The 262,500-nt window shown below is 35.5% G+C and overlaps 9 protein-coding genes and 1 long non-coding RNA gene across 13 annotated transcripts in view; 5 read left to right on the top strand and 5 right to left on the bottom strand.

The window, feature by feature from the left end:
• The first annotated feature begins 3,627 nt into the window (after positions 1-3,627).
• On the top strand, positions 3,628-8,621 carry LOC128211216 (uncharacterized). Its single transcript, XR_008257237.1, has 3 exons — positions 3,628-3,681; positions 8,187-8,243; positions 8,448-8,621. It is a non-coding gene; the product is annotated as an uncharacterized LOC128211216 (long non-coding RNA).
• A 5,719-nt stretch (positions 8,622-14,340) lies between these two features.
• Positions 14,341-129,266, bottom strand: LOC128211541 (uncharacterized). The gene is made up of 36 exons (XM_052916448.1): positions 129,232-129,266; positions 115,679-115,849; positions 111,221-111,397; positions 110,771-110,817; positions 110,479-110,579; positions 110,095-110,166; positions 109,736-109,851; positions 106,282-106,410; positions 103,709-105,019; positions 101,805-101,954; positions 101,364-101,516; positions 85,571-85,690; positions 79,205-79,288; positions 70,829-71,443; positions 68,203-69,237; positions 65,827-66,174; positions 61,767-61,834; positions 60,735-60,956; positions 59,067-59,288; positions 58,518-58,545; positions 56,513-56,662; positions 52,901-52,969; positions 50,407-50,589; positions 48,679-48,807; positions 47,485-47,567; positions 45,333-45,408; positions 43,106-43,130; positions 36,825-36,994; positions 36,074-36,138; positions 31,107-32,241; positions 26,232-26,945; positions 24,329-24,552; positions 23,645-23,801; positions 18,716-18,828; positions 17,082-17,296; positions 14,341-16,899 (listed from the first exon to the last, which is right to left on the bottom strand). Coding segments are annotated over exons 1-36 (8,796 nt in total). The 5' UTR covers positions 129,233-129,266; the 3' UTR covers positions 14,341-16,781.
• A 255-nt stretch (positions 129,267-129,521) lies between these two features.
• Positions 129,522-159,461, top strand: LOC128211542 (uncharacterized). 4 transcript variants are annotated; one of them, XM_052916450.1, is made up of 17 exons: positions 129,522-129,585; positions 131,167-131,258; positions 133,958-134,099; positions 135,351-135,704; positions 136,201-136,277; positions 136,894-137,157; positions 138,408-138,617; positions 141,089-141,116; positions 141,761-142,353; positions 143,595-143,703; positions 143,875-144,102; positions 144,287-144,850; positions 149,497-150,146; positions 150,295-150,454; positions 150,860-150,975; positions 152,530-152,744; positions 155,307-159,461. In XM_052916450.1, exons 3-17 carry the CDS (start codon positions 133,967-133,969, stop codon positions 155,437-155,439), a joined length of 3,834 nt encoding a protein of 1,277 aa, XP_052772410.1. In that variant the 5' UTR covers positions 129,522-129,585; positions 131,167-131,258; positions 133,958-133,966; the 3' UTR covers positions 155,440-159,461. The 4 variants fall into 4 exon arrangements, with proteins under 4 accessions (XP_052772410.1, XP_052772413.1, XP_052772412.1 ...); XM_052916453.1 differs by lacking the exon at positions 129,522-129,585 and adding an exon at positions 129,681-129,699; XM_052916452.1 differs by lacking the exon at positions 129,522-129,585 and adding an exon at positions 129,781-129,852.
• Positions 159,462-161,853: 2,392 nt separating this feature from the next.
• LOC128211830 (uncharacterized) lies at positions 161,854-166,372 on the top strand. Its single transcript, XM_052916912.1, has 2 exons — positions 161,854-162,117; positions 165,267-166,372. The coding sequence occupies exons 1-2, from the start codon at positions 161,889-161,891 to the stop codon at positions 165,476-165,478; spliced, it is 441 nt and encodes a 146-aa protein (XP_052772872.1). The 5' UTR covers positions 161,854-161,888; the 3' UTR covers positions 165,479-166,372.
• A 3,475-nt stretch (positions 166,373-169,847) lies between these two features.
• Positions 169,848-174,710, bottom strand: LOC128210986 (C-factor-like). The gene is made up of 5 exons (XM_052915352.1): positions 174,673-174,710; positions 173,372-173,592; positions 172,746-172,862; positions 171,976-172,153; positions 169,848-170,941 (listed from the first exon to the last, which is right to left on the bottom strand). Exons 2-5 carry the CDS (start codon positions 173,588-173,590, stop codon positions 170,661-170,663), a joined length of 795 nt encoding a protein of 264 aa, XP_052771312.1. The 5' UTR covers positions 173,591-173,592; positions 174,673-174,710; the 3' UTR covers positions 169,848-170,660.
• A 48-nt stretch (positions 174,711-174,758) lies between these two features.
• Positions 174,759-190,875, top strand: LOC128210985 (uncharacterized). The gene is made up of 13 exons (XM_052915350.1): positions 174,759-174,917; positions 176,777-177,014; positions 178,254-178,350; positions 178,545-180,134; positions 180,630-180,716; positions 181,974-182,092; positions 182,830-182,920; positions 183,609-183,694; positions 184,539-184,693; positions 185,803-185,876; positions 186,878-187,109; positions 187,514-187,616; positions 188,596-190,875. The coding sequence occupies exons 2-13, from the start codon at positions 176,782-176,784 to the stop codon at positions 188,801-188,803; spliced, it is 3,075 nt and encodes a 1,024-aa protein (XP_052771310.1). The 5' UTR covers positions 174,759-174,917; positions 176,777-176,781; the 3' UTR covers positions 188,804-190,875.
• A 580-nt stretch (positions 190,876-191,455) lies between these two features.
• On the bottom strand, positions 191,456-212,107 carry LOC128210527 (uncharacterized). Its single transcript, XM_052914875.1, has 14 exons — positions 211,763-212,107; positions 210,361-210,507; positions 209,937-210,136; positions 209,194-209,345; positions 208,243-208,381; positions 206,619-206,680; positions 205,333-205,474; positions 204,115-204,324; positions 203,221-203,304; positions 199,008-199,121; positions 198,743-198,859; positions 196,894-197,748; positions 195,877-195,975; positions 191,456-194,318 (listed from the first exon to the last, which is right to left on the bottom strand). Exons 1-14 carry the CDS (start codon positions 211,839-211,841, stop codon positions 194,097-194,099), a joined length of 2,622 nt encoding a protein of 873 aa, XP_052770835.1. The 5' UTR covers positions 211,842-212,107; the 3' UTR covers positions 191,456-194,096.
• Positions 212,016-229,087, top strand: LOC128212038 (schlafen family member 13-like). Its single transcript, XM_052917270.1, has 13 exons — positions 212,016-212,146; positions 212,415-212,475; positions 213,028-213,187; positions 213,706-213,901; positions 214,542-214,725; positions 215,714-215,877; positions 218,133-218,248; positions 219,143-219,293; positions 220,298-220,411; positions 221,426-222,149; positions 222,731-223,176; positions 223,933-224,158; positions 225,140-229,087. Exons 1-13 carry the CDS (start codon positions 212,137-212,139, stop codon positions 225,738-225,740), a joined length of 3,153 nt encoding a protein of 1,050 aa, XP_052773230.1. The 5' UTR covers positions 212,016-212,136; the 3' UTR covers positions 225,741-229,087.
• A 24,351-nt stretch (positions 229,088-253,438) lies between these two features.
• LOC128210528 (uncharacterized) lies at positions 253,439-260,924 on the bottom strand. Its single transcript, XM_052914876.1, has 3 exons — positions 260,849-260,924; positions 254,824-255,021; positions 253,439-253,953 (listed from the first exon to the last, which is right to left on the bottom strand). The coding sequence occupies exons 1-3, from the start codon at positions 260,922-260,924 to the stop codon at positions 253,439-253,441; spliced, it is 789 nt and encodes a 262-aa protein (XP_052770836.1).
• Positions 260,170-262,500, bottom strand: part of LOC128210357 (uncharacterized) — a 4,872-nt gene continuing 2,541 nt past the window's right edge. The window contains exon 2 of the mRNA XM_052914663.1: positions 260,170-262,500. This exon is cut by the window's right edge and continues 440 nt beyond it. Within this exon, the coding sequence (XP_052770623.1) occupies positions 262,029-262,500 (472 nt within the window). The 3' untranslated portion in view covers positions 260,170-262,028.

Genomic DNA, 262,500 nt, shown 5'->3' on the forward strand with positions numbered 1-262,500 from the left:
AAACTTTAATTTTTTTTAAATAATCTTTATATATTATACATAACTATGTTGCTAATATTATGTATAATGGCATGTCCATTGTCTAACATCAGTCTTGACCAAACACCTATCGCCCGCCGTAGATGGCACCAACATTTTTCAGGAACTCCTCGCAGGTGACCTTATGCGAATGGTATGAGTCCCACTCATCCATGATCCTGGCGTTGATGTCCCTGTAACGCTCTCGATATAAGTTATACATTTTATAAAATTCAGTTATTTATATTCAAATCAGGTATATATAAGGATGAAAAAAAAACTATTATTAATCTTATATTGAATACGTATGCAAAACCATACTGGCTTAAACGGTGATTTTAGACAGACGGTCTTATGGCGAATTGTCACATTCCACAGAGGTATCAGGCGTTGAAATTGTGACACTTTGTGTTTACAAGCTTATAAATACGTCTACAAGGTTTGTTCCGACTTTCCCAACCGCTAATTCTCACACTTAAAGATTAATACCAATTATCTCTTCGCACCTCAAACAGAATATTATTTCACTTTTTTATTACGTATATATTGTTTTATTCTTTTTAAAATGCATTTGAACTATCAAGTTGTATCTTGTTTGCAATTCATATCTATAAAACAAACATTATTTCTAAATTATGTTTAGATAAAACACTAATTGTCAAAAATAATAATTAATAATTATTCTGGAGCAATAGTATACCACATAGATAACAAATTAATGGTTAAAATGTAAAAGGCATTTTTAAAAAACGCAACACGTTTAAAACAAATGGTACCCACTTTTAGAAACGATTTAATAGATATACTTACGTTGTTTATATTACTCAAATCTTCTTCAATCAACTCTAAATAACATTAACAAATTAAAGACAATTATTCATTCACACGTCCTTGAAAGTCTTTTTCACACCCACAACAATAACAGTTTGCCCTGCAAAAAAGAACGCATGGTTCAAAGACAAATTTCCTTTGAAGTCTTTAATGATCAATTAATAATTAACAGTTAAAACAAATAAAATTTCTTAGATTTTCTAACATTTTATATTAAAAATCAGGGTTAATAGTTATTTAGATTTTAATTATATTTTTATATCAGTCATATCAATGTTTTTCATGCATATCTGTCTATTTTTAAATTTAAAAATTAAGGGGCCGAAATGTCTCTATTGAAAATCACCAAGGGGCCGAAACGTCTCGAGTCATTTTAATTAAGGGGACGAAATGGCAGGGCCGAAACGTCTTAGGGGCCGATTTGGTAGTAGGCCGATTTGGTAAGGGGCCGATTTGTCTTGCTCCCGTTCCATCGGTCCGTCGACAATACCTGGACCTATGGCCATCAAACTTGACATGAAGGTTGGGCCTGACCAGTAGATGACCCCTATTGATTTTAGGGTTCATCGGGTCAAAGTGACCTTTAACGGTTAAAGGTTGCCAAAGCTTGTGCGAGTGATAATTAAACAATAGTGATGAAACGATTATCGATTGAATTCGATTAATCGTCGCTGACAATGCTATGTCGGCGACAATCGATAGTGGTTGTCTAAAATCGATGTCGCTCATGTTACTTTCGGTAACTACGTATTTTTTTGTTTTGTTGTTAATGTCGAGTAAATATCAATTTTTCTTTAAGGTAAATTCTCCTTGAGTTCATTTTAAAAAGGAAGGTCACTCTCCTACACAAATGGGGTGAATGTAAACACCTTTGCTTAAACACTTATACACTTTCCCAAAATTACAAATTGTTTTTAATTGTTGATATATTTCATAAAACCTTCTTCAATAACCTGTCTCTATGGTGAAGTGGGTCCGGTCTTACCTGCAAATACCGGGGATCCCTGCTCGATGCATTGCGTTTTTGGTATCGTTTGTAATTAACTAATATCCTTTTTTTGTGAATATTTTATGAAATTAAGATATTCTAATGAAATGTTCAATATGACAGGTTATCGAATGTTAAGCTGGTTACAAATATTTAATATGCTTTTACATTGATAAAATGCTAAGATGACTTACTTGATACGGTGTGTCTCTTTTTGCAGTTGATGTGCAATTATTAAGTATGTGTTGTGTTGTTATGTTTTTTCGTTAGGTTATTAAACAGAGAATATGGTTATGGAAATTTACTTACTGTTGTAAAAAGCATGACTATATCATCACACGTACTGATTCCAGGTTTAACCATTTCAATGCTCATTATGATACTATGTATAAAGAATGTATTCCTTGCTGATATCATGAACTTTCGATTATTGTCCGATAGTAAATCGATATGCCTGGTCCGATTCGATTCGATAGCAAATGGAGTCCGATTTTCAAACACTAGTAAACAATGCTTGGACCTATGGTTATCAAACATGACATTGAGGCTTGTCCTGACCAGTATATGGACCCTATTCATTTAAGGGGTCATCGGGTCAAAGGTCACAGTGACCTTGAATGCTAAAAGGTTGTCCGAGTGATAACTCGACAATGCCTGCACCCATGGCCCTTGAACTTAACTTGTAGGTTGGGTCTGACTAGTAGATGATACCTATTGATTTTAGGGGTCATCAGGTCAAGGTCACAGTGACCTTCAACGCAAACTCGACAATTTTTGGACCTACGGTCATCAAACTTGACGTGAAGGTTAATTCTGACCAGTAGATGGCCCCTATTGAAGTCAGGGGCCATCAGACCAAAGGTCAAGGTCACAGTGAACTTGAACGCGAAAAGGTTGTCCTAGTGATTACTCGTCAATGCTTGCACCTATGACCCTCAAACTTGACATGGAGGTTGGGCCTGACCAGTAGATGACCCCTATTAATCTTAGGTGTCATCGCGTCAAAGGTCAAGGTCACAATGACCTTGAAGGCAAAACTCTTGTCTGTGTGATAACCCATCAATGCCTGCATCCATGGTTGGAGTTTGTTATTTAAGTATACAAAAACATTTTTTTTATATTCCGTGGTGCAAGGTTCAGCTAAAAGACTCCATTTTGCTACCGCAAAACACAGTTCGACCAAGATTTTAGGCAATCGTTATCGAACCTACTCTAAATGACGACGGGCGACTGGACAATCAATGTTTCTTATCACTCAGAGTAGTCAATCATGCCTTAGTAGTCAGTAAAGCACCCGGTGACCCTTTCTTATTCTATATAGATGATGCAATCGCGTTCGAAGTCAATTTTCAAGCTCAGTCAAGTGTGACGTAATTCCTCCGTTTTCGACACAGGTTTTTGGTAGACGGGAATCAATGTTAATTAATAACTTTTATAAACATAAAAGGGATATACATGTGGCATTTTGGGGGTGTCTTCAATACAATGTAAAATGGGCCGTGTTCGGAATTTAGCGTTAAAAGAAACATTTTTAGTAGTGTTTTCATCATGTACACTACTAGATTAATTATATAATATACCTATTGTATTAAATATTAACATAAAGTGAACAACAGTATACATATCCTTTTGAATTCAGACAGCATATGTCCTAATAGCGATAATAATCCGAACGTGTTTGAACACGAAGTGTGGGATCCCGTGTCAACCTATTGTCGCTATTAATATTTGCGATGACGTAAGGCTTGCGCAATTCATTGATATATACTTTGCGCCAAATCATTCATTTCCAACACAGACAATCTGCAGGCCGTATGACAAATGTGTCAGGGAATAGATAAAAGGTATGTCGTCTTAATTTTAATTAAACTTCTTTAATATAATTACCATAGATAGGCGCACGGATGTATTTGTTAAAAGAATAAGACTAGAGTGACTGAAATAATGTTTAAATTTCCCTCTCGTTGGTAGATAATAAAACGCCATTGGTTGTACATAATAAACATAGCGCTTGGTTGACTCTGTAGTATGTGTATACTATTAGACAGCTGATAGCTCACTCAATGTATTGAATGCTTTTTTGCAAACCAGATATTTGACTATACTTGTTTAAATTTATGTTTCGTTCGGCGCAGTTTTTTTAATGGAAAATATTATTAGAACACAATAGTCCAATTCTGGTTAACAGTTACGTGATAAGATACACTTAGTAATATCTAATGATTTATAGACATCTTGTTAACGCATAGGGACCGTGGCAATTTTTGTATTAAATCAATAATTTTGTACATATACTCAACATATATACATGGATCATATAAGTAAAAGAATGTTAATCCTACCACCATCTTTCCCAGTTCATCAGATTGTGTTTTCCTCAGCAATTAATGAATCAAAGTCCGCATTAATTACTGGCTTCTTCATATCCAACCACATTTAAATTCCCATTTTTTTATTATTCCGTTCCTTTATTAAAATGATCACTTGAATTCTTCCAGTAAATGAACCAGTAAATTGTTTATTATCAGCTCTGAACAATACACCAACTAGTCCAAGATTTAATATTTATTTATCATTTATAACTTAACATTTTACCTTAAACAGGTATCCTCGTATTTAAAAGTGAATCGACATGTATGTATATGTGACTGAGTTATAATAGGTTACTAGGTCAGTGAACTAAACCGTGGAAATGGCGCACTGTTCAAATTTTCACAATGTCGTATTTTATTCAAAATGTAAACATTTGTTTGTAAATAAGTAACATCCCTTAGCGAAGCCATTTATTAAATTCCAGATTGTTTAATTCTTAATTCTTTTTATTATAGTAATAAGTATATCAGTCGGTATTCGTTCAAACTTTAGTGATTTTTGAACAAATTTAGATCCAGTTGTTCAATAAAACTGAATGTTCGACATTGTGTTCTTGATCAAGGTTTCAGTAGCAATTAATAATAAACACCTCGTTTACAGAATTTATTTGCATATATCTACAAGGCATATAAAGGTAAAACGTATGTCTAATCTCACAATATATAATGTTAAAGAAATCATACACTTGCCTAATGAAAAATACATCATTCATTCATGTCACACAAAGTTAAAACACTTTTTTGACAAACATGCACCATGGTTCTTAACGCATTTGATTGCAACACTTGAAGTGTATTATTCCATGTCACTCGCAGATATCCAGCTGTTGAACTTTTTGGGGTAATAATTCCACTTTACAAAGTATTGCATATTGCGTCCTTTGCCCCGTCGTTTTAACACTTTTTCCAGTTTCCACGTTTGATCAGCATTTACACGAACTTTCTGCAGTTCGCTTTCATAAAATGTTCCTTTGATAGGTTCATCCTGCAAGTCATTGAGCCTGTAGATGGGTAGAAGTCCTCTGTGGTAGCGTGTATGCACGCGAAATAACTCTCCCGAATATGTCTCATCGTATGCTCGTGTAAATGCTGATTTCAAATGGCTAATGCGTACATAATCACCAACTCGAAATTTAAAAGGTTTCTGTTTCGGCAAAAGTTCCTTTCCTTTAGGATTTTGTGCAAAGTATGTAGCTAATCTCACTTCTTCCTGGTTATTGCCTTTGACATCGGCGGGTCGCATATCAATGGTTCTATGATAGGTATGATTGTAGCTATCTGCAATATGTTGCAAAATTGACAGATAATGATAACTATCTTTGTAATTAAAGTAGCGGTAGAGTTTTCGTTTGATTGTTAAAATGGCCCGTTCCGAAGTGGAAGCCTTGGTTTCGTTCTGTGTTGCGAAATAATGCACGTCGAACTTGCGCATGAGGTCCTGAACACGCTTGGCTTTAAACTCTTGTCCTGAAACATAACATTGTATTAAATTACACATTCAAAGCTTGTTTACGAAAGACATCCATGTACGCACTATTTTAAAAATGCCAAATCTTTCAGACATATATATTTGACATTAACATACCTTTATCCGTAATCATTTTTGCTGGATCTCGACCAGACGTTTGATATATGTCTGCAAATGCCTCTGCCACTGCCTCACCAGTTTTCCGTCGTAAAGGGCGAAGCCATACGTACTTGGAAAACGTATCTATAACTAGCAGAATGTACTTGTAATCGTCGTTCCAGTGTGCAAACTTGACCATATCGATTAAGTCAGCCATCCATACATCATCTTTTCCCGCGCTAATAATATGATTTCGTTGAAAGCGCCTTCGCACGGGCTTGTGAAGACTGTACGATTCTTGATCATACAAAAATTGCCGTATCCTGTGCATACCAAGTTTAAATTTGCCTTCTTTGTGTACCGCTTTGTACAATTTTTGAGGACCGGCAAAACTGGCAGGGTGTGATGGATCGTTATAAATGGTCTTTAAATACTCCTTCCAAGAAGCCATGTCTGTACTTGTTGAGTCCGCAAGTACAAATGAAGTAAAATGTTTTTACAGTTTATATTTATTGGTCCTCGCTGCTACTACTTTCATCGTCACTCTCTTCTCCTCGGTCTTCCGAAAGTTCGAATAAGTCTTGAAACTGATGCTGATGTTTTTTAATGACTCTTTTTATTGCAGAAGGTAAACTAACGCCTTTTTGCCGTAGTTTATCAATCTGCTCAACTATTACCCTATGGGATGCATTTGTCACCAACGGCAGCCAGTACATTTCCAAAAGGCGCTGATAATTGGCAAAGAATATCTTTTCTTTATACGGCTGTGTACGCTCTGTGGCCATTTCGTACGAATCTTCTTCATTATATCCATCATCGATGTACTGGTCGTATAACTTGTTGAATTTATCTTTGTTTTCTTTGTGGGCGATTTCCCAGATATGACGAAAACCATCATTTTCTTCTATATCTACGTCCATTGCATCATCACTATGTTCGTCAGTCCTGGGTCGTTTCGCCGGCGGCTCGCCCATGGTTTCCCTTGTTTCCGGGCACCAGCCACGTTTAACGTGCCTTTGCACATCGTGGGCAGAATCGAATAACAGTCCGCAATCGTCACAGGGTTGTCCCTTTTCAGCCATTGCTTCTCCTTGATCGTCGATGTGAACAGTTTGAACTCCGACCGAAGAATGATTTGTTTCTAACAACTTATCCTCTTTTATAACAGTACATGGACATTCCAGTAGGTGATTGGTCGAATTTGGCAACTCGCTTTCCTGGTAGAATCGTTTAGGTTTCGAGACATATTTTAATCTGTCATTTTCCACAGTAAATGGTTTTAAATCCACCAGCAAATACCCGTAGGGGTACTTTGTGGCTTTTGCAAACGTGTGCATAAACTTATCCGTGTGTCCCGGGTACATTTGGCGCGCCAAAACCATTACCGATTGGCGATCTACAGGATTGTTGAACAGTACCAGATAATGACAGTTGCGCCTTTGTGTCGGATCTTTCGTGCCAAACAAGTTCTGATTGATAGAAACCACAGATAAAGATCTATGATGCGAGCCTTCCGTAAATAGATCATTGATACGTGTGTCTTTGCCAGCGTCAGAAAATAAGTCATCCAAAATAAGTAAATTGTTGAATCTGGGATCGAAAAAGTCGTCATCCGCCAAATCGGTAGGAATGCCTTGCACAAATTCCACTCTCGGTAACACAGACTCTCTGATTATTAAGTACAGCGGTTGCCATCTTTTGTAAAGCCATATTATTCTTTGCACAGTAGGTTGGATCCTAGACTTATGATTCTGTAGTACATCCTTTACAAAGGTCGTCTTTCCGCATGCTGAAATGTGTAAAGAATGGTATGTTATTGACCTTAGTTCATCTAAAAAATGATAGAATATTGTGTATATAATTTAAGTAGAAATACATGTATTTGAACAAACCATTACCTGTCGGCCCAGATATCATCATTGTAAACGGGTGTTGAAATGTCATATGTTGTGAATTTATTTCGTCTGATGTTCGTGCCCCCTGTGATGGTGGTTGGGCTTCTCTGTGGTGGTGGTGGTGGTGGTGGTGGTGGTGGTTGTGACTCTCTAGGTGGTGGTGGTGGTGGTGGTGGTGGTGGTACTCCCTGTGGTGGTGGTGGTGGTGGTGGATACGATTCATTGATCACCGTCTCCATTTCATGATTGACGGCCTTATGCTTGTGCTTTTGATGTCTCAGCATAGCATCCCTTCTTGAAAACTGCTGGTCACACTTTGGACACTTGGGATATTCCATGTTATTCCTCCGATGCCTTTATTCATAATGATTGCTTGTTACCTTTTCTTAAGTATTAAAGTGAACGGTGTTTTTATTCAGCCAATCATATTCCTTTAAAGAACCAGCACTTGCGCATGCCCAAATTATTTAAGCTTATAAGTACAACTCTTCTCACGCTGTATTATTATTTTGCAGATAGCAGTTAAACGTCTCGGATTAAAAGGCAGTGGACAACATAGCAGCGAGCAGAAGGTAAGCACACATTTAGTCTTAACTGGATTTTGTTGTCTCGCCTGGCTTTTCTGCTGTCTCGCCTGGCTTTTAAGCTGCATCCTAAACGTTATATGTAATTTATAATACAATTTTATTCACATCTAGAATGAGAAAATCTTGAAATCATATTTTCCTTATTCATCTTATTAAGACCACTGAATGACTAATTCTATACATTTTCAGAGCGACAGTCATGACGTACCAATGCAATGTCTGCACTGTTACTTTCTCCAAACTGAGTCAGCTATTACAGCATAGAAAAACCGAGAATCATTGGCCAAAATACACATGCCCGACCTGCAAGAAAGACTTCACTAGGAAGAATAATTTAAAGCAACATATGAAAAAACATGAGGACGAAAATAATCACCACTGTCCCGAGTGCCTTCGGGTATTTACGAGAAGGGATGCTCTTGATGAGCATTTCTTGCAACATCAAAACCAAAGTGGTGGAGGAAGAAAGAGGACTAGTGATGATGACACACATTCTAACGGAACTCGGAAGAGACAAAAATTAACAGCACAAGACGATGCGATGAATTATTATCAAGTAGAACAAATTAGTGAAAGAAGGATAGAAAAATTCAACACAACTGCATCCTATTACAAAATAACAGTACAAGATATGGAAATCAGGGAACTTCCAAACATAATTAAAACTTTAAAACAAATTTTTCAATCAATCATTGAAACCATTGCAGGAAACATACCATCGTCCGACAAAGTAAGAGTTACGATGGATAATCCGCAATTGGACTTTCCCATTGTCCTTCCGTTTATGCGAAGGTCTGAAATTACAGTCGACAGACTATTGTCAGAAATAGAGAGAGTGCTTCAGTCATATGAACAGTTTGTGCTTGACGAAACGTTCGGGTTGGAATTCGTTCACGTGCATTTGCCTACTGGAAGTGGATTTCGGGGGAAACCGTTTGTGGACATATCAAAGTTATTAAATACTAAAGGAAGTGTCATTCAAATAAGAAATACGGATGAGGTGTGTTGTGCACGCGCCATAGTTACAGCAATTGCCCGCATAGAAAAACACCCGCAATGGAATAACATACGCAGGGGTTTTCATGCCCAAAAGCAACTGGCACTGAACCTACACGACAGAGCTGGTGTACCCCTAAAGCGGTGCGGTATTGAAGAAGTAAAACTATTCCAAGCAGTACTCCCGAGTTATAGAATTGTCGTTTTATCGAAGGAACACTTCAATGCTATCATCTACGATGGACAGGATGACGGTGTGCCTATATATCTGTACTCACACAATGAACACTTTGATGTCATTACCTCAGTCGCAGGATTTTTGAATAGAAGTTACTTCTGTCTACAATGTAAGAAAGGTTACAGTAACAAAGAGCAACATGCCTGTAACAATCCTTGCGTTCATTGTCATCGTCTACACGAGGACGACTCTCTTAACTGGGAACATTGTACCGGCTGCAATCGCAATTTTATAAACGAAACGTGTTTTGCAATGCACAAGCTTAACCACGATATTGGCTCATCAACCTGCAGTATGTATTACAAATGTAAGGATTGCGGACAAGCAATTAATGTGCGGAAACATAAGAAGCCTCACGTATGTAATGAAAAATACTGCAAAACATGTAAGGAATTCGTGGCGGAGGATCATCAGTGCTTTATGCAGCCAATCGAGGTAACTGAATCCGAGGGAGGAAGTATTAAAAAGAAAACAAACGGCACAAAATATATATTTTTTGACTTTGAGTGCACACAAGATCAGCAGCTTCATTGCGAAAAAGGATATCTATCTGGAGTAAACGGAAAGTGTGTCAATTGTAATAAAGCAACTTGCGGTTCTTATAAACATGAACCGAACTTGTGTGTCGCGCAAAGAGTATGCCATCATTGCCTAAAGTACGACTTGTTAAGCGATTCGGCGTGTGAATATTGCGGCAAAAATGAACTTATTTTCACAGGCGATCAGACCACTCGGCGGTTTTGTTATTGGTTATTTTCTGAAGAAAATGTTGGTGCCACCGTAATTTGTCATAATTTCAAGGGTTATGACAGTTATCCAGTTCTGCAATACCTGCATGAAAATGCCATATTACCAGAGGTCATAACAAACGGAACGAAGTTTATGTTAATTAAAGTTCCTGTTTGCAAAATACGCTTCATCGACTCCTTAAATTTTATTCCAATGGCATTAGCGGATATGCCCAAATCATTTGGAATTGCGGAACTCGCAAAGGGCTACTTTCCGCATCTATTTAATCGACAAGAATACCAAACCGCGATACTCACGAAGTTACCAGACATAAAGTACTACTACCCAGATGGTATGAAAATAGACAAACGATTGGAGTTCATGGCATGGTATGACATTCACAAAAACGACGCGTTCGATTTTCAATATGAACTGTTAAAATACTGCCGATCCGATGTGGACATTTTGAGGAAATGCTGCCTGAAGTTTCGCGAGCTGTTTCAGGAAATAACACAAAAGAATGGAGCTCCTGGCATAGATCCGTTTGAAAAATGTTTGACCATTGCCTCGGCATGTAATCTCGTGTTTCGGCGAAACTTTCTGGAATACGAAAGTATTGGCATTATTCCATCTCACGGGTACAGACCAGAAGAAAAATAGTCAATTATGGCATATCAGTGGATGTCATATCTAGCGCACGAAAATCAAATCAACATCCAACATGGCAGGAACTACGGTGAAAAGCAAATTGGGCCGTACAAAGTGGATGGGTATTACGAACGTGACGGCGAAAAGGTGGTACTGGAATTCCACGGCTGTTTTTGGCACGGATGCCAGAAATGTTTTTCAACGACAACAATTAATCCTGTCAATGACACAAGTATGGGCGATTTATATGAGAGAACCATGGCGAAAAAAGATTTTATAGAATCTGAAGGTTATTCCTATGAATCTAAATGGGAATGCGACTTCAAAAATGACATGGAGATCAACCTAGACATGAAACAATACATACACAACCTTGAATATGTCGGCCCGCTTGAACCTTCGGGGGCCGCACAGAAGGGTTCAAATTGTATGAAGAAGTGTCAAGTGAACAAGAAATAAACTACTATGACGTAACATCATTGTATCCATATGTGAACAAAACTGGAAAAATACCTTTGGGACACCCCGAAATAGTCACAGAAAATTTCGAAGACATAACCCAATACGAAGGACTGATCAAGTGTAAAATCGTACCTCCTCGCGGACTCTACATACCCGTTTTACCCGTGAAATCGAATGGGAAGCTACTTTTCAGCCTGTGTAGATCATGCGCAGACCAGTACCAGCAATCGCCATGTCAGCATACTGATAATGAAAGAGCTTTTCTGGGTACTTGGGTTACAGACGAGGTAAAACTGGCTATATCGCAGGGTTACAAAATTGTAAAAATCTACGAAGTTTGGCATTTTGAGAATATTTCGCAGTACGATCCAGACTCCAAAAGTGGCGGTATATTCACTGAATACGTGAATACCTTCCTGAAACTCAAACAGGAAGCAAGCGGTTGGCCAGCATGGTGCCAAACAGAAGAAGACAAGCAATATCATATTAAAATATTCTATGACAAAGAAGGTATACTGTTAGACTATAACATGATACGCAAAAATCCAGGTCTTCGATCCTTGGCGAAGTTGATGCTGAATTCATTCTGGGGCAAGTTTGGCCAACGAACAAACCTAGCACAAACGTCTTACGTAACGGACACCAAGGAGTTTTTTGAATTTATGACAAATGACCAACAAACGATCAAGAACATCCATTTTGTAAACGAGGAAACAGTACAACTTGACTGGGCATACAGTGAAGATTTCATTTCGGATTCCTCAAGGACAAACGTTGTGATCGCTGCATACGCAACGGCACAGGCCCGCCTTAAACTCTACAGCTATCTACAGGGTCTGGGTCAACGCTGCCTATATACAGACACAGATTCAATATTTTTTATTTCAAAGCCTGGAGAGTGGAAGCCGCCACTCAGAGATTTCCTTGGAGATCTCACAGATGAGGTTCCGGGAAATAAAATAACAAACTTTGTCAACGGTGGCCCCAAAAATTATGCGTACAAAACAGAACGATGTGACAAAAACGGTTACTTTTCCCTTTGCAAAGTTAAAGGGATCACGTTAAATGTTAAAAACTCCATCCAAATTAATTACAATACTGTGGTCGATATGGTTAGGGGATCACCCCAAAGCCCATCTGCTGTTCAAATTCAGGACATGAAAATATGTAGGGACATAACTCAAACTAGTGTAATCACAAGACAAGAAACAAAAGACTATAGACTTGTGTTTGACAAAAGAGTAATCAATGAAAAATACCTTACCTATCCTTACGGATACTAATACATTTGTGTATACTTTGTGCATGTTGTTTATAGCTGTTATAATATTCTATTTATTTTGTTTCAAGTGTACATGCATCGAATATTGACATGCTGATACATCAACAATGTTGCAATTCCGTTTTGTTTTCATTTGTTTTGATTTACTAAATATGTTGTTAATAGTTAATGCATATAGGGAATGTAATATGTTAACATAATCTGTATGTCCCTATGGATATTGTAATCTTTTTGTATTCCTTTGTTCGTTGTATTCACCTTGCTAAAAATTATTTTTATTTCATATGGCGTATACATGTATTGGAATGCTGTAAATAAACTATAAATGTTACCGAGTCTTCATACGTTTATTTTATTAAATGTGAGGTTGAACGACAATAGTACACTTAACACTGAGACTATTATACCATCGTTATCAAACGTCTGAGTTTGGGATCCCGCATATTACAACGAATTATACACTGTTAACCGCCCGTTTGACGTGCGTGATCTAAACTCTGAAAGCACTGTTTAATTTATATTAATACTTATACATGTGCATTATAGTCTACTTTTTTCTGAACAAGTCCCTTTTAATTCATACTGATGATATTGCCTTTCTTGACACTGAATTCCAAACACGGCTCTTGTATAGAAGAAACCCCAAAACTGCCACATGTTTACATGCATATCCCTTCTATACAAGTTATTAATTAACATTGATTCCCGTCTACCAAAAGCCTGTCTCGAAAGCGGAGGAATTACGTCACACTTGACTGAGCTTGAAAATTGACTTCGAACGCGATTGCATCATCTATATAGAATAAGAAGGGGTCACCGGGTGCTTTACTGACTACTTAGGCATGATTGACTACTACTCAGGTAAGCATTAACCGCTACACAAGACATTAATTGTCATAATAAAGATATAAATTAATCAAGTCTTATACAATAGGGCATGTTTAAATGAATACTAGACGCCAAATTGCGACATGTAGAGCCAGTTTGTTGAAAGAGCCTTTGACACAAGACATAATTCTCTTTCGTGTAATTGCAACTTAAAAAAAACATGGAGTTAAACACTAAGCAGATTAGTATTGCCTGGTAAAGATACATCCCGGACAAAGTTCAGTCCAGACAAACGGACACATTGAGGCACATGCGTGGAACCTGCCATACTGAGGAACATAACCAAGTCTTGTGCATGACACGCCACCTCATCATGGTGAACCTTGATGGCAAGTTGTTCGAAAACTATTATGTGCATGGTCAGGATCGAGTCCGTACAAGGATCATTTCAACCTTTGACCTAAAAGCGTGACCTTGACCTTTGAAGTTAGAACCTTGGTTTTTGAGCGCAACATTTTCTCATCAAGGTGAACCTAACTGGCAAGTTATTTTAAAAATCCCAAAATGCATTGTCAAATACAGCCCGGACAAGTATCATTACAACCTTCAACCTCTAAAGTTGACCTTAACCTTTGAAGTAAAGACATAGGTATTGTTTCTGACACCACAACTCCTCACGGTGAACCTTTATGGCAAGTTTTTTTTTTAAATCATAAAATGCATGGTCAAGATACAGCCTGGACAAGGTTCAGTCCGGTGTAAATTGCAATTTACATTGTAAAAATTAAGTATTGCTTATCGCGCAAGGGCTAGACAATAATGCAAACAATTATATTAAATCTTTGCCAAGCCAGTTCATTTGTCACTCATATAGAGTAAATAAAAAAGAAATATTTAAAACTATGTCCATTTTTATTTAACGGCAATCACATACTATATACATAATTTATATATATATATATATAAGGTGTTCCAGTTTAAAAATTAATTATATATCATGGATCAACCCATATGATGTATATATACTTTAAGGATCAGCTGGGTGTTTTCCACAAATACGTTTAATATAATTAATTAACAAGTAAAGATTGCCTTAACAGAAAAACAGAGCCATAATTAAATGAATAAAATAGTTGTGGTACACAAGCAGAATTTTTCTAAAACAACAGCACACCTGTAACAATTTAATGTCAGTAATCAATCTTTAAGATCCATAACCAACATGTACGTTCAGTCGTTCTCAAAGTCATTACATGTATAACATGTTAATAAATAATAACTGTTAATTACGGTCATTTGTGCACAAATACATTAAGGAAATAATAATTCATTGCAAACAATGGTCACTCAACATAAAAATAATGTCAGTTATAACATAGTTATTGTGGATTTAAGAGTGTGCGCAAAATGATGTATAAGGCGTGACCATTAATACATAAATTATGTGAACAACTACAGAAACAAGCTTAGTAGCCAAAATTTTAAACATTAACCCTGTTTAATGGCACAGGGTAAACGCGATGACATAGAATACAAAACATTATTATGCCAACTAGGTCTTTTAATAATTACCTATAGAACTCTTCATAGAAGTATTTCTTTTAAAAGAAGATGGGCCCCTTTGTTCAATATCTATATATCAATAAAAAAACAATTTAAGAATTAACGTTCATTATAATTGGAAATCACATTACATCTCTTTTCCTGATATAGTTATTACCTCTTATGTGTGCATAGTAAGATTGATGTCAAATTTATATTAATATGTTGTGAACTTTGAATTGTAATAATGGTTAATAAAGTAAAGTTAGTTTTCATAAGTGCTCATGAAAACAAACGTGTACACTAGTTAAACAAAAACTTTCCATAATCAAACGATCGAGTTGGCTTCATCCGTACAAACAGACGATGAACTATATTAGTGCATACAAATTTGAAAGTAATTAAAAAAACACATTTTAACAAGAACAATACATTTATCTGACATACATGCCAAAAACAAAATATTTAATGCACACTCTAAATTCCTCTTTTTGAAGCAAAACCGTCTATCTCATTAAAGTGTCATATTGTTACTCATCGGCAAAATGTAATTACTATTATGATTGGTTTTAAGATTGGTTTAAAAAGATGATGAACAATATACATAAAAATTTCAAAATACAAACAATGATACTACTATGAACAACAACTAAAATGTTGTCCTATACCGTAACCACTTAATACCAATAACTAATCCACATAATTTTAATCAGCAGTGACACATGTCATAAGACTATCTTTCACACACAAGTTTCAACAGAAAAAATGGCAAAAAACTCGTAACCTCGTGACAAAGTTACTATCTTCAGATTATGACAATATTAATATAATTACACTTGAAACAAAGTATGTCTCCATATACTATATCAAGTAATCAACAAAACTGATTTCTCCGAAATCAAAATATAACAATGCTCTCCCCAACATTACGTAGTACAATGTCTCTAGTTGCTACATACATTGTAACTTGTTCATAAAGGTATTAAACATAATATAGATTAAACAAACTGAAAGAACAAGGCAACTTAGATTTATCAAAAACATCTCAAAAATCTGATTATTATGATACATATAAATAATTGTTCAATTAAGCATATGTCGTTTAATTTTGATTTTATGTTGACCTGCAGGAAGAGCACATCCATGTTATTTCACTGGAATACACTCGGTCAAACACGACTGAATACTTAGTTCACTAAATAATTCAATGCATGTTTGAAGTCAACTCGGTAAATCTTGACACAAGTCGGATTTTTACTGCATACTTTAAACATTGAAAGCAATTGAGAAGTTTAGAAGGTACGAAACTTTCTTAATTACCCACAAAGGACATGTAGGAAAAAAGGAACGGTGTTGTCATTATTTTTTTCATGTTAACTCCATTCAGGAAACGTGTACACTTTACCCATTTTTTATTAGAAGATACCAATACTAAACTTCAGCTCTAAAACATAGTGATCTTGCACTGTAACATTCTTAATTCTTAAAGACATCTGCCAACATTCAAATTGCATGCATAATTAAATAAAACGACTAATGCTTATTCATCATGTTACATTACAAACTACTAGTAATAGCATATGCAGGAATGATAACTATTAACCAACTATTTAATTTTCAAATTTCTTAAACATTGATTTGAAACAAAAATAAATTAAAAATACAAGAATGATTTGTAAAATTACATAAAGCTAATTTTGACAAAAACTACGTACATGTATGTACTATTTGAAATATCACACATTAAAAGCTTACTGTAGGAAATGTTTCTCTATGACAGAGAACAACAATATGTACTTTAGAGTTCTATGTAATCGTCTATTTGTTCCTTTGTATTGATCTGCTCCTCAGTCACACCTTTGGCAGCAAGTTCTTCCGTGACTCGGGCAAGGTATGTAGAATCCGGATAACCAAACCTGCACAAGAAAAACAACACCAAGGTAACTATATTATTGTTATTCTTGAAACAAGAACCCTTTCTTGTAAACGAAACTTTATTATATGGCAGTTCGCTCAATTGTACATATGGTGTTATAACTTACCAAGAGATCTTACTTATTATAACAGGAAGAATATATATAAACGTTTTGTCTCCTACTGTGTGTTTGGTCTATGGTCTGTTTTATGGTGAATATCATTCCATGTAATAACCCCTTCCTGTCCTGTTGTTCTAGATCGACCAATTGTAAATATCAACCTCCGACGAAATGCCTCTTTCAACAATCGGCAGACAGTTTTGCCTTCCCTATTATCAGGCAAATAAGCAGTCCGTGTTATTCCTTTGTACCATGCTCCTGGATTCGAATGCTGCTCCTTAAGTTCCAAAGTAAACACCACTATAAATCTTTTAAGTCTGCACATATAACCACATACTATATTAACATGTAGTTTAGTATATTTAAATGTTATGTCGTGATCAGATGTCATGCATGTTGAATTATTTTTTAAGTGCACTTGTTATATTTTTACAAAGTAAATTAAGAGCGGTTAACAAAATATATAGCTATCAAAAGACTGATGACAACCATACCCCACCCCCAGCCTACATGCCGCCTTGACACAGGAAATTATGTGTAGTGTAACCGGTTTATTTTATGTAAGTATGTGTACAATGTAACTAACAATCTGTCTTTAGCTGTGGAAAAAGTGCATATAGCCCAAAGGGTACAATGCAAGGTAAAGAACATTAAGCGCAAAAGGTTCATGCCAAAAATTTCAAACAGCACTTCTAAAATGTGTTCCAAATTGAAAAACAAAATTTCCTCTGTGGCTCAAACTTCTCTATATAACAAACTATTTCTTCTGTGAATCAATTTGATAATAATAATAATTGACGTTAAAAAATCACTTAAAAAATACTTCAAATGACATTTAACTTCAAGACACTTATGAGTCCTGTTTTTCTCAGATCATAACATTACTTGCCAGGCACAAAGTTTCAGATTTCAAACCCTCTAAAAGTTTGCATGTAGCTAACAAACTCTCATACACATTTAAGTTTAAAGGAATGTAGCTCTAACAAGAATACATCTTTGATAACGATATGTTAGTACATGATATGGTTTTATAATATCAAGTTTCAAAACAATCCTATTTGTAGAACATTACTAGTTCGCTTCACTACTCCCGTCTTCATATAAAGTTACATTTAAATGGAAAAGCAAGGAGGCGATAAATCCATTCGGAACACCTCGGCCATTTTCCATCAAAACAAAATTGGATGTATATGGACGGTTTACAATGTTCTTATCATTTAACAACGCTGCAAGTAGATCGCGTAGTGATGTCAATATAGCGGTTAAAGGTACAGACTTTACTCTTGGGAATCTTAATTATTTATGCAATAACACACCCCACTGGAAATCAATTAGAACACAGGAATATAAAGTACACATAAAACACTACAGTAAATTAATAGTACGATTTATTTTTTTACGAACTACTTCTACTGATGGACCGGCATACATCCGACTTTGGTTTCAGTGGAAAATGGCCGAGGTGTTCTGAATGACAAGTATGTGATCTAAGTATGTTTTGCAACTTACAATGACTTACGTGTTAGTATGTAATGTTGAATATTTGCATGGGCCAGTGGTATTAGTCAAATAAATGTTTTGTTTGTTTGTTATGCAATGATTACAATTGACTAGAACATAACTAATTAAACTGTGGTAGAAAACCTTAAATCGTATTTGCACTTTGAAGGTAAGATCAAATGCAGTCCAGATTTACCTGTTGCATTCCATCCTTGAAGTTATAGGCTATTGCAATAGATCCATTACCATAATATCCGCTGCAATTCCTTTTTACCTTATAAATATGCATACTGCCATAAGGTTGATCCCCTGAAAAATATATAGAGGAAACTTGTTTGTTTCAGTGTAATAAATTTCATAGAGTGAGCATGTTATCTTACACTGAAAGAAACAACTTTTAATATACCTAAAATTGGAGTTTAGTCATTTAATTACACCTTTTTTAGAAAAACGAGCCAATTTGTATGCGCACGTTATGTAATTTCGGATATACATGTAACGTCGTTAAAATTGGGTCCCAGCCCTGTGCGTGCTGACGTTGAATTTGGAACTGAGAGCAGACTAAAATTTCAGAACAGTGTACAATATTAATTTGATATTTTTACTGTTTCAAACACTGATAAATCTCTTGACCAGAGAGCATACTAATAAATTTGAATACATATAATGACATAATCTAAAACTTATAGAAAGTAAACAGATAATTAAAATATCGTAAACTTTAACAGCTTAAAAGAGACCAGGGGCGGTACCCAATAAGTAACTTAGGTCAGTGTGGCGATCCAGCGTCATACAGTAGACGTTTGCATATCCTTCTGTTCTGCCATGCCTATACGTTACAGATACTACCTATATGGCAAGACAAACGAACGACACAGACTCAATCTATCTATCTTACAATGTAAAATTTGCTACCACTAACCAACCTTATTCCTAGGTTTGTCTTGTTGTTTTTGATTTGGTGTCTGGAACAATTTTGATTACTGAATAATTGTTTTACTCACGATAACGTGAGTAATCTAATGTATCTTCGCTTCAAGATTTGTTATTCCAATCCAAGGTATTTTATCAGACTTTATGATAAAGTCAAGAGAATGCTGTATCTTAAAATCAACAAATTAATAAAGCAAATTGCAGCATCGATCTGCAACTTAATCGGAGAAATACAGCAAAATCGTAAAAAAACAACTTTACCTTTAGTTAAGAATTCTAAACTTTACTTTATCATTTTCACAAACATGTTCATAAAAATCTGAAAGACCTACTCCTATTCTATGAGCATTAGTATATTTGAAAATTGTTTGACAATGAAAATTTCAACTGTGCGCATTGCATTCTTTCTAAGTTAAAGTTCTATTTCAAAGTAATTCATTTTTTTTTTTTGTATAATAAAGAAACACAAAATGTAGATTTAATAACACAAATTCATTTAGTTGTTTGCTCGAGGGTTGAAGCAAAGGTTTAGTTACAAATATATATAAATATTTGGAATATATCTTTCATAACATGAAGAGGGTTCCCATTTATTTATAACAGCGTGCCATTTTGAAGGGGCTCGTCTAAATAGTATAGGTTCAACTTAATGTAAAATGTAAACAAATAATTATTTAAATTATAAAACATAATTCAAATTAGAGTCTGTTGTTATTGTGTGTAAGTAACGCTATTGAACAATGTCCTATTTAAGGCTTTTATTTGCCAAATTCAACTAAATAACTTATAATCATCTGCAGTTTGGGTGTTCTTCGTTAATTAAGGAATATAACTCAATTTAACAAACTTTTAAGCATTCATTGCCAAAATAAAATCTGCTTGTATCTTTAAGGCACAACTAGTGAAAATATCAGAAATGTTTTTTATAGTTTATCTCCATCGATGAGGAAACGGTTTGTTATCTCCATTACTTGTTGCATCCAGTGATTGGTTTATGGTGCATGTAACCTTGAAAAGATATGTATTGAAGATGAATATTTTGAAACTATATCATTAACATGCATTCAATGCTTCAAAAATAAAACAAACAAGTGCTGTCACTTGAACGTAACAAATGCCCCTAAAGGCCTACTTGGGCAGATGACCAATAACATTTTCGTCTATATGGCTAGATAGCCTTTAGTATCTTATATATGTTCATTGCGATCATCGCATACATGTTTAAGGAGCTAAGTATGAAAACGAAGATGATAGGTCACTGCAAGAAAGAGTGGATGTCAATTCATATACTTCTGAAATATTTAAGTCTTTAGCAAAACTGAACAAATGTCTCGTGCAGAAATCAGCATCGTCCTGCTAGTTTCATAAGCCAAGCAATTATTCAAGCAGCTAAATTCAATACAACAAATAAATTCATGTTTTAATTCAACAATAACATTATAAAAATTCTTTAAAATGACCAAGAACACAATATGCCATTAGTTGTTGTCCTCGACGATTCACATGAGGCCTAATAATCCCGATATAAGTAACACAATATAGAAGAGTTTAACCAATTATGATGTATACTTGAAAGACAAGAAAACCCTGGACAAACAAATGATTGTCAACGTTGATTTGATAAAAGCATGGTTTTGTTAAACAAAATATGGAATTACGTAGATCCGTTGACTTTTCTGAATTTTATACAAACATTAATTGAACAATGGAAGAGGAAAATGTATGCCAATAACTATTTTCACATAAGAAACATTTCCATATATTGAAGTTTAAATTCCATTAATTAGTTAAGCCTCTTGAAAGAAAAGAGTCAAAATCATTAATAATAAATCTTATATTTCCTTGCTTCAAATAACAAGCAAGCCAAGAAGTGAACACCACAACCCGTATTTCAGTTCAATGCCGAAAAACGCTTTTGCCATTTGTATCATGTTTGAGAGCGTTTTCGTTGTTTTCTCAAAAACGGAACGGTAACAATTAGGTAGGCGTTACCTTTCTAACCTAACTACTATGTCGATAAATAACAACTGTATTAAATTATACTGCACGCTATGTATTGAAAGTTGTCAAGTACGAAACAGTTAAATCACCAACAAACCTCGTGATTGAAATTATAAATATGCACAAAGTAGCTCATGTATACTCTCAAATACTCGGGTGGTGGGTGCAATAAACTAGTACTCAGCAAACATTACATTGCTAAATCAAATGGGCTCGTTTTAGATCTGAATAAGCCAGTTTAGTTCGGGTATTACAAATTTAACACACATTATTCCTGCTGTTGCTTTCTCTCCCTTGGAATAAATTTGTTTAATTTGTAATATATGAACTATGACCTATGACCAAGATATTAAATGTATTCCCTGCATGGAATTTATTTACCTTAAATAATATTTATTGGTCCAAGAATAGATCTAAGAATTTTTTTTGATTAAATAGGCCAGCACCAAGAACCAATTTGTCTTCTCTGAAATTCATGTTTTACTATATAACACTTGAAAAGAGAACAACAGGGCCAACTGTCGCAAAATACGTTCGTCATATTTTAAGGACACCAAGTTACGGTTTTTGACCAAATTTGGTGATGATATTGGACAAAGGATTCTAGAATTTTGGATAAGGGCGATAACTTTCGAGTGACTTAAGCGATAGGGCAGATTATCGAAATTGCGCGAGATATTATGCCCAAACACTGATTTTGACCAAGAAGGCAGTCCAAAGAATGGCTATGTCCCCCGCCATTGTTTTTTTTAGTATATTTTATTTTTCTCGCAACCTGACTGGTACGTTGAATCTGACCAAAATTATACACAACCACTGGTCAAGATTGGGAATATAGGAAAAACAAGTTGTTTGATCGGTTACCTTTAAAATTTTTGAACATATTATAAAAGGATATTTGTTAAAGTTATTCATATTGTGTGTAGTGTAGGTAAGATCAATGTCAAGGTTATTTTGGCTAAAAAAGAAGGAAAATGAGACCTTTACATGTCTCGTGTGACCTTGACCTTTAAAGTATGGACTCGGGTCAAGGTCACTGCACATCATCTCAATGAGGACAACATTTGTACCAAGTTATATGGAAATCCATCAATGCATAGGCAAGTTATAGCGCGGACACCAGCATTTCTACTCTGACCTTCAAATGTCTCGTGTGACCTTGACCTTTGAGGTATGATCCCGGGTCAAGGTCACAGAACATCGTCTCAATGAGGACAACATTTAATCAAGTTATATGGTATTCCATCAATGCATAAGTAAGTTATAGCCCGGACACGAAATGTTGCGGAAAGACAGACAGACTGACGGACGGACAAAGTGCATTCCTATAATCCCCTCCCCACTCCGTGGCGGGGGATTAAAAACAAACCTGACACAGTCAGTGACTGCCAATCATCAACTATTTCATGTAAATAAATTATATTTAGCGATGACAAAAACTACCGTAAGCAGTTTCTGATGAAATTTTGTTTGCTCAATGTGATTTGTGAAACAAAAAATCATGGAACATCAATAGCACTCAGCCGAGCTTTGCTCGTTTTCAAGCCCGTATTATAATTGCCCTTACAAGACGCGGTAGACTGAGTGAAAACAATCCAAATATTGTACGTTTTCATAATAGTTAAGGACTTTAAAAAGTCTGGTCACCTACTAACCCCTCACGTATATATCACGTCGATAACCTGTTTACATGTTTAAATGTTTCATTTATTCATCGGAATCGGAATATAGACGCCAATTTGGTACGATATAAATTTGGTGACATAATATGGAAAAATATGGGGTCACAGCGTGACCAGTCCTGGACCAATAGCGTTTCATCATTTATGTTTCTTTATTGCTAGCTTATACTCAAGCAACAATTATCCTCTATTAGAACATAGACTTCATTGCGCATAAACATTATAATTACAGCTTATGAAGTTTTTGAGTTAAAGCTAGAGGAATGGGAGGGCGGCGATATTGTGTGAACACATACGCCAGACACAGTATGCTGGAGATATACTGTGGATATTTTAGGCGCTATATGAGACACTACAGCTTAGAGTATTGATGGTCTATGCCATGTTTTATAACGGACAAACAGCCTAAATCAAACAAAAACAGTCCATTAGGTCTGGAAAAAAATCTCCTTATCAATTAAATAAATCGTATGGCATGTATCAACTGTGTTTCACAGGAAAAGTATTACCTGTTACAATTCCAACAACCCTGAAACAAGTAGGGCAGACTTGTTTCCCCGTTTTGAAGTAACCATCGATACATTCAGTGCAGAATATATGACCACAGGGTAAAGTCTTCGGTTCCGTTACGTCATCCATACATATCACACAATGGTCAGCGTTAGTCTGAAACCAGATACATGTTTGTGCATAAACCAAGGGTTAAAAAATATGGTTTACAAGTCTGACTATATGGTGCTAACTTAATATAACATCTATGAATAAACAAGTAGCCATACTGTATTATACTGCTCCTTTAGAGTGATCTCAAGCTTAACTAATGTTTACCGTAAATTCACCATTTTTATAAAGCATCTTAGTGAATATGTTTAACTTAGTAAAACATCATAATTTTTTAATTAACACTACTCTTCATCAAATTTATTCAATTGCATATACTGTTTAGACTATTTCCTTGCTTATTTTCTTTTTTTGGGGGGTATACAAACAACGTTTGTTGTCGAAGAAAAAAAGGCAATTTTCGACTAATTTGAAATTTTTCACTTAAAGATGCTTTAAGAAACGTTTAAGGGTATGTTATTTTTTTTTTTTTATCTCTGTGTTATTGGATCATTCATATTGGCAAGGTTATTATTGTTCAACAGCAAATACAATGCATAGTTATAGTGAAAATATAACAAACATGTACGTACAGATGATGTTGCACCAGCAGCTGCTGTGCCTTCTTTGTCGTTTTGAGTCTGTACTTCAGGAGTGTCTTCCAGTGAGGCCTTTATCTTGAAATAGGTCTCTTTGTTTGAACAACTTAAGCGAACTTCAATTGGAAAATCGTTTCTCTCTTTCCAGACACAATTCATTGCCTTTACAATTGTATTAACGTATTCATCTGGTAGGTGACAAGAGCTCTTTGTTTCATCTAAAATTCATTCAAACGTTTCAATAGTGCATTATATAGAAGAATAGCCAGATGCTGGTGATATATATGCACATCATATAATATATATTGAAATACAAAACAGCGTTTTAAAGCAATTATTGAGAAACACAGTCCTAATACCAATACCAAAATCTGACATAGTGAATTATCTACGTATAACTGCATCTATATTCGTCAAAAACGAATCAAGTTTAAAGCATAAAATATATCCTAATTACAGCTCCCTAAATCGCTATGTCAAAATGGTGATGTAAAATGAGTATGTTTAAAACAATATTGAAAAACAAATCCAGAAAAGAACATGCGAGTCTTTACATTCCATCTGTAAACTGCTCTATTTTTGCTTATGGTGAAATCGATATGTTTGACTAGATCTGCTTAAGCAATGATAAAATAATAATCAACATATTTTTAAAAGTTACATGCTCTTCAACAAATGAAATGCAGCAACTAGGTAAAACCAAGTTTATACTTCACATTCAACTAGAACTCCGCGAGTCGGATGTGTCGCCTGACGAATTATTTACTGTCGACATTATAGCTGTTAGATTGGCATTTTATTCATTTATAGACAATGATGTTGCCATTTAACTTTCAAGTGTAGGTGGCATTTGATAGTTTACGAGATATGCCACGGACAAAACCTAAGCAAGAAAATTATCAAAGGGCAATAACTCTAAAATATGGCAGCAAGAGTAACGGTTCTTGTGCACTGCACTTGCCCTCAATGAGATCTATCTAGCTATGAAGTTTCAAGTTGATACCTCTTATATTCTTCAAGATATGCCCCGGACAAAACTAACAAAGGGCAATAACTCTAAAAATATGGCAGCAAGAGTTACGGTTCTTGTGCACTGCACTTGCCCTCAATGAGATCTATCTAGCTATGAAGTTTCAAGTTGATACCTCTTATATTCTTTAAGATATGCCCCGGACAAAACTTTAAGCATGAAAATTAACAAAGGGCAATAACTTTAAAACTAAGAAAGCAAGAGTTACTGTTATTGTGCACTGCACTTGCCTCCATGAGATATATCTACATATGAAGTTTCAAGTTGATAACTCTTATATTCTACAAGATATGCCCCGAACAAAACTTTAAGCATGAAAAATAACAAAGGGCAATAACTCTAAAAATATGGAAGCAAGAGTAACAACTCATGTGCACTGCACTTGCCCTCAATTAGATCTATCTACATATGAAATTTCAAGTTGATACCACTAATAGTTTAGGAGATATACCCCGGACAAGCGAAAATGGGACGCGGACGCCGCCGCCGACGCCGCCACCTCCGACGCCGACAAAAGTAACCCCTATATGTCGTCTTTTCAGGCGACACAAAAACGGTCATTATTTAAAATGTCTGAATAAAATCTGCATATGTAAAACATTGTATAATCCATTTTATTTTGACGAAACATATTTTTGACATAAAACTTAAACATTTTAAGAACAAAACTGAAATTAAAAAATAAAATAAAATTGTAAATTCTTGTGTTTGTTTCCTTCTGCTGTTGAACAATTTTATAATAGAAAGTGCATATTATCATGTAGGAAGAATATAACAAATAAATCACTCTTTATAAACATTTGACAAACAATATCCAACTTGATTGTTATTATTTATATTATATATAGATTGAAAACAGCAACTTACCATGTCCAAGTGGTAGAGTTGACACACTGTGTATGTTTTGTTTCATGCATTCCTCGAATACATGTTTGTAAGCATTGAATATGTTTTGTTCTTGGCTTTGCGTATCGTCCAACTTAAGGAAAAGTATGTATTTGAATCCACAACCATTTCCAGCAACTGAAACTACAGGACTTTTGTTGTTTCGCAATGCTTGTTCTTTTTCTCCTAAAAAGTGTTCTCTGTTTGACATCTTCCTGACTAAAATTGACAACAGACCATCACATTCATCATAGTTTTCAGTGTTTACACATGCATCCGCTTGTTCGTCTAATAAAATATCACCACCGTAAATCTTCAGTTTGTGTTTATCTGTGACGGATATAACTGCAACGCTGCAAGATTGTGTGTCATCATGTTCAAATGAAAAAGAAAATGCTTTCATTTCACCAACTACACGTGGTTTTGGGTTGTATTCAGGTTCAAAATCCGGAACATTTTGCTTATTGAATGTTCTTTGTTGGAATCGTCTGTTATCCCTTACAAAGTCTTCAAGTCGGCATGGGTATGTTCCATTCTGAAGAACACTTTCAAAGGTGTCTTGAATATTCTTTACAGTGTTACCATCGATGTCAACAAAATGAATTTCGTGCAGCGGATTTTGGTATTTCTTGCTGTGGTCAAGAACAGCTTGAACATACTGCAAACAGCACAAATCTTTCGGTACTCCAAATATTGCTGAAAACGAATTTAATACTGTAGTGATAAGACTTTCATAAGGAAAATGTTACAGAATGATTATTTTCAATACATTTTTCATATATACATCTTAATGACTATCTTTAGCTTTGTTTTGACATTTATTTAAATGCCGACAAAATAACATGGCAAGCACATGTGAACTCTCCTCTGTTTTCTTAATGGACAAAGTAACAGAACTCAACAAAAATTAGTGCTATCCTTTTGTTATTTACATAAAATTTCAAACTGAACCATAGGTAGACATAAAAGACATTGCATAATAACAACATCTTGACTTCTTTCCTTGAACATGCAATAAAGCCATGTATATACCTCTGTACTGGTTAAAGACCACTTTTTCGCCCGTACCAATTGTTCGCCAACCCGGTTAAATTGTTGTTCAACAATCCAGTATGATTGTTGTTCATACAAATGATTCTTTGTGTTCAAGTTAAGCTTCGAAATTATAAAACTAATATGAAGAAAATAAAAAAATATCTATTTATCAGCAATATTGAAATTGCAAATTGAAAACTAGTGAAATTTCACCATATTTGTTTCAACGGGTGTTTATCGACTTTTACCACTCAACAAAATAGAGAATATTTCACCTCAAAATACTAGTTTAAACAGAGCAACATGAAAGATTGTATAGAAAATATAAATAAATATCAAATTGTGTTGCCAATCAGGAATAATGCTTTGATATTTTTTGAATGATTACATTTTTCTTAAGTTCACCAGTACACTGTAATTTTAGGGGATGTAACTGATAATGTTTAGCACATGAGTTAATTGTGAAAATAACCATACATTATAAGTGTTATTATACTGATTTTTAGATCATGAGCCTAACTTCCTTTCTGTAAATTTTCAATCAATTATATTCAGTATTTCTCGAGTTATTCAAGAAAAACCTTCACTTCCGGACAAAAAGGGGTCTAAAACCAGTAAATAAGTAAGACAAGAGAGCCATGAATCACTCGCATGAGATAAAAATTGGCCCAATTGACATGAAGTATGTCATAAATCAGTTCCGCTCCCCAGAAGTTAGCTGACTATATCTGATATTGTCAAAAACAGTAGTAAATATAGATTTACCTAATAATATGGCCCAGTCAATAAAATGCAGAAAATGGTGTTGATATTTCCCATGTTTTTCGATAAAATGAGATTATTTTTTTAATTGATAACGAAGTCTAAAATTATAACTAAATCCCTAAAAGGCTGGCGGTTACATGGTGCTTATTACAATTTATAATTCTCTACATTTTCACCAATAACTGGAGAAATACTGAATATTTTCTAATGAAATTTCACATGAAGAAAATAAGGCTCCCATTTTAAGAATAGATTTCATAAAAGCGTTTTAAGGAATAAAAAAAATGCCATTTTGTTCAATATAATCTGTCAATAAAATAGTCTTATTTCCTCTCTTTTTCATGATTCAATTTTATTAAAATTAGTTTCAGTATAAATATTTCACGAAAACAGAAAACAGTAAAATTATTATTATTTTATTTACATAATTCAATACTTGATCTATGTATGAAAAAAAATCATAGTAAAAAAACAGAATAAAATAAAATTATTATTTATAATCATCTTGAAGAATTTCAGAAGGATTTCAGCTATTCAAAACAAATAAAATCTGAGAAACTCCAGATAAGTTTTATAGATTCTAATGAAAGTACATTTTATAATGAATATTGTTTCCTATTTCCAAATGCTTTAGATAATTTTTGAATTGAGCAACTTAACAGTACAATGTATTATCGCAAGGTATAGTTTTAGCAGGTTGTCATGGTATTCCCTATCAAGTTTTAGATGTTATTTTGTTTCGATTTCAGTTTAAACTAAAATCACTAATGAAAACAATGTAGTTCTATGAACTTAAGAAATATAATAATTACCTAAACTGACTCTCTATAAGTTTATAAAAAGCATATACGGTACCTTAGAAGTGACTAACTGACTTATTTGAAGAACTCATTAATTATCAAAACTATTCCCTTGTTACCTAAAATAGTCAATTAATTTCAATGTGAACTAATAGTGAAAGGGATTTGCAGCCCTTGTATCAAGAGTAAATTTTACATAACTATCAGATTTTAACAATATGAAATTTTCACTGTGCATAAAACTGTTTTATATGACAATAAAACCATTTAAACATCTTTAGGGAAAGTTGCTCAGAATTTTATGATAAAGATGGTAATAAAGTGTTTGCTGTATCATATAAACAGCTAGGAAAAAGGTCTTTCTGATATATTTTTAAATATTAAACAGCAGTGTTTGAAAATCAGACTCCATTTGTTATCGATAATCGAATCGAATCGGACCAAGTGTTTCGATTTACTATCGGACAATAATCGAAAGCTCATAATCTAAGTAAGGAATACATTCTTAAAGTTTATACATAATATAATCATATTCCCACTATATTGAAGAGTTCATTGAAATATCTTACTTTAATATAACTTTCACAAAAAAGTAAATTTGTTAATTACAAACGATACCAAAAAAACTTTCAAAAATAGAATGCATCCAGCCGGGATCCCCAGTATTTGCAGGTAATACCAGACCCACTACACTATAGAGACAAATTATTGAAGTTGTATGAAATATATAGACAATTAAAAACAATTTGTTATTTTAGGAGAGTTCATAATTTTTAAAGCAAAAGAGTTTACATTCAGCAAATTTGTGGAAGAGAGTGACCTCCCTTGTTAAAATGTACTCAAGGAGAATTTATCGGAAAGAAAGAAATGACATTTACGCAATGTTTACCGCATAACAAAACATAACAGTAACATTAGCAACATCAATTTTGGCCAACCACTATCGATTGTCGCCGACATAGCATTGTCAGCGACCATTAATCGAGACAGTGTACTCGATAATCATTTCATCAGTATTAAACAGAAAGTCAACTATTTTTTGTTGTTGTTGTCAGTCAATAAAGATGCCTTGTTGTTTTGTTGAAAGATTGGCACCCAACAAAGCTTCCTGAGAAGTTTCAATAGATTGACTCAGTTTCAGAGGAGATGTTTTTAAAGATCTGGAGACCATTCGATGCAGTTTTGATATAATCAAATAAACAAAGACTTATCAAGGTTCACAATAAGACCAAACATGAAATTACTTGTAAAGTGAAATGATAAAAATGCAGAATGCCACATATAATAGCCAAATTTTTCATTTTGACAATGGTGTTTTTTCAAGGGGATGTATGATTAGTCAATAGTGTGACCCATATTCATAATTGATCAAGACAAAATGCAGACAAGTATTCTGATCAAGTTGTATAACAATAAGATGAAAACTTGAGAATTTATTATGGGGATTTTTTATCATTAAGATTTGACCAAGTGACCTAGTTTTTGACATGCGATGACCAATATTAATATAATGTTCAAGACAACATGCTTAAAAGTATTCTGACCAGGTTTCAAACAATTAATACAAACTATTGAATTTATGACATAAAATGAACACCTTAAAACAGAAGTGTAAACGACATCAACAGCTTGTCCAGTTTTTCGCCATTTAACAACATTTTTTTTTTATGAAAAATCTTGCTAAAAACAACAATTGCACTGACACCGGTATTCAACCGTTGTTGTTTTTTTATTTTAAAATACTTGCATATCAGAAATTTAAATGAATTTTGTGTTGTATATATTATATAAGAGACCTCAGCATTATTTTTGCGGTCAGGCTGTAACCCAAACATTAATCAAATATGGTTGGATTTTTTTTAATGTATGTGTGGTATGTAATCAATTGTATAGTGGCATTTCTCTTTCTCTTGTTTATTGTTTATGTACCTTATGTATGTCTTTAACCAATTCATTTAAAATAATTGACTACTGGGCTTCTCCCTGAAGTGAAGTGTCCATTGCATTATTCAGACGTGTTTTATGTTAACCCATTTTCCAAATATTTTGTTGTTCAACATGTATATAGTCCTTAGGGAAAGCGGATTTGTTGGTGTTATCACAGCAAACATTATAATCTTCCAAATGAACCAAGTATTTGTTTTAACTCCTCTAAAATACTTCTTAAGATTGTTTTAATGAGCGTCATTGTTTCAACACTTTAACTAAATCTTTAATCCACAAAACACTAAGAATACTACAGCCTCAAATGCCTTACCTGAGCTTATAGCAGGCAACGCAATTGTTTTGTTTCCCTTATTTAATGCAGCTGAAAAACTTTCATTTAAAGCTGATCTTAGGTCTTCTGCACATTGATGAACTCCTGATAAAGTTTCAACTTCATAGTTCGACCATCTAGGTCCAACTGCATGAATGACACAGTTGTATGGAAGTCTTCCTGCTTTTGTACAGACAACCTTTCCAACAGGTATCTTTCCATCTTTCTTTACTTTCGCATTTCCATCTTCTTCAAGTTCCCTCCCTGCTTTTTTAGCAATTGCAAATGCAACTCCCGCACCATGTGATAAGTGTTCATTGGCTGCATTTACAATGCAGTCAACTTTTGCATCAAGCAGGCTTGCCTTGTATATCATGATTTGGATGCCTTCCCGTGTAGAAAATATCTTCAAATTTTCAAGATTGCTTCGCGTTCTATGACTTCTGTTAAGTGGAATTTCTTTTTGCTCATCAAGTACATTGGCATCACTGGCTTCATCCTTTTGTCTGGTTCTATTTCGTCCAGTTTGTTTGATTTGTCGCTTGTTTTGTTTCAATTCTAACAGTTTCTTTACTTTTACTATATCATTGTAATCTTTACAGAATGTTATCACTTTATTGCCTTCGCAAATGTATGCACAGCACTCGTATTTCATTGCCTCATCTATTTCTGAACACCACCTACGGACTTTTGAAGAGTCTTCATCTGCCACCAATTCGCCAATTTCCATTTGCTTAACATCATCAAGGAATATCTTAAAAGAGTCAAATCGTGAGCTCATATCAGATGAGTTTTCAAACTCAATTGTGAGTAGACTTTCCTTCAGATTGTAGGTCAATAATCCTTTTTGTGACTCAAAATCCTGAATTTCTGTTTCTTTCTTGTTCTTAAAGAGTTCATATAGTTGCTCTGATACATCAGAAACTGTTTCAATATTTGAAAACTCACTAGCTTTCTGCTCGTGTGTTTGAGATGTTTTTGTCTTAATTTTTTCCAGAATAACCTGATATTGGTATTCTGTTCTGGTTTGTATCCACCGCTTTCCTTCTTCATCATCAACAGTTTCAACATCCAGTAAATCTAGAAATTCAACATCGATATCTGCTTGACATAGAATCCGTTTTTGTAGTAGAGTCTGTAAAAAGAGTAACAAATTAAATATACTTTTATGTCATAAACCTATTCTGAAAAGGGAATAAATGTGTTAGTCCCTTCAATGTGAAGTAAATAAAATTGAACTGATATATTCAATCAAACAGGATTTTTTTTATATGACATTGCTTAATAAATTTATTAAACTTTTGCCAAGCATTTCTTAGGCATACATGAGATAATTCTAAGATCTGAGGGATATTTCTCACCCAAAAAACCTATATAAAATATTGACCTTAGTTTAATAACATTTTGAGACTATCTCTTCTGATAAAACTATAAAATAATACCTCTTGTTTATCTACCAAACTTATGACACATACTTAAACTTGATTGAGAATATCCAAAGACCATCATAATGAGCAAGTTCTATGTGGCCTATATTGCATAAAACATGGTTGTTATAAGATTTGACATAATGACCTAGTTTAGATCGGAAATTATCAGTGCTCAAACTTGATTATTCAAAAGGATCAGAGTGGTGATTTGACAGAGTGATTTTTTTTTTCGGACATGACACTTATCTGTTATTACATTAAGACAATCATTCTGATCATTATTTTAAACTATTGATAAAACATTGCTGCCTAAACAATGATTTTGGCAGATTTGATCTACTGATGATTGTTTTATCCGACATAACTCATAATCGAACTTGGTCCAGATTTCACCAGGACAATTATTCTGATCAAAATTGACTGAGATTCATGTTGGTTGATAATAATAGATTATATTGACAGTAAATGTAAAACAATGTGTTTTCTAAGGTTTGACAAAATGATCTATTTTTTGACCTGATATGACACATACTTAAACTTCATCAAAAATTAATTTACATAATCAATCTGATTAAATGTAAAAAAAGCATTGGTCTAAAATTACTACCTTTATATTGTGTCAACAATGTTTTCATCAAGAGATGACCCATATTCAACCTTTGTCAAGATTTTACCAAGACAGACATTTTCATAAACAAGAGATGTTTGTCAAACATTATGCCTCCCTGAGCGCCATGTTGACAGGTTTATTTGGACAATTGAATAAAATATGCACGGACCGAAATGAAAGCTGATTTGTCATAAACAATGCATGCCTTTGAGGCAGATTTAAGATTATGACCATTCAAAGTGTGAGGACAGTAGGTACAGTTTTTAATCATGTTCAGTTGATGACTGATATTTGCAGACAAAAGTGTATCCTCTTAGCAGCAGGGAATAAGTAAATATGACGAAATTCTAATGATGAATATGAGTTATGACGATGACCTTTGATTCTATGACCTTAAAATCCATAGGTGTCATCAACTGGTCACCCTCAACCTAAATGTCAAGTTTGAGGGTCATGGGTGCAGGCATTGTCATTACACAGACAAACTCTTTATGTTCAATGACACTGGGACCTTGACCTTTGACCCAATGACCCCTCAGTCAATAGGGGTCATCTACTGGTCAGGCCCAAATTCCAAGTAAAGTTTGAGGGCAATGGGTGCAGGCATTGCTGAGTTATCACTTGGACAACCTTTTATCATTCAAGGTCACTGTAACCTTTGACCAAGTGACCCCTAAACTCAAAAGGGCTTATCTACTGGTCAGGCCCAGCCTCCATGTCAAGTTTGATGATCATAGGTCCAGGCATTATTGAGATGTCACTGGGAGAAGCTTTGTTAATTTTTACACATTAAATGTCACTGTGACCTTGACCTTTGGCCAATGACCCCAAAATCAATAGGGGTCATTTACTGGTCAGGCCAAACCTGCATGTCAAGTTTGAGGACCATAAATCCATAAATTGTCGAGTTTACCTTCAAAGTCACTGTGACCTTGACCTTTGATCCCTAAAATCAATAGGGATCATCTACTAGTCAGGCCCAACCTCCAAGTCAAGTTTGAGGGCCATGGGTGCAGGCATTGTCAAGTTATTACTCAGACAACCTTTTATCATTCAAGGTCACAGTGACCTTGACCTTTGGCCCGACAACCCCCAAAATCAATAGAGGTCATCTACCAGTCAGGCCCAACCAAAGTCTAGTTTGAGGGCCATGGGTGCAAGCATTATCGAGTTATCACTCAGACAACCTTTTATCATTCAAGGTTACTGTGACCTTGACCTTTGGCCTGACAACCCAAAAAATGAATAGGGGTCATCTACCGGTCAGGCCCAACCTCCAAGTCTAGTTCGAGGGCCATGGGTGCGGGCATTGTCATTATCACTTGGACAACCTTTTATCAGTCAAGGTCATTGTGACCTTGACCTTAAACCCAATGACCCCTAAATTAAATAGGGGTCATCTACTCGTCAGGCCCAGCCTCCATGTCAAGTTTGATGACCAAAGGTCTAGGCATTGTTCAGTTATCACTTGGACAAGCTTTAAAATCCTTTTACCATTAAAGGTCACTGTGACCTTGACCTTTGACCCTTAAATCAATAGGGGTCATCTACTGGTCAGGCTCAACCTACATGTCAAGTTTGATGACAATAGGTCCAGGGATTGTTGAGTTATCACTCGGACAAGCTTTGGAAACAATAACTCTGACCAATTTTTTAAATTTTGATCTCAGACTGTGGCCTGTAAGCAAACCAATTGTGGAGGGACGGCAGACAAAAGGTGATGACAAAAGCTCACTTTCGACTGCTTCATGGTCAGGTGAGTTAAAGAAGTAATTCTTGTAAAACATAATTAATAAAGCTTGCATGCTTATGGCATTGGACAAATGCTTGTAACGTTACTGATCAGACAAGAAAATGTTGAGGTAAAAACTCAGGGTGACTATAGCACTTTGGCTAGTTATCAAGCTTGTCTGAGGTATTATTCCCATACACATTCAGACCATACTTGGTAATTATTGAAGAAATGCCATTTATACCAATTTAAGGTAACTTTTATAGTTTAAGGGCAATAGCCATCAGGTGACTACAGGTCTGAGGTATTATGCCCTACACATTTGGACCAAAATTATTGATGAGTGGACAAAAGGTTCCAGAGTTATTGATAGGGCAACATACTAGACTTCGCCAGAATGCCTGCCTGATTGTACGCCACAGATGAAACTATAATACGTCCTGTGTTTTAAATAGGCATATGAAATCATGAAAGATATGTTAATTGCTTTAAAGTTACAAGGGGCCATAACTCTTACAATATTTAAGGTGGGGTTATTAACTTGTCACAAAAAAGCACATTGTTACTGTAAATAAGTTCATGAAGTTTGAATCTGATAACTTCAGAGATTGTAAATCATTAGAATAATTGTAGAAACTTTATATATAATCACCAGAAAAAATAATAATTCTGATAAAAATAAAAGTACTCTTTGAAGTGAAGATTTTGAAAGTGTTCCATGATAAGACGTAAAGTGAAAAGTGGCCCGCCCCCTGGCGGCAATGGTTTTTTGTTTATTGTAAACATTAAGTAAAGATATTTGATAGAGGGTTAGCAATCTAATGGATACTGAAATCTAAAAGTATTTCATTAACTGTGATTTTCATTAGCTACAAACACAAATGCAATGTACATGTCTAAAAATGCTTTGTACGAATAATTTCCTTGGCTATTGAATTATGTCATTCCATGAAGTTATTAAACATTACCAAAAAGTTTATAATAACATGGCCAGATAAACAACAACATTTTAATATTATATTGTTGTTTTTTTCTGAAAAAGAACACCTTTAACAGCTTGAACACTCTGAAATTCAACATTCACAACTCTTCAAGTTTGTTTCACATGATGATATAACCTGTAAGAAATGAGACTTCAAGGACACTTCCTAGTTAAATAGGAGGTTTGGAAACTTTGACTCTACACATGTAATACCTCATTTGGGATCTTGCTGAAGTGTAGCCCATTGAGAGTTTTCCTCTTTACAACATCGTTTGCTTCTGCAAGAAGTTAACAGATTTATTGTTATTCTCACATAATATATGCCCTTTGTTAACAAAAGCATTTCCGTAAACCTACTAGTCATTGTCTAATTTAAAATATTTTAGTAGTCTGCCCTGTGTTTGCTTCAAAGGACATTTCTAGTATTCATATGACAGGGTAATATCCTTCAAAACCAATTTTGTTTATAGAGTAGTACATAACTCCCTCTGAAATCCTAACTCTGTTAGCAATATCTTAAAGTATCATTTTTCCCATCTTGTACCGATTCCAAGATGTACTTTAAAGTCCATTGAAATTTTGCTGTCCACTATGATGGCCATCTTTAAACCTTGAAAGACTTATAAGCATTTAATATCTCAAGCTATATACAATTGTTTATGAAAGTAAATGTATGAAGCTCCATTAATATCAGTCCACATTTCATAAACATGTTTACACCAAATATTATAATTAATATTTTTTCAAGTGCTTACATTTTTACACAATCTTAATATTGGGTTTTTGAAAAAAATCATAGCAATTCGTAGTAGCAACTAAACAGATGTGAACAGTTCAAAACACTGACAGGCCCTCCCATTCATATGATTCCTTATGAAGTAAAACCCTTAAGACTCAAGCTGCACAATTATCTAAATTTTATAGACAAAAAAAGCCATACAAAAGATTTTATAGTCAAACTTACCTTTTTCTGAATTGCACTTTAAAACAGCATCTGGTCGTCCGGGTGAATAGATAACTTTCGATGTTAATATTGACAGTCCTGATAATTGCCTGAGCAGGTCTTCTAATGACACTCCTTTCTTAATTTCAGTGACAAGCACATAGCATGCTAGTGTTGGATCGGCCCTCAAACTGAAGCAATATTATTCACTTTTCATAAACGGGTTAAATTGATACAAATGGTTGCATACAAATTAGACAATTTTTAAAAAAAATATCATAAACATTGGGGTCTCATTATGTTTTAGTGATTAATAAAACTTAATTGTCTGTATGTATATCCAAATATCTTCTCTTAATAACCTTTTTGAAACTTTTCAACCAAAAGAATGAAAATTAATTGCAAATTATATTTAAATTCAACAAAACTAAAAGTATTATCAAAATTTAGCGCGCACAAGGTCATTACAAAGTTTGCAGTGTGACTTTCTAAATACACAAAATTCTATGTTGCTTTATATTCTAATAATTTGCATTTTTTCATTGAGAAGTCTTTGGTTAAAATATCAATAAACAAGAGATGTTTGTCAAACATTATACCCCTTTCCCCCAAGTGCCATGTTGTCAGGAATATTTGGACAATTGAATGAAATATGCATGGACTAAAATGACAGATGATTATATTCAAAACAAAACTAGAGCTGTCACAGGAGTGACGAAAACCCCCAAATGCCGCCTGGACACTGGAATGGCAAACCATTCCTTTGAAAAGAGGCCATAACTCCAAGGTTACTGCACACTGCATCTTCTTTTATCATGCATGTATTGTTTTATTTAAATATGTTGAGTAATTTAGAAGTTACACTGCTGACAAGAAAAACTAGCCTTTCATGAGTTATCGTCCGGAAACCGTTTTTCTATTATTAGTAACAGTGACCTTGACCTAGGCCCCACCAGCCCCAATATCGAACTTGACCTGTATCTTCTGATGTTACACCTGTGTACCAAAAATTGTTCAAATCTGTCTAGCCTTTCATGAGTTATCGTCTGGAAACCGTTTTTCTATTTTTAGTAACAGTGACCTTGACTTTGGCCCCACCAGCCCCAATATCGAACTTGACCTGTATCTTCTGATGTTACACCTGTGTACCAAATATTGTTCAAATCTGTCAAGTCTTTCATGATTTATCGTCCGGAAACCGTTTTTCTATTTTTAGTAACAGTGTCCTTGACTTTGGCCCCACCAGCCCCAATATCGAACTTGACCTGTATCTTCTGATGTTACACCTGTGTACCAAAAATTGTTCAAATCTGTCTAGCCTTTCATGAGTTGTCGTCCGGAAACAGCTTTTCTATTTTTAGTAACAGTGACCTTGACCTTGGCCCCACCAGCCCCAATATCGAACTTGACCTATATCTTCTGATGTTACACCTGTGTACCAAACTGTATCTTCTGATTTTACACCTGTGTACCAAAAATTGTTCAAATCTGTCTAGCCTTTCAGGAGTTATCGTCCGGAAACCGCTTTTCTATTTTTAGTAACAGTGACCTTGACCTTGGCCCCGCCAGCCCCAATATCAAACTTGACCTGTATCTTCTGATGTTACACCTGTGTACTAAAAATTGTTCAAATCTGTCTAGCCTTTCATGAGTTATTGTCCGGAAACCGTTTTTCTATTTTTAGTAACAGTGACCTTGACCTTGGCCCCACCAGCCCCAATATCGAACTTGACCTGTATCTTCTGATGTTACACCTGTGTACCAAAAATTGTTCAAATCTGTCTAGCCTTTCATGAGTTATCGTCCGGAAACCGTTTTTCTATTTTTAGTAACAGTGACCTTGACCTCGGCCCCGCCAGCCCCAATATCGAACTTGACCTGTATCTTCTGATGTTACACCTGTGTACCAAAAAATGTTCAAATCTGTCAAGCCTTTCTTGAGTTATCGTCCGGAAACCGTTTTTCTATTTTTAGTAACAATGACCTTGACCTTGGCCCCACCAGCCCCAATATCGAACTTGACCTGTATCTTCTGATGTTACACCTGTGTACCAAAAATTGTTCAAATCTGTCTAGCCTTTCATGAGTTATCGTCCGGAAACCGTTTTACTATTTTTAGTAACAGTGACCTTGACCTTGGCCCCACCAGCCCCAATATCGAACTTGGCCTGGTTCTTCTGATGTTACACCTGTGTACCAAAAATTGTTCAAATCTGTCTAGCCTTTCATGAGTTATCGTCCGGAAACTGTTTTTCTATTTTTAGTAACAATGACCTTGACTTTGGCCCCACCAGCCCCAATATCGAACTTGACCTGTATCTTCTGATGTTACACCTTTGTACCAAAAATTGTTCAAATCTGTCTAGCCTTTCATGAGTTATTGTCCGGAAACCGTTTTTCTATTTTTAGTAACAGTGACCTTGACCCCACCAGCCCCAATATCGAACTTGACCTGTATCTTCTGATGTTACACCTGTGTACCAAAAATTGTTCAAATCTATCTAGCCTTTCATTAGTTATCGTCCGGAAACCGTTTTTCTATTTTTAGTAACAGTGACCTTGACCTTGGCCCCACCAGCCCCAATATCGAACTTGACCTGTATCTTCTGATGTTACACCTGTGTACCAAAAAATTTTCAAATCTGTCTAGCCTTTCATGAGTTATCGTCCGGAAACCATGAAAACAGACAGACCGACCGACAGACAGACAGACCGACCGACCGATCGACAAGCTCACTCCTATATACCCCCTCAAACTTCATTTGTGGGGGTATAATAATCACACTAATACTGCTATTATTATACAGTATTTCACTTCAGAGCTAAATTATTTTCTACTCATGGAGGTAATAATACCATTATTATTGACACAGTACTTGCTCATTGTTATGGACAAAAAAAATCCCCAATTTTCCCAATAATGCATCTGAAAAACACTCATTTTATCAAAACTTATAAAAAAACAAAAAAAACATTTATAATATCAAAAGTTTGGTAAGTAGGATGCAAAACCATGCCAGTAAAGTTAAGAAACAAGAGGCCCAAAAGAGCCTATGCTCTACTGGCATGGCTATTGTGGTTATTTTTAATCCAGAGCATGTATGTAAGGGTAAAAGGCAACAGACATATATTTCACGTTTTGTGTTTGAGTTACCTGAAAATGTTGCACGTTCAACATCTGAGCCCAGAAAGTATTGTAAACAGATTAGTTGCATGAACTATTTTAATATGTGCCAAGTAAAGGTCATCTGACAAAAAAAAATGCTTTCAAAACTGTACTCATGGTAGAAATTTCTGTAGTTTTAAAAATTAAAAAAGTTGGTCAAAAGATCAAAGTCAAGGGCATCTGAGGACAACATTGATGCTCTTTTGCAAAACTGTAGACATGGTCTAAATATTATTGCTGTAGCTCCAAGAATAAAAAAGAAGGTCAAAAGGGGTGGGGCCAGCTTTGGCCCCAGGGGCATATTTTGAGCCTTGTGGTGCCTTTTTCAAAATAGCAAGTGTTTGCAAAGCTGGTAACAACAAAAAGATTTTCAAACATTCCCAATTTAAGTATACCAAACCTGTGAATCCCGGGGGAAGGCCAGTAATGACCCCGGGGGCATAATTTGAACAAACATTCACAAGCAATTGTGCTGAGATGGATACACAAACACACAAAAAGATTTTCAAACCATTCCCAATTTAAGTTGACCAAACCTGTAAACCCTGGGCGTGACTAGTAATGACCCCAGGTGCATAACTTGAACAAACATTCACAACCAATTTTGTTAAGATGAATGCGCGAACTACAGACACTTAGAGCTAAAAAATTGCCTTTGGGCTTTCAACAAGAACAAGGCAGGGTAATTCACAAAATGAACTGCAGAACCAAAAAGCAAAATGTCTCCCTTAATCCTAGACTTAACTTGACATGACTGTACATGTAAACTTGGCTAAAAATAGAATTTGCTCATGCAGACCTGGCTAAAAATAGGTAAACTAAAAATAGCATTTCTTTAAAACTTTCAAGGCCTATAATCTAGGCATGCATGGGCGGATATGGCTGGTTTTTCAAAAGCAACCAAGCTCTAATTGATATGTAAGTACTGTACAAGTTTCATCGAGATACAATCAAAACTGAAGACTGTATAGCGTTAACAAGAAATTGTTTACAGACGCACGGATGCACATACTACGTACACATTACCATCGCATAAGCTCTTCTGGCCTTTGGCCAGTAGACCTATAAATTAGAAATTCATCCTCTAAACCAGGATTTTTACATAAGAATGCGATGTTATGACCAGTTAACAATAAGTTGATTACATCAACGATAATGTCAATCGACAAAACACGCAACAACAAAGATGTAATAAAGTGCTTATAAGTATTGTTAATGTTAATATGAAAGTTGTGTTCTTCAAAGACGATATATATCAATATTTGCTGAAGGTTCAAGCTATTGTTGTCTTAGTTGCCAAACTATATTTCGTCATAAACAAAAAAACATTTTACAAAAACATGAGCAAGTACTGGTACCTTATTCACAAAACAACATTTATATTTTTTCATTTGCATCATACCTCAGACTTGTATCACATTCATTTTACAAACAGGAGCTTATTTCTTGTAAAATTTACTTTAAAATTGTTCCATATTTCTCTAGTTGCTTCGCCAGTCTAATCTGGCAACTGTTCAGATGCTGTTCGCAAAAGAGCTTTCCTCTGCCAACTTTTCTATCTCATAAGCATAAAGTGAGTCAGTGGTCTAGGTAGCGATATCATTGGTATTTACAATATATTTCTTTTTAATAAAGCATCGTGTGGACCCCAGCATTTAATCAGACATTATATGAGACTCTATCATATTGATATACTAACTTTAATTTTTTCTTTGATTATTAAATCTAAAGTGGCACTCGGAGCCTATAATGACATGCGTAAACTTATACCCATCAGTGAATTTGAATTATATCATTATACCCTAGTTTGATATAGCCATAAGGCCTCATTCGAAGGACCAATTTCAAAGTAAATGTTCAAATGCAATCAGTCAAGATGATACTAAACTGGGAGGCAAAAAGGAAATTTGATAAAATCTTCTTTAAATTTCTTTTATGTTCAGTGGTTGATTTAACCACTTAAATTTTAGGAAGACCAACTACCATTTGAGCTCTATGTGTGACCTTGACATTCAGGGTAAAATAGTAATCTTTGTCTTACATGCAATAGAAAAATGTGCAATAAAAAAAAATGTTTAGCAATATTTAGTATACAGCCTTTAAAGCTGCACTCTCACAGATATTCCATTTTTACAACTTTTTTATTTTTTGTCTTGGAAAGAGCAAATTTTTGCGTAAACATCTTCAAGCCAATGATATAAGATTGCTGACAAAAAATCAGATCGTAGTTTTACATATTTCAATTCAAAAATTAATGTTTTATAGCTTAAACTGTTTAAGATAACGGTTTAAAAAAATGCATGATACATACATTCTTGAACTTCAATAGAAAAATCTGCGATCTGATTTTTTGTCAGCAGCCCTATATGACTGGTTTCCATGGATTTTCGCAAAAATTGGCTCGTTCCAAGACAAAATATAAATAAGTAGTCAAAACGTTCAATCTGTGAGAGTGCAGCTTTAAAATTGATTTTTTCTTTTAATTAAGAGCTAGGTGGCCACGAATTCTCCAGTTAAAACCCACCAATATATCACTAATATCTACACACAAATCATGTTTGTTTTTTCGGTTTTGATCATTAAAGTCAAATGAGCTAAACATGATAATGCATTAAAAAGATTGTTTTGCATCAACCATCAACCTTTATTATTAAACTTTTACAGTAAGGACTAAATTCATAAATGACAAACAGAAGATGTAAAATTATTTGTGCCAAATTCATGTTGAACCCACAAATTTATAACAGTCACGTTCAAGCTACATCATAAGATATTATACAAATGAGAAATATTCTTGGACATTTAACTGTTACTTCGACCTTCAATTTAAGTACATACTCATTAGTTTGTTATAATTCAAAGCGTGTCAATGGACCCGGGTATTGCATGTTGCACCTTTTAAAGTAAACATGATTTGAATGATAATGAAAAACAAACAAAAAGCTGAATTTAGTCACAACATAATGATACAAAGTATTTAACTTTTACTCATGATCATGATTTTCAAGGCAGGATTGTATTTCAAACAGGACCACATAAACAGGTTAAAAGTTCCGCGGAATGATGCTGACATCATAGGTGTAGTCAACAATACAAAGGCTATGACAGTTCCGCAAGATTTCAGTGAGTGTCTTACCTCAGGTCTGAATGCAAACTCTCCCCTGAAATGATATGGTATAACACTGTAATCTTGTAAAAAGTTACCAGTTTCTATTTTGTATAGTAGAATTCCAATTTATTGGCTGTTAATTTTAGCACTGTCCAATTGAAAAGTCAGAACAAAGGAATAGCTTTTTGTTGTTGGAGGGAAGACAAATAAGGACATTTTCCATCAGTTTCAGAAAAGTTACAAAAATATACATTTCAGAATTCAAGCAAGAGATGTCACTGTAAGTGATGATTGCCACTGAAGTAGTACTCAGGTGTGATTCAAAGGTTATTTAGAAAATGAAAATAATAGCAAACGCAGGTCATGCATGCATTGTCTATTACAGCCCAGACACAACCACCTATACTCTTATGCCCTTTATATGCAGCATTCTCTTGTGAAAAACAGTAAGTGTGACCTTGACCTTAGGTAGGGACATGGGTCTGAATGCATTCAACATATTGTCTTAATATGTCAAACACATGTGGCAAGTTATGTTCTTAAATTGAAATTTTAAAGATTCACAGACTTATCATACATCCTCTAATAATAATGGCTCTACGAAGCAAATTTGTGACAATTAAAAACATGAGAAAAGATGTCGAATTTAGAGTCCTTTGATGTTACATTAAACAACGCAGCCAATTAGCACAGACCATTAGCGGGAATTGTCCTCAAGGATTTGTATTAGTGTAAACAAGTTTATAGCTGAAAACTACAGTAGGTCAGCATTGCTTCCATCAACTATTAAAAGTGAATGGCTTTAGCTTTGTGTGTTTAATTTTAAAAGAAATATGATCAATAAAGTTGCATTTTTCACTACAAGTTGTAATCATAAGTGAAGAGACTTAAAAATAAAGAAGAAACATAAGAAAAGGTTGAAACTCTGGAAAGCCTGCATTTACACATACAGACAAGGGCCTTGACCTTTGACTGACTGACCATATCTTAAATGGTCATCTGCTGATCATGACAACATGTCTTACAATTTTGAGATTCACAGGCACAAGTGTTATTCACTTATTGATAAAAAAACCCATAGAGACTGACTGACTGACTAAAAATGGTCCAATACTTAAATCTTGGACTGTGGTGCTGACAGGTCAATGGTGTGTGTGCCATGCAGTGAGAAAGCATGTGTTTTTGTGTGTGTATGTTTGTGTGTGTATGGATGTCAACTAGCCAAGGGTTATGAAAATTATAGATTTTTTTTTAATTATCCAGCAGAAAAAAAAGTATTTGTTGCTAAAATTCTAATATACTCTAATGCTGTGACATCATGCAGAAAAAACACACTTAAAGTTTCATGAATTTTTTTCTTATAATATGGAGTAAATATTTCATAAGATTTGACCTTGTGACCTAGGTTTTGACCCATATTCACAAATGCTCAAGACAACATGTAGAAAAGTATTCTGACAGTCTCATAACAATTACGTAGATAATTTTTTTTAGATTTATGACATGGGGAAAATATTTTCTATGTTAAAACATTATACAACTGTTATATATGCATATAAATCATCATAGATCACAACAAATACAATTAAAAATTAACGTATAATATATACCGTATCGAAAGGGAGAGAAATGAAAGAATAGCTTATAATGTCTGTCCGCAGGAGTTACAAGTTATGCAGGAAAATGAGAAGTTTAAACAATTTCAATTTTAAAATCAAACAGTATGTTTGTGACATAACCGTTCTTGTATAAGATGCACTGCATTGTGGATAATTTCAAGAACTTACAGTTTTTGGGTGTAAAGAATGATAAACACTCAGGTACAAAGCTGTTTTTTTTTAATTTTATAGAAGGGACAAAGTTTGTGATTGGGTCATCTTTCTGAAAGAGTAAGCCAGCACAGCCCCTTATGAAGAACAGAAATTGATACTGGCTTAGTAGCCCCACAATCATATAATGAAGTCTGTATGCTTACTGGATGTGGAATACATTTTGCCACCTTATTTTACAACCTTGAAATCAGATTCATGATGAATAAGTGGCTTTTAGGATCTTTGGCATTGAAATACAAAAAAATATTTTTTATGTTGGCCCAATATAATGAATGTTTGTTCTGCTTGTTATTTCTTATACAACTTGCTGCAAATGAATGCAATTCTACACAAGTCATAGCATGATGCTTTACATACATGAATGAGAAATCTAAACGTCATCTCCAAAGAAGAAATAGCTGAATTTCCTATTAAAAGCATACCTATGCACCGGCGGTCTATTTCTTGCACAGCTGGTTCATGTAGCTCAGGAATAACAGTTGGCATATCTTTTGATACCTGTAACAAAAAATACTGCAACCTACAGTTTGGTACTTGAAAAAGTAAAAAAAAAAAAAACCTTAAAATTTTCACTATATAAGTGGGCTAATTTACTCTATATAAGTGGGCTAAAATTGCCCTATATTGCTCACATTATGAGAATGACCACCTAGTCAGTGTTTATCTAAAGGATGTTAAGTGGTAAGTTGTATGTAGTAAGTTACACTTTCGTATTTATAGACCAATTACGCAGTAAAGTTCCAATGAGTTCAGAACCAGAACTTCCCCTTTCATATCGGTGTTTAAAAGTGTATTAACTGCTAAACTTTAACCATTCTTACTTCTGAATAAATAGAAAATATTTTATAATTCAAACATAATTGCAAGTATGTTTCACAAACTGAAATTTATTAAAATGTGGGCCTCTTCGTAAACTCAAAATGGACACAACCTGGGGCCATTAGGGACATTGTTTGAATCATCATGGTAAGAGACCACTAGTTAAGGTTTGCATATACCAAATAATAGGGGCATCATTTGATAGAGGAACATTTCTGCAAATTATTTCAAAATCTGGCCATCAGTTTCTGAAGAGAAGATTTTAAAAAAATATATATAAAATTATATATAGTTATATAATGAAAACTGTTTTTAACAAACCAATATGGCTTGACGGATTTGATACAGAACCATCTTAGGAACATTTCTGTGAAATTATTTATTTTTGCCAGGGCTTTCTGAGGAGCGGATAAGTTCTTCCTTTTAGCTGCAATGGAAACCAGTGCTCTGCATGCAAATACTTTAACTGAAGGAATATGGAAGAAGACCAAGGATCATTCCTATGAAGTTTGGATCAAAATGTTTAAGTGGTTAAGGAATAGAAGTTGTTTGAAGGGAAATAATGACGGCAGACTGACAATCACCCTATCACAATAGCTCATGCTGAGCACTAATTGTGCTAAGGTGAGCTTTAAAGGAGGCTATGTGATAACTATGAAAAATATCTGTACTTGATATATGAATAAGATCAATCTTATCAACTGTCACACATAATTAAGGCAAGGAAACAAGGCATTTCAAGAATAACTAGATTGTTGTTTTTTTAAAGCACTTGTTCACCCCATTGTGTAGACATAGGTGGGAAATAATCAATGATTGAAATGATTTTGGTACTATTGGACTATTTGTTAGTCTTTAACTAACACCAACAACCAAATCAAGTATTAAATTCCTGATTTGCAGCTTTCTTTAATTATAAAACGAAAACTTCCTTAATATTTGACCTACTGATCCCAAAATCAATAAGGGTCACAACCGACTAGCATACCAAGTATGAAGCTCATAAGTGCAAGTGCATAGGTGCAAATATATTGAGAGAAAACCGCTTTTTCAAATAAAGGTCACTGCGATTTAGATCTTCCACCTTCTTATCTCTAACATTAGGGGTCATATCTGAGTCATAACAAACTGGCACACCAAATATGAAGTTCCTTGGTGCAAGCTTTCTTTGGTTAGTCAAAGGAAACCATTTTTCAGCTTTAGGCCACCTCAAACAAATAGGTCTGTACTTGAAGGTCACAACAACCTTGACCTTTGACCTACTGATCTCAACAACAGGGATGTACTGGTCATGACCAACTTACATACCAAGTTTGAAGTAATTGAAGTACCTGGACTATTTTTCAACTCAAGGTCACTGCAAACTTTGACCTTCTAATTGCAAAATCAATAAGGGTCATCTTCTGGTATTCAGCAAGCTGCATACCAAGTATGAAGTTCCTTGGTCTTAGCATTCACAAGTTATTGAGCAGAAATGAAGTGTGGCACACAGACTGACTGACTGGCTGACTGACCAGCGTAACAACAGACAGACCAACAAATGGACTGGGCAAAAACAATGGATGTTGTCATTAAACAGGCCTATGTTTGGTTCATGGTGCACATTCCAGAAATAACATTTCTTTGAGGTCACTATTACAAGCATCACTTTTAAAAAGTAACAGTATGAACAGTGACCCACCTAAGGCAGAGGGACATTTTTTAATACTATAAACAACCTTATCAATTAAAGCTCATATGCTTATTATAATCTACCAATTTTTGCAGTGTATCCTTTGCCTTCTTCAAATTTGACTCTTCACCAATCAAAAGAAATTCTGTGCGCAACAATGGTTGACCTGTAATACAGAAAAAATAGTAAATATAATAAGGAAATATTGCTTATTTTTTCTAGTTTTAGATCATATATGATTATCTTAAAAGTCAATACTAACAATGAAAATTAAAAATTCTTTTTTAATAAACTTGAACTTGAACAAGACCATATAAGTAAGGAGGTGGTGTCAACTCTTCACCAAACATGAATGTGTGCTTAAACACCCTGTCTATTATCTTGATTAACATTGTTTATTATATTGTCTAAAACATTTTAGGGTGTTTACATTTCCCTTTATAGCATTATTTATCAGTGCCTTAAAACACAAAGGGGGAAAGACCCCTGATGCCATTTTTATACAAAAGACACATATAAGGCTACATGTGTATTTTGGAAAACAGACCCTAGTCAAAATTGGCATTTCGCATCAACCTTGGAATTTCTATGCCATGTTACTTTCATAGTTAAACTCTACTAGTTCATTTATTCATTTATATATACATTATATCTTAATGATATTAATATAATTATAAGTATATTCATTTTTATCAAGTTAAAATTATTCAACCAAAACATGCTGATCAATAACTTGCAACAATAATCAATAACTTTCAACAAGGTTTCATTTATTTCAGGCTGGTAGTAGCCGATATACAGCCCGGACAGGAATTGTGGGACAGACTCGTTTTAGTTGCTTTGAATTAGCCCGGGTTCCAATTTTTCCTAATTTTAGCAATAATTGGATGCAACCAATGAGGCCCTATTCAAAAACAGTGTAGCTTTAATGAATGGATAGACATAAAGAAATGTTCCTTTTATTTAGCAGATAAATGTAGCAAAAGTTCTTCATATATTTTGAAAACCCATCCCATTTGATTTGACACATTTAGTCAAGAATTACGGATGTATTATTTGATGATTTCTCTTACAAGGTAAACAAAGTTGTGTTATTAACAAAAAAAAATATCCATACTTTTCTAAAGTATTCAAAAGTATTCTACTCAGGAGAAGGTAATATATGTCTTGATCATGTTTATCTGCTGTAAACCAATCAGATTGTAGCATAGATACATACATACAAACATATTCAGATTATAACAATCATCATTCTCATTTATTATACAAGTCAATACCTGTGTTGAATGCATAGACAAACTCCGTCACAAAGTGTGCATTGATGATAATGGAAACATGGATATTGCTTCGCAGATCACTTGCAATGGTTGCCAAAGTGCACAGGTATTCTCTCGCAAAGTTTCCGCCTGAAAAAAATTGAACAATTAATCAATTTGCCTTTATTACACATCATTTCTTTGATCAGTGTAAAAAGTACTAAATGATAAATGGCAGGATATTAAAAGTTACAGGTAAGAAGGTGACATGATATGGGATTTACGGGGCAAAGGAAACAATATGGGGTTGAGAGCTTAAGATCGATCCTGAATATGGTTTCCTGTGCCCATTATATCCCATATTGGGTCACCTTCTTAAACCCTGTAACGTATCTATCATTTCGACAACATTTTTACATGCTTTAAAGTTTCATTTATTTATTAGAAAACTAACCAGTTGGAAAATATACACCGTTTTGGTACGATATAGATTTGGTGACCTTATATGGAAGAATATGGGGTTACCATGTGACCAATGGCACTGCGTCATTTATGTTGAAGGCGTGATATATCGTGTTATCAAGGCTGGTATATTAATGAACAGACTATGCACATCATCATCCAGGCCTTCTTAAGATAAAAATAATGTACAGTTATAAACTAGAACTCAGGGAATCAGAAAAATTTAAAAGAAAAACATTCAAAATATAGTTGCTATGCCTTTGCTAACTTGTTGGTATGAACCAAACATTGCTTGGTCTGAGATTAAAAAAAAGTGCTGATTGCATGGCATTAATTGCCTGCTGAAATAATAAAAGTGAATTTGGTGAAATTTTGACAATTGTATCAGCTGAAATAAATAGTGTGCCGTGTCTGTTTTATCAAAAAGTGGAATATTATCCTTATTACCACCGTTACCCCATTTTCCTAAGGATTGGAAAAAAATAATTAAATATGTAGAGGATAGCCAAAGTTATTTAGATCAAATGTTAAGCAAATTAAGGGCCATAACTGAAGAGTTTATGTCAGCTTAACCAAGGAAAATATTATTGTCATAAAAATTGTAATCAAGTTCGCTCAAGATTTGATAAGAAAGGGACTGGACACCAGATGATACCATTGCAAAAAAATAAGAAAATTGTCAAAAATGTACATAAAATTGACATTGTTGTGTACAACGCATTGAATCTTACTTACTGATGTATTACACTGCCTACTACACATGACTCTTTCGCAGTTTTTGCTCTGTTCTCTAATTTGAAATTTACTGGGGTTGTCTACCGCGTAAATCCCGGTAACTTTAAAAAAGAGTTTGGGTATATTTATCTGTACTCATATTTTTGAATGGAGAAACACATCAGGTATCAGCAAAATGAATATTTTGTTATTATTTTAATCATGTAAAATGATGTAATATTTGCATCATACTTGCTTGATCGTTTTAGGAAAAACTGTATTTGCAGATTTTTGACCATCTGGTGTCTAGTCCCTTTAAGTTAACGAGTGGTTAAAGTGAAATTGGCATGATTTTGGACCAATTAAGGGCCATAACATTGTAGTATAATCTGATTGTGAACATCAGCAAAAACTGGATGGAAAAAAAAACACAGAAATGAGCAGGTTATGGTGGGACAACAACCTTAAACACTGCTATACAAGTGACATTATTATGATATAACATTGTATTGTGAATCGCTGTTGTATTGGAATCGCTGAAATTGATGATTTGTATATTTTAAGAACACTTACCTTCCATTAGACACTCATCAAAGATCATCTTCACATGTTTGCAGTTATATTCTTTTGCTTTGGTCAGTCCCCTGCGGATACATTTCTCTATCTCCTCATGACCTTTTTTGGTAATATGTATAACGTGATTGGCGGGAAGATTTCCAGCACCAGTTACTACACATGTCTGTCTTTCCTGTTTTACTAAAAAGGATTTTGTCACAGTATTAACTAATTTTATAAAAATCTGATTTACAACTTTTTTGACAATTCCAAAGCAATGCCATGAACACTTCATCTTATTATTTACCTATAATAGTGAATTCATTTTAATTCATAAATCTTCAGCTGCATCTAAATAAGACCAAAAAAATCATTATGTTGTTCAGTGATTCAACAACAGGACAAAAATGGCCCTATATCGCTCACCTGATAGAACAAAGGGTTCTAAAGCTATTGATCAGACAGCATACTGGCATCGTTGGATATCCCCTATACACACTACACTATGCTTTGTTGTGTACTGTGGGCAATTGGCTAAAAAAATCTCGTAATCATGAATAATTAATGATTGTTTCCACATTTACAAGATGCTTTATGGTTGAAAAATATTCTGGCGATTGCCGGAGTTGAACCCGCTGGGGTCCGCCTTCTCAGTACAATAATATTTGGCATAAGTCAAGACCACACAGCCACGGAGGCTACTGACACTGTAAAGTTTTTAACAATATTTGAGAGTAACATGCGAGAGTTGTCTCTCCTGCCTTATGCATATTCATTAAAACATGATTTTGTCAGTCAATTGTCCCACGGTATGTATGAAGTGTAATGGAAAAAAAGTATCTTGGTTGCCGACGATGGCATACTGGACGCCACCTGCCCATATGCGGAAGGTGAAACTATACCTTGTCACGTTTCATTTTTAAATGGAAGTTTTAACATAAAAAAATATGTATTTGCTTAAAAAGATACCAAGGGGTATAACAGTATAATATATAATATTATCTTACAATATTTAAGTCAGAGGTACATGGTACAGTGGTTCAAAAAAAAATAACTGTGAATAATTTCATGAACTTGAAGGCCAATAATTTCAGTCTGTCAAGAAAAGATTTTCAAAGGTTACCATATTAACATATAGTGAAGAGTAGCCCCACCCCTGGCGGCCATGTTTTTTATGAATCAACATAGGGTGAAGGAATTTGATAGAGGATCACCTAAGAAATATGTCTGTGAAATTGTTTTAAAATTGGGCCAGCAGGTTCTGAGGAGAAGATTTTCAAAGATTTCAGTTTGGACGCAGAGAGGGTCACCCAAGGAAGCTTCCTGTTAAGTTTCGTTGAATTTGGCCAGGTAGTTTCAGAGATGTTTTAAAGCAATTGTTGATGGACAGACTAACAGACGGACGGACGCCGAACAAAGACTTATCACAATAGCACACCTTGAGCACTTTGTGCTCTGGTGAGCTAATAAATAATATACTTGTACACATGTAAATGCATCTAATATTCCACATAAAAGGCATCCATTATAATTCATGTCATAAGTTTACCATGATATTTCCATTTTACAACTCAACAAGTGAGTTGGTGATCATATTATGATATTTCAAAATAAATATTATTGGTCAACACAGCTTTAGTAAAAAGAAATATAATAGCTAAACAAACTTTCTCATTGTAACTGACCTACCTACACCATTGAGGTAAATAGAAGCACATTTTGGATGGATTTTTTAAATTTATCTGCCGTTTTTTGTATGTCTTTAAACTATCCCTAGTCTTACACGTAAACCCCATACCTATCCCTTACTGTAACTTACTTGCTCTTTCAATGACTCACACTTACCTAACCCTTAAAGAAACATATATTTCCTGAAAAAATGTTGAATATGAAGGATACTTAATTAAGATGGCAGACCAGTTGTAAACTTTAGCAAAATATTTACTTATCCTTGTGTCTCATGTACTTATGTCTCATTTTTCATAAGAAAGTAAGAATAAATAATTTTGGTGTAACCATTATGGATTACCTGTTTGACAGAATAATTCCTTTTGGTTTATCAAGATATTGTATAAATTAAGTATCAGTGAACATATAAACATTCTGTTTCCGTCTGGTACAGCTAAAATCTTTTAGCGTTACATTTGTTCTTGTTGAGAACTGCGAGTGGCATTGCGATTCCAGGCAATATTACAGTCAGAAGTATTAAATCTACTGTGTATAGGAACATTGAGCCATTCAGCAGTTAAATGGCTTCCTATTCAGAGGGAATCAGTGCCTGTGTTAATGCTCTTGAATTGTAATTACATCTAATCGCATGTAAAATAAAATGTTTCATCTATTTATCAAAGTGCAATACTTCTGTGTTGTTATTACAAAATCCACAATCCAAACACATCTTGCATTTGCATAATCACACAACCTTCCTACACACATTGTAAGTTGTATGCAATCTATTGATTGGATTCAGTTGCATATCAATTTCTCCAGACAGACAAATTTTTAAAGTTACCTTGTTTTTCCCAGTCTGAATACATCTGGTTCCCACAAGTTTGAAGGAAGCTGTGATTTTTCAATGTTGCTGAAATTCATATTTAACTTGACTTAAATATGATAATTTAGGAAATATTGGCTTTCTTTTTTACCCTAGATCACCAAGAGTTAATTTGATCCGAATTTCCTGAAAAACACTTCTTTTGTAATATTGTGTTAACAAGCAGTGACTAATGATTATGTCTGATTGACGCACACAACAGTGCAGTTCTTGCATACATATCATCAGGGCTTCTAAAAGCCTTCACCCCCCCCCCTCCCAAAAAGTCTTGTTCCAGAGTCTGATTATAAAGAAATGTCTGAAGAATTATCCCTCACATTATCCCGATGTGTATTCTGTCAAATTCTATCAATCATGCCAAAACACCCAATAAAATGTCACTTAAAGGGAAAGGGTGCAATAAACAACTTGTCAATTCACTTGACACCTCAGCCGATACCATTGCATAACTTAATTACAGCACCTTCACAAAAGACTTCACTTGCTACCTATCAGCACTATTTGTAACCTTAAAGACAAACATTAAATTCTTTCAAGCTTTTATAAAAATAACATTCGCAAGTTACAAAAATCATGTTGTAATTAATTGATACCATCAATTTATAAAATTTTAACACATAGAACCAAAAGCATTTTAGCACTGAAATTAACATAAAACAATTCTGAAGTTGTCTACACTAACACTCTGCACAGAAGTGGACTTGTTTTGGTCTGATTGACTTAATAGCCCTTATACTAAAAATTAACTTTACAAGCCAGTCAACATTGCTTCTCTTTTTCTAATCAAAAGGCCGATATTTAAAAAAGACCTTGAACCATAACCTGTGATGTCACACATGAGTTTGTAGCATATCACAATATCTTTGGCAGTTAAATATGATGTGTTAGGGTTCTCATAATTTTCCATAAAAAAGAGGCAAAATTGTCTGCAGGGTAAACTAGTGATCTAATTCATTTCAGATGTATTTTCCGAAAATCATATATTCCATAAATGTTTGTTTACATGGTATACTTCATTGTTTTTGACTTAATATGCAAGGGATTAAGCATTTTGTTGGCTCAGAGAGTTTTGAACCCAATCTTATGGCTTACCCAAATCTACCTCCCTGAAATTGTCAGCGGTTCACAATTCTGTCAGTCAAATGAAAAATATAGTGTTGACAAGTAAAACACGAGCACACATGGGGGTGCTGAACGCTCGTCTGATTTTATTCTTCTACAGTTTATTTATTTCATATTGTACATTTGATAGTGAACAAGTTCCCAAAGTTTCAAAGTGATAATTTTGATGGTTTCCATGTAAGTTACCCAAGCACAAAACTTAAAAAATCAGACTAGCTACAAATTACAAAGTCCAAAAATATTCAAATACCCCCCACCCTCCCCCTACCCTTCCAAATATGTGACTCAAAAACCTGTTTGATGTATTGAAGGCATCATCCATTTATTGTCTGTGAATAAATTTGAAATCAATCCAACAGAAATTGAAGAAGCTATGTCCAATTCTCAAAATCAACCAAAATCCATCAAAATTCATGTTTTTTACCCCCAATTAACAGGTTGGACATCTTTAGAAAACAATGTGAGGAAGGGTATAAGATGAACAAGTTCCCCAAGTTTCAAAGTGATAGCTTTGGTAGTTTCCATGTAAGTGACCTAAATGCAAACTTAATCAATGCCTCTAACGACAATCAAGTGAAGACAAAAGCTTGTCATTTTTTTCAAAATCAGACAAACTAACTAGAGATTGCTTTTTCGAAAAAGCGCATGTCTCCCCCATTGTGTGGTCGTAGGTGAGAAATAATCAATGATGGATCCCAAAATCAATAGGGGCCATCAACTAGTCATGACTAACTGGCATACCAAGTATGAAGTTCCTGGGTGTAAACGTTCTTGAGTTATTGAGCAGAAACCGGTTCTTCACCTCAAGGTCAGTGACCTTGACCTTTGACCAACTGATTGCAAAATCAACTAGACATCATGACCAACCTCACTTCAAAGTTTGGTGAACCTAGATCAAAGCATTCTCCTGATATTGCACGGAAATATTTTTTTACATTAGAGGTCACAGCGACGTTGACCTTTGACCTTGTGACCCCCCAAAATATAGGAGTTTTCTAAACCTCATGATCAACCTCCCTACCAAGTTTGGTGAACCTAGGTCAAACCATTCTCAAGATATTGAGCGGAAATGTTTTTTACATTGGGGGTCGCCGCGACCTTGACCTTTGACCTAGTGACCCCAAAAACAATAGGGATCTTCTACACCTCATGACCAACCTCCCTACCAAGTTTGGTGAACCTAGGTCAAACCGTTCTCAAGATTTTGAGCAGAAATGTTTTTTATATTGGGGGTCGCCGCGACCTTGACCTTTGACCTAGTGACCCCAAAAACAATAGGGATCCTCTACACCTCACGACCAACCTCCCTACCAAGTTTGGTGAACCTAGGTCAAACCATTCTCAAGATATTGAGCGGAAATGTTTTTTACATTGGGGGTCGCCGCGACCTTGACCTTTGACCTAGTGACCCCAAAAACAATAGGGATCCTCTACACCTCACGACCAACCTCCCTACCAAGTTTGGTGAACCTAGGTCAAACCATTCTCAAGATATTGAGCGGAAATGTTTTTTACATTGGGGGTCGCCGCGACCTTGACCTTTGACCTAGTGACCCCAAAAACAATAGGGATCCTCTACACCTCGCGACCAACCTCCTTACCAAGTTTGGTGAACCTAGGTCAAACCATTCTCAAGATATTGAGCGGAAATGTTTTTTACATTGGGGGTCGCCGCGACCTTGACCTTTGACCTAGTGACCCCAAAAACAATAGGGATCCTCTACACCTCACGACCAACCTCCCTACCAAGTTTGGTGAACCTAGGTCAAACCATTCTCAAGATATTGAGCGGAAATGTTTTTTACATTGGGGGTCGCCGCGACCTTGACCTTTGACCTAGTGACCCCAAAAACAATAGGGATCCTCTACACCTCACGACCAACCTCCCTACCAAGTTTGGTGAACCTAGGTCAAACCATTGTCAAGATATTGAGCGGAAATGTTTTTTACATTGGGGGTCGCCGCGACCTTGACCTTTGACCTAGTGACCCCAAAAACAATAGGGATCTTCTACACCTCATGACCAACCTCCCTACCAAGTTTGGTGATCCTAGGTCATGCGGTTTTCCAGTTATCGATCGGAAACGAAGTGTGACGTACGGACGGACTGACGGACTGACGGACTGACGGACTACCGGACTGACGGACAGGGCAAAAACAATACGTCTCCCCCAGAGAGGGGGAGACATAATTAAAAGTAAGCATGTCGCAGACTGCAAGATCAGTCTTAATCAAGGTCAATACACAAGAGTTTAATCTGATTAACGCTGATTTCACTCTCAATGAGAGATAATAGTATACCTTTGTAAAATGGCTGTCTTTTAAAATTATTAAATGAGCAAACATGGATATGTCAATTAAACATGCTTGTATTATAATTGTTATTTGAAGAGTCATTTATAAACTACCATCATGTGGCTACCAGTTACCAGTCTCCTGAAAACTTACCTTTTTCAACTTCAGATGAATCCCAAATGTACACTATGCTGTCTTCACTCGTCACAAACTCACTTACTTCACCGATTTTAACATCCACCAGTAAAGCACCAAATTTGTGGTCACGACATTTCGGTGGTGGAGGCCTTGGTGGAGGCTGACCTACAAGACATAAGTGAATTGCATAGTAAAAACAAAAGCATTTATAAAACAGGAATGGAACACAACATATGTATAGTAAGATTGTTACAATCACCGTTGGACTAATGCAGGTGATAATCTTTGGGAATGCCCAGAAATAGGCTGCAGATGGCCACAAATTGGCAGGTCAATGAATGTATGGGTAATCTACAATTAATCTTTGAATCTAGTTTAATTGAAATATATATTGAAATATATTATAGAGCACTTCAATCTATATGTTTTATTATTTTAAAACTAACAAGTGCTTCACAATATTGATAGTTAAATTTTAACATCTGTCTGTGCTTGACAAAATTAAAGCTCAGACCCAACAGACATTATATGCTTATAATGCAGCATCCCGTAATATTAAGCCTGTGAATGTGACCTTGACTTTTGCTATAAGGACGTGGGTCATGCGTACAACAAACACATCGTCTCTATATATGAAACACACACAAAAAAAAATTGCCAAGTAAGTCTTCCTGCATTACAATTAAGTTACTTAAGACACATCAAATGGGACGAATGCTCACAAGATTAATGGTGAGATTTGCTATGTCCTCCTTAGGAGGTAATTTTATTTATTTTTTAAATCAAAGTGTTACTAAGATAGGATGATGGCCATAAAAAACAATAACAGTTGGGAAAAACACCTTAATACTATAGATACAGTGAAAAAATGTCAAAATCGGCAGCAGCCTTATTTGTTTAACGAATTTGATTGAAGCCTGAGAATTTGAAAGGTTATTAAATAGAACAGCATGTGCACATAAATGATAACATATATTAAAAAAAAACAGCACAACTGGTATAAAGTACATAATTTGTTCATTGCAATACTGTGCTACAGAATCAATAAACATCACATTTTATTCTGTCATCGGCATCCAGCTCTCCTTAAAACCCAAAAATGATTTAACTTTCATTTTGAATTGTAAAAGCAACTGCACTATATTGGTAAATGCTCTCAACACCTTCAGCTAAATATTACAAACTCAAGGTATGATGGATGAACAACACTGCCATGAAAAAAAATTGTACTATTAGTATGATACTATATTGATAGTGTGCAATGAAGCCACTTCACAATATGTGTGTCTATTTATTTTATTTTTCAAACATAATCATACTTCCTAAATTCTATTGTACAATTTTGAAACTTAAATATAATAGACTAAGTTTATTTGTACTTGTCTGCTGATGCTAACCATGCCCGATTTTCCATTCCTTTGAATCGAAATGTAAACAAACACATTTTCTTCCATTTATTTTTTCTATATGAAAGCAGTAACGGCCAGAAATGAACTTTGAAAAACATATAGTTAAAAGCCTTATACTATAGATAAGACACAGATATTCTTATGGGAATAATCTTGGGGGAAAAAGTGCATCCTAAACACATTGATTACCAGTAGATGATATATATATATATATATTTAGTTGATTTTAATTAGCAGGGACTGTAAATAACTAAAAAAATGGTTTAACCTTAGTTGAATTATAATTTATGGCCGTTTGGGAAGTTAAAGAAAACTGTTCATTGTTAATAAATAAAGATAGGCAGAATAAGTAGATCTCGGTCTAAGCAATTTCTTCAATTCAATGCACTTATTGTACATGCAGTAAGAAAGATTTTAAACTGGTCTTTACAAAAACTCTGGAAATTTTCACAATGTTGTTATTTCCACTGATTTGCTTTGTAAAAATATACTCAGACTTTAAACAAACTTTACTAAAATATACACAAAATAAATATTGAAAATATATTATCTTCAACTATATAATAAACGGTTAATACTGAAATAATCAAATAAATAAACTACAAACTTACGTATCTTTTCAAAGGTTTCTTCAAATACCTGAAACACCAAACAATCCAATCAATGCAGTTTAACACTCATCGAAATTAGAAATTATTAGAAATAAGTCATAAACTGAACCCTTAAATGTTTCAAGGTGCCTATTTCTTACTGTTATGCATAGTTAATATGATTTCAAATCAAATCTTTATAACTATGATAAATAAGTTTAACAGTATCAGAGAAGATTTATTTAATAATATTAAAAAGAAATTGACCAAAGCACTGGCTGACTTCTTGACTGAAATTTGTTGCCAAAAGGTAAACACAAATAAATCTTTTTTTTTTAAATCTTGCAAAATGGGCCCAAACCAAAAATATCTGCCAAAAGAGGGATCATTATGTTTTAAGATTAATCAGACTGAATTTATAGCGAAGATTACTGTGTAATGAACACCAATGCCTGTCAGTTTAAAGTTGCACCAGGGGCTTCACTCAACAATTATGAAAGTCAGAGTTATGGGCCTTGCTATTCATAACTACAAACGCAGTATGTCTCCCTCTAAATAAACAAACAGTACCTTGAACGATTGCTCATCCGAGGGAGGTATAACACAATACACCATGTCCAAACTACAGCACACATTTTCTTCACGGAATTCCAATGCAGATTCCATCAAAGCCTTGGATACTTCCTTCATCGGATAGAGAAGGTTGCCTGTTCCAACAGCAGGAAATGCAATTGTCTTGTATCCTTCAAGCTCTGCTATACTAAGACACTGTTTTATCAGTGTTTTAAGTTTCTGGCAAAAGGAAAATATCAATATTTCACAGAAACACAATATTGTTTGAGACAAACATTCAACATTTTTTTTCAATTCCGAAATTATGGTAATATATATATATATATATATATATCTTCTAAAACCTATTATTTGCTGGTCTGGAACAATTTTGACTTTGCCAAATCAATATTAGTTCCAGCAAATGGTTAAACAAGAGCACCGCTGAGTGGGTGCCAACGCTCGTCTGAGTTATGAGGTAAGGTTAAAGTTTTTGGACGACGACGACAACGCAGACGCAGACGACGCCGACGACGCCAAGGCTATCACAATAACTCGACTTTTTTTCTTCGAAAAACAGACGAGCTAAAAATGGTCAGAAATTTAAAAAAAAACTGATGTAAATGATCAAAGGGCAATAATCCTAAAAATTATTTTATTCTAATAATAAAGAAGACCTTGTATGGTGCTATGGATTTCTCAAATCTAAATGTATATGAAGTTCAAATTATGAAAAAAAAATCAGTACAAACATATGGGAGATCATTCAAATAACATGAAAGTTAGGATTAAAGCTCTTCAGCACTGCATTTTCTCACATTGCTTCTATCTTTATTCCATGTTACCCTTTGGTATTTTTGAGACATGGTCAAGACAAGCAGCTTCCTTATTAATGCATACTGTGAAAGTTATAGGGAAGATCATTTAGCAATGACAAAAGCTAGGATTATGGGTCTTGTCCAGTGTACTTGAGCAAATTGCCCTCTATCTATGGTTCAAAATTAATTACAATCCCATCAATAGTTTTTAAGTTATTTTACAATGACTGTGTGCACCCATAAAATCCTTTAAGCAAAAAATATAACAAGAGTTGTAACAGTCACGTGACTAATGGGCCTTGTCCGAGGGATAGCTATTACAAGGAGTTTGTAAAACATCCATGCCCTAATTCCAAAATGGTAACAAATCAGTTATTTTGAATCATAAGTCACAACAAACCTCTCCACGAAGTTTGAGGACCGTATAATCCAAGTGTTCTCTTTATAATGATTGGACAAGGTTTTTGTGTTAAAGCTCTCTGTGGCCTTAAATTTTGACTTGTTTAACTCAAAATCAATAAGGGTCATCAACTGGATATGATTAACCTCTCTAAGTTTAAGGACCGTAGGCCCAAGCATACTTCAGTTATCAATTGGACAACCTTTTTGTGTTCAAGGTCAATGTGACTGTGACCTTTGACATACTGGCCTCAAAATAAATATCATCATTTGCTGGTCATGACCAACCTCCCTACCAAGTTTGAGTACCTAAATAGGCCAAAGCATACCCTAGTTATCAGTCAGACAAGCTTTGGTAAACAGACCTTTCGAATGACTAACATGTGCAATCAATATACCCCTGCTTCTTCAAAGGGGGGGGGGGGGGCATAAAAAAAGTGAAGAGTATAAATTATATATAATACATTACCTGAATTGACGATTTCCCTTCATATCTTCCAACAGTAACATGTAAAACCTTTTTACATGGTAACTGATAACCTCTTGTCCCAACAACAGTCCAGTCTTGATGACTATGAGTTTTATCTAATTCATGTTGAATGCCAGGACCAGCAACCTTGAGAATAGCATTTGATAGCTGTCCTTTGTTCATTAGCCCGTCTCTTCCAATGGAAACAACCAACACATCCATCTTAAAGTAAAACTCTTCTTATGATAAGAGACTGATTGAATATTACTGTAAGTATGAAAACGCCGATGTTTTAATGTTTATGGGCAAAACATTATAATTATTCATCACAGAATCATAAAATGTCTACTTTCTTTTATTGGATCAAAAAGTTGTCACATATTATATATATACAGTGTTGTTGTTTTTTTTACCTAGAATCAGAAAGAATTCAGAATCCAATTTCTATGCTGACTGTATTTGTTCTGATTTCTTTATAATAATCTTCAACTGATAATGTGTGTCAAAGCATTTGTCCATTTAATCATTTAATATTGTGGTTTATCTGTGTATCAACACTGGTCAAGTAAACAATGTGTTTATACACCAATAAAATACATATTGCGGTTTATCTGTGTATCAACACTGGTCAAGTAAACAATGTGTTTATACACCAATAAAATACATTTTTAAAATACTCAATGTTGATATATATATGCTCATTAGTTGCAAATGTTTACTAAAACAATGAAAATAACTTTTCCAAAACAATTGAACTTAGTACAAAATCTTTCTAAACGAAGACAACAGCAGCATCAATGACGTCACTTGTTCACACAGTAACAATGGCATCACATATATTTAACCACAATAAAATGTCATTTGACCACTCACAAGCATTGTTTCGTAGTACAAGAGGTAATCTGAAAATATTGCATTTATGCAATTGAAAGGATAGTCTTTCATCTAGAGATGGGCAATTTGAGTATAAATACTTAACAACGATAGATATAACGGTACACATTCTACTTTATTAAGAAACCAAGCACTTACTTGACATTGGTCAATTTTCTCTTTTCTAAAGTCAACATGTTTCTTTAAATCCTTGCAATCTATACATTCTGAAAAGGATTGGAATCTTATATTACTGAATACTGATTATCATATAGAAACTCAAAGAAAAAAAACATGTGACATATCAAATATTTAACATATACAAGGCCACAACTAGTTGATCATCTGTTTTACGGATTTTTCCAGAAGAAAGTAAGAGCAAGCGAGCAAAAAAAAAAAGTACTATTTTTTTATATTAAAGGCAAATCAGAGGTGAGCAAAAGCAAAAAGAAAAAAACAATTAAAAAAAGTACCATACAATTATGTAAAGAAATACTTTTTTAATTGCCAATCAGATCCAGTGCTTCACTATTAACTTTAATTGTGCCAGCAATTTAACGTTGATATATTGTAAAGACAGCATACAGTAACATGCGAAGACCAAAAACAATAACTATTGTATTTATGCCCTTCTTATCTAACTCACTATCACAAAAAACATTTTAGGCCTTTCCTTTGAAAATAGGCCATAACTCCAAGGTTACTGCACACTGCATCTTCTTTTATCATGCATGTATTGTTTTATTTAAATCTGTTGAGTAATTTAGAAGTTACACTGCTGACAAGAAAAACTAGCTGATGCTCTAGCTGATCTCTTCTGGAATATGACATCTAGAGCATTCACGAGCTTTTTTTCCAACAAGATCATCATCAAATTTTACAAGTACATATTTGGGCTTGAATACATCCTTATCCACCTGGGAATAAATCCCGGGACTGTTCCTGTAGCCGAATTAACAAGTCCATCTGACAGGTCAATATTTGTAGTAAGCACTACTGTGGCAAATATGCCATACTTAAGTTCTGCTGGTATTCCACTGGCATCTGGTTCAAATGAAGCATGCTGGATTTGTTTTGTTTGTTCATCTTTCCAAGTGTCAATTACTTTTAAGGTAAATATTTGCTCATTTAGTTTTTGAAGGATCTATCGAACTTGACCTGTATCTTCTGATGTTACACCTGTGTACCAAAAAATGTTCAAATCTGTCAAGCCTTTCATGAGTTATCGTCCGGAAACCATTTTTCTATTTTTAGTAACAGTGACCTTGACCCCACCAGCCCCAATATCGAACTTGACCTGTATCTTCTGATGTTACACCTGTGTACCAAAATTTTTTCAAATCTGTCAAGCCTTTCATGAGTTATCGTCCGGAAACCGTTTTTCTATTTTTAGTAACAGTGACCTTGACCTTGGCCCCACCAGCCCCAATATCGAACTTGACCTGTATCTTCTGATGTTACACCTGTGTACCAAAAAATGTTCAAATCTGTCAAGCCTTTCATGAGTTATCGTCCGGAAACCGTTTTTCTATTTTTAGTAACAGTGACCTTGGCCCCACCAGCCCCAATATCGAACTTGACCTGTATCTTCTGATGTTACACCTGTGTACCAAATTTTTTTCAAATCTGTCTAGCCTTTCATGAGTTATCGTCCGGAAACCATGAAAACCGACAGACCGACCGACCAACAGACAGACAGACCGACTGACAGACAGACCGACCGACGAGCTCACTCCTATATACCCCCTCAAACTTCGTTTGTGGGGGTATAATAAATGTCAATATAGATTGAATTGTGGTACAATATAATTGAAGCAGTATCAAACAGATCTGCAAATGTGGTCATTATATTAAAGTGCAAGATGTTTCCATTTCAAGACCTCCCCTTGACAAAGAATAACATGACAGCCTCCATAATGCTTCAATGCCTGTGTATTTCGATAAAGAAACAGCTAGGCCACTTTATTACTGATTGATCAAGGTAAATAGGTGCAATAAGAACAAAAATAAAGGAAAATTAAAATAGTCATTTTACTTATTAAAAGTTTCATTTTCTGATTTTACTGTTGTTATTATATATGTGTGAATACAGACTTTTTCTAAAACATTTACAAGCTTGTTCTACTTTATTTTATGTTTATGACACTAAAATGAGTATATGAATACTGATAAGTGCATTTTAGAATTTAAAAAATAACTCAAGAAAACATGTTCAAAAGGTTGTTACTCAGGTATGTCCATGTATGTGAAGATAAGTTTTCCACTCAAAAGCTGATTAAGTTATTATATATATAGCACTAAATTTTGAGTTCAAAACAAAAAATCACTTAAAAAACACATAAATTATTTCCTTTGAAGCTGTGAAACAGCTGTTGTTTACTGAAGACCATAATTCATTGACTATGACACTGATTTTCACTTAAAACATTTTTTTAATGTAACATAAAAACTGAAAACGAACTGAAAATTAATAGGTATTATAACTACAGTGCATCCTGCAAATGTTCCAGACAAAAAGTACTTACCAAAAGATATCAGTTGTATTATTTTGCGGTTACTAAGACCTGATTTTGCCTGGACAAGAGGAAAGTTTGCTCGCAAAGAATCACCGTAAAGCATGGACTTAAAAAATGACTTTGTGTGTTGTTGTTTTTTATTTTTAGATGCAGCAATTCTTAAACAGATGATGTTTTTGTTGTTGCCTGCGGTAAGTCAGTCACAAAAAGAAATGTATCTTTTTTGTAGCAATTGTTTGGTACTTTGTCACTTAAATTTCACTAGCTGGTTGCACCAAATAACACAAAAAGGAAAAGGGCCACCCAAGGTACATGACTATGAAGTTTGTTTAAAATTGTCCAAGTGGTATAGTATTAGTAGAAGTTGTTTGTAGATAAATGTTGAAGACAGAAGGAAGAGTGACAATTGACAATCATCCTATCACATTATAGCTGATCATGCGAAGCAATTTGTGCTCAGGTGAGTAAAAAAAATAGTGCTTTACCATTGTATTAAGTTAAATTAAATTCCATTGATTAGTTTTCAAGTTATGCCCCAGACAAGGAAAAGTCACATAATTTTATGGCACTACCAATGTATGAAGTTTCATTGAAATCCATCCAGTAACTAAGTTTTCAAGTTATGCTGAGGCTGGACAAGGGACATTGCAACAGACTGATTGACTGACAACTTGACCAAATAAACAAACCACAGGGTGACTCCAATAAACACCTTCCAAAATTATTTTGTCAGGGTATAAAAAGCAAGTCAAGTGCATACACTTATATTACATTTGCGGAAAATGTTACAAGAAAATGAGTTTTTCTTCGTTTTCAAAAATCATATGTAAGAGAATTAAAGCTCGAAAACTTTCACAGGATTGTAAAATGGAGAATCTGATTTAAATAAGAGATTTTTTTTTTTATTATTCACCTGTGACAAGTGAAATAAAACGGACACTATAACCATATGCAATGGATATATGTCTCTTCTGTCAATTTATTTATTACTAACCAGTCAAATTATAAACCAATAACAAAAAAAGTTAGTTCAAAGAATAAGGCTGAGAATTAAAAATAACCCTTAAAGGGAACATAAGTCTGTTTATCAGGCTGTGGGGTTGTAACATTTCAAGTTTCTTGCAAAATGTTTCTCAACACAAGCATAAATAAACGCTGTGTATTACTGACATATTCTAGTTTCTATATTTTATGTTTAAATTATGCAACATTTTAGCTAAAAAATTAACAGGTATGAAATAAAAATTTAGCTCAAGCAATAAGGCAAAAGATTCTGACTTGTACAAACAATAAATGTAGATGGTTACCTGATTTGTCAGGCGATATACAAATAAAGTATTGTTATACAAAAATATATATGCTTTTAAAAGAGTCAGAGATAAAATATAAAATAAAACAAGAGCTGTCACAGAGACAGCGCGCTCGACTATTTTGGCGAAACATGCTTGGATGCAAGTCAAAAAAGGGGCATAATTCTGTCAAAATGCTTGATACAGTGACCTCCTCCTGTGGACAGGTAGGGGGCATGATGGTGAACAAGCGTGCGAAGTTTCAAAGCCTTATGTCTATGGACTTTGAAAATATTTGAGATGGTACGCAAACTTTAACATAAGTGGTTATGCCGACGCTCGGGTGACAAGGATAGCTCTCCTTATTCTTCGAATAGTCGAGCTAAAAATTTCAAACTTCTTGAAAAGAGTTACCATCAATCGGAGAAACGTGTGGTTTCCCAATTCGTCCCTTATGTGCTGCATCAACATACGCTTCCATTAAATCTTTGTCTATGAAACACATGTCGATCATCAATTGCACATCTGATTCCATAAACTCTTTAATTTCGTGAAGCAACGTTGTACGAAATTTGTCATCAACATGATGTAAACATGCTATGCAAACATGATGCTGTCCACTGTCAACGGCACCCGTCAAGGCTTTGCGTACAATTGTTCGATACATGTCTTTTGTTTTTCCTGTCATACCCCATTTTTCAGGAAAACAACAGTACACGTTCATCCTTTTCTTTCCATATGTATCTGTGAAAGGTTTTGAGTCTGCAAAGAAGAAGCATTGACTAAAGTCATCACAGGATGCATGATTGCATGAATATATGAATGGGGGAATGGTTTGAGGGCATGTTAAAAGTGAAGTGGGGTTACTATGAATATGTGAGCCATCCTGAGAAAATGAATCTCTTTGATCATAACTGTTTTGTTTTCAGATATATTTGAATTTGTACTGAATTATAAATGAAGTTGTTATATATAACCAAACCAAAACATATAAGAAGATTTAGTAAAGGAACATGAAGCAAAGGGAGATAATCAACAAATATGTATATTTTTATTACAGTCAAACCTGGTTGAAAAGTCACCTGCTTTAAATGGCCACCTGCCTTGACGGGCCACTCCAAATTCCCCCCGTATGTTTTTACTATATAATGTACGTGCATTAAGCGGCCAACTGTCTAACGCGGCCACGGCCACTAATTTTCGTCCCCATGAAGCCATATAATCACTAATTAACGGCCACTAATTCCTTGTCACTGACACTTCCGCCTATATTTTTTTCCAATACACAGCTTTAATTGCGTATAGAAGTTTACGGAAAAGAACGACGGCCTCGGGTATCTCCGCCATCCAATGAAAATGAATATTGCATCACACGATTGCCATGCGTGTTTACTCATCGAGAAATCATGTTTATAACACGTCGGCGAATGTTTTGATCAGAATTGACACAATTAATGACACAATTAATACGATAATTAAATAATTAAGAAGTTAATTATTAAATACCGACAAAAACACCGGTTATTATGAATTCACAGTGTGCATTGTCATTCGACGGCGTGAAGTATTTTAACTGTGGACGGACTCAAATCAATTTCTTAATTAAGCGTAAGCGTGAAATTGTGGAGGAATATGAAAGCAATGGAAATCCAAACGCAAAAAGACAGAGTAAACATACAGGAAATGTGTATGCACATATAGTTGTGTAAATGTGTAGACTGATCTGTGGTGTGTTTTGTTTATGCTATGCATCAACATTTATTTAATATGTGTATGTTCATGTTGTTGTGTAAATATGTAGACTGATATGTGGTGTGTTTTGTTTATGCCTTGTATCATCATTTATCTAATGTATTTTATTTATAAATTTGAAATAAAGTTTTTAATCTATACGCATGCATTTGTATTCAACCTTCTTCAATAATATTGATACAAATGTTATTGATTGAGGTGTGAGGTGGTGGTTAAGATACATACTCCATCTCTGAATAAATTTAAAGTGGCGGAAATGTCAAACCTGGATTAAGTGGCCACCTGTCTTAAGCAGCCACTTTGATCATTTCCCAAGGGTGGCCACTTAATACAGGTTTGACTGTATTTCTAATAAGTAGGTAAACCCATTAATCACAATGCACATATTCATATTGGATTGTGGTTTTGTACTTTCAATAAGGCTACATTGCATTTCAAAATTGATGTTTCATGTTTCATTCAATTCAAAACTTCTTGATTTATTTCCAAATAAGTTACAAAAGGCCATAAATACGACATTATAAACTTCTCAAGAAAGAGCATATTGTTATTGTGCGTAAGTGTACGAAGTTTGAAGTTGATGTCTTCAATTGCTTAAAAATTAAAAAGAAACAAAAAGAATCATGTGTAATTTTAAAAGTTTTAAAGGGCCATACATCGTACAAAATTGATATTGGAGTTATATAACATGCTTTTAAAGAGCGCATTGTATCTTTGAAAAAGTTTATGAAGTTTTACCTTGATTTCCAATTAATCCATCGATAACCATCAATTCTAACTTAAGTTGTTGGGATGATCATTTATCTACTTTTAGTAACAGTGACCTTGATCCCACCCCCTCAATACCAATCCCAAGCTAGCTTTTCAAATAAGCTACCAACACACCAACTTTCATTTCTATTCATCAATGTTAGATATTGGGCGGAAACCAATGTTTGACGCCCACCCACCCGTTCATCTGCCCAATGACATCATCATGGTATTAACCTGGTTTTCATAACCTGGTTCAAAACAGTACACATTACATCAAAAACATACCTTTCCACTTTTCGCTTGACGTGAAGTACAACAAAAATTCTTTCCAAACATGATGAGGACATCTTTGTGATAATCTCAACTGATTGTGTCTGATGTTCCAAATGTAGCACTTGGCTTGCTCATCACTTTGTGGATGGTTTTTATTAAAGGTATATCTTTCATGTGCAAATGCCAGTACATTGTAGCTATTCTTTAAGCTGTCTGAGAAGTTTTCTACCTTTGATATGTCCAAAACATTAGACACAACTGTATCTTTTTTAATCTGGTTCACCAAATACTCAAATTCTGTTTTTGCCGCGGACAAAGTATCCTGTGTCTTTGATCTCAGCATAAAACCAAACCTGTTATTCTTTTTCTCTTCAATTGGCACAATAATCACATCTTTATTTTTTTCTTTCATTTCAGACAAACCATACAAACATAAATACTTGAAGATACTTCTTTCTACAAGCAAGGAATATTTCTGTGTTTCAGTAAAACTTGACTTGGCTTGATGACAAATGTCGTCAAGGTCCTTTTGCTTTCCAATTATTTTCATTTTATCACCTGAAAACTTCCAGATCACAGAAGTATTTTTGCTGGCATTCTCTTTATGAAATTGGTCATTTGCTTCAAATGTCACTATATTCAAATACTTTCTGATGTCTGACTTGAAGCCATCTATCAATTCTTGACGGCAGCATGCAATATCTATTCTTTTGTCTGTTTTATTGACGAAAAAATGCAGGTCTCTATTCTGTTCATGGGCAAGTTCCAGGTATTCTTCAACAAGATCCAAATCTTTCACCAGATTTTCTCTATGGGTAAGTTCATTAAACCTCACAGGATTAAACTCATATTTATCAATTTTTTCTTTAATCTTCAAATGAGCAGACTGTACCTTGTCTGTATCCCCACTAATCATACATTCCACCTCTTTACCATTATCACATAATTTCCAATTGACTTCAACATCAAATATTTCTCCTTCCAAAACATTTCTAGCCAGTCTATGATGAGTGGATGTGATTGTGTGAGAAACTGATGATTGCACATCTGAAAACAGAACATAAAAAACTGCAGCGATCAAAGAAATGATGTTTACCCCCATACATAGCCTTGACACAGAATGTTTGTAATTGACTCAGGCATATAAGATAAAATCATAATATTCAGAATTGTTTATTTCAGTGTAAGATAGTAATATATTCCACAATTAAGTGAGCACCAAAAGCTACATTTCATGAGTGGAGTTAATTTTTTACTTTCTGTCTTCACAAAGTTAAATATATTGGGTCCTTACACTGAAAAGTATCTTTTTCTTTTTACTATATGCCTAGAAGGATTAAAATATGACAGGTAATTTTTTTCCAGAAAATTGCACCTAATTGTACAGGAATGTCACATCATTTCAAAAATGAAATTGTTTCCCAGCCTTGTGAATGCTGATTTGGAAGTGAGAGGTAAATGCTAAAATTTCTAAACAGTAAAAATAATCAAACTGGTATTTTCACTGTTTGAAACAGTAAAATATGAACTTAATTTCACAAATAATCTTTATTGATCACCAGAAAGCATATAATAAATATTTTATGGATATTTTTCTGGAAAAATGTAGCCTCTATTGCATAAAGAAGGTTTTCTTAAGATTTGATCCAGCTAGTGACCTAGTTTTTAACACAACATGACCCATATTCAAACTTGAAAAAATATTTTTAACTTTATCAAGACAATCATTCTTAGCAATATTTATGTGAAAAACTAGAAGTTTGAAAAAGATAAAATGAAAGGTTTGACCGTGCATCCTAGTTATTGACCCCAAATGACCCATGTTCAAATCCTCTGAGATTTCATCAAAATGTTAATTCAGGTTAAGGTCTAAAATTGTGGCCTCAATTGTGTCAACAATTGACATTCTGACCTAGTTTGTGACCAGATATGACCAATATTGAAACTCACTGAAGTTTTCATAAAGAAAATAACCCTGACCAATTTTCCAAGGTATTGGTCCAAATTTGTGGCCTCTATAGAGTGTAAACAAACAAATTGTGGATGAACAACCAGCAAAAGCTTACCTTTGACCACTTTGTGGTCAAGTGAGCTAAAGAAAACCACTTTCTTTAATGTGGAAACCTGCATTAAAGAAAGATTTGTCATTCTGACAAAATAATGCTGATATGGCAGCAGAATGTGTGTTGATAACAGTAAAAAGTAAATGCTGCTGACCCATATTCACACTGGTTAAGTGTAGTTTTTGACCTGAGATGGCCCTAAAAATAATGCTGAGAACAATTCTTACTGTCTCTCAGTTTCTTGTAGATTGGAGAAAAACTGTTGAATTGATGAAAGGCTTAAGAAACTTTTTACACAATAATTGCTAGCGTTTCAGAATTTATAAATGAAATGTTTATGTTCTGAAATATATGTTTAAATATAGTATTACCTTAACAGTTTCTCTAGTTAAAAAATTAAGCTAAAATAATCTGGAACTACTTTATATTAATTAACAAAAGTTATAAACATCTGGAAAGTTAAAAAAAAGAAAAAAGAAACACACCATCATCATTTATTATCCTTTTAATTTCATTACCATATAAATTAAACAGTGAGTAAAAATAATATCAATACAAAGAAATCATTTTCTCACCTGTTGGGATACTTTCAGCTGATTTACTCAGGGAGCTCTTTGCAGTGCTTTGTAGAAGTTGCTGATCATTCTTTTTAGAGAGTGATGATTGTGTAAAAACAATTTGTAATTTTACTGCTCCATTTTCTTCTATAATTGTATGATTAACACCATCTACAACAACTATCTTCTTCCCTTTAAAATAAATATCATCAGCTTTAAACTCTAGAACTGTTAACACGTTGTTCGACTTTGCATCAAGAATGCACCACTGGTCATCGTCTTTCCAAAATGTGTAAGTGCCATTTGTTTTTTTCTTTCCTGATGAATGTGCCTGGGATTCTTTAGATTTATTTGATTCTCCAGTGTAAGAACCCTGCTCAATTTCAACAGCTTGCTTTTTGGGAGCTCCATCTGAACTGACAACATTTTCTGATGAATTGTTTTCTGAATCTGCTGCAGCGTGTGCTTTGTTCCTGTAGGGTAAATCTAGTGTGTTGTTTTTTGCTCCGGATTCATCCATTGGATTCTGGTTTTCCTTGCATCCATCATCAAGCTCATGTTCAACATTAGAGACACATTCAGTTCTTTCAGGCTGCAGTGGGTCATTGCCTCTGTGTTGTGCTAATCCCTTACCTGAAATAGACGAAAGGGACAAAGGTCCATAAAGTCTCTGCTATAGATTTGTAACAGATTTCAAAACATCATTTTCTATTCTCTACACTCGGCAACTGTTCTTTTCGGTAATTTTGCATCATAACTTATTATTATCATTATTATCATTATATTGATTATGAGCACATTCAAGCTACATCCAAGAGGGCAATTCAATGTCAAAACCTGTTTTAAAACCAAAATATAAAATTTAAAAAAAATTAAAATAAAGGCAATCACATCTATATATTCTAAAAAAATCAGGAAAATATTTCATTACAATTTGGAACAAGAGTTCCAAAAATTCGCAAAAAACATGTGTTGTATTGAGTGGGTTTTGACATATTTAATCTTCTGCTCATCATTAATTTTGACAAACTGAATCCATTGTGCAATGGCATTGCATGAAAAGACAACTAACGTCAAATATGGTTAGTTTGATTTTTTCAGCATCTCTTTAATACAGTTCATACAGACCATTCTGCAAGACCATAACTTTGAGGCATTTTTGGACTAGAAGAATGGTGTGCAAATCAATACTCCCATGTAAATTTCTTAAAAGAAGTATGGTGTGCAAATTCATACTCCCACGTAAACTTCTTAAAAGTTGCTGCATTGTCACACGGGCCATTGTCACTAAATACAATTTCCGGTATGCAGAGTCCCGCAAAAATGTACTTCATGTGACTAACTATGCATGCTTCTGTAGCAATTGATTTTTTTTCAAAGCTCAATATAGTGCAAGAATTATTCCATTACCGTTACTAACAAATATTTTTTACCCTTAAGTTCAAATGAATCTGTTGCTATGCATTCCCAAGGACGTTCCAGTCGATTAGCAGTTGCTGGAATGTCATTGAAAATCAATTAACATATGCGTCACTCACAGACGGCAGACTTTCAGATTCTTGATCAAATAACGTACACAGAGGTGCCCATGAAAGGCAGTCGGTTGAACCAGTTAACATCCTCATATGTAAACAATGATAAAATCATAATGCATAAGGTGTATACCAATGAATTCTAGCAGGTAAATCAGCCTTTCAAACTTAACAAGAAACGCCGCAATGCGACGAAACCAGATTTTAATGATTGACAGAAGAACTTCAGCCTGTGTCTGTTTTCTATTTTAAGTAACATTGACCTTGACCCTAGGGACTCCAAATGCAATCCATTGAAAGGTATCCATAAACTCTTCCTTAATACCAAGTTGTGTTAGGATATGTCAACCCTAACTTAAGTTATCAGTTTCAACCATTTTTTTTATTTTTAGTAACAGTGACCTTGACCTTGAATCTAGGAACCCCAAACGCAATCCCATGAAAGGTATCCATAAACTCTTCCTTTATACCTGGTTTGGTCAAGATATGTAGACCCTGTCTAAAATTATTCAGTGTCAACTGTTTTTCTATTTTTAGTAACAGTGACCTTGAATCTAGGGACCCCAAAAGGCAATCCCATGAAAGTATCCATAAACTCTTACTATAGACCAAGTTTGGTCAAGATATGTCAACCCTAACTAAAGATATTCAGTTTGAACCATTTTTCTATTTTTAGTAACAGTGACCTTGACCTTAGGGACCCCAAATGCAATCCCATGAAAGGTATCCATAAACTCTTCATATAGACCAAGTTTGGTCAAGATATGTCAACCCTAACTAAAGTTATTCAGTTTCATCTGTTTTTCTATATTTAGTAACAGTGACCTTGACCTTGACCCTAGGGACCCCAAATGCAATCCCATGAAAGGTATCTATAAACTCTTCCTGTACACCAAGTTTAGTCAAAATATGTCATCCCTAATTTAGTTTCAACCGTTTTTCTATTTTTAGTAACAGTGACCTTGACCCTAGGGACCCCAAATGCAATCCCATGAAAGCTATCCATAAACTCTTCCTATAGATCAAGTTTGGTCAAGATATGTTAACCCTAACTGAAGTTAGTCAGTTTCAACTGTTTTTCTATTTTTAGTAACAGTGACCTTGACCTTGACCCTAGGGACTCCAAATGCAATCCCATGAAAGGTATCCATAAACTCTTCATATATACCAAGTTTAGTCAAGATATGTCATCCCTAACTAAAGTTATTCAGTTTCAACCATTTTTCTATTTTTAGTAACAGTGACCTTGACCTTGACGCTAGGGACCCCAAACGCAATCCCATGAAAGGTACCCATAAACTCTTTCTATAGACCAAGTTTGTTCAAGGTATGTCAACCCTTACTAAAGTTATTCAGTTTCAACCACTTTTCTATTTTTAGTAACAGTCACCTTGACCCTGACAATAGGGACCCCAAACGCAATCCCATAAAAGGTCTCCATAAACTCTTCCTATTGACCAAGTTTAGTTAAGATATGTCATCCGCAACTAAAGTTATTCAGTTTCAACCGTTTTTCTATTTTTAGTAACAGTGAACTTGACCTTGACCCTAGGGACCCCAAACGCAATCCCATGAAAGGTCTCCATAAACTCTTCCTATAGACCAAGTTTAGTCAAGATATGTCATCCCTAACTAAAGTTATTCAGTTTCAAACGTTTTTCTATTTTTAGTAACAGTGACCTTGACCCTAGGGACCCCAAACGCAATCCCATGAAAGGTACCCATAAACTTTCTATAGACCAAGTTTGATCAAGATATGTCAACCCTTACTAAAGTTATTCTGTTTCATAGGTGAGTTTGACGCTGCTCGGCCGCCCGCCCGCCTGCCCGAACAATGATGTTCGCCATTCTAATAACCAGGTTTCACTATGTGAAAACCTGGTTAATAAAGAAACTAACGGTTTATGATCCGTTTCTAGAACAAACTTTTAACAAAGTAAAGTTAATGCAAGACATTCTTTTTCAATTTGAGCATATCTTATTTTACATGTAACCTTTGTTCTGCTTCAGTTAGCAAACAAGACACAAACCTAATTGGTTTCCATGTATTTCCCTGCTATTGCCTAATAACTCCCCCAACCCAAATGAAGGAGAGTCTGTGGAGACCATTGTATCCTTATTAGGGACATACTAAGCCAAAACATTGGGAGAACTCCTCTTTCAATTTCTGGATGGACGATTCTTGAACTGACAGAACCACGAGTTCATGCACCTAGTGCGCCCCCCACCCCCCTAAAATAGTACAAGCTTACTTTTTACTTCAATATAGGATTTAAAAAAGTAATAAAATACACACAAAATGCACCATTTCTAACTAGATATAGCTAAAATTCTTAGGGATGTACCCAAACCTGCTTACCAACACTTCAAACCAAATCAATTTTGATTCTGAGGGAGTGGGCAAGTCAAAAGGATCAAAAGGATATGCCCCCTAAGTTATGCCCCTCTAACGACAAATACAAGTTAAAATCGACCCCTGTTAATGACTTAGATCTTATTAAATTGGGGCCCAGTTCTAAAACAAGGATCATACTATCATTAGAGCATGGCAAACCATCTCAATCTGGTGTTTGAGGAAAGCTGGTATAATGTCAGTTAATTTCTGAATATATATTTGTTTTTCATGTTTTGCAAAAATGTCAAATGTACGTCCAACAATATGCCTCCTAGGCACGGCTTTGTCCGAAACATGTCTAAGTAATAAGAAATGCATTAATTATTAATGGTTGCACAAAGTTTTCATGAAAATGAAGTGAAACATTAAAAAAAAACACTAAAGGGGCCATCTATCGTACATGTCGATAGCAATTTTACACTAAAGTTTGCTGGTACTAGGACAAACTTATCTTGAGTAATTGTGGTGACAAAGTTTTCATTATACTGTTGATTGAGACCTTGAGCTACTGACACCAAAAACAATGTTTGGTATCTGGTGAAAGATTCTTTTTCTCCATTCAAATAGTTAACAGGGAGCTTCTTCCCTTGCCGACAAGTTTTCAACAAATAAGAATTACTTCCAAACAATAGGTAACACGTGCAGCACAAAACTGGTACAGTATAACAGGTCAAAAACAAAACATTTCCTGTCTCATTTATGCCAAAACCATGTAAACTGAAGTAAAACATAAACATTGCGCAATAGGACGTCCACCAAGAATGACGTTAGATTACCGCTGTAATGAGTACTACAGATACAAATCTACCATAAGTCTTCTGTAGGTTTGGTATCAGATGAAAGGGAATGTAAGAGACAGACCATGTTCCTTCAAGCCCTGTAAAACAATACTGAGAGAAGACCGTTATATTGCTACAATGTCAAAACTTAACCTGTTCATGTCAAGCAAAGGGTTAGCTGAGGTCACCTCAGGAATGCTTCTGGTACGAGAGTTTGATATAGAACCATCTGTAAAAGCCATGCTCAGTTTCATGGATGTTGTCCTTACATTGGAATACCTTTAATGTTAAGGCATTAACAGGCTTGTGTCGTATGAGAATTAATTTGCGATGGGTCCGTCGGCAGTGTAACAACTATCTCTTTATGGATGAATCTTGATTCAACCTTTTCTAGCCAATGGACAGGCGCGTGAATGAACAAGAACTGATGAAAGACTCGATCCTGAAAGCATCATTTAGCATGATTGTTACAGCGGCGATAGTGTTATTGTCTGGGCGACAGTGCTTTTGTCTGGCCAGCAATTTGTCAACATTGAAAAACTGAGCTCCATACCATTGCTGGGAGCAGTGTGATATTGCAGTGAAATTGTCGAGCCAATTCCGATACCATTTCTGCGTGCAGGTCATGCAATGCTGTTTCAGCAAGATAATGCCTGTCCACATACTGCTAGACACACACAGGCTGTCATTCACAGGAACAACGTTGCCATTCTCGAATGACCTGCTAGATCTCCAGACTTTTCCCCATTGAACACATGTGGGACTACCTTGGGCAGAAGGTCAGAGAATGTAATGACTTTAATGATGAACATGACCTTGACCCTGTGTAGCGAAAAGAATGAAACATAATTCCACTACAAACAGTAAGAAAACTGATTGCAAGCATGCAAAGAAGGGGCACCGCTGTACAAGCTGTTAATGGAAGTCATACCCGAAGTCAACAACATATTCACTACGCTGCGATTTTTTAACTGGACCCCTTATAGAACTCAAAAGTCATAAATTACATCAATTAACTGCTATTTTTTTTTAAATTGTTTAAATTGAAGTGATAACTAGCTTTGAACGAGAACTCCGTGAATTGGATGTGTCGCCTGACAATTATTTACTTTTGACATATAGCTGTTAGATTGGCATGTTGCCATTTAACTTTCAAGCGTAGGTGGCATTTGAACTGAAGGTAAAAACGTTAAGCCCGACAAAAATTAACAACAAAAATTAACAAAGGGCAACAACTCTAAAAAATATGGTAGCAAGAGTTACGGTTTTTAAGCACTGCACTTGCCCTCAATGAGATCTTATAATCTACCTATTAAGTTTCAGGTTGATACCTCTTATAGTTTACAATATATGCCCCTAACAAAATTTAAGCTTGAAAATTAACAAAGGGCAATAACTCTAAACATATAGATGCAATAGTTATGGTTCTTGTGCACTGCACTTGCCCTCAATGAGATCTAAGTTTTAAGTTGATACCTCTTATATTCTTCAAGATATGCCTCAGACAAAACTTTAAGCATGAAAATTAACAAAGTGCAATTACTCTAAAACTAAGAAAGCAAGAGTTACTGTTATTGTGCAGCGCACTTGCCCTCCATGAAATCTATCTATATATAAAGTTTCAAGTTGATAACTCTTAGCCCGGACAAAACTTTAAGAATGAAAATTAACAAAGGGAAATTACTCTTAACCTAAGAAACCAAGAGTTACTGTTATTGTGCACTGCACATGCCCTCCATGAGTTCTATCTACATATGAAGTTTCAAGTAGATAACTCTTATATTCTACAAGATATGCCTCAGACAAAACTTTTAAGCATGAAAATTAACAAAGGGCAATTACTCTTAAACTAAGAAACCAAGAATTACTGTTATTGTGCGCTGCACTTGCCCTCCATGAGATCTATCTACATTATGAAGTTTCAAGTTGATAACTCTTATATTCTACAAGATATGCCCCGGACAAAACTTTAAGCATGAAAATTAACAAAGGGCAATAACTCTGATAATATGGAAGCAATAGTAACAGTTCTTGTGCACTGCACTTGCCCTCAATGAGATTTATCTACATATAAGATTTCAAGTCGATATCACTAATAGTTTACGAGATATGCCCCGGACAAGTGAAAACGTGACGTGACTGCCATCGGCGCCGCTGACAAAAGTAACCCCGATATGTCGCCTTTTCAAGCTACACAAAAAGCAATTGTCTCCCCCATTGTGTGGTCATAGGGGAGAATTAATCAATTATGGACATGAAATTTGTACTTTTGAGTTTTGGACTGAAAACGAACAACCAGGGGTCATCTACTGGTCATGAACAACCTGCATTGAAGTTCCTGGGTTCAAGCATCCTTATTGAGCAGAAAAAAGTGTGATGTACGGACTGGTGACCAAGAAGTTGTTTTTAACCTGGAGGTCACTGTGACCTTGACCTACTCACCCCAAAATCAATAGGGGTCATCTTATAATCAAGACCCACAAACAAACCAAGTATGAAGGTCATCATGGCCGGGGCCCAAGCGTTCTTTATTCAGCAGAAACCGTAATTTTACCTCAAGGTCACAGTGACCTTTTTCGGAGAAAATCAATAAGGGTCTGTTACTAGTCATGAGCAACAGGCATACCAAGTATGAAGTTCCTGGATGCCGGCGTTCTCAAGTTATTGAGTGAAAACCTTGGAATCAGATGCTACCTATATTGTGACCTTGACCTTTGACCTACTGATCTCAAAATCAAACAGGCAAAAACAATAGAAGAGGGGAGACATAATAAATGGTGGTATGTAACTGAGTTTCTTATTAATGCTATTTACTTAAACATAGAAATGACAGGTTGATTAAGACAATTTTGCTATACTTTTTTCCTTGAGTATTCTATTTTCTTTTTAATTGGCTGTATTACCAATAAATCAGTCCTTTGGTATTTTTAAATAAACTGGTATAGTTATTAATTTTTTAAATATATCTCATAATACTTATGTAAGTTCCAATGTACAATTTACTTTAGTTTGAAATACAATTCACCATTCTTAAAATTTAATAAGCTTCTGTAAGAAATCTTCATTCTTTCATTCATAAAATGCACATGTTTTGTTTCTTTGTTTTTTGGGGTCAACTCAATTATGAGCCTTGAGAAAATTAACACTTAAACCTCAGTGTGTGTTTACCACGTGATAAATTGCGTCATAAATGCTACGTCGGAAGGCAATATTTTGCTTCAAATAAAAACTTTAAACAAAGATAACTTTACTATTTCTTCACCATTTTAGATGAAACATAGCGCAGTCAACGCCGCTTACGGAGCCCCGAATTCAGTCTTTTACCAGAGTTTGATTGGGAGTTTTGTTTCTAAAAACATTTCGACAAACCTTTTCCAAATACAGCCGTCTGACAGAGCACTGTCAAAACATTATTATGGAAACAGGTTTGTTAAAGTGTTTGAGGAAACTATTCACCAAATCAAACTTCAGTAATGAAATTAAGGCGGGGCTCTTTAAGCCGCAGAGACTGCCCTTTGTTTCATTTAAAATGGTGTAGTAAAAGAAAAGTTATCTTTGATTTAAGTCTTCATTTTATGCAAATTGTTGCCTTCCAACGTAGCATGTATGACGTAATTTATCACGTGGTATACACACACTGACCCTGTGTCATTGTAAATTGTTGAAATATCATCATAATGCATCTTACCATCACATCCAGTCTGTTTTACAGGGACAGAAGGAATATCTTGGATTTCATGCAATTGTTCTCCCTCACGCCAATTTTGGTCATCTGATTAAAAATAAAAACAAGCAAAAAATTTCAGAAGACATACTCTAATTTCAAAATAGATCCCTTTACAACAAAACAAAAAAATTTCTTTAACAATTAAAATGATTTTGATAAATTTCGTAGAGAAAAGAAACTGATTCTACAGCAAAGACATAAATCAAAATACAATAGTAAATTAAAAAGTAAACTAGAGATTGCTTTTTTGAAAAAGCGCTTGTCTCCCCTATTGTGTGGTCGTAGCTGAGAAAAAATAAATGATGGACATGAAATTTGTAACTTTGGACTGGAGACAAACCAACAGTGAAGTTTGGTTTATTCGATTATATTAAATAGTGAAGAGAAGAAAGTGTTGTTGATTAATCATGGAAAATGTAAACGAAGTTTGCATTGTATGAAGTTCCTGGGGGCAAGCGTTATTCAATTATTGATCGGAAACCATTTTTCAGCTCACAGTCATCGTGACCATGACCTTTTACCTACTGATCACAACATCAATAGGGATCATCTACATAACCAACTTGCATACCAAGTATTAAGTTCTTGGGTGCAAGTGTTCTTTAGTTACTGAGCGGTAACCATTTCTTCAACTCAAGGTCATGGCAACCTTGACCTTTGACGTACTGATCTCAAAATCAATAGGGGTCATCTACTAGTCATGACCGACTAGCGTACCAAGAATGAAGTTCCTGGGTACAAGCGTTCTTAAGTTATTGAGCAGAAACCATTTTTAAGCTTAAGGTCACCGCCAACGTATCATTTTTTACCTGAAGGTAACCTTGACCTTTGACCTTTTGATCTGAAAATCAATAGGGGTCATCTTCTAGTCATGAACAACTAGCTTACCAAGTATGAAGTTCCTGAAACCAAAGGATCTTTAGTTATTGAGCGGAAACTTTTTCTTCACTTCAAGGTCATGGCAACCTTGACCTTTGACCTAGTGATCTCAAAATCAATATGGGTCATCTTCTAGTCATGACCAACTAGCATACCAAGTATGAAATTCCTGGTTGCAAGCGTTCTCTAGTTATTGAGCGGAAACAGTTTCTTCACCTCAAGGTCACGGTGACCTTGACCATTGACCTACTGATCTCAAAATCAATAGGAGTCATCTACTAGTCATGAACAACTATGAAGTTCCTGGGTACAAGCTTTCTTTAGTTATTGAGCAGAAACCATTTTTAAGCTTAAGGTCACTGCCAACATAACATTTTTTACCTGAAGGTAACCTTGACCTTTGACCTTTTGATCTCAAAATCAATAGGAGTCATCTAATAGTCATGAACAACTAGCATACCAAGTATGAAGTTCCTGGACCCAAAGGATCTTTAGTTATTGAGTGGAAACCGTTTCTTCACCTCAAGGTCACGTTGACCCTGACCTTTGACCTAGTGACCCCAAATTCAATAGGGGTCATCTACTAGTCATGACCAACTAGCATACCAAGTATGAAGTTCCTGGGTCTAAGAGTTCTATAGTTATTGGGCGGAAACGAAGTGTGACGTACTGACTGACTGACTGACAGACTGATGGACTGACTGACGGACAGGGCAAAAACAATATGTCTCCCCATGAATGGGGGAGACATAAAGATATTACACGCAAATGATTTTTACATGGAAGGTCACCACGACCTTGACTATTGACCTTGTTACCCCCAAAACAATTGGGATCATCTAGACATCATGACCAACCTCACTTCAAAGTTTGGTGAACCTAGATCAAAGCATTCTCCTGATATTGCACGGAAATATTTTTTTACATTAGAGGTCACAGCGACGTTGACCTTTGACCTTGTGACCCCCCAAAATATAGGAGTTTTCTAAACCTCATGATCAACCTCCCTACCAAGTTTGGTGAACCTAGGTCAAACCATTCTCAAGATATTGAGCGGAAATGTTTTTTACATTGGGGGTCGCCGCGACCTTGACCTTTGACCTAGTGACCCCAAAAACAATAGGGATCTTCTACACCTCATGACCAACCTCCCTACCAAGTTTGGTGAACCTAGGTCAAACCGTTCTCAAGATTTTGAGCAGAAATGTTTTTTATATTGGGGGTCGCCTCGACCTTGACCTTTGACCTAGTGACCCCAAAAACAATAGGGATCCTCTACACCTCACGACCAACCTCCCTACCAAGTTTGGTGATCCTAGGTCATGCGGTTTTCCAGGTATCGATCGGAAACGAAGTGTGACGTACGGACGGACTGACGGACTGACGGACTACCGGACTGACGGACAGGGCAAAAACAATATGTCTCCCCCAGAGAGGGGGAGACATAATGAATGAATGAATGATTGAAGGAATGAATAAATAAATTAATAAATAAATTGATTAATTAATTTATTTAATTAGTTACTTTTAAATGAATGGATGAATAAATGAATTAATCAATGCAATAAATCATAATTTTATAAAATATTATGCAAAATAATACACTAACCAAATAAACAGTTTTAATTGCATGAAACTGAATATTCACAGAATTCATATTACTTTAATTTCTATACATGTTATCATCATAGATCTTAATGCTTTGTTCATAAGCCATTCCCATGATAAGCCATATTTGTACAACAACCAATCAGAATCTCAGAACCAAATTTGAAATAGAGGTGGCCATTTTGTTGGAATTACAGCAGGAAGGGTTGGATGTTTTTAAAGGAATTAATGAATTTACACAAATAACAACCATTGATAATTAAAGGGATAAATTAAATAAATTTATGATATAACTATCATAAGATCAAGATCAGATGAACAAGGACTATGATTTGGAATATGACAATCCAATCATTTGATGTTTTGTAAAAGATGACATGCAATACTGGTGAGTTCTTATAATATTATGATCTTATATTTAATTTAGTTGTTTATCAATTACTTAAAAACCTCAGTGACTATTTTGGATTGATTAGAATATCTTTCAAAATTTGCAGAATGTTTTTCCATTCGCCTTATTCCAGAAGCCCATAATGCTTTGCGACAAAGGTGACTTCCAGTTTATTTCCGCATTCAATTTCCTAGTTAATGATACGAGTGAAAGCCGGCCAGAAAGGAAGAGCATAATTGGCAAAATAGATTGATAGGTGCGTAAAACATGTTAGGAACATCAGTTTATACATTTTTCTATAAATTTATACCATTTTGTGTAAATGTCAATGAAGTTTTCGACGCTTATACCCAACTTCAGTACACACTTAAGTGGGTGGGGCAAAGTAACAAATATAATGGTAAAGACTTTCAAAGTAGTTCTCAAAGACTTCAAATACACATATCATGTTACTTTAGTATTTTTAAAGCCAATAAGCTTAGGTATCGTTAGCGTACTGTAGGCCAAATATTCTTGGCCCAAATTAAAACAGCCTTGAGATTTAAATGAAACTTGGTACACATACAAAATTCCAGAAACAATAGGCTCATGTCCAGCAAGATCATACATAATATTTCAAGACTTGAATGATTAAATACATCTGCTGCTATGTATTTTAATTTTCATAACTAAGATTGTTCATCATTGTAAATACAGTGCTCAAGTTTAAGGCTGCATTCTCACAGACTGACCGTTTTGACAAAAAAATGTCTGAAAACCAGTGATATAAGATTGCTGATAGAAGATCAGGAAACATTTTCACATATCTTGACTGTTTTGACAAAAAATGTCTGAAAACCAGTGATATAAGATTGTTGATAGAAGATCAGATAACATTTTTACATATCTTTGTTTGAAAATTGATATTTATGGTTAGAAGCGTTACTAATGCTTTAAGAAAATGGAGTCGTTTGACAGTGTTTCAAACAACTGAGATCTGTTCTATTGTGAATCATTTTATATGATTGACTGAAATGAAGGCAATGATACCAAAATCAGTTAATCTGTGAGATTGCAGTTTTAAAGGTGCAGGTCCGTCAAGGTCAGTTGGCAGGAGATCTCATCAAATTTAATGAAGAATCATACATTCAATGATGCAATTCAACTTAATCATTTTGTTGAGAATCAGCATATGATGAACACCATGAGCTCTGATTTTATTGCTTTTTTATGACAAATTTATCATTTCTGTAGAAAATGTCTGATACTATCATACAAATTATAGCAAAACAAACAAAAAATGGTTGTACAGAATTAATATTTATTTAAATATCTATAAAAAGACTTGTTAATATAATAAAACATTATGATGCACATTGTAAATGTAAAACATAACTTAAGTACAAGGACATATAAAACATTTCATTATATATATTTATATGATTATTGAATAATCATAATTATCTATGATAATAATAATAATAATAATAATAATAATAATAATAATAATAACTACAGCTGTCACAGGAGTGACGAATACCCCCAAATGCCGCCTGGATACAGGAATGGCAAACCATTCCTTTAAAAAGAGGCCATAACTCCAAGGTTATTGCACACTGCATCTTCTTTTATCATGTATGTATTGTTTTATTTAAATCTGTTGAGTAATTTAGAAGTTACACTGCTGACAAGAAAAACTAGCCTTTCATGAGTTATCTTCCGGAAACCGTTTTTCTATTTTGAGTAACAGTGACCCTGACCTTGGCCCCACCAGCCCCAATATCGAACTTGACCTATATCTTCTGATGTTACACCTACGTACCAAACTGTATCTTCTGATGTTACACCTGTGTACCAAAAATTGTTCAAATCTGTCCAGCCTTTCATGAGTTATCGTCCGGAAACCGTTTTTCTATTTTTAGTAACAGTGAGCTTGACCTTGGCCCCACCAGCCCCAATATCGAACTTGACCTGTATCTTCTGATGTTACACCTGTGTACCAAAAATTGTTCAAATCTGTCAAGCCTTTCATGAGTTATCGTCCGGAAACCGTTTTTCTATTTTTAGTAACAGTGACCTTGACCCCACCAGCCCCAATATTGAACTTGACCTGTATCTTCTGATGTAACACCTGTGTACCAAAAATTTTTAAAATCTGTCTAGCCTTTCATGAGTTATCGTCCGGAAAACATGAAAACGGACAGACCGACCGACCGACAAGCTCACTCCTATATACCCCCTCAAACTTCATTTGTGGGGGTATAATAAACAATATTAAGTATAAATATTGATTTCAAACATTTAGAATATGCTTTCATGTGGTTTTAAAGAGACTAAAGTATCAGTGAATAAAAATTGATATTCAACAATTTCACATTTTAACACAGCAATAAAAGGTCATAATGATTTTTTTGATTTTTTGCAATAAAAGTAATAAGAGTAAACTTGATTGCTATTTATGTGATCTATTTTTTGTTTGGATTTTAATAACATCAGAAGTTGTTAGGGGGGAAGACATCAGTTTTGAGAGCAAATACTGAAAATAATGGCTTCTTAACGCTGCATTTAAAAAAACAAAACCTGAAGCTCTTTTCACAAAAGTTGTGGGGGGGTTTCTGGCTAAAACTGCACAAAAGTTCGCAAAATATGTTTTTTTAGTAAAAACGCAGTGCTTCGCTAAAGCTGTGTTTTTCCCCCCAAAAGGCACAAAGCTTTGTGAAAGCACAGCTTTCCGCAAAAGTTGCGCTTTTTCAAACCAAAATCGCAGCTTTTGCGAAGAGCTGCGCTTCTTCGAACCAAAAACGCAGCTTTTGCAAAGAGCTGTGCTTTTTTGGCCAATACCGCGCAAAGCTTCGCAAAAGCTGCGCTTTTTCTAACAAAAAACGCAGCTTTTGCAAAGAGCTGCGCTTTTTTGGCCATCAATACCGCACAAAGCTTCGCAAAAGCTGCGCTTTTTCAAGCAAAAAGCGCAGCTCTTGCGAAACCTGCGCTATTTTAAACAAAAAAAACAGCTTTTGCTAAGAGCTGTGCTTTTTGAGGCATAAAGCTTCGCAAAAGATGCGCTTTTTTGGCCAATACCGCACAAAGCTTCGCAAAAGCTGCGCTTTTCTGGTAAAAACGAAGGAGCTTCGCAAAAGCTGTGCTTTTTCAGTGAACAATTTAAAAGCTTCGTAAAAGCTGCGCTTTTTTGGCCAATACTGCATCGTTTTGCAAAGCTTTTAGCAGCGTTTTGCGAAGCTTTTTTGGCACAGTGAGATTACTTTGTGGTATTCAGCTTAAAAGCAAAACAAGTGAAACAGGTATGTGTTATGCATGTGATAAAAATAACCTGACACGCATCTTCAAATACTGTAATACACTATTTTATTCATCTTTTCCAGAAAATATGTAAGATAGGGAGCATCCGGCATTTTCTAAATTGTGTATATAAGACAATGAGTGACAGATTCAATATATATTTTTTAAATAACCTTGTGAATTGCTGTGTCCCCTGGGTAGTGTTTCCTGTGTAGCCCCACTTGCATCATCATCTTCAGGAGTAGGAGGGGGCATTCTCCAGCCAGATGTTGTTGTGGCTATCTGACTGGGTTCTGTCAAAAGTCAATGAACATTTTAAATCCATCATTCTTTTATCATACATAAATATTCTGGATATATCAATTGTATCAAGTGTGACTCAATAATACCAGATATCTAGCTAAAAGGTAAAACATACAACATAATATTGATAGGATGATGGCAGATAATTATTTATTCGTAAAGTAATTTCCAGGAAAAATAAACCTTTCAGTACAATGCATTAAAACTTACTAACTGAAGTACCACATAGTTTACAATTTGTTTAAGTTAAGCAGTTGTTTCGTATTTTTCATTAAAAAAGATTACTGGGTATGTCTACCTAGGAGAATTCATTCCTTATGCCTGATTGGCTAGTTGGTGTTATCACATGATATTATCGAGTAAGGTTTATAGCTTAATTATGTCAACCTCAAAAGTAAGCCATCGTAGCTCAGTGGATATGATGCTGGACTGCAATTTTGACGACACAGGTTCGAACCCGGTCTCCGACACAATTTTTATTTTACATTTTGGTACTTTTTTTTTTTACAATTATGATATCAAAGCGTAACAATTTCTATTAAATAATTGTCCTGAGATTTGTTATAGTAAAAAACTTTTTTTGGTGCCAATCTGGTGTACAGTCCCTTTAAGATATTGATATTAATGCAATTTTGGTATTAATTTCAAACATGTCAAATTTCTGTCTTCTGATAAAAATCAAACATTCTTCTGATAAATCATGAAGTTACATATTCTGTATGGAACTATTTGGCAAATTTCACAATGAGATTATTGACAGTCATCATGTTAATGTCACACTGAGTTATAAAACATTTCATTATTTTAAACATCAAAATTGATTATATATTTTTTTCTCAAATTGATTGAATTAGGATTTCTCTACAAGTCCACATGTGGAAATCTTAGTTTCTTATTACTATATATTGTAATGGTCTAGTAGTTACATTCATAGTCTTTGAAATATTACAGGCATCTGCTAGACTTGTTCTTAATTACTGGACATACTGTATCTTCCATAATTAATTGAATGAAACTTGGTGAGCAGTTGTCCTTCTTAGATCAAAGCATATAACTGAAAGGTGTGAATTAGATTCTTATGAGTTCTGGTCTGAAGGTAAAGACAATAGAAGGTTACATTAGGGGCTGGTATGAATGAAGTTTGATAAGCTATTTTGTATGGTTGGTTTATACTTATATGGGCGTGGCCTAAGGAGAAAATGTATGTTGTATTGTAAGTTTTAATCAGTTCTTGTTAGGGAGTGGAAAGAAAAGGTTAAGATACCTCTCACAATAAAGCGAGTTTATATATGAATAAAATATGGAAATGTATTTGGAGTTACGTATTAATAACTAATAGTTTGGGGACGAAAACCCTGCCTGGTGACATAAACATCCACAGTCAAAATAACACAAGTTGTTTTATCTGACAAATTGGCATTATTTTGAAAATCAATATAACAATCATAGCCCTGCAATGACTGCTTGTTGCTTGTATTTGACACCATACTTTTTGTCTATACTCTGACAGAACTTCCTGTCTGCACTCTGACAGGACTCCTTGCCTGCACCCTGACAAAGATTCTGGCCTGCAACCTGACAGGAATTCCTGCCTGCACCCTGACAAAGGTTCTGGCCTGCAACCTGACAGGAATTCCTGCCTGCACCCTGACAAAGGTTCTGGCCTGCACTCTGACAGGAATTCCTGCCTGCACCCTAACAAAGGTTCTGGCCTGCACTCTGACAGGAATTCCTGCCTGCACCCTGACAAAGGTTTTGGCCTGCAACCTGACAGGAATTCCTGCCTGCACCCTGACAAAGGTTTTGGCCTGCAACCTGACAGGAATTCCTGCCTGCACCCTGACAAAGGTTCTGGCCTGCAACCTGACAGGAATTCCTGCCTGCACCCTGACAAAGGTTCTGGCCTACACTCTGACAGGAATTCCTGCCTGCACCCTGACAAAGGTTCTGGCCTGCACTCTGACAGGAGTTCCTGCCTGCACCCTGACAAAGGTTTTGGCCTGCAACCTGACAGGAGTTCCTGCCTGCACCCTGACAAAGGTTTTGGCCTGCAACCTGACAAGAATTCCTGCCTGCACCCTGACAAAGGTTCTGGCCTGCAACCTGACAGGAATTCCTGCCTGCACCCTGACAAAGGTTCTGGCCTACACTCTGACAGGAATTCCTGCCTGCACCCTGACAAAGGTTCTGGCCTGCACTCTGACAGGAATTCCTGCCTGCACCCTGACAAAGGTTTTGGCCTGCACTCTGACAGGAATTCCTGCCTGCACCCTGACAAAGGTTTTGGCCTGCAACCTGACAGGAATTCCTGCCTGCACCCTGACAAAGGTTCTGGCCTGCAACCTGACAGGAATTCCTGCCTGCACCCTGACAAAGGTTCTGGCCTGCACTCTGACAGGAATTCCTGCCTGCACCCTGACAAAGGTTCTGGCCTGCACTCTGACAGGAATTCCTGCCTGCATCCTGACAAAGGTTCTGGCCTGCACTCTGACATGAATTCCTGCCTGCACTCTGACAGGAATTCCTGCCTGCACCCTGACAAAGGTTCTGGCCTGCACTCTGACAGGAATTCCTGCCTGCACCCTGACAAAGGTTCTGGCCTGCACTCTGACAGGAATTCCTGCCTGCACCCTGACAAAGGTTCTGGCCTGCACTCTGACAGGAATTCCTGCTTGCACCCTGACAAAGGTTCTGGCCTGCACTGTGACAGGACTTCTGTTTGCACACTGGTGTTGCAATAACAATGAAAACATATTGTTTGCATACTGATCAGACATATGGTATTGCCTGCATAGTCACTGACAGGACTTGATACAGTTGCGTAAACACTGACAGCATTATTTTGATAAGTTGCCGAAAAAATTTGATACAAATGCTTGCACAATGAGAGCACTTATAGTGCAGTTGCCTGCACACTGATAAGATTTGATACAGTTGCATGCACACTGACATGACTTGATACAGTTGCCTGCACATTGACAGGACTTGATAAGTTGCCAGCACATTGACATAACTTGATACAGTTGTGTGCTCACTGACAGGACTTGATACAGTTGCCTGCACGTGAACAGGACGTGATAAGTTGCCAGCACATTGACAGAACTTGATACAGTTGTGTGCTCACTGACAGGACTTGGTACAGTTGCCTGCACGTGAACAGGATTTGATACAGTTGCCTGCACATTGACATGACTTGATACAGTTGCTTGCACATTGACAGGACTTGATACAGTTGCCTGCACATTGACAGGACTTGATACAGTTGCCTGCATATTGACAGGAATTGATACAGTTGTATGCACATTGACAGGACTTGATACAGTTGCCTGCACATTGACAGGACTTGATACAGTTGCCTGTACACTGACAGGACTTGATACAGTTGTATGCACACTGACAGGACTTGATATAGTTGTGTGCACACTGACAGAACTTGATACAGTTGTGTGCACACTGACAGGACTTGGTAAGTTGCCTGCACATTGACAGGACTTGATACAGTTGTGTGCACACTGACAGGACTTGATAAGTTGCCTGCACATTGACAGGACTAGATACAGTTATGTGCATACTGACAGGACTTGATACAGTTGCCTGCACATTGACAGGATTTGATACAGTTGTATGCACACTGACAGGACTTGATACAGTTGCCTGCACATTGACAGGACTTGATACAGTTGCCTGCACATTGACAGGACTTGATACAGTTGCCTGCACACTGACAGGACTTGATACAATTGTATGCATACTTACAGGACTTGATACAGTTGTATGCATACTTACAGGACTTGATACAGTTGTATGCACACTGACAGGACTTGATACAGTTGTATGCACACTGACAGGACTTGATACAGTTGTGTGCACACTGACAGGACTTGATACAGTTGTGTGCACACGGACAGGACTTGATAAGTTGCCTGCACATTGACAGGACTTGATACAGTTGTATGCACATTGACTGGACTTGATACAGTTGTATGCACATTGACAGGACTTGATACAGTTGTATGCAGATTGACAGGACTTGATATAGTTGTATGCACATTGACAGGACTTGATACAGTTGTGTGCACACTGACAGGACTTGATAAGTTGCCTACACATTGGCAGGACTTGATACAGTTGTATGCACATTGACAGGACTTGATACAGTTGTATGCACATTGACAGGACTTGATACAGTTGCCTGCACATTGACAGGACTTGATAAGTTGCCAGCACATTAACAGAACTTGATACAGTTGTGTGCTCACTGACAGGACTTGATACAGTTGCCTTCACGTGGACAAGATTTGATACAGTTGCCTGCACACTGACAGGACTTGATACAGTTGCTTGCACATTGACAGGACTTGATACAGTTGCCTGCACATTGACAGGACTTGATACAGTTGCCTGCACACTGAGAGGACTTGAAACAGTTGCCTGCACACTGACAGGACTTAATACAGCTGCCTGCACACTGACAGGACTTGATACAGCTGCCTGCACATTGACAGGACTTTGTGTAGTTTTTTTATACAAATGTGTACACACTGACGCGACTTGATAAATTGCCTGTACAATGACATTGCTTGAAGCATGTGGTTGCTAAAGATGCCAGCACTGAGTTTGAACTTCATTGATGAGCTTAAACAAGAACATCTTCAATATTTTCCCTACATAAGTCTTTTGGAAACTTATAAAAATATAATCTTACTTTAACAATAATGATTTCTGTTTCCCGAATTGTTCAAATGGTCTAAATAGTAATGATATCTAAGCTCATGGACTCTCATGATCATTTTTTTTTAAATGCACCCAGTCTAATTTTTTTATATATTGATTAAAGTATAAAAAAATTATTGACCTTTATTATATATACATTTAAATACCACTGTTCCGAACACCTTTTATCCAAAATTATCACTATTTAAAAATTATTTTTCAGTCCCGATTTATTAAATTTTTAAATGATAATCTGAGATTGCTGTTCCGAAAAAAATCATATCTTATGGTCCCAATTTGGTACTTCAACCTTGACCTTTGACCCACTGACCTCAAAATCTTTAGGTTTCATCTTCTGATCATGACCAACAAGCCTACCAAGGTTTGAGGTCCCTTGGACTAAGCGTTCTTCAGTTATTGATCGGAAACCACAAGGACAGATTGACTGATTACTTTATGCTGCCCTTCAGGGGGCATTAAAAGATTCAATTCAATTTTGGTTTTGATAATCACATTGTATTCATTTATCTATTTTCTTACCCCATGGGAGACAACCAAAGTTTGACTGTCACAAAGTGAAGAGGTATTGTGGAGAATGTCAATGTTGGAATACCAATGACAAATGGAACACTGGGTCAAACTGTTTGACACCACATAGTTGAAGAAAAATGCACATTATTATATTGTTTACATGTTATAATAAAACAGATATAAACGTTGACATTTTAGGAGGAGCATTTTCGCCTTTTTGGTCTCTTCTTTTTGACTTACTCATATATTTTAGTTTTAATTTCTTTTTGTTTAAATACCGTACTCAGAACAAAGTTCAATTATTTTAAAGAAAACATTTCAAGACCATACTACATGTAACCCCTACGACATGTTACCAGAATAAGGTTGACCCTAATGCAGTCTATTTGCATATTGTTTTTATAAAATTGTATAGTTAAGTCATATTTTCTGCAAAACAAGATGGTGAACTACCGTATTATATTATGCATAGGACACACTTTTTTACCCCAGATTATCGTCTAAAAAAGTGCCTGCATCCTAAATCTATGCTATTAGGATTTTATCCGTTTTTCACAATATCCATTTCAGACCGAAAATGTTGGACCGGAGATGAAAGTGGTAATGGTAAGTACAGAAACTCAGTGTCCACCAAAGAATACAACTGATGTAGGTAAAATCATGCAAGTTTATATATTAAATGTTTACTTTAATCCTTTACTTCATGTAAACCTAAGCCATTTCAGGCTGCCAGTGTACAGTACACTCAACGAGTTAGACCCACTTTCCTCGCTCACTCCGAGGGATAAAGTCGGTGATCGCAGGTTTCCTCCGAGGGTAAAACTTGAGTCTAATCAGATAAGCAAGAAATCATTCTTGTTTAGAAGTTATTTATTTTTATGCTTATGCACATTGTTTAGCGTAAAAGATTCTTACATGTACCAACGTTTAATTTGTATTTATGTCCGTAAACGCCAATTGAATATTGTCTTGAATTATAAACATTGAATCATTAAAGTATATCCACTAAGTTATTGCATCATAAAGCAGTCGACTATTTACACGATTCTGAACCATGACCTCTGACGTCAAGCACGTGACCAATACAATGTAGAATATACTATGTATTATTGGTGGTTAAAAATAGCTATGACGTTTCATGGAATTTTCCACAGAAAACGAGGCAAGAAGGCCTTCAAAACCATGCACTGTGAACTTGGAACGCTTGTTTGACCTCCTGATTTTCCGAAAATGTGTAACCTAGAATTTCTCGGAAGAAATATGTGTATCAGTCATTAGCAAAAACATGTTTATAAGATACATGTGCAACTAGTGAAATACGACTGCATTCTTGTGGTAAGCTAACTTAATGCAAAACGGGCAGAGGAAAAAGAATAATAGCAATTTACTGGAGCCGTCGTAATCGGTTGAAAATTTTAATAAAATAAATAAAACTTTAGCGTAGATTCATAAATATAACTTTAGCGTAGATTCTTATCTAGTGTCCGCAGACTTTCGCGGAGTTAACCCCTCCGAGGAACGCCGAGTTCGTTATTCTTCGGTCGACTGATCACCCGCCGAGGGCCTTAATTTCAAACTCCGAGGAACGCGGACAGTTGATAAAATCATTTTGTTGTTAGATAGCGATAGCAAAAATCTGCGGAGGGAAACGGAAAGTGGGTCTTACTCGTTGAGTGTACTGTATGGCTTATCAGTTCATATCAGTACCCCTACTTCATAGGAGATTATTGATATTATTGGAATTTTTATCCCTCATGTATTACAAACCTATTTTCTTAGTATTTCTTTTGGTTTAATCAATAAGTCATCATGTAAGGTTTATAGAGAATTAAATTTCCAATCCAGTCATATAAATTTTATTTTGTTATCTAAATTATTTCCGTATGATATTCATAAATAAACAGAAAAATATGTCAAATTTGATGAAAATTAATTTTTATTACACTTATTTATCAAACATAACACAAAATATTATATAAACAACATATTTTTATAATTCATTTAATGCAACCTGAATTGAAACAAAGATGGACAGAATTAAAAAATAATTCACAACAAAGAAGCACGGTATATTTATATATATGAAACAGAAGAAAAAAAAACAAGAGGGCCAAATGGCCCTAAATCGCTCACCTGTCATATATTGCACATTCTTCCATTATATACAAATATTGAAAACCTAAGCCTATGAACACGGGGCGTGGCCAATTTTGACCCCAGTGCTAAAGTTTGAACAATCTTTATAGTGGTCCGATAAACAATGCTTCATACCAAATATCTAAGGCCTTCGCCTTTTGGTTTCGGAGAAGAAGATTTTATAAGTTTTCATCATATACATATATAAGGAAACCCATGACCGCCCGGGTGGGGCCATTTTATGACCCCAGGGCCAAAGATTGAACAATATTGGTACAAGTCAACTAGATGATATATCATGCCAAATATCTAAGCTCTTGTCACTACTTGATTTTACGTGTGTATCTATATATGTATATTTGTTATTAATTGTTGTATGTGGCCCATATTGAAAATTGGTATGTGTACTTAATATGTTATCCAGTTTAAATTAAGACCTTACTTGTCTTTGCGAGTTCGGAGAAGATTTTTTAAGTTTTTACTATAACACATATAGAGAAAACCCATCAGACCCGGGGTGTGGCCAATTTTGACCCCAGGGCCATAATTTGAACAAACTTTGTAGAGGTCAACTAGACGATGAATCATGCCAAATATCTCAGCTCTAAGCAACGTAAGTTCAGAGGAGATGATTTTTGAAGTTTTCACTATAAACATATAGAGAAAACCCATGACCCCCCAAGGGGGCGGGGCCAATTTTGACCCCAAGGCCATAATTTGAACAATCTTTGTAGAGGTCCACTAGACGATGAATCATGCCAAATATCTAAGCTCTAGTCCAAGTAAGTTCAGAGGAGAAGATTTTTGAAGTTTTAACTATAAACATATAGAGAATACCCTAACCCCCCGGGGCGGGGCCAATTTTGACCCCAAGGCCATAATTTGAACAATCTTTGTAGAGGTTCACTAGACGATGAATCATGCCAAACATCTAAGCTCTAAGCAACGTAAGTTCAGAGGAGATTTTTTTTTACTATAAACATATAGAGAAAACCCATGACCACCCAGGGGCGGGGCCAATTTTGACCCAAGGGCCATAATTTGAACAATCTTTGTAGAGGTCCACTAGACGATGAATCATGCCAAATATCTAAACTCTAGTCCAAGTAAGTTAAGAGGAGAAGATTTTTGAAGTTTTAACTATAAACATATCAAGTATACCCATGACCCCCCGGGGTGGGGCCAATTTTGACCCCAAGGCCATAATTTGAACAATCTTTGTAGAGGTCCACTAGACGATGAATCATGCCAAATATCTAAGCTCTAGTCCAAGTAAGTTCAAAGGAGAAGATTTTTGAAGTTTTCACTATAAACATATAGAGAAAACCCATGACCCCCCGGGGCGGGGCCAATTTTGACCCCAAGGCCATAATTTGAACAATCTTTGTAAAGGTCCACTAGACGATGAACCATGCCAAATATCTAAGCTCTAGTCCAAGTAATTTCAGAGAAGAAGATTTTTTAAGGTTTTCACTATAACACATATGGCAGATTTCACAAAAAAGGCAATTATTTGGCCCATTTGCTTTCATTTATTGTTATTGCATGTCAACGTCATATATACAACAATTGCCTTTCCCAACCCAATAAGAACACCTAATAGAAGTGATTTGTATTAAAATAATGAAAATATTGTGTTAAATAAGGTAAAAAAATGTAAAAATATGCCGATATTTAGGACAAAAAAGACAGAAATTCTTCCCGGTACCAATATACCACTTTTTTGAGGATGCTTTTCAGTAACATCTGGTAAGTATTTTATTCTTGTCTGTTGAATAATGTTTGCAAGAAATGTTAATTAAAACAATAATATATCTAAAATGATTGCATTTCGTTCGTAATATACTTAAATTTTCGGTAATTGCGCATGGTGATAACGTTACGGTAATCTGTCCTCGAATTGTTTAGTAACATTAGCAGACATGATCCACTGCTAACTGTTTTAAGCCTAAACACACCTTTATTAAATCACTGAAAACAAAGACTACGTGTCGGATAAAAACAGTATTGCATGTAACAAGAAATTGGTCATTCCCGATCATAAAGTTTTTTAGGTCTAAAAATGTGTTAATGTTACTCAAAATCGATTCTGTCCCATTTTAGCATGACGATAGCACCTTTTCTATTCGTGAATAATTTACACCGACTGAGGGTTAACATCCGGGTAGCGATTACTTTTATATTGGACTGGTTCACAGTTGACATTGAAATGATAAAAATAGTGGTGAATACCGTTGATAAAAACTTAATCCAAGTTTGGCTCATTCTGTCCTTCGATGTAACGTTAACATTATGTCACGCTAGCATTAAGACAAGCGCTTAATAAAGCAAGAAAATCGTTGAAATTTGATGACTTTCCCAGAGTCAATTATTCGAACATAACAATGTCGTCTGTAAACTATCGTTTGTAAGTATTCATTCATTAGGTACGTAGTTTATATTGAATTCATACCGCTTTTGTGTTTGATATCGTTATTTATTGGACAGAATTAAGAATTTTTGTGATTATCAATTGACCGTGTTTATCAATCATTTATATAGTTTGTTTTATACTGTATCAAGCTCAAACAGTCTGTGGTAGGTCTGTATTTTAATTTGTTGTGAAACATTCTGTCCAACTGCTAATGTGACATACTGCTAATGTTACTCATTCTGTTTTGTGGTAACACTAGCACATACTGCAATTAGCAATTTATAATATATATGTTTAATATCAAAGGTAATGATAATTGCACCATACTAGAGACATTTATATTACCACAACAAAACATTTATGTTTATAGCTTATCTGATCTGATATAAAAAGAAAACCTATGTTTGCAGAAAGCATTTTCTGTCTTGTTGTCCAATTAGGGTTTGTTTCAATAAATTTATTTGAGAAAAACGAAACAATCTTTATTTTTTGTCTGTGCAATCTGTTTTATAGATAAATGAACCATTTAGTGCAAGACAAAATACTTCTTTGGATCAAAATATTAAAAAAAAACAAGTTTTTACCGGCAATATTGTAACACTAGCACAAATGGTATGGTGATACAAAATTCTTTTTTTTATAAAAATGCATGAATAAATCATTGCAAATGTTCTAAAATATGATAGATAAGAAATTGCTGTAAAAGATTATGTTGAAATCACAAATCTGCAATAAATTTTAAAAATCAATATTCGCCGGGAACTTTTTGGTCACCAAAACGTGAAATCTGCCATATAGAGAAAACCCATGACCCCCCGGGGCGGGGCCAATTTTGACCCCAGGGCAATAATTTGAACAATCTTGGTAGAGGACCATTTGGTGATCCTACTTCCCATATATCAACGGCCTAAGCCTTGTGGTTTGGGAGAAGAAGATTTTTCCTTTTGGTTGCCATGGCAACCAGAGTTCTGCATGGAATTGAATTCTTTGAACAACTTTGATAGAAGACCACCCAAGGAACATCCCTATGAAGTTTTATTAATATTGGCCCAGCGGTTAAGGAGGAGATGTCTTTTAAGTAAATTGTTGACGGACGACGCACGACGGACGCCGGACTAAAGGCGATCACAAAAGCTCACCTGTCACTTTGTGACAAGGTGAGCTAAAAAAAAGTTGATCAACAGTCACAGTACGTATAACTTTCGGTTATTAATCACTACAATGAACAAATAAAGTTATTATTCAATTACTAAATGAGGCCTGCATGTTGTTGTTTACTAAATTTATATCGTTTATTCGATATTGATCACGCGCCTGACGTCACAGGTATCCCTTATATACATTTTATTTATTGTTTTTACCTTTTTATATGTTATAAATACTTTACCGACCTAAATTTTTCGGCTTCGATTTTGAAATTTTTCCGCTGCGTCCTATATCTTATATATTAAAGGTTTATACCCTTTTTTTTCACCATTTTTTTTTTTGCCTGCGTCCTATCTATGCGAGCGTCCTATACATAGTATAATACGGTTTTATAAGTTGTCTCTTGAATTGAACACATCTTTGAAAATATTTCCTTACCTCATATTTAGCTATTTTTTTATGAATTTAAGAAAACTGCTTCATATTTTTTTACATAGGAAAACTGCTAAAGAATTCTATATTTTCTGTTAACTGATGTTTATTTTGCCAGACATTATTGTGTTTTGTCTGATGATATCTGATAATGATTTAAATACAGACACAATCTGTACCTGTCTCTCTTTGTAGTCCTTGAAATTGAGAGGGTGCACGCACAATAAAACACATATAACTTTTCTTATTAGTGGTAAAAAACTTCAGAAATTGGATTAATGTCTCAAGTGTACCATACTTATTTTAATTAAAGTGTGTATTACAAGGCTAATACCTTATTATAATGAATAAATACACTAATTTAAGTATGTACACACATATACACATGTACAAGTTTTTGTCAACATGTAATATCTAAAAACTAGTTTAACTCACAAATTTCTAAAGCAATTATGGTATTTTTTAATTCAACAGTTCTGCCGGCTTTGTCTGTTGTGTTATACAAATAAAAAAAAAAATGTACTGGTTAGTTTCATATTTTCATAACTTCTAATGATTTGAGGCACTTTGTGGGCTAATCAAAAGGTCAACACGACAGTCATATTTCTTTATATTATACCTTACATAAATGGGTCCCTTCTTTGTGTATATAAAGTTGATCGGTCCGTATATTTATGTATTTTAATAAAATCCAGTTTTTATGACGTCAGCGGTCCATATCATGTTTTTTGCCAGTCTGGACCTCGCCAAAAATACAATATGGATTGCTGATGTCATATAATATTGACCGCTGTAGTCATAACAAGAGCTGTCACAGAGACAGCGCGCTCGACTATTCCGCCGCTTTTCAATGTAAGGATTGAAAAGTTTTGGCGAAACATGCATGGATCACTGTTAATTAGATTTCAATGCAATTGACATGGTGTGCTGAGATATTAACATAAATGTGGTTCCATGCAAAATATTAACGAGAATTTCTAAGTCTAATACCGTAAATGACTGGGTATAAGACGATAGGGGGTATTAGACGCAGGGAAAAAAATCTGTGAAAAATCCGAGAAAAAAAACTTAAAAGACGCATAGAAAAAATGTCAAAATCGTCCGGCATTTTCAGCCACCATGTTTGTTGACAGTGACAAAAAAAAAAAATTCGTGAAAATGGCGATGGTTATCTTTAAAACCATACAACCATACTGTCGAGAATGAAAAGTTATGTTATGCAAAAAATATTTTGACAGTGCCCAACTTTGCTTTTTTATATGTAAGTTTGATTATTGTTTAATTCAATTTATTATTCAAAATAATAATGAATACCGTAATTCACAAGAGTTCGGACACCATAAATTAATATTTGTTTTCGCTCTCCGAATACATAGAAAATTATCATTTTTACATCTTATTTACATGTTTGTTTAACCTGCCTTTTTTCTTCATGTTTGCTTTTTACCACTTATTAATTTATCCGTAGTAATCAATGGTCATAAACTTATTTATTACGCCTATAAGTGTAAATCCTTCATGAAGTTAATTAAAACACCTTTTTATACATGCACTGACTGAATAAACACATTCTATCGGCTTCAGATCAAAGAGTCACACTGTGTGACGTCACATAACTTACAGTTATACCCACGAGGATCTCGTGGAGAGCATGGACATTGCTATGCAGGATTAATGTATAACTGTACGATTATTGCTTCATATAGTCTATAAGTGTGGTACATGTTTAAAAGGTTATTAGCAGATCGTTTTACACACATGCCATGTCGATGTTTTCTTAATCCCTTGATTGCCCTTGTTGTTTGTTTAATCCTCAAATAAATATATCACACTTCCTTTTCAACAGGCAATAAATCGTTTAGGATGGGTAGTAACTTGTAAATTGTCACAGTGGTGTATACGGTTAGGTAATCTAGCCAGGCATTGTAAAGATAAAAATCAATAATCTTCGTCTGTGAAACTTGGTAACTATGAAAGTTATGATTGATGTCCTTTGGGTGCCCGAAAATTAGGTACGCAAAATAAATTATTTTGGGAAATAATTATGGGTGTCCAAATATTTAGAGTGTCCGAACTCTTAGGTGAATTACGGTAACTTTAATCGAAAAATATTTTTGTTGAAATTATAAACGTCTTACGATATACCGTATCCCGATCTTCAACTGGCGTTTTAACCCGTATATACTTGATCAATATGACGCGAGTAACATCCCTTTCTACATAAATCTAAAAAAACTCCCAGCTTGAAGTTGACCTCAGAAAAAAAGTTCAAAAAATTGTTACTGGGTATTATACGCAGGCATTTTTTTGCATCAAAATCTGAGGGAAAAAAGTGCGTCTAATACCCAGTCATTTACAGTAATAAAGGGCCATTATTTGCAAAATACAGTTATCTAACTTGGTTTTAATTAAGTTGGGTGGTTGAATACCATTGTATAAAGTCTCAATGCAATACATCAAATAGTTGCTGAGATATTATCCTATGTGTGCTAACATGCAAGACCTTAACCAGAATTTCTAAGTCCCATAATAAAGGGGCAAATATCATATATTATAAAAGATAGAGTTATCTAACTTGAACAAATAAGAAGGTTAAATAGATGGGAGCCTGTGTGTAAAGTTTCAATGCAATACATGATGTATTCTCTGAGGTATTGACTTAAAAGTGGTTACATACAAAACATTAACCAGAATTTCTATGTCGAATAAAAAAGGGGCCATTATTTTAATTTAATGCAAACTGGAGTTATCTTACTTGGTTATTTAAGTAGATTGGATGGTTGAGTACCATTGCATAAAGTCTCAATGCAATCTATGAAGTAATTGCTGAGATATTAACCTATGTGTGCTTACATGCAAAACCTTAACCAGAATTTCTAAGTCGAATAATAAAGGCCAATAATTTGCATTATATTCAAAAAAGTGTTGTCTGGGAAAACATATCTAATGTTTCGATGCAATACATGATTTACTGAGATATTGACTTAAATGTGGTTACATGCAAACCTTAACCAGAATTTCTAAGTCAAATAATAAAGGGCAATTATTTTGCATTAAATGCAAACTAGAGTTATCTAACTTGGTTAATTAAGTATGTTGGATGGTTGAGTACCATTGTATAAAGTCTCAATGCAATACCTCAAGTAGTTGCTGAGATATTAACCTATGTGTGCTTACACGCAAAACCTTAACCAAAATTTCTAAGTCGAATAATAAAGGGCAATTATTTGCATGAAATGCAAACTAGAGTTATCTAACTTGGTTAATTTAGTAGGTTGGATGGTTGAGTACCATTGTATCAAGTATCAATGCAAAACCTCAAGTAGTTGCTGAGATATTAACCTATGTGTGCTTACACGCAAAACCTTAACCAGAATTTCTAAGTCGAATAATAAAGGCCTATAATAGCCTATAATAGCCTAGATATGTCTTCAAACAAGATCTACATTAAAAAGTGTTGGCTACCGGGCTTTATTATGTAGTTTCCATTGTATCATTTAAGACATTTCAAAACAACACTTACATTTTGCGAAAGCCATTTGTTGTTAACCAATTTCCAATTAATAAAAAGAGCTGTCATGAAGACAGTGAGTTTAACTATTTTGATTGTCCGGTTAGCGCACTTGCTTCTCACCAAGGCGACCCGGGTTAGATTCTGGGCCTGGGTGCATGTGAGTTTGGTTTGTGGTCACCAAGCCGGACAAGTGGGTTTTCTCTGGGCACTCCTGTTTCCCCCCACAACACAAGACCACACTTTCGCGCAACATCATGCAAACGAGAGTGACTTAGTATTAGTTATCATAACTATTTCACACTCGTAAAATATATACTGTTTAAAATATTTCACCACATGCCTAAGCAGAATTTCTTAAGGACCTTATTTTCATTGTATGCAAGAAAATTATCTCATTATCTTGATAAATTCAGAATGTTAAAAGTGCTGAAAGTTCCAATGCAATTTATGATGTATTTGCTGAGATATGTTGACTTAAATGTGCTTACATGTAAAACTTTAACCAAGGTGTGATGCCAACAAGACACCTACTAATTTTTGCTTAAAAATATAATGCTTTCATGGGTAATTTTTACTGGCATGATACCAGGTTTACACAATGGCATTTTATGATGGGGTAGTATTAGGTTGTATCTTTTATAGCTCAATTGTGAGGAAAGCTGGCAGCTTGCATAACCATGCTTGAGTCTGTTTCCAGGCTGAAATTGAGAAATTAATTCAGAAGATACAACCACAATTTACAACAAATATGCCTATTTGATATATATATATTTCATACCTGTATCTGTACCAGTAACTGGTTGGTCTGTTGGACCTCCTGTGGTTCCAGAATTGGTACTTGGGAAACCATGCCTTCCATCACTTCCACTTTGTTGTTGACTGGTTGGCGTCGTCTGTACTGTATTCTCTTTTTTTTTTTTTGTTTCTCTCACTAAAACATTCAGAGATTTATAATAATTTTTCATCAAATTCACTTAGTTTTAATATATTCCTGTTAAATCCATATAAGATACTTTCCCATGTCCCATTTTATGTAACAGCAAGTTACTTTCGGACATATCATTCAACCAAAACATGCGGAAATAAGTTTTTGGGAAAATGGTTACAAGACCATTTACAGACATGAGCTTTTATTTAAAACTTTGAGGTTATAACTTATATGTTTAAGATTATTTTAAATTATTTCAGCATTTATCTGACAATAAAATTATTGTCTTGCCATCAGAAGTTTTTTGGTGAATGTCAGGCTTTTTATCATTGGTGTCTCCGTCTTCTTCATTTGGTGTTTCTTGCTTCTGGTTTTGACTGGTATATGGGGAACCACTCTCAGATGGTTCTGTAGGGTCTGTATCAAAACTGCCTTTTGGTCCTGAAACAGAGAGTTAAGCTTAGTTGAAAAGGTAAACTTGATGAACATTACATTTATGTACAAATCCAATTAATGTCCATCACTAAGTAATACAGAGAATTTTAAATTTCACAGTTCAGCGGCAAATCAGGTCCCTTACAGAAATCTGTAGACATGAAATTGAAAGAAACATTAATCTACATTCATTTTGCATGCACAAGGAGATGTTCGTACTTATAGACTGAAATTCATTTTACAGGCATTCATACAATAGTCAAATCCAAGTTCAAACTGACTATTAATTTAAAGCTTAATCAGATTATGGCTGCGACACCCTTGTTATATTCCATTTAACATGAAAAGATATTGAATCAGAGTCCACATGCATTCATATGTCCACAGTTATCATAAGATTATCATAGGTCCACTGATTTATAAGTTATGAGCATTTGTGTGCCACATGAATTGCTATGCAGGTGATGAGGCAGGGGCATTTATGCTTTTATGAACAATACCTTCTTTTCAACAGGGAAGTACTGTGCAATGTACATACATAGTGATGTGTTCCTATTTTTAAACAAGAGGGTCAAATGGCCCTGAATCCCTCACCTGTCATATATTGCACATTCTTCACTATAACACATATAGAGAAAACCCATCAGCCCCGGGGTGTGGCCAATTTTGACCCCAGGGCCATAATTTGAACAAACTTTGTAGAGGTCCACTAGACGATGAATCATGCCAAATATCTAAGCTCTAAGCCACGTAAGTTCAGAGGAGATGATTTTTGAAGTTTTCACTATAAACATATAGAGAAAACCCATGACCCCCCAAGGGGGCGGGGCCAATTTTGACCCCAAGGCCATAATTTGAACAATCTTTGTAGAGGTCCACTAGACGATGAACCATGCCAAATATCTAAGCTCTAGTGCAAGTAAGTTCAGAGGAGAAGATTATTTAAGTTTTAACTATAAACATATAGAGAATACCCATGACCCCCCGGGGCGGGGCCAATTTTGACCCCAAGGCCATAATTTGAACAATCTTTGTAGAGGTCCACTAGACGATGAATCATGCCAAATATCTAAGCTCTAGTGCAAGTAAGTTCAGAGGAGAGATTTTTGAAGTTTTAACTATAAACATATAGAGAATACCCATGACCCCCCGGGGCGGGGCCAATTTTGACCCCAAGGCCATAATTTGAACAATCTTTGTAGAGGTCCACTAGACGATGAATCATGCCAAATATCTAAGCTCTAGTCCAAGTAAGTTCAGAGGAGAAGATTTTTGAAGTTTTAACTATAAACATATAGAGAATACCCATGACCCCCGGGGCGGGGCCAATTTTGACCCAAGGGCCATAATTTGAACAATCTTGGTAGAGGACCATTTGGTGATCCTACCTACCATATATCAATGGCCTAAGCCTTGTGGTTTGGGAGAAGAAGATTTTTAAAGTTTTTCCTTTTGGTTGCCATGGCAACCAGAGTTCTGCATGGAATTGAATTCTTTGAACAACTTTGATAGAAGACCACCCAAGGAACATCCCTATGAAGTTTTATTAATATTGGCCCAGCGGTTAAGGAGGAGATGTCTTTTAAGTAAATTGTTGACGGACGACGCACGCCGGACGCCGGACAAAAGGCGATCACAAAAGATGGACAGAAAGCTAGAGCATTTCTCATAACTATCATATTACGAGAAACTATTCATGGTAATATAAACAGTCTAAATTCATCAACATTACTAGCATATAACAAGTTTACTGAACGAACCGTTTACATGCTCCTTTACATCTTTATCAACAAAATGCGTCATATCAGAGTGTTTTGTTGAAACTTCTGTCAGCTTAGGATCTAAACTTTGTGCAACATTCTCTCCATCAGCTGAACCTTCTGCTTTCTTGGGATCTGACTTTTGTGAAACAATCCCTCCATCACCTGAAGCTTCGGTTGTTTTGGGATCTGACTTTTGTGAAACAATCCTTCCATCACCTGAACCTTCGGTTGTTTTGGGATCTGACTTTTGTGAAACAATCCCTCCATCACCTGAACCTTCGGTTGTTTTGGGATCTGACTTTTGTGAAACAATCCCTCCATCACCTGAACCTTCGGTTGTTTTGGGATCTGACTTTTGTGAAACAATCCCTCCATCACCTGAAATGGTTGTTTTGGGATCTGACTTTTCTGAAACAATCCCTCCATCACCTGAACCTTCAGTTGTTTTTGGATCTGACTTTTGTGAAACAACCCCTCCATCACCTGAACCTTCGGTTGTTTTGGGATCTGACTTTTGTGAAACAACCCCTCCATCACCTGAACCTTCGGTTGTTTTGGGATCTGACTTTTGTGAAACAACCCCTCCATCACCTGAACCTTCGGTTGTTTTGGGACCTGACTTTTGTGAAACAACCCCTCCATCACCTGAACCTTCGGTTGTTTTGGGATCTGACTTTTGTGAAACAACTCCTCCATCACCTGAACCTTCAGTTGTTTTGGGATCTGACTTTTGTGAAACAATACCTCCATCACCTGAACCTTCGGTTGTTTTGGGATCAGACTTTTGTGAAACAATCCCTCCATCACCTGAACCTTCGGTTGTTTTGGGATCTGACTTTTGTGAAACAATCCCTCCATCACCTGAACCTTCGGTTGTTTTGGGATCTGACTTTTGTGAAACAATCCCTCCATCACCTGAACCTTCGGTTGTTTTGGGATCTGACTTTTGTGAAACAATCCCTCCATCACCTGAACCTTCAGTCTTTTTAGGATCTGACTTTTGTGCAACATTCCCTCCACCAGCTGAACCTTCAGTCTTTTTAGGATCTGAATTATGAGCAACATTCCCTCCACCAGCTGAACCTTCTATCTTCATTGGATCTGAATTATGAGCAACATTTCCTCCACCAGCTGAACCTTCTATCTTCTTTGGATCTGAATTATGAGCAACATTTCCTCCACCAGCTGAACCTTCTATCTTCATTGGATCTGAATTATGAGCAACATTCCCTCCATCAGCTGAACCTTCTGTTATCTTGGGATCTGAACTTGGTGCAACATTCCCTCCATCACTTTGAAGGTTAGTGACTGGAGCATTAAAAGATAGCATTGTATCTGTCAATAGTTTGTATTGAATACATGTCCAAATGTCAAAAAATATTACAGCAAGAAAACTAACATTTAAATTGATATTACAAAACCCAAAGAACTCAAGACCTATATTAGAGAACAGCAATGAATATGGGCAACATTTAGGCTCACATAAATGCTTTAATGCAGGGTTTCCGCCAGGCCTTTATGGATTGTTGGTCTGACGTGCCTTCCAGCAACAAGTCTATTTACTAGGGATGCAAACGGATATTCAAATATTTGATTGAACTTTTGGTATTCAAATGTCAAAAGTGGTATTCTAATATTTGATGTTCTTTTTGCCTACATCTATGTTGTTGTATATATAATATGTTTGTCTTGTTTTAAAACAAATGGCCCATAATGCTGGAGACGTGAATTAGATGACTATACACTATACATGCGTCATATGTCAATTAGGGCATATTGTCGTATACTTTAAACAGTCCCAGTAATTTTACAATAATTGGATATTAGATAAGTGACATCAAACAAGTTTCAAATATATTCGGTGTTAAATTTGAATGTTACACTAGCCAATAAATTTAGCTATTTAACTGGTCACAAAAGAGCACATTGTTACTGTGAATAAGTTCCTAAAGTTTGAAGTTGTAATCTTCAATGAATGTAAAATAATTAAGTAATTATAAAAAAAAAAATACATATTTTCAAATCGGGCCAATTTTTTTTTTTTTTTTAAATAATTCCATATAGACATATGTGAAAATAAGCCCCACCCCTGGCGGCCATTTTTTAAGAATTTCATATATTGTCACCTAATAAATTATTTTGAAATCAGGTCAATGGTTTCTGTTTTTCCTATCTAAAGATACAGCGGTAACTAACCTCGCCCCTGGCAACCATGTTTTTTTATGAATCAACATGGAATGGCGGAATTTGACGGGTCACCTTAGGCACCTTTTTGTGAAATTATTTAAAAACGGGGAGGCAGATTTTGAGGAGAAGATTTCCAAAGTTTTCCTTTCAATGCCATAGTGACTAGAGTTCTGCATGGAACCACTTCTATTAAAGAAATCAGTACAACACAAGGAACATTCCTGTGAAGTTTGGTTAAAATTGTGTCAGTGGTTTAGGAGGAGAAATTGTTTGAAGTAAATTGTTGACGACTGACAGACGATGACGGACAATCACCCTTCCACAATTTGTGCTCAGGTGAGCTAACAACAGATAAGCTAAGAAAGTGGTCAAATGATTTGTACCTTGTTTATCATCAACTGTCTTCATTTCTGGCTGTTTTGTTGAATTTTCAGCTGAAACTGACCTCTTGGATTCTGACCTTCGATGAGCATTTTCATGTTCCCCATCAGCTGAATTTTCTGGTTTAGTGGCTGAAAATGAATTTGTTTCTGTCAATAAAGTAAAAAAGAAATGCCAAAATGAAGCAAAACCAGGTTTTCATTGATTGCCACAAAACTCCAGCCTCTGTTGTAAGATTCTGTTGTTGTTTTTTGAGTAACAGTGACATTTACTTTGACCCTAGTGGCCCTAACACAATCCCATAAAAGGCATCAATAAACTCTTCCTCTTTATTACGTTTGATCACAATATGTCAATCCAAATTAAAGATATTTAGTTTCAACCAATTTTCTAGTTTTAGAAACAGTTACCTTGACCCTAGGGGTCCCAAACGCAATCCCATGAATAGTCTATATAAAAAACACTTCCTACATACCAAGTTTTGCATATGTCAACCCATACTTTAAACATTTAGTTTCAATTGTTTCTTTTTTTAGTAACAGTAACATTTACCTTGACCAAAGAGGTCCCAACTGCAATGAAAGGTCTCCATAAACTATTCCTACAAACTGAGTAGTCACAATATGTCAACCATAAGTAGATATATTCTTTTTCAACAAAATTTCTATTTTAAGTAACAGTGACCCTAACTATGACCCTAGGAGCCTATGAAAAACAAAATCCCTTTTCTATTTATAGTTACAGTAACTTTGACATTCACCCTACGGGTCCCAAACGCAATCCCATGAAAGGTATCGATAAAATCTTTGTATATATACTTAGTCTGGTCGAGATATGTCGAACTGTAACTAAAGATATAAAGATACTATTCAACTGCTTCATCTATTTTTAGTAACATTTACCTTGACCTTGACCTTAGGAGCCCCAAACCCAATCCTGTTAAAGGTCTTCACAAACTTTCCAGACATACAAAGTTTAGTGACAATAATTATTATGTCAACCCTAACTAAAGACATTCAGTTTCAACTGCTTTTCTATTTTAAGTAACAGTGAAAGTCCCAAACACAATCCCATGAAAGGTCAGCATAAGCTGTTCCTATATACCAAATTTGGTCATAATAAATATGTGAGCCCTAACTAAATTTATCGGTGAGTTTGACCTACTATGTGAAAACCTGGTTAAAAATGAAAAATTACTGCTTTAAGGATAATTCAAAACAAGTTCTAAGTTTTTTTGGCAAAAGTGCCTTATACCAGTAAATGAAATTTCAAACACAGTCATGGTGACATACATGATATAATCATGTACAAATTACACGAAGAGTAATGTTTATTTTGTGCAACCAAAACGTTTGGATTTTTTTCCTTATTAATACAGCAACAAAACTTACATTAAAAATGCTTCAGACAAAAAATAAGTTGTAAAATTAACAAGGGCAATAACTAAAAACATACTGTATCCAGAGTTATGGTTCCTGTGCACTGCACTTCTACTCAATGAGATCAATCAGTATATGAAGTTTTAAAGGCGTTTCAAGTTATGCTCTTGACAAGATTGCCTGGATGAACAAACAAGGATGCACACACAAGCATGCACATATACACACAAACACACACACACACACACGCACACGCACACGCACACACACACACATACACAAACACAACACACCTCTACAATTACTATATCCCCTTGGCCATTTTTTTCTGGAGGGGGGGGGGGGGGGGTAACAAGGGGTGGAAATTTTGCAAATATGTGCCTCAGAGATATAACTCTTGGAAGGTGCTCAACTTCACATCAATATCTATCTATGTTCCAAGTTTCAATCAATTCCTTGTAAAAGTATAGTTTTTCTCCTGACAAATTTGGTTGCAGAAAAAGAAGAAGAATGAATGACAAACAAAAAATAAAAAAATAGAATATCTCTCTTTCATGTGAATGGGAGACATAACTAGAGATTGCTTTTTTGAAAAAGCGCTTGTCTCCCCTATTGTGTGGTCGTAGCTGAGAAAAAATAAATGATGGACATGAAATTTGTGATTTTTGACTGAAGACGAACCAACAGTGAAGTTTGGTTTATATCACGGTGAACTTGACCTTTGACCTACTGATCTCAAAATCAATAGGAGTCATCTACTAGTCATGACCAACTAGCATACCAAGTACGAAGTTACTGGGTACAAGCACTCTTTAGTTATTGAGCAGAAACCATTTTAAAGCTTAAGGTCACCGCCAACATATTGTTTTTTACCTGAATGTAACCTTGACCTTTGACCTTTTGATCTCAAAATCAATAGGGGTCATCTACTAGTCATGAACAACTAGCATACCATGTATGAAGTTCCTGGACTCAAAGGATCTTTAGTTATTGAGCGGAAACCGTGTCTTCACCTCAAGGTCACAGCGACCTTGACCTTTGACCTAGTGATCTCAAAATCAATAGGGGTCATCTACTAGTCATGACCAACTAGCATACTAAGTATGAAGTTCCTTGGTGCAAGTGTTCTTTAGTTATTGAGAAATGAAGTGTGACGTACGGACTGACAGACGAACAGACTGACGGACAGGGCAAAAACAATAAGTCTCCCCCTTGAATGGGGGAGACATAATAAGTCAGCTATATTTGATATTACTCAAGATATTGCTCCAACTAAGGGATCAGTTCTTGAATTGCAGAACACTGCTTTCGATATTTTCCACGTTGCACGATAAAACCTGAAGTTCAATGTGTTTAATAAATATTTACACTTTAATTGATAATGAAACCTCAAATTATATAAGCCCTGATTATCATTTTTTTGAAAATTTTGATTTTAAATACCAACTTTCTCCTAAATAGATGAAGGTTACACAGAACTATTACAATATTCTTTATTATTTTAAACCTCCTATGCAGTAATCTCCCTTGGCGAGCAGCAAAGAAGCGAGTTTTGAAAAATTAACATTAAGCTTTATTGTTTGTTTTGAAAATGTCATTGGAAAGAAAGAATTCCAGATAATTCCCTCTTAATGTATAGTATTTTTTAACCCTCGTTCTATTTACTCATAAAAGAAAAATGTGTTCACAAAAACAAATACCATAGATAAAGCCGGGAATTCACATAACATGCCGGTACAAATTAAAGGTGAATTTCATAATAATGAAATTCATGTATAAGACCAATGACTCTATTGTTTTCGAAGTAACGTGTGTATATTTTTGGTATAATTTTGTTTGTACCGGAGGATTAGCTAGGGAAAACCAGAATATATATAATTCCGGGCTTAAACTATTGTAGCAATATTATCAACCATAATGTCCTTCGAACATATGTATACCTAACATGTTATCATTGAACTAATAACCTTTTTTGGTTATCTACATGCACGTTTTTCTTCTGATTTTATTGTGCAGAGTTGATGCTATGCATCAATTTTTTCTTGTTATTATTGTATGCAATTTAAACAATTGTTACCTGTTCTTTTGAGGTTTTCTAGATCTCCCCAGCGGCCAGACACCTTCTTTAAGATATTCAGGGAAACAGCAAAAGAACTGACCTTGAACAAGCACTTATCTTCTTGTGCCTGACCCCTGGAATGTTACAAAAGTATTGGTAGAAGGGTGCTAGTAAGAAGTGTACAATGATGAAAATTTTCAATTAAAGGATTACATTAACTGTTGTTTGTATATTGTGTATTTTCAACAAACTTTTAAAGCTAGTAATATACTTGAATTTGGGAATATTTAAGCACCAGAACCAATATAGTATGTACTGAAATATCATTCTGATCCTAAATCTATATTCTAAAATGACTCTCTCAGTAGAATTATTACTTGAGTCTTATAGTCCAGCTGAACTTGGTTTTCAGAGTGCTGCCCTTGCAAAGCTTCAGGAACTGGGCATCCCTGTAAACACAAGATTAAACATTCATATAATTTATTATGTTGTATGAAAAGACAATCTTTGCTATATTTAAACATAATGGAAATAACCCTTTTATTTTATTAATCGTTCAAATAAAGATACTTATAAATTAAAAAAAATACATTTCAATATTGCACTATAGTGTGTTTTGACATCATTTTAGCAATGCCATATAAAAAAGATTCTGACGTTACATCTAGGAGGAGAGGAATATAGCTGTATTGCACTGGATGGCATAAAGACAAATAAATTTAGCAAAATGTAATGCTTGCTGATTTTTGATGTGTATTTACCTAGTCTGGAACTTGATGTGTACGGTATCTGGGTGGAATTTGACTTCCAGGCTGTCCTTGTCCACCTCTTTCAAATACAAGTACACTTCAATCGTATCATCCTGCAAACACACAACAGGGAAACAGTGTGGAAATGTTTATTTCAAGATGGCAGGTACTTTTTTTATGTAGTAATCTTATCTGACAGATTATAGATTTCAAAGGAAGGAATATAAAATTTCATATTCAATTTGATTGGGACCTAAAAGAAAACACAATTTATGTCAAGTGTTTGTATAACATGAAAACTCACCTTCTCAGTGAAGGTGTGGGGGACATGTTGAAGTTCGACCACAGACTCTGAAACATGTGTACATCAATTGTATGCAGAAAAAAAGTTAAAGGAATATTTAATCATCATTTATAAACAACTCAAAGGAAAATTATGAAGAATATTCCAATTCTGGGTTAATTTTTACAAAGCTTACTACTGTCAGACCTTATTCAAATAATTAATACTGACTGTCACAAGATGCCTAAGCAATTGGTTACTTTGTAATTCAAAGTTATACACTTAGATTCACCTTATCATTTACTTAATAACCTATTGATCAGGGTGAAACGCTGCTGCACCCCACCCCCCTACAGCCATTTATTTTTTTACCTGAACTAAACTGTTAAAACATTGGCCTTTCCTTTAAGTAAAACTTTATGAACACTGCCATTTAAGGACATGTTCCTATCAGAAACTTTGTAAATGTACCTGCAGTTGTTACAGTGCATTCTTCTACTCCCATCTGCTTTGGTTGAATATCATGTATATTTCCTAAAGACCCAGTCTTTCTTTGCATTGCAGTCTGAGTTTTTAGATCATCATGTATTTCTGAGGCTCCACGACCAACACTTTGTGAACCTTTCTGTCCATTGCCAGCAACTGGTCCTGTGCATTAAAATTGGAATTTGAGCTGTAAGACTAGAGAAATATATACTTTTTATAGCTGTAGTATCACTTTAAATAGTAAGAGTCTGAATGTTGTGTCTTGGTTAACATACATTATCAAAGCGCTTTAAGCGTTGAATGGCTTTCGGCCTGCAATGTTTTGTGAGTATAGTCATGTAATTGTGAAACATAATTATTAACATAAACATCTAAGAGAAAGTATATCCTCGCTCATAATTTCCTTCGCAAAAACTTTCAGTTTTATGTTGATTCTCAATTAGATCATGTGGTTTAAGTCACTTGAAATGTGGAATACGCAAAATAGTTACTTATAAGGTATGGAGTAATTCTCAATATCATATAAAACCTTATCTGGAGCTTTGGTTTCATAAACAATGCACTGCCACAGATAAAGCATTTAGGCATTTTTAGTAAAATCTACTCTACACTTCAAACTTAGGTGTATTTAATTTACTACCAGGGCATCCCAACAAAATAAATTGGACATATATATTTGGTTTATGTTTAACGCCAAATACCTCTGGATCAAATCACCCACATACTATTTATTCCCTGTATGTTTGATGTACATGTATCTAAATTATGTTCTCAACCTAAGTTACTCAAGGACAAAATGAACATATTTATAGCAATGGTGTATAAATATTCATATGCATTATGCTACATGCTCCAGACTTTTGACTAAAATTACTGAGAGAAACTGAGAAATATTTACACACTTTTCGTTTAATTCGGCATTACTTGACTATGACAGAAATTAAAGCAGGTTGATAGTCTTTCAACGCTTTATCTGATTTGATTTGAATGGTAAAAGTGTATGATATGCATTTAGTAAAGGTTGTTAATATGTACTTAAACAAGAGAATGATTTCTATGCCTCATACTTTTAACAAACACAAGAAATGTCAAGTAAGATATATAAATACATTTATGATGAACTGCAATCACCATAAAAAATAATTGTAGGATGAAATGAAGTATTTTAATTACATTTAAAACAATATGGTTTGATATCTTATGCCAAATTAACATTTAATTGCATCAGAATACGATCCATATTTTTTTTGGACTTTTTAACGAGTTCTCAGAGTGTCCGAATGCGATGATCCAGATTCTATTTTTAACTTCAATGTACATGTAGATATTATTGGTCTTTGGCCGCGCAATATCTAAACACAGGTATATAACACATGTTATTATTTGATTCAGCACGCGTTCATTTTGAAACTATTTGCGGATTCTGCTTTTTATATTGCGTTCTGTAACTTGCCGATATTAAAATATTGCTTTTTTGTATAATTTTAATAGCATTATGCAAAATGCAGCTTATTAGAACTATATTAACCGCATAACATAGATTGAAAACTTAAAGAGCTATTTTAAGCAAGCTAATTAATATGCAAAACGCAGTCCGTAGCTATCAGAGCAGATTGCTTAATTAATAGGCTAAGTTTCGTTGTAAATGTTATTGTAAATAAGGTCACATTAATTTGCCAAAAGTTAAAAATGTTATGTCGGTCTGCCGATGCAATTTCTGAGATATGATTATAAATGTTGCAGGCTTGGCGGCCTACAGCTTAATAATGCAATCTTTTATCAAACTAAGATGAATCGCTCATGGATGTTTGATCATGTTCTTTTTGTAATTGTTAATGTTGACTTGAGTTCGCATAAATCTTTAACTCAGTTTTCAACATTTAACTTATCGTAAGAGTTTGCATTGCAATGATAATACTGTATGTTATCACATAACTTGTAGCATACAAAATAAAGATCATTTCATAAGGTCAGCTGCAACTTAAATCTTATTCCATATTTGTACATAACTGTTGATATCATACACTATCATACATATCTAAACAAATGATATAAAACTTCAAAAGTTTCATTAAATACAAAGTGTATAAAATGGCCCACTTTTAAATGATAACATAATGTTTATGAAGGTTATACAACTTGTTATCAATCCAGTATGTATAACATCTTGTTCAACAACACCGCAAGTCAGATTATAATGATTATATTAATAACAAATAATAATTCTGTAATTGAATTTGTTATGTCATTCTGCTACAAATTCCATTTGATGTTATATTATACTGATATACTTGCTGAAATATGGGACCACAGCACAGTTTTTGCAAAACCAGTATATTGCAGTGCCTTTAAAAGTTACACTCTCACAGATTGAATATTTTGCCAACTTTTTATTTTTTTTGTCTTGAAATGAGCCAATTTTTGCGTAAATGTCTTGAAACCAGTGATACAAGACTGCTGAAAAAAGAGCAGATTACTGTTTTCATATATTTACGTTTGCAAATTGATGTTTTATGGCTAAAAGTGTTACTAATGGTTTAAGAAGAATTGAACTTTCAGTAGTTAACCAAACATTTGAGATCTGTTCTATTGTGAGATATCTTAAATGATATTGCATTGAAGGCACTTATGCAAAAATGAGACAAAATAAAAAAATAAAAGATCAGAACTGTCAATTTCAATCTTGTTTTCAGCAAAAATACTTATTAAAACAAAAAAATACAACCTCTTTGCATCAATTTTCATTTATTGTCTGAAAATTTTACCCCAACAGCCTTTATGAGTTTTATTTTAAATCCAAGATTATCCCAATGACCAAAATGGTAATTGTCCCAAACAGTGATCTCCTATTCAAGGCAGTGCCCGTGTCCTGTTAATGAAAGAAACCTATGCAAACAGGAGTATCTTTGCAATAAAAACTAAGGCATCCTTTTTCATTTTAATTGCTTGTGTTTACTCTTGACAAGGGGAGTTTAAATTGGCCATAAAATTTCCATTTTCTTTATTTCTAGGATTTATCAGTATGGTTAAATGTATAGAACAAGTACAATTGTATAGTTGGTGACCATATCACTTCACTTTTAAATGAGTTACATTATACTGTAACATATTGCAGTACAGGCTATTGCGTAAAAATTGGATTTTTAATTAAAGAAAAAAAATGTATTTACAGTAGACTTAAAGTAAACAAAAAAGCCAAGATGGCCCTATATTACGCCTCCAGCATGAATGACGCAACGCCATTGGTCCGGGACTGGTCACGCGGTGACCCAATATTTTTCCATAATGGGTCACCAAATTTATATCATACCAAAATGGGGTCTATTTTTCGATAAATACATTTAAACATGTAAACAGTTTGTTGACGTCATATATACATTACGGAATTACCGGTAGTAGGTGACCCGTTATGGGATAAACGGGGCGCAGGAAAAAATATTCGTTGAAATGGTTTCCACTGCTCCGTACATCCCATACTAACCCCATAACTTATAATATCCCTCACCTATTTGGACAAAGGGTTCAAAAGTTATTAATCGGACAACATACTGGATGCCGCCTGCATGTATGCTGTAAACTATTATCTGTCCCATTTTTTCAACAGGCGTACGAAAACATGAGAAGTATGTTTTGGTTTAAAAAGTTACAAAGGGCCATAACTTTAAGAATACGAACAAATACATACAAAATCTAAGTTGCAGTCACAAAAGATTGTTACTGTGAATTAGTACATGAAGTTTTAGTTGATATCTTCAATGATTGAAAAGCAAAAAACAATAATTATAAAAAATAAATATTATATATACATCTATAATAGTGCAGAAGAGTCATCTAAGAAACATTTCTGTGAAAAATATTTTGATTTTCAAATCTTTCCATAAAGACATATACCGGAAACTAGCTCGCCCCTCAGGCCACAATGTTTTTTTTATAATCAACATGGTGTGAAGAAATTTGACAGTGGGTCATTTTCTCTAAAATTATTTTAAAATAGGGCATACGGATTCTGAGCAGAAGATTACTGTTTTCCATATATAGTGAAAAGAATCCCTGCCAACTCATGGAGGCCATGCTTTTGTAAGAATCAACATAGGCAGGATGAAGGAATTTGATACAGGGTCACCTATAGAACATTTCTATGAAATAATGTTAAAAGAAGATTTTTAAAGGTTTTCCTTTCTGTTGCCATGGCAACCAGAGTTCTGCATAGAATCACTTTTATTGAAGGAACATGGAAGAAGACCACCCAAGAAACATTCCTGTGAATTTTAGTTAAAATTGTCCCATGGGAATTAGGAGAAGAAGTTGTTTGAAGGAAATGGACGGATGGACATCAGACAATCACACGACCACAATAGCTCACACATTTTATGCTCAAGTGAGCACAAGTGAGCTAAAAAACCTCTATGAACATAACTCAAAATCAAAATTTTAAAATCTAACCCTGGTTTCCACTTTGTCTAAAAGCTGAAGCATCCTCAAATTGTTCAAGCAGATTATTGACATATGGACCTTTTTTATTGCTTCTAGAAGTTTCTTGACTATCTCCCATTAAAGGGTTATCACCCATCGCTGCCCCCTGCTGTTGACCCCCTGGTGTTGACTCTGACATCACTGAAAAGTGTTCAAAACTTAATTAAAAACATGGATACATAAAAGTCATGCCAAAAGAAACATGGAAATCTAGTAATCTTATACTTTTATAACATACAGAGGACAGACAATAACAAGAGCTTTTTCACCTTCTTTGCTAGGGGCCGAAATTAGGTTACTTCACAATTGGGAAAAATAGCATATTTTCCCAATTTCCAGATATTTTTTTCACAATTCCCAGATATTTTTCCCAAAAAGGAAGATCTTACTTCAAAAAATTTACAATAAAAATTGATTCTATTTGAGCAAATTATTCTTTTTATCTTTTAAGTTAACATCAGAAGACTTCTGTATAATTTAAATGTTATTCGATGACCAATTAGTCCATGTATTGTGATCAATTATTTCCCTTGATTTAGAATCAACTCTATAAAGATTAAAACTATTGTCTCTCCCTCTTATGTCATTGCGTCATGTTAAAAAAGGGAAGTCAAAGACATGATTTCTCCCCCAATAAGATCTACATGTGTATCAATTGGAAGTCAATACATTTTATACTTTTAAAACTCGACCCTGAGGAGTGTTTGTACAGATTTCATATTAAAAAGGTCATAATTGAAAAAAATCAGCTACAAGTAGACTCACATGTAAGATATGAGCCTGTTTTTTGTTATATGAGTTCCAAGTTTCATATGGATACCTTGACCCATGTTTAAAAGGTGTCTTCAATCCTCATATGGAATTTCCCATTTTGAGACGTTTACACGTTTAAATTTCCCAAAATGAAAAGGCTAGTAGGTGAAAAAGCCCTGATAACTGTTCAGTGGCTTACAGTGCTCATTTATGGGTAAAGATTTTTTCGATTCCCTGAGTTTCCCATTTCCAACATGTACCAGTAATCAAAGGTAGGAACATACTTCATGTGCACCAGCTAAAATGATTCCAGGTGTACTAGGAAAAAGTCAACAAACCAGGTATGTTTTTTTTTTTTTACATTCCTCAAGACAAGGTTCAATAAAAAGCAAGAGCCCTGAACAAACAACTCTATATTTATGGTATACACGGGAATGATTCATTTCTGAAAGTAACCCTTTGTATAAGTCTGAAAATGGAATAAGTATTTTTTTCCTCATATGATTTCATGTGAACGGAATTATATATCTTTAGTTAAAGTCAACACATACGCTAGTTTTATGTGTTTTATGTGTTTCAGGCAGCAGGATCTTGCTAAAATGCTCTCTGAATCTTTTGAAATTGCTGCTGGAATTCGTACACTTAAGATCTTATAGAACAGTCACATTGCCTAAATGTATTCTACGCTGACGTGTTGCTAGATAGGGTTCAGACCCTGTCGCATCTTATATGACTTTGCAAGAAAATATGCTACAAAAAGTGAGAAATAAATTACCCCTAAGTTTGCCCTCACGGTTCTTGAGGTTTATGCCATTGGTAATAATATAGATGCAAAAATAATGTGCAATCATGAGAAATGACATCATAAATGACTACACAGCCAGTCTGCGATGAAAATAAAGAAGGCCGCATCATTTCAAGAGAAAGTCTGCCAGTCTTGGTGTCTTTCATTGATTGATTAACCCTTTGCATGCTGGGTAAATTGTCGTCTGCTCAAAAATGTCGTCTGGTATATTCTAAATTTCTTTCAATTTACTTAAAACTTTGGGGATATATTGACTGCATGAGTGGCAAACAGCTTGGAACCTGACCAGGCGCTGAGTTACTCGGCGTCTGGTCTGGGTCCAAGCTGTTTGCAAAGCCTTTAAAATAGCCATCAGCAGCCTAAGGGTTAATGTTCACTTGGGTTTAATCACACTAAATATATACCCATAATTATATATATTTCATTTAAGCTTAAATGTTAACAATAGAATACAGCTTTAAACATTGAAAATTAACAAATAATATATCAACAAGAGCTGTCACAGTATGTGACGAATGCCCCCGAATGTGACATAGACCTACGAACAAGGCCAGTACATGAAAAGTTGATCTTGCCTTTATGTGTCAAATACATATGGCAAGTTATTTTAAATTTCCTCTGAACATATACCCCCCATACTTGACAACCTACACTGTTATGTCCTTATATTCAGAATTCCCTTGTGAATAAACACTAAATGCATCTTTCACCTTCGAGGTAGGGACATGGGTCTTGCACAGGGCACGTCGTCTTCGTATGTGGAACACATGTAGCAAGTTATTTTAAAATCTGTCCTTACAAGGGAAAGTTACAGCCCGGACAAGACAACCTATACCCTATGTCCTTGTATGCAGCACTCCATTGTGAATAAACACTAAGTGTGACCTTGACCTTTGAGGTAGGGACACGGGTCTTGCACGCGACACGTCGTCTTGGTATGTGAAACACATGTGGCAAGTTATTTTAAAATCTGTCCATACAAGGGAAAGTTACACCACGGACACGACAACCTATACTCTATGTCCTTATATGCAGCACTCCATTGTGAATAAACACTATGTTTGACCTTGACCTTTGAGGTAGGGACACGGGTCTTGCACGCGACACGTCGTCTTGGTATGTGGAACACATGTGGCAAGTTATTTTAAAATCAGTCCATACAAGAGAAAGTTACACCACGGACACGACAACCTATACTCTATGTCCTTATATGCAGCACTCCATTGTGAATAAACACTAAGTGTGACCTTGACCTTTGAGGTAGGGACACGGGTTTTGCACGCGACACGTCATCTTGGTATATGGAACACATGTGGCAAGTTATTTTAAAATCTGTCCATACAAGGGAAAGTTAAAGCCCGGACACGACAACCTATACTCTATGTCCTTATATGCAGCACTCCATTGTAAATAAACACTAAGTGTGACCTTGACCTTTGAGGTAGGGACACAGGTCTTGTACCCGACACATCGTCTTGGTATGTGGAACACATGTGGCAAGTTATTTTAAAATCTGTCCATACAAGGGAAAGTTACACCACGGACACGACAACCTATACTCTATGTCCTTATATGCAGCACTCCATTGTGAATAAACACTATGTGTGACCTTGACCTTTGAGGTAGGGACACGGGTCTTGCAAGCGACACGTCGTCTTGGTATGTGGTACACATGTGACAAGTTATTTTAAAATCTGTCCATACAAGAGAAAGTTACAGCCCGGACACGACAACCTATACTCTATGTCCTTATATGCAGCACTCCATGGTGAATAAACACTAAGTGTGACCTTGACCTTTGAGGTAGGGACACGGGTTTTGCACGCGACACGTCGTCTTGGTATGTGGTACACATGTGGCAAGTTATTTTAAAATCTGTCCATACAAGAGAAAGTTACACCACGGACACGACAACCTATACTCTATGTCCTTATATGCAGCACTCCATTGTGAATAAACACTAAGTGTGACCTTGACCTTTGAGGTAGGGACACGGGTTTTGCACGCGACACGTCATCTTGGTATGTGGTACACATGTGGCAAGTTATTTTAAAATCTGTCCATACAAGGGAAAGTTACAGCCCGGACACGACAACCTATACTCTATACTTATATGCAGCACTCCATGGTGAATAAACACTAAGTGTGACCTTGACCTTTGAGGTAGGGACACAGGTTTTGCACACGACACGTCGTCTTGGTATGTGGTACACATGTGGCAAGTTATTTTAAAATCTGTCCATACAAGAGAAAGTTACAGCCCGGACACGACAACCTATACTCTATGTCCTTATATGCAGCACTCCATTGTGAATAAACACTAAGTGTGACCTTGACCTTTGAGGTAGGGACACGGGTTTTGCACGCGACACGTCATCTTGGTATGTGGTACACATGTGGCAAGTTATTTTAAAATCTGTCCATACAAGGGAAAGTTACAGCCCGGACACGACAACCTATACTCTATGTCCTTATATGCAGCACTCCATTGTGAATAAACACTATGTTTGACCTTGACCTTTGAGGTAGGGACACGGGTCTTGCACGCGACACGTCGTCTTGGTATGTGGTACACATGTGGCAAGTTATCTTAAAATCTGTCCATACAAGAGAAAGTTACAGCCCGGACACGACAACCTATACTCTATGTCCTTATATGCAGCACTCCATTGTGAATAAACACTAAGTGTGACCTTGACCTTTGAGGTAGGGACACGGGTTTTTCACGCGCCACACGTCGTCTTGGTATGTGGAACACATGTGGCAAGTTATTTTAAAATCTGTCCATACAAGGGAAAGTTACAGAGCCGGACGGACGGACAGACGGACGGACGGTGCGATTTTAATATGCCCACCTTCGGGGGCATGAAAAGCTTATAACAGCATGCTAAAATCTTACAAAATAGGCAGGATATTTAAATCACCACAAAATATTCAATGCATTTTTGGAATACCGGTAACAAGAGCTGTCAGAGAGAGGGCTTGCTCAAATATTCAGCCGCTTTTAAGTTTAAGATTTGCAAAGTTTTGGTGAAACATTATATGGATCACTGAAAATTTTGTTTATGTACAAAACCTAAACGAAAATTTCTGAGTCAAATAATAAAGGGGCACAATTTGCATTATATGCAAGATGGAGTTATCATACTTAATTGTATAAAGCTTCAATGCAATACATCAAGTAGTTGCTGAATTATTGACTAATATGTGCTAATACACGCAAATTACAGTCAAAACTCGTTGGCTCTATATTGCTTGGCTGGATATCCTGGTTGGCTCAAAATGGATTAAAAGGACCAATTTTGTTTAACTATATTTTCATATAAAATTCGTTCAGATGGCTAGATTTCTTGAGGGTCATATTATCTCCACGCTAGATGTCATTTTCTGGGTCCATAGTAAGAATTTCACACTGTATTTTGTCTGCTTGGCTCAATGTCATTTACACCGTCACGTGTAATAAGTTCACACCTTAATTTGTTTTCATTGCTCAGTTTTGCACAAGGTGTAATTGATTAGATTTGCGTGATTGGTTACATAATTTTAATTATTAAATGAAAATGGACTAACAGTTTGACCAAATATGCCATTAATTTAAATTCATTGGCACTGAGTACAAAACATCACCTCAACTTCATTAAAAGTATAAGTCTCAATGCATTTTGAGGTTGCTGTTGAGGATGGTCATTCTTCTAAAAAGCAAATTGCAGACGACTTTGACATTCCCAGAACTTGGTTAAAAAAAAGAACACATAAGAGCCAGATTTATTACCAGTGACATAGAACCCTAGTGCAGGCTAGCTAGGATGTCAAGCTAGATAGGCTGGAATTATGTGAATGTGTTATTTATACCGTATTATACTATGTATAGGACGCTAGCATAGATGAGACGCAGGCAAAAAAATGGTGGAAAAACAGGTAAAAACCCTTCATGTATAAGATAGGACACAGTGGTAAAATGTCAAAATCGGAGGAAAAATATAGGTTGGTAAGGTATTAATAACTTATATCAAAATAAAAACAATAAATTAAGGCATATTTCGATAACTTTTTTTGTATTAAACTCTGTTCATAGTTTATTAGCTATGTTCATTGTTTTTGTATATATGTGTTTATATTTTTATTGCGTAAATAAATCAGAAAAAAACATATGGTATTCAATAAAATCTCTTCTTTAGTGGAGTTAATGTAAGAAAATAACAAACAAGGTAAACATGACTTCATAGAACATATTTAATGTATAAAAGAACAAGAGCTGTCACAGAGACAGCGCCCTCGACTATTCCGCTGCTTTTCAGTGTAAGGATTGAACAGTTTTGGCTAAACATGTGCTTACATGCAATACCATAACCAGAATTTCTAAGTCCCATAATAAAGGGGCAAAAATGATATAATATGCAAGATAGAGTTACAGTACACTCAACGAGTTAGACCCACTTTCCTCGCTCACTCCGAGGGATAAAGTCGATGATCGCGGACTTCCTCCGAGGGTAAAACTGTTGCCCTCGCTAAAATCCCTCCGAGTTCCTCCGAGTGGCTGGTTTTCCGCCGAGTTTAACATGAACGATAGCGTTGAAAATTGTCCGATTTTATGAACCCTCGGTGGAACTCCGTGTCTAATCAGATAAGCAAGAAATCACTCTTGTTTAGAAGTTATTTTTTTATGCTTATGTACATTATTAATCGTACAAGATTTTTACCAGCATTTAATTTGTTTTGTGTCCGAAAACGCCAATTGAATATTGTCTTGACTTGTTTATAGTAAACATTGAATCATTCATAAATTGCCACTAATTGTATTGCATCATAAAACAGCCGACATTTTACACGATTCTGAACCATGACCTCTGACGTCACGCGCGTGATCAATACATTATATAAAATATACTTTTTATTATTGGTGGTTAAAAATAGCTATGACGTATTACGGAATTTTTCCACAGAAAACGAGGCAAGGCTTCAACCATGCGCTGTGAACTTTGAACGCGTGTTTGACCTCCTGATTTTCCGAAAATGTGTAATAAGTAACCTAGCCTTTTTCGGGTGAAATGTGTTTATCAATGTATTCAGTCATTAGTAAAATATACGTTTATAAGATGCATGTGCAAATAGTGAAATACGACTGCATTCTTGTGGTAAGCTAACTTCATGTAAAACGGGCAGAGGAAAAAGAATAATATAAACTTACTGAAGCCGACATTATCGATGGAAATTTTTAATAAAAAAATAACTTTAGCGTAGATTCTTATCAAATGTCCGCAGAGTTTCGCAGAGGTTAACCCTCCGAGGAACGCCGCGTTCGTCATTCTTCGGCCGACCGATCACCCTCCGAGGGCCTTAAATTCCAACTCCGAGGAACGCGGACAGACGATAAATTCATTGCGTTGGCCGCGATAGCGAAAATCCGCGGAGGAAAACGGAAAGTGGGTCTAACTTGTTGAGTGTACTGTATCTTACTTGATTAAATAAGAAGGTTGAATATTTGGGAGCCTGTGTGTAAAGTTTCAATGCACACATGATGTATTCTATGAGGTATTGCCGTTAAAGTGGTTACATGCAAAACCTTAACCAGTCAATCTCTCTGTCAAATAATAAAGGGCCATAATTTGAATTTAATGCAAAAAGAGTTATCTTACTTGGTTATTTAAGTAGATTGGATGGTTGAGTACCATTGTATTAAGTATCAATACAATACATCAAGTAGTTGCTAAAATATTAAACCTTTATATGTATGCTTAGGCCTAAAAAAAAAATTGTTTGGTTAGGGTTACATCCTTAAAAAAAATAGGTAGGGTAGGTAGGCTTTTTATTTTTTTTTATTTTTTTTTTTTTATTAGGTTTTATATAAGAATATAATTTTCATCATTGGAGAATGGTGTTAAAGCTATCTTCTGTACAAGCATTTAAGGTTTAAACTTAATATTAAAAAGCAATTAAAAAAAACACGAAATATTTTTATTTATTTTTTTAGTTTTTCATTTTTTTTTTCAAACTGACTATAAAAACGGTAGGGTCGGCGCCTATTCCGTAGGTAGGGTCGGGTAACACGAACCAAATGTATTTTTTTTTTAGGCCTTACATGCAAAATCTTAACCAGAATTTCTAAGTCACATAATAAAGGCCTATAATTTGCATTATATTCAAAAAAATGTTATCTAACTTCAATAATTTAGTAGGTTAGACAGCTGGGAATACAAATCTTATGTTTCAATGCAATACATGATGTATTTGCTGAGTTATTGACTTAATTGTGGTTACATGCAAAACCTTAATCAGAAAGTTGAATAATAAAGGGCAATTATTTTGTATTTAATGCAAACTAGAGTTATTTAACTTGGTTAATGAAGTAGGTTGGATGGTTGAGTACCATTGTATAAAGTCTCAATGCAATACATCAAGTATATGCTGGCCTGTCCCTAGAATATCGAGCCAACACGTTAGACTGTAAATTGGCAAAATTTGCATAATATGCAAGCTGGAGATACATATTATATCATATTACTTTGTATAAAGTTTCAATCCAAAACATCAAGTAGTTGCTGAGTCTACTTACTTGCAAAACCTTAGCCAAGATTTCTAAGTAGAATAATAAAGGGGCAATATTTATATAATATTCAAGATAGAGTTATCTAACTGGACTATTTATGTAGGTTAGATGGTTGAGTACCATTATATATAGTCTCAATGCAATACATCAAGTAGTTTATCAAGAATTTCCAAGTCGAATAATAAAGGCCCATATATCGCATTATATTAAAAAAAGTGTTATCATTCTGCCCATTTTTGGAAAAAAGACCATAGACATTTTGGGAAAAATTGCGAAATATGCCGAAATTTGGAAATTTTACAGTTAAAAGAACAAGCTTTTCAGTTCCTGCCAATGAGGAAATTATTAAATATTAGTTTCTTTTCCCTTTCAAAAGACCTGAAAATGCTGAAATATCAATTGCAATAAATCATGACAGATAATATTTCATACTGATCCCTGAATGTGATGAAAATAAACGATTTCTGAATTCTATTACCCCCAAAACTTTACTTCATATAATTTGTTAGGATGTTGAATTAACCGGTACAGGTAAAAAGTATTTCATAATTAATTTATGTTTTACTTTTGACTGGTATTTTTATCTAAAGATTGGGAAAAATATCTTATATTTTGTTTTAGGAATGGGTGTCATAGTCAGACCCATGGGTACTATAGAAAACAGCCTGACATATCAAAAGTTTTAATGCAAAACATGATGTATTTGCTAAGATAATGACTAAAAGGTGCTTACATGCAAACAAAGGTGTGACTCTGACACCAACACTAGGGACCTGGGTGAGTAGAATGGCTCTCGTTATTTTTTAAATAGTCAAGCTAAAAATTAAAAACTATGTCGTTGTACACCTTTTTTATCAAATATATAAAGGCATTTTCTGTGTCTATTTCTTCACAAAAGGATTATTTAAGGTTTGTAGGTAATATATGGTGCTTTGTTACCAGCTTAGATGTGCCCTCATGTTGATTTTTTTATCTGACTCAAAACACATTAAACTAGAACTATCACTGAATGTGATTTATATCCCCCGAACACCTCATTCAACTAAATGGCAGTGAGATATTTAGAAATCCCACCTTAAATTGAAAATGCTGAGAGAACAGTTATGGATCTTGTAAAACTGTACTTCCTCAAAGCAATTACTCTGTAATTAGCTAAAATAGAGTCATGGTTCTTTTACACTGCACTTCCTCTCATTGTGCTTTACCATTGTATGAAGTTTAAAGAAATGCAATCCAGTTTGCTCTGTACAAGAAAAAGTAATAATGCATCAGAAATGAAAAAAGTAACAAATGGCAATAACTCTGTAATAAGCTAAAATAGAGTTATGGTTATTGTACACTGCACTTCTTCCAATTGTACTTTACCACTGTATGGGTAAAATTAAATTTAATCCAGTAGTTTTGAAGTTATATGCTACGGACAAGAACAAGGAACAAAGGGCAATAAATCTGCAATAAGCTTAAATCAATAAGCTGAAATAGAGGTATGGTCATTAAGTAGAGTTATGGTCATTAAATAGAGTTATGGTCATTAAGTAGTGTTATGGTCATTTAGTAAAGTTATGGTCATTAAGTAGTGTTATGGTCATTAAGTAGTGTTATGGTCATTAAGTAGAGTTATGGTCATTAAGTAGAGTTATGGTCATTAAGTAGTGTTATGGTCATTAAGTAGTGTTATGGTCATTAAGTAGAGCTATGGTCATTAAGTAGTGTTATGGTCATTAAGTAGAGCTATGGTCATTAAGTAAAGTTATGGTCATTAAGTAGTGTTATGGTCATTAAGTAGTGTTATGGTCATTAAGTAGAGTTATGGTCATTAAGTAGTGTTATGGTCATTAAGTAGAGTTATGGTCATTAAGTAAAGTTATGGTCATTAAGTAGTGTTATGGTCATTAAGTAGTGTTATGGTCATTAAGTAGAGTTATGGTCATTAAGTAGTGTTATGGTCATTAAGTAAAGTTATGGTCATTAAGTAGTGTTATGGTCATTAAGTAAAGTTATGGTCATTAAGTAGAGTTATGGTCATTAAGTAGTGTTATGGTCATTAAGTAGTGTTATGGTCATTAAGTAGTGTTATGGTCATTAAGTAGTGTTATGGTCATTAAGTAGTGTTATGGTTATGGTCATTAAGTAGTGTTATGGTCATTAAGTAGTGTTATGGTCATTAAGTAGTGGTATGGTCATTAAGTAGTGTTATGGTCATTAAGTAGTGTTATGGTCATTAAGTAGAGTTATGGTCATTAAGTAGTGTTGTGGTCATTAAGTAGTGTTATGGTCATTAATAGAGTTAATGTCATTATACACTGCATTCCTTTTAATGAGCTGTCCATTGTACAAAATTTATTTTCAAAGTTTCTAGAGTTTAGATAATCTGTCACAAACCATTAAGAAACTTCACATTATCCTAATGACAGAAGAGCACATGTAAACAAGCACTTCGTAACAATGTTAAATAGCTCTGTTTTTGACAACAGAGTGTGCAAGAAGCCCTAAACTTGAACCAACTTATCACTGTTCTGTAACTAAAAACTATTTCAGAAAATTACAGAAATAACCAACATTGTAACCTGGTGTAATATGAAACACTTGTATTATGACGTTTTGCATCATGCTTGCTAATTCAGCCATGCGGCAATCATCCGGATGCTTGATCACATTTGTAATTCATACTGAATATTGGAAAACTAAGCAATGAAAGACAGTTTAGTCAGAAGTAAGGTATAAAGCTAGCTAGAGTAAAAAAAATTAACTAGAATAAGAATATATTGAACACAATTTTATCTGAGGTTTTTGATTAAATTAATAAGCATAAGCGACCATTGGATGTCACTCTGGACCAGCTAAGATACAAGAAAGATCTTTCACCAAGCTTACAATACAAATGCCGAAATAAAGAATTAAGGATGCAAACAAACAAAAAAGCAATATGTTTAAGTCAGAGTTAGGGTTAGGGTTAATCTTAATACCCTTACCCTAGCAATTTGACTTCAATACCATTTCATAGTCGGGATGTAAGTATTATGAGGATACGTGTAGTTGGTTTACTTTAATAGGACCTGCACGCACTTGAGGTTGAAGTTGCTAATGTAATGCTTTCTAAGTGATTTATTTTATAAAATAAAATTAATTCTAGCAACTACATTTTCTGCTGGACTTCTTTATTTTCTGATGAAAAATGTTTCGATATTAAATTATAGTTTTGTACGTATGTATTTCTTTAGACCTTGCGGTCAAGGATAACCCGTGAAAGTGCAAGCGCTTATTTCCAACGGGGTCCTTTGTTTTTGCTGAAGGGACAGCACGCTGAAGAGACAGTGGTGGGATACAAGGAAGTCCGGGTGCAATACCCTAGCTCTTTTTCGAAGAGACCCCTTGGTTCTTTTAAGTGCTCGGTGTAAAGCACGGATACACAGGGTACAACTTTCCTGGTTAAACCAGTACTGAGTACACCACTTTTCCAAGCACTACCCTTTAAATCCCGAGCGCCAGGCAAGGGAGCTACTTGTACCAATTCTTAACGTCTTTTGGTATGATGCGGCCAGGGATCGAACCCACGACCTCCCGCTCCGTAGGCGGATGCTTAACCACTAGGCCACGAGACGGTCAACTTTAAATTAAAATCAATAATGTAGAACTTTACAAGAAATATTCTCCATGCCATTACTAAATAATTGCCAACAATTGTCAACCTCCAGAATTATTAACTAATCAAACTACATTATCGGAGTTTAAAACAAATAAGATTAAAACAGCTGGTATGATGATGACAACAAAGATGATGATGATGATGATAATAATAATGATGTAGTCCACCTAAATGGCCGTACATGAGTCTTTTGATGATTTTGTTTTACTATGGCAGACTCGTGATGTCCACCATCCCAACAAAAAGTAGCGAACGGTCCTTGCGCAGAGAATCCTCACGGCCACAATTTTGAAATTATCTCAGTTATAAATTCAAATTTCTATGATAATATTATTGCCTACTATTAAACACATATTTATTTATGTTATTATGCCAAAAAGTCATGTTCAGATATCATAAAACACTTACATGTGCCGATTGTTTATCAAGTATCCCGATATCTGTAAATCTGGGACAAATCTGACTGGTTGTGTATATCGGAACAACAACCCACTTTTGGTACAAAACAATTTGTACGTGAAGGATTTGCCATATCAAAAATCGTAAAAAAAATCCGTCAATGTACAATTATTTGGACTAATATTGAACAACTCAATTTTATGTCGTTAATATTCAACATCGATGCATACTATTACTTTATATTCTTTTGCCAGTGTTAAAGGGTAGAGTTGTAGCTTTACAGGGATACATAAGAAATGTCAAAATAATAAAAAAGTATCCCTGATTGATCATTATTGTAGCTAGATAATGATGTGATAATGCTGATGATAATGCTGATGATTATGTAGTCTAAAATAATAGACGTGTTATACGGGATTCTTCCAATCCCTAACGTCTAAACGGGAATGTGCAAAAAACGGGGTGTTTTAAAAATATTAAAATTGTTTTAAGTGAAGTATTTTATGGTTGAAATTGATCATAAAGAGTTATATTCATATTTTACCATGTAAGTGAAATGTTATTTTGCACTAAACAAGCATTTAATGCATTAAAACAAGTTGTTTACCTTTCCAATTAAACAAAAGTTGACTGACACAGACAACAATTATGCGAAGGGGAACAACTTGATACAATCGTAATAACATGGCCTCCTCCGACAAAGCTTCGAGATAGACCTCGTTATACAATCGAAACAACTCGGCCATGGCCGAAATGTTACGAGAGATTTAAAACTGTGCCCTGAAGCCTTGCAGGTGCCCTTCATTTATATATCGTAATGTTTTGACAGAATGAAATGAAGAAAAGCCGTCAAACTCATAATTATAAGTTGGATATTTATTTTTTGTGTACGGAACTAATATAAAATAACAATCTGGTAATATTTCTTGTTTTTATGATATTTTATAGACGCTATATGCTTTAACCCGGAATCTTGATCAGAACAACTACCCACTTTTGATACTAAACAATTTGTAGGTGAAGGATTTGCCATATCAAAAATCTAAAAAAAATCTGTCAACGTACAATTATTTGGACTAATGATAATGCTGCTGATGATGATGATGATAATGAAAATAATTTATTTTCATATATTCCTTATTTATTAAATAAACACAATAGTCTTACTTTACTGACACTGTCTTCCAAGAAGCCAGAAATTCATTTGAAGAATTTTCTAAATCGAAAGTACATTAATTTTATATAATTTATTCACATTTATCAGTTACTTTATTCAGATATTATTTATCATTTGCGATACATAACCGAGGTTGTAACTTTCCTCTATGAATCAGTATATATTTGTCATCTATGGATAATCATAACTAACATACTCAGTGATCGTCCGATATTTGTTACGCCAATGACAGGGCCCAATTACCAGGAAGTAATATTAGAGTTTTGCGTCGTTGGCAAAATAATCATCGATTTATGTTTCCCTTGTGGAGTGACATTTCACATCAAAATAACAGTGTGCATAACTTTAAATATAAATTACAGTTAGGCTATAAAATACGTCAGATTTCTCACCTAAACCACAGTTTTTCCGTTCATTGAAAATCTAAATCGAAAGTACTCCGGCCGACGAGCCCAGCAATATGAGCCTTAATGCGCATGCGTATCTAGGGGTCACGTGACTTCGCCGAAAAACGAAAAACTAGACTAAAATTCCACTTCCTCTTTCGAAGGTATTTATTTTATATGTTCATTTGTGACTTTTGCACAACATTAACTTATTTTCGCTTTTAATCAAATGTGAAACATAATTTTATTTTGTAGACAAATACTAAACAATCACTACGGTAAACATTGCGTCTGAAATCACTGAAAACTCTACTTTCGCTTTCGATTTATAAAAAATGGAATGATGCGATTTATGAAAAATTGACTGATGCGTTTCCTTTCTATCATTTAAAAAGTTGATTTCACAAAATGAAATACCAAAAGCATGCATAGTAAATACTTATTAAATTAAAATAATAATAGGACCTGGTGTACCTTATTACTAATTACTGTTTATTACATGCACAGGCATCTGAATCATTGTTTGTCACTTGAATGTTGTTTAAAACCATTTTGGGTACATACAATGAGATAACAACACATCTGAAGATATTTAGTGTCTTTCTTTTTTTGTATATCAAAGACACTAAACATCTTCAGATGTGTTGTTTATCTCATTGTATGTACCCAAAATGGTTTTAATTAAACAACATTTTAGTGACAAACAATGATTTAGATGCCTGTGATTACATGTACCTATAAAATATTCACTGTACTTATGCACCAGTCAATTGTAACCACGGCCCACACAGGTCTTAAACATGTAGATTGCTTGCTCATGTGTTCTATGGTATGATGAGTAAATTTATAGGTGTCTATAACTGATCACAAAATTAAATAAATCTGGCATGTTGTGTTAGAACTAAGAATAAGTCTGTCTTAAACAGTGGACATAAGTTTAGTTAAATCATGCAAAATGACTTATTTGTACAGATAAAGTATTATTTGGTCATGTTTATTTTTTCAGCTCGACTATTTGAAGAATAAGGAGGGCTTTACTACTCGCCCCGGCATTGGCGTCTGGTTGAAGTTTAAGGGAAAGTTGGGATATTCACTTATGACTCCCAATATCCTTCATTCAATTCACTGAATACTTCACACAGTTGTTCAGGGCCATCACATGAATAGATAATATAACTCCATGTTATCCTTCATACAAATTATGGCCCCTGATCGACTACGGAACTTGGGTTAAAGTTTTAGGGCAGGTTGAGTCGGTATCATTTGAAAGGAGCCACAAAACACGATCTAAATGTTTGTTTAATTAATTTAAGTCAAGAGCAATTGTTACACCCAAAGTGCCAAGTGATTATCAATCTGTAATTTGTAAATTGTAATTTGTAGCATTTTATTACATCAAATGATACAGATTTCAATTTGTAAAGGGATACGTCACAATTTCTATAACAATATGTATTTTTGGAGTAAAAGATAGATGAAGAAATGTTTGCAAAATATTTTGCAGTATTTTCTATACCCTAAAATGGGCAAAATAAACCTCCTTCTAGTTATAAAAAAATGTTAGGGAACCTTCAGAATTCATGTTTATAAAGGAGTGGTTGATGTAAAAAAAAAAAATATTTTACTATTTCCTAATATTGATATATTTTTTTTAATTAATACAAAAATTGCATAACTGCTAAAAAAAAATACTCATATTTTTCTTTTAAGTGCCCTCCTGACTGCTTGTCTTTGATCTCTTCCAGCAATTCAACACTAATGCCAGCTGCATGATGGACAGAATGTGACAACAAACTTTGATATCTCCAACTTCACTTGGTGCACACTTCAAACAGGGGTAAGGAAATCCACATTCCGATTTTACTGGCCCCTACCACAAATATAGGATCTATAGATCAGTATGTTTTTTTAGGTAAAGGTATGTCTTAATTTCATTTTCATACTTAAAACTGTCTCCATTTAGTCTTGGTGAATGTTAACTACATGTCTGTATAACAACAGTAAATTTACGTGTAAGATATATGGAAGATATAACCAAACGGAAAAAACTAATGGTTAAAACAACATTGTCCAGATGCAATACAAACAAATGGTGGAGTAAACAAAACTTAAAGGTGGGTCAGGAATTCAGAAACAAAATAATTGTTTTTTGTTACACCTAGGTAAAACAGGGGCATATGAGAGAAAAAGATTCAACTTATCTAAATTGTTGGCTTGTAAAATATATTTATACTAGTGATGAAACGATTCTAGAGTACAATCGATAAATCGTCGCTGACAATGCTATGTCAGCGACAATCGATAGTGGTTTTCCAAAATCGATGTCGTTAATGCTACTTCCGGAACTAGGTATTGTTTTTTGCTTTGTGATAAAAGTCAAGTAAATGTCAATTTTTCTTTCCGGTAAATTCTCGTTGAATTTATTTGAAGTTTAAACTTAAGTTAAGTTATTAAAGACGGAAATTTACATACTGTTGCAAAAAGCATGACTATAGCATCACACATACTGATTCCAGGTTTAACCATTTCAATGATCATGATTATACTATGTATAAAAAATGTATTCTTTACTGATATTATGAACTTTAGATTATTGTCCGATAGTAAATCGAAATGCTTGGTTCGATTCGATTATCGATAGCAAATGGAGTTCGATTTTCAAACACTAATTTATACCCTGACAAACAAAGTTTGAGGAGGTATATTTGAGTCACCCTGTTGTCGGTTAATCAATCGGTCAGTTGCAATTTTTAAACTTTATACGATGTTAAAGCACAATGAAAGGAAGTGCATAAACCATAACTCTATTTCAGCTAATGACAAAAGTCATTGCCCTTTATTACGTTTTCTTGTAAGGAGCATAACTTGAAAACTACTGGATTGATTTAAATTAAACTTCATACAATGAGTCAATGGTAAAACACAAGGAGAAGAAATGCAGTGAACAAGAAAGATATCTCTATTCAAGCTAATTACAGAGTTATTGCCCTTTGCTACTTTTTCTTGTTCGGAGCATAACTTGAAAACAACTTGATGGAATATAATTAAACTACATATACAGTAAAACTGCAATCGCTCGAGGTCGCCAGGGACCGAGACAAAACCTCGAGGGAACCGATGTTTCGAGCGACCTGATTTTCAATTTTCCAGTTTGATATGAAATATCTTTCAGTGTATTTTAAGTTTGAAGTCGTCAAACAGACTGTTTACTAAGACACCGATTCTTTCCTGTAAAGAACGTGAGTGGGCGTGTTGGTGTCTTGGTATAAGTAATGGGTCCTTCATTAGATTTCTCAGGTGTTTGACAATTATTTTCTTTCATTTGGGTGTGACATTTTGAAAGTAAGGAACCCGATCTAGCTATCCCCCCAGTCATGGGTCATTCACTAGATTGCTCAGGTGTTCGACAATTTGTAAGTTCTTTCTCATTTGCCATATTGCAAAACAAAGAAGGAATTCTTTTCAGAGATTCCGATGTTGGATCGATATGGTAGTGTTTTAATCATATTTTTATTACTCATTTAAATTTCTCACAATTAACTTCTCGTCATTAACTTGTCATAATTATCATCTCAAATGCCCATATCAACTAATATCGGTCATGCGTTAACAGTGATAAACAGTTTTTCACACCTTATCAAATTGCCTTTTAACTGTCATTGCAATTTTTACAACTTGCAAAAATTTTAACACCTGTAATTGTTTGTTTATTTTGGAACACGCATTCGGGAAAAAGTGTGAAATTATTACCTCGAGGGAGCCATAAGGTTTTGTGCATGATTTGTGTACTTGGGACCGAGGATATTGCTCGACTGCTCGACATAATTAGGTTTCGAGGCAGCGTGGGTATATTTTATATGAAAATAGAAAAAATAGTTCGGGACCAAGCTCCGACCTCGAGGGAACGCCGGTTCTCGAGCGACCGCTTGTTCGAGGGAACGCAGTTTCACTGTACAACTGTGAAGAATATTGAGAGGAAGTGCAGAATACTAGAAAAAAACATAACTCTTAAGCTTATGAAAGAGTTATTCCCCTTTGTTACTTTTTCTTGTCAGCAGCGTAACTTCTAAATTACTCAATTGATTATAATTAACAACATACTTTAGCTAAGCATGATAAGTGGAAATGTGATATACAATAACCTCGTACTGGTACTTAAGGCCTCTTTCAAAAGAAATACCGGTAGTTTGCTGTTGCTGTGTCCAGGTGGCATTTGGGGGTATTCCTCACCCCAATGACAGCTCTAGTTGTGTATGGTTGTCAATATATATACAACAAGTCTGTGCTTATATTGGTGTCCTAATCATTATGATATTAGATAAGCGTAACTGTTTAGTTATCTTTAGGTGACATGATTTGATGTATATAATAAAACAGTTTGGATTCATAAAGGTTTTGCTTTATTTCGGATATTTCACATTGACTCAAATGATTAAATATTACTTTTTTTCAGGCACTATTCTGTCGTACAAATAATTATGATAAAGTATGTTTTATATCCTTAATTTGTTTATTTATTTTTTTCTCAATGATCAGCCAAAACCAATGGCTTCCTCAGGAACAGGCTGCCTGAAATGGAATATTGATGGGCCATTGGCACTTCATTTGTTTTGTGGTACGCTTCATGAGTCTAGGCCAGATGTTATTGTTGAATGGTTCGAAACAGCCAAGGAAACAGGTAATGAAATTGTCTAAATCCTCACTTTCACCTGTGATTTTCGTCTTGATCGGCCCCTAGCTTTTATAGATCAGAAAAGGTCTGAAATGTTTGTAAGACTGTTCAAAACTCTGCTTTTCAGTCACACTACTGCCTTGATTCAACTCTTTTGTTTTTGTTAAAAAAATTGTAATATAATTAATAAACACTGATTACATGACATTACTTTTTATTATTTAAATGAATAATCATTTAATTGTATATTTGATGATATAATTATATCTATGGACACTCTCAGCAACTGCTTTAGGAATTTGGATCTGGCAAGTATAAATGATATGTATACATGACAGTATACACAGTCTGCAGAAAATATTTTGCAAACGTTCTCATCATCTTCTGTATTGAGGGTTAATTTCATGTCTAGTTCCTTCTCTCAATTACTGATTTAGATTTTTTTTATGGTTTATTTAATTTTGGCTTCCTTGTCCCATAAGATTGACCATCACCATAAGCTGTTGTAGATTCTAAGTCTCCACATTAAAAAGAAACATGATTTGTTCCTCATGATAATAGACTGTGCTGAAAATTGATTCGATTTCAGCCAAATACTGCTGCCGTAGTATCGGTACCCAAAATACCAGTCTGTAATGTGCGCTTAATGGAACACGCTTTTGTGTACATCATCATTTTAAGCCTGTTTACAAGAAAGAAATTAGGCAAAAAAGCCAAATTGAAAGATGCTATTTTTCCATGATTTTGCACCCTTAAACTCAAATCGCATTTTCCATTTTTCCAAATTTTTGCATTTGTGCGAGTGCTAAACTCAAGCCCTGCTATTGTAGTTGAATACTCTTATTCATGATAAATCAAAAACATAATTTTATTGTGATTAACACTTTCTTATCATCATGAATTTTAAGGACATTCTTGTGAGAGCTAAGGCTAAGCAATGTTTTTAGAGTTTAAGAATATCTGTAATGTGAAGCTTAAAGTTGTCAAATCCCCTAAAAATAGTTTTGAAATGTTCATCTCCTAATGTACATAAGGGACTGCCAAAGTGGTTAAATTGGTTAATGTAATACTCATATGTACAGCTTTAGTAGTATAATAAAATATCAAAGTTAATGATTACACACATTTTATTGAGAAATACTTAAGTGTGTGTTTCCACTATATTGTAGTGCATTTCCACTATATTGTATTTCTATTGTATAAAAACTCATACAGTAGTTTTGATGCAAATGCATTGAAATAAAATGGACATTGCAGAAACAAAGCTTAAGAAGAGCTTTGAAGGTCTCATTGATGTACAACTTCCAATTCCTAAAACAAAAAGTGTGACCCAAAGGGTAATAATGGCAGCAAGACTTCGAGATCTCTTTGACAAAGTTAGCAAAGACTGTTCAACTATTGGCTTCGAAATAGGACAGCACAAAACTTTGGCGGCAGGCGAATTGGTTGACATGCTATTGACTTCATGGACATGTTTAGCAACAGACGTCCAGTACAGGCGTGGAAAGTTGGACACTTTGGTTATTTGCGCACCAAACCCCGAAATTTTCAGCATTGCTCAGAGGCTGTGTGAAGCCCACTTTTCAGGTTCCAAAAGAGAAAATAGTACAGGTATTGAGTATTTTGAACAAACCTAAAAAATTAAACATCTTTTCTTTATACTTTACATTGTATGCCAATCAGAGACAAATCAATTGATTTAAAATATCCTTATATTTAACCAAGAGTATTACTTTCAGGGTGAATATTGCTTTAACAAGGATATTTAACAGAGATCTCTTGTTTTTAGCTTAAGTACATTTCAGATATATGACTTTGAAATCTATCTTAGAATACTCAGGCCTTTCAAATTTTCAATTACGGTAAACTCATTAGCAGGTTTTGTTTTACTTATGTAGTGATGTTAAATGGCATTATTCTGTTTGAGTGACAATAATGTATTCATTTTGATTGTAGGAGTGATTCCATTTCACTTAAACAAAATATTTGCTTTATCAGATTGTTTAATATCAATAAATTGAGAATAACTGTTAATGTTAAAATTGCGATATTGAATTGCAGTGACGAAACTTTAAATTTCAAGGCACATAACTGTAATATATTTCAGGTTCTGTGACTAAACCAGTTGACAAAAGTCGACCGTTGACTGTTAAAGTTATACAGGGTTGTCTTGAAGAGTGCATTGTAAGTAAATAGAAATATGTATATTTATAATATGCTTTCCGGTGTTTTATAGAGATTAATCAGTGAAATAAAAATGATATTTCACTGTTTCAAACTTCATTGCGTACAGGGCTGGAACATTATTTCAACTACGCCATTTCCAAAATGACAATGTTAGCATCAAATTTGGTGCGCTTTTCTGAAAAACTGCAATTTAAACTGTCATTTTATATCCTTTTTAGGTATATAATAAAAGAAACAATTTGTAGTTTCAATGAAAAGCATTATATTTCACCTTGTGAACACCAAAAGTGAACATAGCTTTTGGTGTTCACTCGGTGACGTATATTTCAATCTTAAACTGAAACAGACATCTATTTTTTCCACTCGTGATCATTGAAAATTAATTTTTCATTCATGGCTGCACCATAAATGACAATATTGCTTTCTAAGATCATTCTCAGTAAAATAAATTTAATGTTACAAAAAAATTCAATAATTAACCTCTATACATTTGATATGATTTTCACACTTGCAAATTCTCTACAGAACCAAATTAATGAAGAGAAGCACAATATTTCATTTGTTCATAGGAGTTGATTGTCTAATGATGTGAATTTTATATTATTTCTTGAAGGCTGATGTCTATGTTTGCACTATAAGCCCAGAATGTTGCATCACGGGTAAATCAGCTGGTGCTCTTAATATTAAAAGCAAGTACCAGCTAGAAAAGGATTTGCGCGACAAATACAGAGGACGAAAATTGAAAATAAGTGAAGTAGCCGTTGTTAAAGGAAGTGGTGACTTGCGATGCAAGCATGTGATAGCTGGCGCTTTCGATTTTGTTGCATATAGTTATCAAGATTATGGATATAAATCTAAAAATGATTTCTACCAAGGTGTAAGTTGGGTTTTGTTTAATAAATAGATGTGTGTGATGTTCTTCTTTTATTGCAGCAGATTTTTGGAAATAAAAACCATCACAGAATGCATAGCTTAACATTTTTTTATATGTAACTTGTAACTAAGTAACTGCATAGAAACACTTCTTGTATTATGCATTATTCTGTTTTTGGACATAAAGCATTTATGTTGGACATTTTTGAGCCAATCCCTGCTCCCCTGTTATAAACCCTTGGGGTTTCACAATATCAATATGTAAATTTTGAACATTAACTGCTTAATCTTCTTACTTACCGGTAATGTTAATAGCCTCTTGTAGTGATGAAACAATTATCGAGTACAATCGATTAATCATCGCTGACAATGCAAGTCGGCGACAATCGATAGTGGTTGTCCAAAATCGATGTCGCTAATGTTATTTCGGGTAACTTAGTATTTTTTTAGTTTTGTGGTAAAAGTGGAGTGAATGACGACTTTTCTTTCCAGTAAATTTTCGTCGAGTTCATTTTGACAATCTCTCTTACACAAATGCGGTGAATGTAAACACTTTTGCTTAAAAACATAAATTACAAACTCTCCAAAAATTTACAAACTCTCCAAAAATTAAAAATTGTTTTTAATTGTTTATATATTGCATAAAACCTTCTTCAATAACCTGTCTCTCTGGTGTAGTGGGTCCGGTCTTACCTGTAAATACCGGGGATCCCGGCTCAATCTGAATGTATTCTGTTTTGGGAACCTTTTTTGGTATCGTTTGTAATTAACTAATTTACTTTTTTTAGTTTGAAATTAAGATATTCTAATGAAATGTTCAATATAACAGATTATTGAATGTTAAGCTGGTTCACAAATATTTAATATGCTTTTACATGAATAAAATGCTAAGATAACTTACTTGATGTGGTGTGCGTCATTTTGCAATTGATGTGCAATGATTAAGTATGTGTGTTGTTGTTATGTTTTTTTGTTTAGTAATTAAAGACAGAAAAGGTAATTGACATTTACTTTCTGTTGCAAAAAGCATGACTTAATAGCATCACACGCACTGATTCTAGGTTTAACCATTTAAATGATCATAATGATATTATGTATAAAGAATGTATTCCTTACTGATGTAATGAACTTTCGATTATTGTCCGGTAGTAAATCGAAATGATTGGTCCGATACGATTCGATTATCGATCGCAAATGGGGTCTGATTTTCAAACACTAGCCTCTTGCCATGATACTGCTTAATATCATTTTCAGACACTTCATGATTTCATTGTGAACTGCCTTCAAGAAGCAGAACAACTTGGACATTCCACAGTAGCATTTCCTGCAATTGCTGTTGGCTTCGGCTATCCTGTGAAGATCATAGCAGAACAGATGTTTAAGTCAGTGCAAATTTTTCCATCAAATGGAACCATCAACACAGTCACGTTTGTGATCTACAAGTTTGACTACGACATTTTAGAGGTAATTCATATTAAAAGTAAAATGTAACTTGTAAATAGAAAAAGGTTCACATGTATAGGGTCCAAATAACAGAGATCCTCGTGACAATATGGGACAAAGTTACAATAGTGACAGTTTGAAGTAAAAGAAAACCAATAAATATAAATTGATATTATACCTTACATAAATGTGTCCTTTCTTTGTATAAATGAACAAGGTCTGTATATCACTGTATTTTACTAAAAATCAAGTTTTATGATGTCAGGGCGTTCATATTACAGTTTTGGCAAGTCCGGACTTCACCAAACATGTAATATGGACCGCTAAAGTCATACAACTGGAAAGTGCGGCTTGCTATTTTCATAACGGCAAAAATTTGTCTCAAGTAAACATTATTATCTTAGTTTATTGAAACTCATCTAAAGCTCCTTATGTTCAGTATAATACAATAAATATTTACACGCCACTTCGGGCCATATCACAGTCAGCCTCTGAATGTAAATGGACCTTGGCTAACACCTTGGTCCATAAACACTTTCAGTGGCTGACTGGCCTGTCCTTATAATGTCATATGACCCTAAGTGGTGTGTAATATTTCTTAATTCAATAAATAGTAGTTTTTAGTATGATTTTCCAGGATGTATGACTATATGCTTAGGCCTGAAAAAAAACACTTCTGGTTCTGGTTACTGACCCTATCTTCGCAATAGGCACCTACCCTAAACGCTTTTTTAATCTGGCTAGTATAAAAAAAGAAAAAAGTTTTTATGTGTGTTTTGATATGTAGTTTAGATACATTTATAGTTATGCCCCCACAAAGTGGCGGCATATAGGGTTGCCCTTGTCCGTACGTACGTACGTCTGTCTGTCTGTCTGTCTGTCTGTACGTACGTACGTACGTCCCGAAGATTGTTTCCGATCTAATTCTTGAAAACCGTTTGTCCAATCCTCACCAAACTTTAAACACATGTTTGTGACCATAATATCTTGATCAAGTTCGATAGTCATGGAAATCGCTTTAGTCATTTAGGAGTTACGGCCCTTTTTTGCCAAAAATACTTCAAAAATATGTTTCCGATCTAATTCTTGAACACAGTTTGTCCAATCCTCACCAAACTTTAAACACATGTTTGTGACCATGATATCTTGATCAAGTTCGATAGTCATGGAAATCGCTTTAGTCATTTAGGAGTTACGGCCCTTTTTTGCCAAAAATACTTCAAAAATATATGTTTCCAATCTAATTCTTGAAAAGTATGTGTCCAATCCTCACCAAACTTTACATACATGATTGTGACCATAATATCTTGATCAAGTTCGATAGCCATGGAAATCACTTTAATCATTTAGGAGTTAGGGCCCTTTTTTTATACTGAAGATTCCTTTAATAATGCCTTTCCCAAATTATGACAAAAAAGATCTTAAAGTAACTTGCTCATGCTTTGTAAAATGCACCTTTTTTCCTTTATTACAAAATAGTGTGTGGCAAGTCATAAGGAGCGTAAAAAAATATAATACCAAGTGCTGGAACCCTTCAGAAAATGTTGATATTTGCTCAAATATTGTCTTTTAAGACCACAATTTTCATTAAGCATTAAAAACGTGATTAAAAATTAATTATGGCTGTGGTGTTGCATGATTGGTTGATTGACATTAACACATGATGTCATCACTGTATCCCTAACAGGTCAACATATCCTTAACTTTTTTTAAAGTCCCCTTGGCCATGTGGACTAGCCAGCTGTTTTCTAAAAAAAATGTTTACTTTACCGGCATCGAACCACACTAAAACCAAAATACTTATTTTTATGCTATAACTATATTTTTATGCAATTTCAATATATAATAGAGTAAAATAATGATAAATAAGTGTTTTTCAGATGCATTACAGGGAAAAATAATTTTTGGTCCAAAAACATGACTGAGTACCTTCAATAGCTAATAAGAAAAGCCTGCCTACCCTACCTGTTTCTGCACAAGATGTTACCCTAACCACACCTATTTTTTTATCGTTTTTATTCATAATTATGTAATTAATATGGCAAAGGAATATTGGGAGGAGACTTCATAGAACTTAATTTATGTAAAATATATTTATTTCAACACACATTGGACATTTAGGGGCATTATAGTGTCCCTTTTCGTACACAATATTTAAATTTTATTTTTCTGCACAATTTAAGCATTAATTTAAAAAATATTTAAACTTCAATCGATGTTCTTTTAAGATTTAAGCATTGTCTCTTTTCGTGGCCATAATAATCATCAGATCAATATAAATTCATGTCCAGTAGTATTATTTTTTGATGCTTTGGTTGTTATTTGATTATTTTGCCTGTAATAATGCACATTCCGGAACTTGTGTGAAAAATTGATTCTGTATAACCGTTGACAATAAAATGTCTTGCAACAAAACTATGGATTTTATGTGATTTCTAATGCATGCCATGTTTTGTAAAGCTAACTTTGATACATGTAAGTTTTCACTTCAGGAGTTCAAGAAGGCTGAGAAAACATTTGGTATGTCTGGGCTGGATTCATAAAACATCTTAAAGCTGCACTCTCACAGATATACCATTTTTACAACTTTTTTGTCTTGGAAAGAGCAAATTTATGAGTAAATATCATTCTGCAAAGGAATGATATGAAATTGCTGGGAAAAAAAATCAGATCATACATTTTCATATTTCTGTTCATAAATCAATGTTTTATGGCATAAAAATGCATAAAACATCAATTTTTGAACTTAAATATAAAAATCAGCAATCTTATTTTTTGTCAGCAGTCATAATATATAACTGGTTTCTATGGATTTTTCGCAAAAATTGGCTCGTTCGAAGGCAAAAAATAAAGAAGTTGTTAAACATTCAGTTTAATTGTGAGAGTGCAGCTTTTAATGTATTGTAATGATATGATTTTACAAACTGTTCAATTTGTACTTATAACTACTTATAAAAGATAGCATTAATTTTTACTAGGAAAACAACAGAACCAGTTTTTTAATAGTTGGTTGAGTTGTGTGCCTTTATTACCAGTACACCTTATTTCCTATATGCCAGTTGTTACAAAAAGGGAATTAACATGTTACTGGTATGATGTATACAAAGCACAGACTGTAATTAGGCAGAAAAGTAAATGCAGTAATATTGTTTATATTGTAACAGGGAAAACTTCTACAACCTGCAAAGACACTGCATCAGCTCAATGTGTGAAAAGGAAAACAAGTTCTTTAACAAATTCCAAAATGACTGATTTTAAAACACCTGAAGATGAGGATAAAAATGTTACCCCAACACAAACAACACCTGTAAAACTCGACAAAGATCAAATGAATGCCAGTTATATTAACACAGCAAGCAGATTGGGTTTTAGTTCTTCCGTTTCATCTTCAACTGCCTCTATTAGTCAAGGAGCTAGATCGAAGACATTTTCAAGACAGTCATCTTTGAGATGTCCCAAAACATTTAATACACTGCATGGCATCAAGGTCACCATTCATCAATGCAATGTGGTAGAAGCCCCAGCAGAATGTATTTGCATCCCTGCAACTAAAGATAAATTGGCTGGTAACGTTGCTTATGCAGTAAACATTGCTGCAGACAAGGATCTATTTTCATGTGCAAAGGCAAAATTAGAAGCTGAAAAAAAGTATAAAGTTGGAGAGGTTTGTGACACAGAAGCTGGGAAAATCAGAGGCAAACGATGCATTGTGCACACTGTTGTCCCAGAGTGGGAGATGTACAAACCCTTTTCAGAGGTATTGTTGATAAAAACACTTCTGTTCTTTCTTAAAACATTTTTTTTCAAATGAATTATAATTTTTCCGAGATACTTATTGAGCTCAACTTTTCAACAAATAGGAACGCTTTACTACTCACCCTAGCATCAGCAGTTGCATTTAATATTGGTGAAGGCTTTGCATTTAGTTTTAGACATGTATTGACCCATCCTTGCAATAAATGTGCTGGTTGAATGTCGGTACTTGATTTTTTTCCTTAATGAAATATTAAATCGTTTACTTCGATTGTTTACTCAAGTATACGCACCTCAGTGTTTTCACAGTTTGCAAAATTTTTAATTGGCATTCAATGGCTTTGCCTATCTATATCTTTGATCACCATGCATCTTCTTTTATGACCTTAATTTCCAGTTAAATTGATAATTGATATGGGTGTATGCACTAATTGGCATGTCGTACCACTTTAGTGAGTGTCATAAACCGTGTGACGTAGAAGACGGAAATGATGTGCCCAGTGCGTGGAGATTATGAGGACAGTTTTTTTTCAAAATTGAAAAACCACAAATTTAAGTACCAATGAAAATGTAAATTTTCGGGAAAACCACGAAATTTCATGCCAACAAATATAAATGATTTCACAGTAATATTCTTCCATGTAATGAAAATTATTGTCAACAATTTTGAGTGTGCTGTGGCTGTGACATCTATTGTTTTATCATTAAGTATGCATACAATTAATTTTATGATATTCTGATATTTAACTCAAAGAGGTAACTTTTTGACAGTAGGAATCCCATTTTATCACATGCTATACCCTGTTTCCAGGTAATATAGTCATCATGTACTTTTCTGTATTACACATGTGAATTATTATGTGGCAAATATATTTGCTAAATTGCAATATTCTAGCAAGTTGTATGTTTTTTTCTCATTTTGTATTTGATTTGAAGTTTTATTTTGAATACTATGGTACATTTTCCATCTAAATATAGAGGAAAGCATGGAATTTGTCTAGATTTTGTGAAAAAAACATTTTAAAAGACAGTGGTAAATTGTTTTTGACTTGTCCAGGAAATATGTTTACTTACACACTTCCTGAACTCGTTAAATAAAACTTTATATTAAATGACGACTCGTGTCATATCCTATGTATATTTTCTTTTCAAAATTGAATCACGTGTCTTCTTTGGAGATTCTGATGATCTGGTGGTTTGGTACATGTGAAATATTTTGACATTTATTAAATGAATACATTTCAGAGGGATGTCTTGAAGTGTGAATCTGAGTTTTCTAACTGCATCGTAAAATCTCTGACACACGTGGAAAAGCTGAAAATTCAAACCGTAGCATTTTCACCAATGACCGTTGGTAAGTGAAATGTTTGTCTAAAACCAGATTCGTTTTATCCCTTAGGATTTGCTAAATAAAAAATTGTAAAAAAAACTCATCCAAGTACAAATATTTTCAATTTGACTAGTAACATTTTTAATGTAATTTTCCGTTATACATAACTTGTTTTACTTAAGCTATATTTTCCAGGACGATCGAAAGTTCCCAATGATCTTTGTGCAGCAATGTATGTCAAGGCGGTAGTTGATTATGACAAGTTGTCATACAGTCCTTTGAAAGAAATACAGTTTGTTGACATTGATGAGAATAATTTACATATACTCGAAGATGCTTTTCGTGATGTTTTGTTAATGAACAAACAGCAGTCATCGTGCTACAACAGAGCTGCGTATATTAAGAGAGAGGGCTCAAAGACTGGTTTGACTAATGTGTTATTCTCCTACAATATTTAGCATATTCGTCCTTTGGCCTTGTAACAGGGATCATTCTCAGAATAAGAACCCTATGTAGATTCTAGATTATATCATATTATGAAGTTTATTTGTATTTGTGAAGGTGAAGGTCACTGCAACTGCAGTAATAATATTACTTCTTTCATTAGATAGATCTTATGCTTCCACAAGCTTGGGACGAAGTGACCAAATCAAAGCAGAACCCAGAACAAATTCTGCAGGCAAACAATTTCCTGACAAAACTCATGATCAGTTGGTTGTTTATCCACATTGTCGTTTTTCAAAACTGCCAACTATCTCAGGATCTAGGGAAGAGTTCACCTGCTCGTTCAAAAAAAGACAGAAACTGTTTGTGTATACTGATGATATTACATCTCTTCGAAACATTGAAATAATAGTGTGTAGTGAGAAACCCAATGGAAAGGGTGAAGGCAAACTAGCAAAGGCTTTGGGTGAAAAGCTCGGTTCAAGTTACAAAAAGTCTAAAGAGACTGAATTCAAACCCAATGTGAAACGAGGAGATGTCATCGTTTGCAGTTCAAAACAAATAACATTAAAACCCAAATGGATAGCACATGCTGTCCTTTATTTGAAGGAAGATTGTAATGGTGAAAAAGATCGTAAGAAGAAAGTTGAAGCCATTTTTACAAGCATTTTTTATCAGGCCTCAGCGAAAGGTTGCAAATCTATTGCCTTGCCTGTACTTGGATCTGGTAGGAGTTACTTTTATTATTTATGTGGTTTTTGTAATCATTATGTTTATATTTGCCTGCTGGCTCACATTATTTAGTGTTTAAACATCACCATCATAACTATTACACGTGGAAATCCTCCAAAAAGGTCGAAGCCTATGCTCAACATATACATATACTAAAATATAGGACCAAATTCTTGACGGATTACGTTCTAAATTGTTCACACATTAGTAATAACAAAGTGGCATTAATTCACCCGACTTTTACTACAATAGAAATTGTACTTTGCCATCCTCATCCTTCTTGAATGGTTCAATGTTTTTGTTCCGAAATAGAATAAATCTTGAATTTTGGAGCATTTTTTGATAACTTGACATTTCTATAACATTGACCCTACTTTTTATAACACGCATTATTTCAAAGCAAAATCAAATCCTATCGGATAAATAAGTCTCATACCTTAATTAGTACATTATTTAGCCTTATACAGTATGTGACTAAAAAGTCCTCGAAAATAAACCAATTCCACAATAATTGGGTCCATGTTTAAACCAAGTGCCAAGTGAGGTACTCGCTCATGTTTTGTAAATTTCACTCTTTTATGACAAAATGTATGTGGCAAATCATTAGGAGTGTTAAAATTAGGATACTGATGACTGAAACCCTTCAACAAATGTTAGTTATTAAATAGGAAAGCAATTCAATACAGGGCTTAAGGGTTAAATTATCCCGAGACTTATGTATGAGTCCATGTGGGTTGCAAGTTTTCTAAAATAAAATTCCTAACTGCCCCAGTGTGCATTCGCTCCCAACTACAAGTACAACCAGGTTCTCTGTTTCGTTTTCTGCTATTTTGGTCTCAAAGTGGAAAATAATTATAATATTAGTGTTTTCAGATGCATTACCGTAAAAAAAATATTTGGTCTAAAAATATGAGAGATTCACCTAGTACAGTTTAAATAAGAATATGCATTGAAAAATTTAGGCATTTTTGCTAATTTGATGCCCCCCTTTGAAGAAGAGGGGTATATTGCTTTGCACATGTCGGTCGGTAGGTTGGTCGGTCCGTCGGTAGACCAAAGCTTGTCCAAGTGATAACTCAACAATTGCAGGACTTATGGTCATCAAACTTGACATGAAGGTTGCCCCTGGCCAGTAGATGACCTCTATTGAATTGGGGCTCATCAGGTTAAAGGTCAAGGTCACAGTGTCCTTTAATGGTAAAATAATTTTAAAGCTTGTCCGAGTGATAATTCAACAATGCCTAGACCTATGGTCATCAAACTTGATATGGAATTTGGGCCTTACCAGAAGATGACCCCTTGTTTTTGGGGGTTATCAGGCCAAAGGTCAAGGTAACAGTGACCATGAATGGTTAAAAATTGTCCGAGTGATAATTCAACAATGCCTGCACCCATGGCCTTTATTTTTGACTTGGAGGTTGGGCCTGACCAGTAGATGACCCCAATTGTTTTTGAGGGCCATCGGGCCAAAGGTCAAGGTCACAGTGACCTTGATGGTAAAAGGTTGTCTGAGTGATACCTCGACAATGCCTGCACCCATGGACCTCAAACTTGACTTGGAGGTTGGGCCTGACCAGTAGATGACCCCTATTGTTTTTAGGGGTCATCGGGCCAAAGGTCAAGGTCACAGAAACCTTGAATGGTAAAAGGTTGTCCGAGTGATAAATCGACAATGCCTGCACCCATGGCCCTCAAATTTGACTTGGAGGTTGGGCCTGACCAGTAGATAACCCCTATTGTTTTTGGGGGTCATCAGGCCAAAAGTCAAGGTCAAAGTGACCTTGAATGGTAAAAAGTTGTCCGAATGATAACTCAACAATGCCTGCACCCATGGCCCTCAAACTTGACTTGGAGGTTGGGCCTGACCAGTAGATGAACATATAGATTTTAGGGGTCAAAGGTCAAGGTCTCAGTGACCTTGATAGCAAACTCGACAATTCCTGGACCTATATTCATTAAACTTGACATGAATGTTGGACCTGACCACTAGATGACCCCTATAGACTTTGGGGGTCATTGGGTCAAGGTCACAGTAACCTTTAATACTAAAAAGTAAACAAATCTTCTCCCAGTTATATCTTAACAATGCCTGAACCTATGATCATCAAACTTGACATGGAAGTTGGGCCTGACCCTTAGGTGACCCTTATTGATTTAAGGAGTAATCGTGTCAAAGGTCGAGGTCACAGTGACTGCACCCATGGCCCTTAAACATTTCTTGGAGTTGGGTCTGACCTGTAGATGAGATGACCCCTTATGATATTAAGGGTCATCGAGTCAAAGGTCAAGGTCACAGTGACCTTGAACCGAAAAAAGCTTGTCTGTGTGATAACTTGACTATGCCTGCACCCATGGCCCTCAAACTTTACATTTAGGTTTTTGGTAACCAGCTGATGACTCCTTTTTATACGCCCGAAGGGTCGTATTATGTTATGGCCTCCATCGTCTGTCCGTCCGTCCGTCTGTCCGTCCGTTAGCAATTCCGTGTCCGGGCCATAACTTGGTAACTAATAAAGCGATTTTCAAATAACTTTATACAAATCATCACTACATTAAAAGGATGTGTCGCGCGCAATTTCCAGGTCCATACCTCAAAGACTAGAATCACCATGGGGGTGCGTTAGCATTTCCGTGTCCGGGCCACAACTTTGTCACTAATAAAGTCATTTTCAAACAAATCATCATTACATTAAAAGGATGTGTCGCGCGCAATTTCCAGGTCCATACCTCAAAGACTAGAATCACCATGGGGGTGCGTTAGCAATTCCGTGTCCGGGCCACAACTTTGTCACTAATAAAGTCATTTTCAAATAACTTTATACAAAGCATCATTACATTAAAAGGATGTGTCGTGCACAATTTCCAGGTCCATACCTCAAAGACTAGAATCACCATGGGGGGCCGTTACAACTTGGTCACTAATAAAGTCATTTTCAAATAACTTTATACAAAGCATCATTACATTAAAAGGATGTGTCGCGCGCAATTTCCAGGTCCATACCTCAAAGAGTAGAATCACCATGGGGGGGCATTAGCAATTATGTTTCCGGGCCATAACTTGGTAACTAATAAAGCGATTTTCAAATAACTTTATACAAATCATCACTACATTAAAAGGATGTGTCGCGCGCAATTTCCAGGTCCATACCTCAAAGACTAGAATCACCATGGGGGTGCGTTAGCAAATCCGTGTCCGGGCCACAACTTGGTCACTAATAAAGTCATTTTCAAATAACTTTATACAAAGCATCATTACATTAAAAGGATGTGTCACACGCAATTTCTAGGTCCATACCTCAAAGACTAGAATCACAATGGGGGTGGCGTTAGCAATTCTGTGTCCGGGCCACATCTTTGTTACTAATAAAGTGATTTTCAAATAACTTTATACAAATCATCACTACATTAAAAGGATGTGTCATATGGAATTTCCAGGTCCATACCTCAAAGTCTAGAATCACCATGGGGGGGACGTTAGCAATTCCATGTCCAGGCCATAACTCAAAGACTAGAATCACCATGGGGGGGCGTTAGCAATTCTGTGTCCGGGCCACATCTTTGTAACTCGTCCGTTAGCAATTCCGTGTCCGGGCCATAACTTGGTAACTAATAAAGCGATTTTCAAATAACTTTATACAAATCATCTTATATATCATATAATGCTCCGTTTCGCGGTGCTCTTGTTGGATTTTGAGGTCAAAGAGTCAAAGGTCATGGTCATAACACACTATATCCTCACACTTGAATGGTCATAATCTTAAAACTGCCTTAATGGCACCCAATGTCAGTGACAAATCAGCTGTCATTTGGGTCCATGCATATTTCATTCAATTGTCCATAGAATCCTGACAACATGGCTTTCAGTGGGGGCATAATGACTGACAAGCATCTCTTGTTACATTTTAAAGGGCCATGGCCCTGTTCACTTAAAATGTGGAATAAAGAATGGAATGGAAGAGAATGTAGTTTATATTTGATTTATATGTAGACTTATAAATAAATCTTCATCAACATGATTTAACATCATAAACATTTTTAGGAGTCAATATAACATCTATTTTAAATTAATGTCATACATTTTAAAGAATCAAACAACTTATACATGTATATTTAAAATACATGCATAAGGCCTAAAAAATAATTATTTTTTTAGGGTAAAATCCTCAAAACAACTAGGTAGGGATTTTGTTTTCAAATACAAGGCAGGGCGTAAAGATATTCTTTGTGCAAATGAGACTTCCTTGAAAAATCATTTACATATATTGCTGCTGTATAGATATGGAGCTTTATTCTGTCAAATAATGATGTCAGACAGTAATATGATTTTAACAATTTCATGTTGATTGGGGACCTATAAGACAATTGTCTTGGATAAAAAAAATGTGAATGAGAAAAAAATTATTAGGGTTGGCAGCTTTTTTTTAGCTGAGTGTCGGTTACTATGAAACCAACAATTTTTTTTTTTTACACCTAATACAAAACAAAACCATATGGACAGCATGAAACATATTACGTAAATATGCGTTATAATGTATCAGTTTACATACCGGTACATTATATATACTTAGGTGTGAGGGTTTGCAACAGTTGTCCTCTTGAGTTGATTTTCCATGACTAACATGTTGTTTTTTTTGTTGAAAGGGAAAGGAAATGTAGATCCCGAATACTACACAGAACGACTTTTTGAGAGTCTTTTTAACTTTTGTGTTAAAACACACAAGGACATCTTTGTTCATCTTGTAAATATCAACTCTTCCATAACTGAAATGGCTATTACAACTGTGAAGAAAGCGGCTAGTAAAGCCGCTAGCAAATCACCAAACTTGAATCTGCCCAAAGCAAGATCAGAACCAAGAACACCTGAAAGGCCAAAATATTCTACCAGGAAAGATTCAACTAACAAGCATAATGGAACAATTGACAAAGAAAATAGGGAGAGCAAACAGCCTGACCCAAGCAGCAACATTCCTGCTGCAACATCAAGTCATAGGGCCCGACAACCAATACAAGATACCACAGAACAAACAGAGGCAAAAATACCTCCAAAACCAAACACTTCTCGTACAGGAAATGTCCAAATATATGATGCTGATGATGATGATGAAGAGGGTCCAAGCAAATCGAAAGAAAGAGACAAGGATTCAAATGAAAGAACAAACAATTCTAAAGAAAGAGACAATGATTCAGACAGAGAATACAGCGAAGATGATGATGATAATAGTGATGTGCAATTAAGTGACAGTGATGATGAAAATGATGAGGGAGCTTCTTGTCAAGCAAAAGATTCAAAGGTAAGAATAAACTAATTACTTATATGCTCATTTTAAATATAGAAATTACATAATAGCTTGTAAAAACATTTTGAAATTTAAATACTTTATTTGTACACCTTATTTATTTGTTTATCATAGATTTAAAAGTAACAGAATATTTTTTCAGCCAAACAAAACTGAGGAAATATGTGTGATCTGTATGGAAACTGTTAAAAATCCGAGGACTTTGCTCTGTGGACATGTGTTTTGTGAGGATTGTATTGAGCAACAGTTTACATACAAGGAGGCGTGCCCAACATGCGGGCGAGTTGTTGGGACAATCGAGGGTAACTTATATAAATTAAATCACACATATAGTACACTCTTGTTTATAGTGATTTTTAGAACTTGCGTCTCGGGGGGGGGGGGGGGCACTAGTATAAATAATTCATTAAATATTAAGACCCTGGACTTGTCCTTGCAGTTTTCATTGTAGTGTTATGGTCATTTATGTAATAATTGCAATGTCATTGTTAAACAGTTCAAACTATGCTAATTTGTTTTCAGTATTTTTCTTTTGTAATCAACTTGAAAACTCTTTTACATATCTGATAACTTATTTCTTTATATATGGAAAAGAGATACTTTTTAAATATATCTGTGTTGCATATGTAAGATGATTCTGTTACTTCTTGTCAATTTTTTATTATTGATTCATTTTATTTATATTCTAATGTTTTCCATATTAACAGGAGACCAGCCAGATGGAAAGATGACAATTACAATTGATGATTTAACACACTGTGCTGGTTTTGAACATGTCGGACAAATTATTATAACATACAGTTTTGAAAATGGAAAGCAAGGGGTATTGACCATTATATTATTACATTATACTGCCAGTGGTATTATAATTAATAAAATACATTATTGGTAACAGCAGTCTTGGATATTTGTGTAATATGCCTTTAGGGTTTTAGCTGTAGTTGCTACACTTTTTTTAGTAGAACCCTTTGGCCCTCTTGGAAACCTGGGCAAGTCTGCCCTTCTGCTTTCAAACATTTAAATGCTTAACAAATATTTCATTTGTTTTGATGATAAGGATTATAAATATTATACAAACTAAACATTTGATATATGGCAGATGAAACATCCATTAAACGCAATGCTTAACATTTTTTGTGAAATTCAAAAGTTCTTCACACCCGATACAATATGACCTTTTCAACCTTAGCACCCAGTCCTGTCTTAAAACCTGGTCCCAATATCACAAAAAACTCAAGTAAAATCTCAACCTCAGTCTTAACTCATTTCATCACTTAACAGCATAACATGATGCACAACTCGAAATGTTTTACCCTTTTTAAAAACACATTCCTTTACAGATTATGTTGATAAAAACATTTGGTCAGTATTTAATACATTAATAATTTGAGAGCAAAAACTGTACTTGAGTCCAATGTATTGTTTTTGAGTTTTACCAAAGTACATTATTGTGCAGTAGAAATAACCATTTTTTAGAATATTGAGCAATGATGTTAATCAACATAATGAATGCTTTTGAAAATATAAAAACATTAGTAATTTTGAATAATGTTATACTGTTAAAGGAAAAATGAGTTGAGATTGAGATTTGACATGTGAATTTTTGTGATATTGGGGCCTGGCTAAAGCCCTTCATGCACCTGGTGGCATGGGCCCTGTTAGTGTCTTGGCTGTCTGTTGATCTTAGACTTGCGCTTATGAACAAGCTTTGGAAAATTTGACTGTTATATTCATAACCTGTAGTTAACTTTTTATGCCAGTTCTTATACTATAGGTCCGGTATGCTAGTAATCCAAATCAAGGAATATCAATTGTCCTTTGTAGTGTTAAAGGGGCTGTACTCCGTATGATGAAATAGCGGAAAAAAAGAGAAAATTGTCGAAAACTGACATAAACTTGGTATCGATGTGTACAATGCATTAAAACTTACTAACTGAAATACCACATAGTTTACAATTAATTTATTTTCCGCAGTTTTTTCATATTTTTCCATTAAAAAATATTACTAGGTATGTCTACCTAGTAAAATTCATCCCTTGGCTAATCGATGATATCATCTGATATTACAAAGTTAGGTTTATGGCTTAAATATTCCAACCATTAAGGGTAAGCCTTCGTAGCAAAGTGGATATAACACTGGACTGCATTATTTCGTTTCAACCCAGTCTCCAACTCGATTTTATTTTTTTACATTTTGGTATTTTTTTACAATTATGATATAAAAAAAACAACAATTTATTAAATAATCGTCCTGAGATTCGTTACAGAAAAAAATAAAATTTGTGCCAATCTAGTGTACAGTCCCTTTAATAGAATGTTACCAAACTCAGAATCTTTATTATGTCATGCAAAAAAATATCTTTTTTTTGTATTCCAGCCAAGCCATCCTAACCCAGGTGCCATATACAAAGGCATAACAAGAAAAGCATTCTTACCAAAAAATGAACACGGAAAGAGGATTTGTAAAATGTTGTGGGTTGCTTTCGAACGAAGACTTGTCTTTACAGTCGGGAGTTCACGAACCACGGGGAAGGAAGGCGTCATCACTTGGAATGACATACACCACAAAACTGACCCCAAGCCAAACTCACAGTATGTATTGAGGGACTGATGTAGCCATATACAGATTTAGTGATGTCAGTTGGAAAAATCAGGCTAAATCCCCCTTTGATGATGATTTTTATACACAAATATATTACTTCTGTTTTTCAATCAAAAACACTGAAATTTATCAAGTCTCTTAACCACAACATATTTTATGCGTATTTCCGAAAATTTAAAAATAGTAACAAATATCAAGTTTTTGTTTACATTGTTTCCATCATTGTTTTTGAAAAATCATTTAGAAATTTTACTGCTGTTGAACCCAATCTACAGCTTTTGAGACCTTAAATGACCTCTTTCATTGCCAAAGGTTCACATGTCTGCAGGTCACCGGTCCTGATAAACCACCTGATTTCGACTAGTTTGTTTTTTAGCCTGAAGTATCGTCTTAAAGCTGCACTCTCACAGATTGAACGTTTTGAAAACTTTTTATGCCCCCCTTCGAAGAAGAGGGGTATATTGCTTTGCACATGTTGGTCAGTCGGTCCGTCGGTAGACCAAAGCTTGTCCGAGTGATAACTCAACAATTCCTGGACGTATGGTCATCAAACTTGACATGAAGGTTGGGCCTGACCAGTAGATGACCCCTTGACTTTAGGGCTCATTGGGTCAAAGGTCAAGGTCACAGTGACCTTTAATGGTAAAATAATTTTAAAGCTTGTCTGAGTGATAATTCAACAATGCCTTCCAATTGTCATCAAACTTGATGAAAGTTTGGTCTGACCAGTAGATGACCCCTATTGTTTTTGGTGATCATCTAGCCAAACGTCAAGGTCACAGTGACCTTGAATGGTAAAAGGTTGTCCAAGTGATAACTCCACAATGCCTGCACCCATGGTCCTCATACTTGACTTAGAGGTTTGGCCTGACCAGTCGATGACCCTTATTGTTTTGGGGAGTCATCGGGCCAAAGGTTAAGGTCACAGTGACCTTGAATGGTAAAATGTTGTCCGTGTGATAACTCGACAATGCCTGCACCAATGGCCCTCAAACTTGACTTGGAGATTGGGCCTGACCAGTAGATGACCCCTGTTGATTTAAGGGGTCATTGGACCAAATGTTAAGGTCACAGTGACCTTGAACGGTAAAAGGTTGCCTGTGTGATAACTCGACAATGCCTGCACCCATGGCCCTCATACTTGACTTGGAGGTTGGGCCTGACCAGTAAATGACCCCTATAGTTTTTGGGGGTCTTAAGCCAAAGGTCAAGGTCACAGTGACCTTGAATGGTCAAAGGTTGTCCGTGTGATAACCAGACAATGCCTGCACCCATGACCCTCAAACTTGACATGAAGGTAGATGACCCCTCTTGACTTTGGGGGTCATCGGGCCAAGGTCACAGTAACCTTTAACGCAAAAAAAGTTAACAAATCTTCTCCCAGTGATATCTCTACAATGCCTGAACCTATGATCATCAATATTGACATGGATGTTGGGCCTGACCAGGAGATGACCCTTATTGATTTAAGGAGTCATTGGGTCAAAGGTCACAGTGACCTTTAATGGTAAAATAATCACAGTGACCTTGAACGAAAAAAGCTTGTCTGTGTGATAACTTGTCAATGCCTGCACACGTGGCCCTCAAACTTAACATTTAGATTTTTGGTGACCAACTGATGACTCCTATGGATTTTGAGGTCAAAGGTCATGGTCATAACACACTCTATCCTCACACTTTGAAGGGTCATAATCTTAAAACTGCCTCAATGACATCCAATGTCAGTGACAATTCAGCTGTCATTTTGGTCCATGCATATTTTTTCAATTGTCCATATAATCCTGACAACATGGCGCTCAGGGGGGGCATAATGTTTGACAAACATTTCTTGTTTATTTTTTGTCTTGGAACGAGCCAATTTTTGTGAAAATCCATGGAAACTTGTTATATAAGACTGCTGACAAAAACTTAGATCGCAGATTTTTATATTTATGTTCAGAAATTGATGTTTTATTCATTTTTCTTAAACCGTTAGGCCTAAAACTTTAATTTTCGAACGAAAATATGAAAATCTATGATCTGATTTTTTGTCAGCAATCCTTTATCATTTGTTTGTAGATGTTTACGCAAAAATTTGCTCTTTCCAAGACAAAAAATAAAAATGGTATATCTGTGAGAGTGTAGCTTTAAATGATGTGTGGCGGCTGTAAAAAAATTCCTCATACTTCATCCACAGTGTATGCATTCATTTTGCTCTTTATTGATCCAGGGTTGTCCTAATAATGATTGTCAAAAAAAAGCAGTTTAAAGCAACCCAGAACTTCTGTGTGTATCATGATAATGTGGATACCTTTAATCATAATATGGATACATATTCTTATAATGTTAATACATTGAATGATTTCACAATCATTTCCCGATTTCACTCCCTCTAAGAATGTAATTATTTGTTTAACTTGTATTTGGAAAATAATTAAACAATTTAATCGTATGTATCTTCAGAAAGTACATTCTAGTCGTAATTGACACCACAGCAGTTTTAATTTGAATGAGATTTTTTTATATAATATTCATCAATATTAAAAAACCATCTTGTTGACTCAATCTTTCAGATTTGGGTATCCAGATGATTCCTATCTAGACCGTGTGACAGATGAACTCAAGGCAAAAGGAGTAACGGAGGATGACATAGTGGACACTTCTTTTGAGTTACTTCTACGCAGGGGTTGGCGACCCCGACGTTAATACCAGCGAGCAAGTAGTGGCATCGCTGTTGAAATTACAATTTGGTTCACAAAAACAGAACAAATAAAATGTGTACTTCTGTAGGATATTAACACACTCCAACCGCATTAAGTTTGTGTCGTCTCAGCTAACAATAAGAAATGACTTGAAGCTCTTTTATTAATACAAGTAGCATATAGACACTTAATGTAGACATGGAAGGCTTTTAGAGAGTGTATTATTTTATGTGGTGCCTGTTTTGTGCATTATTTTTGTGTCTCTTTTGAAGTATGACAGACACAGAAATTACTACGCCTGACATTGTCCGTGTTTAAGGCATCACACTTGTTTACGTTTTGTATGAACAAATTTTTAACTGCATATACTTCATGCTAAATATGAATTTGTATTATGGTCAGTGAATGTGCCATATTGAATTTAGGATCAAAGGGTCCAAGGTCATGGTGACCTTTACTTGGAATATGATGGATGCTTTTGTTTCCCATCAATAATTTTTTAACGACTTATTGCAGTCTTCAACTTTGGGATACACATTTGCCATGGTTACTAGATGACCTCAATTGATTTTGGGGTTAATAATTTCAAGGTAAAGGTCAGGGTGAACTCTACTAGAAAAACTATGGGCTTTTTGATTTTGAATAACTTTGTGTAGGCTATTCAAACTTTGTATGCACATAATCCATGTTCAGTAAATGACCTCTTATAATTTTGGGGTCAATATATTATGGTTTTACTAATAAAATTATGGCTTCTTAGCACTTGACAGGCAACACATCCCTTAAATATTCAAGTTATGTTGTTTACCAGACATTTATCATAATTATATTTCTTCATGTTTTGTGCATTTACATGTTAATCAAGACTATCACTTCTTGTTAACAAACTTATATGTTTATGAATTGATTTTTGAGTATTTATGTATACAAATTTTCGCTTTCTGATTTTTGAAGAAAAAGATCAAGGTAGTGTCATAGTCATGTGCCCCTGGTGGTGGCATCATCTTGTGAAATCTCTTAGCTTGGCCATATATCAAAGAAAGTTCCATGATTTTCATATCAAACTTGTTGCAAGGGACATATTACGTATAAATATGTGTAATAGGTATATTGATATTGGTTGTGTGTTTAAATATGCCCTTATTTATGGGGAAAACACAAACAAATGTTGGCGTTCTTTCTGCCGTACTCTGTTTTAATAGGCACATCGATCTTGCTCGAAGAGCATTTAGATATGCCCTTATTTTACTGGAGAAACACAGACCACTGTGGGCGTTGCTCTGCCGCTCGCTATTAAGCATATCAATCTTGCTTTACAAGTGTTTATTAATGCCTGTTATGTTACTGTTAACCGGATGGGCCGATTTGTGTAAGGCTCTAATTTGTTTAGGTATTAAGTATTAGCTTTAGTTTCAAAATAGCATTATTTATATGTAAATTGTATTTTAGTTATGTGAGTTTTGGTAGATCAAAGTTATTGAAATCGATAATGTTTAGGGTACTTATATGTTTCAGTTTTTCAGTGTAAGATCGCAATGTATTTTACTGAGTAACACCAAAAGTTATATTTCACGAGTTGCATGGTGTTCATGATGTGAAATATATTGCAATCTTTCAATGAAACAAATATTTTTTATTTTAATTATATAATTATTATATATATTTTAAATGACTGTTGGAACAGTGAAATATCATTTTCATTTCACTCAGATATCTATAAACCACCAGAAAGCATCTAATAAACTACCGGTATATGTTTGTATATAAATTTGTATTTGAGTTTGTTGTTATTTATTACTTTTTTAACCTGACATTCTTTTAACTCTTTTTACCTCTGCAATGTAAATATTTCACTTTTGAGCTTGCATTTGACACTCTTAAATCTTCACTCTCACAGATTGACAATTTTGACTGTTCATTTTTTGTCCTAGAATCAGCTGATTTTGGCATCAGTGCCTTCAATAAAGTCATATACGCTCACTTGACACAATAGAACATCAATTTTCGGGCATAAATATTAAAAACTGCAATCTGATCTTTTTTCAGCAGTCTTTAATATATCACTCGTTTCCAGACATTTATGTAAAATTTGTCTCAGTTCAAGACAAAAAATATAAAAGTTGTTAAAATGGTCATCTGTGAGAGTGCAGCTTAAAAATGCCCCATTGTATTATTCAGTGTAAAAGTCACAGGTTGTATTCTTCATCAGGTTTATCATATTATTTTGTCATCTTTACAATGCAAAATAAAGAATTTTCTCGGCACCCCAGCATATTTATAATAACCTATGTTATACCCTGGGCAAATTAGCTAGGGAAACTTCGTAAATTGAATTGAATATTCATATGCATTTTCCCATCAATATCCTGCTTAAAACAATTTGTAAGCCATGATCTGATTGGATTATTTCAAATCGAGATTACATCCATAACTTCTCTGCCATTTTGGCACAGCATGAGGTGTGTCTCATGCGACCAATCAAGCGGCTGGATTTTATGCTATTAATTATACATGAGTATAAGATTCTTACAGCTGATTTGCCTAGGGTATCATATAGGTTAAGATATGCTTGGATGCCGAGGATGAATAAAGAGAGGGTGAAAGTGATCTAGTGTTAAAGGTGTCCGACCGCCTCTCACCCAAGAGGTTGTGGGTTCAATCCTTATAAAGGTTACTTTTGTTTGGCTTCTCATAATGGACACTAGAACTTAGGTTTCTATCTATGAAATGGACACGAAAGTAATTCTTTAAGCTACGGTATAAGTTTTCGTCACCAACAAACTTAAAGAAATTTGTTTAAACTAAACTTAACAATTATTCATTATTATAGTTATTAAAAGCAGATATGATTACACCCGACAGATATACTAAAGTATATGTAAAGGTTATTATAATATACCGGTATACATTGAGTCATGATTGTTCTTTTGTATTCACATTCTTTTTATAACTGACAATACAGAAAACTTTGGGCATAACAATTACTGTTTGAATTGTTAAAACTAGTTCCTTAGTCATTAAAGCTCTCACAGATTGAACGTTTTGACAACTTTTTTGTTTTTTGTCTTGGAATTAGCCAATTTTTGCGAAAATTCATGGAAGCTAGCTATATAAGACTGCTGATAAAAAATTAGATCTCAGATTTTTATATTTAAGTCCAAAAATTGATGTTTTATGCATTTTTCTTAAACCGTTAGTACCTGTTAGTTACCCATGGCAAGAATGTTGGACTTAAACACACCAATAGTTAGTTTTAAGAGTTGGAATTCTATGCTGTTTAGTTTATGATTTTGCTTCTGTTGTTTTTTAAATCTGAAAATGGACCATTATTTATATTTAGACAATATCTTTAGTCAACATTTCCTGCCTAAACTTACCAAAACTTAATTAAGAAAAAATATAATTGTTCTAGCTGCAGTTTGATTAAAATCTGCATATTTTCCACCGAATCCGCATGAAAATTTGTCAGATTGTTACCCCACAGGATATACATTTTTAATAAGATCGTCTCTGTTTTTTGCTTTATGTGTTTTTTTTTTATTACCATGACTAAGTAGCCTCTTAGTAATGACATGATTACCGATGTAACATCATCACATTGTCATTTTTATTGACCGACTCGTTCCCACAACTTGGTATGTAGTGGCCAAGACATATTCAGTCGTTACTACGATATATGCGGGAAATGTGACTAAGTCGCTGCCACTAGATAAAAAAAATAGCACACATGTCACCTGTATACCAACATAGTCAAGCGCATTTGTTTTTAAGTATAGACATTAGAGAATATTTCAGAGTGTTAGGTATTATGTACACTTATGTATGAGGACTTTGATTGGAATCATCACTTATTTTTAGTCTCCTTTTTATCCAGATAAATGTTTTAAAGATGTGTGAACCATGTTTGAAAAGTAGAAAGTCATCTTTTAATCAGTTAATCAGTCTGTGTTATAACTTTATGAGATATTTGGTTTGTTACTATGAACATATATATACCTATGCACGAATAAATCTATTTTTAAATGATTTTATTGTTATCATAATTTCTTTTAAGATGCATTCTTACTCCCAGATAAGATATACCACAAGTAATGATATTGTTTTAATTTTCCAAAAAGGATGAAATGGTGAAAACAATGGTTCTTATGAAGGATACAAGTTAAATTTGAAAGAAATGAGCATAAAACATGGTATTTCTACCTTTAAAACTTTAGTAGAACACAGTAAAACTTTTTGCATTGAACACCAACCATTTAATATTTTTTCACTTTCTGCTATTAAATAAACGGTTACAATCTTGTTATCAGAAATGAATGTCTTCCATTAATGCATTATTTAGTAAGTTGTTAAAGTTTTATCAGTCAAAATTGATGTTTGTTATACATGTGTATGTATTCATTTTGAATATGAGTGTCACTTTAAAATTGAATAAATTACACAATCATTCATTGGGCCACTATTTTTTTTTCACTGAACCTCAACCGACTGACTCAGGAAGGCCTTGTGTTCTTGACAAAGCCATTTGAATACAGCCAGCCATGGCTTTTACCATTTTTAGTCACAAAGACGTGTTTTAGGACATAATTTCAATAATGCCAGTTACCTGGTAACTAGTGCTGTTTACTGTTTTTCAAAAACAGGTACAGTTTATGGACTTAAATTTAATCATTTAAAGTATTTGTTGATCCACCAGTTGTTGTTTTTTCACTGAACCTAAACTCTGGCCTTGTTTGCTAGGGCAGAGCCATTTGAATCAGACAGCCATGTCTGTCCTCTTATGAAACCTTCAGTGTTGATCTTGACCTAGCATTTACTGGCATCTGTGATGTTATAGTGTAAGAAATTTCTTTTTGACAACTTTTGAAATAGGGTTATAATAGAATACTTGAAGTGTTTTAATAATTCTATAATTTTCACCTGTTTTTGAAAAATTTACATTTTTAAAGTTTAATTACATTATTGAAATTTTGTTTTTAAATCATAGTTGCTGGTTTAAATTGAATATGCAATGAAAAATCAGACGAGAACCTTGCAGAGGATGATAACAAAATGATGACAACAGAAACATCAGCTGTTGACCACAACAAACGTTAGCGCTGTACATGTTCTTTTTGGTGTTGATATTGTGAAAAACACATTCTTGCATATTTTCGACCTGCAATGAGATGTTTAAATCTGTTGAAATTTTTGAACAGCCTGGCAAATAATGACGAAGAAGACAATGAAGACAAGCTATGTGTATCCAATAGTCATAAGGCTGAAATTGAGCAATGTAGAGATATACTCACTGGTAGCAAACTTACAGTCGTCAAGCAACAAAAACAAAAAGATTGGAGAGTTTGGCATCTAAAATGTTCACACGTCAATGGTTCAAAAGAACAAATGGTTCAATTAAATTTCTTGTCATTTAGTTTAATGTTTATTTAAGTCTCCTATTTAAAACTTTCCACTTCTTCAAGAATTAATGAAAATCACCTGAGTTACAGGATATATTTCTTTAAACATGATTACTTACAAAATCAATTTTTATTCAACACAAAAATAAACATAGAAACTATACCATGAAGAAATGAATATTAACCATGAGATAAATAACATAATCAAATGAATAAACAATCAGAAATTCAAATTTATAACTTATTTTTCTGCTGTATTTCTTCGACAGTATAATATATTAAAGCTGCACTCTCACAGATTGAACGTCTTGACAACTTTTTTTATTTTTTGTCTTGGAACAAGCTATCTTTTGCGAAAATCCATGAGAATCAGTTATATAAGAGTACTGACAAAACAATAGATCACAGATTTTTATATTTAAGTTCAAAAATTGATGTTTTATGCATGTTTCTTAAATCGTTAGTAACGGTTTAAGCCATAACACATTAATTTTCAAACGGAAATATGAAAATCTACGATCTGATTTTTTGTCATTGGGTCTCAGATATTAACGCAAAATTTTGCTCTTTCCAAGCCAAAAAAATAAAAAGGTTGTAAAAATGGTAAATCTGTGAGAGTGCAGCTTTAAAATATGTTTAAAAAATGCTTTACATCAAACAATACGAGTAGATAAAACAATTGCATGGTTTATATAAAAAGATAATGAAACGATGCATTAGAATGCAGAATTCTTATAGTGCCTTATTTAAAAACATGTTGCTACCGTTCTTTTGTAGTCTAAGGGAGGCCACTGCGTATGAGTTTGATGGACTCATATTAATAGTTGACTGTCGCCATTTTGATCCCCAAGTAGTAGATTCGTATTGTGTAGTTTTAGTTGAATTACATTTTTTGTGCCGAGAAATATGTTCTTATTCCACTTATTTTGGATTATACACATTTAATGGAAACAGTCAACATTTCATCAGCCAGTACCCTTTTTGAAAAAAAAATACGAATTTAAAACCACTGTAATGTAAAGTTGGCCTCGACCTTTAGTTTTGTGTCTGTTATAATATGGACAAGGAGAATGAATCAAATAACAGTTTACTGTTTCTATCTGAAGATGAGAAAAAATCAGTTAAGAAACCCGTTATTCTGTCAGACGTGGAACGATCCGGTTTCAAACAGTACCCTTCTACGACGCAGGCTGTCGCCAGAGCGAGATTCCAGATGATGGATTTCGATCAACCAGAACTTCAGGAAAAACCTAAAATTTGGAAAGCTTTTCCGCTCACACTGATAGGTTTGAGAATATATCAAACTTCACGACAGCCTTAATAGCAAATTCATTAGGGGTTTTTAAGCCAATGCTAGTACTGGTTAAGTTAAAAAATATGGCAGCCACAATAATGCGCATGTTACTAAGGGAACTTTTTGAACATTTGGATATCATTGTGTTCCCTAAATGCCACAAATTGACTGATCCATACCAATGTGAAATATATTCTTCAACTGTAGATCCACAATTCTTAAAACTCTCACTGTTCAAACTGAAAAAAAAACGCAGACACAATAATTATTTTTAACCAATACTTTTCTGGGATCTGTCATTCTTGACTAGGAAAAAAACAAGTGGGATATGGACGTGTAGAGTCACCAAATCAAAAATCATCAAAGACTCTGAAGCTGCCGTTTATATGGACTTCAAAATATGGCAAACAGTGAAACACTTTTTTTTTTAAAAATGTTGTTTTTTTAAAGACTACTGGGCAGTTGCCTAATGTCGGATTTGCCTAAATATTCGGAAATCGTTTAAAAAGCGTTTCGGCGACCGTGATCAATATAGAATGATCACAGTCTACGCAACTGACCTCCATAGCAACAGAAACAACACAAAAGTGCAGCTATTCGAGTATAACCCCAAAATGAATACCTCTAAACTTTCGCTTTCCTAAATGTCAATATTAAGTCACGTGGGGGATGACATCACAGCGCGAGCTTTTATATTGAGGTTCGACAGGGTTATCTTTAAACACTAGACCTACTATACAATGTTTATGACTTATCGTCTATCACGAAATACAATGCCAATTACATAAAAAGTAAATAAATTGACGATGTCATTGTTTTGTGTTGTGCAGCATTTGATATGAAAATGAAGCAAAAATAAGGCAGATTCGTACTTTCAAAATTATGCAAATTCGGACAAATTAGTAGTTCGGATACGCTGAAAATACACATACAAATACTTCAGAGAAGTATAAAATTTATATACAGGTTAAACATTTAATACATGATGTTCATTTAAGTAGCATTTAAATATTGTTATTGACTTAATAATGTTTACTTTGTTCTTTGAAAAAATCCGAATATTTAGGCACTGAATGCAGGCTTTTGGACGTTGTTTATGCCCTTATTTCGTACTGAATATTATATTATAATCGCTTGTTTTTTCTTTTATTCTTTTTTCCAATTTGGTTGATATAGTACCCAACATTTCTCTATTAAAATTTCATGCACTTATGTTCAGTAATTATGACAATATTTTAAGAAAACTTCAAAATTGATCCGGAATTAGGCAACTGCCCAGTATAGTTAATGACATTCTATGATTCTAAAACTACTAGATGTAGAAACAAATGATTTTTCTTAATTTGAAATAAAATGAAACAAACTAATCAAAATTGAATGGTAATGACCTTCTAAATTGCCGTCCAGACTCCCTTTTTTATTGATGTTTAGCCTGGAAGCCCTGACTGCATTTTAGAATCACTAATGACCTCCCAATAGTCAAGAAAATACATGGAAGTTATTGTAATATACCTCTTGGCTGATGAGGCCTTAAAAGAAAACACATTTGGTTCAGGTTTCCCCACCCTACCTACGGAATAGGCGCCGACCCTAACGTTTTTATAGTCAGTTTGAACAAAAAATGAAAAACTAAAATAAGAAAAGAAAAAAAAGCCTACCTACCCTACCTATTTCTGAAAAGGATGTAACCCTAACCAAACATTTTTATTTTTTTAGGCATGTGTTAGATTTTAGTTTTCAAAAGTTCAATACTATATTTCAAAACATGTTTACAATAATAATTATTGTTGATTTTCTTATAAAATACAGAGATGTGATTTGTCCACGGATTAGCCAACTCCCCTAGATCTAATGGCCTCATGGACCCTCCTGCCTCCCCCCTCCCCCTCCCCCCAAAAAATTAAATATATATGTACATGTATATCTATTTCCTTAGCCTCAAGATTATTTTTTTGATTGTTAGGGTTGATATTCCAGTTTGGTACAAATTTGAAGTCATGAGAGTCATGAAAAGAGCTTCTAAAAAGCAAGTTTTTTTTATCTAAGACTGTGTGCTTTTGATTCAAAGAGTGCCCCAAGAAACAATTGACAAAATGTTACAGGCCTCCAGCTGCCAGTCACATCCCTGAAATATCTCTAATGTTATGTAGTTCTTCACAATTTAAAATGACCTCAAAAAATGAAAATCACCCTGTCACATCATTCTTATGTGTGCAATATTTTGTCCTTTTAGCAGGTCATTAGAAAATGGAATGGGTTCTTTCAGGAAAATACTTACCAGAACATGAACAGCTGCCATCTTGCATATCAGACTCCAAAACCCCACTTAAACCATTACAGATTCGGTTTATACGTGTACCCCCCTGGTTTTTCACTCATCACTTCTACAAAAATATTTGAGGCCCTTATAGTTAATTTATCCACATAACTTTCAAGAAATCAATGGACACAGTTTATTGCCTATGACTTGCAAAGAAGTTAATCATTCAATATAATTATCAGGGCCTCACAATGTGTGGTATGATTATGATCATGGGCCTTATGCATATACTGTAAGGCCTTAAAAAACCTTTTGGTTCCAGTGTTTTTTTTGGTGCAATTTACTGCCTCTTAAAAGGCTGTTTCCCCTTGCAAGGAACTGTCCATTTTTCCAAAAAAAAAATCCCAAATTTTATAAATGGAAATTACATTAATGAATAAAAAAGCAATGAATTTCTTGAAATTTAAACAAAATCTTGATAAGGCTTACTCTTTCACAGCATAATGTATGCATTAAAAAGGTTATATTTTCCATCATATTAACTATTTTGGCCTGATTTTGTATTTTCCCAAATTCGCTTGGTTCGGTTACCCTACGTACCTACAATAAAGGCCCTAATGTTTTTTAAGTTCATTGATAAAAAAATTGACAATAATGTTGATTCATAAAGCCTAATAAAAATAAAGCCTTATTTTTTTTAACGGTGTTACTTGAATCAAAACAATTTTGTTTGGCCTAACAGTTAAAACTGTGTATACATAGCCTTTTTCATTAAAAATGGAAGAAACATCCATCTAATCCTTTTATAATTATTCAAGTAAGGCAACAAAAATAACATTTACTCTTTAATATTCACTTAAGAATATTTGTTTTCATTTCAGGTATAGCATCTTGCCTTGGAATTTTAGGATATGGCACGCTGCGTAAAGGAGGCAGATTTTCTGACCAGACAATGCTGAACATCAGCATGGCAGCCCAGATTGCAACTGTAGCATCCCTTTTTGGACATTTGGGTTATTATGAATACAAAGTTAGAAAGCTTGCAGATTTGGCTGAAAATGAGAAGAATGACAATGCGGATGCTTCCTCATGAAAGCAATGTGATGCTAACATGCTAAATTGGTTAATACCATATTACAGTGATCAATTCTTTAACTACATTATGCTCATCAATCGTGCTGCTACATTGATATAGTTTTGTTAACTTATGTTTTAAGTTTTATGACTGTGTACACTGTTCTTGACGTCAATTATTGTTTAGTTGGCATTAAATGTCAATTTACACTGTTTTTATATTCCCATTCGAATATTGGGATGTACCATAGTTTCCACCTGCAGACTGGGCTTTATTTGGGCACCCAATAAGTTGTCTGGTCATTAACCTTTGAAGAATTTGTCCAATCATCACCAAATTTATTCAGATATTACAGGCAATCTGCATAACATCTCAGACAACTTCAATAACCAGTCATATTGCTTGAGTCACTTGAGAGCTGGTGCCCTTTATTCATAGAATTTAACTTAATTTGTTGATAAAATTGAGAAGCCTTTGTCCTAATCCCTTCAGAATGGGATAAGAATAATAAATTTAAGACAAGTAGACCAGCCATATCACTCCAGTCACTCAAGAGTTATTGCCCTTTTGATTATATAGAAATTACCTGAAATTGGTCTTGTTTGATCAATATCTTTAATTGCCTGTCAAAAAATGTATTTACAGTGCTCGCTCTCTATTTTTAGCTTTAAAAACACACAACCAATTAGCAGTGGTTGAAATTAACACAAATTCTGAATTTTATATAGCAGGGCTTGTTCAAAAGTTGATGACAAGCAATAATATATAAAATAATTCGGGCTTGTTCATTCAAAAGTCTAATTTCAATGTCTTCCACTTGTCACAAGGTGGTTTCCTAAAAATTGGATGGACATATTTTGGACAGATGGCGCTCTTGTTATATATGAGAAGTTATTAAACATGTTAATTCTATTGCTTTCTCTTTTGTTTCTATACAGAAATACACCAGACATCGCATCTTTAATAAATTGCCTCTTTGATAAATTGCCTCATTCAATTCAAACTGATTAGGCCCACACATGGGTAAAGGTTATGCCTGGTATGACCCTCTTGTTTTTGGAATCATATGAGGTTTTATGTGCAAAAAGTTATATCTTAACTAATATAACAAAAACTCTTTTTGGCCTTGAAAGATTGTGAAATCGGTCATTTCACATCTGATTATAGTTGATTTTATTAAAGAGCAAATATATAAACTGCAATAACTTTTTTGTATTATGTATTTTTGTTATTTATTAGCTCTTTTGAGCACAAAGTGCTCAGCGTGAGCTATTGTGTTCAGGCGATTGTCCGTCGTCCATCGTCAACATTTTCCTTCAAACAACTTCTCATAGTAAACCACTGTGACAATTTCATCCAAACTTTGCTGGAAAAATTATTGAGGGGTCCTATTCAAGAATCCTTCTATAAAAGTAGTTCCATGCAAAACTCTGGTTGCCATGACAACCAAAAGAACAAACTTTGAAAATCTTCTCAGAAACCGCTGACCTGTTTCCAGCACAGAAATGCTTCGGTGGCCCTGTATCAAATTCCTTCATCCCATGTTGATTCGTAAAAAAAAACATGGCCATCAGGGACTACTTTTCAGTGTAAGTCTATAAAAATTATGGAAATTTTTGTAAATCTTCACCTCAGAATCCGCTGGCCTGATTCTAAAATAATTTCACAGAAATGTTTCTTAGGAGACCTTTATCAAATTCCTTCACCACTTGTTGATTTGTAAAATAAATGGCAGCCAGGGGGCGGAGCTACTTTTCACTATATAATTTTTATGCCCCCGAAGGTGGGCATATTTAAATCGCACCGTCCGTCCGGCCGGCTCGATAACTCTTGTCTGGGCTGTAACTTTCCCTTGTATGGACAGAATTTAAAATAACTTGCCACATGTGTTTGGCATACCAAGACTGTGTGTCGCGTGCAAGAACGGTGTCCCTACCTCCAAGGTCTCACTTAGGTGTTTATTCACAATGGAATGCTGCATATAACGACATAGAGTATAGGTTGTCGTGTTCGGACTGTAACTTTCCCTTGTATGGACAGATTTGAAAATAACTTGCCACATGTGTTCAGCATACCAAGACGACGTGAAGCGTGCAAGAACCGTGTCCCTACCACTAAGGTCAAGGTCACACTTAGGTGTTTATTCACAATGGAGTGCTGCATATAAGGACAATAGAGTATAGGTTGTCGTGTCCGGGCTGTAACTTTCCCTTGTATGGACAGATTTTAAAATAACTTGCCACATGTGTTCGGCATACCAAGACAACGTGTGGCGTGCAAAACCCGTGTCCCTACCTCTTAGGTCAAGGTCACACTTAGTGCTTATTCACAATGGAGTGCTGCATATAAGGACATAAAGTATAGGTTGTGATGTCCGGGCTGTAACTTTCCCTTGTATGGACAGAATTTAAAATAACTTGCCACATGTGTTCAACATACCAAGACGATGTGTCGCGTGCAAGACCCGTGTCCCTACCTCTAAGGTCAAGGTCACACATAGGTGTTAATTCACAATGGAATGCTGCATATAAGGTCATAGAGTATAGGTTGTCGTGTCCGGGCTGTTACGTCCCTTGTATCGACAGATTTTAAAATAACTTGCCACATGTGTTCGGCATACCAATACGACGTGTCACGTGCAAGACCCGTGTCCCTATTTCTTAGGTCAAGGTCACACTTAGTGTGTATTCACAATGGAATGCTGTATATAACGACATAGAGTATAGATTGTCGTGTCTGGGCTGTCACTTTCCCTTGTATAGACAGATAATAAAATAACTTGCCACATGTGTTTGACATACCAAGAAGACGTGTCGGGTGCAAGACCCATGTCCCTACCTCTTAGGTCAAGGTCACACTTAGTGTTTATTCACAATGGAATGCTGCATATAAGGACATAGAGTATAGGTTGTCGTGTCCGGGCTGTAATTTTCCCTACCTCTAAGGTCAAGGTCGCACTTAGGTGTTTATTTACAATGGAGTGCTGCATATAAGGATACAGAGTATTGGTTGTTATGTCCGTCCGGGCTGTAACTTTTTCTTGTATGGACAGATTTGAAAATAACTTGCCACATGTGTTCGACATACCAAAACGATGTGTCAAGTGCAAGACCCATGTCCCTACCTCTAAGGTGAAAGATACATTTAGTGTTTATTCACAATGGAATGTTGAATATAAGGACATAAGAATGTAGGTTGTCAAGTATGGGTGGTATTTTTTTATGTTAAAAGGCAATTTAAAATAACTTGCCATATGTATTTGTTTGATCTTTAACTTTTCATGTACTGACCTTGTTCATAGGTCAATGCCACATTTGGGGGCATTCGTCACATACTGTGACAGCTCTTGTTTATGTCTATATGGAAAACTTTGATAATCATCTCCTCGGAATCTGCTGCCCTTCTTTTAAAACAGTCTCACAGAAATGTCCCTAAGGTGACCAGACATCAAATTCCTTCACCTAATTGTGATTCTTAAAAAAAACATGGCTGCCAGGGTCAGGGCTAGTTTTTGCTATATGTCTCGATATATGGAAACCATTGGCCCAATTTCAAAATATTTTCACAGAAATGTTCCTTAGGTGACTCTTTCATCTTTTCACAATGGAATTTTTTTCTTTTCTCTTTCTTGTATAATTATTTTATTATTTTCTCTTTCTTGTATAATTATTTTATTATTTTCTCTTTCTTGTATAATTATTTTATTATTTATAATCAATGAAGATATCGACTTCAAACTCCATGAACTTCACAGTAACAATGTACTCTTTTGTGACAAGGTATATAAATCCATCTTTAATGTCGTAAGAGTAATAATTATCATATGGACTTTATATCCTCCAGTATATTGTCCGATCAAAAACTTAAGAACCCTACGTCCAATCAGGTGGGCGATATGGGGCCATCTTGTATAACATACACAATGTATATTATCAGCTAGCATTTACATTTCATTATCATTCTTCACATTAACATTGGCTGTAATAGACGTACAGAATAAAATTACCCAAAATTTCAGCTGATACTTAAATTTTATGAGGCATCAAAATCTAACATTAACATCAATGGTGCCATCAGAGTGAGAGAGAGCTTATTAGTGGGTCACCTATCTTAAGTCGTGCACATAATGTCATAAACTTAAATGCTGTTAATGCATAGATTTACGAGAACAAGAACAGTTGAAGTCATGAATTGATTCTTTTTTCATGAAGAAATTTTTGTTGTTCCATGCAGTTAAAAGATAAACAGACAGACAGACATTTTGACTAAAACATTTTTTCACAGTTATGCATCTCAAAACGCGAATAGTATAATTATTTTACTCTTTAATACCGAAATTACAGAAAAAAATACAATTCAAGTATTAGGAAAATCTGGTTTTAGTGGGGAGCGAACCCATGCTGGGAACAGCTCGCCGATAAGGACTCTTACACAAACTGTGAGAGAATTTAACCTTTAAAAACCCCCAGATGTTTCTGAAACTGGCAAATACAGTAATTCCATAAAAAAATTCAGACTTGTATGATCTGAGAGCATATTACATCATTTTATATGATTTAAATAATAAACGCTACAATCATGTCACTGTCACAACTGAGGTTCCCTGTTTTAAAAAAGTGTGGAATGGTTTTTACATACACCTTTCAAGGCATGTTATCGTTGCACACACTTAACTGTCAATAAGTGTTTAAGCAATTTGCTGTCATTTTCAGCAGAATAAGGTTCTTTCAAAAGTTTCCAGTAATCAATTTCAATGTTGATCTGTTAGGATCTTTGTCTACGTTGTTTTGCATCACTTCCTTGCAATGTCCATTCTTTGTATTATAATCATGTGAATTTACGAGGCAGATAACCCAAGTTATTTGGAATTGGTTTAACTGCAAAAGACGCATGCTGTATGCAATGTGATACATCAGCAAGTAAAATTCAATGCGATTTACATGACAATATAAATACTAAGTAAGTTTTTGAAAATTATCTTGTTTTTACAGTCTTAAGGCCTTAACAGACAGTAGTTTGGCTTAATCATATAAAATTTGTTGAAGGGATCCAGTTATAATCTTAGTTTGAACAATCCTACTAATAAGCCACGCTTTATTTTGTCATAAAAAAGTGCATTTTACAAAGCATGAGTGAGTCCATTTGAGATCCATTTCTAGAAAATGGCTTCATCTAATAACAATAATATTGAATAGTGTTATCAAAATGGTAACAATTCCTTGTTGTAAGTAAAAAACTTTCCTGTGTCATCAACAGTCAAGCTATCTACAACTGATAACAGTTTCTTCACACTATCTTCTGTGGTGAAAAGGCTCTTGACATTTTTATGGTAAGGTCGAGAGAGGTCAGTGTCTACTGTGCCGGGATGCAGGGAAACACAGATGACCGGAGTCCGGCCCCGTCCGAGCTCGATACTGAGATTCTTTGTGGCCATGTTGAGAGCAGCTTTCGACATCCGGTAGCTGTACCAACCACCAAGACCTGTAATATTGAGTGAATTTTAAATAAACTTTGTAAGTTCAGGGAACAAATAATAGGGTCACAGTGACATGTACCCTGAGGATAGGGCGAATATTTTGTTGAATGACAACAAACCCTGACACATCTGCGTCATTATTTGCCCAAAGTATTGAAAGGATGAAGTTTGATTGAGATCTAGTCAAACATTAAACCTTAAATAGAATGTTGCAGCAGCACTGCTCATATTTTTTTCTTAGGCTAACAAGGGGCAAAACTCAACAATGTTTAAAGCTAGAGTCATCGGCCTTGCTACACATGTGTATTCAGGTGTTCTTACAGCTGATAATTGCCTATCCTGACAAAGTCCGGGTCAAGGTCTGAAAGCGTACATATTTTGAAATTGTTTTCTTTTACTTCCTAATGTTTTAGATGCAAAGAAATAATATGGACACAATAGTCTGATGTTTAAAGCTATTGAATACAGGATTAATCTTGAACTTTAGAACCTCTGATTAAGTAAATGAATTCATAAGGTTTGATAAGACTACATCTTGTGAAGTAAAGCACTGCTGTTATAAACTGGTTTGATATTAATTATAGAAATTAATAGTATACCGTAGTCAACATCTGTTGCACAGCTTTTCTGAATTAAAATCACAGTTGAATTTGACATGTTATTTTAAAATTAATATTATTCAGTAAAAAAAAAAATATACATGTAATTGTTTCTTTGAAAAAAAATCTCAACATAGTGTAACAAGCAGTTTTATTATATAACTGAAGAATTAAACAGTTAACTTGAAAATTAAACCAATGTTACGATTTCTTTATCAGGTAAAACACAAAAAACCTTATACAGTAGAAACCTGTTGGCTCGATATGTAAGGGACAGGCCAAAATACATCGAGCCTTGCGTATTAAAGCCAAGTGGGAATGCTTACAAAGAGTAAAAAAAAAATCGGTCCATTTCATCCAGTTGGAGGGAAGCCAGCCAAGCAATAACGAGCCAACGAGTTTCAACTGTACATGGAAGAGTTATAAAGAACATGAGTTACCATTGTCAGTGATTGATCCAACTTTGGCAGATATGTTTGCCATAATGCCGGAGTGTGTTCGCTTGCAGTCTGGCTGGTGTGTTCCAAACATGGCAGTTCCTTTGGTCAGTAGCTGGCCAAAATGTTTGCCCATCAGAAGAGGGCCAAAGGCGATTGTTCTGCATGTCTCCATCAATCCCTGATATTTATAACAGGCTATAATCCTACAAAACATCAATCTCACCAAAATCATATCGGATTCGCTGCATTTCACTACATTGTTGCATTTTAAATCTCTGATTTTATCAGTTTGACAAAGCATGATGCCTTATAAAATAGAAAAAGAAAATTATAACTTGAAAGTTTTGATTGTTCTTATAAATCTTATAGATCTTATCCTCGGTACCCCAGCATATATCTATATATATGTTATGATATGCAGGGGTGCAGAGGATGATAGAACTTGATATATATATATATGTGTACAATGTACATCCTTTATAAAACTATGAATTAAAATTGAACCTACTTTGACACATTGAATTTTCAGTCAATTAAGGGGTATAGCTTGACAGTTGTTTAAGTAAGAGTTCTTTTAACTTCATCTTATCTCTGGTTACATACATATATGTACTAAGTTTCATGTCAATATCTTGAACTGATTTGTGTTATGGCATGGTTGAAATTTTGCACAACGCCAATGAAACCAAGTTAGTAAAAACATCGGTCCACCTGAATCATATCACACATAATTATTGAGCCTACATTAATAAACATTCAAGATACAGAACCTGCATATTGACATCCCGGAGACTGGTTTCCCCGCGGCCACTTGGGTGGAGAACACCAGCACAGTTGATGAGGAGGTCCAGACGCCCGTGCCGCTTACCAACTTCTTCTGCTGCAGCCTGGAATTTGTGAATATTTGAAACAAGACACAATTGGTAATCTTTTTTCAAGATGATTTACCCTAGTATATGCGGAATAATAAAATAATAAATTACACCTCAGGACCAATGTCATAAAAATAAGATAGACAAAAATTAGCACCCTGAATTGAAAATTAGATCAAACAAAATAACAATTACTTATAAATTTGATTGTCTGGTTAGTGCAGTGGTTAGCTCACTCACTTCTCACCAAGACGACCTGACTTCAATTCCCAGCCTGGGCGCATGTGAGTTTGGTTAGTGGTTACCAAGTCGGACAAGAGGGTTTTCTCCGGGTACTTCGGTTTTCCCCACAACACAAGCCCTCACCCTCGCGCAACATCGTGCCAACGAGAGTGACTAAGTATAAGCTATCATAGCTTTCTTCACAATCATTGTAAAATGTATAATGTGTAAACTATAAACTTGGTGCAAAAAGATTAATCATAGTTATTTACACAACGTATGTACAGGGTACCCCATTTTACCTTTATTTTCGCCTCTTCAGTGACATCAACCTGAAGCACCTGCAGGCGTTCTGGTTCGTCTGCTAGCAGCTTCTGTAAGTCATCTGCCTGGTTGGGGTTTCTGCACGTGGCTATCACGCATGTATTTGGTTGCCTGGACAATAGCGTCCTACAGAACTGCAAGCCAATTCCACGACTGGCCCCTTGCACAAGCACGGTTGCTATGCTTGTTGCGCTCATTGCTGAATGAAAGTAAAACTCTGAACATTCATTGGACTCTTACTTAATTTTCAGATATTTTATAATCATTTCACTTGGAAGACAAATCAGTAAGTTGATTATCGCTATGTGGAGGTATTCTCTTAAAGCAGAACATACTAGAACAACCGTATAAATCATTTGGTATTTAACTATTAAACATCAAACATCTATTTAAAAAAATATCTTCATTGGAGACAAAACACAGTGTAAGATTTTGCATTTATATTTACTGTTAAGTCCTTGTAAACATCACAATATAGCATACTACTTGTTAAAGGAAACTTTTATACCACTAAGTTTAAACAATTTTAAAATATTTTGATTTTGTTTGCATTATATTGCACCAGTCAATTGTAACCACTGCCCCCCCCCCCCCCCCCCAGGTCCGGGGAATAGCATGGACTTTGACTTTTGGTCCAGCCAAACCCTGGTACACCCCCTGGACCTGCAACTGTGGTTACAATTGACTGCATAAATAAAATGGCTTGACTGATAATTTTGAACAGATTTCCAATACTGATTCTTTGGGACTTACAGGGCAAGATACAGACATTATCATTGTTGAGGGGATGTGAAAGGGAAATCCTACTGGATTTATATTAGAACACAGTGCAGAGCCAGGAATAGAACAAAGTGTAATCTGGGACCAGAATAGAACAAAGTGTAATCTGGGACCAATATATAATCAGGTGTAATTCAATTTGAAATTGAGTAAGACTGCATAATAATTACCGAACTAATAAGCTGTAAGTATCTTTTTAATTGAATAGATCCCTGAACAAAAAGAACATTAAATATTTACTCAAAATATATTGTAAATGTCGCTCATTGTTCAAGTTAATGCAATGTTAAGTTTTCTGTAACCAACTCAATAAGTCAATTACGTAACGTTTCAGTTCAAACATTTATGTAATAATACAGTATTATTTTCATAGTTTAAAAAACTCTTGAGCTTTAAAAATACTAATTATAGTAATTACGATTAATAAATGATGAAAATAATAATGAATTTGGGCATGGTAAAGTTTAAAACACCCAATAACTCACTTAATATTACTTACTTGTAATAGGGTACGACAGTCAAATCGAAACCGAAAACGGAAACCATGGCTGACCAATGAAAACGCCCGACACAAGAGCCGCCATTTGTAAAATTTGTAAACAAACGAAAATCGAAATACTTTCTACAAACACTTCACTTTGTATAGAAAGACTGATAATGAAACAGTTTATCAGAAACAAATCCCTTTCTACTAGTACAACGTGAATAATAGTTTCATTTAGGAGTCGGAACGAGTATTCACGGGTAATTGACATGTGTTTTCGCGATGTATCTCTCTTCAGCTTTCACAACAGTTTAATCGTGCTTGTATCCATTGACATATTTGATATGAAATCTTCTTATATTTTGCACATAACTAGCTTCCTTTTCATAACCTCAGTGGCTAAAACACTAAATATAAATACTGAGTGTAATAACAGTATGGATATTAAAGCTACACTCTCACTAGTCCAAATAATTGTACGTTGGCGGATTTTTTTTTAGATTTTTGATATGGCAAATCCTTCACGTACAAATTGTTTAGTATCATAAGTGGGTAGTTGTTCCGATCAGGATTCCGGGTTAAAGCATATAGAGTCCATAAAATATCATAAAAACAAGAAATATTACCAGATAATGTTATTTTATATTAGTTCCGTACACAAAAAATAAATATCCAACTTATAATTATGAGTTTGACGGCTTTTTTTTTCATTTTATTCTGTCAAAACATAACGATATATACATGAAGGGCACCTGCAAGGCTTCAGGGCACAGTTTTAAATCGCTCGGAACATTTCGGCCATGGCCGAGTTGTTACGATTGTATAACGAGGTCTATCTCGAAGCTTTGTCGGAGGATGCCGAGTTATTACGATTGTATCGAGTTGTTCCCCTTCGCATAATTGTTTTCTGTGTCAGTCAACTTTCGTTTTATTGGAAAGGTAAACAACTTGTTTTAATGCATTAAATGCTTGTTTAGTGCAAAATTACATCTCACTTACATGGTAAAATACGAATATAACTCTTTAGGATCAATTTCAACCATAAAATACTTCACTTAAAACAATTTCAATATTTTCAAAACACCCCCGTTTTTTGCACATTCCCGTTTAGACGTTAGGGATTGGAAGAATCCCGTATAACACGTCTATTATTTTAGACTACACTCTCACATATTGACAGTTTTGAGTTTTATTTTGATTTTTGTCCCAGAATCAAATGATAAATAAATATTTCTAAATTGTTTGGAAAACTGCCGATCAACTTGTTTTTCATAAGGCGTTACCATTGCTCACAGCCATAAAATATCACTTTGAGCATAAATATAAAAAAATCATCTGAGCTAGTGTCAGATTATCATGGATGACACAACTCTAAAATCAAAATTAGGAACCTTTCTTAACAAACATTCAAGTGGTTGAGTTGGTTTTGTATCTTGAACATTTGTTTTGCAATGCAGTAAAATGTGCAATATAAAAGGGACGTAAGCATGTTTATATACCTGAAATTAGTTTTCTGGTTTATGCATCTTAAACACTAATTTAACCACTATATTCTACTGTGAATGAATGTAAAAAAGACATTTTGTTTCACTTGTTAAGTTTAAGTAACTGACCTACGTCAGTAAAGTCGAGCAGAAATTAGAAAATTAAACTCTCTGGACTTATACAACAAAAGATTGCTATTTTGTCAATTTAATGATACATTGATTAGATCATCGTGATAATGTTGTAACTATCTACAGCCATGAAGTTTTAGTATGGTAACAATTATTTTAGAGCATAACTTCATTTACCATTATTATTGCATTTATCTGCACTTTTGAATAACATTCATGTTTGACTGCACTAATTTCACTGAGGGAATTTGCCCTAATGGATGATTTTGATTTTCATTATCACATATCATTACATGACTCTAATTTTTTAAAGGTACTTTATCCCATTATTGACAAAAAAAGGCCTGATTTTTTTTCCAAATAGGGAAAAAAAAAATTCCCGGGTCTTTTCCAAAATGAACAAAAAAATCCTGATATACTTTCAAATTTCATGTTTTGAAATACTGAGTTTATTAAATAATGAAGTCTGATTGCATATTTGTATGTTATTTTATGCTTTTCAGTGAAGATGAAGAAAACTGAAAGTCTACGAACCTACGGTAGACATCGAAACCGGCGTATTGTAGCCACAGATGTGTGGCTTTCTGACCAAGAGAAAAAGCATGGTGTGTTCAGCACATCATCAGAAAATGAATGCTCCACAAGTATTTTTCACAGCAGTAGCAGTAGTTGCCAAGATTCCCTCAACGCAACGGGTGACAACAGCTTCAAGCCGGCTGCCAAAAACAAGAAAACTACAAGGTAAATAACTGATGACTTTAGCTAAGAGCTTATTTTATCATTTTTCTATTTTTCTAAAATTTTATTTAATATAAAAGCTGCATAGATTCATTGTTATGACAATTTTAATATTTATCTTTTAAATACTTTATATTTGGATATTTGTCTGGAAACCTGAGATAAAAGATTGCTGATGAAAGATCGGATCACAGTTTATCATATTAATAATTGAAAAATATTTTTTATGGCTTAGTAACGCTTTAAGAAAAATGAAATTTTCAGCAGTCTACTTAAATTGAGATCTATTTTTCATGTATTGTGAATTATCTGATATATATTGCTAAATTGAAAACATTGCTGCCTAAATCTGATGTTTTGAGGCAAATGATTTAAAAGTGTTAAAACTGACAATCTGTGAGAGTGCAGCTTTAAGATAAAATATGGTTTCTGTAATTGTATTCAAAATCAAAAGATTTAGACAGGGCTTCCATTAAGAATTTAAAACTGGAAGTTTGAACTTCCTTTACAGCAATATTGGAAGTTTTCCTTTAAAATTGGGAAGTTTGTGCCTCTTAAGAATTTTCTGCTATTGTCCAACTAGTTGAATATTAAAAAAATATAACTACACCTTGCGAACTTCACAAATTTGGATTTAAAGAATACATTTTATTTAAAGGATTATTAAGAATGTGGCCATAGAGTAACATTGACAGATTTTAATATTCTGAACTCACAAGCCTTCACTTTTGGAAGTTTTCTCCAAAATAGTGGAAGTTTTTGTACTTCCAAGGACTCTATTTTGGAAGTTTTGGCATGCTTGAAGGGAGTAATATACTTCCAAACTTCCTTTAACGGAAGCCCTGGATTTAGAAGCACCTTCTGACGGCATGGATACCAGCATAGGTATACATACTCAGCTGCCTTCATAGAATAGGCTTAGAATAATCAAATACATTTCTTTCAATTTTAATAAAACTTAAAACATGATAATTTGTATCGGTAAATTCATACAAACTTGACATGTTTGGCAGTTGAAATCTAATATTGCTTCAATTTATTAAGCATAACTCCTATCATTTACTGTGAATTTCTTGATGTTCAAATTCTCACAACCTAACGATGTGCCCTTTTCTCCCTTAACAACCTATCCCCCTTTTACAGCACCCAGTCCTTTTTGAAAACCTGGCTTAAACCCTATAACTTTTAACATGTACTTTACAATTCATTTGGTGATTTTATATTAATTTTTCTACATTTCAGGAAAGTACAGCAAGCAAAATCTACTCGAAACAAAGAAAACAAATTACAGACCGACAGAAGACAAAAGGACATCAAGAACTGTCAAGCGACAAAATCGGTATATTTTGTTTTAAGAACTGTTGTTAGGACTGCCTTTGTTTTACAGAGGGGTTTATTTTTGTTTATTTTGGAATGCCCTTAAAATAAGAAAACCTGCGTTTGGTTTAAACAGTATTTTTAATATATTGTAACACATAATATAAATTTAACTTACACAATTTACTTGCTCAATAGCAAATTCTGCTTTTTCAGGGTATATTTGCATTGTCTTCTTCAAGTGAAAATAGTTCATTGGCATCAGAAAATGGAATATCTCGACCCGCACTTCGAGACAGGAACAAACATGTAGACTACAATGACTCCCTTAACCTCAAAAAACAGCTGAGAGGGACAACTGCAAAAAGAAAACGACCTGTGCGTATATGTGTGCAGACAAAATGCAATAATTCATCTATGAATTTTAGTGACTTTGATGATTACTATCTGTGTATTGACTCACCAAGTGATGTCGTTAAGAAGTCAAATAGACAATCTATGGATACTAGTACCCCAGTCGTCAAGAGGACCAGAGCAGCAAAAAATGTTCAAAAGGTGACAAATTTGTCGCATATAGAAAACCTTGAGAGTCCAATCTCTGATACCGGCTATAATTCTGTTCAGACACCAGAAAGTACACACTCCCAGAGTGTGTATGAAACGCCATCTGTCGTCTCCTCTCAGGGAAGCAGAGTTAATGATGATAACTTGTCAGAAGTAAATGCTGATGACACTGGTAGAAAAGCTGTTGTTCAGCTTAAAAAGTTGGCTGATAGTTTTGTGGCTTATGCTACAAGTGATAGTGCCAAATCTCATGCTTTTAAAAGTCGTCGTAAAGATGTACTTGAGGACCAAAGTTATGATAATTCAAAAAGTTTGTTCAGTGGAGTTGGTGCAGCTTTGTCTTGTTCACCATGTGACTCTAAGAATCATAGGTTGACAAGAGCTACAGCACAACGTAGAGGAGTTAAACCGGAAAGGATTTGTTTAGATGACAGCAATGAGGAATCTGTTAATGAAACAGATGAAATAAGTCATGATGAACACGAAGATGATAATATTGAGGTTTCTGTTGGAAGCGAAAGCACTGAAGATGATGAAGAGGACTATCATACATCTGAAGGTGAAACTGAAGACTTAAGTGCAATAGCTGAAGGTGAAGAGATATCGGAAGAGGATGAAAGTGACACCGAATGTGTTGAAAGTGATGGCAGTGAAGAATATGAAACAGAAAGTGATTCTGAGCAGTCCAGTGAGTTTGGTAGGGAAACTCGAAGCACTAAAAAGACTTCAGGAACAGAAAAAGACAAAGCTTTCGAAAGACTTTCAGAAAGCCTTTTGTCAAACCATGTTATTGAAAGACGTTCCACAAGAAATACAAGGAAAACTAGACATAGAGATTCTGATCTTCATGACATTTCTGATATTACTGATTTGTTAGAGATGTCGCATATTGATTCAAGTGACTCCAACTGTACTTTGTACATGCTAAATGAAGACAGTACGTCAGTTTCTAGTAAACATAGTACAGGGAGGCTTTCTGGGCATACTGAGGAGGAAGAGGTGGAAGAGGAGAGAAGTAGTGAGGAGGAAGGGAGTGTTGATGAGGCTAAATTGGAAGATGATGTTGAAGAGGAAGAAAGAAAATCAGTGCTTACTAAACATCGTACAAGAAGGCTTTCTGGGCATACTGAGGAGGAGGAGGTGGAGAGTAGCAGTGGGGAGGAAGGGAATGATGTTGATGATGAAATGGAAGACGACGTTATTGAAGAGGAGGAGGATATTGAAGAAGATAAGGATATAGAGGTAACCTTTACGTACAAAATACAATCGTAGAAAAAAAACTCAGTATTATAAACATTTGCAAAGTTTGTTCTTTTAAATAAATGTTTTATTTATTTAAAAAAAATCAAAGTTATTGTTAAACTGGTAAATTAAGAATTTCATAAATCATGATTAATTTCATGCATTTTAAACTAGGTGTAAGCAAAATGGGCGAAATGAGAACACCTGGCAACAATTTTTAAAGAGTTTTTAAATGTGACCAGTTTAAGTTGCTTATTTCAATAAGCCAAAATTCTCCTCAACTTAATCTTAATTTTACTAAATAAAAAGTAGTTTATTACGATTATTTATATCATAAAGATCATTTCCTTTTAAAGTCAAAAACCTATTATAAAATATAAATATAACACAAATTAACCCAAGTCAAGAATAGTGAGCTTAGCCTAATTCTGTTAAAAGGGAATTTTGAGAAATTGGGGCTAAATATGCAAAACAACATAACTCTTTTGGTAACAGCCGATGGAGGAGTCGCTGCACACCCCAGCCAGGAAGAAGTACTGCCTGAGGGATAAATACCTGGAGGACCTTCAAAACTCATTCTCCGTAAGGATTTTTGTTTTTTGCATTAGATCAGCTAAGGGCTATTCTATTTAAAATTATAAGCCCCGCGGGTAAGGCACTTTAAAATTGTGCCACCCTCCCTACAGAAGCAACTTTACCCTTTTGGTGTCAAAACTAGCAAAAAACGACACCGACCTATATACTAAGAAAATAATTGCCTTCCCCATGTGTGTTAATGTACATGTTTTGCTTGAATAGCCGGTAACAAATAAGGTGTTAAAAAAAAATGATTCCAAATGTGTATGCATTTCAATATTTAATGTAATTTTTTTAAATGCTGTAGATCTACCATACATTTGTGCATTCATTTGTGAATAAAAATCAATGCCTTAATTCTTCTGTTGTCAGCTTTTCATGCAGCTGAGGACTATTCCATTCAAACATATAACCCCTGGGGGAAGACACTTAAATAATGCCGACCCCTGCAGAAGCAAATTTACCCTTTTGGGGTCCAAGTTAGCGAAAAGAAACCAAACCATTTATATATACTATTAACATAATTACTTCCCCCCCAGGGGATTATATGTTTTAATGGAATAGCCCTGAGTATTATAAACCGTTAAAACATATTTGGGATGAAATTAAATGCCCGCATGCATTGAAAGGTAAAGCTATCTGTTATTGTATAACAGGTAGCTTTACCTTTCAATGCATGAGACATAAAACAAATTTATGATGCGTCAATTTCGGGTCATTTACGATTTCTGTGCGTCAAAACCCAGGAGCTCGGGTCGATTGAAAGCCCTGGAAAAACGTCCAGTCCCATTAAAAGATGCGTACAAGGCTATTTAAAATTTAAGGAATTTTCAAAATACCTGTAATCAAATTCTGGGATGTTTTTGGCGTTTTTCCGGACGTATAAACATCCGCTTATTGAAACCCCTGGTATCAAAGTATTGTACCTGACAGGTTAAATTGACCTTTATACTTAATTTATCTCATGAATCTCAACTCAAATAAATATGCACACCTAGTTTTCAAAGAAAAGAGGTGAGGTTTTGTTGTAGCATTGTTGTCGTTGCACTCATAGTGTAAAAACTTTATCTGTCTTTACTATAAAAGTGTTAAATATGATTAATTTCAACCTGCTTTTTTGCTGAAGACAAAAAATAATTAATGTCAAGTTACGCTCCTTTTTTATAAGAAATACAATTGACAAATTTTAACATTTTACATTATTCAAACCTATAATAGTTGGTGCAACTTGTTTCTTAGACTGTTCTGTATTTATTTCAACAGGAAATACTGACTCCAGTGCGTAGAAAAAGCAGTCTAGTTCCATTGAGTGCCCAGGCGCGAGTGTTCCTACTGTGTGACCAGACAGAGCCAATCACATTCAAGGATGCACTGCCTGGAAGGTACTTGTTTCATAACATAAAGCCCAAGCATTTGAAATTAGACTCGGGTAGACAAGCCCGAAGCTTCATTACAATTCGGTTTGATTAATCGTTACAAGCTGTGCTTTATAACATTTAGTTTTTTTGAACAAGCAAGGTAAACATTTTACCAATTTGCAGGACTTGTAGGAGTGTGTTAAGTTCAGTTGGAGACAAAAATCGTATGGAGAAAAGCAAAGTAGCATTGACATTTGCTTGCTGTGTTATTGTTGTCTGGTTGTACAGCCAATGTGCATATCAGAATAACATGTGCTATGAATAGCTATAGACCAGCTAAATATTGAAAATGTATGTTATAGGGATTAAGCAAGGTTTTCAAAAGGACAAGGTAGAAAAGGGTGTTGAAAAACTGGAAACTTTCTAATTTTTACAGAAATCATTGTGTTTAATTCAAGTACTGAAAAGTTTTAACTGTTAAATATGTAAGTTTGTTTGCATTTATAATTGTAAATTATGTATTATAATTAATAATCAGAACAATTAGATATTTGATAGACTTAAACATTTAATTCAATGAAGGTTGAAGGGTGCCTATGCTGGTCTCCTTGAGGGCAAAAGGGTGCCACTATAAGACAGCGTTCCACTCTCTTCCATAATATAGCTAAAACCCTAATCAGTAATGTTAATCAATGGATGAGCAAAGATGTACGATCCATAAATACTTTATAACATATATCCAACAAACCAATGTGTTTCAGGATGATGTCCAAGTGTCGGAAGATTGGAGAAGGTGTGTATGGGGAGGTGTTCCGCAGCACGGGAGCAGACAACAAAAATGTGGCTATAAAGGTATAACAGATTTGTAATGAGCACCAGCTTTTGTTATTAAATATGGTGTAACTATCTGAAATGTGTTTGAATTAACGGTCAGTTGAAATTTTATTATAAGGTACAAAGTAAAGGAAGGGAGGGGGCGATAGTAGCAGTCACAGCGTGTTAGGGAACTATTTTATATCAATTTTAACAAATGAATCAACAGTGTGATTTAATTTTGCTGACATGCTTTTTTTGTGCAGCGAAAAGACTTGCCAAACAATTATCAGTTTTAACATTTTTGCTGCGATTGCAACTATAATACACTCTGCTCTTCAAGGAAATTTTTGCATTCAGTATAAAATGCAATATTGCCTTTAAAAACGCATTCATCTACTTTGAAACATTAACAGAGTGTTTAGGTTTCTATATATGTATGTGCGCATGGAAAACTGTGATGTATCAACTAAAGAAGACCTCTTTATTTAGGCAATTATGTCCGACACTGAGTCAAAAATGTCAAACAAGCCTATATTTATAAAGTATCTTAAGATATCTCTTAAATGTTTAAGAGTCAAATAATTTTAAAATTTGAGTTTTTTTACATAATACTTTTTATAATCATGTGACAAGTAAAGTATAAGGACTGTAGTTAGGGGAAATGACTGCAGATGTTTTATGAATACCCCATAGTTTAACTCTCTTATCATGTTGCCATTTCCAGATAATCCCTATTGAAGGTGACTTTGCAGTGAATGACGAGCCTCAGAAGAAGTTTGGGGAGATCCTTCCGGAGATTGTCATAGCCAAGTAGGATATGTATACTTTCTTACAATGTAACTTATAAAAACATGCAAGTACACATGAAGATAGAAATGAGGCTACTATCAGGACACTATAGCTGAAAATTGGAGTCTGACATTACTTGACAATGAATCAGGAGACTATAGCCATAAATGAGATTATCAGGAGACTATAGCCATTAATGAGATTATCAGGAGACTATATCCATAAATGAGATTATCAGGAGACTATAGCCATAAATGAGATTATCAGGAGACTATAGCCATAAATGAGATTATCAGGAGACTATTGCCATAAATGAGATTATCAGGAGACTATAGCCATAAATGGGACTTATCAATAGACTCAAATTAGAAAGCAGCCTATCATGAGACAATAGCCAGAAATTAGACAATCAGGAGACTACAGCCAGAAATGAGACTATGATAAGAATATAGCCAGAAATGACCCTATCAGGATAATGAAGCTTAAATGAGACTATCAGGCGACTGTAGCCATAAATAAGACTATCAGCAGACCATCACATAATATATGTTTAAAAAAAAGTCCTTTCAAGAATCTATAAGTTAACCTTCCATTTGTTGGAATAAACAACTTTTAAGATCTATCATTAAGAAATTTCTTCAACAAAAAGGCATTACCAGGGGTATAATTAATTTCTGAAATTTACTTATATTTATGCATTTAGGTCCACTTTTTGAATAACAAATAAGTCTTAATCGATTAAAATCAAATCACTACCTCAATTGCAGTTTGTGCTTTTGATAAAAGAGAAAGTAACCTGGTTTTGAACACATACTAAGTTACCATCTGACAAAGAGTTTTATAAAATTGAGGTGGTATTTCTTAGAGAGCTGAGCAACCTGCGAACAAGTAAGGGCTCCATGACCGCGAGTTTCTGCGAGGTGAACGATGTGTCATGTGTGAGGGGAAAATATCCAAAGGAGCTTCTTACACAGTGGGACACGTTCAACAAAAACAAGTCCTCAGAGAATGATAGGCCTGGTATGTGCTGGTTTTTGATTTATAATGTTTTAAGTCTTTAATTTGTTCATTTTACAAAGATTGTTTAGGAAATTATATTTACTTATATTAAGTCACTATAATTGGTACGATGTTGTGAGAGAGTGTGGTCTTGTGTCCTGGGGGAAACCAGAGAACCTGGAAAAAACCCCACTTGTCTAGCCTAGTGACCAGAAACCAAACTCACATGCACCCTTGCGGGTAATTGAACCTGGTTTGCCTTTGTGAGAAGCGAGTGTAATATTCCTTGAGCTAAGCAGATAAAATATATTAAACTTGTTTATTTGTGTTTAACATACCTTATTTAAGTTTATTTATTAACACAGATATAAGTTGTTATGAGTCACTGTTGATTCATTTTCTTGAGTAACCATTTTATCTCTAAGCATATAACAAAATGTCACAAGGTCAAGAATTTCAGTCAAATATATTTTTAGTGTCACAAATCAAATTGAAAATTTTACTTGTAAAATCCAAAAATATTTACCTGATCTGATCAATTGAACTCTTAGTTTAAAAAAAAATATGATTATCATTATCAACATTTGTTTGAAAAAGCAATCATACGATAAGTGCATTAATAAGACCGCTACTTCTGTTCTTCTAAGAGACATAGAGAGCATTGCTCTGCGATGGGGATCGAATTATGACCTTATGGGGTAGAGAACGATACAGATATGTGTAAGTGGCACATGTTTAACTTTTGTATGCAGAGAAAATATCCTTGGAAACTTGAGATCTCGCGTGGTGGGACACTGTGTGACATCTTATTGTCAAAAAAGAAAGATGTGCCTTCAGTTTAGTTAGTAACGGTAACTTGGAAAGAAAAAATCTAGTACAGTTGTTTCTGTTAATCAGTGGTTGAAACTACTAGCACAAGTCTTCAAGCCCTTTACTGGTAAATTACTTTCCAGGCCTGCTAGAATTTTATATAGCACTAAGCAGGGCTTGTTGAAGTGTGTTGATGGCAAGCATAAGAATCTGGGCTTATTGATCCAAAAGTCTAAGTTCAATGACTGTAAATAATATTATTTCAAAGCAGGCAAGCATGCTCTATTATTTGACAGTTAACCATACTTGTATATTTGTAGATATGTTTGGTGATACCCAGCTGTTCATCGTGTTTGAGTTTGCTGACTGTGGCTCTAGTCTTGAGTCTTACGAGGTAAATTGCAATAGCTTAAAGGTCATAAACATACCTTTACTTCACCTTTCTATCACATATCATTTGACCTAACAAGAGTTATGGCCCATTACTTATTTAAAAATGGTATGAAAATCTTGTGTCACATGTAGCACTGAAAATATTGAACATACAGTCATGAAACTTAATAGGTATGTTGGTTCAGGTTAGCATGGCCTGATGTGCACCTGCCATTTCTGTCCCATTTTACTTGGTCTAACAAGGGTTATGGCCCATTTGCCTGGTAAAAGATGGTATGATAGTTTTTTTGTGTTGCATGTAGTGCTGAAACTATTGTGCATATACTCATGAAACTTCATTGGTAAGCATGGATTGTTGTGCACCTTGGGCTAACAAGAGTTATGGCCCTTAATTATGGTAAGTAAATAATATTGTGCCATATGTAGCTTCTAAGGTATGGCACCTCCAGGTTTTCAAAGGAATGGTAGACATCAGGGGTCATTGTGCACTTTCACAAAAACTTAGAAAGATACATGTGTCATAAGCAATATGAATGATACATTATTTAATTACTAGAAGTTTCATTTCTTTGTACCATACAAAATCACTTTTCTGTAAGTATTTGACAATTGCCTTTTTTTCTTGCAGTTGTATCATCTGGCCCCAATTTCTCGAAATTTACCATGTCCCTTATAACAGGATCAAGATATTCTCACTATTTTTGTTTTGGTATAATTAAAGAGTTATCTTTATGATATTGACAATAAGGCTTTTTTTCATTAATTAAAATCAAATTAAAGTTAGTATTTTGGCTAATTGAAATAAGCTACTAAGTCTGTAAAGCTTAAGAAGTTTCGAGAAACTGGGGCCAGGTATCTAGTCCCTTTAAATCAGCATTCTTGCTTTCTTTGTAAAACAGTATCAGCAAATGTCTTATTCATGAGGTGAATAAGAAATATATGATGAAGTTCAAGTTTTCCAGATTTCAACCAATTATTTTCCATTTCATCAATCTATTACAGTTTGAAACTATCAGCCAGGGAAAAAGCGTTTTGACACAAGTGGCCTATGCGCTAGCCGTAGCCGAAGAGAAATTACAATTTGAACACAGAGATTTGCACTGGGGAAACGTGCTGGTTCGCCCCACGGAGGACGAGGTCATAACGTTCCAGCTTCTCGGGAAAACATACGAGGTTCCCTCCATGGGGGTGGAGGCCAGTGTGATAGACTTCACTTTGTCACGGCTTACGAAAGGTATTGAACAAAAATAGGCATATTCATTTGAAATGTAATAACAACTGTTTAAAAATTATAAGTTAAAAATAAAATTGCTATTTTACTTATTTTGAGGAAAAAAATATCAGTCATATTAATGCAATTCTGTAGTAAAAAAAATGACTTAACATTAAAGTTGATTCACGGATGATTGAATGCTATATGCTTGATAAAGATGTCTTAACCGGCATTAGCTTAATGAAAGATAAAAAATTAGGATTTCTATAAAAGTCCTGAAATATGACAGGCACTGTTTACAGTTATAACATACACTAAATACTCCATTTGAATTCAAGGACAGCCTTGTATTTATGCATTAAACATATTTTTTACCCTCTTTCATTTGATGATGTGGAAGTTAATGTCTTATCCTTATGTTTTAGATGGTTGTACAGTGTTCACAGACCTGTCAGTTGATCCGGCCCTTTTCGAAGGAAAGGGCGATTACCAGTTTGACATCTACCGTCTGATGAAGGAAGGCAACGGGTAAGAATGTCTATTTTACAACAAAGAAGTCTATAAACATAATATGTGTCTACCTTGAAGCCTTTGGTACACTTATTTACAATAAGCATATGACCAGCAGGTCACATAGGCCAAAAATACATATGACTTGTGTACTGATGAAAAGGGGTGCTTGACTAAGGTTAAACATCACATGGACAAAACCTCCCATGTAATATTACATCCTATCCTGGATGCAAGATCTCATAAAAGTTTGTCAGTATGGAGACACATTTATCACCACAACTATGGTGGTTTTTCACAAATTATTGAATTATTTCTATATGTAAATGATTGCTTCCTAACTGTCAATAACCTTTGAGTGTCAAAATGATCTGGGAAGTTTTGTCCACCCTGTCAACATCATGTTGGATGTTTTGTCCACCTAGCCCAAAATTTTCAATTAATAGTTGTGTGGCTGCATATTTCACAGATGAAAAAGCTAAAAATATTGCTAATATTTTCTATTTGTACACAAATTATTTGCAAAAAAATCAATTTAGTGAAAAAAATAGTTCTTCGATGAATTTAAAAAAAAAATACCAGTAATGATTTTACACCATAGATATAAAAAAACAGCAAGAAGAAAGTCAAAAGAATAAATGCATGAGAAAAAAACAGAGAGAATTTTCCATATCTGTTGTGCTTTTCTCACTGATATGTATTTTTTCACTAAGAAATTTTATGAATACAGCCCCTGGTAATTCTTAAGTATGGTACACTGTGTTCTTATTAAGACTGAACATTTATTTGAATCACTCGTGAGTCTAGTTCCTAGTTAGAAACCAGTAATATAGTCCTTTTCTGGAGGCCATGAGAACTACCCCTGGTGGGGATTGAACACACACCTTGGGTGAGGATAAGACTCCTTTACGACTTTTAGCCTTTAAACCTTACCAACTCCTACTTTAATCCACATATATTTCTTTTCACAATATTTACATTTCGTTATTCTTCACAGAAACCAGTGGAAGAAGTTTGAAGCCCGAAGTAATGTTTTATGGCTCCACTATCTGGCAGACAAGCTCATCTACGCGACCCGCTACCCAAGCCAGTCTGGGCGGCAGGATCGAGATGTCATACGCCAATTTCGACAGTTTACAGCCTCAATGCTGAACTACAACAGTTCAGTGGAAATGGTGGTGGATGCACTGTTCCTGAACTCGTGACAGGGGCATTTTTGTTTTAATGGGCAGTCATTGTTTATGAAATGACAAGCAATGATTTTATTTATATTGGGTGCCCATACTCTGGGTTTTTGAAACACGAGATACGAGTGGTTTGGAGCAGAAATGTATGTAAAAGATGTACTGAAATTGGCATTGTGACTGGAGAAATAAAGCTGTCAGTCAGCTAGTAAAGTGTCATCAAGCTTTCAGGGACTGACTTCAATGTTGGAATATCTAGGATATGAAGGATGTCCAAATTCCTGGTTTCTGAAAGTGATTTGCAGCAGAAATGCATTTAAAAGATGGTCTGAAATTGGCCGTTCGGTACCAGAGAAATTGAGCTGTTCAGTCAGCTAAAAAAGATGCAACAACCTTTTTGTGACACATTCCAGGAGTGAATTCAATGTTGGAATATTTTCAAAGGACTTGAAACCATGAAAGGTCATCTGAGACAATAGGTAGAGATGCACCTTAAATGACTGCAGAGAAAAAAATGGAATTTGTATCTAGCCTGGTTGCGTTTTATGTATTGATAGTGTCAAAGTACAATGAAAAAGGGTAATTGCTAAATTGCTGCTGAAAAGTTCATACCAACTGGTTTCGGCAGACTGGTTACTGCTGGTGGGTCGCTGCTGACTGGTTGCTGCCTATCAATTGCTACTGACTGGTTGCTGCCAATCGATTGCTACAGACTGGTTGCTAACAACCGGTTGCTGCAGACTGATCGCTATCTACAGATTGCTACCGACTGGTTGCTTCTTACTGTTTGCTACAGACTGGTTGCTAATGACCGATTGCTACTAACTGGTTGCTGCCGACTGATTGCTACCAACCGATTGCTACCGACTGATTGCTGCCAACTGGAGAACTCTATAGAGCAGGCTGAGTCTGTGAAGTGTTTTTTTCTTGGAGTTAAAAACTTTCTTTTGATCATGGTTAACAGGAACGCTGTGTTGAAGCTTTTAACAATGAAGATTTGTTTTTACTTCGGTGAGCTGTTGATGATTTATTCTTATCTTGTGGAATAGATTTGTTTGTTTTTAATGAATGCATTATAATTTTTTTATTTTCGTAGACATGCCAAAAAACAGGCAGAACATGAAAAAAATTACCATGTTAAACATTGTTTTATTATATATTGCTGTTTCAACTGTTCATATTTATTTTTTTTATCTCAATTCTGCATGTACATTAGATCAATTTTAGTACAGTTGAAACCCATTGCCTCAATATCGCTTAGCTTGATTTCCTTGTTGGCTCGAACTTGATGTAATGGACAGATTTTATTTACTCTGTAAGCATTTCCACTCGGCTCAATATTTGTGAGACTCAAAGTACTTTGGCTGGACCCTGGGATATCAAGCCAATGGACTTCGACTGTAGTTTGATGATGCAATTTGTATTACTATGTATATGAGACTATTAATTATGTAAAACTAGGGTTTTAACTGGAGTTATGGAACCAGGAAGGGTGCTGTAAGTTAACTTCTGCTTATTTGATAGCCCCCCTCAGGCCTTATGGAGACAAGCAAGTCTACCCTTTTGCCTTCATGGCATGATAAAAACTTTTATGATAATTAATACTTTTACATATTTGGCAGTTGAAACCAAATAAACACAATTCCTAACATTTTCTGTCACAATCACATAATAATCAAGTCCTTTAAAGTCTGATATAATGTGCCTTTTTCTCCCTTAGCACTCTCTCCCTATTCTGCAATACAGTCCTTTTTAAAACCTGGTTAAAACCCTAGTAAAACATTTTGGCAGCTTTTTTATGAATGACAAAATAAAGATTATGTGTTACTTATAAATATATTGCTTCTAAATAAATATTGACTGAAACTTAACTTGAATGTGCAAAGATCAAATACTGTATATTGAATTGTATTTTGTCCATGGTCTGAATTTCCAATAATTCTATATATAGCAATGCCCCAGTTGTTGGTACCTTCGTGAATGTGTAATGATAACAGTATTTCTATTTTGAGCAATATGTGTAATACTGATGTTTTGTTTTGTAAATTTATTAAAAAGAAACATCAACGCAACACTTTTTCAACACATAACAATCATGGTATAATTTACAGACAAAAATTACATTCTCTATGATTTTGTATAAATAAAATGTCAAACATAGAGCCGCCTTCCAGATTTGTTTTTAGGATGTTCTGAGGGTAACAGCAATTCTGATTTACAAAAATCACTGTGAAATCATTTTCTTAAACTAATGAAAATATTATATCCCGAAACTATTTTTGAATCTGAGCTGGATATTGGATAAATTTAACTTTCTCACTCACTATTAAGGCAGCGGATCCCAATGCTTTGTAAAAGTTGTTGTTGCTTTTTTCACCTATAATAGTTCTTCTTGAATTATTTAATACTTAATTGAAAGTGTATTACGAGGGGTAAAAGCGAAAAGGTTCTATCTGCTTCTTCATTTAATGTCACTTAGAACCTTTTTGCATTCACCCCTCAAAATGTAGGGGTAAAAAGACTTATTTTTTGTTATTAATATACAAAGGGATCCGTGAAATAGTTTAGCCAGTTTTATAATACTGGTTAAACGAAAGTGAAAAGTACACCAAATCATGTTTTATGAAGTTCTGAGTAAGGAGTTTTCAATTATGGCTCGTACTGCTGTTGTTATTTGAAAAACAAACGTTTACATTTTCTGTTTTATTGAAAAATATATACTGGTAAAGATCACTAAAAATCAAATGATTTAAAAATAGCAAATATTGCACAATACTTAACAAATCTTGAATACAATCACATAACTGAGATATAATTCATATTTAACACAATGGCACCTGAATGATACTATAGAGACAATAGAATAACATTTAAAATTGTAAAACAACTCCATCTCTATTTCACTAATCACAATCTGCTGGAATGAAATATTAGAAACATGGAATTCATAATTTTATGGCAAGTCAGGAATGAAAATTGTAAAATAGTCAATATAAACATTGAGCTCAATTCATGTGAATCTACATCTGATACATTGAACCTTGAGCTAGATTCATGTGAATCTACATCCAATACATTGAACCTTGAGCTAGATTCATGTAAATCTACATCAGATACATTTAACCTTGAGATAGGTTCATGTGAAACGACATCTGATACATTGAACCTTGAGCTAGATTCATGTGAATCTACATCCGATACATTGAACCTTGAGCTAGATTCATGGGAATCTACATCCGATACATTGAACCTTGAGCTAGATTCATGTGAATCTACATCCGATACATTGAACCTTGAGCTAGATTCATGGGAATCTACATCCGATACATTGAACCTTGAGCTAGATTCATGTAAACTACATCCGATACATTGAACCTTGAGCAAGATTCATGTGAATCTACATCTGATACATTGAACCTTGAGCTAGATTCATGTGAATCTACATCTGATGCATTGAACCTTGAGCTAGATTCATGTGAATCTACATCCGATACATTGAACCTTGAGCAAGATTCATGTAAATCTACATCCGATACATTGAACCTTGAGCTAGATTCATGTGAATCTACATCTGATACATTGAACCTTGAGCTAGATTCATGTGAATCTACATCCGATACATTGAACCTTGAGCTAGATTCATGTGAATCGACATCAGATACATTGAACCTTGAGCTCGATTCATGTGAATTGACATCAGATACATTGAACCTTGAGCTCGATTCATGTGAATTGACATCAGATACATTGAACCTTGAGCTCGATTCATGGGAATCAACATCTGATACATTGAACTTGTACAAATTGAAATTGTAGGAAAGACACAAGACCTAGCCCATAATCACTAATATTTTAAGTTTTAGTTCATAGAATGAGTTATGATGGTCAAAATTGCTGTATTTTTTACAACAAATAATCTGTTTTAAAATCAGGCACTCATCTTTTGCACAATAATGTATTATTGAGATTTTCAAACATTTAAGAATTCAGTTTTCTGACCTGAGTCTGACCCTCACACTCAAGGCATCAGTGAATAAGGGCCCAAGCATACAAATTACTTCACTTTAGTAGGGTTTTAGCTGATGGGTTATGAAAGGGTGCTGCACCCTGTCTTTTTTCAGTAGCACCCTTCTGCCCGCATGGAGACCAGCATGGGCACCCTTCTGCCTTCATAGAATCAAATGCTAAGACTTTCAAATATTAATAAAATATTTCTGCTGTTTTGTTCAAAACTTATTTAAAATACAAAACATTTTACATATCTGGCTGTTGAAACCTTATATTACTTCAATTAAACACAATTTCTAACATTTTCTGCCTTATTCATAATGTTCAGTTCTTCATAGCCCGATTCAATGTGCTCTTTTTACCCATAGCACCCTGTCCCTTTTCTGCAGCACCTTTTCCTTTTTTAATCCTGCCTAAAACCCTAACTTTAGTCTTCTTTATGTGAAATACATGCACATACTAGGCAAGGACATAAATCTGGCCACTTTCTTTGTTTTTCTTCATAATCTTTCTAAATTTTTAAATGATTTCATAAAAAATGGGTTGAAATAATCTTTGGTATTTCAACGTGTCTTTGATACCAGAAAAATAACAATAATCCATATAAAAATTTAAATAATATACCAAAAAGTAACCAGATAAATTAGGTTACCTTTAGTTATACCAACAACTTATAAAACAAGTATTAGAATTACAAGAATAAAATACAAACCATAGAAAGCCAACATGATTCTAACACAACATTGATCAAATTGATATTTTATCATTGCTGCACATTCATAATTATAATATAAGTGCACTCTCTTCTCACCAAGGCAACCTGGGTTCGATTCCCGGCCTTGGCGCATGTGAGTCTTGTTTGTGGTCACCAAGCCGAATTAGTGGGTTTCCTCCCAGTGCTCCCCCACAACACAAGACACACTCTCACATAAAGTCCTGCCAACAACAGTGATTATTATAATGTTGTAATAACTTGTTTCACAATCGTTGTAAAATAAATAAGTTTAAACTAATGTGCATGTACCTGATTACAACTTGAACTCATTTTCCCTTTCGATGTACGGTATATTAACTTTTACAACATGTAAAAAAATGCTTTGGTTGATGGTAATCAGAGAATTAAAACACAGTTTTCTAAAAAAAATACAGGATATTTAACTTGTCAAGGCGATAACAAAAGATTCACAGTGTCTCTTTAAGGGCAGTTTTTATGGTTACATTGCTAGTGGGGAAGCTCCGATTTATCATAACCAGAGAATTAAAATGGGTAGAATATATTAATTGAATTAAATTAGAATACAGGAATTCAAGACATTGACAAATCTTTCACAGTGAGACTTTCAGCCTCTTGCAGCGCAGTCTTTACTGCGGCCTTGCTGTCGGGAAAGCTTCGATTGATGGTTTTCATGTCAAGCTGGACGCTGACCTGGTGGAGCGTTGTGGAAAGGCGGGACAGCAGGATGGACGCCACATGGTGCGTGCCCTGGGTCACCATCTTGGTTCGAGATGGGCGGATCAGTCGATGGCTCTGTGAAAACAATGGAATATTAAGTTTTATCACATTATACTGCCTTTTTAAGTGTAATACAACAATTACATCTTTTCTTGCATACCACCAGTGTAATAAAACTTGATATAGGCATCGCTATTATAGTAAGCTCATTAGCGAGACAGAATGAGTGCTGCTATATAAATATCAAATACCCTGTTTCACTGACATCCATTATGCGAGTGATAGATCAGTTTTGTCATGCTTTACCTACATGACCTGTCAGCAGCAATGCTTCTTACATCCCCAATGTGAGCCTCATGATCTTCATGCAGCCTAGCAGGCACCGTTTTTAATCCTCATTTTCCATTCCCTTTATCATACTAACCAACACACCCACACATGGACCTGAACTTGTGATCAGGGACTATATTACAAATTTTATTTGTTTTAGTTGAATGTAAAGTTTAGATTTGTTATATATATTTCTGTTAGAAAAACAATGCTTTAAAATGGTGTTTTTTGTTTTTTAAAAACATCCATATATGAGTTGTATAATATAAACAAGCTTAACACTTTCTACCTATGGAACAAACATGAAATTGTTTAGGTTAAGGGAAAGATATATGTTTTAAGTTAAGATGCTTCTGTAATATAGCCAGAGACAATGATATTGATATCATGTTGGGAACATCTCAATCTTCTCCCTATAGCAGAGGTCCTTGAATCCCTCTCACTCCCCACTCCACACATACACCCCACTTCCCATTTTCCATACCCTCCCCTTAACTTGAGATTATAAGTATCTTCCATGGCCGAGAGTGTAAGATGGTTCATTCCGACCCGAGCATAGGGTGTTTTGCGGAAATTCGGTAAACCTCGTTTCCGCAAAACACCCTGCGCGAGGGTCGGGATGAACCTATCTTACACGAATGGCTATGGTAGATGCTTTTTCTCCCACCTCAGTTAAACAGAATTAAGTAAAAATGTATTTTTTGCTCGAACTCTTTTGTGCTTAGTGAAAAAAATTGCGTATGGATATGCAATAATACGTGGTTGTCATCGATATGTGCATAGTGATTCAGATTATGTTAATACTCAGATCGCTCTTTAAATAGTTCTAAGGAAAGTGAAGCATTATTTCTTAAAAGGTGCGTGAAAACTGTTTTATGGTGACATTTGAAGCGAGAAATAATTATTTATCGTTCTAAATATTGCCACAAGACAAGGTTTCCACGATGCTAGGACGACAGTCTTCAACAAGGGTGGTAATTACAATGTGATGACCATTAAAAAGGAGTTCCATACGGGCATTTTATCTTCGCCCGTGGGCAAGATAAGAATTTCTAGCATGGTTATTATAAAATTATTGGATCTGCTTATCTGGGGTGGGAGAAAGATATTTAACCATATGGCAAGTCAATGAATCCCTCTCACTCCCCACTCCACACGTACACCCCACTTCCTATTTCCCATACTCACACCTTGACCTGAGATCGATATTTCACCCTATGGCTGAAGGCCTTAAATATTTCCCACTCCACACTCCACACATTCACCCCACTTCCTATTTCCCATACCCCACCCAGCTACTTACCTTCACTTGAGATCGTACGATACTGCTGACGTCTGCATTGTGGGCATCTATATCCTCACCCTGTCTCAACAAGCACCGACTTGTGTCCTCTTCAACTACCTGATATGAGAATTAAACAAATGTACACATTTGAGTCCTTAAATCTACACATTCATTTCAGGTGTTTTTGTTCAAGGGTTTTGATATGGAAACCTATGGATTTCTTTTACTATGCGTAGCACTCAAGGTTGTAAGGTTTTTGTTCTTTCTCATTATATGCTCTCCAGTGGTTTATAGAGATTTATCAGTGTGTTTTTTTATATTTAACTGTTTGAAAAAAGTGAAAATATCAAATTGATATTTTTCACTGTTTTGAAATTTTAACCTGCTCTCAGTTACAAATCAAATGTCAACACACACAGTCTACATGTGTAGACTTTTATGATTGAGATTGTTGTCATTTGAGACACTGTATCTTTTTGACAAAGCAAAATATGTGAACCAAGTTTTCACAGCATGTGTACGAGGTAATGGTCTTTTCTTAAAACTAATTTGTAATTAGGCTTATTTCACAGGGAAAGGAATATTTGAAGATTACTTAGGTGGTCGGTTAGGAATTTTGTTTAGTGTACAGTGAACTTTCATGGGAGGGGGTAAAAATATACATACTTCATACAGTTTAACCAGCAGGGCCTGTAGAGGCTGTCCTTGTAGAGAGTGTTTATCACTGAGGTAGATGGCTTCAAACGTCAGCTGTTTTACGTATACCTGGGCTGACACTAATATACATACCTCGTACAGTTTAACCAGCAGGGCCTGTAGAGGCTGGCCTTGTAGAGAGTGTTTATCACTGAGGTAGATGGCTTCAAACGTCAGCTGTTTTACGTATACCTGGGCTGACACTAATATACATACCTCGTACAGTTTAACCAGCAGGGCCTGTAGAGGTTGGCCTTGTAGAGAGTGTTTATCACTGAGGTAGATGGCTTCAAATGTCAGCTGTTTTACGTATACCTGGGCTGACACTAATATACATACCTCATACAGTTTAACCAGCAGGGCCTGTAGAGGCTGTCCTTGTAGTGAGTGTTTATCACTGAGGTAGATGGCTTCAAACGTCAGCTGTTTTACGTATACCTGGGCTGACACTAATATACATACCTCGTACAGTTTAACCAGCAGGGCCTGTAGAGGCTGTCCTTGTAGAGAGTGTTTATCACTGAGGTAGATGGCTTCAAACGTCAGCTGTTTTACGTATACCTGGGCTGACACTAATATACATACCTCGTACAGTTTAACCAGCAGGGCCTGTAGAGGCTGTCCTTGTAGTGAGTGTTTATCACTGAGGTAGATGGCTTCAAATGTCAGCTGTTTTACGTATACCTGGGCTGACACTAATATACATACCTCGTACAGTTTAACCAGCAGGGCCTGTAGAGGCTGTCCTTGTAGAGAGTGTTTATCACTGAGGTAGATGGCTTCAAATGTCAGCTGTTTTACGTATACCTGGGCTGACACTAATATACATACCTCGTACAGTTTAACCAGCAGGGCCTGTAGAGGTTGACCTTGTAGAGAGTGTTTATCACTGAGGTAGATGGCTTCAAACGTCAGCTGTTTTACGTATACCTGGGCTGACACTAATATACATACCTCGTACAGTTTAACCAGCAGGGCCTGTAGAGGTTGACCTTGTAGAGAGTGTTTATCACTGAGGTAGATGGCTTCAAATGTCAGCTGTTTTACGTATACCTGGGCTGACACTAATATACATACCTCATACAGTTTAACCAGCAGGGCCTGTAGAGGCTGTCCTTGTAGTGAGTGTTTATCACTGAGGTAGATGGCTTCAAACGTCAGCTGTTTTACGTATACCTGGGCTGACACTATCGCCTGCAGAGAATATAGACATCAAATGATAATATTCATCTATACAGCTGGTATTTAATTCTAATTTGGTGAATTTGGGAAGAGGTCACCAAGCCAGACAAGTGAGCTTTCTCCGGGAACTCAGGTTTCCCCTACAACACAAGAACACACTATCGCGTGATATCGTGCCAACAAGAGGGACTAAGTATAAGTTATCATAACTTTCTTCACAGTTATTGTACAATATAAAATGTTTAAACTTAATTTATTTTTTAGTTTGGTCAAAGTCACCCACAATATTTATTGATTGGTCAATATTTATCCAATACTCACTATAAACTGCTTATATCAATAAATATGCAAACTAGCCAAAAGATCAACTGTGTTTTATACAGTTGACTGCTGGTATATCACTGTTCACTTACAAGTATTGGTTACAAACTTCAATAAAAGTATATGATTTGAATTTATTCTGTTCAGAAGCAATCAAGAATGAATAAAAACAATGAGTGTAATTGAGACCATAGAAGTGAAACTTGTCTTTGACTAATTTAACAAAGTATGTTTCATGTTATTCATTACATGTGTTGAAAGTATCCATTTCTTAATATGTGTTTTAGGTTACACTCAACTATTTTTTAATATATTATATTAATTGGTTGTATTTTAATAGTAACAATTTGGCAAATATTTTCTAATTTTGGCGTTTTAATTCAACACATGTTGCTGAAGATTCATTCAAGAATACTCCTTGTACAGTTAGCGCAGTGGTTAGCCCACTCCCTTCTCACCTAGACAACCAGGGTTCGATTCCAGGCATAGGCGCATGTGAGTTTAGCTGGTGGTTATCAAGCCGGACAATTGCGTTTCCTCTGGGTACTCCAAATTCCCACACAACATATAACCACACTCTTGCCTAAAATCATGCTAATGAGAGAGATTAATATAACGTTGTAATAACTTATATCATAATTATTGCAAAATAAGTGTATATTAAAAATACCCCTTCCAGACTCACATTTTTGTCGACTATTTTCTGTATGTACTCGAGCACTTGTGGTGGGGCCGATTCGTTCAGCTTCCTCTTCAACATCCGGAACGTGAACACATTATCGAGGTAGAAGTCACTTTTTGCCTGCAAACACAACAGAAGCATAAGCAATTGATTTTCAAAAAAATCAACAAAAATTAACAATGGAAATGAGGAATAAGATCATTCTCATCAAACATCATAATACACAATTTAAATGACCCTCATTCCTACAGCTACAGCCTACATGTACCTTTATATAAGCCTTGAGCAGTCTGGACTGTGTGTCAGTCTCAGCATAAGGAGACATCTTCTTCAGGATAGGAACCTTCACACAGAATGAAGCAAAATGGTCAGAAAGGTCCTCCTGTGAAATAAGTGGCACCTTGTTTAGATTCCAGATATTGGTTAAGGTAACAAGAGGCACATCAGTGGCTGTGCTCCACTGGCCAAAAGGTTCAAGCAAAGACCACCTAACGAACATTTTCGTCAAGTTTCATAGAAATACAATCATCAATTTTTGAGGAGAAGTTATTTAAAAAAATTTTTTACTTTAATAGCTCTGGCTGCCATGTTGTGCAGTGGACCGAAATGATTTGGGCAATTTGAGTAAAGGAGCACCAAACAAACATTTCTGTCAAGTTTTATCGAAAAAAGGTCATCGGTTTTGACGACAAGTCGTATAAAGTTTTTATTTTTTAGCTCTGGCAGCCATGGTGTGCAGTGGACTGGAACCATTTAACAAATTTTGGTTAATGACCACCCAAGGAACATTTCTGTCAAGTTTCATCAAAATCTGATCATCGGTTTCTGAGGAGAAGTGGTGTGAAGGTTTTTCCTATTTTTAGCTCTGGCTGCCATGTTGTGCAGCGGAACGGAACCATTTGGGTCATTTTGTCAAAGATTTTGTTGAGATGACCCTTGTTATTAAGTCTCATAAAGATTATGTCAAAATTGTGACACAGGCAATTTGTGGACTGAAGATTGACTAACATGTAATCTTGTCTTGTCATATGACAGGCGAGCTAAAAATTACTAACTTTGTTTTCCAAATGGAAATGGAGACGTCGTTTGCTTTGTACAAAGGATCAGAAGATCGCAAAACAAGCAAAGAAATAAACCTTGGAATTGTTCTTTTTTGTTATCACTTTTGATTTATCAGAACTGCTATATAATCATAATTGTGGTAAATCAGTTTCAGACTGGTTGTCAGGTGTACCCACACAGCACATGTCATGTGATACCTAGCAGGAAAGATGGCTTTGGTTTATCATTGTTTAAAAATTATTTAAAGATGCTATACGTGAAAAATTAAGACATTATTTTTTTTTCTATTAAAGGGAGGTAATTCAGTAGTAAAATGTAATCAAAGCTATTAAAGCATGGCATTTCTTTTCTAACCATGTTGATATTATTACAGTCTATTCAAGCAAGATGCCTTTTGTTTTTACATAGTACCCATAGGTTCTGAAAAACAAGGAGCACTATTCCCAACAGAAGGATGTCACTCCCTATCACTGCATGAGCATCATAATAAAGAAATGTTTACTCAAACTGCAAGCTGCTCAATTGAAATAGGTATTTACCTCAAGCATACAGTTTTATAATGTGGCAAAATAGTCGGACTACTAGATTGTCATTCGGACTAGTAAAATATGCCATTATGCTAGTCCAACTGGCTAGTAGGTTAAAATGTTTTTCGTGAAGACTGCGGACGAGAAGTCCTTAAAGGTTTTTCTATTTTTAACTCTCGCAGCCATGTTGTGCAGCGGACCGGAACCATTTGGGCAATTTTGGTTAAAGGGCATCCCGATGAACATTTATGTAAAGTTTCATCAAAATCTGATAATCGGTTTCTGAGAAGATGTAGTTTAACGTTTTTTCTATTCTTAGCTCTGGTGCCCATGTTGTGCAGCAGACCAGAACTGTTTGGGCTATTTTGGTTAAGGACTACCCAAGTAACATTTCTGTCAAGTTTCATTGCAATACAATCATCGGTTTCTGAGGAGAAGTCGTTTAAAGGTTTTTCTATTTTTACCTCTGGGGGCCATCTTGTGCAGTGGACCGAAACCATTGAAGCAAATTTGATAAAGGACCATCCAAGGAACATTTCTGTTAAGTTTCATCAAAATCTGATCATCGGTTTCTGAGGTGTTCTTTAAAGATTTTTCTATTTTTTTGCCCTGGCAGCCATGTTGTGCAGCGGACTGGAACCATTTGAGCAATTTTGGTTAAGGACCACCCAAGAAACAATTCTGTCAAGTTTCATCAAAATCTGCCTATCCGTTTCAGAGGAGATGTCGTTTAAATATTTTGCTATTTTTAGCTGTGGCGGCCATATTGTGCAATGGACCAGAACCATTTGAGCAATTTTAATAAAGGACCACCCAAGGAACATTACTGTGAAGTTTTGTCAAAAAGTTTCAACAAAATCTGCCGAACCGTTTCAGAGGAGATGTCGTTTAAAGTAAAAGTTTACGCACGCACGCACGCACGCACGCACGACGGACAATCTGTGACGACATAAGCTCCATGGCCTTCGGCCAGTGGAGCTAAAAAAGTAGAGGTAAGATTGTTTTTACAATGTAAATGATTAACAGACTATCCTCGATAAAATGCTTAGAAAAAGGTCTCCACATTTGAACTTAACTATCATACTTATTTGTTTAAGCTTGATTGTGGCGAAAGCTGATAAATGATAGAATCACTCTTGAGTCCGTTCCCTGGGCAGAAACTAGTACTGTGTCCTTTTTGAGAGGCAATGAGAAAGTATGCCTGGTGGGGATCAAACCAACCCATGACCTTTTGGATGAGAGGCGGACCTATACCACTAGAAAACCTTATAAATGCTTTTTGTTTCATTGTTACAAAAAAAATTATTTCACAAAATCTAAAATAGTTCATCGATATTATAATAATCTTTTAACGGTCTCATAACTCTTTCGAATGAGAATATCCATACATGTGATAATTTCTTGGGTCGAATCTGGGACACTCGTCGTTATGTCAACGTACACTAGGGGGTTTCGGGGGCATGCCCCCCCCTGAAATTTTTTTAAATGGGGAAATGGGGAACGTCTGTGGTGTATTCTAGAGCATATCTGGGGCTATTTAAGTTTTTAAAGTCAGGAAAATGTACCTATTAAATTGACTGCCAAGACTATTTTTATTTGACATGGTTTGTTTTTATCTGCATTTTCTTGAAAAAATAAAACAAGATATTTTCCCAGGCTTTAAATGAAGTGCTAACCAGGAGGATGTTTTCCGTGTTTTAATTTTGATTTTTTTACTCATTTTGTCACTTTCTTTAAACTTACCTTCATGCTCGTTTGTCGGTAAAATGTGTGAAAAATATCAATTCATCAATTAAAAGCTATCATTCATAAGACCCAACAAATCCATATGAAAACAATAAATTTGTATACAAGAACCCACCCCGACTCGTTAAGCACAACAATAGGCCAATAGATCAATTATCGGGTGATTGACGATGACCTCGACAACACGTACCAATTAACAGATTAGTGTCAACATGTCCTGTGTTTTACGACCAGTGTCCTGGACAGGCAAAATAGCTGACTAAAATTGGTAAAATTAAGATAATCGATTCCGAGATTTTTTTTTTCATTTTTTTTATGACTTTCCGGGACAAACATGCACCCTCCGTGACTCCGTGATGAAGATACGATTTCCGGGACAATCCCGGACGTCCGGGATGTTATCACATGTATGGAATATCACACAAATTATACCGAAACAAAACTAGTGTGCTTAGCTTGATCCTATTATAAGGGTCTTGGGATTGTTCAAGAAATTGGGGCCTGGACCCTTAATTACACTTAGCTTATCTATTTTTTTACACATTTCATTATTTCATTTTTCTTATGAAATGACTGGATGAGATATCCCCTAAAGTGGAGTGAAATTCAGAGGTTTTGTGGCGAAGACTGGCAACAAAAGTAGAACCAGCAATTTTAAACACCGCTAATCTGAACATTGTTTATCCAAAATTATTGCTATTAAGAATATGTTTTTCAGTCCCGATTCTATTCCTTCTTTGTTTAATCAATTTTTTATCAATAATCCAAAATCGATATCAATAATTCGAAATTATCGATAAGTTAAAATAACAGTCCAGATATGGTATTGCACACCTATTTATCAATAACTGTTTAGAACTCGGACATCTCATAGTTTTTCGGAATAACGGTATTTAATGTATAAAATGTTCAGAAATGTCTGTAGTATATTGAACTGTTGGCATAAATTTCCAACGTGGTATGAGGGCCAAGAGAGGAATACCCTGCATTTTCGCCTCACCCCTCGTCTTGCGGTGAATATCCCACAACATATAAAAACTGTGTGTGCCATTGGGAAATTTGATTGCTTTGTGCAATACATTTCCTTATAACATTTATACTCAATACAGTGCTTTTCAAATCAAAAGAAATGCTAGTTCAGGTAACCTGTGTTTTAGCAAGGACCTTTGTGTTTCCTTCCTCCCGGGATCGAGACCTGCTGTCCTCAAGGCTTTCAACCACGTCCTGGTACTGAAAGACAAACACACACTCCATTTACTTCAGAGTTGTAATCTCTTTTAATATGCTTTGAATGACTTAAAAAAATAAAGTTTGTAATTCCCAACCACCTATTTCAGCCGTGCCTGCAAGTAATAAAATCTTCACAAAACCTTATATTATGTGTAGAAATGTATTTAATAACGTTTTAATGAAAGTACAATATTAATATAACTTCTGTGAAAAATGTTAGCTAATGAAAACAAAGGAGAAAAAAAAAATATATATTTGTGCTGGCTGGATTCGAACCACTACCTTGAAAGATTTGTAGTCTTGTGCTTTATAACAACATAGGCTAAAGCATCAAAATTGAAGAGTTTCAAGTGGAGGTTTTCATTAGGGGTATGCTACCTTAAGTCATTCATGACACTGTTACAATAATTGATTTTCTATGATTTGTCATCCATCATTCATCTAGTTTCAAACCAAATCCTTCTATCAAAACAATCACTACAGTATTGGTAATGCCGTTAATCATGTTTCATTTAACATTAAGCTAAGTTTCAAATTAACAACCTGAACAATTTGTGTAAAATTGTTACAGTTAAACCCTTGTGAAAATATTTTACAGCAATTTAACAATCTATATTCAAATTCAAAACCTTATATTGTAAAGAGTTCTTTTTGCATTTCTTTATATGCATAACAAAGCAAAATTTAAATTCAATAAAAGTCATTTGAATTTAATTTCAAAATATTTTTTGGAAAGGATCACTTTTTATCACAACTATTTGCTTTTACATGCAAATAGTAAAATTTATATTCTACAATATCCTTTCACACCTGAACAAGAGCCCCAATGATATTTTTCTGCAATTTTGAGAGGGTCCCATCCATAGCAGCCAACTTTGAGATGACCCCTTCTTCAGTGTCCTTGACCTCAGTGACCTCTGACATCTGCTCGACCTTTGCGAGCTGAAGGTCAACCACATACTGACGGCAAGCCCCACATACATGTAGCAGCATCGAGATCTCGGGCTCAACCTCTGGGCTCTGAAGGATTGTGAAATTGAGATAAAAGATCATGTTTTTATAAAAAAGGATGTGTATGTTCATAAATTTGCATTCCCCTAGTCCTTTGTGTAGATAAAACTTGAAGTTTATATTATTTGACATGCATGGTGTTATGACTTCAGTGTTTAATATTGGAATTGGATAAGCATGACGTAACGTAACCAATGGCATACGTCGTGACAAAAATCAGCTATTCTTTTATACAAACAAAAGCAAGTCTGGACAAGTTATCCAATGTTATTTATTGGCTAGTTTTCACAATGAAATGATTTGATAGGTTAATAGTAATTATTGGTTAAATATTGACCAATCATTAAAAGATTGGTTAACTTTAACCTTACCACAGAAATTAACCAGTTTCATACAAATGGCAGCAGAACTCAAATTTGGGGCCATGTGGTCAAAGTGAATGAGCTGACCATTTTAAGAGGTATTAAATTAAGGTTTAATCCTGAAATAAGGATTTTTGCTGAACATATGCATTAAAAAAGCAGAGAATACCTTAAAATGAATTTAACTGGCATTGAAAACATATAAAATCAATATTATCAGGGGCCTCTGTCCTTGCTTGGGACCTGAATCCCCAATATTCAAAATAATTTTTAGGATTGTGATTTTTAGTCTGCTATCATCCCTGCAAAGTATTTTTCACTAAATTATTAATTATGAAGCATAATATGCAAACTATAGACAAAGGGGATCCCCGGGCCATCTGATCAATGGAAGTACAAACAACTTTCATAAGATCGAATATATCCATCCAATACAATGGCAACATAATTGCAGCATTACAAATAAAGTTAAACATTTTGTCCGAAAATTCCAATAAGCTATAGTTGAGCTGACAAATACAATTATTACTTTGAAAATATGTATTCATATTTCAAAGAATTTTTTATTCGAAAAGGTGATCATTCGATACGATCGTTGATAAGACGGCCACAATGAACTTAATGCAAATTAAGAAAAAAACAAACAAGCACAAACCCCAATAACTTTTATCACACTGAGACAAGCCTCCCTACAGCTCAATGGTCCATTCCCAGGAGGCTGGTCTGGAATGTACACAAGCAGCTCCCGTCGACTGCACGTCTTACACAGGACCTTCCCACACAACTTGCAGCTGTACCTGGAGATAGACGTACAATTTTTAATAAAGGATTTCAAACAGAAATTGGTATGCCTTTTGTTAATACTCATTCATTTCAGTTTGAATATAAAGGTAGCTGTAATTCTTTTTCTGAATAGAAACCAGTACTGGGGTCATTGCTTAAGCTGTTTGCTATCAAACACTACACAACCAACTCCATTGCAACGGAATGATAGCAGAGAGTGCCGCCTAGGTATATCTATCTTACTTTGATTCAGGGCGTTTCTTATGTAAGAAGGGCTCACACAAAAATCCCTGTGGTACACTCAAATAGTGGTTTGCCTATACAACTTACCCCTGGTCACTGAGAGGCCCAGAAAGCAAGCCCCTGGTGGGGCTCTCACCCATAATATCTTGGGTGAGAGGCAATCACTATACCATTCTCATGCTCTGATTGAATGTTGGTGTAAGCTCAAGTTATTCCAATAGGATTATCTTATACACATATTTTCTTCGGTTTATTTCCATTGAATCAATGAATCTATGATGTTAAGGTACACTAAGATCTAAGGCTAAGGTCATACATCATGCATGGCATGCCTTCTAAAAACCGTCAATTTGCCGGTCTGGAACAACTTTGACCAAGCCAGTCTGATTTCAGTTCCAAAGTGTCGAAAAAATTGGTCCGAATTTTTTTTATTTTTCTTATAATTTCTGTCAAAAACGACTTAGTCAGTAAAAATTGTTGAAATTGTAATACACAAACATTTACACGCTCAAAATTACCCCCAATAAAAATGTCCTGGTTACCATCAGACCAATGCGACCAGCTGCTTTTTCCACTACGTTGATCACTCGATATCTTTAAATTAGCAGACGCTTGCAATCGGTTTAAATATGTTTAAATACTTAAGTTTTATATTTATACCGTAATACCTTTACCTTTCACAGTTGTCTCAAACAAATATGCATTTTCTTATGCAGGAATCTTAAATTAAAGAAAGATAAATACTGGAGCAAATAGATTTGATTTTCAAGCAATAAGAAATTAAATTCAATGTATCATGATGATGCAAATTATTTGAATGCAAAATGTTACAAATTTAAAAGGCAATGTTTAAATGCTATTTTATATTTTGGAATCTCGATCATGAGTAACTAGGGGAAATTAATTAAGCCATACTTCTTTTTCAGCAAGCCGAAACCTTCATGACAAGTCTGGCAGTGGATGGCTAGGCTCTCTTGCTGCAATTTAATGAATCATGGTAAAATTATTTCTCTTATGAACATTTTCTTAAAACATGAGCACCGCAGAGCAAACTCCAACATTTGTCCTATTTCTTACATTCAATCAAGGGGCATAACTTGATTATTATAAAAGCTAATGTTATGGGTGCTGCTGTACATGTACATGGGCATAATGTTTCCAAGTAACAAGTTTCAGTTGAATATCTGGAAACAGGCAATGTTAAACTTTGCATAATGACGACACAAATGCTACTTTAAAACACAGACAAGCTAGCAAGAGTAAACAATTTTCAATATCAAAGTCAAGGATGTATCATAATGTTCCCAATAATACATTTACGAGGGGTGATCCAGAATTACGTGGACTTCTTACATATTTTCTATATTTTTCGTCCAAATGATTTTTTAATTCATGAATATCTTATTCAAAGTATTCTGCATAGACGGTATGAAATTTAGGTCTGTAAAATTAATGAGTATTGCAAAATTACGGAATGTGGGCACACCGTCTTAAATTAACGTTTACAATCTTTTTATGTATCTCTTACAACATGCTTTTCTTCCATGTTTATCTATGAAATTCCGCCATATTACGTCACATACTACGTTGACTTCATACTAATATACTGTTCAAGTTTCTTACGTCATTTCCGTTTGAAAGTTGTTATATTCTGACTTGATTACAAGCAGAGTCTAGGACACAACATGGCGTTATCGGACTTTGTGGAAGCGCGAGACGATGAAGTTTTGCATTTAATTGGGGAAAACATGGACACAGATTATGATAATGATGGCCGAGGTGAAAATGAAGCAACATGTGTCGTTCATTAGTATTTAACTGGCATTAACGTTTAAGAGAATGATAATATTCCATAGAAGACAATAAGGAAAAATCCAGATGAAGACAAGTGGCACGACATTTTTGACGTTGGTAAAGAACGTCATCAGAGGGGATCGCCATTTGACGGTTTTTGTTGAAGAAAGCATCGTCGGGGCAGGATACGGAAGTGCAAAGAGTTTTAAGAGACGATTTAGGGGTTCATTTTTTCCATCTATTAATATTTTTATAATATATGCAGTGGATTACGCGCCATGTGTCAGTGTTGTTTGGTAATACTTCGAAAAAATATGACGCTTTATGAGCGCAACGTCATCGACATCATTGGACTGTGCCGGTCGGGTTCAACCATGTATCGTAATTTGATTGCAATTCAGCGAAAATTCAATGTTATGCTCTGAAAATTGCAGGAATTATGTAGAATATGTTATATGTATTGAATGTGAAGTTTTTATGTTCTATGTGAAATGATGTTTGAATTATTAAAAAAGTCCACGTATTCTGGATCAACCCTCGTATAATTGTCTTTTTTCAACAAGGAGTAGGTTTAAACTAATATTAACGATATTCTTTACTTTGCAACAAAATACAGGCATTACTTCAGAAAGTCTATAATAGTTACATGTAGGAAGTGTAAATCTTTAATAATTATTCATCATCATGTGTAAAAAGTAGCTTATTACTATATAACATCAGCAACAAGTTTGATAACAAACAGTACCATCCAGACTGAAGATTTCTGCCAGTCGGGAGTTTTCAGCATATTTTTCATCTCTGACAGTGTGCGAGTTACCTCGGATGTCCCGACAGAAGACTCAAATCCCTTCTTTAATCTTTCACACTCCACCGACATGTTAAGTCTGTACATAAAAAGAGTAAGTCTCATTTAATCAGACTAAATGACGATTTCACAAAATTACAATGTGTAAGGGTAAGGCAATTAACGACACTTTTTGTTTTGTGACTTTTGTCTAGATTTAGAATATTTGAATAAAATACATTTTGCCATTCTAATTTGTTTCATAGGTGTCTGCCCCTCACCCAAGAGTTTGTTGGTTGGTGGTCTGCTTGCTTTACAATCAGGCTAATATAGTTTAGTATAACAAACAGTATAACCACAGTGTGTGTATACCACGTGATAAAATGCGTCATAAACGCTACGTCAGAAGGCAATATTTTGCTTTGAATAAAGACTTTAAACAAAGATAACTTTACTAGTTCTTCACCATTTTAAATGAAACATAGTGCAATCTACGCCGCTTACATAGCCCTCGTCTTTGGTCTTTTACCAGAGTTTAATTGAGAGTTTAGATTCTTAAAACACTTCGACAAACCTCTTCACAACACCACCGCCTGATGGAGCACTGTCAAAATGTTAGAAACAGGTCTGTCGAGGTGTTTGAGGAAATAATCACATAATCAAACTCTGGTAATAAACCAAAGGCGGGGCTCTTTAATGGCATTGACTGACTGCCCTTTGTTTCATTTAAAATAGTGAAGAAAAGTTATCTTTGTTTTTAGGCTTCATTTGAAGCGAAAGCCTTCGTAGCATTTATGATTTAATTTATCACGTGGCATACACACACTGAACCAGTAGGTGAATAAACGTTATAAGTGGTATTATCATGCATCTTTGCATATCATTTACACAATCTTGCCGCCTCAAACCTACTTATCTCTCCATGTTTTAGCAAGAGAAGACTTCCTCCTCTCCAAGCCATCCCTCAATGACACTGTCCATGATTTGCACTCTCGGAAGACCATTGTCAGTGACCTGGATACCACCTCCCCGTCTTCATCTGCCTCATAGCACTGCTTACACACCTAAAGTTTTAATTTGAACATTTATGCATAAGTTATTATAAAAGATATACCACTGCACAAAAAAATACAATTGCACATGTTAAAGAAGCACTTTCACAAATTGACAGTTTTGACCATTTTTCATTATTTTTTCGTCTCAGAATCAGCTCATTTTGGCATCAGTGCCTTCAATTGAGTAACAGAACAGATATTAACGATTTGGTAAACTGCCCAAAATTGCTTCTTTCTTATAGTTTTAACAACAGTTTTAGCCATAAAACATCAATTTTTAAATGTAAATATGAAAACTGTGAGCTGCTTATTTGTCAGCAATCTTGTATCACTGGTTTACAGACGTTTATGCAAAAATTGGCTCATTCCAAAAAGTTGTCAAAACAATCAATCTGTGAGAGCGCTACTTTAATAAAAATATGGTTTGGGACACTCAAAAATTAATGCAAAGTACACAACGATGGCAATTTTATGAAAATTTTGGACGTTTTTCTTTTGTTCTTGCAATTGTATCATCTGGTTTCTAGTCCCTTTAATTCAATAATATGTATCTGATTAAAAAAATGTCCCTTTTAGCAAGGCTGTCTGGTCTCCACTTACCTTATATGTCTTGCCAAGTGGATCACTGAAAGCAAGGAAGTTTAGTTTGAGCTTGAATTTGAGGCAGTCAGCACAGAAGATTTCCCCACACTTCCTACAATGATGCTGTCTATCAAGGACCTTTGTAAACCGCTTGTTACAGGCCTTGTTCATACAGAATGGCCTCTTGTCATTGCGTACCCAGTGTCGCCTTGTAATTTCTGAAATGAACCATATAAAAGTTGATTCCAAATTTTTAAAAGAAATAAGTGTAAAATTAATAATTTATTCACTGAGATCCGAGACCAGTTCATCATATTTAATATATTTATATATATATAATTCTATTTGAGTTTAATATAATATAAGTTTTGAGGTTTTACTCATATGTGCTGTGTAAGATTAGTAATGGTATACATGTATATGAGAAAAGAGAAAATCTTACCTAGATTTTGTTCTGACTGCACACTTCCATCTCCATCTCCAGAGAAAAATGGGAGGCTGTCTAGATCACTCTTATCAATTATCTCAAACTTGTCCATCATTTCAGATTTATAGTAACTGTACATGCTATCCCATTTAAGGACTTTACCTAAAATAAACAGAAACAAACTGTAAAAATCAGTAATATAATAGTTGAGCATTGATTATGTACAGTGAAATGTTGACAATTGGCTTTCATTCTGTGGCATTTACTGAATTATCATTGAAGAGTGTGTCCTTTAGTTTGAGATGTGGTATTTTTTTCAATGCAGAACAATGTTGCACAAACAGCCTTTGCAAAAATTTGTACAATACTTAACCTATTTAAAACTTTATGCTTTTATTTCCTGGTCACCAGTTTATTGCTAAGTTTTTGTTATGTTATTTATGTGTGTTATTCAAGTCGGAATAAAGCTCATTAAGCTAATATATTTTTCTTGTTATCATATACCCAACTTTGAATATTGATTGTATCTTGTAATGTTTTCATTTTTTTATCCTTTCATTAAAGTTTCATATCTGACCATAAGAACTATAAATCTGCATGTTAAGGGAACTTTTTAAACATTTGGACATTCATTATATTCCCCTTTTAACAACACAAGTCAGCCATAGAGTTGCCACAATAAAAACCTCCAAAGTCTCTGAAGCGGCTGTTTGTATGGACATGATGCAGTTGATGAGCGGTGGATCCTTGGTTGAGTGATAAAACATATGACTGTCAATCCAGGTGTCTCAGGTTCCATCCCGCACTAATCATTCTAAAATGCCACCTAGGCTTCTTTTTTAAATGATGTTTAGCTTGCTTTATAAAAAAGAAGCCTGGACAGCATTTTAGAATGGCTACATCCCTCACCTACATGTATAGACGCTTAGAATGGATACAATCTTCTGGGTAGGTGTTCTGTGTGACAGTGCAAGTTAAAGAAGCAGAGTAGGTCTAAACAGCGTAACATCTTTTCGTTGTTTTATGGCCCACAACCTCACAAGACTGATACTCTCACTGGGTATGACGCTGATGGAAATTTTCAGTGGTATCGTAAAAAAGTAACATATATTATCCACAGTGGATGAACATTCCCACTTGTCGTTCATTTAATTTTAAATGGAATATTTCTAGTCATTCTGGAAAGCAGATGCTGTCCACTTGTTTGGAAAAAAAATATTTTCGAAAAAAATGGGTCAGACCTTGGATTAGGTTATTGCCCAATATTGGTCCCTGGTCAGACTAAAAGGCATTTAACAGAAAAGCATCAAATGAATTGAAGTCAAATGTAAGAGACGTGAGATATTAATGAGACATTCTGTGTTTATAATACGCACATAAAAGAAAATGTCACTCAATTATGACATTCAAAACTTACATTTCAAAATGCAATGCCGTTTGTCTTTCAAAAACAAAGTGAAAGTAGGACAACTTCCGTGTAAAGCGTCCCATAACATTGACGGATGTTTACAAACTTTCTGCAGAAATTTAAACCACAGAGGCTTTAAAATACATGGTGTTTAAACGGTTCGAACTATTATTCCCCTTAAATTACTTAATTACATTCACTATGTTATAATACGCCTGATGACAATAGTCGTTTTCTAAATGGCACATTTTTCACGACCCATTAACAGGTTTCATCGTAGACGCTTGAATTGGAATGGAATTTCGGACTACTTCGATTCGGACAAAATGCTATTCTAAGTAGGACAACAATCGGTTCTTTTTGAAAGCTGCACCAATACTAAGATGAGTTTAGGTATGTTCATCTGATTGAGATGTTTCCTTTAAAAGGTTGAGCTGTCACGGTTTCAATCATTGATTTATTATGATATAATGTGCTAATTCTATCTTCGATGTACTACTTGCAACTCTGTTTAATAGTAATACTTTTGTATAATGTAATGAGTGTCACATTGATCCTGTTTCTTTCATAAAATAAAGAAATAAACACAGTCATACTTGTATCTTTGAAACGTGTAACATATCTTACACTGAGAAACTTTATGATGCTACATGGATTTCAGATGCAGAGAGGGAGAGAAAGCGCCGGTCCAGTGGCAGCACAACATTGACAGCTCAGCATGTGTATGCATGGCTATTCCTAAAGTTAAACACAAAGTCTTAAATTAGATCAAGTGGATAAAATTAATAAAAATGCTATATGAACACAATAATTATTTATTATAAGCTCCATTGTAAGCTAATTCAAGACTCATTTCGCTCAGATATCTGTTTTTTTAGGAACTAATAAAGTTCAAAGTTTTTATGTTACTTGTAAATAGATAAATAGATTTTGATCGAAAATGAAAAATTAAATTTCTATAGCTAACACTCACATAACAAAATAGTCAGGCAAAGTCTATGAAGCTACATGTAGGTTGACATTAAAACAAAATTAAGACTACTGCAGCCAATTGTATAACACTGGTTAACTCTTTGCTTTGTTGAAAAATCATTATGTTTTGTTTTTATTGGAAAATATTTATCTAATAAGTAATATTAACCAATCAAATAAACTAAATGCCAAAACTGGCAAAAATATAATCTGTGGGCAGGACTTGTCTAAACTTTTACAATTGACTGCAGCAGTTATAATAATAATATAATCATACTACAAACCTATATTTTCCACCTCAGGACTGACAACCTAGGTAGTTATGGGGAGGTGATTCTTCACTGCACTGTTAACATTACACGAGGTATTCGGGAATGTGGCAACACCATTGTGCTGAAACATGTGTGTGCCCTTCTTAACTCTGGAGGGGGAATTCTGCACATGAGGAACCTGGATGCAGAGGTAGGAAAGGCATTAATATTATCAAGTTTGAAGTAAAGTTAAAAAAAAAATTGTTGTAAATATTGACTCAGCTTGTTTGAAAGTTTGAAAGTTTAGGTATTTTAATGCCTTATTTCTAAGTTTGCATTGTGCTTGTTCAGAATAACTTCAATTGTGGGCATAACTATTTAAGATACTTAATTATAACATGATCTTGGTACACATGCACGTAGCTAGGCCCATAACACTGGCCAAAATAATTATCTAGTTATGTCCCTTGGTTGATTGAAAAAATGTATAAACATAATGGCATCCCCTTGCCTTGCTCTTGTGAAATTATGCCCCATAATGAACTGAGAAAACTTCTTCACCTTTGCAGTGATCCAAAAAATTTAACCTTTTAAAATGTTAACAAAAACATTGTGTTGCAACTTGGAATCATATTCAAGTTACATAGATAATTTTTTGATTTATCAGCAAGGTTTGGTATATCTTTTTGTCTCAATGTATTTATACCTTATTGCTCCTGTTTTGTTTAGCGAGGGGTGGTGTTATCCAAACACCTCGACACGTGGTGGAGTGGTATGGAGATCAAAATGGCCGAGATCCTCTCGCATGATGATATTTGTAACTACTTCGACCTTGTTGGTAACCATGATGACCGGGACCTGTACCTGTTTGTAAAGACTGCTGAGCATCTGTGTACCTTGAAATACCACTGCAGGCTTCCGACAGGTCAGTCAGTGATCTGGATTTTAATTCTTAATTAAGCAAATTAAATTAATAGTTTGGTAGATGTAAGTGATGATTGTTAAAAAAAGCCTTTCCTTTGAAAGTGTAAATGTTCAAGAGTGAATGTGTTTATGTTTGACAGTGCAATGTTTAAGCATAAAATGATTTTTTCATTTATTATCATTTGTTTAATTTCACAGTTTTGATTGATAAAACTAAAGGAACTTTTTATGCCCCCTAAAATTGCATTGTCTGTGGGCCTGTCAGTCCGCATTTATTTATCCGGGTTGTAACTTTGTCATGCAGGGAGGGCTTTTGATATTACTTGGCAAATGTGTGCGGTACATAAGGACAATGTGTCGGTTGCAAAGGTCAAGGTCACACTTATAGGTATATCATTATGACATGATATATACACATCCAGTATGGATGGTTGTGTCAGCACTGTAAATATGTTATGCATGGAGGGATTTAATAATTATTTGGCAAATCTGTAGGTACGTTAAGGTGATGTGTTTGGTACAAGTCACACAACCCTTCCTCAAAACTGATTTTTTAGCTATTAAAGATGTATGAACAGCAATTTCAGTGATTTTGTGATTTAAAAACTTATCTACAGTAATTACTTTACTATAATTTACAGACACAGCTACCCATGATGTGACGTACCAGTCATTGATGCGTCTCCTAGTGGAACGTGGCGAGCCTGGGACCCTCGAAGATCTCCCACTGGTACCTGACAGATATGTGTTCGGGCGCTCAGCCAGCGAACTGAAGAAGGAAACCAAACAGATTCAATTCAAGCAACTCTGTGCCGCAAAAAACAAGTATGGCCAGAGTGGTTAGATATATATGGAGTCATATTGAAATAAGGATTTTTTTAACAAGGCCCAATAGTGTTTGTTCATAAAATTATTAGATTTTAACCCATGAGCTCAAATATATGAAATATATCAAAATTCAGATTTTAACTTTTTTGTTTTTCAAGAATTAAAGTTGATGTTTGTTATAGCCATGGCACTGTTGTTATTATTGGTAGGCCAGCATGAATAAAACTGTTATCTTGTCCATAACTCAGCAATCAAGAAGTTGAAATAAAACTTGCTACCTGAACACATATTGCCAAAAACAATACACTCATTTATAGAAAGACCAATAAATCTGGCTTTAACATTAATTATTTAGTTATGTCCCTTTTTCAACTGAAAAACAACAGATGAGCATTTTTGTTCTCTCTGTGTTTTTTTTTAAGTAAATTTTGTTACAGCAAAGATATATAAATGGCAGGATGCTGCAGAAAAGGGACAGGGTGCTAAGGGAGAAAAAGGCACAATGTGTCAGACTGTAAAGAACTGGATCTTATGAATTTAACGGTAAATGTCAGAAATTGTGCCTACTCCGGTAAATGAAGTAAATGTTGGGTTTCAACTGCCAAATGTGTCAAGTGTACGCATTTATTTTCGCATTTTAGTTTCAATTAAACGAAAGAAATTTTTAAGCATTTAATTCTATTTAGGCAGGAGAGTGCACATACTGGTCTCCAGGAGGGCAGAAGGGTGCTCTCAAAAAAAGACAGGGTGCAGCACCCTTCCATAACTCTTAGCTCAAACCCTTATATCAATTATATCAATGGTTGAATGAATATAATATTGTTCTTTTAAATGAAAATTGGCTGTGAAGCAAAGACAATTTCTGAGGTTAAACTCAAAATTAAATGCACATGTATATTTTCATTAGATTGACCTAAATCTCAAATTCTCTTTGTTCCAAATATGAAAGAATGTATTTATAATCTGTCATTCTTATGAATTCCAGACAGAAGGGCACAAGCACACTCCCGGAGCGTGTTTGTGGTCTGATGGTGAAATATGTGTCAGCCTTCGCCAATCATGCGGGCGGCCATATATACTTTGGTATCGCAGACACCCGGGCAAATGTGGTGGGGGAGGAGATGACGCACGCAGATCAACGCAATCTAGGTTAGCAGCTTTGGGTATTCTTCAATACAGTAGCAAAGTAAAGTTAATGGGCAAGCCAAACTTACTGTATCAAATTAGTGACTACTGTAGAAGATAAAAATCTTAAAAGTTGTCACATGTTAATTGTTTTAAAAGAACAACCCTATGTGTATGTGTAGAATTTACAGATTAAACAAAGGTGAACTTTGCAATTAGTCAACACCTCAATATTTATTTTAGACAATTATTTATCATGTACAGCAGCATTTTTTTTTGTTTGAAATCTCATCGTTTTTACCGGGAACGAATGACAAACACTGTTTGTGTATTACTATTTCTACATTATTTACTGACTTAGCTGTTTCGGACTGAAATTTAGAAAAAATGAACCAATTTCTGACTGATTTGTAAGCCATTTTCTATTACTAGAATTGCTCCAGCAAGGTCAAAAAGCATGAATCTGTAAATAGTGGATATTCAATACAAATTTCAATAACGTTTCTGAAATTGATAAAAATGAGCCTTGACGAGTAACAAGTTTAATAAATTTCTTATTTCATGACCACAAGTGTTCTATTCTATTTAATAATATAATGAACATTAATTGATAATTTACAGTGCTAAATGCATTAAAATTTAATGTCTGTATAGCATGCACTTTTTCAATGCTATTCATTATGACATCATGTCAAAAGTTATTAACTAGTTTAATCTCAAAATTGTATAATGACGCTATTCTTGATGGCAACATCATTTATGATAAAATTACCCTTCCTTGAGTAAACCTCCATTGTACTTTTACCTTAGAAAGTTGATTGAATGAAAAGATCTTGCAATTCTGTATGGTGATTTTCAGACTGTAAAGCTACGGCACTGAATTAGGTAAAACGTTGTTTTTGGAGTTGTTATTCTGTTTATCCAATTGGTTTGTTATTTTTTGTGTTAATGCTCTTTTATAAGTTAATATAAGTACCCATGTTTTTCAACACTAGTGCTAGAAGCGCTCAGAGATAGTAGTCCATCCATCATTAATACAAAAAAATTGCTACTGGTAAAGTTTCATTATAATTTAAAAAATGTTTGAATAGTTTTAAAGTTGTCACATTTTTACCTCCCTTTAATATATCATGCAAAAGTAATATTATGGTTAATCAATATAAATTAAACATTTAAATAATTGTATGTTAATATCTGAAATTCACTAACTCATCTTGCAATGATGAATGGCTTACCTTAAAGGGTGAATTTGTGATATCTTTGGTATTTTTATTCATATTAGAAAGTCCTAAGCACATTTAAATACACACATGATATTCTAGTTGAATGGTTTTAAACATAATCTATTTATAGGACTTCCTAGAAAGCAACTCATGTACATCCATTGTTCTGAAGGAATAATAGTATAAGTTAACTGATAGTAAGGTTGTTGTTTTTTTTAAACTGAGTGTCATTAACGTCAAGGATATTTAACAGTAAACAAATAAATCAAATTCTAGTCTTTATTAGTAAAGTCCTATAGAAATAGTCAGTATTTCATGATCATCAATTGCCATTTGACAGTATAAATCGAGGGATGGAAGCGCAAAGGTGTGATCTGCTTCTTTTCTTAATGACACATGAAACCTTTTTGCTTTCACTCAAGGCCCCAATATCTCTATACTTTTTAAGCGCAACAAGCTTAAGTATCTTATTTCATTAAGCCAAATTTTTTACTTAATCTTGATTTTACTAAATAAAAATTAGTTTATTGTGATTATCACAAACTTAAAAATAATTTTCTTTTGAAGGCCAAATTATCTTAAGAATGTAAACATTACAAAAATTATATCAAAACAAAAATAGTGAGCGTAGCTTAATCCTGTAATAAGGGATTTAAGATGTGAGTCGAGGAATTGGGGCCAGGGTGGTAGTCATATAAAAATCAACAGTCAATTCTTAACTTACAATGTAGGTCATTTTCTTAAGTTAAATATCTCATTTGGCATATATGATGTAATGAATTACCACCCGGTAATGATATCTAAAACTATTTATCCTCAATAATTTTATGTACTTTACAAACTTTTTCGTAAGAAACAATTGTACTTTTCTTTAAATTTGTCTACGAAATTTTAGAATCGGACTTAAGATATTTTATGAATACAGGCCCAGGAGGTCAAGTTATTTGTAGAAAGCAATATGAGAGGTGTAGGTGATATGGTTGTACATGCTTCTTTTTTCATTGTCTCTTAGAACCTTATTGCACTCATCTTATTGTCTGATGCCTTGCTTCACAGAGCAGCTGATTGCTGGTCGTATGCGGAATATGATATGGGGGGACAGGAATGTACCAGTTTCCCGCGGTGTTCACTGGGATGTAAACTTCTACCCCGTGGAGAATGCTCCGAAAAAGGTTATTGGTGAAATCTGTCATTCTGCAATATCTTTCAGTCACAATCTCTTCCATTTAGAATGATAAGCAAAAATACTAATGTGAGCAGTCCTCATTCATGTGTTCTTCATTTCACCTGCTCTTAAAATAATATCTTTAAAAAAAAACATCGTTTTTATTTGTGGTGTAAATTCCAGTGGATCAGAATAAAAATAACCTTCAGAATATGAAAAATAATTCTTATATTTTATGATGTAAAACATACCATTAAATCTCCAGCTTTCCCCCCAAAATCAGTGTATGTGCTAATGGTGATGTCAATGGTGAATTTTCCTGGTGGTGTATTTAGCTTTTGTATGGTCAGCCGTAAATCTAGGACTAATAAGAGTTCACCTTGAGAACATTATTCAAAACCAATCTCATCTACCCACAGTCTGTATGTGTCATGGCTGAGGTGGTATTGGTGCGTTCTCCTGAAGGTGCATTCAAAAACTGTCAGGAGCATATTCATTGGCACCAGTATGAGGCTGGAGGGAGTTCCCCTCATATATCATTAATGAAAATCCCAATATTATATCTCAATCTAGCGCTACAGTAGGTACATGAGGTGATGGTGGTGTCAGTGGTGTTTTACCCCTGAGGTGTATTCACCCACTGTCACATGAACAGTTTCATTGGCAGCAGTAGGGGGCTAGAGGGATTCACCCTTATTATATAATGAAAATCCCTATATATCTCCATCTATTGCTACAGTCAGTTCGTGTCTTGGTGGAGGTGGAGCATTCTCTCAATGGTGTTTTTACCCACTATCACATGAGCAATTACATTGGCACTAGATGGATGACGGAAAAATTAAACCTCATTATGTAATTATAATGAATGAAAATCCTAATATATCTGTACTTATCCCTATAGACTGTGCGTGTGGTAGTGGTGGTGTCAGTGGTGCGTTTTCCCGGCGGTGTATTCACCCACTGTCCAGTCAGCAGCTACGTAAGCACCAGTGGGAGATTGGAGGAATTCACCTTCACCCAGTGGCGGGACGCAGTGCTCAATCCTCTCAGAGGTAATGAATAGATTATTCATACATGTACACATGTACACATGTACACACGGTAAGTCTGCCTCTCGCCAAGACAGCATAGGATTTTATGGATTCTCGACACAGACACCATTTCTATGCATTAAAATGATTGTAATGTGATTGTAATAGCTTTCAGCTAAATTCAAAATCAAGTTAATGTTTAATTGAGTAACAAAAACAATTGTGCCCCAAAAGGGAGGCATTAATACTTAAAGTACAATGTAGTCATACTGTACGTCCATCCATGTCTGTCTTACTATCATGTCACAACTGTAACTTTCTCAATTTTATTCAAATTGTGATCAAACTTCACAGAATAGCAAAGCAGCTTTGGAAGGTGTGTCATACATAGCATTGGTGCTCTGGCCTCAAAGACATTCTGACAAGGCTGAATTGGGGGCATTTGACAAGTTCCTTTGACAACTCCTGCTTAAGACAGACTTTATATATTTGTATTAAAGGACTAGATAGCAGATAATACCATTGCAAGAAAAAAAGAAATTGTCAAACATAACATAAATTTGATATCGTTGTGTATAATGCATTGACTTTTGCTTACTGATGTATCACATCACTTACAACACATTTATCTGTACCAGTTTTGCATATTTTTCCATTTTGAAATTTACTTGGTTTGTCTACCACATAATTCCCAGTATTTTTATATATATGTTATATTGGTATATGTTTCTGTACTAATCACGTGATTTCACATGCTAGATATAAGCTGGGAAACCATTATGTGCTATTTTTAAATGGGTCAACTCTGACAGATAGACAGCAACAAAATATTGTTTCAATCATGTAAAATGATCGGCCTCATACTAGATTGGTAATTCTAGGTTTGTTTTGAGGAAATATTGTCTTTGCCGATTTTGGGACCATCTGGTGTCTAGCCCCTTTAAGAACAACTCTGCCCTTCATTTTATCACTGAAAATTATGATGCAAGTCATTTAAAGTCATGGCCATGGTTTATCCCTTGTAGATGTGCCCGAGCTTCACAACCGGTTCCAGAAGCTGATGTTACTGGTTCCCCGCGCACCACTCATCTTTACATTGCCCAACACTGTGGACACCATCAGACAGAAAGTGTTACAAGGTTCGTGAAAATTGCCTTAACAATTGCTTGCTGTAGTTTTCTGGTATAAATGAGAAGTATTTGTAGCATCCATTTCTGTCTATTTTTTACATTTTTTTTTGTTCAAATATCAACCTTTACAAATGATACCAAAATAATAATGGGTACTGGGCATCAAAATTTCACTATTTGTGTATAAGATAATTTTAAGATTCAAGATATTTACCTTGTCAGGTGTCGGGATAAATTAAAAAATCACTCACTATTCAGTTTCTGTCATAACCTTATTTGAAACTTGATCAAAATAAAGGTAACATACATACTAGAGGAAGCTACCTTTCTGTATCCATAGACATAGCTGCTTAATGAATGGTTGTCAGTGAAAAATTAAAATGGTAGTTTAGGGTAATTACACCAATTCTGAAATGCCTACCGGTACTCATTGGTACATGCCTTGCTTCGTTTAATTGACACATGACCATTAATCAAATCATGGTAATACCATCTCAGACCACTGGCTTCCTTCCATATTTATAGGTTTTGAAGATGAATGGTTAGTGATTTCAAAAACAGGCTGAACATGCTTGATATATATTGTTAACATTTTCACAGCATTGTTTGTCCTCATACACCAGATATTGCCAATTTACCGAATACACAATAGTTACGCTCAACCAATTTTATTTTTCATAGGAGAAACATAACCTGTTTTGTAATGTTGTTGAATTTTTAATACACATGTGGAGCTCTACACCTATATATGGTTTTGGGGGTTGTGAAGCTCTAGAAATCAGTGCCTTTATGCAAATTGGTTAAGCTGAATATAGAATATATAGGAAATCAATTAAGTGGTCTGTGACCTTTATATCTGTTTCTATCATCACACTGATCAAAGTTGTTTGATAAAAACATTACTGTTCTTAATATTGATGTGTTTGAATATAAAGTTCCTTGTATACTTACAACTCACAACCTTAGTATAACAGTGTTTTCATTGCTTTAACTTATTCAAGTATTAGTATGTTGCTTTTCCAGTAAAGATGGACACTGTACAGCCTCGTCAGTACATCGAGAGTTATGCCATTCCGCAGTACAGGGAGGCAATCCGGGCAGTTCTTAACTTCTTCAAGGGACAAAACTCCATCATTATGGGCATGGAGTGCTGGGGCGTGAAAATCCCCATGGCAGAATGTGCAGACACCATCTGTGATGTCGCCATAGTTACAGAGTTCCATAATGTGCATGTCCTGACATTCTCTACAGCCTACAACGATGCAGTGATACATCATTCCCAGTCAGCGGCAGCCATCTTGAAAACAAGGCTAGTTCAGCATGGGGGTTGTACAGAAAAATTTAGTGTGGTTTCCCATGTTTTGGACATCACAAATCAGGATATATTGCATATTTTAGAAACTCAAATGGCCGGCAGAGATATTTACCCATCTCACTTTGCTCCCAGTAAAAGAAAATTTGACAAGATCTTGAACTCCTTAGTTATATGCATGGGGTCCTACATGGCCAAGTCCCAAGTCGTTCACAGTATTAATCAAAATGGCTACTACTACTTCCTGCTGACTCATGACCAGTTTGAGTTGCTATGGACGCAGCAGTTCACCAAGGAATTGTGGGTACATGGTCCAGCCGGGGCAGGGAAAACTGTGGCAGCCGCACAGATGATCCAGGAACTACGCCGAAGAGGCTGTCGACTGGAAAACATCCTGTATCTGGCAGAAAACGAGAAACTCTGCGATTTTGTAAAGTAGGTTGCTTTTATTATTTAATCTAATTTTTCTCTATTTCTATTACATCTTAAGTGGAATATTTTAGAATTTTAAGTTCTGTATGTAGGTTACAAAACTTAAAGCTGCACTCTCACAAATTGACAGTTTTGACCTTTTTATTTATTTTTTCTCAGAATCAACACAATTTGGCATCACTACCTTGAATTCAGTCAATAAGCAGATCTCAATTGTTTGGTTAACTGCCAAAAAAATTCATTTGTTTAAAGTATTAATAACACTTTTAGCCATAAAACATCAATTTTCAGACGTAAATAGGAAAAATTGGATCTGCTTTTTTGGCAGCAGTCTATATCACTGGTTTCCCAACATTTACACAAAAAAACATTCCGAGACAAAAAAAAAATTTTTAAAGTTTGTCTTTGAGAGTTCAGCTTTAACAATGACCTTTACGACAGAAAACAATATTTTTTTCAGAAATACAACTGGTACAATATTAAAGGTCTAAGTATTACTCATTTCTTTGATCTAAGCTTTATGTAAGTTTCTATCAAGAAATGTATTATGTAGGTCTGCTAGTGTGTCTGTAATTTACTTTCAGGTCCCACAATCTATGCCTCGTTACAACCAGACGACAGATATTGGCTGAGAGCCAAGACCCCAGGATTATGGACAGGAAATATGGGCATGTCTGTAATGTGATTATAGATGAGGTTCAAAATTTCAAAGACAGGGATGGTGATTGGTACAGCCTGGCTCAGCAGATAGCCAATCAGAATCCTCCTAACAAACTGCATAGGTGTTCAAACTATTTTTGGCTATTTATGGACTACTCGCAAAAAGTGCACAAGTTCAAAGCAGGGTTGCCAGCGGTGATTGGAAAGAACAATTTCATGTTGAGCGAAGTGAGTCGAAGTACAAAGGAGATATTCGACTTCACATCGAGGCTCATGATGGCCTCGGAGAACGTTGAGGGGCTAACACACCCTGGATTACAATCAGTCAACAGCGTCCCAAAACTGGCTCATAACTTCTCCTCAGGGAAAGGTAAGACTAAAGATTTGATACTCCCATGATACAGCAGATACAAGATACAAGAATCTTTATTTATAGTCTGGTATATGATAACATGAAACATAAGCTCAATGTGCTATTTTCTGACATGAATAACAAAATAACATAATAAAAAAAATAACAATGAACATGATGGCATTGATGTAAGTAATTTGTTTCCTTGGCCACTGATACATCAAATACATGTTCCAAATGCAATTGCTTATTTATTGAATTTATTTATGGTTTTCTTAGACAAGCTTCACACAAATGTTTATCAGTACTTTCCATAATACATGTAGTAAGTTTGTTGATACATTTACTTTTATGCATTTCTTCTTAAACTGTTACACTACTGTCCAGTTGCAGTTTTGATTTCATGACTTACACCTAATTTTATGGGGCATAATAAATGTTGATGGCAAGAAAAATAAAACAATTTTTATGCATTATTATATTTAACTCATTTGACTTAAATGATCAAAACAAAAAAAGCAAAGGATTTGGGTACAGATAAAAAAAATATTAGCCTTCATAAATGTTGTTTTTTTCAATTAATTATAAATAGCTATTTGGCCATAAAAAAAGTCTAAAAAAATACTTATATTTTTTATCAGTACACAAATTATATGGGCTTTTTTTGTGTTTTGAGCATTTAAGTCTAATGAGTTAAACATAATAATGAATTAATATTAAGAAAACAATTTTTAGCATCAATCTATATTGTGTCCCTTTAACTCTTTTCCCAAGGCGTGGACATTCTGTCATGCAAGGAGGATGAAATGAGGACCCTGCTGTCTCGAGTGTTATCAGGCCTGCTTCAAAATGGCGTCCACCAGGATGACATAGCAATTTTGGTGGGCAAGAGGAAGGAGCTGGATCACCTGCAGACAGAGTTGTCCTCCTTGAATCTGGATAAATTTTCAGTAGCAGGGAGGAAGGATTCAAGGGACATCAACCATATGACTAGCAGGAGGTATATTTTTTATTGATAAATTCATATGGAACTATATTCATATGTTCAAGGCGAATTCTGTGTACAAAGATATTAAATGGGTATTAAAGCTGCACTCTCACAGATAGACCTTTTCAACCACTTTTTATTTCTTTGTCTTGGAATGAGCCAATTTTTGCGTAAATCTCTGAAAACAATTGATATAAGACTGCTGACAAGAAATCAGATCGCTGTTTTCATATTTATCTACAAAAATAATGTTTTATTGCTTAAAAAGTTACTTACGCTTTAAGAAAAATGAGTTTTTTCGGCATAATAAAACAGTAACTTTGGAAACCTGCGATCTGATCTTTGTCAGCAATCTTTTATCACTAGATTCCAGATGTTAACGCAAAAATTGACTGATTCTAAGACAAAAAATAAAAAAGTTGTCAAACCGGTCTATCTGTGAGAATGCAGCTTTAAAATGTGTATTACGTAAGTTTTAATTTCATTTACAAATATATAAATTTTCTGCTGTTTATATTTGTTGGTACCAGCACTTATAATATTTATTATGGTGAAATCATTAATATCTTGACCTTGCCGATCTTCAAATAAGATCATCTAGTTCCTCTTACTGTTTAGTTTAATAACCATGCTTATCACAGGTAAATACCACAGGAGAAAACATCCTGAATAAATTTAAGGACATTATTTTGATGTTGGACTGCTTGTTCAGATAATTGTTAATGTTAACAAAGTGAACAATATCGTTGTTAACTTATAAACATGAAATATTTGATGATGTACTCACATATTAACAATCAAACAAGTACAGCTGAAACAAATGTCTCAAATCTTGTAGAAATACAGCAGATCACAAGTGTATCCATTTAACTTTCAAAGCAGTAATGATTTGAAAGTTAACAACGATGACATTAACAACCTTGTTTACTTTGACAAAGATCTGTACAATCGGCCAATCTATTATATTCAATGCAATTATTTGGCTTCCCTCAGGTCAGTTGAGGAGCACCTACAGAGTTGTGGATCAGACAGAAGCTTACAGCATGATCGCAGTAGGTCCCGCAGTCCAAGTCTACAATCCATCGCGGAAAACCCGTCCTCAATGTCGCTAGAGGATGTATCTGATGATAGTTTCGATGAATCCTTCGAGATCAGCAACCCATTTGATGTGCTCGCTCAGGGAAATCTGGATTCTGTAGAGCAAGAATTGCCTGGTGAATTGAACAATCAATATGTTGCCATGGAAACTGGTGACCCTGTTGCCAAGAAACAGAAAGTAACATTCTACAGGTATGATTCTAGTGTTGATGAATCTGACTCAGAGAGACCTCAGAAAGAAAAGGATCCGAAATTGAGCATGGAGAGCAAGGAAGATTCTGTTTCCAAGGAGATAGATGGAGTTGCCATAGATACGGTGAGAAGGTTCAGTGGCTTAGATAAGGCAGCTGTTATTGGTATTAACCCGTATGTGAACGAGGAACATGCAGACTTTAGTAAGTTCCTGCTTAGTTTGGCGACCAGGGCAAAAGATAATCTCGTTATCATCACAACCTCAGACAATGTGAAACAGAGACTGGATAAACTTGTTAACTGACATCTAGATTTTATTAGTAAAGTTTAATCAGCTAAATGATGAAAAAAGTGGCATATAAAATTTACTTTCCAATCTTAAAACAGTCATTGAAGTTGAGACTTATTGTAAACAAGCCCGAAAATCAACATATGTGCTTGGCATCAACATTCTTCACTAACCCTGCTATATAAAATTTCAGAATTTCAGCAAGCCCAGGAAGCATTTAACCAGTGCAGGGCTTGCGGGCTTCTGCTAATTTCGACCACTGTTAAAATATAGCTTTCTGAGAAAGATGAATTATTCCTGAATGATGTTGTTGTTGTTTTTGTAACAAAATATATTTATACCAGATATATAAGTTAGATTTTTACCTTTTTAGTAAACTATGATATTAGTACAGTATAATACTAGTCTTGTATGATTACTTAGATTTTTACCTCATACATGTTAGATTTGTCCATTTCAGTAAACAATGACGCAAGTAATATTGTATGGTTACTTCAAAAATCTAAAAGCTCAATATTAGATATGGAATGATTTTTTGCCTAATATTTCCTCTGTTTTGTTGTTTGCATTGTAAAAACTCCTATGTTACTCACAAATGTTTGAGATTTTTCATTTTAATAATTGCTCATATGTGCCATACTATAATGGATAAGATGGCACCATTTTAATTGTCTTACAGTAACAATAATTTGGTATTGTTAATCTTTATTAGTGGATTAGTTTTTGTTCGTGAATATACAGCCAAACCCTTTTGGCTCAAACTCCCAGGGACCAGCCAAAATGCTTCCAGCTTTGGGAAATTGGACCAAGCGGGCATGATGTATATAAAAAATAAGTTCTTTACATTCAGTTCGAGCCAACGAGGAAATGGGGCCTAGCAAGTTTGAGTCAACAGGGTTCAACTGTATTCATTATGGACAAATTGGTGTACTTGTTTTTGGTGCTGTTAATATTTTCATGAATTTAAAGTTTGCATTAAGACATTTTTTTATTATTATGTTTTAATAAAAAAATCAGCTAAAAAAATTCAAGATGAATTTCAAACCATAGCTTGGACGGTGATTGTTAACAAAATTAATATAGATGTGTTTAAAAAAAATGTTTTCTTAACTTTTACATTAATTAAAAATGTTTTTGATTCTATGCATGATGACAGATTTTCATCAAATCATTTTTTATATAATTTAGTGATTAAACTTTTAAAAATTGTTAGACAAATTTCAAGCCATAGCTTGATCTGTGATTGTTAACAAATACAGGTATGTTTATTGGGGTTTTTTTTATGTTGTTAACTTTTCCATAAAATCAAAATGTTTTAACATCAGGGCATTAAGACAGTTTTGCATTAAGACAGTTTTTTATCCCCCGCCGAATCGAAGATTTCGGGAGGGGGATATTGTTTTGGCGTTGTCAGTCCGTCATTCCGTCTGTCTGTCCGTCCGTCCGGTACCATATCTTGGTAAGCATTGATCAGAAAATGTTCAAACTTGGTCAGAATGTTCCCCTTGATCCAATATATCTGGACAAATCTTCATGAAACTTGATCAGAATGTTTGCCTTGATGAAATCTTAGATTAGTTTGGAACTGGGTAACATGGAGTCATAAACTAGGTTTCTTGGTCAATTCTAAATGTAACATTATATACAATATTTATTTTTTTTCAAACAGTTGCAATCAAACTCAAACTCATATATTTATTTCATCAACAATTGATTTCCATTCCTTGAAATAGCCCAATCAGGCGGGGGATATCAATTCAACGAATTTGCTTGTTTTATATAATTCATTGTTTACCCTTTTGAAAATTAAAAATTTTCAAACCACAAGTAGGACTGAAAGACTAATAATCTACTTTTATACTAAATAATACCATCATTACAAGTGTCATTGCACGATGTGAAAATGATGTCATAAAACAAAATAGTGCATCTTTAAAATGTCATTTGTTATGAAATTATGAGTTTTTTTGGTGATTTAACCAGTATTGTATATACATGTTAAAAAGAGTTATTAACACTGTGTTTTTATCCTGAATGTCAAATTGAACTCTTTTCAGATTTTGATTTCAATCTCCTACATATATCATGTAGAAATGCAGTACTAATAACCCGAATATATGAAAAATTGTTAACAACTTTTTTACAATGTATACTCTCTTCGCATTGTCTTCCATACAATCATATAAAAGTAACTTTTATTTTTTTATTTTTTGCTTCACAGATATTTATCAAAAACCATATCAAACTGTCTTGTTTACTTTGGTTATATTTTTATATACATGTACATTGTTCCTTTTTATACTTAACTGTTTTATATATTGATGTGTTTTAGTTTTTAGTAGATGAATGTAAGCTTCTGTGGGGGTTTTTTCTTTGCCATTTCCATGTGCCCCCTTCTACTACTTTTAACACAGCTGAGCGATTGTGATCAGTGATTGTCTGTTGTCGTCAAGGACTTATTTGTAATAATTATGCCCCCCTTCGAAGAAGAGGGGTATATTGCTTTGCACAGGCATGTCGGTCGGTCGGTCGGTCAGTCGGTCGGTCCGTCGGTAGACCAAAGCTTGTCCGAGTGATAACTCAACAATTCCTGGACGTATGGTCATCAAACTTCACATGAAGGTTGGGCCTGACCAGAAGATGACCCCTATTGATCTTGGGGGTCATCGGGTCAAAGATCAAGGTCACAGTGACCTTTAATGGTAAAATAATTTTAAAGCTTGTCCGAGTGATAACTCAACAATGCCTGCACCCATGGCCCTCAAACTTGACATGGAGGTTGGGCCTGACCAGTAGATGACCCCTATTGTTTTTGGGGGTCATCAGGCCAAAGGTGAAGGTCACAGTGACCTTGAATGGTAACGTGACAATGCCTGCACCCATGGCCCTCAAATTTGACTTGGAGGTTGGGCCTGACCAGTAGCTGACCCCTATTGTTTTTTGGGCTCAATGGGTCAAAGGTCAAGGTCACAGTGACTTTGAATGGTAAAAGGTTGGTTGAGTGATAACTCAACAATGCCTGCACCCATGGCCCTCAAACTTGACTTGGAGGTTGGGCCTGACCAGTAGATGACCCCTATTGTTTTTGGGGGTCATTGGGCCAAAGGTCAAGGTCACAGTGACCTTGAATGGTAAAAGGTTGTCCGATTGATAACTCAACAATGCCTGCACCCATGGCCCCCAAACTTGACTTGGAGAATTGGCCTGACCAGGAGATGACCCCTATGGTTTTTGGGGGTCATCTGGCCAAAGGTCAAGGTCACAGTGACCTGGAATGGTAAAAGGTTGTGCGAGTGATAACTCGACAATGCCTGCACCCATGGCCCTCAAACTTGACTTGGAGGTTGGGCCTGGCCAGAAGCTGGTCCCTATTGATTTAAGGGGTCATTGGGCCAAAGGTCAAGGTCACAGTGACCTGGAATGGTAAAAGGTTATCCGAGTGATAACTTGACAATGGCTGCACCCATGGCCCTCAAACTTGATTTGGAGGTTGAGCCTGGCCAGAAGATTGTCCCTATTAATTTTAGGGGTCATTGGGCCAAAGGTCAAGGTCACAGTGACCTTGAGTGATAAAAGGTTGTCCAAGTGATAACTCAACAATGCCTGCAACCGTGGCGCTTAAACTTGACTTGGAGGTTGGGCCTAACCAGTAGATGACACATATTGATTTAAGGCGTCATCGGGTCAAAGGTCACAGTGACCTTGAATGATAAAAGGTTGTCCAAGTGATAACTCAACAATGCCTGCATCCATGGCCCTCAAACTTGACATGGAGGTTGGGCCTAACCAGTAGATGACCCCTATTTATTTTAGGGGTCAAAGGTCAAGGTCACAGTGACCTTGAAAGCAAACTCGACAATTCTTGGACCTATGGTCATCAAACTTGACATGAAGGTTGGGCCTGCCCAGTAGATGACCCCTATCGACTTTGGGGTCATCAGGCAAAGGTCAATGTCACAGTAACCTTTAACGCAAAAAAGTTAACAAATCTTCCCCCACTGATATCTCAACAATGCCTGAACCTATGATCATTAAACTTGACATGGATGTTAAGCCTGACCAGTAGATCACCCTTATTGATTTTAGGATTCATAGAGCCAAAGGTCAAGGTCACAATGATCTTGAATGGTAAAAGGTTGTCAGACTGATAACTCAACAATGCCTGAACCCATGGCCTTCAAACTTGACTTGGAGTTGCATCTGACTTGTAGATGACCCCTTATGATTTAAGGGGTCATCGGGTCAAAGGTCAAGGTCACAGTGACCTTGAACGAAAAAAACTTGTCTTGTGATAACTTGACAATGCCTGCACCCATGGCCCTCAAACTTGACATTTAGGTTTCTGGTGACCAGCTGATGACTCTGGATTTTGAGTTCATAGAGTCAAGGTCATGACGGTCATAACACACTTTATCCTCACACTTTTATGGTCATAATCTTAAAACAGCAACAAATCAGCTGTCATTTCGGTCCATGCATATTTTATTCAATTGTCTATATAATCCTGACAACATGGCGCTCAGGGGGGGGGGGGGGGGCATAATGTTTGACAAACATCTCTTGTTTTCTATATGGATTCGTCAGAATGTGTTAAAGGTCAAGGTCAAATTTTATTATGGGTACTTTTAGGTCAATATGTAGGTCACTATGTCAAATATTAGAAGAAAAAAAACACAATGTTATTTTCTACCTATTCTTCATAAAACATGGTCAGTTAGTTACATCAAAATCGATTACGTGTCATTTCTGGTCCAAAACTAGGGCACTAGGTCAAATGTTCCCAAACATATTTTTTTTTTCAAAACTCCAGAGACCACACTTTTTATTGAAAACTTATAATGGTTACTAGGTTTAAGCAATTCTTGTCGGCATTCAACATGTCACTTAATTGAAACTTGTGTCAAAATGTTTTTTCTCACAAGTTGTATTGAATTAAAATAACTGTGCATGTAGGCTGCTAGGTCAAATATGATTACAATTACGTTTTAGGCTCCGTATTTTCGCTCCAATGTACATTATAATTAGTCAGAATGTTGGCCTTAATACAATCTAGGTCATGTTTAAAAATGGGTCATATTTCCTGAAAAGTAGGTCATCATATATTCGAAAAACCTTGTCCTATTCTCTACAAACTCCTTATGAATATGGGCCAAAACGCTACGCCAGTGGGTCAACTATTTAAGATTGAACGATTGTAATCATGTTTTCTCCCACCTCAGATAAGAAGATAAAAAATGACCATGTTAGAAATTCGTATCTTGCCCACAGGCAAAGATAAAACAAGTACCCGTATGGAACTCCTTTTTATTGTCATCACAAAATTACCTCCCCTGTTGAAGACCGTCGTCTGCAGCATCATGGAAACTTTAACTTGTGGGAATATTTAGAATCTTAATTAATTATTTCTCGCTTCAAATATCACCATACTTTGTTTTAATGCTCCGTTCAAGAAATAATGATGCACTCTCCTGAGAACTATTTAAGGAACGATTTAACTTTTTACATAATCTGAATCACTGCGCTCATTACAATGACGACCACGAATCATCACATATCTATACGCATTTATTTTCACTACGCACAAAAGAGTTCCAGCAAAAAAATACATTTTTACTTTACATGTATTTTGTTTAACTGAGATGGGAGAAAAAGCATCTACCAAAGCCGCTCGTGTAAGATGGGTTCATCCCAACCCTCGCGTAGGGTGTTTTGCGGAAACTCTGTAAACCTCGTTTCCGCAAAACACCCTATGCTCGGGTCGGGGTAAACCTATCTTGCACTCTTGGCCATGGAAGATACTTATAACCTCGTTGCTGGGAATCGCATTAAAGAGCAAAAAAGCTTAGATCCAGCAGGCGGTAAGAGTGGGATAAAATGCAAACAGTACTTCAATATTTCTTGATCTCTTCAATTGATGATATTATTTGAGATAACAATATAGTATACATGTATCTTTATTTAAAACAAACAAAAACACACACGTAAATGAATAGGATGTCTTTCTTTAATTATATTAAAGTAAAGAGTTTATTTGGAGCAGACAGCGCACGGGAGTTCCCTGTTGTTGGCATACGGAGGACAAGGCAGGGACCCACATTTGGTTTCCACCAGATACAGGACGTGCTGGTTGTCGTCGCTACCTCCATGGTCAAGAAACTCCGGGTGGTCATCAACGCAGATGGTGTCCTGACCACTGTTCCTGCCTTGTATGGCTGTCGTCATGTAGCCTGAATATTCGAGTGTCCAGCCTGAATAGCAGGCCGTTCGTCCCGGGATCATTAAGTTCAGTGCACGCTCAGACCGGCACACGGCGCATGGCATGTCCTGTTGATTAACGGGATATGGGAATACATTGTCATCGTCATTATTGTCGATTTCAGTCCCGTAGATGTACGCTCTATCACTTTCAGCTGCGTCACTGTACTTCCCCCATACCGGTTCCTCAGGCAAACAGAACGTATCAACACCACTTCCGCTGTCATTGTAATGCTTTCCGGACGTATAACCTCAAAATAATGAGTGTATTTCATATTATATCAACAAAAGAATTGATCCATTATGTTTTTATACAGAATGTGTATTCGTGTATTCACCTTGTGCAAATATATCGAGTTGTTCAAGGTCGCCTAGTTTAAGCCTTCTTTTAAGCCTTAGTTCAATGCCTCAGAATAAGAAGAGTAATGTTATATATAATAGCCCATTAATATGATTTAACCAGGATGCTTCTCAATTTGGATATAACAATGGTGACCATGCATTTAAAGTGGATTTAAATTTATATGTTATATAACTCATTAAAAATGTATCACTCTTAATTGTTTATTAATAATTTACAATCGGTTTTATTAATAAATGCGTAAGCTATGCATAATGTTTATATGTATTAGTGAGACAATAACATTAATTTACTCTAAAAAAAGTGTCAACCCTAAATGGCCCTGAGCCAATAAACAAATACACAGGAAATTGGCACCTACTGTGACACCAGTACAAAAAAAACACTAGGGATGCACAGCAGGGGATTTTCATGACAAACATTCCTTCAACTAGTCCTTTAACATTATTTTGAAATGGTATGAGCCGTTCTTAGATAAGACATACGCTAAGTTAATGCCTACCTTTATATATCAGGTCAGCGGTACCAGGGCATTGCTTTCGTCCCCATCGGATGAAAATCGACCCGTTTATACCTGAATATGTTAGAATGAATGCTGAGATAAACGCAGAATGTATAAAAGCGTTTGGTGCACGCGATCCGACACCGCGCAAAACCCAAACCCTTACGACGTATCATTTTGGTGAAAAGTCGAGTTCTACTAGTTTTAATCTTCTTTCAAAGTTCACCTCCATATTTTGAGGAGTAGGTCTAAATAGTTTAAAAAAATTGTATTATGCATTTTAATCATCGCAAAATATAAAAACTATATAAAATTATACATGGTTAAATACCAGTGTTGACTGCCAAGGTCTGTACTTGCGAGTCTAATGATCTGTGGGCGTTTTGCAGTGTTTGGTAAAGTGTCTGCAGTGTCGTTGTCGTAGTCTGCAGTGTGTTGTAATCTGTCTGCAGTGTCGATGTTCTAGTCTGTAGCGTGTTGTAATCTGTCTGCAAGGATGACGTCGTAGTCTGCAGCGTGTTGTAATCTGTCTGCAAGGATGACGTCGTAGTCTGCAGTGTGTTGTAATTTGTCTGCAAAGATGACGTCGTATTCTGCAGCGTTTTGTAATCCGTCTGCAATGATGCTAGTGCGGTCTGCAAGGATGCGACCGTCTGCTTCAGGCTGACAATTTCAGCCGCCTGATCTTCTGCGCTGTGTAGAACCAGACGTTTGGCAGAGTCCGACCCCACATCCACGCCTGCTGCATTAGTGCACCTTAGAATCAAACTAAATACAACTGCAACTAATATACGCATAATTCAGATTTTCTAACAGACAATTTTGTGATTAATGTCAACATTTCAGAAACGAAACAGGTTAAAGATAAGAACACTAATTAATTAGAAATTTAGAACATTAATCTACATGTCTGCATTTTCCTAAAGATAAAACATGCGTAACTTTCCTTCAAATAGTCAACAATTTTGTCTGTATTATTAGCAATCTGCTATTATAATATTATATTCATAGCGTTGATATCAAATACGAAATTACGACTCAACTCAACTCAACTCAATATCCTTTTATTATATCACAGTTTAATACATTTAAGTAAAAGCATGTGAAAACTCAAAATATATATGTTAACACAGGTATAAAGAGGTGCGTTAATGGCGGCTTCACAACAGGTTTGGAGTTTATCATTATACAAAACAAATATAATGGGTAAGGGGAATGTGGTTAGTGTAAAAAGTATTATTTTTATAACAAAACAAATTCACTTATTCACTTATTTGAATTAAGATACAATATAATCGATACAGTAATGAGATAACAAATTAAATTACGTCGTACATAACCCATTTATCAGTAGTTAGCCAGTTGTGCTCAAGATTAGTTGTTATTAGCCTTAAAATAGAAGGAAGGGTCAATGGTTTACGCTTTTCGGAGCATTCGGAACTCCTCGGCCATTTTATCGAAAACGTTGTTTCGATAAAATGGCCGAGGAGTTCCGAATGTTTCCGGAGTAGTTATAATACTAGCTACACGTTTTTCGGAACTAAGGGCTGTATTGGTCAGTTTTTGCAAAATTTATTTCATTTTGAAAGTAAGGTTTTTCATTTTAATTCGTGACAATAATTTAATATTTAGTTGAACTTCTTGGTCTGACGATGCTGTGTCGTACACTCGTTGATATGGTGGCAACTTGGAAAATACATATAATTCTTAGTGTTCACATTATAGTTATTTTATCCAAACGGGATGGGTTTTTTTTTTTTAAATCTGCCGTACATTTCTTTTGGTAAATCAGCAAGTGTGCGACCGGGAGATTTAAACATGTCTCGTGCCCGACCACGTTTTATTTGTTAAATACATGTACGTATAAATAATCTAAACTTAATGCCGATTGTTGTCAGGAAATAACCCAAAAAGTTATTCTTCAAAATCACACATTAAAATCTCGTATAAGACTGGTCGATATTTTTTTTTAAATATACCTTTATAATCGCAGTAGTTTATTAAACAACAAAATCATCAACTCTGATAAAATGTCCTTTTGTTTTGGAGCTTTGACTGTAATACATACCACGTGTCACGTATTCCTACTGCACATCTACATGTACCATTGATGGATGAATCCAGGACCCTACCCGGACTCTGAGATTCTGTGACATGAAAATCAAAGGCGGTTACATACGTGCCACGGGTATTCATATTGCTCCTCTACACATGTTCCACTTACGGACAAGTCTTATCATTCGGTCAAACATTTGAGATTTAGCGATGCTTAAGTCTTGCCATTCGGTCATACATTTAAACAATGTTCTGTTTGAGATGAACCGATGTTCAATAATCAAGTTTTGTCAGTTCGTTCAAACATTTTAACACAGTTCTGATTGAGATGTATTGATATTCAAGTCTTAGCATTCGGTTAAACATTTAAATAATGTTTTGATTGATCTGACCCGTCATTAAATTTATAAAAAGGTAATACAACGGAAACTCCAGGGCCAATCCAAGCAAACAAACCTGCACTGCGACTGTTGAGACTTATGATCAGAACAGAACAGAACATATTTTATTACACGTGAACTAAACAGTTTTTTGTGTTTCATATACATATTAAATATATTACAATTATACAATGTAGTGTGAAATATTGAATCAATATTATAATCAATCTATGTTTAAGGATGAACTGGAATAGTAAGTCAAAAATTTGTCAAACTATTTATAATAGTATACAATACAATAACCAATAGTTTGCTTTTTATATACTAGTATATGTTGGAACAAATGATATTCAATCGATCAATTTTTAACATTAAAACAGACTAACATTGTATATATAAACATAAATTGCAACACATAGTTACAAATGTTCACAAAGCAGTCTCAGTAATTATAGATTCATTAATAAAGCAGAACGCACCTTAAATGCTTCCGATATGTATTTGCTTAACATAATTGTTTCAGGTGTGTTTTGTGTATTAAGCAGTTGCACAAGTTTAAACATACTAGGTCTAATTCTATAATAACCTTTAATATAAGTTTGTCTTTATTGGACATAAGGTGTACACTTAAATATAAAATGAAATTCGTCTTCTATTTCGTTCGAATCACATACTTGACAAAGACGTAAGTGGCGCTCTAATCTATCATATCTGCCAGTATGAATTCTTAAATTATGCGAACATATACGTATTTTTGTGATAGCAATTCTAAGATTTCTTGACACAATTTTGTCTAAAAAGGATTCAAACTCAAATGCAGTTTCAAGTACTCTATATACAGTTAAAACAGCATTTTCATTAACACTTCCATGCCATTGTTGTAAATATTTGTCTATCAGACGCTGTTTAAAAATACAAATGGACTGGTTTTCGTTTAGCTGTGTATCATTACACCATACATAATAAAAGCCATATCGGGTGAGAAGGTTCTTAACCTTATTGAACCAATTATCTTGATTGTTATCAATATCTAACATAGCGTCTTCTATGACAGATTGAGTAATAACACATTGTCTAACGCCTAGTACGGCTTTGCAAAATTTTAAATGTATCTATTGTATTATGAAATAAAACTGTATGTAAAACTGTATATTCGCTAGCTAGGTAGACTTCGTAAATCCCCAAATTGCACACGCGTATGTAATAATAGATGAAACAAAGGCATCAAATAATTGCAAAGCTTCCCTAGGTTTACATTCTTACTTTTTTAGATTTGACAACAAGGTGTTTACTGCTTTTAAACCTTTACCATATAATGTTTGGGTATTAAGGCTAAAATTACCAGTATAATTTAAAGTTACTCCTAGATAGTAAAAATCATTTACAATGTCAACATCTTCGTTTGCATACACCCATTTTTATTACGTTTTGTGCCACCTCTTTTGCGGAAAATTACATGTTCAATGGCGGATGTCAATCTTTGAAGATTACAAATAACGTTGCAAAAGAGGGGTTTATAGGAATAAACGCAATTCTTTACTCGTCAGTATTCGGAAGTAAGTGCCTATGAAGTGTTCACGATCAATTATTTTGACCGCTAAATGAACGTTGTCGTGCACGGCCTACTACCGGCCATTAATATAATATCGACTATATACTGTCACTGCTTTGCATCAGGATATTTTACAAACTTCAAATAATTGAGTTTCAGCACTATAGTCCTGTTTCAAATGTTTTTGTTTTTTTAAAAGTGTTCTATGCCGAACACGAGTTGCTGCAACAAAGGCAACAGAAAAAAACATCTTTAGATATTGCCAGTATCCTGGTTTACAACATTGTATTCTGATCTCTACTATTTTATTAAATAAAATTATAAGTCGACCATAATTATTTGTCTCAGTGTAAGATCGCTATATATTTCACCGAGTGAGCACCAAAAGCTATATTTAACGAGTGCAGTAGCCACTAGTAAAATGTTTACTTTTGGTGATCGCGGGGTAAAATATTTTGCGATCTTACTCTGAAACAACTATTATTTTTCTTTTTTATTATATGCCTTAAAGGGTTATAAAATGACATTTGATTGTAGTTTTTGAGAAATGCACGCCAAATTGTATGCAAATGTAAAGCGAAACGTCATTTCGGATATGACGTCGTTGAAAATGTGTCCCAGCCCTTTTGTGCGCTAAAGTTTGATTCGGACGTAAGGAAGGGCTAAAAATTAAAATCATTGAAAATATCAAATTGATATTTTCCAGTGTTTTATACAGTGAAATATCAATTTTACTTCACTGGTAAATCTCTTTAAACCACCGGAAAGCTTATGAAACATATCGCCCTTATATTAATATTCTTTATACCTTGGCCTGTGATTGTCTTGAACATGAGTTTATCCCTGAATTCTTTAAGTAGAGTGATATCAATTGCCGTCACACCTCACACGGGAAATAGCTTTATGTGTCAAATGCTTAGCTCGAGCAGACGGTTGAATGGAATATGATGCATACATCAGGTCATTATTTATTCATCTTTTAAACTGATGATACAGTATAAGGTAAGCAGTGTATCATTATCTCAAACAAAAAGTAAAACAAAGACAAACGAATACAATGCAGTTGATCTTTTAATGTAGCCTTCTAATTTATTTGGAGCAGACGGCGCACGGCAGTTCTCTGTTGTTGACGTATGGGGGACAAGGTAGGGACCCACATTTAGCTTCCACCAGATACAGGACGTGCTGGTCGTCCTCACTACCTCCGTGGTCAAGAAACTCAGGGTGGTCATCAACGCAGATGGTGTCCTGGCCACTTTCTCTGTTTGCGTAAGCTGTCATCATGAAGCCTGAATACTCTAGCGTCCAGCCCGAATAACAGGATATTCGCCCCGGAACCAAAAAATTCAGAGCACGTTTAGACCGGCATACGGCGCATGGTATGTCCTGGCTATCAACGGAGTATGGGAATATATTATCACCATCATTATAATCGATTTCACTACCATAGATATACCCTCTATGACGTTCAGTGGCGTCACTGTATTTGCCCCACACGGGCTCCTCCGGCAAACAGAACGTATCAACACCGCTCCCAACGTCATTGAAACGCTTTCCGGATGTATAACCTGAAAATAAACAATTATATAAATATAGTAGTTTCGAACTGTAACGGAACATTTTGATAGTCCGTGTTCCACACCGATTGATGTGTAATCACATTTTACAAGTTGTTAACATTCATTTTAAACTATTATAAGCACTTTAGGTAGAACCAAGGTAGAACTTCAGGCAATTATAATTTGTCTAAAGTAAGACTAACCTTTGTATATCAGATCAGCATGTACGGGGCATTGTTTTCGTCCCCATCGGATGAAAATCGAACCATTTGTACCTGGATATGTATAAATAAATGCATTCTTCAATAAATCCATGTCATATGGAATATAGCACGTGCATAAATTTCAATAAAACATCCGCATCCTGAACTCGAAGATCAACACCGCGTCAAACTAAAGACACATTTATATGAGAAAATATGGCTTGAACGAATACAAAGGGTTTATTCGGAGACTGCTGCTGAGCTTGGGTTATTTGTATTTTGGTTTATTGTATTGCATTCTGTCATTTCTTCGGCAAAGGCCAAACATCAGATTTGTAACATTTCAGGACTTTCAATTTCATAGCAAGATTGAAATTTTATATGCATATAGTATATTATATAACTTCATACCCGTTTTATTTGCCAAAGTCTGTACTTGAGAATTCAGCGATGTGTGAGCGTTCTGTAGCATTTGGTAATCTGTCTGCAATAATGTTGTTGTCGTCTGTAGCGATTGGTAATCTGTCTGCAATGATTTTATTGTAGTCTGCATGGAGGCTATCGTCTGCTTCAGGCTGACAATTTCCGCCGCCTGATCTTCTGCACTGTGTAGAACCAGACGTTTGGACGGGGCATTCCTGACGTCTTCTGATGCATCATAGCAACTCAAAATTATTCCAAACAAAAATGTATAATATATTCGCATTGCGGTGTTTTGTAATTTGTCACACGTTTAGCACGAAACAGGTTTAAGATAAGAAAACTAGTGAAATAGGACGTATGTAATATACATGTGCATATCTAATTTGAGGTCGTATGTTCTGTTCAACTGAGCAATATTTGAATACTCTTAAAAGCTTTCGATTATTATCTTGGCATTGACTCGAACAGCAGACCCTTCCGTTTATGAAATTGTTTAACATTCGTTGGAATTGCAGGTTCAAACATTGCAAGTAAAAACCTGATCGATAAAACATGCTCTTTTGATTGTGTCTTTAAAAATTACCGAATTTTAATGAACGATAAAAGCACTAGCTCTGCAAACATGTCTTCTTGTTTTTGGAACGTTGCCAACGTTCCAAAAACAAGAAATAGTACCACATGGTTTTTTTTTCTCCTTTCTAGGTCTGAACGTAAAAACGGTTATGTTTATAATTACCTTTTATTAAATGTGACTTTTCACTGTCATCATCGCTTCACATAGATTTACATAGATTACGGATTTAAAGTTCATAATGTTACAAGTTTTAATCACATAGCAAAACTCAAAAGTTATACAGTGGAAACTACAGGGACAGTCACAGGATCCATAACTTTACTGCGACTCTGTGGAATATTGATCAAAGTTATGTTGAAAGATTTGTCAAAATCCCCAAATGCCTTTGTATAAGAGTTGTATATGAGGACACAAGACATGCTCAATTCGTCAGAATTTGGAAGATAGTAGACTGCTAAATTTGCATTTTAGTTAATGTTTGTTTTGAGATATTATGCCCACTGGATGTATATTACCGTGCCTGCCCCATTGTCTGTCATTGATATACTATTGACTAAATACTTCCACCGCATACCGTCCGCAAGTTTTATCCAAACTTTACAGAAATTAATTTTGGCTACCATAGTCCACGTTCAAAAGTGTTAAAATATGTGAAGGGCCGGGACTGCCGCAACAACGGCAAAAGATAAACGACTTTAAATATTGCAATTCTTTTGATTTGCAATATTATTTTATGACCTTAGGTTTGAGGATATATTTAAATATATTTAATGACAAAACGTCTAAATGATCACTTGTGAACATCTGTTTAAATCATTAAATCAATAATATTGCTTCGACATATGGACTAAAAAAGAGTTAAGTTGGGTCAGGGTCAAGGTCGCTGGTACTGAAAAGAAAAAAAATCTTTTCCACTCAAAACCGTTTGAGCACCAAAAGCTATATCACACGAATGCCGTCGCCACTAGTAAACTATTTACTTTTGGTGTTCACGAGTTGAACTATTTTGCGATATTACTATGAAACATAATATACTTATTTCTGTTTATTATATAATGCCTTAAAGGGATATAAAATGACATTTGATTGTAGTTGTTTAGAAAAGCGCGCCAAACGGTATGCACATGTAACGTCATTTCGGAAATGACTGCGTTGAAAACAGTGAAATATCAATTTTATTTCACCGACAAATCTTTTTAAACTATCGGAAAGCTTATAACATTAATATCGCCCTTTTTATATTATTTTTACCTTGGCCTCTGTTTGTCTTGAAGATAAGTTTATCTCTTAAACCAAGTAGAGTGATATCTTTGGCCGTTACATTTTCCTAAGGGCTTACATTTTAGGCGTGAAATAGCTTTATGTGAAATATAATGCAATCATCAGGTAATTATTCATTCATCTTTTAAACTGATGATACAGTATTAGTTATGTAGTGTTTCTTTATCTCAAACAAAAAACAACAAAGACAAAGGAATACAATGCAATTCACGTTTAAGTGTAGCCTTATAATTCATTTCGAGCAGACAGCGCAAGGAAGTTCCCTGTTGTTGACATACGGTGGGCAAGTTAAGGACCCACATTTAGCCTGCATCAGATAAAGGATGTGCTGACTGTCGTCGCTTCCCCCGTGGTCAAGAAACTCGGGTTGGTCATCAACGCAGATGGAGTCCTGACAGTCTCTGTCTTTCAAATTTGTCATCATGTAGCCTGAATACTCGAGCGTCCAGCCCGGATAGCAGGCAGTTCTTCCCGGGATCATCAGGTTTAGTGCCCGCTCAGACCGGCACACGGCGCATGGCTTGTCCTGATTATGAACGGCATATGGGAATTCATTATCACTGTCAACATAATGTATTTCACTTAGTACCGTAGATATACGCTCTATAACCGTTAGTTGCTTCACTGTACTTTCCACACAACGGCTCCTCCGGCAAACAGAACGTATAAACACCGCTTCCAACGTCATCCCAACGCCTTCCGGACGTATAGCCTAAACAAAAACTAAGTATGTATTTCCACCAAAATTTCTGCATTTTTCACACAGAATGTTTATTAACTTTGTACAATTCGAGTTGTTAACATTATTTTTAAAATGATATAAACCATACTAACTGTAAAGCAAGCATTATAATTAGCCTAAGATACGAAATCAACCTTTATATATCAGGTCAGCGTTAGCAGGGCTTTGCTGTCTTCCCCTTCGGATGAAGATCCATCCATTTGTACCTGAATATATACAAGGACGTGCTCAATTAAACAGTGTGGACATACCACGTGGTTTGTGACGTCACATTTAGTTATAACGTGAAGTAAAATACCGCTCGACTCAAAAAGGATTATCGCTGTAAGTGTGTTATTTTTATATCAATTTTTATAAAACCTAGCGGAGGCTAAGCGGAAAAATGTACACTACACTCGTTTACTAAGCGGCATGTTGAGTAATTTATAGGTTTTTTTTCAAAAATCGTTGACAAATGCTGAAAATGGACAAAATATTGTTTGTTATGACGAGAAGCAAATTAAGTTTCTGGTCCAAAAAGTTGTTTATATATATTCACCATGTTTACCTTAAAACGGAAGTCTCGGAATGCATATTCTATCCTCAGGGTATATACATACCTACAAATAAGGCATACAGTATATAGAAATAACAAATGTTTGTATTTTGTTATGACGAAAAGCAGTTTTAATGAACAATTACCGACCTCTCTCAATCTTGCAATGAACCCACTTTGAATCTGTTTTGCATCGAGCATCGGTTATGTTTTACAGCAATTAAAAGACATATACATATATGACAACTACATGTCACTGCTAAGTATGTCACTCAATTTATTGATCAGAAAACTTCATGATTCCAACAACACGTTGCATGTTCTTCGTAAGCTTGTCTGGTATTTTTTGACAAAAATGGAGTTTATGTGTCGTCGGTAGGTTAGAAGTGCAACTTAATTAAATGCATATTTATAGACATATGTTAAAGTTAATACATAGTGATAAACCTTGATGTCAAACAACTGAAGCAAAACCATGTTTAACGGCACAATTAAGAGGGTCAATGATTTAATCAAACAAAATGTTTTCTTTTTTCAGAATGATGCGGCCTCCCCTTGCCATGGGGAAGCGCAGCAGGCGAGCAAAGAAAAAACAAGGGGGAGGACGTAATTTCGTTTCATGCAAACATTAAGTGAGAAAATCGTTTCATGGCAAACAAAATGGCGGATTTAGAATGAAAAGTACTGATTCAGGAACCAACTTTTGCCTGGTAAGTGGACGTTTTCTTAAAATTTTGCGTGTATGCGTCCAGTATGTGGCGAAAACATCTTAGTTAGGTATCATAACTTTAAAGATAAAAAAGTTATTGAAAATATTGTGGCTTAGGAGGCAATGTGTACAAATAAACGTGTTGATTTTATCCACAATTTTTCGTATTTTCTCGGCAAATATGGCATATCGATGCATGTTGTAACTGTGCTTGCATGTATGTATTCCTATTTTCAAAACTGCATGGTTATTGCTCGACTGTACACGTTTCCTGGACGAATTTTTGTTCCTTAACCCCAATTTTGTTTATTGCAAGCACATTATCCACATTTTGGTGAAATGTAAAAAAACTTTTGCACAATTGTTAAGCCTTGAGAGGCTACGTTTTTAGTTCTGAGAATCGCTAATGGTCACGAGTCTTTCAGTTTGGCATGTGATGTCTATCATAATTTGAAGTCAACGACTTTTTCACTTCAGGAACTTCACCATGGTCCGACTCAGAAGGAGGTACGGATAATATTTCCCTCGGATGATTCCCCCCCCCCCCCCGACATTAGCCCCTAGGACCATAGCCCTCCCGGAAGATAGCCCCCGTCTTAGTGAAAAAACGGACGATATCCCCCCAATATTAAAATGCATATTATAACCAGTTTATTTAAGCATATTTGCAAAACAATGATTTTTATTATAAAACCCAAAGGCATAAATCAATGAAAATAAATCATGAATAGTGAAAAATAAACGGAAAAAGCATGTGATTTTAAAATGAAACATTTATTATTTTAAAAGTTAATTGTTTTCTCTGTTATTTGTTGACTAAGCACGTATTTAATAATCTTTGATCAGTAAGTTCTCACCTTTAATTATCATTATAAAAGTTAATCAACTACTGTTTTATTTGTTATTTCTTAGTTTCCTAAAATTTTATGTTATTCTCAAACCCCAATGACTCGAAATTGTGAGGACTATTTTTACAAGTCAAAATCGAACTTGTAACACTAATTCCCACAACATTGGCCACCTTTCATTGTACCCTTCAACACTACAATTCTGTTTGATGGTAATAGGGACATTTGCAAACAGTGTGGACCCAGATCAGGTGGCTCATACATGATCTGTCTTATCAGGGTATTATTGCTTATTGTTCGCTGAACACTTCATTCACAAGTCTGTATAGAGAACCAGAAAAGGACCACTAAATGGCATTTTTTTATGTTTTATCAGTTTTATGAATATGCAAATTTAAAAGAGTGTATATATGTAAAGTCATTTATATATATGCAGGGGGCTATTGTCTGGGGGGGGGGCTATTGTCTGGGAGGGCTATCATCCGGGGGGGATATGGTCCTAGGGGCTAATGTCTGGGGGGGGGGCAATCATCCGGGGGGGGGGGATATCATTCTACACTCATTTAGAAGGCGAACGATCCTCACGGTATACAGAAAATCACACAAGACCTCAGTGGCAAAGATATCCGTCAATACAAGAACAGAAAATGCTAGCCTGTCGCCGATGAAAAAAAGCTCGCTTCTGTAACTACAACGCCCAAAGTAGTTAGATTCTCAGTGTACAAAAAGAGATGTTTAACGTCTTTAACTAGTAACAGAACACCCAAAAGCACACGATAAGCCCTCGAAATACCACATAAACATATGCGCGTTTAACGCTTAATGATATGATTCGGAAAACACCTCCGCCATGCATTATTCTGAGGAGACGAAAGATTTCTATCGGACTAGTTTGGCATGTTCATTCCCTACTGTGCATCCCTTGTTTATTGCACTGGGTCACAGAAGGGGACAATTTCCTGTGTATTTGTTTATTGACGCAGGGGCATTTGGAGCTGACACTTTTAGCGTAGATAGTCTCATTGTCTCACTAATACATAATCAATTCATGTATAAATATGTATATTATTTAGAACAGACGGCGCACGGCAGTTCTCTGTTGTTGACGTATGGAGGACAAGGTAGGGACCCACATTGAGCTTCTACCAGGTACAGGATGTGCTGGCTGTCATCGCTACCCCCATGGTCAAGAAACTCGGGGTGGTCATCAACGCAGATGGTGTCCTGGCCACTTTCTCTGCCTTGCACATTTGTCATCATGTAGCCTGAATAATCGAGCGTCCAGCCAGGGTAGCAGGCAGTTCTTCCCGGGATCATCAAGTTTAGTGCACGCTCAGACAAGCACACGGCGCATGGCATATCCTGGTTATGAACGGCATATGGAAATTCATTATCACTGGCATCATGATGTATTTCACTACCGTAGATATACGCTCTATAACCGTTAGTTGCGTCACTGTACTTTCCCCACAACGGCTCCTCCGGCAAACAGAACGTATCAACACCGCTTCCAACGTCATCGTAACGCTTTCCGGACGTATAGCCTAAACAAAAACTAAGTATGTTTTTCCGCCCAAACTCTTGCAGTTTCCACACAGAATGTTTAATAACTTTGTACAATTCAAGTTGTTTACATTATTTTTAAAAAGTTATAAAACATACTAACTGTAAAGCATTATAATGAGCTTATGATACGAAACCAACCTTTGTATATCAGGTCAGCGTTAGCAGGGCATTGCTTTCTTCCCCATCGGATGAAGATCGACCCATTTGTACCTGAATATATACAAGGAAGTCCTCAATTAAAGCACACATGCCAATGTACCCTTAAATAACGGCACTACGCCAAAAATGTACCACTTGCATTGCATATATACTAAATTTCAAGTTCCCATTTGCAGGGGGTCAAACGTTTATTATTTTTGCGGAAGCTTAAGTGAGGGACAGGTTCGATGCGAAAAAAATGGCGGATTGTTTGAGTATTTTGGTGCTTATGAAGGATATTTTGACCTGGTAAGTAAGTTTATATCCCTTTCTATCGACATGAAATTACGCCTACCTGGAGGCCAGACGTGCAAATTTCTTCGTTTATTTAACCTATTTTAACGCCAGTTTGTTCCGCATCGAACACGTCCCTCATTTAATATTCAGCAAAAACAATTTACTTAGGACCGCCTGTTATGGAACCCATAGATTTTTTTTAGATAAAACGTCCTCTTGGTGCACGACGTTCAAGACGGAAAGTATTGTTCATAGCAATGAAAAGTTGTCTGCTTTGCATTGCACTATTTTACGATGGGCTATAAGACAGAGTGTATTGTTTCGCATTTCGTCTTTTCTTCAGCAAAAGCCAAATGACAGATTGGTCATGATATTTCAAGACTTTGTACTTTCATTGTCGCAATACTTGATTTATAAATGTAAAGACATTAAGTATACATAGTGTCGTACCTGTTTGGGTGGTCATTGTATTAACTTGACCATTCAATGACGTGTGGGCGTTTTGCAACGCTTGGAAATCTGCCTGTAATGATGTTATTGTAGTCTGCATGGAGGCTATCGTCTGCTTCAGGCTGTTAATTTCCGCCGCCTGATCTTCTGCGCTGTGTAGAACCAGACGTTTGGACGAGTCCGTCCTGGCGTCTTCTCCTGATGCACCACAGCAGCTCAAAACTAATCCAACTAAAACTGTATGTAATATTCGCATAGCGGCTCAGTGTCTTGTAATAAATATAACAACTTTTGAATCTTAACAGGTTTAAGATAAGAACAACGTGGGAAATAGGACGTATGTTATAATGGCTATTCCGAAATAATTTTTTGGGTCCCTACGATTTCGGAGTAGCGGTATTCAACTGTATACATGAAAGCCTGTTGCTTAAAATAATATACTGTGTGTGCATCATTTGAAGCTTGGTATATCGTATAACCATTGCCTTAATAGGAAGCACAACGTTAATACACCTTTCTGAAAGTAGTTCACCAATTTGCTCTATATAACTTGTTATTACCCTAACTGTTCGAATAAGGAATAGCCATGGGCCCGAATGCAAAAGGTAACCCTATCCATATTATATTATTTTTAATGCCATTGTCGGGTATTGCCTTGGCATTTACTCAAACAGGTGACCGTCCCGTTTTCCACCTTTTGTTCGATATTTTTTTGAATGCTCTTTTTCAGTTTGTCTTTCAACATCGCAAAAGTTCAATAAGCAATCCAAACATGAGCTCAATGAAAATGTGTTTTTCTTTTGTCTTCTTGTTGTAGAGATTTGTCATAAGTACATACCACTTGTTATCGAGAGAAGACAGTGAAAACATATATATATATCTTCTTCTTGATTTAATGTCACTAAGAATCAATCCGTTTTCAACCTCACTCTACATGTAACAGTGCTTTCGGGTCTTGCTTACAACCTTAACTCTATATGTACCATAGCTTTTGGGTATCGCTTTCGACCCTTGCCTTTCATTATCGCTTTTAACCCCCACTGTGCCATTGACTTCGAGCCTTGCTTTTAACCCTCACTCTACATGCACCAGTGACTTCGAGTTTCGCTTTCAACCCTCACACTACTTGTATCATTGAGTTCGAGTCTCGCATTCAACCCTCACTTTGCATATACCATTGAGTTCGAGTCTCGCTTTCAATCCTCACTCTATATAAACCATTGAGTTCGAGTCTCTCTTTTGACCCTCACACTATATGTACCATTGAGTTCGAGTCTCGCTTTCAACCCTTACTCTATATGTACCATTGAGTTCGAGTCTCGCTTTAAACCCTCACACTACATGTACCATTGAGTTCGAGTCTCGCTTTTCACCCTCACACTACATGTACCATTGAGTTCGAGTCTCGCTTTTCACCCTCACACTATACGTACCATTGAGTTCGGGTCTCGCTTTCGACCCCCACTCTTCATGTACCATTGCTTTCGGTTCTCGATTTCGACCCCCACTCTACATGTACCATTGCTTTCGGTTCTCGCTTTCGACCCCCACTCTACATGTACCATTGCTTTCGGTTCTCGCTTTCGACCCCCACTCTACATGTACCATTGCTTTCGGTTCTCGCTTTCGACCCCCACTCTACATGTACCATTGCTTTCGGTTCTCGCTTTCGACCCCCACTCTACATGTACCATTGCGTTCGGTTCTCGCTTTCGACCCCCCCCCCCACCTCTACATGCACCATTGCGTTCGGGTCTCGCTTTCGACCCCCACTCTACATGTACCATTGCGTTCAGTTCTCGCTTTCAACCCTCACTCTACATGTACCATTGCGTTCGGTTCTCGCTTTCAACCCTCACTCTACATGTACCATTGTTTTTGGGTCTCGCTTTCAACCCTCTCTCTACATGTACCATTGCTTTCGGTTCTCGCTTTCAACCCTCACTCTACATGTACCATTGCTTTCGGTTCTCGCTTTCAACCCTCATTCTGCAATTATCATTGCGATCGGTTCTCGTTTTCAATCCCCACTCTACAATTACCATTGCTATCGGTCATCGTTTTCAATCCTCACTCTACAATTACCATTGCTATCGGTTCTCGCTTTCGACCCTCATTCTACATGTACCATTGCTTTCGGTTCTCGCTCTCAACCCTCTCTCTCTACATGTACCATTACTTTCGGTTCTCGCTTTCAACCCTCACTCTACCTGTACCATTGTTTTTGGGTCTCGCTTTCAACCCTCTCTCTACATGTACCATTGTTTTCGGTTCTCCCTTTCAACCCTCACTCTACATATACCATTGTTTTTGGGTCTCGCTTTCAATACTCACTCTACATGTACCATTGTTTTTGGTTCTCCCTTTCAACCCTCACTCTACATGTACCATTGTTTTCGGTTCTCCCTTTCAACCCTCACTCTACATGTACCATTGGGTTCGAGTATCGCTTTTAAGTTTTAACCTTCACTCTACAAGTATCATTGAGTTCGGGTCTCGCTTTCGACCCTCGTTCTACATGTACCATTGCGTTCGAGTTTCGCGTTCAACCCTCATTCTACATGTACCATTGCGTTCGAGTCCCGCTTTCAAACCCTCATTCTACATGTACCATTGCGTTCGAGTCTCGCGTTCAACCCTCATTCTACATGTACCATTGCGTTCAAGTTTCGCTTTCAAACTCCACTCCACATGTACCATTGCGTTCGAGTTTCGCTTTCAACCCTCACTCTACATGTACGATTGCGTTCGAGATTCGTTTTCATACCTCACTCTACATGTACCATTGCGTTCGGGTCTCGCTTTCGACCCTCATTCTACATGTATCATTGCTTTCGGGTCTCGCTTTCAACTCTCACTCTACATGTACCATTGCCTTCGGGTCTCGCTTTCAACCCTCACTCTACATGTACCATTGCTTACGGGTCTCGCTTTCAACCCTCACTCTACATGTACCATTGCTTTCGGTTCTCGCTTTCAACCCTCACTCTACATATACCATTGTTTTTGGTTCTCGCTTTCAACCCCCACTCTACATGTACCATTGTTTTTGGGTCTCGCTTTCAATCCTCACTCTACAATTACCATTGCTTTCGGTTCTCGCTCTCAACCCTCACTCTACATGTATCATTGCTTTCTGGTCTCGCTTTCAACCCTCACTATACATGCACCATTGCGTTCGGGTCTCGCTTTCAACCCTCACTCTACATGTACCATTGCGTTCGGGTCTCGCTTTCGACCCTCACTCTACATGTATCATTGCGTACGGGTCTCGCTTTCGACCCTCACTATACATGCACCATTGCGTCCGGGTCTCGCTTTCGACCCTCACTCTACATGTACCATTGCGTTCGGGTCTCACTTTCGACCCTCACTCTACATGTACCATTGCTTTCGAGTTTCGCGTTTATCCCTCACTCTACATGTACCATTGCTTTCGGGTCTCGCTTTCAACCCTCTCTCTACATGTACCATTGCGTTCGGTTCTCCCTTTCAACCCTCTCTCTACATGTACCATTGCTTTCGGTTCTCGCTTTCAACCCTCTCTCTACATGTACCATTGCCTTCGGTTCCCCCTTTCAACCCTCTCTCTACATGTACCATTGCTTTCGGTTCTCGCTTTCACCCCTCTCTACATGTACCATTGCTATCGGTTCTCGCTTTCAACCCTCTCTCAACATGTACTATTGCTTTCGGTTCTCGCTTTCGACCCTCATTCTACATGTACCATTGCTTTCGGTTCTCGCTCTCAACCCTCTCTCTCTACATGTACCATTACTTTCGGTTCTCGCTTTCAACCCTCACTCTACATGTAACATTGTTTTGGGGTCTCGCTTTCAATCCTCACTTAACATGTACCATTGCTTTCGGTTCTCGTTTTTATCCTTCACTCTACATGTACCATTGAGTTTGAGATTCATTTTAGACTCTCGCTCTTCATGTACCACTGCTTTCGGGTCGTGTTTCCAACCTTCACTAGACATGTACAATTGAGTTCGAGTCTCGCTTTCGACCCTCACTCTACATGTACCACTGGGTTCGAGTATCGCTTTCAACCCTCACTCTACATGTACCATTGCTTTCGGTTCTCGCTTTCAACCCTCTCTCTACATGTACCATTGCGTTCGGGTCTCCCTTTCAACCCTCTCTCTACATGTACCATTGCGTTCGGGTCTCCCTTTCAACCCTCTCTCTACATGTACCATTGTTTTCGGTTCTCCCTTTCAACCCTCTCTCTACATGTACCATTGCCTTCGGTTCCCCCTTTCAACCCTCTCTCTACATGTACCATTGCGTTTGGGTCTCCCTTTCAACCCTCTCTCTACATGTACCATTGCGTTTGGGTCTCCCTTTCAACCCTCTCTCTACATGTACCATTGCTATCGGTTCTCGCTTTCAACCCTCTCTCTACATGTACCATTGCATTTGGGTCTCCCTTTCAACCCTCTCTCTACATGTACCATTGCTATCGGTTCTCGCTTTCAACCCTCTCTCTACATGTACCATTTCGTTTGGGTCTCCCTTTCAACCCTCTCTCTACATGTACCATTGCGTTTGGGTCTCCCTTTCAACCCTCTCTCTACATGTACCATTGCGTTCGGGTCTCCCTTTCAACCCTCTCTCTACATGTACCATTGCGTTCGGGTCTATCTTTCAACCCTCTCTCTACATGTACCATTGCGTTCGGGTCTCCCTTTCAACCCTCTCTCTACATGTACCATTGCCTTCGGTTCCCCCTTTCAACCCTCTCTCTACATGTACCATTGCCTTCGGTTCTCCCTTTCAACCCTCACTCTACATGTACCATTGCGTTCGGGTCTCCCTTTCAACCCTCTCTCTACATGTACCATTGCGTTCGGGTCTCCCTTTCAACCCTCTCTCTACATGTACCATTGCGTTCGGGTCTCCCTTTCAACCCTCTCTCTACATGTACCATTGCTTTCGGTTCTCGCTTTCAACCCTCTCTCTACATGTACCATTGTTTTCGGTTCTCCCTTTCAACCCTCTCTCTACATGTACCATTGTTTTCGGTCCCCCCTTTCAACCCTCTCTCTACATGTACCATTGTTTTCGGTTCCCCCTTTCAACCCTCTCTCTACATGTACCATTGCCTTCGGTTCTCCCTTTCAACCCTCACTCTACATGTACCATTGCATTCGGTTCCCCCTTTCAACCCTCTCTCTACATGTACCATTGTTTTCGGTTCTCCCTTTCAACCCTCTCTCTACATGTACCATTGTTTTCGGTTCCCCCTTTCAACCCTCTCTCTACATGTACCATTGTTTTCGGTTCTCCCTTTCAACCCTCTCTCTACATGTACCATTGCCTTCGGTTCTCCCTTTCAACCCTCACTCTACATGTACCATTGCCTTCGGTTCTCCCTTTCAACCCTCACTCTACATGTACCATTGCGTTCGGGTCTCCCTTTCAACCCTCACTCTACATGTACCATTGCCTTCGGTTCTCCCTTTCAACCCTCACTCTACATGTACCATTGCGTTCGGGTCTCCCTTTCAACCCTCACTCTACATGTACCATTGCCTTCGGTTCTCCCTTTCAACCCTCACTCTACATGTACCATTGCGTTCGGGTCTCCCTTTCAACCCTCACTCTACATGTACCATTGCGTTCGGGTCTCCCTTTCAACCCTCTCTCTACATGTACCATTGCGTTCGGGTCTCCCTTTCAACCCTCTCTCTACATGTACCATTGCGTTCGGGTCTCCCTTTCAACCCTCTCTCTACATGTACCATTGCGTTCGGGTCTCCCTTTCAACCCTCTCTCTACATGTACCATTGTCTTCGGTTCTCGCTTTCAACCCTCTCTCTACATGTACCATTGTCTTCGGTTCTCGCTTTCAACCCTCTCTCTACATGTACCATTGTTTTCGGTTCTCCCTTTCAACCCTCTCTCTACATGTACCATTGCCTTCGGTTCCCCCTTTCAACCCTCACTCTACATGTACCATTGCCTTCGGTTCCCCCTTTCAACCCTCTCTCTACATGCACCATTGCGTTCGGGTCTATCTTTCAACCCTCTCTCTACATGTACCATTGCGTTTGGGTCTCCCTTTCAACCCTCTCTCTACATGTACCATTGCGTTCGGGTCTCGCTTTCAACCCTCTCTCTACATGTACCATTGCGTTCGGGTCTCCCTTTCAACCCTCTCTCTACATGTACCATTGCGTTTGGGTCTCCCTTTCAACCCTCTCTCTTCATGTACCATTGTTTTTGGGTCTCGCTTTCAATCCTTACTCTACACGTACCATTGTTTTTGGGTCTCGCTTTCAATCCTCACTCTATAATTACCATTGCTATCGGTTCTCGTTTTCAACCCTCACTCTACAATTACCATTGCTTTCGGTTCTCGTTTTTATCCTTCGCTCTACATGTACCATTGTAACATTTAATTAATGTTAATTAATGATATAATTCAAAATTTACGAACTACATGTACTTCTACTGATGTACCGGCAGGCATTGTTTTCAATAAAAATGGCCGAGGAGTTCCGAATTGGAAAACCGCACATGTTCGACCTTTCAAATTTCCATTCAATAAATGGTGGCGTAGTAATTTCATGAATTGGGTCACGGATTTGGTCTGACCTGGTGTTTAGGTCAGACACCACTAAAACGGTTTTCTATATATACTATAGTCAATAGATCAATTTGCATGCAAGAAAACACTGATTTCTAGTGTTTCACGACCCCCAAAACCATATATGGGGAGAAAGCTCCAATTGTGTTCTAAAAATTAAACAATGCTAGAAAAAAGATACGTTTCTTCTATGAAAATAAAATGTGTTGAACGTAACCACTGTGTTTTCGGTAAAATGACGTTTTGCGGTGAAAATGTAAACAATATAAAGTAGATCAAGTAGATCCAGTATGTCCTGTCTGTTTTTACAAAACCATTCAGCTTCACAACATATAACTATGAAAGGTAACACATGGTCTGAGATGGTATAACCATGCTTTGATTCACTGTCATGTGTCTGATGGAAGAAGTAACGCATGTTAATTGTTTGGTTGTGCATTTCCGTTGACCACTGGTTCCTGAAGGCATCTGTTTAAGCTTTAAAGCCGGGCGCCAAAGGATGCATGCCTGTCGAAAAGTAGCTAGGTTCCTATAAGGGTACTTGGCAATACATAGGTCATTATTTATTCATCTGATCATATGATGCAATTTAAGGTGTGCAGTGTATTTTAATCTATAAAAAGAAACTTAGACGAATACAATGCAAATCTCGTTTTATGGTGTCTTATACAATGTGCATTGTATATTATTTAGAACAGACAGCGCACGGCAGTTCTCTGTTGTTGACGTATGGAGGACAAGGTAGGGACCCACATTGAGCTTCTACCAGGTACAGGATGTGCTGGCTGTCATCGCTACCCCCATGGTCAAGAAACTCGGGGTGGTCATCAACGCAGATGGTATCCTGGCCACTTTCTCTGCCTTGCACATTTGTCATCATGTAGCCTGAATACTCGAGCGTCCAGCCAGGGTAGCAGGCTGTTCTTCCCGGGATCATCAAGTTTAGTGCACGCTCAGACAAGCACACGGCGCATGGCATATCCTGGTTATGAACGGCATATGGAAATTCATTATCACTGGCATCATGATGTATTTCACTACCGTAGATATACGCTCTATAACCGTTAGATGCGTCACTGTACTTTCCCCACAACGGCTCCTCCGGCAAACAGAACGTATCAACACCGCTTCCAACGTCATCGTAACGCTTTCCGGACGTATAGCCTAAACAAAAACTATGTATGTTTTTCCGCCCAAACTCTTGCAGTTTCCACACAGAATGTTTAATAACTTTGTACAATTCAAGTTGTTTACATTATTTTTAAAAAGTTTTAAAAATACAAACTGTAAAGCATTATAATGAGCTTAAGATACGAAACCAACCTTTGTATATCAGGTCAGCGTTAGTAGGGCATTGCTTTCTTCCCCATCGGATGAAGATCGACCCGTTGGTACCTGAATATATACAAGGACGTCCTCGATTAAAGCCCACATGCCAATGCATCCTTAAATAACGGCACTACGCCAAAAATGTACCACTTGCATTGCATATATGCTAAATTTCAAGCTCCCATTTGCAGGGGGTCAAACGTTTATTATTTTTGCGGAAGCTTAAGTGAGGGACATGTTCGATGCGAAAAAAATGGCGGATTGTTTGAGTATTTTGGTGCTTATGAAGGATATTTTGACCTGGTAAGTAAGTTTATATCCCTTTCTATCGACATGAAATTACGCCTACCTGGAGGCCAGACGTGCAAATTTCTTCGTTTATTTAACCTATTTTAACGCCAGTTTGTTCCGCATCGAACACGTCCCTCATTTAATATTCAGCAAAAACAATTTACTTAGGACCGCCTGTTATGGAACCCATAGATTTTTTTTAGATAAAACGTCCTCTTGGTGCACGACGTTCAAGACGGAAAGTATTGTTCATAGCAATGAAAAGTTGTCTGCTTTGCATTGCACTATTTTACGATGGGCTATAAGACAGAGTGTATTGTTTCGCATTTCGTCTTTTCTTCAGCAAAAGCCAAATGACAGATTGGTCATGATATTTCAAGACTTTGTACTTTCATTGTCGCAATACTTGATTTATAAATGTAAAGACATTAAGTATACATAGTGTCGTACCTGTTTGGGTGGTCATTGTATTAACTTGACCATTCAATGACGTGTGGGCGTTTTGCAACGCTTGGAAATCTGCCTGTAATGATGTTATTGTAGTCTGCATGGAGGCTATCGTCTGCTTCAGGCTGTTAATTTCCGCCGCCTGATCTTCTGCGCTGTGTAGAACCAGACGTTTGGACGAGTCCGTCCTGGCGTCTTCTCCTGATGCACCACAGCAGCTCAAAACTAATCCAACTAAAACTGTATGTAATATTCGCATAGCGGCTCAGTGTCTTGTAATAAATATAACAACTTTTGAATCTTAACAGGTTTAAGATAAGAACAACGTGGGAAATAGGACGTATGTTATAATGGCTATTCCGAAATAATTTTTTGGGTCCCTACGATTTCGGAGTAGCGGTATTCAACTGTATACATGAAAGCCTGTTGCTTAAAATAATATACTGTGTGTGCATCATTTGAAGCTTGGTATATCGTATAACCATTGCCTTAATAGGAAGCACAACGTTAATACACCTTTCTGAAAGTAGTTCACCAATTTGCTCTATATAACTTGTTATTACCCTAACTGTTCGAATAAGGAATAGCCATGGGCCCGAATGCAAAAGGTAACCCTATCCATATTATATTATTTTTAATGCCATTGTCGGGTATTGCCTTGGCATTTACTCAAACAGGTGACCGTCCCGTTTTCCACCTTTTGTTCGATATTTTTTTGAATGCTCTTTTTTCAGTTTGTCTTTCAACATCGCAAAAGTTCAATAAGCAATCCAAACATGAGCTCAATGAAAATGTGTTTTTCTTTTGTCTTCTTGTTGTAGAGATTTGTCATAAGTACATACCACTTGTTATCGAGAGAAGACAGTGAAAACATATATATATATATATCTTCTTCTTGATTTAATGTCACTAAGAATCAATCCGTTTTCAACCTCACTCTACATGTAACAGTGCTTTCGGGTCTTGCTTACAACCTTAACTCTATATGTACCATAGCTTTTGGGTATCGCTTTCGACCCTTGCCTTTCATTATCGCTTTTAAACCCCACTGTGCCATTGACTTCGAGCCTTGCTTTTAACCCTCACTCTACATGCACCAGTGACTTCGAGTTTTGCTTTCAACCCTCACACTACTTGTATCATTGAGTTCGAGTCTCGCATTCAACCCTCACTTTGCATGTACCATTGAGTTCGAGTCTCGCTTTCAATCCTCACTCTATATAAACCATTGAGTTCGAGTCTCTCTTTTGACCCTCACTCAACATGTACCATTGAGTTCGAGTCTCGCTTTCAACCCTTACTTTACATGTACCATTGAGTTCGAGTCTCACTTTTCACCCTCACACTACATGTACCATTGAGTTCGAGTCTCGCTTTTCACCCTCACACTACATGTACCATTGAGTTCGAGTCTCGCTTTTGACCCTCACACTACATGTACCATTGAGTTCGAGTCTCGCTTTCAACCCTCACTTTACATGTACCATTGAGTTCGAGTCTCGCTTTTGACCCTCACACTACATGTACCATTGAGTTCGAGTCTCGCTTTCAACCCTCACTTTACATGTACCATTGAGTTCGAGTCTCGCTTTTCACCCTCACACTACATGTACCATTGAGTTCGAGTCTCGCTTTTCACCCTCACACTACACGTACCATTGAGTTCGAGTCTCGCTTTCAACCCTCACTTTACATGTACCATTGAGTTCGAGTCTCGCTTTTCACCCTCACACTACATGTACCATTGAGTTCGAGTGTTGCTTTTCACCCTCACACTACACGTACCATTGAGTTCGAGTCTCGCTTTTAACCCTCACTATACACGTACCATTGAGTTCGAATCTCGCTTTTAACCCTCACTATACACGTACCATTGAGTTCGAGTCTCGCTTTCAACCCTTACTCTATATGTACCATTGAGTTCGAGTCTCGCTTTCAACCCTCACTTTACATGTACCATTGAGTTCGAGTCTCGCTTTTCACCCTCACACTACATGTACCATTGAGTTCGAGTCTCGCTTTTGACCCTCACACTACATGTACCATTGAGTTCGAGTCTCGCTTTCAACCCTCACTTTACATGTACCATTGAGTTCGAGTCTCGCTTTTCACCCTCACACTACATGTAGCATTGAGTTCGAGTGTTGCTTTTCACCCTCACACTACACGTACCATTGAGTTCGAGTCTCGCTTTTAACCCTCACTATACACGTACCATTGAGTTCGAATCTCGCTTTTAACTCTCACTATACACGTACCATTGAGTTCGAGTCTCGCTTTCAACCCTTACTCTATATGTACCATTGAGTTCGAGTCTCGCTTTTCACCCTCACACTACATGTACCATTGAGTTCGAGTCTCGCTTTTAACCCTCACTATACACGTACCATTGAGTTCGAGTCTCGCTTTCAACCCTTACTCTATATGTACCATTGAGTTCGAGTCTCGCTTTTCACCCTCACACTACATGTACCATTGAGTTCGAGTCTCGCTTTTAACCCTCACTATACACGTACCATTGAGTTCGAGTCTCGCTTTAAACCCTCACACTACATGTACAATTGAGTTCGAGTCTCGCTTTCAACCCTCACACTACATGTACCATTGAGTTCGAGTCTCGCTTTTCACCCTCACACTACATGTACCATTGAGTTCGAGTCTCGCTTTTCACCCTCACTCTACATGTACCATTGAGTTTGAGTCTCGCTTTTAACTCTCACTCTACACGTACCATTGAGTTCAAGTCTCGCTTTCAACCCTTACTCTACATGTACCATTGAGTTCGAGTCTCGCTTTCAACCCTCACTCTACACGTACCATTGAGTTCGAGTCTCGCTTTCAACCCTCACTCTACACCTACCATTGAGGTCGAGTCTCGTTTTCAACTCTCACTCTATTTAAACATTGAGTTCGAGTCTCGCTTTCAACCCTCACTCTACAACTACCATTGAGGTCGAGTCTCACTTTCAACTCTCACTCTATATAAACCATTGAGTTCGAGTCTCGCTTTTCATCCTCACACTACATGTACCATTGAGTTCGAGTCTCGCTTTTCACCCTCACACTACATGTACCATTGAGTTCGAGTCTCGCTTTTCACCATCACTCTACACGTACCATTGAGTTCGAGTCTCGCTTGTCACCCTCACTCCACACGTACCATTCAGTTCGATTACGCTTTCAACCCTCACTTTACATAACATATGAAGAAAACTCTACCATAACGGTCCAACATTGGAATCTCCGTGAAATCTCCGTGGAATCTCTGAAAAGAATTCCTTGTTGCCACTTTGCCGCTTGCAATATGGAAAATGAAAAAGAACCTACGAACTGTCAGACACCATCAATGTGATGTTCCAATGTTGCTTGTTTAGAAAATGTGTTTTATTCCCCCCCCCCAAAAAAAAATAGCTATTTTTCATAGTTGTCTTTTTAAACTTTTACATTTAAACAACAGCATTTGGACGTCTGAGCAAAACAAGAGGTATAACGACTTTAAACTTTGAAAATACATTGTAAGACAATTCATAACGGACTAAAATGGAAACTTGGGTCCTTCGAGACATCGGATCACTCGAGGTTTTAGCTCGAGCCCATGTGTCCTCGTACGATCGCAGTTTTACTAAAATCTGAAACTCTCACACATCATTAAATATAAAGCATATATTAATTCAGAATTTATGTAACACAACGTACATAATATTGCTTCGCATAGGTGAACAGCTAATGTACTTGTATAGTATTGTCATCCTCGTTAATCATTATTGTTTGCACATAATATGAATAACACCATAATATGGTTTATACATATTATGTGGTTGAAATTAAGATGAGTGGAATGGAGTTGAAGTAAGTCCAATGTAAATGCTGTAATCTGACAGTAGGATATCAAACTGTCGGGATAGTATGCATTTGAACATTGCTAACAAATTCGGTAAAGAATGTATAAGAAAGGGACCATATAAGGTGATTTGGTTAAATTTTGAAAACAAAAGGTCTGTTACATCTGAATGAAGGGTAGAATGCGGCTGCTTAATATTTAATGAAAGGAATTGAGATATTATTACTATAAATATTGTAACCACGTTTAGTACGATTGGATAAAAAATGCTCGAATATAAAGAACGAACAAAGTAAATTTGACGAAGTTTTTACATTGTTTGGGCCATAACTCTGGAAAAGTTCATGTAATCTAGTTCATTATCGAAACAGATTGAAAAAATTATGCACATTACCATGATTACCCTATTTGGTAAAGATTGAACAAGAAATACTTAAGTAATGTTTATTCGCATTAACAGTGTAAGCAAGGTCAACGCAGCACCTAATTTCCTACGCACGATCTCCGCTGACAAGTGTCACCATGAATCAGTATAGCTTGATTCCAGCTATATAAAATCAAAGCACTGGAAAAGTCAAAAGCCTTCCAAAAAGTGAATATTTCACAAATTAAATAAGATGTTTCGAAAAATCGGCCCTTGATCATTAAGTAATAGGCTTATTCAACAATATTTTCAACTTTCGCGGACGTTTAAAGGTCTGCCTACTGCATTCAATTATTTTTTTTCTTATTCATTTCATCAATTACATGTCGTTAAACAGTAAGTATTTCCCTTTATAATTCTAACCTACAAGTCACATATTGACTTTCAATAGTTACTGCGTAAAATCGCCCAGAATTGTATAATTTGGTCCCCCCCCCCCACCTACTGAACACACGTTAAAATCAGTAAGAACATAATTACTTCGTGACAACGCCATTGGTTTCAACGGGAATAAAACTAAAACATTATTGATTATGCTTGACTAATAATGATAAATTGAACATCTAAAATAGGCAAGTATCGACAAAAAGCCATGCTTATTGATGTCAACATCCGTCCCCTAGAAATGAGTTTGTAATTAAAAACGTTTGAATAACTGTTATTCAACAGTTGTTTATATTTCTACGGCTGGCGCAGTGGTTTGCGCACTCGCTTCTCACCAAGGCGACCAGCTGGGTTCGACTCCCGGCCTGGGCGCATGTGAGTTTGGTTTGTGGTCACCAAGTCGGACAATTGGATTTCCTCGGGTTCTCCGGTACAGCCCCCCCCCCCCACCCCACCCCCACACACAACACAAGACAACGATCTCGAGTAACATCGTGCCAACGAAAGTGATTACATGTAATATAATGTTGTAATAATCGTTGTAAAATAAATATGTTGACATTACATTACATTACATGTTAAAACCTTAAATTTGTAAACAACGTAGATCTACGTCTTTCATTTACTTCTATTTATGCACTTTTCGTCTTCTTTTGAAGGTACGCAATCATTCGAATACGAGGCTTAATAGATCACTTAATTAGTTATTTTAAGTTTATTTTAGTATTACTGACTACAAACTATAAGTTAAGACAACACTCTAGAATAGACAAGTACATTAACATTTGCATTTACAAAACAGATTTAACATACATGTACACTACAAGTAAATTCGTACTATGTTTGAGGGTGATTTCTTTGTTTTCGTCCATACGGAAACGGTAATAACATTTAGACTGAGCTTAAAGATGCACTCATACTCCCAAATAATATTTACCACAGTTAATACAATTGTTTAAATATACCAAAAAAAGGATTAATAAATGCCGAAAACAATGGTTCTTATGACGGATACCAAGTTTAATTTGAAAGAAAGGTGCAGAAAACACGGTATTTCTACCTTATGAGACTATAGTAGATCACAGTAAATCTTTCAGCACTCACCAATCATTTAATAGTTTTGCGTTTTCAGCTATTAAATACAGTTACAAATTTGTTATCAGTTATTAATAGTTTCCATTGATGCAGTATTAAGTAAGTAGTTAAAGGTTTATCACTCAAAATGTATGTTTGTTATAAATGTGTATGTATTGATATTGAATAAGAGTGTCACTTTAAACGTTCAATAACTCGCATGCAGGTAAATCACAACGCAATTCGCTTATACCGCACGTAATTTATTGAACGTTGTCCTTGACAACACGGTTCAAAACAGTTACGTTCCCCACTATCCTCGTCAGGCTCAATACCTTCAATAACTTGGATTGTGGGTCCAGTGACTTTTTTACTTAACATATTTGAATTCAATATACATGTAACATATTCTACCATATTTGAGAGCGTGTTTTGTTTGGCTTCATGTACAGATTCACTTCCATATTTAAACGGTAAAATGTATAAGAAACTTAACCGTTCAATAACTAGTGTAGGGATAAATAACAACGTTATTCATTATACCTCACGCTAGTTATTGAACATTGTCATTGACAATATTGTACACAACAATAACGTCACCAACTTGTCTCGCTAAAGTGCTTGTGTATTATTCCAATAGCTCGGTTTGTGGATGTAGTAACTATTATATTTTTATATGTGTACTATGATGGTCGTCCAATGTATCAACACACTTTCATTATTGATATTTCTAATAGTAAAGAGCTTCGTCACTAGGTGACGTAACTGTTTCGTATCATGTTGTCTATGACAATGTTCAATAACTAGCGAACGGTACAAGTTAAAAGCGATATAATTTATCCCCACGCTACTTATTGAATGGTTAAGCTCCGCATACTTGCTATCGTTTTGATATAGGAATTAATGCATAGGCGAACACAAGAGAGGCATTCCCAAACAAGGTTCAAGCATTCAAGACAGCATGATATTTGTACAAAAATATATACAAAGAAAGCTAAATTATTTTAGCGTTTGTTTTATAACCATTAAATATCACAAGTTATAAATAAAATTCACATACATAAGCGTATAAAAAAGTCGCTCGGTGCCTTTTGATATTCACCGCACGATTTATGTCATTCACAGAGCATTTTGTAATGATAAAAGATTGTTACGATGTTTAAAAATAATGTTTTAATGCAACATAGTCGCATAACCATTTATTCTGTGTAAGTAAATATTAGACATCAAGTTTTTAGTAGTCTACATAATACTTTGTAAACTATCCACTTCCGGTGCCAGCCACCGTTTACATATACAAATGTACCTCTTCGCCTGATTAAAATTGGAAAACTTGAGAAATAATGCCTTCTCATTTGACAAAATATTACGTTGACCACTTCAGATATTTATTTGTAAATGTTATTGCAGTACAATAAGTATTTGAGTATTTTGTGATCGATCATAAACGATTTTGTGTCGTCAAATCGGCGATAAATAATCACTTTAAACATACTGTCTCACATAATCAGTGGCAAAGTAAATCGCGATTGCTAAAAACGCCACCCCAATTATAGCACCAACAATATAGAACGCAGTCGCGAGCTTCCCATAATTCCGCGCGCGTTCGTCGTTTCCCTTCTTAAACTGGAGGTCGGACTGCTGCATAAAGTGAACGCCCGGGAGACAGCACAGGAAGAAGAAAAACAGGAAGCATGGACACTGGAGGGTGCTGTGGAACCGCTGGTTTACACTATTATGAGGGTTCGGAACAACTGTGTAATGTTTCGGAGGAGTTCCCGAAGTCGACGCAAACATAAAGTGGAAAGGGAACGGTTCTTTCAGCTTATCAGCGGAGTCTGTTAAGTCCGCTTCGATTTCTGCTCCCGGCTCGCTCGCCGCGTACCCAGGATTAGTCCGCCCCGTCTCCTCATCCAGCAAGTCTTTGTGTTTTTTAGCCCCCATAAGAGGGGTGGGC

The sequence above is a fragment of the Mya arenaria genome, chromosome 12, assembly GCF_026914265.1.
Source record: "Mya arenaria isolate MELC-2E11 chromosome 12, ASM2691426v1".
Lineage (NCBI taxonomy): Eukaryota > Metazoa > Mollusca > Bivalvia > Myida > Myidae > Mya > Mya arenaria.

What these genes read in the sequence shown, in the direction of transcription:
- LOC128212038 (XM_052917270.1), top strand. An exon ending in CCACTGCAGGCTTCCGACAG is followed by an intron (nt 213,902 to 214,541) that starts GTCAGTCAGTGA and finishes TATAATTTACAG; the next exon opens with ACACAGCTACCCATGATGTG. An exon ending in TGGAGAATGCTCCGAAAAAG is followed by an intron (nt 218,249 to 219,142) that starts GTTATTGGTGAA and finishes TTATCCCTATAG; the next exon opens with ACTGTGCGTGTGGTAGTGGT.
- LOC128210985 (XM_052915350.1), top strand. Translation starts at nt 176,782, where the DNA reads ATGAAGAAAACTGAAAGTCTACGAACCTACGGTAGACATCGAAACCGG. An exon ending in ACAAAAATGTGGCTATAAAG is followed by an intron (nt 182,921 to 183,608) that starts GTATAACAGATT and finishes TGCCATTTCCAG; the next exon opens with ATAATCCCTATTGAAGGTGA. An exon ending in CTAGTCTTGAGTCTTACGAG is followed by an intron (nt 185,877 to 186,877) that starts GTAAATTGCAAT and finishes AATCTATTACAG; the next exon opens with TTTGAAACTATCAGCCAGGG.
- LOC128211541 (XM_052916448.1), bottom strand. An exon ending in TGATGAGTGTCTAATGGAAG is followed by an intron (nt 48,808 to 50,406) that starts GTAAGTGTTCTT and finishes AATTTTTTTCAG; the next exon opens with GCGGAAACTTTGCGAGAGAA. An exon ending in AACTCTACCACTTGGACATG is followed by an intron (nt 24,553 to 26,231) that starts GTAAGTTGCTGT and finishes AATGAATTTTAG; the next exon opens with ATGAAACAAAGAGCTCTTGT.
- LOC128210527 (XM_052914875.1), bottom strand. Translation starts at nt 211,841, where the DNA reads ATGTTATGGGACGCTTTACACGGAAGTTGTCCTACTTTCACTTTGTTT. An exon ending in AGAAATCTTCAGTCTGGATG is followed by an intron (nt 206,681 to 208,242) that starts GTACTGTTTGTT and finishes ATTAAATTGCAG; the next exon opens with CAAGAGAGCCTAGCCATCCA. An exon ending in TGCTCAAGGCTTATATAAAG is followed by an intron (nt 198,860 to 199,007) that starts GTACATGTAGGC and finishes TTGTGTTTGCAG; the next exon opens with GCAAAAAGTGACTTCTACCT.
- LOC128210528 (XM_052914876.1), bottom strand. Translation starts at nt 260,924, where the DNA reads ATGTTAAGTAAAAAAGTCACTGGACCCACAATCCAAGTTATTGAAGGT. An exon ending in TGACGAGGATAGTGGGGAAC is followed by an intron (nt 255,022 to 260,848) that starts GTAACTGTTTTG and finishes GTGGTGCATCAG; the next exon opens with GAGAAGACGCCAGGACGGAC. An exon ending in TACAATGACCACCCAAACAG is followed by an intron (nt 253,954 to 254,823) that starts GTACGACACTAT and finishes GGAAACTGCAAG; the next exon opens with AGTTTGGGCGGAAAAACATA.
- LOC128210986 (XM_052915352.1), bottom strand. Translation starts at nt 173,590, where the DNA reads ATGAGCGCAACAAGCATAGCAACCGTGCTTGTGCAAGGGGCCAGTCGT. An exon ending in TCCGGGATGTCAATATGCAG is followed by an intron (nt 172,154 to 172,745) that starts GTTCTGTATCTT and finishes TATAAATATCAG; the next exon opens with GGATTGATGGAGACATGCAG. An exon ending in TGGATCAATCACTGACAATG is followed by an intron (nt 170,942 to 171,975) that starts GTAACTCATGTT and finishes TCAATATTACAG; the next exon opens with GTCTTGGTGGTTGGTACAGC.
- LOC128211830 (XM_052916912.1), top strand. Translation starts at nt 161,889, where the DNA reads ATGGACAAGGAGAATGAATCAAATAACAGTTTACTGTTTCTATCTGAA. An exon ending in TTTTCCGCTCACACTGATAG is followed by an intron (nt 162,118 to 165,266) that starts GTTTGAGAATAT and finishes TTTTCATTTCAG; the next exon opens with GTATAGCATCTTGCCTTGGA.
- LOC128211542 (XM_052916450.1), top strand. Translation starts at nt 133,967, where the DNA reads ATGGCTTCCTCAGGAACAGGCTGCCTGAAATGGAATATTGATGGGCCA. An exon ending in CGAAACAGCCAAGGAAACAG is followed by an intron (nt 134,100 to 135,350) that starts GTAATGAAATTG and finishes TGGACATTGCAG; the next exon opens with AAACAAAGCTTAAGAAGAGC. An exon ending in GTCAAGCAAAAGATTCAAAG is followed by an intron (nt 150,147 to 150,294) that starts GTAAGAATAAAC and finishes ATATTTTTTCAG; the next exon opens with CCAAACAAAACTGAGGAAAT.